The sequence below is a fragment of the Mustela putorius genome, unplaced genomic scaffold (genome assembly GCF_011764305.1).
Source record: "Mustela putorius furo isolate JIRA1106 unplaced genomic scaffold, ASM1176430v1.1 tig00000873_pilon_pilon_pilon, whole genome shotgun sequence".
Taxonomy (NCBI): domain Eukaryota; kingdom Metazoa; phylum Chordata; class Mammalia; order Carnivora; family Mustelidae; genus Mustela; species Mustela putorius.
This window is the reverse complement of record NW_025421504.1, coordinates 3,107,093-3,320,853: the sequence shown is the minus strand read 5'-3', so window position 1 is coordinate 3,320,853 and position 213,761 is coordinate 3,107,093. Positions and strand designations below refer to the sequence as shown.

Below are 213,761 nucleotides of genomic sequence, written 5' to 3'. Positions count from 1 at the left end.
AACTCAGTTCAACCATCTTTTTTGCCTTTGAACTGAAGCGTTCAGTCCACTTCCAATTCCTGTGACCCACACACGCTGGGATTTACGTCTATTATCTTACCGAGTTCTCCTTTCTCGCCTGCTTCTGGTTTATACAATCATTATTATTTCATCCCCTCTCATTACCTTGGTTATCATACATCTTTTATGTTTCTCTTTACAGGCACGGAGACGTTGTAACATGCATCCGACTTACCCCACACTAATACTCTCTGCAACCCGGTAACGAAATTCAGAAAACAATTTCCACTTACAGTAACATCAGAACAATTCTGCTCACAATTTCATTTATACGGGCATCAGAAAAAATAAAATACTTAGGGTTGAATTTTAAGTTTATTTTCTATTTTTATTTTATTTTTTAGTATTTTATTTATTTATTTGAGAGAGAGGGAGAGGATGAGAGGAGAGAGGTCAGCGGGAGAAGCAGGCTCCCCGCAGAGCAGGGACCCTGATGTGGGATTCGATCCTGGGACTCCAGGATCATGACCTGAGCCGAAGGCAGTCGCTTAACCAACTGAGCCACCCAGGCGCCCTACTTAGGATTAAATTTTAAAAGGAAGAGCGGCACTTGCAAGCTGAAGACCACGAAAGGTCGCTGAAAGAAATGAAAGACGTGGGAGCATGAAAGGGCATCCCACGTTCACAGCTCCGGCGACGACGTCCTCTGGTTAAGATGATGAGGCTCCTGAGACTTACCTGTGACCGATCCAGAGTCAGTGAAGTCCCAGCTGACATCCAGCCCCGTTCCCCACAAGATGGACATGCCGGTCCTCCCAAGGAGAGCCAAAACGATCTTGAAGAAGAACGAGGTTGGAGGGCTCACGCTTCCCGAGCTCAACACCTCCCATCAGACCGCAGCAGTCCGGACGGAGAGCTGCTGGCGCGGGGCTGGGCGTCCCGATCCCTGGACTGGATCGGAGGGCCCAGGAGTCACCACAGTTATGGGCAGCTGGTGTGAGACGGGGGTCCCAGGACGGTCCAGCGGGGGCAGAGCAGGCTTTCCAAGAGATGGCGCTGGGACAAGCGGATGCTCACACTCACCCCTACCTCACGCCACCTACAAAAATTAACTAAAACTGGACCGAAGACCCGTGAGAGCCACAACCAGAAAACCTCCCAATAAGACCGACGAGTAAATTTCCACAACCTTGGAGCAAGCAACAGTTTCTTTCTTTCTTTCTTTTTTTAAAGATTGTATTTATTACTTGACAGAGAGAGACACAGTGAGAGAGGGAACACAAGCAGGGGGAGTGGGAGAGGGAGAAGCAGACCCCCGCCGAGCAGGGGAGCCCGATGTGGGGCTTGATCCCAGGACCCTGGGATCATGACCCGAGCCGAAGACAGATGCGTAGTGACTGAGTGCCCCAGGCACCCTGAAGCAGTGGTTTCTTAAGACAGGACACCGAAAGCACGAGATCAAAGAAAATAATGGGTAAGTGGGGCATCATGCAAATTAAAAATCGGGGGGCTTCAAGGGGCACTATAAAAAAAGTGAGAAGACCACCCACAGAATGGGGGCAAGTATTTTCATGTCTTCTATCCGACAGGGGACTAGTACTCAGAATACATAGTAACTCGTAACGCAATATAGGAACACTGGGGTGCCTGGGTGGCTCAGTTGGTTAATCGTCTGCCTTTGGCTCAGGTCAGGACTCATGGTCTCAGGGTCCCGGGATCGAGCCCGCATTGGACTCCCTGCTCAGCGGGGAGTCTGCTTCTCCCTCTACCTCTGCCCTTCCCCCACGCCCGCTCATGCTCTCTCTCTGAATAAATAAAATCTGTAAAAGTAATAATAATAATAAAAATACAAACAATATAATGCGAAATGGGCAAAGGGCATAAATCAACTTTTCTCCAAGACACACAAATGGCCTGTAAGCACATGAACAGGTATTCACATCATTAGCTGTCAGGGCAGGAGCTCGTGTACGGCTCCCGGAGCCACTGAAGCCGTCGAGACAGGAGTTCCCATCACCCAGCCCTCTGGATGAGCCCTGCCCTTGCGGCACGTGGCACTGTGTCTGGACCCCGGCAGGTCTTCTGTAAGTATCACTGAAGGAACAAAGGCTCTGAGAAGTCCCGCTACAAGGAGGTCTGTTGAACGCCATCCAACCCAGTATTCGCGGCGCCGTCTTCCCTTGGGGACCCATCGCTTGTGTGAAGCGCTAGATCCAGGTCTAGGCGGTCTGGTGTCCATACGATTGTGCGTCCCTGGGGTCTGTGTCCCTGAGACACAAAGATCAAATGTCTCCTGCTGAAATCGTGGATGTGCAAGGGGTTCGGGGAGCTGCCCCCCTCGCCCTCGATCCCCCGCCCTGGGCTGCAGGGTGGGTGCTGTGCCTGCTGTGGAGGAGGGACGCGTGGGTGACCTGGAGCTCCTGGTGGGTCACACCGGAGGTCCTGCCTGCGCACAGAAGACACAGGAGGACCCATTGTCTAGGAGGTTCAACCAGCTCTCGATATGGACACACCGTCCACGTTGCAGCGGGAATAGCGGGCCCTTTGGGAGTGGCCAGGGCACCGAGTGAAGCTTCCGGGCTGGCAAGTGCCCTTGGAGCAGAGGAAGGAAGGCCAAGGGCAATCCTCTCCCCTCCGGCAGGGCCACCAGCGGGACGGCCATTCCCTCACTTTCTTCACCCCGACAGTCAGAGGCCGCGCCGTGTGAAGCCCAGCCTCTGCTAACCCAGCCTCTCCCCTGGGAACAAGTCCTCCCTGCCCCGCTGACTCGGAAAACCTGTGCACCGTCGCCCATCGCTATGCACGAATGCAGGAGCATCTCCCCCTGCTGGGGACACTTGCGGACAGCAGGAGGCCCGGGCCAGCCCTCCCCGCCCCACAGCCTCCCTCTGTCTGCTCTGGCCCTGACACGTCCTCATGCCCGCGTCCTGGCAGAGGGGACGGGGAGGACAGTCAGCCTTTGTCCTGCTGCCCAGACACGACCTTGCCCCGGGGCTGGGCGGAAAGGGAGGGCAGAGCCCTGTTCGCCGGGGCTGGCCCTGCAGGGTACTCTGCTTCCTTCGTGGGGAGGACAGTGTGGCCAGAGGGATGTCTCAGGCCTGCGAGGTTTCCAACAGTCGCAGCAAGCTCGACGCTGGAGGCCTGTGTGCCTTCTCCAGCTTTTGGGCTCTGTGCCTGGCAAGCCCTGGGGCTGAGGCCCCAGCGGAGCACGGAAGGGTGTGGGGTGCAAGCGGTCCTGGCTGGGAGCAGGGCGGGTCAGTGTGAGCGCTGCCCTGCCTCGTCTCCCTCTCCCCACCCAGGGGGACGTGGGCGGTGTGGGGTGCTCCCCGAGGAAGCAGGCGGATGGCAGACATGCCTCACGGGGTGGGCCCAAGAGAAGCAGAGCTGACTCTAGTCCAAGACCAGAGAGACCGACTCATCGGTGCTGTTATGACGCAGAAGAAACCAGACCAACCCCAAACACAGGCAAGAGAGCGGCAGGGGACGGGTTCTAGCTAGCCACAGCCAAGGACTGGGACAACACAGGTGGAGGACGGGGACCGTCCTCAGATACCGAGAGGGGTGAGGGGGGTGGCTGAGCCAGACGCTTCCTCAGACGGGCTTGGGCAGACTTACTTAGAACCTGACCCAACACCCAGCCTGTGCAGGGGAAGGCTCAGCGGGACCTAACCTCAGTTTGGTCAAGAAGAGAGTCACGGCCTCGTGAGGGGTTCTGGCCTTGGGGGAATAGAAGGAGATCCGCGGGGCTGCAGATAGAAGGCGCCGCCCACCAACCCTGTGGCTCTGGCTGGACCCCATCAGGGCACTTTGAGGGACAAGGTTCATCACTTGCTCGTCCTGGAGGGAGCGTGGAATGCCCGGGCCACGCAGCAGGATCACAGCGGATGGAGGGCGCGGGAACCTGGGCCTCCCTTTAGTAGGGCCCAAAGGTGGGGTGTCTGGGGCTGTGGGGTGGTTCTCCGCTGGCTGCCTTGGGGCATATGAGTGGAGTCAGGGTTCCGGAGAGCGGAGGCGGGTCCCTCAAGCAGCCCGTTGGTGAGGTCGCCCGGCGGCCGTGTCGCACGCACCACAATGGGCTTATTCAAGACGGAAGTCGTGCACCTGGAGTCTCCGCACCGCGTCTCGGTGTCCCGCACACTGTTGGGTCCTCACGGGGACCTCCGCGGTGACCTCCTGCCAGCGTCTCTGTGTTCATCGGGGCTGGCCGGGGACAGTGCCATCCGGCCCTTCCAGCCCCACTGAGCGCCTGCGAGCTTCCTCTTGGTTTGGAGCAGAGGTTCTCGGAGTCTGGTCCCCGGGGCTGCCGCGGCACCCAGGAGCGAGTTAGGGAAGCAGGTTCTCAGGGCCCCCCTTCCCAGAGCGGTGGGAGCCTGGAGTCTGGGGCTGGACCCAGCAGTCCTTACGGCAGCGAGTCCCCAGGAGATGCTCCCGCACAGCAGAGCATGAGAGCTCCTGATTTAGAGTACAATTTTGGCATCTGTTTAGAGTCACGTCATTCGAAGGAGCCCTCCTGTGTCCGTTCTGGTCACTCGCGCCTGAGGAGGACCCCCCGCCCCCCGCAGAGCCCGCCTTCCCTTCCGCAAGCCCCAGCAGTGGGCGGCTTGAGGAGCAGCGGTCACCTCACGTCGTGGTTCTCCTGTGACCGCACCGTGGAATCACCTGGGAAGCTTTCAGAACGAACGGCGCCTGGCCCCGCCGCCCCAGGGTCAAGGCCAAATGTCCAGGTCTTAAAAGCTGCCTTGAGGGTCTGAGTGGGGAGTCCCTGCCCCAGGAGGTCTCAGGGCCCCTGGGAGGTGAGTCCTGCTGCCCCTACCCCGTCTGCAGCCACATGCATGCCGGAGCCCTTGCAGCCCTCACAGCTGGCTCATCGCTGACCGTCCAGCTCCCTAACGGGACAGACCTCAGAGGTCCCCGGCGATTCTTCCAGGAGGGGCGGGTGCCAGGTTCAAGGCCGCTGCCCAGCGTCTGACCATTCCTTCCATGCTGGCGGCTCATCTGTCAGGTCCCGCCGGCCCACTCTGGGCTCAGGAGGTAGACGAACTCAAGGACAGGCTGGGCTTCTGGAGCCCCTCAGTCGCCCCAACATGGCATCCCCCAGAGACTTGGAAATATCAAAGGCTGCTGTCTTAAGAGGACAAAGACCCCTTTTCTCTGGACTTTTTTTTTTTTTAAACGTTTAACTCCTCTTCGATGACTCGGTTTATGGTATCTCAACTGGAAAACGGAGTTCTCCAAGGCGCAAATCAAGTGCTGGGAGTCACCCCTGAGGGTCAGAGCGAGGCAGAGGCTGTACGGCTCTGGGCTTTCCCCCTGAAAATCACCTGTTCTGCTGTGCGGGAGAGTTCAAGTTCAACTCTGAATTTCAGGGGAGCAAGACACAGGCAGCCCTGGGCGCTGGGTCCCGGCTGGAAGGGCTTCTTGGCTTTGTTCACAAAATGAAATGTGCTTTGAGTGTAATGAGTCAGAAAAGGTCTGGAAATGAAATTTCCTGCCTGTGGTTTGACTCACACCTGTCTGTCTCGAAATCCACCCCAAGGACATCTGTTCCAGGGTGACAGGGCTGGTCTGGGCCTGCCCTAGACTCCTGCAGGGAGAGGGAAGATGAGCCGGCGGAGCGGGAGGAGCCTGCGTCCCGACTCCACTGGTCAACCCCAAGGCCGGTTCCCTCAGCCTGGCCTGCGTCCCTGAAGAAAGAGGGACCTATGAATCTCACTGCTCCCTTGGCTTTTCCATCCTCTTGGGTAGCGTCACGGGAAACAAAAGCAGAAGGAAATGCACATAAAATGGCCAGATAAATGCAGATAAAGTAACCCGCAGCCCGTCGACAAACCCTCGGCGCCAGGCAGGGTAGGATGTCCCTCCGGGAAGCTCCCAGATGTCTCCCTGCCTTAACTGTCTTTCACTTGAGAGAAAAACCACCTTAACTGGGCGGTGGACAGGCCTCCAGGACCCTGGGAGTCGTCTTCAGCGGATCAAAGTCCTTTCGGAACTCCCCTTATGTTTACCTCTTCCAACCCCGAGGTCTGTGATCCTTGGCCCTCGTGGTCCCAGGTGGCGGCTCTCTCTGCCTACGGGTCCTGCTCCCCTGCTTGAATAAAACCAGCTTTTTGCACCGAAGTTGTCTCACGAATTCCCTCGTGGGCTCTGGATCCCCAACATCGCTATTCCCGAAAAACTACATCACTGGTGATGTGCAGAACAAAGACAGAAGAAAAGGTACTACGAGTCCTTCCTACCTACAGCCCACTGACGAGTCCTCGAAATGGGCAGAGTGACCTTCCTCTAGGGACGCAGCTGCCTGGAGGTTGGTACTTTGCTAAGGGCCAAAGGCAGTCCTAGCCCGACCCCCAGGATCCTCTAAGTCTACTTTGATATAAAAAATTCCTTTGGAAACTCCCTTTATCCCTACCCTCCTGAGACACACAATGGCCATCACCCCCAGGCGTATGACCCTCTCGTATACATCTGAAGGGTCTCATGACTCAAGTTTTATCAGGTGGTAATAAATGACCTTTTCCCAACACCAGCTAGCCCCTCAAGGTCCTGCAAACCTTGCTTCCAGAATTCCTCAGAGACTCACAATCTCCCTCACCACCCCCACCTTGAGAGCACATCACGGGTCACAGCTTATGACCCCAGCACAGCTCTTTCTGCCCACGGGTCCCGTCCCTGTGCTTTCATAAAACCACCATTTGGAGTGCCTGGGGGGCTCAGCGGGTTAAAGCCTCTGCCTTTGGCTCAGGTCATGATCTCAGGGTCCTGGGATCGAGCCCCGCATCGGGCTCTCTGCTCAGCCGGGAGCCTGCTTCCTCCTCTCTCTCTGCCTGCCTCTCTGCCTACTTGTGGTCTCCGTCTGTCAAGTAAATAAATAAAATCTTAAAAAAAAAAAAATCCTTTTATCCCGAAGACAAATTCTTCCTTGGCCGTTGGCTTCGAACCCTCTCGTCTTTCCTACATCACTGGAACAGGAGCTTAATCGTCCTGGGCGCTGGGGCCGGGGCTCTCCCAGGACCTGGGACTTCTGGAACTAGACCTAGGAGAGTCAGGGACTCTGAGGCTGGTTAGTGACCCTCACACTGTTGCTGTTGCCCCGCCGACTGCAGAAGCGACGGGGCCGACATCTCTCGGAACCTTCCAGGAATCGAGGAGAAATCACTGAGGTTCTCGGAGAGGTGCAGGACTGTCTCGGGGCCATCGTTGGAGTGGAGCCGGGTTTAGAATCTGATTTTCTAATTTGCCAAATGCTGTTGTTTACCCCCTCAAGGGACCATTTTAATCGCAAAGCTTTATTTTATAGTCTTGGGTGGTCCCAGACCACCTGGGACCCGGGTGGAAAGGAAGCCTCTCCTGCCCCGCGGGGACGCGGTCAGAACCTGCCGCTCTATCCCCAGGTAACCCGCTGGCACCGTCAGACCGGGGGCAGCCCTGCTCCAGAGGCAGATCAGGAGGCTGGAGTGTTCGCTGCTCTTACTCAAAGCCACAGAAACACAGCACATTGACTGGGAGCAGCCCGGCCAGCGAGGCGGGTTTTCAGCAAGTTCTTCCACTCCAGACAGGGCTCGATCAAGTTCAAAGGGCAGTTACATGTGTCTTTGAACAACACTGGGCAAACAAATCCATTTCTGATTTATGGCAGAAAGAGACCCTTTCGTTTCTTAAATAGACTATATTTTAAAAGATTTATTTATTTATTTGAGAGAGACAGCGTCAAACGCGGTGGGCAGGGGCGGAGGGAGAGAGAAACCCTAAGACTGTGCGGAGCAGAGAGCCCGATGCGGGGCTCGATCTCAGGACCCCGAGATCATGACCTGAATTGACACCAAGGGTTGGATAATTAACTGACTGAGCCACCCAGGGCCCCCTAAAGAGACTTTTTAAATTATTTTATTTTTCTAAGGATTGTATTTATCTATTTGAGAGAGAGACAGTGCACCAGCAGGGGAGGGGTGGAAGGAAAGAGAGAAGCAGGCTGCCCGCAGGGCGTGGAACCCAGGACCCAGGACCCAGGACCTCCAACCCCAGGACCCCGCGGTCGGGACCTCAGCTGAAATCAAGAGTGGGACTCTTAACCAACTGGGTCACCCAGGTGCCCCTAAACGGACTGTTCTTTTAAAGCAGTTTGAGGTTTACAGAAAAACTGAGTGTAAAGTCTCAAGTCCCCCCATGCCTCTCGCATGTCCCCGCAGTTCCCTAGTGGTGACACCCTGCATTCCTGGGGCGTGGGTGTTAACGGGACACTTTGTTTATTTGACAGCTGAAGGCCATGGTTACCTCTTGGTGCTGTGCACACGTGGGTTCGGATGAATGTGTGCGGCTCCCGGGAGCCCCCGCCGCAGCCTCTAGCCGAGGGTTTCCGGACCCTGACGCCCTCTGTGCTCCTGCCCGTCGCCCCTCCTCCCCGACCCCAGCTGTCTCCACAGCGCTGTCGCCCAGCGGATGCCGGACGGCCGGAACCCCACGGTAACCTTTCCGGATGGGCCCAGTGACACGCATGCCGGACTCCTCCGTGTCTTTCGGTGATGTGCTGGCGCTCCTCTCCGAGCCACTGGACAGAATTCTGCTGTCTGGATGGACCCGTTCCCTCCCCGGTCACCTACTGCAGGGCATCCTGGCTGCGTCCCAGCTCTCGTGCTCGTGAGCAAAGCGACTGTGAACAACCACGTGCGGATTTCTGTGCGGAAGTCGCCCTCCAGCTCCTTTGGGTGGGAGCTGTGTGGGGGGAGCGCACACCGGGGAGCGGGGCTGGTGGGTCCGACGGTGGGGGCGCACGCTGGGTTTCGTGAGAAACCACCCGGCTGTCTTCCAAGGTGGCCGGGCCAGTCTGTGTCCCCCCATCCTGGCGGAGAAGTGAGCGTCTCCAGGTCCCCGCCAGCCCCGGGTGGGGTCCATGTCAGGAACCTGAGCCCCTCTGACGGCCGCGCCGCGTCTGTCCCTGCTGCCGGAACGTGTAGGTCTCTCGCCAGGGACTGAAGGGACCTGGAGCCCCTTGCCATGGACTTACTCACCATCTGTGCTTCTCCCCAGACGAGGTGTCTGTTTCGGTCCTTTGCCCAGCGTTTAACTGGGAAGAGAAATCTTTTAAAATGAGCTACTTTTTAAAAAGGCACAGCCACATGCTGTGGAATCCACTTACATGAAACGTCCAGAATGGGTAAAACCATGGAGACGGAGGGCTGCTGGGCGGTTGCCGGGGCGGGGGCAGGAGCAGGAGGAGGGGAGGGCCCGCTAACAGGGGGTCCTGCTGGGCTGGCGACAAGTTCTGGAGCTCCATGGGGTGGTGGTTGCTTAGTACTGTGAGTGCCCTGAATGCTTCCGAATGGTTCACTCTACAACATCTAAGAGGGTAAATGTTCCATGTATATCACAATTTATAAAAAGAAGAGAAAAAAAGCCAGCTCTGTGGCGAGGGTGTGAGGAACGCAGCGCCGAGCGGGGACCTGCCCACAGCGGGGTCAACGGTGAGCCAGACGAGGCGTCTCCCCCGAGAACCCCACTCTCGGCACAGAGCACGGAGACGTCCCTCCACGGGCCTCTCCCCCCCAACCCCCCACCCCGTCCCGCTCTGTCTGCTCAGGAAGGTTCTGGGATGCCCCCTCCCCCCCGCTCAGGGGACAACCGCTGGGGTAGATCAGTCCCTCTGTACTAGTCTGTACAGCTGTGATTCAGACCCCACAAAGTCACCAACAAGGCCCCGGCCACCAGCTGCCGAAGCGCCCTGTCCTCACGGGGTGTTACTCCTCCCTCATCCGGGCCTCCCCCCAGCACATCCACGCTCCCTGCTCTCCCCCGCTCATGGCTCATCAGCTCCCTCAAGCCCGTCCCACCACCCCTCCAGGCCCAAGATGACGCCTCACTTCGGGATGCTGAAGGCCAGCCCCCGCCCAGCCCCCGCTTGGCTCCATGCAGGGTCCTTAGTCACTTGGGGATGAAGGAGGGAGTCACAGCCCCCGTTCATCCTGTGCCGTGATCACAAGTCCGCTCAGAGCTCACTGTGAAACCGAAGGTCGGCCTTGGCCAGGGCAGCTCCATCCAGCCAAACTGGAGACACAGGCCTGGCCCGCACGTGGCCAGTCATCACAGCACGGTATCGGGGCTGGGTCCGCGGTGGCTCCCGGGGGCTCAGAGCCTCCAGGAGTGTGCAGGTTCCCTGTCTCCCCACTGAGGGAACAGTCCAGCTCACTGAGGGAAGGCCGGGGCTCAGGAGACAGGACATGGCTCCCCCAGCACGGTCAGCTCTGGCTTCTCTGGGAGAGAGCACCTGCCCGGAATGGCCCGGACCCCACCACGGGGCAGGCTGCCCGGAGATGCTCTACTGAGCTCCACTGCTTCCCACCACCCTGTGAAGCAGGCGTCTGCGGGCCCGGGTACAGATGGCCACTGGCAGGTGTGGCCCCTTGTCACCACTGAGCAGAGAAGGCCTTGGTACATCCCTGCCCTCAGCTGAGGTTGGGGTCCCGAGGTGATGAATCTGGGATTCTGGGCTTAGTCCAGCTCCTTGAGCTGCTCAGTGCCCACGAAGCTTCCCTCTCCACCCCCTGAGCTGGAGCCCGGCCCCGCAGCCCTCCTGCGGCCCCACCAACCTCTGCGCAGGGCCAGTCCCTCCGCGGGTCTCCATCCCTGTCTTTCCGAAGAGGATGACTTTCCCCATTTCAAGGGTGCGGCCTGTGACTCACGGGCCTCCTGGTGAAATGGTTTCCTAAGAGAGAAAACACGATCAGTGCGCGGTGCCGGGGGCTCCCCGCGGGCCAGTCGGGAGTCCACGAAGACTGAGTTCCCCGAGCCGCGACCCGTGAGCACCCGCCTCTCCCTCTCATCAGGGCTTCGGGGGGCTTCGGGGTCGGCAGCCTTGTCTGCAGGACCAGACCCGCCGCAGTCTGAGGGCCGGGCGGGGCCGGGGACTGCTCGCCCCCACCCCCACCCGGAGTTCAGAAGCAGCTGCAGACCCCGTGGGCACGGGTGTGGCTGTGAACCCCTTGAACGTCACTTAGACAACAGGCCTGACACTCAGTTATGCCTCGTGGTTGCAGAGGCCGGACGCCCACAGGGGAGCCTTCTCACCCCGCGCTTGCGCAGAGGGAGACCGAGAGGGAAAGCTCTGGGGTCTCCTCTTCCAGGGACGCAGACCCCAACCCGCTGACCGGTTCCACCCCTGCCTGCCGCCCCCCAGGCTCACCTCCAAGCACGGCCACCACCGTGGGGCTACGGGCCGCGGGGAAACCGTCCGCGGCGGTTGTGACGCAGTCGTGGAGATAAAAGGGTCGTCAGAGGTACTTACTCCCAAAGCAAGCAGGAAAAGAGACAAGGGGACATGGGGAAAGACGGGACATGAGGAAAACGGGCGGCGAGCCGGCAGGTCTGACTCTAGTGGTGGCGGGGGGCATGCCAGGGCTGAGAGCAGGGGTGCAGAGAGACGGGCATGGGGGGGGGGATGGGCTGGGAAGGGCTTCCGTGGGAGAGAAATCGGAGTTACAGATCAGACCTTTAGGCCTTTTAATCCCTCAAATGAGGCACTTCTAACCCTGAAACGGAGCCTGCGCAGCCCCTGCACCTCCGCGGTCCGCCTCGGGGAGAAGGCACGGGGTGCGGCTCAGGCGGGGATTTCAACCCCATTAGGAGCTGGTGCAGAAAGACACCCTCCCCTGTTTCTGATTCCCCAGGAGGGAAAGAACGGGCGTCTGGGGGCTCAGGGGGCTCAGGCCTGCGCGCCCTGGTGGTCTCCCTCTGAGGCAGATGGGAATCATTCCCAGCAAGGAGCCGAGCAAAGCGGAGGTGGGTTATGCCTCCGCCCCTGCAAAGCAGACGAGCCCGTGGGGTGCAGAAAGCGGGGTTTTCATCGCTGCGCCCCCTCCGGGCTGTCTGGCCAGCACGTGCGCGGTGGCCCCCGTCTTGTGAGGTCCCGTGCTGGGGGCTGTTGGAACGTGTCTCCCCTGCTCGTGTGTTTACAGAAGAGCGAGACCGTGCCTGCTCCTGTCTGTGTCCGTCTCTTCTGTCTGCACCCCTCGATGCAGGCCTCCTGCGGGCTGCTTCCGTGGCTTCCGGGGCTTCCATGGCTTCCATGACGGAGACGCCCCTGGATGGAGGACCGGACCCACCCTGGCCAAGCCTACGCTTGTCCCAGGTCTCGGCTCCGCTCGCTCCGCATGACCCGTGTGCAGCCCCCGCCCAGGGACCCTCTTCCAGAGCCCTTCTCCTCCACCCCTCCACGGGGACAGAGGAAAGTGAGCCAGCCTGGGATCCGGACGGAGGGGACCTGGCAAAGGAACAGGCTCTGCCACAAGCACTGTGAGCTCACGAGGACGGAGCCCACGTGTGTTCTGCTTGCTCTCGAATTCCCAGCACCTGGCACAACCTTGGATCAGAGTTGACGCAAGAAACACTTGGGAAATGAATAAATGATGAATTGTCAAAAAGAGAAGAGGAAGCCATGACGGCCACGTAAAGGTCTATTCAAGCGCGTCAGACTTTCCCAGCAAGCCTGGAGCACCAGGCTGGAACACAGGGAGGGGAGGCACGCACCTCGGGTGCAAAATTTAAGGAAGTCTCCAAAACCAGTAATCAAGATAAACATCATTTTAATACAATTTTTTTCAGAAAATGCAACTGCGTTCTGAACAATTGATGATAATCTTTAAGTGAAGACAGGATTAGTAAGAGTACGATGCTAAGTCCTGTGGAACCAGGGCCAAAAGGAAGAATCCAAATACAGACCTTGCCCCAACCCCTACATTTCGCACGCAAGCAGAGCCCTCCGCCCGCCCCACCTGCGTCCCGCCCTTTCGGGGAAGAGAACCTGGGAGACAGAGAAGAAAAGAAAATCCCGCACCTCCCTGAACCCAGCAGACCGTAGACATAAAGGACCTATAGTTCCAGCTGGCTGAAACTAGGGTCCACAAAGCGTTTCAATAACGTCAGGAATAGGTTTAGGACAGGAATTAGGGAATGTGCATTTGTCCAGAGAAACAGAACCGGTGGGATATGCACAGAGATCTCCAGAGAGACACGGAACGAGAGACTGGCTCCCACCGTGATGGAGGCTGAGGAGCCCCATGGCCTGCCCTCTGCCCTCCAGCACATGCAGGACAGCTGGGGCTGGGGATGGGGTTTGGTCCAAACCAAAGACCTGAGAACCAGGAGCACCTGTGCCCATGGGCAGGAGAAGATGGTGGTCTCGGCTCAAGCAGAGAGAGAGAGACTTAGCCTTCCCTCCGCCATTTTGTTCTCTGCAGGCCCTCAGTGGATGGGCTGCTGCCCACCAGCTGGTGGTGGCTCAGAGATCTGCATTCCTGGATTCAAATGCTAATCTCTTTAGGAAACACCCTCGCAGTCCAGCCCAGAAATAGCTTCCCAGCTGCCTGGGCATCCCTTCGCCCAGTCAAACAGACGCGTAAGATCGCCTACCACAGGACACTTGGATGTACTTGCAAACTTGTGAAACTAGGTCATGGACGATATGGAGGCTTCTCCGTCATATCAGATCCACTGGCAGCACTGGGCATGCAAGCCGCCCACCCCAGAGGGACATTCCTTACTTCCACTTGCCGCACAGCACAGGGAGACAGACCTGATTGCCAGAATGAAGCCAACGAAGTAGGTTTCCTTCCTCTGAACCACCAACCCCAAGCTCCCACCTTTCCCTGAGTGAAATGGACAGAGTAGTCGGGGAGGGGGGTTAGCTTCGTCTCCCCAGGGAGGACTGGGACAGGCTTCATCTGTGGCCACTTGGGAAATGACCACGACATGGCCCTCTGCCCCACACCAGGGTGTAAAGCCGCCCAGTGGCCGGGCCCACAAGTCGCTCAGAAGCACAGCGGACCCTCAGGCCCTGGGCACGCTGCCTGCCAGGGCACTACAGGATTCGCTGGAGCCGGCTTTCCCACTGAGCACAAGAGGCAGGACCTACGACATGGCCAACAGTCAGGCCACCCTTGGCAGCAGAACCCTGACACAGCCCTTGCGGCGACCGGACCAAATGCCCAGGATGTGGTCCTTGACCCCCAGCTCCCCTCATCTCGCCCTTGCTTTCAACCGGGACCAGCCAGGGAGACACGAATCTGCCGCCTACCAACCACAAGGGACGTCCTGCTTCTAATTAGCTCACGGCCGGCTTCCCCACGCCCACAGCCCTCTCCTCCGCCGGCGGCTCTCCCGTCCCTGTGCCAAACGCGTGGCCGGTGCCCCCCTGGTGGCAGGCTCCGAGTGAGAAGCCCACGCTTCTCTCCTTGGCAGGAGTGGGTAGGAGCCCAGACCCGGAGCCCATCACCAGGGTTTGCAACATCCTTGTTAAGCAAGCCGCCCGACGCCTCACTTTGAACTGGGGCTAATAACAGCACCCCCACCGCAGTCTCTCCACCACCCACCCCCACAGCTTCAAGGTCATGGTTGGCCAACCCTGAGTCTTGACCTCAAGGGTTCAGGAAGGGCTGAGCAGCCCTCTTCCGAGGGGCTGAAATGGTAACGTGGGGGTCCAGGAGCAGTGGGCGTGGCCTGCCCGAGGAGGAGAGTGGAGGAGCAGGTAACCAGAGCAGGAGTGAGAACGGAGACAGTCCTGACAGCATTCCGGAACGTTCCAGGGGTCCTGAGACCCATTTGCCCTGTGTGCGTCAGGTCCCGTGAAGAAAACACCCCAGTCCTTTAGGCTTGAAGAAGCATGGGTGGGTTTCCTGTAGCTTATAGCCTGGAAAGACAGGGCTGCCCCAGAGGAACCCCTCCCCACCCCACCCCACCCCACCCCCAAGAATCAAGGCCACGCCCCTCCGTGGGTTTGAAGGTACGTGGAAGAAAACGGACACAGGGGAGAAGGCCACGGGCCACAGGGACAGAGATGGACAGGGGCAGCTGCAGCCCTGGGACGCCGAGGACTGTGGGCACTGCCAGGGGCTGGAAGAGGCCAGAAGGATCCTTCCCCAGGGCCTGCAGAGGGAACGGGCTCCCCGCAAAACCCTGATTTCCGACTTCTGGCCTCCAGACTGTGCAAGAGTCTTTTTCTTCATTCTAAGCTGTCCGGTGGCTCTTTATTGACCAGAATGGGATTTCTGCGTGGAGCCAGGAGTCTGGATGTCTAGGGTTTTGGGGAGAACAGAAGTCTCGCCTTCATTCCCCTCGTCCCGGGGTTCTGCTGCTTCCCGTCGCGGCCGCGGGATCGTGGCACAGAACAGGAACGGGGGGAGACCAAGGCTTCGCCGAGGTGAGGAGCTGTCGCACGACATGGCTGCCTTTCCCTTAGCTTTTAGAACATGCGCCCTGGAGGGGTCAGGCGCCTGGGCTCCGGGGGGGCAGAAACGGTGGGAAAGAAAACCCACTCCCACCCCACAGGGAACATGGTCCCGGCATGTGCTGCTCGTTTTCCCTCCCGTGCCAGCACCGTGCCCCACCCAGAGGTGGTCAAGGGTGACCGGGGCAGCCAGGGAAACTCTGTGTATGTCGGGGGGGTAGGAAGTGCCCCCCATCTGCTGTGACATCACATCACCCTCCCTGAAGTCTGGAGAGCCCTGGGCATCGGTAGAGGCAACTCCCCCCGGAAACTGGTTGAGAAACCGAACCCGCAGGTATGTCCACACTGGGGTGAAGAAGGGCTTGCCCGAGACAACGCCCACCACCCCCGTGCTCTGAGGTGGGGCTGGGATTCCTCAAGTTCCTGTGGACCCACAGAGGCGGCAGAAGGGACCGGAGACGGGCCACACCACTCTGCCGCCGACGGGTTGCCCCGGAGAAGGGGGGGCTGGGCAGCGGGTCCATCTCACGCGTCCACATGCGTGGGTGGATCCCCAGCTGGGAGGCTGGTGGGGGATGGTACCCGAGACCAGGAGAGGTGGCCACATGTCACCACACAACCCCAGAATCGGACGAGACGCCTCACCGCCCGCCAGCTGCAGCCAGCCACGGACACAGACGTCCCCGGGCGGTACCGCACCAGCCGGCTTCCCAGGCCGGCTGCAGGGGTGCGTGCCAGGACAGAGAGCTGTCCCTGTCCCCACCCCCGCCAGCCCGCCACGGGCTGCCGCGGTTTGGAAAGGAGCGTGGGCCGGAAGGCAGGCTGCGGCCCTCACACCTGAAGGGGCCGGGTGTTTACCGGAGACACACAAAGCTTTAAACCCGGCGATGACGGAGAAAAACGCCCCGCGGGACTGTTTACCGGGTTAAGCTGCGTTAAATTTAGTTTCCTCGTTGCCAAGCAGGAAGGGCCTGTCAGAGGCGCGTCGGAGCGGGGCTGGAAATAGAAGAGCGCATTTGCACACAGCGGCTGGGGACCGTCCGCTCACGCCTCCCGTGAGACCAGACGCGCCGCGCACGAGCCGAGCTCCGAGCCAGACTACAGGGACAGAGAGGACACGGCACGGAGCGAGTGGAGCCGCCGGCGCCGGTGTGTCCGCTCTCCCTGCCCCAGGGAAACCTGCCGCCCCCGACCGCCAGGCCGAGAGCCAGCGGTCGGAAAGGGTCAGCGAGACAAGCCAACGCCAGGCACGACGGAGCCACGCTGGGCCCAAGAACGGAGCTGGACCCACGAACAGGAAGACCGAACGCCGGGGCCCCGCAGGTTCCATCCCAGGCCGAGCGTCTGAAGCTCTAGGACGACGCTTCTCCGAACACGGTCTCCCAACCACGCCGCGCTCGCGTGGCCAAGGAACGCCCACGGCGGCCGGAGGCCCACGGTGGTGCACAGACACACGCGTCCCCCACCTGGAGCTTCCGTGGGGCACCGCGCTCCCTCGTTCCCATGAGTTACCACCCTGGTCCCTCTGTAATTCCTCATTCGGTCATCCGCCTGACACCCGTTCACTGTCCTCACATCATGACTCCTGACGCCGGAGGGGCTCTGGGCATCCCAACCGTGCAGGGTGGCCGCAGCCTGGCCCCCGTGTCACCTGCACAGGCACGACCCCGCCCTCTGCCTCCCCACCTACCTGCTGGCTCTGGTCACGAGGATGCGGAGTCTCGAGGCTCCCGGTCGACTTCCCATGAGTGTGAGCGTGTCTCGTTGCCTCCGACCTGCCCCTTAGCTCGCTCCACTGCCGGCTCTTCCCAGTCCTCCGTCCCAGCACAGCAGTCTCCGTTCCGGTCCACGCTGGCTCACACAGGATGGTTTCATAACACGTAACTCAGAAAAGACGGTTCTCTGCTGAATTCTGAAGATTAGATTCTTAATTAGAAACAAGTCCATTAAAATCAGGAGCTGAGCTTTGCGGCGTGGGCGCACACGTGTGTTGGTGCCGGGGCTGGGGGGCTCCGACGAAGAAGGAGTCGGCCACATTGTATCGGCTCCACCGCGCGCCGGCTAGAGCCCTTGCTCCCTTCGTGCATCGGGATCTCCCCGCCTTCTGACCCGAATGTTCTGTGCAACAGACATTTTGAGGGGCGTCTGGGGGGGCTCAGTCGTTAGCGTCTGCTTTCAAATAAATAAAATCTTTTTTAAAAAATGGACATCCTGAGCCACTACGGTGATACGGTGAACGCTGGTTTAACGGGGAGGGACCCCGTCCTCATTCGGGACACCCAGCGAGTGAGCTCAGGCAGGAGAGGCCAAGGGCCCTGGCCGTAGTGCCAGAACCTGGATTGCGCCCGGTGGGGACACAGAGAAAGCCCCGCAGGCCCGTCACCGAGGCGGCCTCCCACCAGAGCCGCCACACACGAGACCAAATCCAGGTGCGGGAATGCAAGGCCGAGTTGGGAGCCCACTTGCCACTTGCTCTAGGTCCCTGGGAGCCACTCTCAAGGGACACTGGGTACACGTCTGAGCTGGGAGAGGCTCTGCCTGCCCCCCCCCCACCCTGGAGGCCACACAGGTAGTCAGAGATCAAGGCGCTGCCCCCCAGAGTGGGCTGGCCGAGTTCTGGGTAGCGGCAGGAAGGGCCGAAGCTGGCCATGTCATCGTCCAGGGACGGGAGGGCCGAGGTCAGCCCTGCCGAAAGGCAAGAGGCCAGGAGAAGCCCCGGGAGAGAACAGCCTTGAGGCTGGCAGAGCCCGAGGAGGCTGAGTGAGATCCTCTCAGGGAAAGCCTCTGGCAGGCCCAGGTTATTCTGTTCAGGAAGTTTAGGAAAAGGCGAGCTTCCTGGGCTCTGTGGGCAGCCGCCCCAGCCTCCGAGCGCCACTGCCTCACAGGTCACGGGCCGCCCCCTCGTCCTAGCAGGGGCGGCCTGGAGGGGAGGGGCCAGCGCCCGACTCCCCGGCCCGGCAGGTCCCGAGTCCGCTCTGCAGAACGAAGGTATGAAGGAAGAGGTTTGGGCCGCAGGGCTCGGGACCACCAGGCCTCCCCCCTCCAGTTCGGGGGCTTTCCTGAGAGAAAGCTCGCGGGGCCCAGCAGGCACCACAGACCGGACGCCGGAGGAGAGGTGGCCGTGGGTCCTCCGCGAAGACCGTCGCCCAAACGGGCATGTACGGAGCAAGGACTCACTCTGCGAACGGAAGGTTTCTGCTCGGTGGGAAACGGAGCGCCCCGGGGAATCAGCCCCAGAACACAGAGCCTTTTTGTCTTTGGCTCTTCACTACCCCCAGAAGACCTGGTCCGCACAGGGTGCACCGGGGCTGCATGGAACGAACGGCGCGTACCACGGCCCCCGGCAGGCTACCTTATCCAGGGCAACAGGCCACCTGTGCGCCCATGGCACAGAGAGAACCAGCAAGGGCGGTCGGGCCGGAGAGCAAGCGCCGGCCGCCTCAGACGGAGAAAGAACCAAGATGTTTCTTACATGGGAACAGAGCACGAGTGTGCGGCTCAGTGTGTTTTCAGGATTCGAGGCACAGGACACTGGCATCGGCAACGCAGGGCCGGGCCTGTCCCACGGACATGATGGGAACCACGTTCCTCCGGGAGCTCCTTCAACGACAAACAGGTGCTTCTGAGATGAGAAAAGGCGTGCGGGACCCAGGAAGGGGTTTGAAAACCATTCAGATCAAAACAGAAAGGGGGGCTTTGGACAGGGACACCTGAGCCAGGCTGGGCTCCCCGATGGCAGCCTAAGGGACGCCCGCCGGTCATGAGCCCTGGAGACGTGTGGCTTTAAAAAAGAGCTCTTTGTCCAAATACTTTTCAGATGTGCCACAAAGCAGAGCCCTGGCTTGGAGACCCAAGGCCCAAGCAGAGAGCTGGCTTTGCTCCACCCAGCCCTGCCTGGCCGCCCGGGACCGCAGGACCGCCCCAGCACGTCACACCCACCAACATGCTGCCCGCTCACCTGTTTCCCAGACGGCAGCTAGGAAAGAAGGGAAAGACCAGGGGGAAACACAAGTCCCGAATGTCTGGGGGACAGTCCGACCGTCTGCGAACCGCCTGCCTCCTCAAAGTGCAGGACGGACCAGCGGCGTGAACCAGGACGTGCGTCCTTCTGCGTTACTGGGAGAGGCAGGGAAAACCAAACTTCAAATCACCTGCACGTAGAGACGGTCACACTCCAACGGCGCTCCGGCGGCCGCGTCCCGGGATGGCCAAGCGTGTGGCCGGGGCGTGTCGCAGATTCAGGGGGAAGACGAAACACAGACAGAGTCGTCCCCGGAAAGAGGCAAGTCCAGCGTGACGTCCGAAGACACCCGAGGCTGGTCCAACCCCCGGTCGTTCAGAGCACCACGGCGACAAACCGCTGGGGAATGACCAGACCTGGAGATAGCGGATCTCTGGGAAGATAGGGGAGTCCCTGGCTCCCGGCTCCCGGAGCCCTTGGGCTTTCCCGAGTGAGAAGAGCAAGGGGAGCATCCCTGGTCATGACTGGCTTCTTGTCCTCAGTTACTGCGACACGTCGTCAGAGCCACGGCTGCGTCCCGTTATTCGCAACCAACCCCACGACTCCCGCACCTGGGTTTATGTTAATGAGGTTCCTTAGGAAGAACACCCAAGGGTGGGGGCTGGTTCCTGGGGAACCAACTGGGAACACAGGGTTGAACGCCAGGAGGGGTGAGGGGCTAGAGGTTTAATCAAGCATGCCTGTGTAATGAAGCCTCCATAAAACCCCAAAAGGACAGTGTTCAGAGAGCTTCAGGCTGGTGGGGGGTGCAGGGACAGGGAGAGCCGCATCCTGGAGAGAGCGTGGACGCGCTGCACCTCTTCCCGACATCTCACCTTAAGTTTCTCTCCATCTGGCCCTTGACCTGCATTCCTTATCAGAGCCTTGAATAAACCAGTCAATGGGAGTAAGTGTTCCCCTGAGTTCTGTGAGCCGCTCTGGGGGATGCACCCAACCGAAGGAGGGGGGTCATTGGAACCTCTGACGCATAGCAAATCCGCAGGCTCTCAGCTGTGCTTGCGACTGGCATCTGACGTCGGGGATGGGGGACAGTCTTGTAGGACCGGGCCCTTAACCTGTGGAATCTGATGCAATCTTTGGGTAGACGGGGTCAGAACTGGGTTCAATTAAAACGAATTGCTTCGTGTTGTGTGTGTGGGAACTACCCCTCATTGGAAATGGATCCGGGAACATTAAAAGATCAGGGAACTCCTGAATCAGGAAGCCCGTCCACCGCAAGATCTGGGACTAGAAAAACCCAAGAGAAACTCTATACGAAGTTTCTCAGGGGAAAACAGAAAATCTGACACGAAGCACTTCTGTTGATGGCAGTTCTCTCCCCCAGATCAGCCATGAGGCAGAAGGAGGCTGTAAGTTAGCCTCCAGACTACACCGAGGTCCTCAGACACTTGGAGACACAATGAGGAAGAAACAGCTATAATCGGAAGTCTAAAACCTAAGAACAGAAAGAAACAAAGGAAATGTAGAAAAATATTTAAAAGCTGGGAGATGGGGGAAAGCTGTATGGGAATTGTCTGCACCTTGCTTGCAACTTTTCTGCAAGTCTGAAAATATCTGGACATAAAAAGTTTCAGGAGGGCTGGGGATACTTTCACGGCTGTCTCGGTGGCCTGAGCAGTGACGGAACTGCAGAGAGAGGGCAGGCGTGGGGGGCCACGGAACACAAGTCGTCGGCGGGCCCCGTGCAGGGTGACGAGGGGGACTGGAGCCCAGAACGTGGTGTTCTCTCTGGGCAGTTAGAGAAGCCGCTGCCAGAACCACAGTCGACAGCCTCAGGGTCTGGCCACTCCAGGGCAGACGGGCATCAACCAGAGGAATGGACGCAGAGCCCGTGTGCGCCGTGTGCTGGCTGGAGCCCCTGGCCTCTTAGCTCACTCCGGTGTCCTGACTACACAAATGCGTGCTGTCAAAGAGCATCGCGGGCTTACTTAACCTCAAGAAATAAGGTATTTGTTGTCATAGCGGGAAGTCAGTAGATAATAATCATGGTTCCTTATCAGAAAGGACAAACAAAAGCCCCACACGTAGCAGAGTGACGTCCGCGTCCCGGTAGAGGGCTCGGACTACGTCACGATGGTATTAGCACGGAAGCTGACTTCCACAGTCCTGCAACCACAGAGGAAGCTGCCTGGGTTCGGTTTGTTTAGAAGTGGGCAAAGATGACGCAGCCGCAGGTGTTGGAGGGAGAATCTGAGCTGCGTAGAGCCAAGCGTAGGGAAGGAGTTCAGCAGGCAGGTAGCCTGCTGTCAGGTGGAACGGAACGGCCAAGTACAGGAAGAGAGGGGCGGCACCCCAGAAGCCGGCTCCTTTTTCTCCTTCCTGTGCTGCTTCTTCCTCCCAGGGCTTCGCAGCACCCCTACCCGGACAGCGTGAACCCGCTGCGCTCACGCGGCCCAATCCACTCTCCTGGTGCTCACAGCTGCTCCCCCGATCCCGGCTGGCATAAACCTACCTGCGGTTTGTTGTCCTGCATTCACTTATTCATCAGACGTGTCCCGAGGGCCCTTCCTGGGCCAGGCACTGTCTGGGAACTGAACCCAGAGATGACCTCAAGAGACAGGATCCCCGCTGTCCCAGAGCTGATAGGCTAGAGTGACAGCTCCGAGGACCATATCACCACACCCCTCAGGAATGCAGGTGCAAACAATCCTTGACAAAATGTTAACAATAGAGTGGGCACACAGGGCGGGGGGGGGGGTGCTCAGTCATTAAGCGCCTGCCTTTGGCTCAGGTCATGATCCCGGGGTCCTGGGATCAAGCCCCGTGTCGGGCTCCCTGCTCGGCGGGAAGCTTGCTTCTCCCTCTGCCTCTGCCCGTCCCCACCCCCCACTCATGCTCTCTCTCGAATAAAAAAAATAAAATCTTAAAATATCAGCATACTGAATCCAGTAATGTAATCTTTTTTTTAAAATAGATTTTATTTATTTGACAGATCACAAGTAGACGGAGAGGCAGGCAGAGGGGGAGGGGGACGCAGGCTCCCTGCTGAGCAGAGAGCCCGACGCAGGGCTCCATCCCAGGACCCTGGGATCATGACCTGAGGCGAAGGCAGAGGCTTTAACCCACTGAGCCACCCAGGTGCCCCAGCCAGTAATGTACTCTTAAAAACCCAAGACCCAGTGGATTTTACCCCAAGGATGCAGAGTTGATTGGCCACTAGAAATGTGACTCAGTGGAACCGCCATATGGATACACGAAGAGAGAAAAACCGCGTGAGCTACGGCGTCTGTGCAGAAAAGCCATGGACGAAACACAACACTCGGCGGCTGTCAGTCATCCCAACTAAGGACGAGGCACAGAATGCTTTGGTCCAAGATCAGGACCGGGATAGAGGGCCTCCCTCTAGCCCTTACCTCCTCCCACATACAAAATTAACTCGCAAGGGCTCAGACCTGCCTGTAAGAGTAAAACCTTCTCCGAGACGGGGGCTGGTCACCAGAGACCACAAGCCACGGCCAGACGCTCGGGACTTCAGGGAGCGGAGAGGGGCTGGAAATGGACCGGCGATCGATCGGGCCTCCGTGAGGAAGCCTCCATGAAATCCCAAGAGCACAGGGTTTGGGGAGGTTCCGGGCTAATGAACACACCCCTGTATAAGGGGAGGGTCACACACCCCACCTCCACGGGGACCCAAGTTCCTGCCCTTGAGAACGCCCTGGAGCTCATCCTATGTATCTCCTCCTCTGGCTGCTCCTCTGTGGCCTCTGTCATACCGTGTCCTCTAACCAGCAAGCGTGCTTCCCTGAGTCCCGTGAGCCCCTCTAGCAGATTACCGAAGCCGAGGAGGGATCGTGGGAACCCCCAGCAGGGAGCCCCGTCAGACAGAAGCTGGGGGTTACCCGGGGATGCCCTACTTGCATCTCGTGGGATGGGGCCCTTGACCGGTGGGGTCTCTCTCCAGGGAGAGGGGGTCAGGACAGAGCTAAACTGTAGGACACGGAGGACTGCTTGGTGCGTGTGTGTCCAGGGCAGGGGCGGGGCGGGGGGAGGACCCGGAAGGGTCAGAAGTGAAATGTTCTGTGTGGAGGTAGGAGGTAGAAAATTTTTTGGACACACTCTCGAAAGAATATTCTCCCGTCCGTGGACATTTCCAGTCCCGAGCCTTGAGTCGCAAGCTGAAGGTCAAGTCAGAAGCACCGGGAAGTTGAACAAGGTTAACACAGGTACTCACAAATACCGACGTTTGCCCGTGGGCACATCCTGTCTGCCCGGAATCTGCACTCACCTGTGAACGTATAAACGTTGTTTGGGCTCTGCTCCCTGGGAACTGTCTGCCTCCCAAGAAACGGGGCTGACTTGCGCTAACTGCTCACCGATATTTCAACCTGGGGTCAACAGGAAGTGCCCCCGTGTCCTCCGCACACGACCCTGACTTCCGAGTCAAGAGGCTCTCCGGACTCCGGGCCCACGGTGCACCTGCATCTCAGGCGGGTGCGTCCCCCAGTGTCCACCGACACCCCGCGGGGCCCGCCCAGCGCCCGGGTCCACGCGCCACTGCCCAGGAGGCTCGGCGCCTGCTAAGGACTCACCAAAGGAGCCCGTCCTTCTCCTGCGCCGACACCCCTCGGAAGAAGGCACGCAGAGCTCAGACACTTGGCGTCCGTGTCCCGGGGGCGCCACACGACCCTGTGGTCTTAGCAGCTGTTGACGGGCAAAGCCCGCCGGGTGTGGTGGGCTTGGCTGACAGGAGGCCATGGCATCGAACCATGGCCCGGGGACAGGGACTGCCCTCTTGGGAACTCTGAAGAGCCCTGCAGGTTAATCCCGCGGACGGAAGCAGCCACGGGCCCAGCTAGTCTCTGACACTTTTGTCGAGACTCGCTTTGGCGATGCCTCCTCTCAAGGTCACGTCCAACGTCTCTCTGCCAACCGGGCTGGGGGGTTCTCCCGGGAAACGGGCAGAAGACCCCGGAGAGCTTGCTTCCTCCAGCCCCTCTGCCTCCCCTGTCCTGTGAGGACACGGTGAGAAGCCGGAGGGCCTCCCCGGACGCTGGACTTCCCGGCCCTCAGGACCGGGAGGAAGATGTTTCTGCGGTTTCGGCCGCCCCGTCTGTGATTTTGCTACACTGGTCCGAGCAGCCGAATATTGCACAGGGACCACACCCAGACGCAGCGGCAAACTTGACTTGGCCTGAAACGCAGAGCTCCCTGGTTTCCATCCCAGAAGGGTCCCTGGGAGTCACCCGCCGGCAGAGACGGGGTTGCTCACCCCGGAGCCTGCACAGGGGCTCAGGACCGGGCACTCAGGGCTTCTGTGTAATTTTCCAGAAATCATCTGTAGCTCGGGTTAGCTCTGCGGGGGGCCTGTGGCTCATAAATGATTAGACCTGCTTTCCTGGTGGTTCTCGGGTGGTGCAGACACACAGACTTTTTCCAGACGTGGTTTCCCTCTGCCCCAGTGAAGACAGGAGGGTCACAACAGCGGGAGGGCTGATGTGTCCAGGTCGGTGCTCTCAGCAGGGAGAGGCAGCTCTACCCGACTCCGAGAGCGAAAGGTCTCAGCCTGATTCTCCTACGACGAGATGAGCAAGTCTGCAGGCAGGTGAGGTCAAGCCTCCAGGCCCGGCGAGCTCAGGCTGCAACGAGGGATGATGGAGCGTCAGGTGCTCCCGCAGGAGCTGGGCCGCTGTCCTCGCCGGTGGCACCGCACCCACGAACGTGTCCGTGATGCTGTCAGGTCTGTGTGTCTGCTGACGGCAAGGCTGCCCTCCTGCGGCCCCGTCGACACGGGGCGGCCTCGTTACAGAGACGCCTGCTTTGTTTCCAGCGGCCCCTCTGCAGACACCAGGAAGCCGGGAGGAGGCATGCGGGTTCCGGGTACAGCTCCGAGCACACCCGCAGCCAGCCGTCCAGTGAGGTGGGGGCTGAAGCCGCACGGGGGCGCCCTGCATCCGAGGCTGGGGTCGGCCCTGCCGGCGGCAGGCACCCAGGACCAGCCCCGGGGGCAGAGGCCTGGCCCCGCGACAGCAAGGCAACCAAAGGACGTGCTCCCCGGGAGAGCCCGGGGTCGCCAGCCCTGCGACACTGCCTGGTCTGCGGATGTGAAAACACATCGTCATTGTCACGGCAGTTAGGGAACCGGTCATCCTAGCTCCCCATCGTCCACGCAAGAGAAGCCATTCTCTGGCAGGTGCCGAGTGGTTTTCGGAGGGTACTGGCCGCAGCCCCAGGGTTTCCTTCAAAATCTAGGAAGGCAGACGGGACAGGATTGGACATTGAGACAATTGCTCCCAGGGAAATTTGGAAAAGGACTCCTCTGCCCTGTCAGATCATTTCAGGAAGATGAACCCACAGTGGGAAGAGCCGGATGGTCGGGTCTAAGTTCCCAGGCTGCCCTTCTGGTCCTGTGAGAGGCCGACCTGTTCCTGCAGACCACCAAATGCCACATCTTTCCCCAGGACATCGCCCGGGACCCCACCAGTACCATCTACTCCATGGTACGCTGTTCTACTTTCCTTTAAGAAGAATCACACGGAGGCCCCTGGGTGGCTCAGTCGTTAAGCCTCTGCCTTTGGCTCAAGTCATGATCCCGGGGTCCTAGGATGGAGCCCCGCTTCGGGCTCCCTGCTCTGTGGGAAGCCCGCTTCTCCCTCACCCGCTCCCCCTTCTTATGTTCCCTCTCTGTCTCTGTGTCAAATAAATAAAATCTTAAAAAAAAAAAAAAAAGAGGAAGAAGAATCACCAAGATCCCACAACTCCTAAAAACACAAAAGCTACTGTGTAGTGGGCTCAGACCTGGACCCAAGACCTTGGCAGTTTTTTGAAGTTTTTGTTCTTATTTTATTCATAAATTTTCTCTTCAAAAAAAGGAAAACAAGTTGATAAATCCAGATTTATATTATAGTAATAATAGAATAAGGGAGGGGGTGCCCGGGTGGCTCAGTCGGTTAAGCATCTCACTCTGGATTTCGACTCAGGTCACCTTCTCGGGGTTGTAAGACCGAGTCCCATGTTGGGCTCGCGCTGGGCGTGGAGCCTGCTTAAGATCCTCTGTCTCCCTCTCGTCTGGCTCCCCCACTCTCCGTGCTTGTGTCCTCTTTTACGCACTCAAAAAATTTTTTTAAAAAGATAAAGGGTCAAAGTGTGATTAAAAGGGAACATACAGGCTAAGACTGCAGGATTCCAGCTGCGTGATGTGCTGGGAGAGGTAGAGCTAGGGGCCAGCAGGAAGTCCGGGAGGGAGGGAGGGACAGGTGCGGCACAGGATGTTTGGGGCAGGACACCGTAATGACGCATACAGGTGATCGTGTCTGTCTAGAGCCCTGGAGCAAACGCGCCAGGTGAACCAGACACACCCTGCGGACTCCGGGTGCTGCTGTGTCTGTGTGGACGCGGGCTCCGGGTGCTGCTGTGTCTGTGTGGACGCGGGCTCCGGGTGCTGCTGTGTCTGTGTGGACGCAGCAGTTGTGTCACACGGACCCTCCGACCGGGACGCCGACGGGAGGGGAGGCCGTGCAGATCGCGGCTATCCCTTTGATAGCACTGTCATCCCCAAACTGCTCTAAACAACGAAATCTAATAAAAACATCAGTACGAAGCAGGGCAAGTACAGAGCAGGACTGAGTCACAGGCCATTGTGCCTCTGATTCTGGGCTTCCTGGCAGCCAAGATTAGGAGCGAAACCCAACAGCTCCCAGAGTGGCAGTCAGACCCTCCCCCGAATCCCACCGGCAGAAGCAAACCCAGCGAAGCGTCCCGGCGGCTTTTCAGAGAAAGGCCAGCAGGACACTCCGGCCCTGGTGACTTCAGACAGGGGTCATGGAGGACTGGACTGGACAATGGAATTGGGATGTTTTCACTGCACTGGAAGGGTGTTGGGTCCTGTCTTGCGCTGTCCTGGAGGCTGTGGCCCTTGGAGACACAGGCCTAGGGGATGGACAGTCTCAGGTAAGACCAGCCAGTGCCAGAGAAGCCTGTCCAGCAGGGTCCTGGGGCAGGGCTCTAAGTTCACCCGGCTCTCTGAACCTTCGATCTGTGTGCGTAGGACCAAGCACCCCGCCTTCCCTGCACTGGGGCACAAGCCCAGAGAAGGGCTCCCGTGGACTCGGCCTGGGCTGAGACAGACCCCTGTGCAATTAAAATTCAGTGTGATTTTGGGAAATGCAGCAAGCTGTACAACAGAGCATTCCTTTCCAAACAGATGAGAAAATCAGTGTAGGGCGCCCAGGGTGCTGGTAGGGAGCACGGGGTGAGGGTCTAGAAGCTCCCTGGCGGTGGGATGCCTGGGCCAGGATGGCAGGGAGCAGGCAGATGGGAGGGTCCTGGGGCAAGAGGGGGCGGGGGGGGGGGGGGGCCGGGCGGGAGACAGCCCGCCCCTTTGCGCTCTGCAGGAACGCAGTGAGGCTGGGGTTGGGCGGGCTGGGCTGTGGGCCGGCGTCCAGAATCGATGGGAAAGGGCCGCGCTGGCCCGCAGCACGTGAAGGACGCTGGTTTCTCAGAGATGCCGTTCACGGGGCAGATTTCAGAAAGCTACGTGCTCCGGACACCTGCCCAATCAAGGAGGCCTGCAGGAGGCAACGCCGACGGCCACGCGACCCTCAGCAAGCCGCGAGGATGGGAGCTCGCTGCTGCTTCAGGGCCGGGCCCGGCCTCGTCCATTGCCCCGTGTCCGGGCCGTGCGCCCTGCCTTCGAGGGCGCGCACACTCAACTCCTCGCAGACGCCCCGCGGGCTCCCCTGGAGACGGACGTGCCGAAATCCCGCTGGGGAAGGCACCTCCCTGATCTCCGAGCACAGCCGGAGTTCGCCGCTCCTCTCGCAGGGGCCCAAGGCAGCTGCTGTTCCCTGCATCTCCTCAGAGGAAGACAGAGCCGCTCCCCGCGGACGTCCCTGCGCCCACAGGACAGGCCGGGCCGCCAGCCGCCGAGCGGGACCGTCCTGCTCCCAGGCCGCCGCGGAGGAAAGAGGCCACAGAGTGCGGGGGTGCGGGGGCAGATCCGGACTTTATTTGCTGCGGCTCCTTGGTGCCGGTTTACAACGCAAAAAAACCAGAGGAACGAAAACAACTGCGATAATAATTATAATTTTTTTTAAAACCCTGTTAACAATTTTCAGTCATTTCTTTATATTTTATATTTTAACAAAACTTTTTTTAAACAAATACAAAATAATCTAAAAGGAGAGAAACTATACACGGATATTTACAGTCAGGTAAATAGACTAACACTGATCTGGTGCCCCTCGGGCTGTGCGGGAACCAGTGCAGGGGCGCGGCCGGCGGCGGGGCAGGCGGGCCCAGACATCCTCCGGTCCCCTTACGAGCTCCAGCACGAGCACGCCTGCAGCCGCTCTAGGGAGGGCCTGTAGGAGGGGGCCCCGAGAGTCCCCCCGCCAGCACCCCCGATCACGCCCTTTCACAAAGGCCATGTCCAGAGAGGCCCGCCTGCCCTAACGGAGCCGGAGGAGCCGGGGTCCCGCTGCCCGAGGAGACCGGCAGCTCTCCGCCTTCCTCCGAGGTGGTGCGTGTGCCGCCCGGTCCCGGGGGACGCGGTGGCACTGGGATGGCCTGAGCCGGCCGCTGCCTGGCCTGCACCGGCGCCGGCCTGACGAGCGGCGGGAGCGGCCCCGAGAGTCCCTGAGAGGACGGCAGGAGGACGCTGCGTTTCGTGGCTCCCTCCACGCCGTAAGTTAGGCCGTCGGGGAAGGACGCGAGCCAGGCCTTGTCCCCCTGGCGCTCCGCCTGCCCCCCCGGGCAGATGAAGCCCCCCCCAGTCCCCCACCCCCATATGGGAGACAGTAGTCCAGGTTGGGGCCAGAGTTGAGGCAGAAAAAGCTGAAGACCTAAGGTGATCAGGTAAGACCTGCTCCTTCCTCTAAAACGAGGACCGTAGCTCTGGGGGAGGAGGAGGAGGAGACAGGCCTCGGGGACCGCCTTCCTCACAGTTTTGGTTACTGGGTACTTAGCTCAAGGGAAAATGCTGACTTGGCATTTTGAAGCCCCACGAGAAGGAGCTTGGAAAGAGCAGAAACGGGAAAGCCCAGCGATTCTCCCTGCTCAGCGCCCCCAGCCCCCGGGACGGAGAAGCACCAGCCCCACCGCTGGCCCCCGGGGCCCGGCCTCACCCGCGTCCACCGCCCTTGGCCTCCGGCTGCCGAGAAGCCCGCTCCCGCCAGCGGCTACCAGGGGGCTCCCACCCCGGCCCAGGCAGAACGCCTCTGGACTGCTCTACTTTAGCTTTTTCTCTCTTTATAAAACAAAAATATATCTTTATAGTACGTGGCTTCTCTTCCGGACCACTCTTCTCCGAACACAGAATACACCGACGTGTGTTCACGGCGCAGGGCGGAGGCCGCTTCACAGGGAAATGACCGAGAGGTAAACAGTTGGCTTCAAGCTCTGCCGTCACACCTGCCGAGCGGGAGACTTGCAAGGAAGCTGACGTGCCGAGAGGGGCCCCATTCTTTGGAGAGAGAAAGGCTCCCAAGCCCACGCCTGACAGGCGTCAGACCCCTCTCCCCCTGCAAACTCCTCCCCTTCTCCCACTTAAAAACAAATGGCAAAGCTGAAGCCAGTCTCTAGGAACTCAGGGTGATGCCCAGCAGGGGACAGCCCTGTCCGGAAGCCCAGCCCCCCACATCCGTGGGGGTGATGGGAGGAAGAGCCTGGGGCCTCTCACACCTCGCACGCCGGCGCCGCTCGCTGGGCAGGCTCAGTGTCTCTTCGTGGAGGAGACCTTCTTCTTCCGCGCCGCCAGCATCTCATAGAAAGGGTCCCTGCTGATGGCGGCCCTGGACACACAGAGGGAGAAAACAGACTGAGGGACAGAGCCAGGACATCACCCTGGACAGGCGCTTGCCAGCGGCCCTTGTGTCCCCTGCCACCTGACTGCCAAGGCCACATCAGTGGCATCAACCTTCACCATGTCTGTACACGACTTCCAGGACAAGCTCTGAGACCCACGGTACGGGCAACAAGGTCATTCTGGGCTGTTCGCTGCCCACTTCTACCTAACTGGGCTTCAGAACATGGTACTACACACTCTTACCAGATGCCAGCCTGAGACAGTGTGTGACCTCAGTCCACAACGACAGCAAACGCCACATAATCGTGGCCCACAGCGGCCTGACACGTGCCACTCTGATGGCTGCCACGGTCGGAGCCAAGCAACTTCTGAGTCCCAGGTGCACCAGCCTGATAACTAAGACCACACGTGTCCATCCACACGGTCACAGGGCCTCAGGATGCGGCTGGCCAAGCCTGCTCGCGGCCACAGCCTGGCAGGGAGGGAGCCTCCATGTGCCCTGTCACTCCTCCAGCACATGACAATGACAGCAGGGCCACCCCCGCACACCTGTCCTTCCCAACCGTCCAGCACGTGGTGCCGTGAGCCCCACCGACCACAGGCTCCGCGCCTCACCAGGTAAATGACAGGCCTGGCAAACAGACGGTGGCCTATCACCAGGGGTGACGTGTCCCCAACAAGGGTCTCCACAGCTCCCCGGGGCAGCTAGAACCGACAGTCCCTGGCACGCGTCCCAGGGACCTTGCCTCAAAGGCCTCAGTTTCAGTGTTGAGAGCCAAGGACACGGAGGCGCCGCTTGCCACACGGCAGTCAGGGGTGCGTCTTTCTGGGTCGCGAGGCTCAGGCTGAAGACCGGTGCCGCCTCCATTGCTCCGGACGGGTCACCCGCCCTGCTGCACCTCAGCGCCTCATCTGTGAAACGGGGACCACCATGCTTCGCGGGCCACGCTGACGGGCGAGGCGCTGGTCCCCGGAGCGCAGGAACACGGAGTGCAAATCCCGCCCCGGGCCCCGGCAGGACTGAGCCCACCCCAGGGGACAGCGCACACCTGCACTAAAGACAGGACAATCCCAAACGCAACTCTCCAGGACGCTCAGTGGCTCTGGCTGCAGGAGTAAGACCCCGTGACAGACGGAACACACAGCCGCAGACACACCGCAAAACAGCGCACAGGGGCGGCTGTCACCGCCCCGTGCCACCGCGGGGAGACCCGGCGGGGCCCAGACAGTAACCGGCGCACACGGGTGCCTCACATTGCCTGGCCAGCTACTGCGACAGCAGCTGGTCACCCGACCCGAGAACTTACATCCCTTCCTTCGAGCCATATGCTGAAGATACACTTGACAAGGACACAAGAGTTAAGTGTTTTTAAAAAAATGTACTGTAAAAACGGAGTGCAGGACCCGTGACGGAGGGTCACTCGCCAGCTGGACGCCCCGGGCATGGCCACTCCTCTGCCCAGACCTCGGGTCACGGTCCTAAAGTTTTCAATTAAATTCATTAGTTACCACGTGACGTGGTACCGGTTTCCACGTGCAACAGAGTGAGTCAGTGTGTCCACACATCGCCCACGGCCCGTCACGTGCGGCAGGCTCTGCAGTCTCATTGCTGGTACTGACTCCGGGACACTGGGCTGCCTCGTCTATGAGTGAGGGTCAGAGAGCTCACATCGAGGAGGGGAGCTGCCGGGGTCACCCCACGACCCTGCCTCACCCCAAAACGTCCCAGCAGTTATCCCCATCCCACCGAAGGGGCAGGAGGGGTGCCCGTCTCCGGGGAGGGGGAGGCTCAGGGTCTGGCAGGAGGCCGGGCAGGTGCCTGCATCAGAGGGAACTCAGCACTGGGCAGCCTGACCCCAGCCCCTCTGTTCAGGCCAGGACTTCCAAGGAGACAGCCAGGAGCCCCCACGGGTCCTTCTCCAGTCCCCCGCCTGCTGTTTAACCCTGGCCAGACCCTGTAGTGGCTTCAGCAGCGATACCAAAACACACCCCAAACTTGAGTGCTCCCCCTTAGGAACAGGCTGTGGCCACGGCAGGAGCATGACCGTCCCGGGGAGTGGGGAGTCCGCAGGGCCTTGGTCACCCAGTCGGGGTGGCCTCCTGGCCTCTGGGGAAGTCACACACTCTCAGAACAAACTGCCACCAAGACAAGCAGCTACACCATTCCCTCGGGGTGCGACAGCCACGTGGACAGACTTCGTGGAAGTCCCAGGGAGGGAGAAGACAGCTGTAGACCGTCATCACCCTCACGCTGTGCAGCTCAGCTGAGCCCCGCGTGTCGCAGCTCTGTCTATACCCGAGGAAGCCTAAGAACCCTCCTCCCCGCAGGAGAGACCCTCAGCCTCCCCACAGACAGTGGTCAAGGGTGGGGGGGTCTATTCCATGACCCCAGAGCGTGGCCATGGGACTCCGGGCAGCTTCTTAATCTGTCAGTGGGACAAGACTCCCCGGAAATGATGAAACATTAGGACTGCTGTCTCCATGGAGCTGCCATCCTGGCCGTGAGGCCTGCCTCCTAAGACGCAGACCGCCCGGTGAACAGACGGCTCTGCTGCCTAGAAGGGACCCACGAGGGCCACTGCCAGAAGCCCAGACCCGAGGCGCGCTCGCAAACATGCTGCCACGGCCACACGTGTAGGGTCTGCTGGAAAGCAGTCTGGAAGTCCGGTCAGACTGTGCCCCGAGGCTCTCCCTCGCGGGCCCGGAGCAGGGCGGGGGTGCACACAGCAGCCGGAGCGGTAGGCGTGCCAGCCGGCAGCGGCCAGAGCGGTTCGTGTGCGAGCCGGCAGCGGCCGGAGCGGTAGGCGTGCGAGCCGGCCGCGCCGCTTGGGGGCCACCCGCCCGCCCGCAGGTCACCTACTTGATGCACTTGATCCACTCCTCCTTCTCCTCCGGCGTCGGGGCCGAGATGCGGTACACGGTGTGGTTCCCCTCCACCACCCGCCCGTCGGCCTCCGTCTTGCAGGCCTTGATCACTTGGTCTTTATTGTCGGGGATGTAAAGCTCAAAGCAGTTCTGAGAATCACAAGAGAGAGGACGGGGGGTCAGAGATCCGAGGCAGCCGCTGACCAAGAACAAAACCCGCTTCTCCCCGCCGAGGGCTCCCGCTCTGCCCTCTATAGAGCCCGGGCACACGTTTCCTGGGAGAGCCTCGCGGGACAGCGGAGCACGAGGTGGTGGGTCACCAGCCTCCTCAGCAAACACACCAGCCTCGTGTCCGTCCGCTCCACTCCCAACACACCGAGAACACGCACACTTTCTAGAGCCCACCCTACGGCCCTGGCGCACCCCAAACAAACGGGAGGCATCTGCAAGGCGCCCGGAGGTCCTAACACAAGCGGCCCAGACGGAGTGCCTGCCGCGGCCTTGTAAGGAGCGACAGTTGCACCCCCGCGGGACTGTCCACACGTGACACTGAAGCATGTGGACAGAACAAAGAGGTCACGTACAGCCTCATCTCTGGCTTGAACCCTAACGATAATTTTAAAGTCAGACCAAATTAGAGGGATGACCCTACTTTCAGGTTCAAGTAAATCTGGGCAATTTCCGTCTTTTTCAAAGAGCGGCGGCCCCACTCGCTCTGTCCTCTCCCGCGCCCCAGACACTTACTGGCTTTTTGGAGTCCTCCACCTCCCGGATACTCAGATTCTCCAAAGGGATGATCCCGCGGGGCTCCTTGTCCTGGAGAACAGTTACGGACAGAACGACGTCACTGCCGGGTCAGGGGCACGCAGCCCACCGCATCCCTGACCCACACGGGACCCAGGCCCTTCGGCTCTTCTCCCGGAGCCCACACCTGGGCGCCAGGGCCCACACCCCATGTTCTACAATCAGAAGAGGGCCAGGGAGCGTCTGGGTGCACGGATCCCTGTGACCAGGGCCTCTGCAAGGACTCGCAGGGCAGACTCAGCGCGTGTCCCGGAAGACGGCACGCGTCCCAGAAGAGCCCGCGGGAGGCCCTCCAGCAGGGAGCACGCCCGGCTCGCTCACCCCGAAAACCGCCTCGCCTCTCTGCCTGGATCCCGTGTGCATCTCTTCAGCCTCTGGTCCGGGGCCGGCAACCCCAGAAAGCCCCGGGCTCGGGCCGCATGCCCTGCTCCGTGCCGGCAGCGCCCGGGAGGGTGGTGTGTGTGACCTCACGACCTCCCGCCCTGCTGTCCCCCTCGCCAGACAGGAGGCTCTTCAACGACAAACTGCCTTCCTGACAGCTCCACTCCTGCCCGCTCTTCTGTTGCGGGCCCTCTCCCCCAAAGCCCTCCCCCGCCCCCGAGTGTCCCATGTGAGTGAAGGTCGCCGCAGGCACACTTTACACGTCCCCTCTGGGACATCCTGCCAGCCCAAGGTCATTCCAATGTCATGGCGTAGCTGGGCTAAGCCTCGGCACTGAGCTCCCTACGACAAACGTCCCTGTGGCCCTGTGCTCTCTCTCCATCCGCAGACGCAGGTCCCTCTTCCTTTTCGGGGACAGCCCCGTCATCAGTGGCATCTCTGAACGCGCAGGTGCCGGACGCAGTACTGGGACCGTTGTTCTCTGTCCGGCACAACGGCTTCCTCTCCCCTAATTGTCCGCAAACTTGTCTTTTCCAGATACGAGCTGTGACGGTCTCGAACCTTCCCTGTGTGACAGTGATTTTAGTCCTGGGTCCCCTGTTCACTCCTTATAATTTTTACTTACTACGTAACTGCCCGTCACAGTCTACATATCACGCTGTGTCTGGCCCCTTCCAGGGTCTCCGGAGAGAGCAGGGAGCGGAGGCCAGGGCGATCTCACACACTCGCCGCGCCCTGGCTCTCTGCTGGGACCGCAGACGTCCGCGCGGGGGTGGGCGGGCTGTTGGCGGGCGCGCTCCCTGTGGACGGCTCTCCCACCGAGTGCCCAGTCCGGAGCCCCACGGCCACTGCGGAGACTGAGGCCTGCTTCCTCATGCACCCGTTTCACCAGCTCCTACCCAGCAGCAGGCTTTACTGCTCGCCGATGGGAAGAGGGAGAAAATCCTACTCCGTTTGCGTCTCCCGGACTCAGGGCAACAGGCAGGCGGTGGGGCTCTGTGGGGAAGGGCCCCTCCACTCAGGGCCCCAAGCTATGGCCTCTGTCCCTGCTCTCAGTCGCTGCGCTGCACTAGGCGGAGGTCACTCTGCCTTCACCAGCTGCCACCCTCCACTTCCTGACCTCAGATTTCCCGCACTGTGTCAGGAGGTTCTGAGTGGAAGCTCAGCCACCGTCTCAACTCAGAGGCCCCTGCGTCTGCAGAGACCCATCCTCTGTTGTCTCCGGCCTGACACAACGCTGGCTGCTGCTGAAGGGGGCGTGGGACTCGGGCGATGCCCCCGCAGTCCACACCGTGAAGGACCACGGCATTTGGGACTCTCACCATCACCCTGGGCCCGCTCCAGAACTCAGGGCACACTGCGTAGACGCCAGTGTTTTGTTCCGTTTTACTCCAAAGAATAGTGAAAAAAAACCCCAAAGAGGCTAGGATGCCACTATCCACAGGTCTTTGAGAAAAAAGACAAACTACGGCCCGGGCAGAAGTGGGAGCGTAAAGGAATGTGCTCCAGGGGAAAAAGGTGAGAAAATCACTGACTGGCCCAACAGGCAGCCCTTGAGGGCAGGTGACGCCCTCACGGGCCAATCCCCACTCCCAGCACGAGAAGCTCTGTTCGCACGGTGTCGGCGTGGGGGACACGCCTCACTCAGGCGCACGCCAGGGTCCTGGTTCCTTCCCAGACTCGCATCCGGGGCTTCCACTTAGCACACAAGTCCCTCCGTGCTCTACACGTGTCAGATACGACTTTTCCAAATCTCCACGATCCCACGGGATCGGTGACCTCTACTCAGTGAAGACCTATGTCAGGACACAAGCCCCACGCAGTCGAGCAGGACGGACACGTGAGAGGGATCGAGGGACAGCGGGGTGGCCAGTGTGAGCCCAGCCGGCCAGGCATGCTGGGTGCTGCACCAGAGGCAGCGCTGATGACCGTCGTATTTTCTCAGTTTCACTCTCACCATGTCTTACTACGAAACAGACTCACACGTATCTATCTGCATCACGACTGCGTCCCCTCTGAAAGCCCACAGACCTTCCACGGACGAAGCAACCAGACTCCAGGTAATCCTGACTTCTCCCGCTTCACTTCACTTCCTCCTCCGCTATTACATCTTTCCCTCCTGGGCCGCGTCTCCCGAATCTGGAAAACCTGAATTCTCCATGCGGTGACTTTCATCGCCCTTTCAAGGGGCGACAGATTCCTTCTTGGCACCTGACCACGTTCCCGGTTTCCAGCCCGGCTCTCAGCCCCATCTGAATGCCGCACGCAATGCAGGGCCGCCGCCTTCTCCTGCCCCGGTCCAGAGCTAGAGGTTGTCCCCACCATCCTCAGGGCCCCCGACTCGGGGGGCTGTCCCAGCTCTTTCTCTTTACCTCAAGTCTCCTGCCAGCCCTCCCCAGGGCCTCCCCTAACCACACCTGACTGGAGTCGTGTAACACGGAGGCCTGATCCACCCCAGTCCGCAGTGGACCAGCAGATGCTCACCGTCGTGTATTCGAAGTAGTAAAGGCAGTTGTCGGTCAGAATAAACCAGCGTCGTTTCCAAGTCTTGACCCTGCCACCTGCAGAGCAAACAGAGATGCACGTCGGACAAGAGCCAACGGGCCCGCACAGGCTCCGTAACACAGAGCCCCCGGAGAGCACGAGGGAACAGGAAGCGAGGGGCAGGGCACCCAGAGGACACGGAGACCATGGCAAGATTTACATCAGTAACAAGACACAGAGCCAACACAGAAGCACCTTTCACAGAGTGAAAGTCTGTGGGAACAGGCAGAGCAAGCAAGTCGGGTGGCGCCTGGAGATGAGCTCAGGAGAGTGGGATGAGAGCATGGCGTAGGGGAGGGCCCCGGGCGAGGAGGCCACGCGGGGCACGTCGGACCAGGCTGGAGCGGCGCCAGCGGGAGCGGCGAGGGGTGGAAATGGGCCCACGGAGGACGGAGAGGGGAGGGGTCAGCTCAGGTCCCAGCTACGCTGTGAGGGCGCCCAGCCCAGGGTTCGTCAGATGTGTCAACCCCTTCACAATCAAATCTAGAGATTTCCTGGAATGTGGAACCCAAACTCCTGGGGTTTCACCCTCTACCCTACCTTGCTGATCACAGTGCACTTCTGTATGGCTTTCAGGCCCTGGGCCAGTGTCCTACAAATGACATCTCCCCAGAGTCCTGGAGGAGACAAGGCGGAGTTCCCGGATCGGGGAGGAACCCACCAGTGAGTGGGAGAAGTCCTCGGGAGCCTTTCCGAGCCCGAACTTCTCACCTGAAGCGCTGACCACTGAGCTAGGGGAGGGGCGCGCAGGCCAAGGGAGCACGGACAGTGGGGCTGTGAGCCCCAAAGGGCCTCTCCGTCCTCTCTAACGTCTCCGTGAAACAGCAGGGCTGGGGCCGAGAAGCTATGCTCACACTGGGGAGGGAGGCTCGGTGGCGGGCTGTTTCAGTGAAGCGGCCTCCCGCTCCCCTTGCGGCCATGAGCCGGACCTCGTCTTGGTCTGCTTATGTCGGGGCAAGGGGCAGCTTTCTGAATGTGAACCACACAGAAGTCATGCAAAGGCCTTCCTGTGTTACGACACGCACGCCACTGTGTGCACTTCTTACTGCCTTGACAGACTATGCTCTTCTTGCTAAGACTTAACCTCCAGAGAACATCACTTCTCCGATCTTCGCAGAGACAGGCCCACGGGCTGCGGAGCTGGTATGACCTTAGTCCTGCTTTGTCTCCCGTCCCTCAGCACAGGCAGCTGAGCTGAGAGCAGGGGCGTACTGCCATGTAACGGGTCTCCTAACGGGACATGACGGCTGGAGCGCTGCACAGAACACCACAGAGAGGTGCACCCAGCCCTGGTCCTGGCATCGAGCAGAAAGCCTGCTGAACTTCTCAGTCCGTTTCTCGGCTCTGTGTGGGGCCCGAAGTGTTGGGGAGGTTATGTGATCGATCATGAACTGCACAGACCCAGGGTATGGAGGCCTTTGCCGCTGGCCCGCACGACTGCCCACCTGCCGGGGCCCGGTGCGGGGGCCGGCCCTCCCACCAGCAGCGATCTGCCAGTTGATGAGAGCATGTGCCTCTGGTCCCTAAGGCCCTAGGGCATGAATTCAGGAAGAAACCACAGATGGAAATATGACATGCGTGTGGAAAATGGGAAAGGCTGGGCAGGACCAAAACAGACGAGGAAGAAAAAGACGACAAGGAATCTACTTAGAACGGGAACCGAAATGGTATAAAAAGGAACACCCCGCCCCCACCTCAGAGCCCGAGAAATCAGCTCTTCTACCTCTCAGACCTTCATCCCCACGCAGGGCTCCGAACACTGGACACCTCAACCCATGCTGACTCCCATGCACTCCCCCCACAGGACCACCCGGGGGCCCTCGGGGCTTAGGAGGTCGTGGAGGGGGGTCAGATGTGACAAAGAGGAAGGTGGAAGGAAATCTAGGAGGAAAAGCCAAGCTGGAAAGATCCCCTCCCTGATTACAAAAGCTGGATGATGTCCCCTGGCAATCGGCTGCGTTACCGAGACCTCTGCTGTGAGAGGCATCACGGTGGCCCAGGGGAGCATTTCCATGTTGAAGGAAACAGACATGAAACAAGCAGACAGACCAATGCGCGCACCTAGGACAGTCCCTGTGGAACTCACAGGACCTCTCCCACCCCCGAGGCGAAGGCCAGGCGTTGGCTTCCCTAGCGCTGACGAGACCCCAAACGTGCTAAGGACAGATCTCTCTGCGTGCGGCTCTCCGGGCAGGTAGTGCTGGAGCACACGCCTGAGGGGCTCGTCCTCCAGGAACATAAGCCCAAACCAGCGAATGGAGAGGAGAGACCAACAACGTAACTAAGAGGCCAATTTGGGGGTTTTAACAATACTCACTGGAAGAGAGGAGGGAGAAAAACACAACGGAACGTGAAATACGGAGCTCAGGTTGCAACACCCTCCCTAACACCTAGGACTTCTGGGGTGGGCTTTTGGTGTTTATCTTCCCCCGCCCCCAAACTTGGCATCCTTTGAGTTTAGGAGATGCCACTTCCCTGTCCCATGCAAAGGCAAATGTCCCAAGCTGTCTCCTTTACTTCCTGTTCTGGCGTGCTTTCTGATCAGGGCCTATGAGAAGCACGTGGTGCCGGAAAGCCAAACCTTCCCTCTCTTCCTCCTCTTCAGAAATCACTGTAATTCACAGATGTGGTCAATTTGAACGCGACACATACAGAATATGCCTGGCCGACGTTTCCAAGAGAAAATTCAGTGAATACTTCTCTGCTTTTAGAAACCCACTTAGTATGTTTTCTTGCACTACCGCATTCAGTAAGTTTAAATTACTGCGCGGCCTGGTGCCCAGCTGTCTGATGCACTCTGCCCTAGTCCTAAAAGGGAAACCATGAACCCCTGATCCTGGCCAGTTCCCTAGGGACTGTACAGTAAGTTAGAAGCAGCAGTAACACTACCACCAGCAATTAAAAAACAAAATAACCAAAAATAACAAAATAAGGAAACGCTGTAGCAAGTACAGTGGCCTTGGCAGAGCGAGCGAGCAGGCTGGGGGGTTACATACCTCCTGGAGTTTGGGGCAAGGAAAAGGAGAGCCAAAATCATGGAAACATACAAATGAGGGAGAAAAGAAAATTAAAACAAAGAAATTAAACCAAACTCCTTAATCTTAAAGTGCAATGTATTAGTCATTCCCCTCTACCCCGGGGGAGCCAAACATAAAGTCACTAAGCAGGCGATCACCACTGCTGGCACGTGAGTGGGGAAGCCTGTTTCACCTGCCACACGCTGCCCAGGGAGGGCGGGCTCTGCAGCACTCTCGGAAGCCTGGCCCCAAAGATGCTGCAGAGCCGTGCTCACAAAGCTAAGGTTTATAAGTCTATTCAGAATCCAGAGCTAAGGGAGGAAAACCGGGGGGAATTTCATGTCTTCCTGCAGACGGCTGTCACTTTTTAAGGTGTGTGTAGGAATGCACACACATATTCCCATGAATGCATACGTACATATGTGTGCACACAAGAATACACACTCTTACACGGACACACACACACAGCTGCAGATGGCCGGAAGCCTGCCTTCTGCAGCACGTGGGTACACAGGGGTGATCCTAAGTGGCTACGATGAAAACACGGCAGAACGAGTTCGGGGTTTAGGGGAACTTTAGAAAAGGCAATGCAATGACCTAAAAGCAAGTCCCACATTTTGTTAATTTTTTTTCCTTTTAAAAATATGGGATGCCTCATGAATTTACATGTCATCCTGGCACAAGAGCCAAGATCATCTCCGCACTGGTCTAATTTTAGCCTCTGGGCTGTCAAAGCTAACACTCAGCATCGGCATTTGAGCAAGCCTCCCGGGAGGGAGTAAGTCCGAGCTTGGGCGCACTTTCTAAATGTCGAGTCGTGTTCCTTTCCATCCGCTTGGCAGGAAAGGTGCAGGGCAAGACGGCGGTCTCTGAGCGTGGCAGCTGTTTTCAAGGATTCTATTGGCTTAAAGACCTGAGAAATGTTGACCAACTCAAGAGGGGAGTCAAACCTCCAACTGGGAAGTGGTGCTTTAAGGAGAATTTATGAAGGAGTCCTTATACGGAAACACGAGGACTTGGGATACATTTTTTAAAGGACATACCTCCTACTGCTACCTGAACTTATTTAAAAAGACTCCATTTCAGCACTTCCCAGAAGGGTCAGTCATTGCCAAGAGAGAAGTGACTTCTAACTGCCCCAGGGCTGGAGGCTGAAACGGCAACAGGCAGTCATCCCCACGAGCACCCCGGGTGATGAGGGAACCCATGCATCAAAAGGCCAAGGCCGAAGAAAACAGAGGACAGTATCCTCTCAGGGCCAAAAAAAAGTGCCGATGATGGCCAGGGGCTCTCCCTGTGCTCTGGAACAATTATTGAAATAACCACATGTGGGCACAAACGTCATGAAAACCCTACTTTTCCTTTCGGTCACTCTCTCACCTCTAGGCATGACGGCAAGTCTAAGCGAGTAAGCTCACTTTTGGCCAAGGGAAGAGGAACACTTTTAAAAAATTTTTCTAAATGAGCAGAATCGTGGAAGTGGCTGATCTGAGTTGGCAGGGAGGTTTTGGGGGGTGGGGGACCGCTGCCCGGGGACGAGTGAGAGCGCTGTGGGTCGCGGTGCAGCCAGGGGCTGGGTTTTGCCATGCACGCTGCCCGGGGGGAGCCGGATGCAGAGGTGGTGATGACGCGCTGGGGTGGGGGGGAGGCGGGAGCGCCAGCTACGAGCCTGTGTGATGGGAAGTAGAGAGATGGACACGGCCGGCCACCCTCCCGGGGACCAAGAGGGCAGAGAAAGGAAAAGGACCAGGTTCTCCAGGGATTGGCTTGACACAAAACCCGGCCAATCAATTCCAGGGTAAACACGTGGCGTGCAAACCCGCAGGAGCACGTCTGTGCAGGGGGAGTCCGCGCCCAGCAGTAGCCCTACGTCCCACGGGGGCGCTGCCCGCATGCTCCTTTCCGGAGGCGGGTCCCGTTAGAATCCCAGGAGTGCACACCACCGTCTGGCTGCAGCGCCTCCTGCAACCTCCCCCCACCTCCTTGGAGCACGTGCACGAGCACGAGCACGCACACACCCTGTCTCTCCGTTTCTGTGCCGGGAGCCCCGACCCAGAGCGCGCTACTCACCGAGTTTCAATAGCCAGCCTTCCCGGTCTGGGTTGAAGAACGTGTGAGTGAGGTCATTCCCATCATCCTCTGGGATTTTAAAAGGCTCGTTTTTTATGCTCTCATACAGATTCTGGGGTAAAAGATGACACTGCATGTCTCTGGTTCTACAAACATCTCTGCGCGCCCTCCCCCTCCTCTTGTTCATTCACTGTGCGTGGGTGATGTGCGTGCCTTTGTCGGGCACTGCAAGCAGAAGAACATGGCGAGCTCTGCCTTCAGGCTGCTCGTGTGAAGGCAGAACTAACGTGCCTGATGGATAATTAAGAAAGAAAGCAGCCGGGACGCCTGGGTGGCTCAGTTGGTTGGACGACTGCCTTCGGCTCAGGTCATGATCCCGGAGTCCCAGGATCGAGTCCCACATCAGGCTCCCTGGGGAGTCTGCTTCACTCTCTGACCTTCTCGTCGCTCATGCTCTCTCTCACTGTCTCTCTTTCAAGTAAATAAATAAAATCTTTAAAAAAAAAAAAAAAAGAAGAAAAGAAAGCAGCCTAACTTGCACTCCCACTTTCAGTTTCAAACTTCTAAACCACTTCCCCTCCCGATTCCCTGGCTGGGTCTCATGACCCATTTTGTGCCGGCATTCCCGCAGTTAAATGAGTTCTATGAGCAGACCCCCGGCGGAGCACAGGGGTCCCAAGTTCACCGTCTCCGGGCTTCGAGTGTGCTCACCCGGAGCAGCTCCTCGGGCAGGTCTCCGCCGTCGTTGATGCCACGATTCATGGCGATGAACCTCTCCACGGTGGGCTTATCTTTGACGTTGGGGTTGTGCAGGCTGGTGTTCAACATGATGATGGCAAATGAGAGGACGTAACAAGTATCTAAAGAGAAAAGCAGCAAGAGGATCAGAAACACCCCCCGGAAGGATCACAAATGTCCAATGCAATCAAGACTAACGGCCACGCTGTCAGGAGGAGGAGACGACCGCGCATGCCTGGACCCCGGCTAACTGAAATTATACGCCGCGAACCGAAAACAGCCAGGCACCGAGAAGTGCATCAAGCATCCAAGACTGAAAACAATCTGAAAAACAACACGATGTATAACAAAGAAAATACAAAATATCTATGATGCCACTGCCCGGCAACAACTTATTTTGCTTTTATTACAGGAACGGCGGGTGCAGCGCATCACAAATGGAGCTCACAGATGCGCCCTCTTAACAGACCTGGAATCAAACAGAGACAGAGCTTTGAGTCCTGCTTTCCTGCCGCTCCTATTAGCATTTCCCCAGGTCAATAAAGCCTCGTTTCAAACGCGTACTTTCTATGTTTTTAATTCCGACATGAAACTGAAGGACGGCAGACCCGCGGAGCGCCGGCGCTTCAGTGCACGCTCGCTTGAGGACATTGCACGCCACCCCGCGCCCAGCCCCACAGACGCACTCCCCACCGGTCACGGCCGGTTAGTGTCCCCGCACTTCGACGCTCTACTTATCAAACTTGCAGTTACAAAGCAAGCGGGCCACAGAGATGCAGAACACGATCTTTAACAGGTGCACACGGCCTGCCTCTCAGCTACTACATCGTCCGTTCCCACCCCGCGCTCCTACTCCCTGGCCTTCTGCATCACTTCCGACTCTTCGCGATGCCAGCTACCGTTTAAATCCATGTTCTTGGCATGAACTCAGGTCCTGTTGTTTCGGAAACTACCTAGTACCAGGAAAGACACCCGTAAGAAACGCTGGCCATCGGCGGGACCTGCGGCCACCCTACCTGTGGACTGGAACACGCCATGGTTGCACTGGCAGTAGCGCTGCGCGAACGCCTCCATCATCCGGTCGATCTTCTGGGCCTCTCCCGGTAGCCGGAAGCTCCACAGGAACTGCCTGAGTGGGAAGGACAGGCGTGTCGCTGGGCAGGGACTCGGGGACACCACTCCCTTCTCTGGGAACGGGGGCGGCATTTCCCATGGGTTTTAGTACAAAGGGGTGACAGGGGACCCACTGGGCCAGGGCTTCTGCTCCCGCAGCTCTGAGCAGGTGTGAGCTTACAGTTCTACACCGCGGTTCTCTTAGTTAAAGGTACAGTATTGAAGAAAATGTGAAAAATTAAGGTTTTCCTATATAAGAGAATGGTTCTCCTCCTCAGACCAACATACAAGACTGAGATAGAAATAACACTCAGGCTGATGAGTGCCCGTCTCCAGAACAGAAGATGAGGCAGTGGAAAGAGATTTCCTATCAGCACTTTCACAGCTGATCCCCTTAAGTCCCAGAGAGACCCGAGACCAACAGGTCTCACGGCGCATCACTCTCACTGATCCAAACAGCAACACAGAACACCCCTGGCAGCGAGGGCACCGAAGGGCGGTGTCTCAGAAGATTTTGTAAAAAAAAATGGGGGCACCCGGAGGGTTCAGTCGGCATCCTGGTTTTGGCTCATAAGCTGGAGCCCACCTAGGGCTGCACACCCAGCCTGGAGTCCGCTTGGGGTTCTCATCCCCTTTCCCTCAACACTCCCCAGCCTTTGCACGTGTGTGTGTGTGTGTGTGTGTGTACACACCTCTCTCAAATAAATCTTTTAAAAAAAAGACAATTAAAAATGAGAATTCACTCTAAGACAAAGTGAACAGCTATTGACTTCCTATTCTAGGGCAGGGATTCAAGCATTTTCTACACGGAAAATTGGAAAAATTTCAAAATATAAACATTCACCAATTTCCCAGTGAAATTTCCCAAATGAAAGACATGAGGAGGAGTTGTGTAGAATTTGCCTTCAGGATATGCTGTCATTCTGTTCTCTTTAACCAACCAGTCTTCTCGGCCATGAGTTCTTCGGGATGTCCGAGAGAGCCCTCAAAACCTCCTTCCATCAAAACGCCACACAGAGACGCGGCATCGAGGCCTGCCTCTCCCACCTTCCAGGGCGCCCTCCTTAAGCGCACTCACCGTAGCGCCTGGACGAGGTTAAGGTCAGTGAACTCATGCAACTCCACAAATGCGTGAAGAACCTGGATATTAAACTCGTCTCTAACAGGAAAAACAAAAGACAGGGGCGGGGAGCGGAAGTCAGACCGTGAGCCTGAGAACCCGCACCGTCCAGCCCCACCAGGCACTTTCCACGCTGAGTCCCGTGGTCCCGCAGGCTCCACGCACAGCAGGGAAGAGGCCCACATTCCTCTCTCCCCGCACCTCCGGACACCAGCCACTGTGCCCCAGGACAGAACTCCCCCTGGAGACCTGAGCATGCCAGAGCTCCTGACCAGACGGCTCTGCCCCCCGTCTGGCGAGGCCTCACCTCTCCCCCAGGTAGTCGCCGATGGCAGTCTTGTTGAGCCCCTCCCCTTTGTACAAGAACTGGGCGATGTCCTCGCAAGTGTTCTTCAGCAGGTCGTTCTCTATTAAGAACTGGATCCCCTAGAAGAGACAAGGATGCCGATGGCACTTGCCCTGGAAACCTCCAGAGCAGAGGAAAAGGGCAGAGGTAGATCGGGTGTCAGTGCTCTGCACACACAAGAAGGATCAACGGACACAGGGGGTCAGGGGAGCCCCAGCTGAGGAACCGGGGCTGAGGACGTGAGGAGGGGTCGTGTGCTCTACGTAAGGGCAAGAAGCTGTGACGGATGGCGCTGGGCTCTGAGCGCGGCAGCGACCCCATCATGGAGCCCGAGGACACCGGCAGAACCCTCTCACTCACCTTTTTAGGGTCCATGTTAAATTTCTTCCTGCCCATGGCTACCTGTTTGTTCCTCTGCATGTTTTTCCTGTAAAACAACCCCGGAGCCAACATTAGTCCTCTGGCTGTTGAGAGGCTCGGAAAGACGAATGTCACTGCACCCACGGACTTGCTGGGGGTCTAGAAAGCGCTATCAGGAGAGCAGGGGCGTACCATAGGTCTATGTGTGGAAGGTCAGCTGAAATCCTGACCCCGGCCCCATGTCCATTTGTTCCTTCTATGCTAGGGCTTTCCTTTTAACGTGATTTTACAAAAAAATCTTTATCAAGGTACCACGTATGTATCACACAATATACGCATCTTATGTGTACATCTGAACGATTTCTAGTAAGCTGACAAAGCTGTGCGGCCCTCACCATGACCAGGTGTAGAACATTCTACCACCCAGTGAAGCTGTGTCACGTGAGTGAACGGTCCGCCTGCCCTGTGCCCGCCGGCCGGCTCGCCCGCGGCTGCAACTGGAGCCAGGCGAAGCGATGGTGTCGTAAGCCTGCTGCACGACACTTGCCCCAGGTTCACTTTCACCTCCCGCCAGTGATCACCTAGGCACTACTGCCACCGGCCACGGCACAGGGCACAAGGCACAGGACGAGAAGGGGCCACGCTGCTCGCCAACGCCAGGGACCCCAGGCCCACTCTTCACTCTGGGCATCTCCTTGTCACGGACTTGCACTGTTCTCTGCATAGATATTCTGGGCACCAGTCCTCTTTCAGACACACCACGGCAAATGTTTCTCCTTGTCTGTGGCTCACCTGTTCCCTTCTACGGTATCTTTAAGAGCATAAGTTTTAAATTTTGATAGGCTCCAATGTATCCACTGCTTTAAATCTATAATATTTTAAAATGTGAAGTTAAGAAAACTATCATCCGGGGCGCCTGGGTGGCTCAGTGGGTTAAGTCTCTGCCTTCATCTCAGGTCGTGATCTCAGGGTCCTGGGATTGAGCCCTGCATTGGGCTCCCTGCTCGGCAGAGAGCCTGCTTCCCCTGCCCCCCTGCCCACCTGCCTTTCTGCCTACTTGTGATCTAATGTCTGTCAAATAAATGAATAAAATCTTAAAAAAAAAAAAAAGAAAGAGAGAAAGAAAGCTATCATCCCAAACTGACAGTAGGGAGCCCGGAAGTGAAGACGGGTTCTCGGGAGGCCTGCGCTTCGCTTGTCTCTAACGGCACTGCCCGCACACACTTGCAATAACAAACTCCAACGGTCTTAGGAAGCCAGACAGGGGACTTAGGCTTAGAAAAATACAGACATGTAGTGAGTTAGAGACAGCCCAGTTAGTGCATTAAATACTTAGAAAACGGTCTGGGAAGCCCATTCAAAACTAAACTCTGGAGGTCGCTGACGCTTTGTGCCGTCACCCTGCAAACAGCCCTCGTCGGGTTGCACTAGGATGCCCATGTCCATGCTCTGCTCCCAAGCGTCAGGGAGGCACGAGTGAGTCCCTTGGGGCACCCACACACAGCTGGGCACTCCAGCCTTTGGAAACGGTGTGAGTGGCATTAAGCTTTTCCTGGACTCAAAGAAAAGCACAAACTCTACAATGCAAACACAGTGGACAACAGAGGGAAGGAACGCTAGTTCGCAGAGTCCCTTAAGGGCTGTTTCGGGTCTGGGGGCATCTGGAGTTCTCTGGCTCAGTGTCCCTCATGATGTGAGAGGCTGTCACCTGTCAGAGCCCCTGCACGGAACAGGGGGGACAGAAAACATGGGACCCGTGCACTTGCCAGGGACCGAAGATGGAAAGTGCCCCCCTCCCGTATGTAGGCCACAAGCACAGGCCCGATGCTCACTGAGGCTGCGGCCACGACACCCAGTGGCCGGCTGGACAGACTCACCTTTCCTCTGTGGACCCGAGGTTTTCAATTTCATTAGCTACCTCTGCTATCTCATCCTTGAGCCTCTACAAAACAGACAGGTCAGAATTAGCAGGAGGGGCCGATGGCCGGTGAGAAGAGCCTCTCTAACAGCTCACATAACTCTCTCCAAACACAAACAAGACAAAATAAGCCAAAATGAAATAAAGTAAGACAAACCAGGGGAAAAAATCGTTAACATTTGGAAAATCCATCTATTCGACAAATACGTGCTGCGCTCCTACCAGACGGCACATGTTTCAGGGAACACGGAGGTGGAAGAGGCCACTCCTCACCTCCAGGAGCTCACTGTCTACGGAAGCTCATCATCACAGACGCTGCGTAAAATACGTACTTCTCCCCTGAAAGGTGGCTGATACAGTCTATCAGATCTGCAGCCACTACGTGCCTGTGTCTGCAGACTCAGGGCGAAGGGGCCCCCGGCCCAGCCTGTCGGGCCAGCGGCGCTGGGGCTGGGCTAACACTGCCGCCCAGCCGCGGGCCACGGGAATGTCCACCCCAGCTCCCGGCTCTCTACCCCCGCCCCCTTTCATGGGTAACATCACACAGACCCTCGGAATGGACAGGCCCAGCGAAGGGGGCTTCGAGTGAGGAACGGCTAAGACTTCCGGGGAGAAGTGAGTTGGGGGGAACCGGAGGGGGAGACGAACCATGAGAGACTGTGGGCTCTGAAAAACAATCTGAGGGTTTTGAAGGGGCGGGGTGGGCCTGCCTGTGGTGGGTGTCACGGAGGGCACGGACTGCATGGAGCACTGGGTGTGGTGCATAAACAATGAATTCTGGTACACTGAAGAAGAATTTAAAAAATTAAAAATTAAGAAAAGAAAAACTTCCGAGCATTTACCAGTGAAACAAAAATCAAAGAATTAATGCAAATGATCCAATCCTACTGAAGTCAACACCAGAGCAAGTTTTCTCTTTGCACACTCTGCAGCTCGGGGGTTCCAGGGCATGTTCCCTCCCTCCCCGTCCCACCCCCGAAAGCCCAAAGGCTTTGCGAAGAATTCTACAAGACTAACACCTGCTGCCCCAAGGGCTAAAATCATCCAACCAATGGCTTCTATGACTTACGTCCTACAAAGTTTCATAGTTACGCAAAGGATCTTAGAAAAATGGATGAAACCATGCTCACAGCTGAAGCATGTCGTGGGGCGTGGGGCCCCGTTTAACCCTGACAGCAGCCTCCCAACAGGTGCTTTCGTGCCATCTCACGCGGAAGAAACTGAAGTTCAACGAATCCTTCAGCTGAGATCGCTCGTCCAGGAAGAGGCAGCGCCAGGGTGGGACGTGGGTCTAGCTTAGCCCAAAGTCCATGTTCCAAGCACCCAAAACCTCACCCAAGCCCCCCTCGGCAGTGAGAAGCCCGCGTGGGAGTCAGGGGGCCTAGGCTCCCCTGGTTCTGGCAACCGAGCAGGCGGGTGAGGCTTCACAAACCACCTAAGCTAGGCCTCCCTCTTCTCACCGGGGAAACCAAGGTGGTTGTCGGTCACTACGCTCTGCTCAGAGCTGGGGCGGGGGCGGGGGCAGGGGGGGGGCGCTGGTGTCAACTCGAAGATGTCACAAGGAGACCTTTGTAAAGGACACCTGTCACACCACATGCGTCACCGCCGTGACCTCCTACCTGAATGTCGGCCAGCAGCTCCTGCTTTCTCCGCCGGATGTTCTCTAGCTCCTGGCGCTCCTCTGCGGTCAGGTCACTGGGAACTACAAGAAAGGAGGAAATGTCACTAGGAAAGCTTTCTCTCACCAAAAATACACAGACTCCGAGACCACAAAAGGACAAGGACACACGGAAGAACTGGAAGCCGGTTTGGAAATGCGGACAGCTCCGGCTCCCTCAGCTTCCCCGAAGGAAGACAGCACCCTGCTCACAGAGAAAAAGCTCGCTGGAGAGCGCTTGCCATGGAAACGAGAGAGAAAAGGCCGCCTGAGGTTAGATGAGGTCGGCCGGGGAGAAAAGGGGACTGTCCGCTGAGCCCTGGCCATCTTCAGCCCTGTCAGCGGGGACGCTTCTGGCCCCCATGAACCCGTCTCTTGAGGCCTCAGCCCCCTCGTGGACCTCCCCACCGACCCGGAACCACTTCTGCGACTCCCTGAAGTGGGGAGGGGGTGGTCCCTGCAAAACAACATGAACACTTCTGTGCCATTCGGGGACAGACCAATCCGCACACAGAGAAAAAATGCCCAGAAGGATCTAGCCCAGCCGAGTGCCGGCTTGGCTCTGAGATTTTGCTCTCTGCCTTACATGCTCTCCTGAGCCCATCCTGAGAACACAGTCACTGAATTCCTGTCACAGGACACGTCCCCCTCTGAGGCCACAGCTCCTCACCTCCAGGAACAGGGGCTTGGGACAGCAGCCCCTCGGTCCGAGGGGAACACAAGCACTCGGGTCAGGAAACCCTTGGCTCAAACCCCGCCTCCGACCTGCCGCACATGGCCAGCCGCCCGCCCGGCCCGCGTCCTCAGCGTTAGGGCAGACGTCGCGGCCCCGCACTCGTCAGGCTGCGCATCCACCTGAGGAAGCGCCCAGAGCCTGCCTGGCGCTCCATGGAAGCTGGAGAGCGTTGGCGACCGCAAACGGCACCCAGCTGGTTGGAGGGGACAGCACTGGCACGAGTCAGAACCGTGGCGACTGAGCCCGTGACATGGGACCAGGCCCGCGTGAGGGCTGCGTGCGATCCACGCCAGAGCTCGTGTGCAAGGTACAAATGCCTCCGCAGTGCATTTTACATCGACCGCATGCGGAACACATTACTTGATGAGTAAAATACACTATTTCAACCGCTCTCACGTGGGCTACATACAGAAAGTAACACTGCATTTAGTGGCTCAGACTACATTTCCACCGACAGCACGGAGCAGGGACAGTGGCTCTGCCTGAAAACACAGGACCCACAACTGTGTTTCTGTGACACTGAGACACTACTGCGGTCACAGCCCACTTACTTTCCCAAAACAGTTTATACAAATCACAGAAGACAACAAGAGAGGGCAGAAGCAATAAAGATGATGTCTAGAGCACAGGTCGACTACCTCCATAAGACAAGCTGGCTTTCTTTTTAAGCAGGCTGCACACCCAGCACGCAGCCCAACGTGGGGCTTGAACCCACAACCCTGACATCAAGACCTGAGCTGAGATCAAGAGCTGGACGCTCGACCAACCAAGCCACCCAGGTGCCCCTAACTTCTCCTTTACGCAGAGCTCCCCTGACCCTTCTCCAGAGAAGTGTCTTTTAAACGTCCCCAAGACGCACTAAAACATGCATCTGCGATCACGGCCTGATCTGAATACACAACAGTACCAAAAATGTACCTTCTTCACGGGACAGCCACTGGCATTTTCTATCCTTTCCCCTTCGTTCTCTTCACGGTGGCTGGGACGGCACAGCCTAACGCACCGAGTCCCACAGTAGGAGGCACCAATGCCGGAGACTGGAGGCTGCCGGCAGATGACGGAAATCCGGCCCGGGTCACCTTCCAAGAACGGCCTCGCTGCATCCCTGGAACTCCAGGGAACGCTCACAGCGCCGCCTGAGCAGCTGGACCCGGGACGCGTCAGCTCAGGGCAGGGTGCCCGCCGCTCCGGAGCAGGAGACTCTACGGACACGTGCTCCGTTCTCGAGAAAAGCACACTTGAAGGAGGCACTCTAATTTCTCTCCATCTCGGGACGCCTGGGTGGCTCAGTTGGTTAAGCAGCTGCCTTCGGCTCAGGTCATGATCCCAGCGTCCTGGGATCGAGTCCCACATCGGGTTCCTTGCTCTGCAGGGAGCCTGCTTCTCCCTCTGACTCTGCCTTCCACTCTGTCTGCCTGTGCTTGCTCTCACTCTCTCTCTCTCTTACAAATAAATAAATAAAATCTTTAAAAAAAAAAAAAAAAAAAAAATAATTTCTCTCCATCTCACAGAGCAGACTTTGTAGCCCATGAAGACTGGAGGATCCCTTTAAGAAATAATTTACTGAGATTCTAGAAGACAAATATTCTTCTAACGTAACATGGTTTTGGAAATTTGAGGCAAAAGTTCATTTGTAATAGTTATTCCGTGGGGGAGACTAACCAGGTTGTGGTTCTGAAGGCACACGATGGTGTAATCAGATCACCGCGTCCCTACCCAAGCAGAGGCAAGACTACAGCCCTCGGACGAGGCTGATGAAAAACAGACCGAGCATGGAGAAAATGTGTATCTCAAGACTTGCTGTGCGCCCAGAGAAGCCAGTGTTTCTCCTTCCAGAGTGGAAAATCTCTGCGGTTGCTTTCTTCCCAGAACCTCACGCTCACCCGGTCCTGGTTAGCCTCCGCGCATGACCACTCTACGGGAAGGTCACCCTGGAGCCTCTGGGGCACCGATTCAGAACCTGCTGCTGATCCTCCCCTGCCAGCACAGGATCTTGGAAACAGTAAAGGAATCTTTTAAAAGCTATAAACTTCTAACACCAAAAAGGCATGGAGAGGGGCCTATGGCAGAAGAGGTTTCAACAAACTTCTGGGACAGAGAACAGGGTGCCAACTCCTCCTTCGGGGGCTGCGGGGGCCCGTCCCGGCCTGGTCTGCAGAGCCCGGCACAGTGCCTGACAGAGCACAGGCTGCGGATGTCCGCACCCCCGGCCGAACAAAACCGCTGAGCAAGCAGCTGAGCCGGGAGACCGGGCACTGCCCTTCCGGCGAAGCCGGATCCCGCCAACCAGACGAAAGCAGAGCGTCGATGCACACGAGGCCCGCCCCACACACGGAGCACCCATTCGACCTTCTGCCGCCGCATCTTACACCACGGAGACGGCGGAACCTGCACCCCAGACGAGCACCAGCAAGGCAGGGAACAGAAAACCCATCCTGGAGCCGAACAAAAGAAGACTTCAAAAGAACAGAAAACTCTGGAAAAGGGACAGCTAAACAAGACGCTCCTGGAAATTAAACCCATTTTTGTCCCCCAGCTTCCTCCCATCAAAAAGGGGTTAAAAGATAGAGGCGGGGCACGTGCAGAACTAAGAGCAAAGAGACCTGAAGACAGAAGCAGAGACAGACTCACTCGGAGAGACGCTCACTGTAAAAATCCCCAAGTCAGAGGATTCGAAATGATCCTAAACCTCCATGAGCAGGAAGGGGAGGAGGTGGCCGGTGTGACAGTGGGAGATGGAGGAGGGGCTTTCGAGGGTCTAAATAAAAATGACTTTGACCCTAGAATTAATTCGCAGTCGATGTGGAGGACAAAACAGGATCATTTCAGACACAGGAGAGCTCCTTCGGGAGGAGGAGGAGGACACCAGGACGGGGCAGGAGCAGCCTCGGGAGCCCGAGGGAGCGCACGCACACACACACACACACACACACACGCGGCCGGCAAGCAGCCCATGGCAAAGAAGGGACGGGAAGACCACCAAGGAGCATTTCTAAGATGTGGAGGCACCACGGGGCTTTCTCTCAACGAACAAAGAGGATCCCGGGACACAGAGCAACAATGAAGGAGATCGTGAGGCAGCCACAGCGGGCAGCGTTCAGGGGAGGAGGCGAGGAAGCAGAGTCCTCTGGGCCTCCTCGCCGGGGGCAGCTCCCGAGAGAGCGCCAGGCCGAAGGACCCCCGTGTAGCGGTGCGCACGGCCTCTCAACCCCTGGAGTCGAACCGCAGACGCGGCCCGATGGGTGCCCGCAATCACGTGTTATCAGTCGTGCAGGCCAGAACGAGGGGGCGGGCCAGGGGCGGGGGAGGCAAGGCGGGTCCCCACGGCACCTGATTATAAAACCAGGGACAGAGCTAACAGATCAACGAACAAGAAAATGAGGCTGTAAATAAATAAAGTTGTAAATATGTGTATGCAAGTTCCAAAAGTGGAAACAAAGGAACCAAACACTGAGGAACCATCCAGAATGGACAGCCAGAGTGGAGAGAACCATGTGAAGTGGGAGAGGTCGAGGGACCACCTCCGACTTTGACAAACCCATCAGTGGGATGAGAACATTAACATGCACTTGGCAGCTACCAGAAGAGGAAAGCCAGAAAAAGTGAATGGCTAGCGGCTGCTTCTGGGGAGTGGGTCTGCGAATAGGGAGGTGGGTCCTAGGAGCTCCTGAATACTGGCTCAAAAAATACATGTTGGCACTACTGCATTTTAAAAAAGGTTTTATTCACTTTTTTGAGAGAGAGTGCGCACAAGAAAGCTGAGGTGGGGGCAGGCAGAGGGGGAGGGAGAAGCAGGCTCCCCACCGAGCAGGGACCCCCCCCCACCCCCCCCCCCGCCACCCCAGGACCCCAGGATCATGACCTGAGCCGCCCAGGTAACCCAATACTACTGCACTTTTAAAATGGAAACTTTGTGAAAACATTCGTCTGTGGTCCCTAGAGAAGACAGGCCTTCTGCGACCCAAGGTCAGAAGGGATCAGCACCGGCTAATCTACAGCAGGAATAAACAAAACGTGTTCCCACGTGGGCCGACCTCCCGACATCAGCCGCAGGGTCTCCCTGCCCACCGCGTTCCAGCCTGAGCCGCCTGCGGCCACGGCACTGCCTGCCTTTGGGTTCAGCAAATCCCCCGAGAACTTCTTTTACAGAAGGGCTGGTTTGCATCTCATCGGTCTCATGCAGTTCTCCCTGCGACAGGAAACAACCCAGCACCCTAACCCACGCTCCTCCTGCACCGAAACTCATCAAGGGCAGGTCACCCCCTCACTTCAAGCCCTCGTGCACACACTGCCCCGGAGGAAAGTCAACGCCATGGAGAAAATGCTTCCCTTCACTTAACAGCAGAGAGGATCCAAACCATGGCTGGGGAGGGAGGGGGTCTGGGACCCCCGGGATGGGGCAGGCCATGCCAGGGCAGTTAGGCAAGACACAGTCGCACACACCCCACACCCCACGTGCCTGGAAAAGCAGCCTGGGCCCCAGCGAGGGCACGTACCAGTGCCACGGCTTTCCCTCGAAGCCATGAGGGTTAAACAGAAAAGATCGGCTGATGGGCCAGATGGCAGAGAAACAAACAACTCCTCCTCCCCCGACTGCCACGTGCTGCGGCCACGCTTCTGTGCCAGGAAGGCGGCTAAGCCCCCTTCTCTCGAAAAGAATGGCAACCAGTGAGGCAGCAGCCCAAGCACAAAAGATGGGGGGCAGAGCGCCTGGGGGTCTAAAGGCCTCTGGGACGCACTCCTGCGAAGGTTAATTTACAAGGTGTCCCCCTTCCAGCAAGGGGGCCAGTGCAGGATGGGCCCTCCCCAGTCCCTTGCGGGGTTCCAATTCAATGCAGGGGATTAAAGTGTGGACAACAAGGGACCATTGTGCTCAGCTGTGAATAGAAAACCCACACAAGGGAAGCTTCCATTTATTTCTTTATTTAAATGTTGCTCTGCAGATTTTACCAGTCGCAGAGCCCCACAGCCGCAATCGGCTCCATCCAGCACATACAAAGGAGGTCTGTCTTAAAGGGACAGCTCCCACAAACAAGCACATGGCGGCTATCCCGCTGGGCTCAGCGGCTCCCCCTGCCCGGCCCCCCCTCCGCAGGCAGGAGCAGGTGCCCAGCAATCCGCCATGAAGTCCGACCAAGAAAGCAGTTCTTCTGAGAGCAGTTCCTGCTCAGCAGGAGCACAGGCGGCCGCCGGCCAACACGGACCACTCTGCCCTACATCCCTGGCAGTGCTGAAGGTGTGCTTCGGGACAGAGACACCACTCGCGGAGGTCCTCCGGCGACACCAGAGCCCTCTGCCTGGCTCGAAAACACGCCACTCGCCTTGTTTCCAACCGTGACCATCCATCGTCGCCTTCTTATATGTAGCCCCTGCCTCTCAGTGGGTAAGAGGGGTCCAAATTTAAACCAGCACAGCAGGGAAATGTTTTAAGAAGGGAGGCCAAGAATCTAGAAAGGTCCTTCTCCCCCCCCATGCCTGGAGAAGGTAAACAGGCAGGAGAGAACACCCTAGACCAAGTTCCCACCCAGGTTAGGGAGGGCATCAGTGTGTCTGGACACGCCCCGGGACCAGAGGTACCCGCTGGCGTGAGCAGGGCCAAACCTTCGCAGATCTGTATGTTTTATGAGACTGAAAATACACAGCTTCAGACACCCGACTGGGAGCCCCGGCTAGAACAGAGCAGCAGTGGCAAAGTACATGCTTTCTCATACCCTCTCTACAAAGTGCTGCCAGAGAACCCAGCCACTTACAAAAGCTTCTGGGTTTGAGAGGACATATCTGGGACGCTGTCCATGGGAGAGAAGGCGGTTTCCTCCCCTCCAAAGACTTAAAAGGTGGAAGGACCTGCGGCTACCAACCTCAGACCTCTGCAGATCCTACCGGTTTGATGCCTCACACGGCCGCACCCGATGGGCTGAGTCACCTGGTCTCCCAGGAAATCCCAGTGACTTACAATGTGAAAGACTCAAGAGATTAGAAGGAACTCGGGCACTCCAGTTCCTTCTAATCTCTTGAGTCTTTCACATTGTAAGTCACATTGTAATCTCACATTTCAACAAACTTGCACAAACCTCTCAATCCCAAGCTGACACCGGAGGACCTGGGGTCAGATCTTTGCGGCAGGGATAAGGCGGCGACCCACACACAGAGCAGCTCTGAGTAAAGAGCAGCACAGGGACACGGAACACAAAAAGCCGCGATGACTAAGGAACCGCAGTGAAAGCCTCGGTTCCGAGGCAGAGACAGGCCGCAGGACGGCCGGCACGCGCAGACGGCAACCTGGGAGGACGCACACAGCACGGCGACAGGACCGGAGCCCGAACCCGGCTGCGCCGGTGAACCGCCAGGGCGGATGATCACATCAGACCTTTACAGAAAGTCTGCTGACTTTGGAAAACCAATGACTCTTCCTTCCTACTAAGTCAAGACCAGGCATTCTTTCTAACCTGCATACAGTGTCATTCCACATCAAGAAGGAAGGACAGCCTGACGCCAGCTACAGCCCAGATGAACCCTGAGGACAGCAGGCTCAGGGAAAGCAGCCAGCCAAAAAAAGCCACTTGCTGTAGGATTCCACCTCCCTGAGGGCCCCAGAGCAGCCAAATCCACAGACAGAGAGTAGGACGGAGGCTGCCAGGGGCCGGGGGAAGGGAGCTGGGGGGGCGGTGCTGACCGGGGACCCAGTTTCCATTTTACAAGGTGGAAACTTCTGGAGCCTGGCTGCACAACACGGACTATCCGGAGCGCGACCGAACCGTCTGCTTGCGACCATCAGTTTTACTTCGAGTGTACGTCACCCTCATGAAAAGTGAACGAAACATACGGAAAGTTAAGGGCAGTATCCTGACTCCCTGATTTCTGCTCACTGTGCTCCTGTCCCCCGACCGACTTACGGCCATGTCTCACCACCAATTTATGGCCTAGGAGATTTTCTTTTTTTGAAGATTGATTTATTCATTTTCAGGGTGGGGAGAAGGAGGGAGGAGCGGCAGAGAGAGAGACGGTCCCAAGCCGATTCCCTGCGGAGTGCAGGGGCCTGATCTCATGACCCGGAGATCACGACCTGAGCTGAAACCCAAAGTCCGACACTCAACCGACGGAGCCACCCAGGCAGCCCTGCCTAGATTTGAAGGAACTTGCGCAGGAAACGCAGAGCAGGAGTGAGATCAGCACGTGGCCCACAGCTGATACTCAGCACAGAGAGGCCAGCGTCCCTCTAGCAAATGGCCATGTGAACATTTACTAGTCTAGTTTAACTTCTGTCCACACGAAAGCCACCAAGTCTCCTACGTAGGAGGAAGGACAGATACATTAATGATTTTACTGCCATTTTCTGCATCTTTAAGAAAAACTCTGTTCCAGGGAGGCGCCTGGGTGGCTCAGTGGGTTAAGCCTCTGCCTTCGGCTCAGGTCATGATCTCAGGGTCCTGGGATCGAGCCCCGCATCGGGCTCTCTGCTCGGTGGGGAGCCTGCTTCCTCCTCTCTCTCTGCCTGCCTCTCTGCCTACTTGTCATCTCTCTCTGTCAAATAAGGAAATTAAAAAAGAAAGAAAAAGAAAAGCTCTGCTCCCGCCTCAGTCTCGGAGCGGCTCATTAGTCCAGAGCAGCTACCCAGGGTTGAGGGTGGAGGAGGACCCCTACTGGGGGCACTCCTCGCCAGGCCATTCCTGGATCTCCGGCCAAGACCCTCACCCTGCCCCAACTGGAATGGGCGGTCATCATCACGGCCCTTCTCAAACGGGAGAACAGGTATCAAACAGCCCCACCGATGCCCAGCTGGCTCAGGTATTGGGGCAACTCGAGATGGCAGGGCTGCGAGTTCGAGCCCCATGTTGGGTGTAGAGATCACTTAAAAACAAAAGCTTTATTAAAAAATGAAAACAAACCCACACAGCCCCATACACTTAGAGGGAAAAAGGGTATTCTGTCCTCTTACCTTACACACAGAAGGGAACGGACACATTTTATCCAGGAAGTCCTAAAACTCCAGCACTAACCAGCCAACCAAAGGGAGATGAGGTCAAATTTCAAGGTAGTAAAAGAGACGAAATCATAAAATTGTATCCTTAAAGTTTGGTTTAGAAAAGCAAAGTTAGGGGCGCCTGGGTGGCTCAGTGGGTTCAGCCTCTGCTTTCAGCTCAGGTCATGATCCCGGGGTCCGCTGAGCAGGGAGCCTACTTCTCCCTGCCCCCCGCCCCCCGCCGCCACCTGCCTCTCTGCTCACTTGTGATCTGTCAAATAATTAAATAAAATCTTAGAAAAAAAAAAGAAAAACAAAGTTAACATCTGCTTTCAATGAAAGGTAAAAACTAGAAAACAATCTAGAAACCTCTCCACCTTTTCTCAAGCCTGACAGCGATAAGATCCGCTCTGGCTGGAGTTCTGCAGCAGGATTCTCTCAGGCTTCAGACTTCCACTCTCTGTCTGCAAGGCTGTCTTTAAAAGGATCACAGGAACGGAAAGCAGAGCTGGAACCAGCTCAGCAGGGGACAACCATTTTCTTGCCTGGCCCCCTTAAGACAGGAGGCAGAGTGCTCAGCTCTTGGGGAAACCCTGGGAATTCCCTACCCAACAGACCAAGTCATCTGCACTCGCCACCTCTTCTCCCAGGAACACCCCTGTGCCCGATGCGGTACCCCTCCCGTGGCACAGCTGTGTGGCCACACCCCTTTCAGTCCAAAACAGAGGCTTGCGGGGGGCAGTTTAAGAGGTCAGTTTTGTCTCACTTCACCTGCTCCTAAAACCTATTTGTATGCCAGCTCCTGGTAAAACCCTTATTTTTTGGCACACTAAAATATTCTCTGTCCGTCTGATCGCCGGAACGGACCCCTAGGATGCAATGAAATGTGCAATTCCAACTCCTTTTCTGGGCGTACTGCTGGGAGGAGGACTAGCCACTCCCAGGAGTGGTTCCAAAGTCCTCAGAGGCACGCGAAGCTCACGGGCTTGGTCCAGAGGAGAGAGATCGTCCTGCATCCAACCCTCTCTTCCGGCTGTCCTGTTCCTCACCTCGCCGAGCCGGGGCCACCAAAATTGGCCATCAGCTTGCTCCTGAACCTCAGGCCTAAAAAAACCACACTGAATACTGGAACATCTACCCCAAGAAGCCAGTGGAAAAACCCTAGGAGGAGAGAACACGCAGAACCCCGAGGCGGTCATGCAGAGAGGGCCGCGTGCGCAGCACATCATCGGCTGTGCTGCTGGGGGGGGGGGGCAGCAGAGCATACCCGAGCGGACCACACTCTCCGCATGATGCCCCGCGCGCCACCACCCGGCCTCTTACCCAAGGCGAGTCCCCTCTCCGGCAGCCCCCGCAGCCCCCGTCAAAGCCTGGGCCGCTGGTCGCTCTCCGCTTCAGAGGCCATGGTGGGCCGACACCGCGGCCCCACGGCGCCAGACTCCCGGGAGCTCCCGCAGCCCCCGGCGGACGGAGGGACGGAGCCAGCAGGGCATGTGTGCCGGCACAGCCAGGGTGGGGGAGGCAGCCCGGGAACAAAAGCCGAGTGGAAACCTTGGACGGAGAGGGAGAGGGAGCCGATCCTGGCGGGGACAGAGATGGCCGCGGAGCTGCCGCCGGCTGACACTCGGCGTGTGTGCGGCTCAGCTCAGCTCCTCGCGGGCGTATTTCCATGAATGCGATTACAGCCGGCCCCTCCTACTACCCCCCACGCGGCCTCCTGGGGGAGGGGTGCAGATCGCTCGCAGGCTGCGCTCGCTCGCTCTTCTCCACCCCAGAAGCAGGAGGCTGATGGCTGCTTCACTGAGAGGATGTTAACCCTTCCCTGAGGTGCCCTCTCCTTACTGAGCAGAGACCACGGGGCAGCCCCACGGGGCGGGCCGGAGGAGGCTGTTCCGTCGCACTCGGCACCTGGCCACCCCTCCTCCTGCCCTGCACCCCGGCAGCAGACAGTCATGGGGACCAAAGGCCCCCAGGCTCCGGGGCCCAGGCCTCCCGTCTCCACACAGGTGTGCTCCGGCCTTTCCAGCAGAGGCCTGGCCTCCCACTCCCACACGGGAGGTGGCAGCACCGCATTCCAGCACATTCTGGTTAGCAGCAGCTTGGCGAGCTGATCTCAGGGACAGTACCGTAAGGTGGCCGTTGACACAAAACATCACTGCAGCCCAAGAGCCGTGGCTCTCAAACTCAGAGGACCCGGGGACAACCCACGGGGCACCCTTAAACACACAGACTTTAAGCCCCAGCACCCAGGACGTGGGTTCCACATTAGACCGGAGCACGAGATGACTCGAGGCAGCTGTCTTTAGCTGGTGAGGAAGAGACACAAGGTTCTACAATCAAGTGCCAAAGAAGCACTTTGGAGGAAAAAGAGAAGAGAAACCACGACACCAGCTCGGGGCTCTGTGACCTCCTGCCGGTCGCTCTCCGTCACAAGGGCGTCCAGGCAAAGCAGGGGGTTGAGCTGAGCACCCCCACCACCTCACCTCCAGATGGGACAACCCACAGTGTCTCTAGGCGTTGCCACATGTCCCCCGGAAGGCAGAACTGCCCTGCTTAACCACCACTGCTCCCCATGACCAACAATGGAGAAGACAAAACCATCCCCACGGCCCCCACCCAACTTCCAGTCTTCGGTCCTTAGGAAGATGCTGGGAGGAGGGACCCCCGCCCCCCGCAAGGCCTGGCCCCACCCCACCCCTCGTCCTACTAACAGAGGCTGCATGCCCCTGGGGATTCCTTGTCACCAGCACAGGGTCGCCAGACCTGACCCAAATATCTCAACTCTGCAGCCCAGACTCCGTCTTTGAAGAAATAGTCATAATAGGAACTATTTTACTTCTGTGCCAAAATGGCAGTTCTCATCTGTAAAATCTTACCAAGTCCATGAAAAATAAACCTCAGAATTACTCACGAACCCTCTGCTTTGGGCGGCAAAAGGAACGAGCTTTCAACACGGCGCACCCGGAGTCCCCACCTGACACAGTCGCTCCACTGGAAAGCCAGCCGCTCCGGCCTGCCCCCGGGAGGGCCCTCCTGTCCCCCCAACTCTCACTCCCAGTCTCCCTTCACTTCCCTGTGTCTCGGGGCTCGTGCTCACCGACCCTCAGAAGCTACCACTCGCAGGGAAGACTCTGGGGCCACAGCGGACAGACTCCCCTCTCATCCCACACGTGCTGTGACCGTCACCTGAGCATCTCAACCCACGCCGCCCCTCCGTGTCCACTCATGCAGCCTACCGTCGGGTGACGCGCTGTCCTTCCAGGGGGCTCCCCTGTCCAGCAGTGGCCCCTGCTCTACGTGAGTAACCAACCGGGGCTCTGCCTGCTGTTCTGAGGCAACACCACTGTTTTATACACACACAGAGCAGGGACGTCCCTGCTGGTGGCTGCCGACCTCTCACCTCCTGCCTGAGACTCAGTCACGGTGCCCCCAGGCGACCACGCCCACGGCCGCCCCGCCAACGCCATCGGAGGACCTGCCCATCGGAGGACCTGCCGCGGGGCTTCACCTGCGGCCTGGGAGCCGGGGCAAAGGTTCAGCCTGAACCCAGGCCACAGGCGGCTGCGAGCAGGACCCAGGACAGTCAGTTCTCAGCACAGGACACGGGACGTGGACAGACGAGAAGTCAGAGCAATAAGCTACCGACAGAATGGCTGCAGGGTGGTCCTCCTCGTGTATAGAGAGGACAGATGCTGAAATAGCCCCAGATCAAGTTCGTGAAATCACAGTGATCAAACACAAGGACCGTTCCCAGACTATCTAGTCATCTCAGGAAATCCACCGAGAGAGACAATAAGAGTTTTTAAAAATGGTTTTCTCAGACTGCTAATTAAACAATCTTAAAAAAAAAAAAAAGGTGTATCACCATAAGCAAGGCGCCCTGTGAGCTACCGAGAAGATACAGAGATGGCGAGACACGGTTCAGCCCCCAAAGAGCTCACATGTCACTATTCCCTTGGAAGGAGGAAGAATCAGGCGGGTACGAGAGAGGACACTGGCAACAGGTGAACACGGCAGCCACGTGCCACAGGCTGCCCACGGGGGCTGAGGCTGCAGCCTGCTCTGAAGGCCGGAGCCAGGAGGGAGAGGGCGCGCCAGGCTGGGGAGAGGGACAGGTGCGTGAGGGAAAGGGGCGAACATTCCGGAAAGGTGGGGGGAAACTGGAGCCACACCGTGTCCTCTGACTCTGACACGAAGACCTCTGGATTCTGCCCCTGCCGGGGCCCCCAGCTCCCCCCACGGGCTGGCACGAGACGTCCCTGCGCAGGGCTCACGTCCTGCCCTCTTCCCGCCAGCACAGCCTCAGACACATGGAGCCGGCCCCGGGGAACCCCAGGACGCGTGCGGGGCAGTCCGCACCACTTACTCGGTCATCGGAGGTAAATTCCTATACTTCAACTCGTCAAGGGCCCAAGTGTGCTAATCCTCGGCCGGAGGCGCTGCCAAGCCCCAGCGGACCTAGGCAAAGCGCCACGCCCCAGCACGCACAGTGGACAGAGAGCCCGGGTCTCAACCCCCCTTCCTGGCACATGGCAACTGGGGCGCAGAGCATCAACAGCTGTACTCCATTCCTGACACTGAGACGTGCTTTATTTTTCTTTAGTAAAAGCTAAAGCATAACCACTTCTTGCGAGAGGCGAAGACTGACCTCTGTCCACGGAGAAGGGCCTGCAGACCTCTTGAGAGAGGAGCAGTGTCTCCTCCAAGCCCCAAGTGGGAGAACCTGGTTCCCAGAACCAGACACCGACCCTTACTGGAGCTGCCCGGGGTCCAGAGAAGGCTTCCCGAAGTCTGAGAGAAGCCGAGGAAGGGAGGCGGCCCCGGGCTGGGCACCCACCTGCTGCGTCCTGGCCGGTCGCGGGGGCCGCTCACGGGCGGGCCGCAGCTGGGGCAGGCACCGAGGCCTGGCCGCGGGGACGGGGCCCCTCCTAGCACCAGCGCAGGCCCAGCGCCCTAGGCCTTGCATTCTGAGAGGCTGCTCTCGGGGTTCTGCACCTCCTGCCCTCGGCATAGGGCACGGCCGAGCCGGGAGCAGCACCGCAGGGAGGCGGCAGCAGGAGACGCCGAAGGTCGGTGCCTCGGTCTCTGCCCTCGAGACCCCGGCTGGCACCTCTCCTTCTCCAGGATGAGCTCGGGAGGAGATGTGATCCGTGGGGGTGGGGGCTTTGCCTGTGAACCCCTGACACTGGGAAGGTTTCCGGTGGCACTTGTCCCTCTAGTAAACAGATCCCCGCCTCCTGGTCGCCCTGCAGATTCCGTTGTGACTGGCTTCTCTGGACCAGTTGTCTTCTACCCCCAAGCCCCAAACCCCCAGAGCCAGCATGTGGCAGGGCCAGCCTCTCACACAGGCAGGACAGAGTCACCAGGAAAACCAAGGGAGACCTGAGCGGAGGCGGGAAGACCCCAGCAGGGAGAGGTCTCTCCCCGGTGTCTGTATGTCACAGGTCCTAAAAAATCTCCAACGAGATTTTTACAGAGATGACACAAATGAAGTAATAATAAAGTTCTAATGAAGAAGTTTATACACAGATAGTCCAGAAAAGCATGAGAGAGAAAAAAAGTGCCATGAGAGAGTCGCTCCTGGAGGCTGACCCATGAGGCTCGGTGACAGGGGACAGCACAAGGGACATTCGAGAGACGCTGACCCACCTGGCAGCGCCTCGGGTCACACAGTCTCGGGAAGAAATGACAAACAGAAACAAATGTAAAGAGAAGTGTGCTGCCAACCCCTGGCGGTGGGGCAACAAGCCAGCCAGTCACCGGGGGAGACGCGGCGGACGCCCAGCTCATTTACCACAGCATCAATTCCAGCCGAACCACGGACTTGAACGTAGAGAAGGAAACCATCCCAGTTCTAGCATAAAGCACGGATGACTCCGGTCACCATCTCAGACAGCCTGTCTCCCGCAGGAAGACGAAAAGCTTCTGGGTGGAAACGGAGCCCGACCAGCTAAAGGCCAACAGCCGGGGACAGCAAACACAGAAGCAGGCGCCAGGGGTCATTCTTCAGTCCCCAAGGAGCAGCGGGAAGCCCAGGCAGACGAAGACCGACACCACCGGCAAAGGACATGGAGGCAGATGCTCCAGAAAAATATAGACGGCCTGACACGGAAAAATGCCTGAACTCTCTAGAAACAGAGAATTTAAAACACGCCAATTAACAGCATACCATACTGCTCCCCAACAGTCGGGCAGAAATTAAACGTCTGATGACATGGGGGACCCTGACAAGGGCGTGGGGGGCACACGAGCGGCCAGGGGCGTGTAACCCGGCACCGTCCTTCTGCTGTACCAAAGCTCAAAAGCCACGGACCTGTCCATTCAGCACTTCCGTTTAAGAACTGACCCAACCCTTAAGGGGGTAGGAGAAGAATCAACGAAACAAGATGGGATCGGGAGGGAGACAAACCATAAGAGACTCTTCATCTCACAAAACAAACTGAGGGTTGCTGGGGGGAGGGGGTTGGGAGAAGGGGGTGGGGTTATGGACATTGGGGAGGGTATGTGCTTTGGTGAGTGCTGTGAAGTGTGTAAACCGGGCGATTCACAGACCTGTACCCCTGGGGATAAAAATATATTATATGTTCATAAAACATAAAACATTTAAAAATTTAAAAAAAAAAACCTGACCCAACCGACATCCTCCGGAAGTTGCGAAAGTTACAAAGTACTTAAACACCACGTGGTCCCGAGAAAGGAGGAGCTGATCTGTGAGTGACGGTCTAGAAAATTCTCTAAGACATCCTCAGTGTGACCAGCAACCACGGAGCAGCAGGGGCACCAACAGACTGGAGAGAGAGACGCACCTGAAGCTGGGCGCGGACCCTCCTCAGAGACCAGGGCCGGGGTCGCCTCACGGTCTACCTCTCTGTGCCAGGCTCCACAACTAAGGCCAAGCTTTTTTTCCGATGTTTTTTTGTTTCTTTGTTTTTAAGATTTTGTTTATCTATGTGCGAGAGCACGAGCAGGGGCAGAGGCGGAGGGAGAGGGAGCAGGAGCCTGACGGGGGGCTCGATCGCAGGACCCTGGGATCATGTCCTGAGCCGAAGGCAGAGGCTTAACCCACTGAGCCACCCAGGTGCCCCTAAAACATCATTTTATGTTGACATTTCTATTCAGACAATGTATGGAAATGCCACTGGCCATTTACCCCAAAATATTTACTCACATTGATGCCTAAATATGCCCTTTGTGGGAAAAACACACTTGGATTCTGCTCTAAGGCTTTTTTTTTTTTTTAAGATTTTATTTATTTATTTGACAGACAGAAATCACAAGTAGGCAGAGAGGCAGGGAGAGAAAGTTGGGGGGGGGAGCAGGCTCCCCACTGAGCAGGGAGCCCGATCCCAGGACCCTGAGATCATGACCTGAGCCGAAGGCAGAGGCTTAACCCACTGAGCCACCCAGGCGCCCCTGCTCTAAAGCTTTTAGCACCCACTGTACCTGCGCCATGCTGCTGTGGCTTTGTATGTGGGACTCCGTCTGAAGTCTCTGCATCAGTGTCCTGAACTCTTACCAGAAATACAGAAGAACAGAGACTTCAGATACCAGAAAGAAAAGAGATGCAGAGAAGCCACTAACCAGGAAAAGACACTGACCGGCTCTTCCGTGACAGCGCTGTGCAGTAAGGAAGAGCTTCTTCTCTTAAGGAAGGCGGGGTGTACTGGTGTGAGTCTGAACCCCCAGCAGAGGTGACCTGCCCGTCTCCGCTTCCCCCAGCGTGTCACCGGCCTCTACAGAGCCAGGCACATCACATCCTCGGGAGACGCGTGCGGGGGGTCACGAGATGGCTGTGCCCTAGCTGTGCTCTTGAACATGAGCTCCCAGCTGAGCCCGATGTCCCTCCGGGAGCCAAGGTGATGATGTTCGCTGGCAGAGCTGACTGGGCTAGACCAGGTCACTTCAGAGGCCGTCCGAGTCCAAGAACACACTGCGTTTACGGACTGTCGCAGCTGCAGCTCCTCGGAGGGCAAATAGGAGGCCAGCAGCAGCGACAAGAGTCTATTTCTAACATGGAAATCTCAGCCAAGTGGAGGACAAACAGAAAAGGGGCAGAGGGCAGAACAATGTGCCTCCGGGGGGTTGTCCAAATGCAGGGTAAACGTGAAACCCTGATACCCTAAAACACTTCCAGAAGGTCTGGCCCTCCATCCTTCAACCAGAAGCAAACTGCATGCAGGTTCTACAGCCCCCACCACAAACACACTCTGGAGAACCTTCCAGAACCAGAGAGAGTGTTGTTGACAAGAACTGGAATGTCCTCGCCCCCACTAGCCACTCTGTGTACTGATGAGGACCCTCAAGGCCCAGACCGGGGGGGCCTGCCAAGACCGACCCCCAGTACCTGCCTTTTCTTTCCCCCAGGGCTGGCTGCTGAGACCACCCCACCTGCCACCTGCACGTCCCACCTGTCTGCGGGACTTGGGGCCCCGGGTGCCGGCAGCCAGGCCGGTGCTTTCCGACTCCATAACAGAACTCGTTCAGGCCACAGACAATCATCCGCTTCTTCAGAGAAGCGGGACCCGAGCCTCGTTTCTGCTCACCTTTGTAAGAAAAGGCAAGGGCAGTTCTGACCCTCTTACGACGACACTGAGAGCATTTGTGTCTGGTGCGCTCGCAGGAGGGCCTAGGAGATTCAGCCCAGAGCGGGTCCCCTGGACACCTGTCACGGCAGACGGTGATGCGGGATGCAGGAGGCGCTCCTGCCTCACAGTAAAGATGCAAACCCAACCCCCGCGGAAGGGAGCGCGGAGTACCCGTGGGAGTACGGACTTCCAGTCCCGGCACCGCAACCTTCCCTCTTCCTGCACACCCCACGCTGCGCGGCTTGTCCAGCGCAAGGCTGGCCCCGTCCCGGGACTGCGCCAAGAGGATGGGCTCGGGCCATAAGTCAACAGCAAGGGGAGGATTTCTGCGGTCACCCGAGAACCCAGGATCCTGGTGGAGAGGCACTCTGCCTAGTTCTATCCCACGCCTCTTCCTATAATAATAGGATTTTATACTCACATAGAATCTCACAGCTTAACCCGTTTCTCCTTCGTCTCTGTTCCTATGTGCACGGCAAAGCCCAGCTATGAACTCCAACGCTTCCTGACGGTGGAGGTGGCACTGCTAGCTCCGGTTTGCAAGGAGGCAGGACTCACTGAGCAGGACATTCTAATGACACACACAGCCCCGTTCGCACGCCCCGGCCAAGTCCCTGGACCCTCAGTGCCTCGTCTCGCAGTAACCAAGTTCACTGCAGCTCAGCATTGCGGAGCACCTGCATGTGACCGCCCTGAGCTCGGAGCTCGGATTCAAAGGGCTCCGGCCCCTGCCCTGCACAGAACACCAAGGCGGGCGGGGAGGCGTGCAGGCCCGGAGCTGCAGCCCCCGCGGCCGCCAGGGCCACGCTCACACGGCATTCGCAGCACACGCGGGGACACCAAGGAGCTCGGACAGGTCAAGCCTCCGAGCCAGGGCTTGGAAGGACAAATGGATTCCCCAAATGGAGAAGCAGAGACCAACGCCGACACACATACCCAGGAAGGCGAGGTGGCCGGGTGCCTGGGGACTGGGGGCACAGCTGCGGTCAGGACCCAGGACACATCAGGACTGGCCGGCGCCAGAAGAGAGCCCAGCATCAGCTTGCGAGGGCCTCGTGTTCCACACGCCAGGGAGCCCGGGTTCCAGCCCAGAGGAAAGGTTCAAGGGCGAAATAAGGGGGACTACGCGTTGAAGAGACAGGCCGAGATCACGGGAAGCCAGCCTGCGGAAGCCGCCGCTCGCTCCTCGCCCGCACGGCACTGCGCTGGGAACCAGGCGCGCAGGGACCACACAAGGACAGAAGCCAAAAGCATCTGTAACGTCTGGGTTATGGATCGGAGATTAGCGCGGCAGGAAACCTTCTTGAGACACAACCCCCCACTTACCCTTTCCTAGGTGTGCTCTTTGGAGCCTGCGGACCTAGAGCAGCTCTGTGAGGGGCATGACGTGGACACTTCCCTCTCTGCCCTGGGGTCTTGGGGACCTGCCAGAGCCAAGTCCGTCCGCTCCCTTCACTCTCATGCCTGCCCAGAGCCGCTGCTGCATCCCCTCGGGATCCGTAGGGACCTGTTTTAGCGGCAGTTGAAAGGGCAGCTGCGCTGGACTCTGGAGTCCCAGAGGACAGGACGGAGTGCCCCTGGGAGGGGTGAGGGTGACGAGAGCAGCCGGCAGTTCCTGAAGGTGACTCATTCCAAACAAAGCTGCCCGTGAACCCTATCTCTGAACCCCGAGCTCTAAGTCCCCAGCCCCAAAACGGCACCCCACTCTCACCACACCGTGAGCCGTGCATGCTGGACGTTAGGGCCTCTGGGACAGCTGGACACTGATGACACAGGACCCCCTGAGTCAGCCTCTCGAGGGACTCTTCAGTGGGGTCCTTGGGAGCCTGAGGCCAGCCCCCCTGTCGGGAAGGCCCGCAGGACATGAGGGAGCATGCGGCACGGTGACCAAAGTCATGGTGTGCCTGGGCCAGCTCACACCCGCTGTCTCAAATCATCAGTAAAGTGACCTGTTCCTTTCCCACGAGAGACCCTGGCGACCATGGACTTGCCTGGCAGCTAGATCACCTCCTGCAGGGGTGCAGCGCTCACACAGAACCGCCTCTCCTCACGGCCCCCTCCCGCGCAGAGGGATTACCACGAGCCCCTCCGCGCCCCCCCCAGCCTCCCCCACACGCTGCAGCTTTCCGAGTCACCGCGGGTCCGGTCCGGCATGAGCCGTCTCAGGTGAAACCTGGAAATGTACTGTGTGGTGACCCAGGTAAGGAAAAGCAGAAAAAGGCCCCAAAACTTGTTCCAACTTTCTCAAAACCTACCTTGAAAGAGAGTGCAGTGTTTATCTCCAGCTTCCCTGCATTCGTCACCAACGACAAAGCAGCATCCACTTCGCTGCCCTCCGGCGGCGGCAACGCGCTGCCACCTAGCGCGGGCGTCACCAGACACAGACGCGTCCACGCGCAACATGCCGCGCTCCGCAGTCGGAACCCCGGCCCCGCAGGGCTCCCCTCCCCAGCTCTCTTCCGGGGCCCTCAGCTGTGTCACCCCCTCCCTCGGAGCCTCCCTGGGTGCCGTGTGGGTGCCGTGAGGGCGCCGAGAGGATGAAGGACGTCCACAGACGCCACGGACCCCGCAGTCCCCAGCGACACCGAACGAGGAAGGTCCCACGAGCTCTGCATGTTCCCACCCCTCGTCGCACCCCTACCGGCGGCTGCCCCTGCCGTGCTCTGACGCCCGCGCTTTTCACCGTGGCCCTCGGTCGGGGCGCGGCGACCCTAGAGCCCGGGGCCACTGTCACTCAGAGCCGGGGAGCACGGACACACGGACACACGCGCTAGGACGCAGGCCCCGCAGAGCAGCGCTGGGGGCCGGGCGGGGGCCCTGCTCTGGGTGAAACACACGGAGTCACACGCAGCCCCACGCAGGCCTCGCCCCCGAACCACTCACGACCCTCCAGTCCTTCTCCCGAGAACAGTGAGGGAAAACCCCGAGTCTGGGGGCCGCTCCTCCCCACAAGGCAATAAAACTGTCATCACAGGATGTCCCGCTGGATGGGGACAGCCGCAACCCCCACTGCAGGCGCCTAGGCGAGACCCAGACTCACCATCGTCCTCCCCGGGGGCTTGCAGGACCATCTTCCCCCAGCCCAGCAGGACCCTGACGGTGCCCGGAGTTGTTCGTCTAAGGGGCACCCGACGACGTTTCCCTGGGCGGGGGCAGGGGGGCTGGGTGGGGCCTGGAACACCTGCCGGCCTCGGTCACTGCCGCCTCCGGGACAGCTCAGCGCTCCTTCCTGAACTGCGGAGCCAATGAGCCTTCCCCGGCTGAGGCGTCACGGCCGCCGCCCAGTTCCTGAAGTGGGGCCCAGGGAGCTTCCGAGGAGGAGTTAACCGCCTCCTCCCTGGATCCGGCTCGGGCTCGGGCCGAGGAGTCCGCGGCGGCACCCGCCGTCCCTCCTCAGATCCAGCCGGAGCACGGGACACAGCCAGCTGTCCCCTCTCCCTTCCCTCTGCGAGCACTCGCTTAGAACAGAACCGCGGCAAGTCCCGGCGCTCCCAGCGCCCTGAGAGCACACTTCCGAGGAGAATGACTAAGAGATGGCAATCGTTCCGGTATGCCGGTATGCCGTGAGGTCACAGGCTAACAGGAGAAGGCAGATGTCAGAGGCAGAACAGCAAGGAAAAGCTAAGGGCAGTGTTGCCAATACAAGTCTGATTTTACCTCCGTTCTGTTTCTACGGTGTCGTACCAAACTGCTCGTCTCCTCATACTTCCACTCACGAAGCATGTTTGCTGTTGAAATCAGATTAACGAGTAAGAGGGGGAAAGCCTTATTAATCCCATCACCCAGGGATGACCCCTGGTGAAATTCTGGTAGAGGTTACTTGTATTGTTCCAGACTTCTGTTCTGTGTACTATACTCTCACTCTGTCTCAGCCTCGCTCTGTGTGTACACACGTCTGCAAATATACCTTTATGCCTCCACAGATCCTACATGTGATACGTGTAATAATTACGTTATATAACACACGAGACGTATTTCTCTCTCAAGATGTACTTACACGACCTCAAGAGAGACTATGTAAGTAGGCATCAATATGTATCGATAGAGAAATACAAAGAGAAACAAAAATTGTATATTTTATGTGCTATCTTATAACCTGCCCTTTTTCACAACGACACTTTTCCATGACTGTAAATGGAGACTTATCGCATTTTTTATTATCCATGGTATAGACCGGGTATTTAGCCAATGCCGGACTGGAAGACTCTGAAGCGGTTTCAAGTTCTCCTGCCACTCTCACCGCCCACGTGCACACAGTCTGGCGAGTCTCTGACGGTCCTCGGAGCACACGTGCTGAGGCCGGCCACCGGCTCTCACTACTCCCTCTACATGTTCATGGGAGGGATCACAGGGTCCTTGCCTCAGTCACTTCTCTCAAGCGTGTGCTTAGGACATCTCTGCTGTAGCCGCGTTTCCTGGATGCTCACCTGTGCCCACGGCCGACTACCGGAACCCCGAGAGCACCCTGTGAGGACTTCTCTTTGGCCCTGATCCGTGGAAGGGACACCGAGGCCCAGAGGCATCACATGACTTGCCTGAAGTCTGGCCACAGGGTCCCCGCTCTGTTGGCTCCCCCGCAGCACCCCTGAGCCCCCCTCCCCTCACTGGTCCTGGTTGTGGGGGCCCCTCTCACAGCAGGTGTGCACGAGGCCTGGACCTGCTGTCCTGAAGCCCGGGCCGCGCTGCAGGTAGAAATGCACATCTACAGCAAGACACCAGCCACGCTCTGGACGTGGCCACAGGTGCCTCAAGGGCAGTGGCCTCAGCCCACACTTACCCCTCTTGCCTAATAATAAATAAAGAGACAAAACATATTTTTAAAAACCACTCTGTTCTGCGGAGGCAAGTGACAGAGACCCAACTCCTTGCCTTTAGTTTAATACTTCAAAATCAGAATTAACACTTTTTCCCCCGCGCCCCCTCCCATAACGAGGGCCAGGCCAAGTCCCCTCCAGCCCCATTTCAAAATCTAAGTCTAATGACTCCCAAATCAGCATTTCTGTCTCTGGTGCTAGGGCCGGTCTCTGATGCCAATCCCAGCTTTGAGGAGGCCGGGTCCTTTCTACTTCCCACGACTGTGGAGCAGCGGAGCGTCTCTCTGGAGCCGACGGCCAGAGGCAGGCCGGCCTGGCCCCGGGCACGGACACACACACCTTCAGACACTGCCCAGGTGTGCCACTGCCCTGACAGGACAGACTTCATTTCTGCGAGTCTGACCGCCGAAAAATGGCTTCTCAGTGGCTAGGGTCTACACTGACCTGATGACCGGTGGTGCGGATGATTCTTTCAAGAGTCTGTGGTATCTCCTCTTTTGTGAACAGCTCAGTCATATCCTTGACCTATTCTCCTCTTGATTATCTTTCCTGTTTGGCTTGCAGATTACGAATTATTTTTTATTAAATGCTCCAACCTTTTCTCACAACCTGTCACTTGTTTTTATCAGCAGGTGTGGAATCTCTGCCTTATGGAAGCCTCCGTGTTACAAGCAGGTCTGTCGTCTCTTCCTCCACCGGCTTCTCTCAGCACTTACTGAGCACGCAGAGTGTCGGGCAGCCCGTGGCGTGTCGGGGACCGGAGGTGCACCACATGGCCACGGCACCTGCCCTCGGGATGCTTACACTGCACTGGGAGCTGGGGAGGGCAGGGCAGCGAGCAGCAAAACCCACGTATGTTGGAAGAGAGATGCTATGTGGGCTCGGGGCGGAGCGCGTGGTCAGGGCTGGCCGCTGCTCCTGGCCAGCGCAGCTGAAGCACAGCCAAGGGCAGCCGGAGGTGAAGGCAAGGCCGGGGGGCGGGGTGGGGTGTGAGGAGGGCTTGCCGAGGGCCTCGGTGGCTACTTTAACGACTGGTTTCCACTGTGGGGAGATGGGAAGCCACTTCCCGGGGCTGGGACGGAAGGAAGGGCCTGACTTCATTTGTGACGAGAGCTAGGAACAGCCTGCAGGGCAGCAAGGCCAGAAGCCAGCGGGGGGCGGTACCCCAGTCTTCCGGGTAAGAGATGACGGCCCCTTAATGCAGAAAGCGATCGGATTCATGTTCTACTCTAGGGCAGAGCCAGGAACTTGCCAATGGATCGTGGGTGAAAGAAGCCAAGGATGGCCCGAACCCCCTGGTCTGGGCAGGCGGAAGAATCCGGATGCCATCTTCCAGGTGGCAGGCCGCCAACAGGGTCCCTGCCCCACGGCACAGGGCGTGCCTCAGCCGGCTCTCTGGTCCTGGACCTCGCGACTCACAGGCTGCCTCACTCCGCACTGCCGCACGCCCCGCCACGCTGCCCAGTTCATGTCCCGAGATGGGGACTGTAAACGGCGCACACCGTATCCACCATCCCTGTGTAGGGACAGTGGGCCCCCTTCGGACCAGGTGCCTGTCCCGCTCTGTGAGCTGCCGGGAGCACGGCGGGGCCCAGCAGGCGGGGCGCCACACTGCCTCCTGCACCACTATCCTCTTCCAAAGCCTGTGCAACAAGGAACACTGTTAAAAAAAGAAGTTCCGACTGAAGAGGCACGTCTCCAGTTCCTTAAAACAGGTTAGCTACTAAACCACCAAATTATATGCTTGACTTGCTCTTAAGGAAAGTGACATCGTAACTTATCGTCCAGATCTTGGGACATTTCTCAGATCTCAGACAGGTGCCTCTTGCAATCCCGTCGGCCAGCGGGCATAACCCGGGCCTTCCTGGCTAACGGAGGCAAATCATCACCAGGCCCAGCGACGGCCTCAATCCTGAAGAGAGTGGGCAGGATTGTAGCGCAGCTCTTTCAGCAGAAGCTGTGCCCAAGTTCAAAGGACACTGTGAAGTCCTTAGGAGAACAGCAGGCTACAAAAGCAGGAGAGTCACCTAGGCCTCAGAGGCGTCGCAAGAGACAGGAGGCAGAGCTACTGGCCCAGGGTCCCCATCAGCATTAAACCAACAAAGTGAAAAACAACACTTTATAACTACTCAAAGTCACACAGAAGAGGGGCACCTGGGGGGGCTCCGTCGGTTGGGCATCTGCCTTCAGCTCGGGTCATAATCCCAGTGTCCTGGGATTGGGTCCTGCATCAGGCTCTCTGCTAGGCAGGGAGTCTGCTTCTCCCTCTGCCTCTCTCTGTGTCAAATAAAAAAATAAAATCTTCAAAACCACACAGAAGGGTGTTTGGATTGCAGGTGTTCTGATGTAGGCATTTTATATTTTCAGTGAATAAAATACCTTAAACAGCCTTAATCCTGTACCCCAGCCTCATCTTCTCCGGTGACAGGTAAGAGCATGCAAACGTGAAATGGTTTAAAGCGACACAAGGTGAAAATGTGCATGAGTGTTCATGTAACGTTCCACGGCAAGTTTTTTCTCAGCATGATACCCACGTCATCAGGCATAACCCCGAGGAGACAGAGTACACTCCAGGTGGGAGCCTGGGGAGCCCACTGACAGACTGTCTAGAAGTCACGGTGCAGTCTGGGGCGACTCAGTGGTGGAGCTCCCCAGGGTTAGCAAGGGCCTCCCGACCAAGGCTAGGCCTGCGGGAGGAGGTGGCTGGCTGCAGAGGAGGGACAGGGCTCAGCTAACCCTCAGCTGGGGACAGGGAAGGGCTAGGGACAGGGCTCAGCTAACCCTCAGCTACCTGGCAGGGAGAAAACACCTTGACCTCTTCCTCCTTTGACCCTCCAAGCCTCTGGACAAACCCAGCGGGGGCCACAGGGCACAGCAGCCTGCAGACGCAGTCCAGCCCAGGCAGCCTCCAGCCCGGCAGGACGGAGAAGGGCAGGTGGCAGAGGCCGGGGTGCGGGGCCCCCCCAGCAAACCACAAACTGCCAAGAGTCTCTCCTCGCGTCGGCACAGCCCCATCAGCTGCCTTAAAGTCTCAGCTCCTCGTCGCTGTCAAGACCCTCCGTAATGGGACCCTGCTGCCCGTCCAGGTTCTTCTCTTCCTCTCGTGCCTGGCTTTTCTTCTTTAACCAAAATAACATGCACACATCACATAAAAGAAAAATAATACCGATGGCTTAAAACAGAAACCCACAGCTTCCTGCCCAACGGTACCCCTGCCACGGTCGCATCCTGCTCCGCAGAGGCAGCCCTGTCAGCTCTCTGTTCCGCGCCTCACCTCCCCGCTTCCCAATGACACACGCACACCCTTCGCTCCCGAGTCTCCAGTTCTGGACATCCACGGCCTGTCGTGCAAGCTGAAGACTCTGCTTGGACGCTACGCCTCCCACCCCCCCACACACGGCGCACGCCGGGATGGTTACATGTCAACTTGGGGCTCAATCAGTACTTACTACTCCCATAAACACTGCTCACAGCCTAGCGGTACAACCTACTATGATTACAATCAGCACAGGATGCCGTGAAGGGTCTCTTCTGCCTCTGTGCGCTTGGCTCTCGGCACCAACGGATGAGACTGTCCGCAGGAGCAAGCGGCCAAAAGCCCGCCCCAATCCCCGCGCCCCTCCCCCACCTGGCCTTGCTGCTTTCACCCCGGCACCCTGGTGAGTCCTTCCGCGCTTCCCAAACGCTGCCCCCGGTCTCTGACTCCATGTTTCCAGGTCCCTTCTCCTTTGCTGGAGCGTATCCTCTGTAACTACCAGAGAACGCACGTGGAGCGGTGGGTTTCCATCCCTGCTCTGGATTTTGTGTGTCCGGAAACACCCCTGTTCCTCTGGCTGGACACACCTGCACCCTAACATCACTTCCTCACGGTGGCAAAGGCGTCCCGTCCTCCGTCCCCACAGCGCGCTGTTAGTGACGGTGCCATTCTGACTCCCAGAATTTTCTATGGGATCTTTTTCCTGCTCAGACAGCTCTCCGGGTCTTTACCCTCGGCGCTGGGTGATAACAAGGTGTCCAGGTGTGGGTGCATCCGCATGCACCGTGCTAGCCCATAGGCAGAGCCCCCAAGTCTAAAGTCTCGGAATCTTTGATGTCCTGTCCTTTTTCTCGGCTCTCACCGTGCAATTTCCGTCGGACAACTGGACCTCCACTGTGGATCTTTTAATTTTTATCTTTTCACTCCTACTTTTCGTCTCCTCGTGAAGTGTTCTTGCAACGGCCTGAATGTTTGTGTGCTGAAACCCTGAGCTGCTGGCGTCTGGAGGCAAGGCCCACGGGAGAAGACCAGCGTGGGAGGGAGCAGCCGCACACGCGGGACTGGCGGCCGGAAAGGGCCAGCGGGCTGCCCTTGTACCTTGAGAGCACACGGCAGGATGACAGCGTGCCCCGAGCTCAGGAGGGAGCTCTGAGCAGAAAGCACTGACGGAGGGCCCAGCTCGGACCCCCTCCTGGCTCTGGGAGAGCCGTGCCGCCCCATGTGTGATGCTGTCACGGCCGCCAGCACTGGGATGGCACTCTACTTCATCTTTTAGCCTTTGTACTGTTTTCTTTGGGCCGTTTTTAATTTGCACAAAGTCCCTCTTAATCTCTGAATGTTCCTTTTGCATAGTATCCTATTCCTGCTTTGTCGATATCACATCTAAGACTCCTAAGCACGAGGCTTTTAAGTGTTCTCCCAGGATGTCTTTCCTCAAACACTTTTTCTTCTACTTGCTTTGTTCTCCTGTTTAATGGTGAGGGTAATTCTTAAATGTCGGGTAAACACAGGCTGTTTCTCCACATCGCTGGCTCCTCCATGCCAACAACCTGATCAGAAGTGGGGTGTGGTGGTTGTGGCCTGCGGGGTGCTGGGCCTCACTGTAAAATAATGTAACGGAGGAGCGCCTTAGGGGCTCCGTCGGTGAAGAGTCCACCTTCAGTTCAGGTCATGAGCCCGGGGTCCTGGGACAGTGCCCTGAGTCGGGCTCCCTGCTCGGCGTGGAGTCTGCTTCTCCCTCGCCCCTCTGCTTGTGCTCTCTCCCTGTACTTCTCAAAGATAAATAAATGGAATCTTTAAAAATGAATATTAATGGGGCACCTGGGTGGCTCAGTGGGTTAAGCCGCTGCCTTCGGCTCAGGTCATGATCTCAGGGTCCTGGGATCGAGTCCCACATCGGGCTCTCTGCTCAGCGGGGAGCCTGCTTCCTCCTCTCTCTCTGCCTGCCTCTCTGCCTACTTGTGTACTCTTTCTGTCAAATAAATAAATAAAATCTTAAAAAAAAATGAATATTAATAAGTAAATAAATAAATAAAACAATAAAGCAGTAATACACGAGAGGCTCTATGTGTTCTTTGTCGTATTAGCCTGAAAAACCACTGTCCGATCTCCTACCTGGGCTGTGTGGGCTACACACCTGGCCGGCAGCATCCGGGCTGCCAGGTGAGGGAGGCAGGAGGGGCCGCCCACACGGACCGACACGCACCGACACTCACCGTGTGCCACAGCCTCTTCAGACATCAAACCCTCATGTTCTACCAAGAGTGGAAGAGACATGGCCTTGCTGCGAGACACGGACAGGAGACCGGAGAGCCCACGGGCCCGCCTCGAACACCTCCCGCCCGCCCTCCAGTTTCCAGCCTCCCGGCTGGTCTCCAGGCGCAGAGGCCCTCGGAGCCCCGCAGCCCCGCTGGGAGGGAGGGTGCGGGGTTCTGCTTCCGCCGGCCCCTCCTCCGCAGCTGGGACCCACCGGGGGGAGCGCGGCCCGGGGCACGCAGCCTCGGGCGGGTCCTCAAACTCCCAGGCGCGCAGCCGTGTGCCGGCTGCGGAGTGACAACGCCACGAGTCCTCGCACAAGGAAACGCGCGGGCGCCCCGAAATCCTGCGGCTCCAGGAGGCCACTCCTGCTCGGGCACCTGAAGCGCGCGGGCTGGGCACTCGCGTCGCAGCACTCGCGCTCAACACCGGGACGGGCAGCGAGCACGGCCCCTGCGCCAGGATGACGCGCGAAGTCGTGAAGCGTTCCGTATTAAAAACAAAAAACCGCGGATGTGTACTGGTTTTCCTCACAGACATGAACAGACCTTGCCAAAAAATAGAAGGCTGAGGACAGAGAAGATACGTGCGCGCTGCGAAGACGCGCAACGGAGAACGGGAAGAGCACGGCCATTCCCCGACGAGCCCGACGAGCCCGACGAGCCCGACGAGCCCGACGAGCCCGACGAGCCCGACGAGCCCGACGAGCCCGACGAGCCCGACGAGCCCGACGAGCCCGACGAGCCCGACGAGCCCGACGAGCCCGACGAGCCCGACGAGCCCGACGAGCCCGACGAGCCCGACGAGCCCGACGGGCGCGCGTACGGACCGGCACGCAGGTGAACGCGGCGGCAGGGCCGTCCCTAGCGGATTTGCCCAGAGGGGCCTCTGGGAGGCAGAATTTGTAGCACTTTTTTTTTTGGTGCTTTTATTACCGAAAGAAAAAGGCACAATCAATCAGGGATACATGGTAAAAGCCCGATGCAAACCATATCCTTCCGCGCTCTATCATGCGCGATTCAAATTTCCCTTTTTTCCAAGAAGAGTTAACTTTTGTAGAAAAGAAAAGTTCCATTTTTCACAAAGTCTGACCTTACTTTCTGTGTAAAGAAAATCCATCATCGGTGTCCTAAAATGCCTTAAATCTGAAACAAACGGCACGGCCGTGAGTTTCCGCGAACCCTTTCCTGAGAAGGGGGTGGACGCGTTCCCGAGACAGCCACGCGGAGCCCTCGAGCCGAGCACCCACACCCGGGTCGCGCCGCTCTCGGGGAGGGGGCGGGTGGCAGCGGCCCTGGAACCCCAGCTAAAGGACCCTGCACTTTCTGGTGGCGGTGGCACTCCGCAGCCACGGTCCCCAACCTCACCGGCCCGGGAGACGGTTGGAAACGCGTCAGGGATACCCGGGAAAATAAAAACGTGACGGTATCCACGATGCCACCCAGAGTCCTCACCCTCTGCAAAGACCGAGGCGCCACGGTGCGATTCGCAGATGAGACGGGAGACGCCGCCAGCTGGACGGGAAGTAGCCCGCCTAGGAGTCTTAGACGCCTTTTAAAATAAAGTAAAAAATACGGACGCGCTCAGTGCCGTGTGTGCTGCCCTCTGCTGGCTCCGTGAGGAACCTGCTCAAAGGTTTACAAGTGGCCCTTTTCGCCAGTAAATTCCGTTGTCCTTTGAATATGGGGGAAAAGAGGAAATTCATGTTCTGCGGAGGGTGGCCCATGCCCTGCTGATATTCACCAGTACTTCTCTTACTTTCTGAAACGGTTTTCTTAATATTACAATGGGTTTGCCCTTTGTCCACACGCGGCACCTTTGTGGGAACAGGTGCTAGCCAGTGGGAACTTTAAGGGACGGAGGTAGACCACACAGACGCATGACACACAGGACAGACCGTACAGGCACTAGCACACTGGAAAGCGGGGTGACAGGCGACCGGAGGGAACCAGGAGCACGCGTACGGACCGGCACAGCAGGTGAAAGCACTAAATTCAGCGGTCGTCATGGGCATCGCTGAGAAAACAGATCTGAGCTGTAGGGACAACATGCCCCGAACAAAGACCGTGGACGGGCCTCTCTTCTCTACAGTTCAGTGACGCACGAAGCACAGTCACTTTCCTCTCTGGACGCCCCCCTCCCTGTCCCTCACTGGGTGACTCACGGGGTTCACTGCACCACTGCAGCAGGACCAAGGAACCGGCCACTTCTCGGTGACGAGCCTGCGCTCCCCAGTAACCTGAGTCAGCCTAACCTGCTCGGACAAGCTGCCCGTCTTCTAGCGACTCACACCCATCGATCCTTAGTTCTCAAAACAAGGATCCTCGAAAAAGGCTCGAGGCTTTACCAGTGTCCACTCAGCGCCCGCTGGCCTGCACGGTACACGCTCTAGCTATGGGCCGGGGGCTCGCAGGAGGACACGGTGCCTCCCTGGACACGTGACAGGGCCCGGGAGGATGCAGGGGACGGCAGCAGTGGCATGCTAAGGACTCGCCCATGGAAACCGGGCCCTCCAAGCTCTTCGTGGGAGCACGGCAAAGGTCAGCGCGGGAGCGGAGGGGAGAATGAGGGCACTGGGCAGGCACGCGAGTGCGGCGGCCTTCTGGAAAATCCCCGTGGCATTCTCTGGTGTTGAGGCCTGGGGAGGGTCCAGTCCAGCACTACCCCGGACCACGGTCCGGACACAGACACTGGCCACTGTCGGGGTGAGGGGGCGCTCTCCGGGAGAGGAAGGGCACGCTCAGCCAGAGGCCCTGGGAGGCCTGGCTCTCCTGGCTCTCCCCGCCACAAGAAGCCCACGGCCGCAGAGGCCTACCTGCACTTCCGCGCTCACACCACGCTGTCTCCTCCTTCCAAGGGTCTGGCCCCCAAACAAGCCCCCTCCACTGAACAGATCCTCTCCCCGGGTATTTTTCTGAAGCGGATTTTATACCCAGCATGCAGAACAAAGAGCTGTGTGGGCAGGGCTGCACTTCCCTTCCCAGCCGGAAACCTACCTGGAGAGAAGTTTGCATGAAAAACAGACGCAGTCAAAGCAGGTTTGAAGGTAGAAAGTTGGGAACAGGCCCAGAGCCTGCGGGGCCCGGGAGGGTCTGCCATGTGGACTGAAGGGACACAGGCTAATGCTCGTAATTAACCAGGGAATTGTAAAAAGCATGTATCAGTTTGCAAAGAAACACTGAAACTTTCACAGAAAAACAGGATCTCTTTTCAGCATGAAACTAACCCTGGAGCAGAGCAGGGGCCACTCCTACCACCACCCCCTCACCTGCATCTCCTGACAAGGCAGGCCTTGGACCCAGGAGCCCGACAGGAGCCACAGCCACCTGGCCCGCCAAGACCACGCCCGATGGGGGTCCTCCCGCGGCTCTCCGTGAGCGCCCCCACCCCATGGGACACACGCTGCCCACCGTAAACAGAAACGGGTAGCCTGGAAGGCAAGCATTTCCCTGACCTCTCACGTTGCCCAAATGACAGCACCTCTCCTGAAACAGGAGTAGGAACCCCGGCTGTAAACCAGTCGGCACAGCTCCCTAAAGGCTGAATTCCAGGCTCCGTGTTTTCATCAAAACAAACTGCTCGAGGGACGCCTGGGTGGCTCAGTTGGTTAAGCAGCTGCCTTCGGCTCAGGTCATGATCCCAGCGTCCTGGGATCGAGTCCCACATCGGGTTCCTTGCTCTGCAGGGAGCCTGCTTCTCCCTCTGACTCTGCCTTCCACTCTGTCTGCCTGTGCTTGCTCTCACTCTCTCTCTCTCTTACAAATAAATAAATAAAATCTTTAAAAAAAAAAAAAAAACTGCTCGAGAAATAAAGCACACACATGCAACGATCACCCTAAGTATTTTAAACACAACAAAAGGGTCATCTCACGGAAGGCAGAATATACCAAACTTACTTTGTTATTATTTTAGTATTATTATCTTTCTAAAATTCTTGTCTCTTTTTAATTCTATTTTTTCAGTGCACCAAGATTCATTGTTTATGCATCACAACAAATTAATTTTTTTAATCTTAAGCCTTTTTGTAAAAAATTAATTTGTGTGTGTGTGTGTGTTCCAAAGTTCATTGTTTAGGCACCACACCCAGGGCTCCGTGCAAGACGTGCCCTCCTGAATGCCCACCATAAGGCTCACCTAACCCCCCCACCCCGGCCCTCCAAAACCCTGTTTGTTTCTCGGAGTCACACGAAACATACAAGTCCTTGTTCAGGGCTCACCCAACAAACGTTAGCTAATATGTACTTTTCTGTAAGTTATTTTTTTGCATTAATAGGTCTTGGAAATTTTCCTATACTGGACCGTACAGATCTACCTCAATTTTTAAAAGCTGGTACACTGCACAGTACAGTTTTTGCCAGACTTTGAGCCCAGACGGATGACCTTGAGGTTGTTCTGATACTCTGTCGTCGCACACTGAGCCACCATTCCCAGTCTTGCAGGTCGGGCTTCCTGCTCTGGGCACCTATGTCTGCGGAAGACACGGGGGAAAGCTGAGTCACAGCTGGTGCGGGCATTTAACCGTGTACTGGGATCGCGTTAGATCTGCAGAGAACCGGCATCAACACCAAGTCCCCAGACCTCCCATGCCCACTTCCACAGCGCCACCATCCCTGTCACACGTAGCCACAGGACAGTTACTGCAACCAGAAGCCGCCAAGGACGCGTAGCCGACTGCTGGCCAGCGTGTCCACGGATGCCACCAGGCCTCTCGCTGCCTCTAATCCAGGAGCCCCACTGCCTGTCCTGTGTCTTCAGTCCCCAGTCTATGACAGATCCCTGGTCCTTGGGTCAGGGGCTTGACCCCTGGCAGAGAACTGGTCACTTTTTTTTTTTTTTTTAAGATTTTATTTATTTATTTATTTGATAGAGGGAGATCACGAGTAGACAGAAAGGCAGGCAGAGAGGGAGAGAGGAAGCAGGCTCACCACTGAGCAGAGAGCCCGATGCGGGGCTTGATCCCAGGACCCTGGGACCATGACCTGAGCTGAAGGCAGAGGCTTAACCCACTGAGCCACCCAGGCGCCCTGAGAGAACTGGTCACTTATTTTGTAGAACGTTCCCTGGTTTGGATTTGTTGGGGGTCTCCTGCTGATTTCACGGAGGCTATGCACTTCTGGCAAGAACGGCCCAAAGCGCGAGGCTGTGTTCCTCTCAGAGCATCATGGCCAAGGCCCGTGACACTACCCTTGACCGCACGTGGCGAAGGTGAGCAGCGGGTCTGTCAGTGACGTCCCTTGGAAACTGGTGAGTGCTGTGAGGCGAGGACGCACTCTGCCATCACGAGATTTTTGGGGTGGGCTCAGCCCCTATTTCCCACTGCCCCAGCCCCAGAATCAGGCGCTTCCCCCACAGCCCCAGGCTCCTTGGAATGGAGGGCGGTGCTGAGAATCCAAGGTCAGGGCGCCGGGCGGGTGCACCCGCGAAACCACCAAACTGCCTCCTGACCCTCCACAAGAATGCCCACGTCCCCACAGCCGCGTCAGGGACCTTTCCACTTGCTAACCCGACGGCTGCGGTAACGTCTCCCCGTTTACTAGGAATACCGACCACTAGGGTCACGGGCTCTCTATGCGTCTGCGAACCGTCCTATGTTTTGTCCTATTCCCTCCTGTCTTATTGATTCACAGGTACCCACCCTACGTCATGGATAATAATCCTTTGCTTGTAAGCATATTCTCTCCAACTACCCTGTGTGTGCTAACTTTTCTGAGAGCTTCTGTCACACAGAACAAAATATAAATATTTATACATTAAGTTCATTCGTATGAAGCCAAGTCTGTCAATTATTTTTTCTTTTATAATCTGGGTTTTGGGGACCTGTTGAGGAAGTGGTGTTCCTTCCCAATGAAACTGTACAAAATACTCACTTTAAAATTCACATTATATGCATGTATGTATATAATGTGGGCTTCGTATATATTTACACCTTTTTGTCACTCAATACTTTGAAAAACCAACAACACCTTCAAACTGATTACAGGTCCAAGTATACAGAATACAGGGGAGCACACCTAGGCAGCTCAGTGGGTTAAGCATCTGCTGGACTTTGGCTTAGATCTCAGGGTCCTGGGATCGAGTCCCACACTGGGCTCTGTGCTCAGCAGGGAGTCTGCTTCTCCCTCTGCCTCTGCTCCTCCCCGCACGCACTCTCTCTCTCCCTCAAATAAAGAAAACTAAATAAAAATCTTCACAGTACGTGCAGTACATATGTGCACATACAAACGTACATAAACTACACATTAACGTCTCTGTACTTTGACCTGTAATCCACCTGGAGTTCCTTTTTTGTTCTTTTAAGTACAGAATGAATGACAAAGGACTCTCACTGTTTCCTGAAGGAGGGTCAGATATCCTCACCATCTGCTGAGAAGCACACCCCCTTCCTGCTACCCTGAGATGTCACCGTTGTCCTGACAGGTGGGGACTAAGGCACAGACCCAGGAGCCAACGGCCTGGGGGGGCTGGCCTGGGTGTCCCACTGGCAAGCTGTGCGTCTTTCCCCATCTGTGAGTTTGCTCATCGAGGAAATGGAGATCCTCCCGCTTCACAGGGTTATTGGGAAAGTGCTCAGAGCAGCGCGGACACCCAGGAAACACTCAGTGCCAGAAACACTCTGTGCCGGACAGCTGCGGTTGTCACGAATGAAGCTTGCACACACGCAGCCAGCAGTATCCGAAGAAACATATAATGTCAGCCAAATATGTGATTTTAAATTTTCTAGTGGCCACATCAAAAAACTAAAAGAAGAGGTAAAACTAATTAGAAATAAATTGTATTTTTTTTTAAGATTGTCTTTATTTATTTGACAGAGATCACAAGTAGGCCAAGAGGCAGGGAGAGGGAGAAGCAGGCTCACCCACTGAGCAGAGAGCCCGATGCAGGGCTTCATCCCAGGAGCCTGGGATCACAACCTGCGCCGAAGGCAGAGGCTTTAACCCACTGAGCCCCCCAGGCGCCCCTAGAAATAAATCGTATTTAATCCGTCTACCTGTAACATCCCTTCAGCATATTATCAACATAATAACTAACCAACGAGACACTTGGCATTATTTTCCTCACACTCGGGTTTCAGGATGTGGTGCTGTTTTACACAGGAGCTTCATGTTTTCAACTACGGCTGGTCAGCAACGGGCTGGGACAGGGGCTGGGCTGCTCGCCTGATGTGGTCGTATATCCCTGCAGCAGTGTGACGGGTGTGTGTGTGTGTGTGTGTGTGTGCGCGCACGCACATGTGCAAGGAAAGAACCAGAGGACTGAGCACTCACTCATGACACAGAAAGAACCCCTCGGCAAACCAGAAACAGAGGACTCTCTCCTTAACGTGACGAAGGTGTCTACAGACGATCTACAGTGCGTGTTACGCTTCGTGGGGGAAGGTGAAAGCTTCTCCAGGAGGACCGAGAAGAAACGGAGCGCGTCCCTCTGGGCACGTCGCTTGGCCCTGGGCTGGAGGATTCTCCAGTCCGAGCTTTCTCAGGCAAGGAGCGCAGGAGACTCCGGTCCTAACGCCCCAGCCTGCTCAACAGGGCGAGAAAGACGTCAGGACCGGCGAGAGGGAGGAAGAAGCGCAGCCACCCCCGCCACGGCTGGTCCGACTGTCCACACAGAAGACGAAAAGGAAGCGAAGACGAGCTGCCAGACCGCCGCCAGGGCTGAGCGGCACCGCGGCCACGACAGCATCCACGCGGCCACCGCGTGCACCTCTGTGCGCTCGCAACCGCCAGGAAGCAGGTGCCCGGTAACGGGCCGACCCACGGGCAAGCGTTAGTGCAAGGAGACCCGACAAGGTTCCTGCAAGACCCTGCAGACAACCTAAATGAGCGGAGAGGGAAACCGCGTGAGGACCCGTCCACGAGCGACAGCGTCTCTTCCCGGATGACCCCCAGAGACAGCGCCTGCGGAAGGAATCACGGCCCCAGTGGGCTCGAGTCGGTCAAGCGGGGCCTGTCAGACGGCGGGGGCCCGGCTTGGGAAGAAGGGAAAGGACGCAGCGCGGAGCCGCAGACACGCACGCTGGACGCAGGCCAGGCCGGCCGCACCGCCGGCGGGAGGACAGCCCGCGGACGCGCTCTCCTGCCAACGCTGCTGGGGGACGCCGCGCACAGACGCCAGCAAGGGGGAGCAGGAGCAGTCAGCGCAGCGATCGCAGCAATAACGCACAACTGGAAACCCCCGGAGTATCCACTGGAATGCAACCGGATTTTTAGAGCCGCGTTACATCCCAAAGGTGAACTACGACACGCTGGAAAACAAACAACGGGCTCCAGGTCAAATGCAAGAACAGACAGTGTTAAGGACACATCAAGACATTTTCTAATACGCAAACCCGAGACATAAACCTCCCACATGGCCTTCCTTAGGAAACTTCTGGAAAATAGGCTTCTATAAACTTAAGGTAAACCCAACAGAGAAAACACGAGGACCCCTTCCAGCAGAGTGGGGACCCCAGAATGACGTGTGGCCGAGTGCCCCCAGACGCCAGAGTGAGGGCAGGGGAACAACTCTGGATCTGAACAGAAGGACGCGCCCTCTCCAGGCGGACACCACGGACCGATGTGCTCAGGCAGACAGAAAGCACCAGAGAGAAGCTCGGGGCAGACAAGGAGGATTTCAGAAAACCTCCGATAATTTCCAAGCAAACCAGGCAAAGGACAAGCAGAGGCGGAGAAGAGCTCCTGGAAAAGCAGCCTCATGCCAGGGAGGCCGTGCGGTGGCTCGGCGGACGACACCGTGTGCGACCGGGAGGCGACGGACGTCCAGCCGGGCGGTCCAACAGCCGCAGAGAGCGCGGTTTGGGACTGGACCTAACCTGTGTGGCAAACAGCTAAACCAGTTTGCCCCCAGGAAGGTCTCCCAGTGGGACAGGGAACCACTGGTTTTCACCCATTAGTCCATTCTACAATCTTCTTTTCTCCTAGATGGCACACAGGGGCTGAAATCAGCCCAGACCTTCCAAATTTTAAACGTCAAAGGAAGTCAGTGTTGGTTCATGGTGGGTTCCACTCTTTCTGTGAAGACTTAACAATACTTGAAAAATTACTTCCACTGAAAATCATATCAACCCACTGAGTTTCCTTAAGGTAGAATTTTTTTAAAATGAAGATATAATTCATAAACCACAAAATTTTTTTCAAAGTGTACCAGTCAGTGGTTTTCACGCACTCATAAAGCCACGCAACTACCGCCACCATTTAACTCTAGGGCGTTTTTAGCACCCCCAAAGGGGGAATTCCATTCCCCTCAGCAGACACTCACTCCCCAGTCCCTGGAAGCCAGTAACCTTTCCGTGCGTGTGCACTTGCCCCCGTACAACAGTGGCCTTCTGTGTCAGGTGTCTTCCCCTCCGCATTTTTAGGATTCAGCAATGCTGTGGCATGGAAACGTCCTTCCTTTTTGTGGCTGAATACTATTCCGCTGTAGGACCGTGCCGTATTCGGCTTATCCATTCTACAGCTGAGGAGTCATGCCGTTATAAGCATTCATGTAAACCTTTGTGTGGTGTGTGACCTTTTAAAGCATGCGTGCACATCGCCGTGACAAAGATAAATTCTCTAATATTGCCTAGTTTTCCACCTGGATCCTGCCTGTTCTTCAAAGTGCAGCCCCGCAGCCTCTTCCCACGGCTCTCTCCGTCACCCACCATGCCCCATACACGGGAAGGTGCTGACCCTGATTTATAAGCTCCACCTCTGAACAGTCTAGGATTCTATGAACTAAGGTTCCCATTCTCAAAGCTGAAAAGTTTCTGCTGGGCCAGCAGGCTTTGAGGTGACCACAGAGGAATCACGGGCGGTATCCCATCAGCTCGGCAGAAATACTCCTCCGCCCACCGTAGAAGGAACAGAAGGAACAGACGGTTAACATTGTACTGGGTCAAAAGGAAAGCGTTTAAAGATCAAACAAACCTAACAGTGCTATAGGAGGGCAGCCGCGGCCAAGCTGTCTGGAGAGTTCATTCTTTAACTCGATTAAACTAACGATTACAGACACCAACCGTTCATGTCAAATCCAGTTGGTATTTCCAGAGGTGATCTTTCTGGTACGTTTACTACTTGAGCAGCGATGATCAAATCCACTCACTGGGTTTTCTACGTAAACCAAATTCAATTCGCAGACTTAGAGGGGAAGGGCCCAAGCTTCCGAAGCGTGCACACAGGTAACGAACGGTGTGAGACCCCGGCAGCTCTCCGACAAGTCAGAGGCGGAGGGTGGGAGCCAGGAGCTCGCCGTCTGCTTCTGCCTCGGACATCCACGCTGCCGTGCGAGCCCTGCGCAGCCCCGTCCCGCTTCCTCTGCTCCCTTTCTGCCTTGCTAATTACACTTCACCCCTTCCTCTGTGACACCACGAGACCCACGTGACGAAATCCACGCTCCACCCGTCCCTTACTCAGCCGACAGAGAACAAAAGGAGCCGGAGGAGACGAAGCCCTCATGCGACAGCCCAGCTAGCCAGGAAGAGGGACGGCGCCCACACTGTGTCGTGGGCAGAGCCATGAAGGCACCACACAAGTCAGCGCAGCCAAACTTCCTCCTGCTACCGACTTTAAAACAAACCGAGCAGAAACCACGGTTCTGTCTAAAATCTCGCCTCCCTATTCCAGAAGGCAGGTGGCTTTAGGAGGAAGCGAAACAAGAAAACTTTTAATCTATTTTTGAAGGCGTGCTTCTTCAAGATTCTCTTCAAGCTCTTAAGAAACTATTGTTTCAATGTTTACTTTCTAAAAAAGCAAAACAAACAAAACAAACAACCTCCCTTCCAGGGTCAAGAACATCCCCACCAGGTCTGGAGGCCGCTCTCGGGGGGCGGCAGCTGCCATCCCCGAAGGAACAGCCCGTCTCCCTGCGTGAACGCTCTCCGCCCGCTGCCTCTGGGCTCCGGAAGGGCCGCCCGGCGAGGGCCAGTAGGGCCCCCATGTGCAGGAGTGGGCGAGCGTGACCTGAGCACACGGTGAGGCCTGTCCCAGGAAGCCCGGGTCGCACCCCGGACCGCAGAGCCGGTGGCAGGAGAGACGAGACAAGCGGACTGCTTTAGATCCTGGAGGCGGCCCACCTGGCACAGGAGAGGGAGGAAGGAGTCGGGCTGGTCTCCCGACATCTGGCGCGCACACCTATGTGACCGGCGCGCTATGTCCTGGGATGGGGCGAGCTGGTCACCCTGAGTGAGACCCCTGCGGGCATCCTGGAGGGATGAGTAAGCCAGCAGAGCCTAAAGCTCTGAGCGGGAAGGGGGGACCAGAGATGCGGCCGGCTGTGGAGATACGGGTGGGTGTGTTCTAGAAAGCTGCGCTAACCCTTGGCAGCCCGGCACTCCAGCCACATGCCGGAGAAGCCCAGGGCGGGGCTCCTGTGAGCCCCTGACCCCACCGCTCACCAACACACATGGAAGCGCCCCCTGCATGTGCTTGTCATCAAAGACCCCTCACGTAGTCTGCACTGCTGATGCGCTGACGTGGGCCGCAGGCCGGCCGGACGCTCCCGCACATCTTCTCGGTGCAGCACGCGACAGCCCTCCTGTGCTCGCGGATGCCAGCCAGCACGTCAGCACAGTGCCGGGGCTGCTGTCGACGGGGACGTCGCCAGCACACAGGGCGAGGACATGGCGCTCGACGGGCTGTAAAGCCCTTGTCGACAGCGGGAGGGCCGGCCAGGAAGGCAGGACGCCACCCGGTCGCATGCACATGGGAACCTGCCGCAGGCCCCGGGCGCTCTCCACGGACCTGCGCACACTCGCAGACCACGGCCGGAGCACCTGCTCGTCCTGGCTTGGCTGACAAATTTTAGTGAGCGGGCACACTCACCAACACGGGCCCACAAACAGTGAGGATGGCCCGCAGGAACGGAGGCAGCACGCGGAGGAAGGCGGTTCCTGAAGCTCCTGGTCATGTCCAATGGTCGCTGCAAACGCTCAAGAGCGCCGACCACCAGCGCACAAAGAGGGAGAAGCGTGCCCTACTTTACAAAACTGCCACCCCTTCCCCAATGCTCCAGGGGAGGCAGCTCCTCCAGCCCCTCTCCCAGGGACAGAGCTGGGGGTGGGGTCTCCACCTTCGCCACTCCCAGGAGTTCAGAACTTGGAAGGAGAAAGGAATCTGACTCAGCGCTCTCTCCCTCTGTAAAGCAAAGAGCTTTATCATATGCTCGACATGGGGATTTTCATGGAAATTACCTTCTAAAAGTATCAAATTGAAGTAAAGTCTCTGTCGCCAATTACAGGGCTTCGGAGTCATCGGGATAAATGCTGCTGCCAGCGCTTCAGACAACCAGGAACCCTGCACGCCCGGACGTTCCTTCTAACTCTGACCCAGTCAGCGTACTTAATGCCACAAACCCCACGTCACAGAGTGACTGCACAGATTAAATTTTATACTGAAAATGCAAAGTGCCTAATTAAACACAAGGCTGTAAGTAGTGCTGCGGAACATGAAACATGTCTGTTTAGGGCAACGCGGTCCTGCCAAAAAGTCCACCGTAGTTCGGGCTGAGAAACAAGGCATCTGGGACACATCCAGAAAAGCAGACTGCTCGCAGGGGTACCAACCACCCCCGAAGACTTGCCCTTCCTTTCCCCAAGTCTTCCGGCGCATGCGAACCCGGTGACTGCGGAGTGAGCACCCAGAAGCGTGACACCCCACCGCACTCCACCCCAAAGGCGGACAGATGGCCGATAAAGGCATGAGGACGGCTGGCAGCCCCTTGCTAACCACCCGGGACTCGCACACTGTCCCCGGTGAGTCTTGCAGGAGGCGACAAGCACTCAGTTAAGCACACTGCCGACGAGGAGGAAAACAGCATGTAGTGAGGTGCGAGAGCAGACGGACGGGTGCCCTGCCAACCGCGGTTACGGACAGACCCGTCATCCCACTTAAAATCACTTCCAACTCCTGCCATCTAACTTGTTCAGGGACATCAGTCACGGATTCTTTAGAATAACCTTCAATGGACACCTGCATTCCAACTTAGATTATCCACCTACCCGGTCAAACACCCCAAACCCCTAAACAACAGAGCTGCTCTAAAATGAGTCTATATAAAAATCCCTTTTAATACTAACACCCCTGCCCCATTTTTAAAGAGGACTGACCACTCTGAGTGGCAGGGGTGTAACACAGGGGTGACAAGCACATGGCCAATGACCCGGGTGGGAGCCTCTCCCCTAGCCACACTAGGTGGCCTGCAGAGGTGCCTGCATGTTGCCTGTCTCATTAATGTCGTGGACAAAAACCATGAACCCCGGAGGAGAAGGAGACACTGCTGACGGAAACGTCCAGAAAGCCTCTCCACCAGCCCCCCTGACTTGCACAGTGCTCTCAGGAGGATCTGCCCAGCCACACAACTTATACTTGTACGTTTTTGTGAGGCTCTTCCCCCAATTTTAAGTACAAAATTGTGATTTTTAACTCCAAGGAGAAAAAAAAAAAAGTTTGCATTTACTATGTGACTGTTTGAAATTTCATGTCACTTTTTTTTAAACCCAGATTTGATGCAAAATAACATATTAAAACATTCTTTAACAGATTTGCATATCGTGCTTACATTAAAAAAAGCTTTTCTCTTGCCTATTTCAAAACTAGTTGCATTCCATTTGTACATATCATCCCTTACTATCTCTGTTGCATTTTACGTAAGATAAAACAACTCTACAGGAAAAGAAAAACGCTGCCACAGAAGCCAGCCACTCCATTCACAGGTATTACCCCAAGAGAAGTAAGAGCTCGTCTTACACAGACTCGGACGTTCCTGCTCACAGCAGCTGAATCCACAGTGGCCCCAAACTGGAAATAACCCATACACTCGTTGCAGGTAAATGGGCACATAAGATGTGGCCTGTGAAGACAGTGGAAATGAAATAACTCGGCAATAAAAAGGAAAGACTGACGCCCCCAACAATGATCTCAAACACTCTGTGCTGAGCGAGAGCCAGGCGCCAGAGAACACACCGCACGACTCCATGAATACAAAATTCTGGGAAACACAGACTCATCTGTATGACAAGAGGCAGGTCTGGGGGCGGGGGCGGCTGGGCTGCAGACAGACATGAAGAGCCCTCTCAGGGCAACGACATGCTCTGAGCCTGGACTGTGACCGCGGCTTCGCTGGGGTAAAACAACAATCTGGCACACACGTCATCACACTGCACACCCGCCATATGCCGGTGTCTCGGTGAAGTGAGTTCTTTCGGGGGTGCCTGGGTAGCATCCGACTCTTGGTTTCAGCTCAGGCCATGTTCCCAGGGTGCTGGATGGAGCCCCACGGGGGGCTCTGAGCTTGGGGCTGAGTGTCTTTGGGACTCCCTCCCCCTCTGCCCTTCCCCCACCTCACTCACGCACACGCTCACGCACACGCTCACGCACACGCACGTACGGTCTAAAATAAATAAATAAAATCTTAAAAAAAATAAAGTTAATTTTGTTTCAAGAACTACAAGAAAAGGGAACCTGAAAAGTGTACTGAAACAGGTAAGTGGAAATGAACACATTCACTGACTAAAGCTATTTCAATGTCACCTCTGGCGTGTTAGGTCGCTGTGGAGGCCCTGCGAAGCCCTGGAGTGTCTGCCGGTGACAGCCGTGGGTGCTGACACCCTTCTCCCCCGCGACTGATGTCCCTGAACACCTCACCAGACCCTTCAATAGACCTGACCCGAGAGGTAGGCACGACTGTGTCACTACCGCAACTCGGCGGCCGTTGGAGAAGACAGATAATTTGCTCAGGCCACAAACGGCCAGAGTTTTCAAAAGGAAGGCGGACTGACGAGGGATCTGTAAGCATGCATCCCGGAAAGAGTATTGGAAGACAAAGTCATAAAGCAAAGGTCACGCTCCTTTCGACCAACAGATCCCTGAACAGGGACTGTCTCCTCTCTCCTGACATAGAAGGACTGTAAAACCTCTCTGTTCACAGCTAAAGCATGGTTTCAAAACTTTCAGAAGTCTCCAGCGCGTTATGGGAACACAGCTGTCTGAGGTCCATGAGCGGCGAGGGGACACAAGTTCAACGACCGCCGCACCTTGGTACACATGGAGAGAGCGCAGTCAGGAACCACCCACACGGCGGGACGCGGACGGGTCCCACCTTCACTCTGTCCCGGAGAGGCCGCATCCGAGCGCCCCAGAGAAATGGCACGGGATGAAACATGCACGATCCGAAACCAGCTGCTTCTACCTACAACGTAAGGTCCCCGCAAACTCCGCTCATGCCTGAACCCCACGGCCTGCAGCACCCCCAGCTCCGAGCAGGTGCTCGATAAATGCCTATGGAATAAATTAATGAGGAGCGACCTGGGGAAGAAGCTGCTACAGTCTCCGCATTCTGACTTACACAGACACTAGACAAGATCTTAGAACAGTCAACGCTCACCCCACCAACACTAAGAGGAGAGAGAGAGAAAAATATTTACACATTCTATCAAAAAGCCAATGATTAAAATACAATTCAATGAGGGGCTCCGGGCTGGCCCTGCCGGTGAAGCTTGCGAGTCCTGATCTCGGGCCATGAACTCAAGTACCACATCGGGGGTTGAGCCTACTTAAACACACACACACACACACACACACACACACACTTCAGTGCTGGGAAGGGTACACTAACACAATCATACACGAGTGAGACGTCAACGTGTCTGTGACAGTTTTTGGAAAGCCATGTGACAGTACCCACGAGGAGACTAAAAATAAAAAGCTAAACTCACTGACCCAGTGATTCGACTTGCTGGAAACGAGCCTAAGAAATCAATCAAAAATGTGGGCGACCTTCTACCAACGATGATGTTACAGCGTTGTCTGTTTTAAGAACAAAGTGGAAACTTCTAAACAGCCAACAGGAGAAGTTAATGAATGGCGGGGGGGCGCACCACACACACTGGTTTAGCAGAGGCCACCGTGGGGCCCGCGCAGCCCTGCACGTCTCGCTGTCACATCTGGCTAGCCAAGGAGACCACACGGCACAGCTCGCTGGCTCCAGGGGAGGGGATCTGGCTCGTCTGCTGCCTGCTACAAAAGGTGCTTGGTCCTTGGCTCCTCAACTGCAGACTGACCCAATTCAAGCGTGGCCACCATCGAGGCCCCTCGCGTCGCCCCCGTGGGAGATGGGGCAGGGAGACGGCACTCCCAGGCTGAGGTCCTGCTGTCTGCTGTGCTACGTGCCACCAGCTGTCTCGCTACCGCTTCCACTCCCGTGAGAGGCTGCGGGGAGCTGGCCAGCCTACTGTCCTCTCTGGGGTCTGGTCTGGCCCTCTGCTACGCGCACGGGCCCTGCCCTGACAGACGCCACTAAATATTATCCACGTACAAATTTTAATGGCAGAGAAAAACACGTGCTTTCTTTCTTTCTAGGAAGCTACAAAACAGTCTACAGAACGGGAACTCATTTTTAGTTTTATTTGTTTAATCTTACATTTTCCCAAAGGACTCAGGGGGGTCAACATGCCGGAATATGCACAGAGTAAGAAAAGACTCCAAGCAAAGTGCACCAAACTGTGCACAGCAACGGGCCCGCGGCTTCCGGATGCTCCTGCCTCCACTTTCACACGCTGCCGAAACTCTCCACGGCTCAGTCTGCCCCAGCGGTGAAGGTCGAAGGACACACCTGCAGCCGCCCCGCAGGCCGCTAGAGCGGGGGAGCTTGACACAAACCCCAGAGCCCCGAGGGGAGCGCGCGCTGCCGGGGGGCCCTTCCGAGGAGGTGACCGGGCCTCGCTTCCCCCGCAGGTTCCTGGGCCTGGCTGGCCTGTCCCAAGGGGGACAGGGGAAGGATCTTTTTAGGTCACTTCCCCTGCTGGACAGACCGGCGCTCCACGATGGCAGCAGTCCAGGGGCTGCCTAGCAACAGAGCGACACAAAGGGAAGGTGTCTCTGAAAGGAACAGAACGAAAACCACAGACTCTTGGGGAACCTGAGGTGGGGAGACCGCTAAACCCAGTAACTATAACAGAGGAGTAAACAGACCCTCGCCCGGCTGTGTTGCTTTTTTTTTTTTTTTTTACCTCCTTTTTCTTCTTTTCTGATCTGTGGAGACTCTTCTTAAAAACCTCTGCTTGACTTCAGCTCATGTCATGATCCCAGGGTCCTGGGATCGAATCCCGCATCGGGCTCTCTGCTCAGCAGGGAGCCTGCTTCCCCCTCTCTCTGCCTGCCTCTCTGCCTACCTGTGCTCTCTCTGTGTCAAGTAGGTAAAATCTTAAAAAAAAAAAAAAAAAACCCTGCTTGAAAGTTCCAAACCCTCTAAGGGGAATTCTAAATGCCCTGGAACAAAACCACGTCCATCAGAGGTTCCAGCCAGAGACACACTACACTCAGCCAGCACTTCTCACAACCCTGAGCACACAACGACACACAACTCCTCACAACTCCTCACATTGTCGGTTCAACAACCAACGTGGGAAATGACGAGATCCACCCCTGGCACACCAGCCCAAGCCAGGGCCATGCCGCGTGGCCCCAGGCTGGGGGTGGGAGGAGCTGCGGCGCTCCTGAGCAAGGGGCTCTTCCGCACCTGAGCTCCTCGAATTCAGAAACTCTGAACGTGTGCGCGTGCGTGTGCACGTGGGTGTGTGTACATGTGCGTGTGTGTTCACTTGCTCCTTCCCGGATCCTACCCTGGAAGATCCCAATTCAGCAGGTATGGCCAGAGTGGGGCTCCAGGAAAACACTGCTTGCTTGCTTGATTTATTTGACAGAGAGAGAGACCACAAGTAGGCAGAGAGGCAGACAGACAGAGAGGGGGAAGCAGGCTCCCCGCCGAGCAGAGAGCCTGATGTGGGGCTTGATCCCAGGACCCCGAGATCATGACCCAAGACAAAGGCAGAGGCTTAACCCACTGAGTCACCCAGGCGCCCCAAAAACTGCTTTCTTAAAAAAAAAAAAAAACCTCACACAGAGTCTGTAGATTAGTCAGGTATGGGAGCCACCACACTAATCCCAATTTCCTAGATTACAGACTGCAGAGAGATTAAACAAAGCACTTGAGTGTTTATCTTTGTAGGACACTTGACTACTCCAACCATAAAGGGTCTCCATCTGGGGCGCCTGGCTGGCTCATAGGAGCATGCAACGCTTGATCTCAGAGTCATAAGTTCAAGCCCCACGTCAGGTACAGAGATTCCTTAAAAAAATTAAAATGTTAAAAAAAAATGTCCATCTGGAACACAACTGTAATTACAAGTTCAGATGTCTGAGAGCCAAAAATTCAGGAAAGATTTTAATTCCATTTTTTTAAAACCACTGATGTTTTAACCCCAGTCTCTTATCCAAACAGTTAGGATTTTGCAGTTTAACAACGAATGTAGCGACACTCTACTAGTTTAAATGACGTCTCCTAAGACAAACAAAAATCCCATTACTCCACAAACCCTAAGATTTTTAAACAGAACTAAAACGTAATTCCACACGCAAGGCACCACGAGCCTACCTTTCCCGTTCTACAGATAGCACCCAAGTCTGACGGCGTCACTTCTTAAAATCAAATTCATCCCAATGCAAGCATTAGGCCACTGTCATTTTCCCGATGCCAAGGAGACCAGAGACCTACTCCTCTCACCTTCCACGCTCACCCGTGAAACTCGGGGAGCTGCACCCGCCCATTCCCCTTCCCCCGCCACCCTGAGCGCAGTCCACAGTTCTGTTCTGGGGACGGGGCTTGCCTTGAATCCTTATAAAGGTTCCTGAGGTTTTCTCTGCACATACAAATGTGAACTGGTACATGTTTAATAAAGAGGACACGTAGGAGCAACCTGTGTTTTCACTCAGCATCACACAGCCGTCCTCCAGGCCTGTAAGCACAGATCTCCTGTTCTTAAAGACGCACCTGCTACTCTGTAAGGCCAACACAGAGCGGTGTAATGAAGCGTCTCCCTCCTGATGGGACAGTTAGCGCCTCCCACATTCTAACTCCTAGAGCCAGGCTGTGGCTCACGTCTGCGCTCCCGTCACCCATCCTGAGAGTCTCTGTTACTCCAAGTGCCACCAAGTCTCACCGGGACTGTTTCCTTCAGTCCCGCTGCTCCAGGCTGAGCTAGGTGAGGTGACCTTGGGGATAACACAGAGAACGAACACCGTGCCAACAGCCTAGGGCCTATAAAAACCGCGTTAAAAAGTCAAAAGTGAGGGCGCCTGGGTGGCTCAGTGGGTTAAAGCCTCTGCCTTTGGCTCAGGTCATGATCTCAGAGTCCTGGGATCGAGTCCCGCATCGGGCTCTCTGCTCAGCGGGGAGCCTGCTTCCTCCTCTCTCTCTCTCTCTCTCTCTCTGCCTGTTTCTCCGCCTACTTGTGATCTCTCTGTCAAAAAAATAAATAAAAGTCAAAAGTGAGTTCAAATTACGTACGTTTCTCTAGCAATCGAGTTTTTAATATAAAGATGTGTTATCTTCATAATTTTTTAAAGCAGAAGTTTAAACTCCTCTGTAGAACGCTATAAATACATTTATATGTTTAAGAAAATGGGAGCTTAAGTAAGAACAGTAATATTTAGCCAAAAATTCAATTTTGTATCCCTGCAGTCTACTGGGGGTGGAAATTAAACCAAGTGAGTCCTGGCCATGATGCGAGGGGGAGGAAGAGCACCTCGCCTGCCTCCCCCACACGAGGAGATGTCCGCCAGGCGACTCGAGGAAAAGGCAGCTGTCTGGGAAAAGAACCCCCACATCGTGTTATGCCGACATGGCCGTCAAGAATAATGAACTCCTTTTTCCTAACGAGCACCATTGTTCAGGGATGTTTCCATTACCTGGAACCAATAAAAATTCTCCTTAGTCTCAAAGAAAGTGCAAAAACATTCCTAAGAACTGGCTGCCGTAACATGGCCTTCCGACTGAAGACGTGCTTTGTTCTGATTTGTCATCTGACGACAAACAGGATTGCTGAGGAGCAGAAACAGGATGGACAGGTCAAAGCTAGCTGCTGCTTTGCACACACTCTCCTCTACCCTTGAATTAGGAATCCTCTTCGAAACCCAGAAATGCTCACCGAGACTAGACAACGTCTGCACCAGGACCGTAATCCTTACTGTCCGCGTGAACATTTCCCCAGGAAGGAACTGCCTGCCCGTACGAGGAGCATCCCAGGGACAAGAGCACTACGGTGGATGTGGCTGGCAGAGCAACGGCCCCAAAGATGTCCACATCCTAGTCCCGGGAACGAGGGGATCTGCTCAATCACGCGGCAAAGGGGAACTGAGGCAGCTGTGATGAAAGTCTACTCAGCTGCCCGGAGGTGGGGAGATTTTCCTGGGTCATCTGGCGGGCCCCATGGGATCACCAGTGTCTCACAGGGAGGAGGAGGAGGAAGTGGAAGAGGAGGAAGAGGAAGAAGAAGTGGAGGAGGAGGAGGAGGAGGAGGAGGCAGGAGACTCCGTGTCAGAGCGATGAGACCTGGGACCGAGTTTCGCAGTGACTGACAAGGGGAGGAAGGGGCCGGGAGCCACGGGATGCAGGTGGCCTCCGGAAGGTGGAAAGGGCAAGGAGATGTCTCCAGGAGATTCCAGACAGATCCGCCTTTGCTGACACCCTGGTTTCACCCCGAAGAGACCCATTCCAGACTTGCAACCCCGGAAAAGCAACGTAAGAAATTTGTATCGTTTAAAGCCACTAGAGCAGGCACAGGAGGAGAACAGGGTGCAGCCACTCCCTCCATCGCTCAACGGTGAGGGAGGGCATATCTCAAGTCCCAGCTGCTTCCTACCACTCCGTCCAGCTGCTTTTCTGACCTGTTAATCATTAAAAAAGAAAATCAACAACCCAGGTCTCATCCTTATCAAACATCTGTCAAATACCTTAACACTTCCCGGAAAAGAGTGAGCTCACACCACAAAACACCTCACCGTGGAACAGATCAGCCCCTCCTAAAGAATTTCTCTGCCACATGCATCTTTCCAAAATAGAATAATCCTATATTTCATCTAAATATTCCTTTTCTAAGATTTGTACTGGAACCTCTGAACGCTCGGGAAGCGTCCGCATGACCCCCCCAGCAGGTCAGCAGTGAAGGGCGTCCCACCTGGTTACTGCCATGACCAGTGGCAGAGGAACCAAGCCCCCAGATAAAGCCCAACACCAGGGGCGCCTGGGTGGCTCAGTGGGTTAAAGCCTCTGCCTTCGGCTCAGGTCGTGATCCCGGGCTCAGGTGGAGCCCCCGTGTGGGGCTCTCTGCTTAGCGGGAGGCCTGCTTCCTCCTCTCTCTCTGCCTGCCTCTCTGCCTACTTGTGATCTCTGCCTTCGAAATAAATAAATAAAATCTTTTTAAAAAATTTTAAAAAATTTAAAAAAAAATTAAAAAGCCCAAAACAACCAAAGAACGCGTGAGGTGAAAGGGAGACGGGAGCAGACAGGAGCGACGTCAATGGCCTTCGTCTCCCCTCAAACACGGACGGGGAGAGGGAGCAAGTCCTTCAACAAACTCCTACAGAGCCTACAACCCGCCAGGCGCTGGGCCTCTGGGTCGTGGCGATCACAAAGCTGGAGCCCAGGCGCGCGCAGCCAACTTAAGTGGCAGGAGGTGACACGTGCTACGGGTGGGGAGGAGCCTGGGGAGGGGCGCGCAGGTGGTCTCATGAGCACGGCAACTGGGCAAGTCTCCCTGGGGGAGCGGGGACTGGAGCCAAGGCCGGTGGGCAAGGGCAGCGACCATGAGGATGTCGGGGCGGAAGGCCCCCTGAGCCCCGGGAACAGCCAGAGAAAGGGCCCAGATGGGGCCGGTGCCGGATGCCCCCGAGCGAATGGGCTGTGCAGGAGGCGGGTAGATGTGTGAGGGTTCGGATCTCAGGGCGGGGGGGGGCCCTCTCTGAGGTCAGCAGACTCGGAGGAGCCTCCCCTGCACAGCACGGACAGAGCCCGAGGTGTTTTCTAGAGTGAGATCACAAAGTCTAGGGTGGAAACCCTATTTCTGTTGGGTTATTATAAATCCACGAAATAATCTTCCCATTATAATCCTAAGAATCTTTTCAGAATTTCATTTCCTCCATGCTTTGTCTGGACACAGAGGGAAATCACTAAGGTCTTTGTCAAGTGGCGGAAGAGTGAAGGAGCCCCTCCCTTGACATCAGGACAAGTCCCGCAGGGAACGGAGGACCGCCTGGGGAGAGGGTGTGCCTGACCCAGAGGCTCAGCTCCGAGGAGATCCCCCCAGGACACGGTGCAGCGGTGCACCAACTCCATCACCGTGGGGCATGGCCCTGACAGGAGAGTGGGGGGCCCCAGTGGAAACGAGGAGGCGTGCCCCAAGCCGCCTGGGATCCTGGGATCCCCTCGCAGGAGCTTCCACAGCTGGCCCGTGGAGCCGCTGGGCGAAACCTGGCTTTCGGAAGTCCTTCGGACACAGCAAGCAGCGGCGTTCTCAGCACACGGAGGGCAGGAATCTGGGCCTCCGGTGTGTTCAGAAGCTGCAGGGCTGAAGTCCTGAGTCAGCATCCTCAGTGACCCCGGATGAGGCCCCAGTGCAAACACGAGCCTCTCCTCTGACGGGAGCCGAGGCCGCAGTCTCAGAGTGTCGGCTAGCAGATGCTGGGAGATACTGTGCCGTTCCCCAGAAGAAACTGTTCTTCAGCAGTCCTCTCCCTGTCACTGCCGAACTTGGCTTTCCAGTAGCCTGTTATGTGTCACCACAAAGGGCAAAAAGACAAGGAAGTGGCAGGACAGGGTCCCTGCGAGGGGCTGAGGCCAGCTCCAGTGCAGGCCCACAAAGGGCGCGATGACCAAGGTTAACCCTGCCCTGCTTACCGGCTTTCTCAAGAGAGTCCCCCTGCCCAGGTGCCCCAGAGGTCAGGCTGGGACACTCCCATCGCCATCCCACCAGGCCTGGTTCCCCAGAGGCCCTGAGACGGAATGCTGGCCTCTAAGCCAGCACCGTCCGACAGATGGGGGGGGAGGAACGGCCTCTCCCGTGCCGTCCACCAACTCCTTCGACTTCCACCCTAAAACTAACAAGGGCTCTTTGAATCTCAATCCACTTCATAACCCCCAGCACAGGTCTTAACCACGAAATATCTGAACTACCAGGACACGGAACTCTGTGCCCTAATTCCGGGAGAAAAGACAAAAAGTTCAGAAAGCGTCTGAACAGCGGACAGGGTACAGAAAAGTGAAGGGATCAGAGACAATTGACATAAGGAGCAGCGGGTGGCCCAGCAGAAGCGACAGGGTATCTGCGGCCTGGCTTCCCGTGCGGGTCGCACGCTGACCCTGTCCCTCGCCCATGGAGGGACGAGCACCGCGGATGCCGCTGTGTGCGGGAACCCTCCTGTCGCATCTGACCCCGGGGACAGGTGTGTCCCCCAAAGCAGCTCGCACCCAAAAGCAGAGTGAAAGCTGGATCGCCGCAGGCTCCCAGGGTGTCCGCTCACATCTGTCGGAGCACCTGTCGCATGTTCTTGGAGCTCTCCGACACGTCAACTCCCCACACCACGAGCTTCCTGAAAGCAGGCGCACACTTCACCATCCCACAAACACCCCGACACCAAGAAGATGATGAAAAGGGGACTGAGCCAGCAGAGGGCTGCCGGGGCCACCGGAAAACAGAGAGCAAAAGGCAGAGAACAGAATCGGCTGTTTCTTCAAGCCTGGGTAACGCGGCGAGAGGTAATAGTAATAAAAGTTCCCTAACGAGAAAGAGAGGAAAGGGAAGTGTGGAGGGAGGGCTGACCGGAGAGGCAGGAGAGCACCTCCACACAGGCGGGGGAGCACCTCCACACAGGCGGGGGAGCACCTCCACACAGGCGGGGAGCACCTCCACACAGGCGGGGGAGCACCTCCACACAGGCGGGGGAGCACCTCCACACAGGCGGGGGAGCACCTCCACACAGGCGGGGAGCACCTCCACACAGGCGGGGGAGCACCTCCACACAGGCGGGGGAGCACCTCCACACAGGCGGGGAGCACCTCCACACAGGCGGGGGAGCACCTCCACACAGGCGGGGGAGCACCTCCACACAGGCGGGGGAGCACCTCCACACAGGCGGGGGAGCACCTCCACACAGGCGGGGGAGCACCTCCACACAGGCGGGGGAGCACCTCCACACAGGCAGGGCTTGAGATGGTGACGAAGGTCAAGGGGAGCGCCCAGGGGGTTGAAAATGCAGAACGGCAGCTCGACCTCCAAACACCCTCTTCGTTTCCGCCGCCAGGGCTGCTGGAAGCTGGGTCCAGGGCAGCGCGCAGCCTCAAGGAACCGAAGCGAACAGGGGACACGCGCACGTGTCCGGCAGTGGCTGGCTCGAGCGGCCCCACAGACGGACGAACACGAGCCCCGTCCTGCCCAAGCTTCGCAGCACGCCGTGAATCGGTCTGTAATTCAAGACTGGCTCAAAAGAGTTTTCAAAATGTTTATTGAAAAAAGTCTATAGGCGGCCTGGCCAGCTCAGTTGGTGGAACGCGTGGCTCTTGATTGTGGGGTCGTGAGTGCAAGCCCCACACTGGGGGTAGCGCTACTTAAAAACAAAACCACGAGACTCTGTGAGGACATACAGCATCGCCAGATTAAAGCAAGTCTCTCCAACCCACATCACCCTCCAGCTGCCGCCCTCTGCCCGCCCAGGGTCCGCTCATCTGAAAGGGCCCCGGCTGCGAGGCCTCCTCTGCAGACCTGGCTCCGCCCAGCCCTCCAACAGGGGGGCAAGGTGCCGTGCCCAGGATGACACCCCTGGCCCTCTTCTGGGTCAGCACGAGATCCCCCCACTTCCCTGGGCTCCACTCCCACTCGTGTGCTGCTGAGTTCTTGGGTTCCAGCGACAAAGCCGACTATCTAAACGGACCTCCCTCAGGGGACGGTCTCTAAAACCCCTCGCGCTCCACTCAGTGTGTCCAAAGTCAAGCACCTGCGTTTAACTGGAGACCCTCCCCAGGCAGTGATCTGCGTCATCTGTGTCGTCTGCGACAGCACCCTGGCACCACCTGGAGCCGTGCTCATCTCCCACGTGCTGTGTCTCCCTAAACGCTGGTAACCAGTCCCATGCTTTCCCTGGACTTGTCTTGGAGTTACCGTCCGCTCCAGCCCACCGGGACGGCTGCGACAGCTCCCTAGGGGTCTCCCCACTGCCCTCAGGAAGCACACCAGGCAGTGGGATCTTTCTAAAATGTAAAATAATCATCATGAAATACCCCAGTTCAATCCCCCAGGCTTCTCATGGCTCAGAGACTGGTGTCTGGAAACACAGAGAAGCCCTCCAGGATTCTGGCCTCCTCTCTAGACCCTGTCTCTGGCCTCCCAGTCTCCAGGTACAGAGAGCCAGGCTGCTCCCCGGGGGAGCCGGGCCCCCTCCCCGCTGGCCCTGGCTGGCTCTCTCTGAACTGCACCGCTCTGCCACACTCACCGAGTTAGCACCGACTCCGCTTCCAAACTCCAGGTCTGGGAAACGTCCTCTGTCCGATCAGTCCCGCCCCAACTCCAGGGAGCACTGCGCCCCCTGCCCACCCAGGGTTTTCACGCACACACCTGCCACAACCACTCTGACCCTCGCCCCCCCCAGCCTGCCGCCACATCTGTCTTCCAGGCGCAAAGCATCCCCGACAAGAGGGGCCGCGTGCTGCAGAGTGACGGGGGACGTTCTGGTGTGTGCCGGACACACCGCCGGCCGACAGCAGGCCCACAACGGCGCTACTGAGGAGGAGCGAGTTTTTAATAGCATCTCCCCAACGCCATCATTCATACCCAACGTAATAATTACAATATACAATACGGAGTGCAGCAGCGCCAGAGAAAAGCACTCATCTGAAATAGAAACCTTGAAGATTCAAAAAAGGAAAAAAAAAGTGAAAAACAGGAAAAGACTCCGATAAGGAAGGTCACATCCTGACCCTTACAGGAGCCTGGCGGCACAGAAAGCAGCTCATAACCGCCTCCCCGCCACAAACACAGACGCTGTCACGGACACCATCCTGGAAAACGAAGACTCACAAAAACCCCCTACAACCCATCTTGCGTTTCTTCAGTCAATGCGGAAAGAGAAGCAAAACAACATTACCAGCAGTTTCAGAGGATGTGGGACTCACTTCTTGAACATTCTAAATAATTTTCCACCTCCTCCATGCCTCTATTATTGCAACTGAAACTAAGCAACAATAATTAGACAATCAAGAAGCAGTATGGCAACAAAGCCAACGGACAGGTTCAGGCAACGTGCTCGTCTTCGGGAGCCTACTGTCCAAGCCTTTCATGTGGGAGGGTGAGCAGGAAAGGGGCGGACAGGCCTCTGCAGGGGGCGGGGGACTCCAAGCTGAAGCTCCAACCTACGCCTCACTGTCCAGAGGCATGCGCGCGCACACACACACACACACACACTCGCCTCCTCCCTGGCGGAGTGACCTATATGTGAGCTCTCAACCTTGAAACCAGAAGGCACGCTCCTTCCAGGTCTTTCTGTAGAACTACCTGATCTTCAACGCATGAAACACATACGAAATCATCTATTTGGAAAGACTGTTTCTGATTGCTAAGTGCGGCATTTCGAGACGGGCAGGTACGTGCCTTCCGATCCCACAGACTGACCCGCCGATCAGTATAACCGAGACCAGTAAGAGCTACCTAACTCACAATTTCTCCTCTAAAGGAAACATTTGCACTTGCCCAGAAGACAAAATACAGGCTAAAGATCATCCATCGTTAAGAGGAAAATTACGGAGAGGTAAACAGAGGACCACCGCAATTGGTCAAAATCTGACCCCAACCCCAGCCACACTGAGTATGTATGTCTCCCATGCTGAAAACATCAGAGTGAGAGAAACAGTCACTTGATTTGTTCAAGGCCATTAAAAAAAAAAGTTAATCTTAGTCAAGTAAATAAAGAAACCAACATCCCACACGAACAGGCGGGTCATAATACACAAATACGCAAAATAAATTTTTTTCAACCTAGCTGGCAACCAGTGCATTTAATGAGGTGCCGTTTTATAACCATAAGGTTGGGTTAAAGAAAAAAAAAAGCTTTCAAATGCAAATCCTCACCGCGGCATATCCACAGTGACACTCAAGCGTGTAAACCCATACATGGCTAGGAGCGAGGAACACGGGTACTGCCCTTTTGGAAAGCAAATTGGCACCACGCACCAAGAATTCTAAAAATGTTTACCCCACTGACATGTTAATATCACCCCTGGAACTCTACCTTAAAGACCACAGGATGAATAATTATGGTAACCTTATGTTCCAGATTTTCTAAGAAAACCCTGACTTCATAATGGTATTCTTTTCCATAATAGCAAATCACCAAGAGTGTAACTGAATTCGACAACAATGAAAGACGTCGGTATCGTTGAAGAACACGGAAAATCGGTTTGGCATTCGGGCAAACACGTACAGAAGTCTTCTGGTTTCTGTTTGGGATGGAGAGCTGAAGACAAAAGCTCAATCACTGAACATTAACTTCTGCCACACGGAACCTGGTTCAGCCTATTATTCCCTCAGGAGCTGCGGAGTACCAGGCCCCAAGCTGGTTCTGGAGGCGCGAAGATGAAAGAGCCCAGCTCGCCTGCAGGCGGCGGGCTCCCACTCATGGGCCCGCAGCAGCCACCGGGCCCGCCGCTGCCCGCAGCTCCTTTCATCTTCGGAGTGCGGAAGCCTTGCCCTGGCTAAGAGCCACATCTCCGCGCCCTCGCAGAGCAGCTCACTTCTGAAAGGCCGGTTCTCCCTCATGTCCAGACTAGGGGTAAGTCTGAAGCTCGTAAAACGCCAGTGGAGCAGAAACTGTGTTCAAGAAGTGAAGGCCATAAACAGCACTGGAGGTTCAAAGACCTTAAGAACCTACGCTCAGAGATGTGCTGATCTTGTCGGACTTGTGAGGCAGAATCATCACCATTGAGACTTCCAGGTCACAGCCGATGGCCCTGCCCATCTCTGCCTCACAGCCTGTCCTCGGAGAGGTGCACGACGCCAGCGGTTCCCGGGGCCAGAACCTTTAGAGAAGTGACCCAAGGACCCTCCGAGTATGCACATTCACAAAAACTTCCCCAAACTGGGGTGCCTGGGTGGCTCAGTGAGTTAAGCTTCTGCCTTCGGCTCAGGTCATGGTCTCAGGGTCCTGGGATCGAGCCCTGCATGGGACTCCCTGCTCAGCGGGGAGCCTGCTTCCCCCCCACCCCACCCCACCCCGCGTACTTGTGATCTGTGTCAAATAAATAAAATCTTCAAAAAAAAAAAACTTCCCCAAACAAACCTCCCAAGGGCCCCAGAGGCAGTCTGCGGGATAAAAATGTCTGCTCAAGTTCAGAAGTCACGGAGGGGAGTGGTCAGAGTCTTTACTCGGGCAGGGTACCCTACGAAAGCAAAAATACCTCTTCCTTCTGCAAAGAGAACTGTGAAGTCCAGGAAGAACCATGACCTAAGAAGATTACAGGAGTCTTTAAAAAAAAAAAAGTCCCAATTATTTCACAGTGTTTAAAAAGAAACTGCAGGGACAAGTTCCACCAGCCACAAGCAATAGGGACATCTTTCTTCAAATGTCAATTAAGCTTCTAGAACATCACTAATTCCACATCTTTCTCAGAAAACTAGGCTTGAAAAGGACTTGCGTTTAACTGTCCCCATGCGCCCCACCCCCCAGGTCTTCGCAGTCTGGTGTGTCACAGCACACGGGCAGCACGAAGCGCGCTGTACCTGCCTGGGGAGGGAGTTAAGAACCTCTGGTAAACGATTCGGTATTACAGGAGTGTCACGGGAGGAAGGGCTTCCGAATTCAGTGGTGCAGCCGCCGGATGGACAGAACACCAGACTCTGCAGTCCAGAAAGACTGCTCTGGTGGTTTCTGAAACTCTCTGTAATGGAACAGGAAAACTTCAAAACTCGTTCTCTTTCTTTGGCATATTATATGAGAGTTTTGTTTTGTTTTGTTTTTAAAGATTTATTTATTTATTTATTTGACAGAGAGAGAGATCACAAGCAGGCAGAGAGGCAGGCAGAGAGAGAGAGAGAGAGAGGAGGAAGCAGGCTCCCTGCCAAGCAGAGAGCCCGACGCGGGACTCGATCCCAGGACCCTGAGACCATGACCCGAGCCGAAGGCAGCGGCTTCACCCACTGAGCCACCCAGGCGCCCCTTATATGAGAGTTCTGTTCCGAAAGTCCTTTAGGCCAAAATGGCAGCTGGGAAATCAGTCATCTCCCCAAATGGCTCCAAACAGTCCTAGGCTACCTCACGGCACGACAGAGGTTCTAGCTTCTGAGGGAGCGTCTGGACAGGCATTCCCTGTGCTTGCACAGTGCACCACACAGTGCTAGGTGCATGGCTGTCTTCGCCCTGGGCGCAGATCCACTGTAAAACCTACAAGGGAAACAGCTCTGGAGATGAAGGGAAACCCTGAAGAACTGAGAATCTTGTTCTTTGTATGACCAACTTAAGGTATTAGGTACTTTTTGTGTGGGGGACGCTATGAGTGGGGAGCCCTCTTGGTTCCTCCAGAATACACAGAAGATGACATTCTTAATTATATAAGGGGGAAGAATAAACCTCTTTCTCATCTTTAGTGTGTGGTCAGCAGACTATCGGCCTCCAGAGACGACCATCACCTAATCTCCAGAACCCACAACTGTTATCCTATGTGGCAAAAGCAGGATTAGCCCTGCAGAGCCAAGGTGCTATGCTGGATCACCCTGGTGGCTCCAGTGTCATTACAAAGCTCTGACGATGGGAGGTGGCCCGGCCACAGAGTGAAGGCGGCCTCCAGAACTTGAAGAGGGCAAGGAAATAGATCCTTCCCTAGAACCCCCCCAAAAAGGAACACAGCCCTGCAAACACCTTGAGCCCAGTGAGACCACATTTGGACTTCTCACCCCCAAAACTATAGGATCATATATTTACATGCTGTTCTGAGCCACTGCCCCGTTCGTGCTAATCTATTACAGCTGCCTTAGGACCGAATGCAGCGGCTTCCATTCACCCCCTCCAAGTACAAATGCGTGTCATGCCTGTTGGCAAAGCAGCCACTGTATCAAAAGCGAACAGACCAAGAGCTTCCTGCCTCGCCCGGTGGGTACAAACGCCAGCAGAGGGCAAGAAGAAAGCCTGGCAGGACCGTGGGGTCCGACAGATTAAATAGCAAGAGGAGGCAGACAAAACAGCGGCGGGCACAGCCCCGAGAGGCCTCTCCTGTGCAGAGAGAGGGGACGGAGGGGACGGAGGGGACGAAACCCCCTGGGACCAGCCCGGAGGTGGGGATTTTTCCCAATCACAAAAGGACAGCACGAAGGCTTTTACTTGGAAGGTGACTAGGGGACATCTGACGGCCACCGTCCCGGGGCGCTCTCACTTCAGGCTGCCCGTGGGTCTCGGGGGCAGCGGCACGCTCCCCCGGACCCCGCTCCGGGTCAGGCTGCAGGTCACACAGCCGCCTCTTCCCCCTCCGCAGCTCCACAGTGACTTCCCTGCGCCCAAGCAGAAGTAAGACCCGCCCCAGTGACACGCCGGGAGCGGTCCCCGCAGCCACGCGAGCCCGCTGGACTCCGCGGGGCATCCCCGCCGCTACAGCCCACGGCAGCCCGCCCCGTCCGCGCTGCCCTCCGCAAACCCTCGCGAAATTGTTGGTAAATTCGCCAAACGCATCTCCCAGGACCCCCCGCACGCCTGCCGTCCCGAGCCGGCCACCGGTCCGGGGGAGAAGGTCAGCAGCAGGGGGATCGGGAACTGTCGAGGGGGACACGTGCGGCGTGGGGAGCAAACTTGGGGACCCCGCGCGCGGCCGGGGGTACCGGAGCCGCTCGCCGGGGAGACGGCGGCGGGGCAGCGCCCGCCCGACAGCGCCCCGGTGCCCGCCGCTCGGCCGCCGCGGGGGAAGCCCGTGCGCTCCGGGGCCGCCCGCCGTGCGTGCCCCCCGCTCGCGAACAAAGGCGCGGACCCCGACACAACTTGCGGACCCCGCCGAGGCCCGAAACTAGGGCGCCGCGGACGGGGCCTCGGGGCGCTCGGGCGGCACCGCGCGGCCCCCGGCCCCCCGCCCCGTCCGGAGCCCCGGTCTCCCCGCCGCGCCCCCGCCCCGGCCCCGGCCGGCCGCCCCGGGCTCGCGTCCCGCACGCCGGCCCCGCGAAGCGCCAGCCGCCGGAGCCGCCCCAGGCGCCGGGACGGACACGGCAGGAAGCGCGGGAGGGGCGCCCGCTCCGCCGCGCCGCGGGCCGCACTGACCGTAGCTGTCGTCCTCCTCCATGGTGCGGCACCGCACGGTGCGCCGGGCCCCGCCGCTCGCCTCTCGAGCCCCGCCGCGCCGGCCGCACGCGCCTCGGCCCGGCTCGGAGCCCCGCCCCCGGCCCGCGCCGCCGCCGCCGCCGCCGCTGCCGGCCCCTCGCCACCCTCGGGGCGCCCCGCCCGCCGTCCGCGCGCGCCCCGGCACGCGGCCGCCGCCCGCACGCGCCTGCGCACGCGCGGCCGCCCGGGCCCCGCCCACCGGACCTGAGGCCCCGCCTGCCGCCCACGCGCGCGCACCTCGCGGCACGCCGCCAACCGCAGGCCCGCGCCTGCGCACGCGCGTCCGCGCGGGACCCGCCCCCGGAGCCCGAGGCCCCGCCCGCCGCCCACGCGCGCGCACCTCCGGGCACACCGCCTACTCCAGGCCGCGCCTGCGCACGTGCGCCCGCCGGGCCCCGCCCCCCGAGGGGCCGAGGCCCCGCCCCTCTCGCTCCCGCGGGCCCCGCCCGTTTCGGGTTTCGCTAGGGCGGCGCGGGCGGTCCTGCCCACACCCGGCGGGAGGCTGCCCACGGGCCCAAGGTCGCGTCCGGCTGCTGAAGGGCAGGGTGGTCCTCGCTGACGTCAGCCTCGAAGGTCAGGCCGGCCCCAGCTCGCCCGGGAGGGCCTGGTCCTTGGCCAGAGGCCGCAGAGCGTTTGAATTCATTTACTTCTGCGCTGCGAGACATCCCGAGTCCCCGAATTGTCCTGGATCACGTTTCAAAGGGAGCCGCCCCAACTCCCCTCATTTCAGGGTTTTCGTGACCCTGATTCACCCTGTCTGAATGCACACGTCTCTAGACTGTTCTGGGCATTTTTCCTTTGGCTGCACGAGGCTTGTCTGTCCCTCTGCCCCTGGTGAAGTGAGCGGCCCTTTGCCGAGCTCGGGCAGCGGCTCGGCTCCTGGAGGCTGGAGGCCTCTGCTCTCCCGGGCTGTCCTCCTTAAAGAGCATCCGCTTGCGTCAGCCCGTGAGGGGACACCAGAACCAACTGGAAAGTCCCCTGCGGGAGAGCCTGTCCTGCAAGCCCAAGGGGGGGCAGGGGCCGGGGCGCAGGTGGAGCTGAGACAGGACCCGGCAGGGCCCTCTCTTCTGGAGGTCTCCCAACTCTCCCAACACCACCACTCTAAACCCCACCCACTGAAATGTGTTCCTACCTGACCTTTTAAACGAATTGCTCAAAAGACAGCAAAAAAAAAAAAAGAAGAACAAACAAGGGATCAAGTGAGACCCTAAGAAATTTGGAGGCTGTTTTCTCTGTCACAAAAAGGAAAAGCCCAGTGCGGCAGAATGAGAGCCCCAGAACCCACAAGCTCCCCTTCCAAGGACTCGTGACTCCCCAGCCAGACACAGAGCACGACCTCAGGAACTCCGTGTTGATCCACTGACTCTGCAGCTTGAGATCCGTCCGCAAAGGGAGGTGAAGGTGAAGAGCCCTTCCTGTGGGCCCTCCTGTCCCCAGTCCAGCCCTGTCTGGCTGACCTCCCTGCTGGAAGTGTTCCTTCCTGAGAGCACCGGCTTGCCCACAATGATAGCACTCAACTGCAACAGACAGTTCAGTGTCTCCTAATCCCCAATGCACTGCCTCACACGTGTCCACTTTAAGACATTCACTGATGGATACAAATGCTGCGTACATGTGTTGCTGTGTGCAAAACCACTTTTCCCAGGAAGGAGACACAAGAAATGGGAATCAACTGGGAGAAACGGAGGTTGAGACCTACTTTTCATTCTGTATTCACTTTGTCGTGGTTTTTCTGTGACTTTTGGTTGTTTTAAAACGCATGTATTTTTGTTGTTGTTGATTTGGAAAAAGGAAGAAAAATGTCACTGTTCTAGCTACTCCCAGATGCACAAGCTCTTTCCTGGTTTGGTGCTCAGTCTGTAAAGCATCTGCCTTCCCTTTAGGTCATGATGCCCGAGTCCTGGGATGGAGTCCAACGTCAGGCTCCCTGCTCATGCTCTCTCAAATAAATAAATAAAATCTTTTAAAATTTTCATTAAAAAAATTACCAGAACCTCAGATGAAAGGGACTTCAGGATCACTCATCTCACAGGATGGTCCAAGCCCCTCCTGGTGGAGCAGACCACCACACTCCGATTCCATTGTGCTGGACCTGGGGCTGCTGGGGGAGAGCTCAGCCCAGGCCTTGGCAAAGTCTGGAAGCCGACAGGACCTGTCCTGAAGTATCTCCACCAGGGGGAGGTGTGACCCCTCTTGGCAGCCTGTTTCATTATTGGCCAACCCTAGGATAGGCCTCCCAGGACTTCTCGATTGTTCTAGGCAACAAAGAAAAGTAATTTCCATGAGGAAACTCCGTGCTTTTATTTCAGATGTGCTTCTGATTAGCCTCCTGACCCGGGCGAAGAGCTCAACCCTCCTGACCTTTTCCTGCCCACAGAATGCAGCCTCTGCCAGTAAAATCCAGGCTTCCGCCCAGAAGTGATCTCTGAAGTTGCTAGATTGGTCCCGGTCTTCCGCTCAACTTATACACGGCTGACGGGAATTTCTGTTGGATGGGATGGATTTCGACATATCAGCCCGAGGAGCCCTAATCTTTGCATCCTGTTGGGGGGTCAGCTCTGGCCCACTCTTCTAAGAAAACTGCTCATTCACAAACATCCGTCTCTAATTTCACAAACTGACCAACCCAGCCTTCGGTGGAGAACCTTGTTGTCTCCCTAAAATCTAAGAAGATGGTCCCTATTTCCTTAGGCACTTCCCCCACGCGCCTTTCTTTCAAATAATTTCAGAAATGAGATGCTTCCCTTAGAGGTTATGTTATCTTTCTCCAAGTTCAATTCTGGTGGATTTGTGAGGTTTGGCTTCCCTGATTTCGCCAGATGGTCTAGTTTCACAGGGGACGTGACAGCAGGGAGTCCTGTTCTGGCCCCAGTGTGCCCACGTCCTTTGTGTGTGTGTGTGTGTGTGTGTGTGTGTGTGTATGTGTTCAGTGATCTGGCTACACTTCCTTTGGGTTGGCCTGGACTTCGATGCTCTCAGAGTCCACTGGCTTTGACCGAGTGATCTCCCTTCGCCCTAGTGGAGCACGCAATCTCCCTGCCACCTGCCCCCTCCCGGCTGTTAGGCCAGAGTCACCAGGGGACTCAAGGCACTCCAGCTGGGCCTTCTCCTAACAGGGCCTTCCCCTGCCACCTAACTCTTTATCATGGGGAAGCAAAGCCATTGGGTCCCACTATCAACACCAAAACTTTTTTTTTTTTTTTTTTTTTTTTTTTAAACTTTTTTTTTTTTTTTTTTTTTTTAAGATTTTATTTATTTATTTGACAGAGAGAGATGACAAGTAGATGGAGAGAGAGGCAGGCAGAGAGAGAGAGACGGAAGCAGGCTCCTTGCTGAGCAGAGAGCCCGATATGGGACTTGATCCCAGGACCCTGAGATCGTGACCTGAGCCGAAGGCAGCGGCTTAAACCACTGAGCCACCCAGGCGCCCCTCAACACCAAAACTTTGTCTGAACTTCCAAACCTAGCACCTTGGAATAGTGAGGGGTCCTGCCGTGAAAGTTAATCACTGCGATTAGCACAGTACTCGACTGTTCACAAGTTCCTTTGCCTTAACCTGGATCTACTACTGGTCCCAACTCCCAGTGACTGAGAAAACAATCCTTGTTTGATGAAGGCAGAGTACAATTTTTAAAAAATCAGCGCTCTATCCTATGGAACAGGACAGCTTTTGTTTGGGTTGTGCGTAAACACGCGCAAGGATGTAACAGGATTTCTGACCTGGAGTCACGGTCAAAGACGCTCTATTAGATGACATTGGTGACACAGAGGGATGGCTTAGATGTCATCCCTGTGACACAGATTTGGAAACTGAGGCTCACCGTGCAGGGTCGAGTCACGGGATCCAGCTTTGCTGGCTACCCAAGTCCTCTCCCTGCCTGCCTCCAGGCAGAGCCAGGAGCAACGCGCCCCCCTGGACCAGCTGGGCCTCCCTCTGGTCCACCGGTTCAACCTAGATGTCCTCCCCATGTCGCTGTTTCTCCAGAAAACCTTGGACTTCTGCCGTTTGTTTCCCTGTGGTCAGTCCTCAGCGGCTTGGTCCGCTGACAACTTTTTTTTTTTTTTTTAAGATTTTATTTATTTATTTGACAGGCAGAGATCACAAGTAGGCAGAGAGGCAGGCAGAGGGAGAGGAAGAAGCAGGCTCCCTGCTGAACAGAGAGCCCAATGCGGGGCTCGATCCCAGGACCCTTGGATCATGACCTGAGCCGAAGGCAGAGGCTTAGCCCTCTGAGCCACCTAGGCACCCCACTGCTGACAACTTTTTAAAGCTGGTTCTTCTCTCTTACCAACCCCTCCTTCCATAATAATCTCAAAAATTACAATTATAAGGAAATTTTTTTTTCTTGTGCTTATACTGTGGTGTTTCAAACTTCTTCACAAACAGTGTGTATTCAACTGGGGGCAGGTTACTGTGCTACAATGTTTTCATTACAAAGGGACATTCACAGGCTTTAAAGAGACGGAGGCTGATTTCCGGAGCCTGATTTCCGTATTTACCAACACAAGAGGATTCGCAAGCTGTACGAAGTGAAGGAAGCACGGTAGGACTGCAGTGTATATTTCCATTTGTAATAAAAATATGTGCACTCGTAACAGACACGGGCACTCGCATGTTCCACCATTCAACAAATATTTGTTGGGGAGCCTGCGCGGTACCAAGCACCATTCGAGGTGCTGGGGGCACAGTAACGAAGAGGGTGCTGGGAGAGCCCGGCCCTCACGGGGCGTCTACCCTCGCATCTGGGCACTCAGAGGTTGCCTGTGCCTGCCACTGGGGGAGAGCTGACCGCCAGAGAAACAGGACTGGGAGGGACAAACCCTTCCATACTGCTAGGGGTTGGATCGTGTCCCCCAAAACCCTAATCCCCAGCACCTTGTGTGATCTGATTTGGAAATCGGTTCTTTACAGATGTGATCCAGTTAAAATGAAGTCACTAGCGTGGCCCAAATCCAACGATGGATGGCTTTGTCAGAAACGAAGACACAGACACATGCAGAGGACAAGGTCGTGGGAAGGTGTTGGAGAGTTTGGAGGGATGCGGCCACAAGCCAAGGGCCCCCGGGGAGCCCCCGCTGAGAGCTAGAAGAGGCAAGCGAGGATTCTGTCCTCAAGCCTTCAGAGGGAGCGGGGCAAGTTCTTTAGGACTAATATGAATGAAACGGCAATCTGGGGGAGAGGCTTGGGCACCGGCATGTAAAACTCTGGCCCTGGGAAATACAGAGCTTTAAAATTATATGCCATATACCAAATATATATGTATTTTATTTATTTATTTTTAAAGATTTACTTATTTGAGAGAGAGCAGGGTGGGGGGAGGGAGAAGGAGCGAGACTCCCCGCTGAGCTCGGACTCTCTCGCAGGACTCTGACATCATGACCTAAGCCAAAACGGAGTCCCACACTTAACCGACTGAGTCACCCAGATGCTCCTAAATTAATTTTTAAGGTAAAAATTTTAGGGGCACCTGGGTGGCTCAGTCATTAAACATCTGCCTTCGGCTCAGGTCATGATCTCAGGGTCCTGGGATGGAGTCCCCCATCGGGCTCTCTGCTCAGCAGGGAGCCTGCTTCCTTCTCTCTCTGCCTGCTGCTCCCCCTGCTTCTTGTGCTCTCTTGTTCTCGCTCTCTCTTTCAACGGGTGACTGAAATCTTAAAAAGCCAACCCAGGTGAGCAGGCAGAACTGTACTGATACAGGCAGGCACTGGAGCCAGCATCCTCGACCAACACAAGGCAGAGGGCCCGGCGGCTGGCCTCGGAGCCTTGCCCGGCAACCTGGGTCTGCTCTCGGGGGCGGCAGTGCGCCGGGGGAGAAAGGGTGCGTCACGCACGGAGGAGACCACAAACCAGATCGCTCACGCAGGCCAAGATTGGGGCATTGTCTTGCTTTGAAAACCCCCAGATTTTATTTTGGGGCATTGTCTTGCTTTGAAAACCCCCAGATTTTATTTTGCTAAAGCTTGCAATTTCTTCCGTGTGAATGGCACTTAAAATGTGTTTGTAATGGAACTTGATTGTATCCAGCTGTCACCAGCGGCTCCCGCGCCGCCCAAAAGGCAGCTGGCCACGTGCCACGCAATTCGGGCTCTCACTTCAAATGGGGGCTGGTGCTCCAGTCCCCGCCGGTCTCTGCCTGCATGATTTCACTTGTGAGACAAACAGGGTCAGACAGGGGCTTGGGCTCAGAGAAGACCACGTCACCAAGAAGCGGTGCCTGCGGCATGTCAAGCCAGTGATGTCCTCGGGGGGTGGGCTGCCCGTTTTCCCAGCAGAGGCCAGACGCACGGTTATCCAGGACCCTTCCTTGAAGTGACCTTTCCGGGACACTGACCTGGCGAGGATTTCCTGGGCCCTGCTGGAGACAGTGACCACCGTTCCCTGCTGACCGGAAGCACCTAACAGTGGCCACGTGAGACAGGAAACAGAGGCACACGCGTGGAAGAGGAGGGAAAGGTACATTAAACACAGATCACTTCTGAGACCGTAAGGGCAAAAGACCACATTTAAACTGTCCCAGCTGTTAGCACGGGGACGTGAAGGTGGATGCCTTCATTTAACAACACAGCCAGGGAAAAGTCACTCATTTACGTAAAAGCACTTGAATTCCCCATCCCCCTGTCCTTTCCAATCTGGCCCAGTGACAGAGGCACCCACATACCCGGGGCCTGCCTGGGGGACAGCACGTCTGTGACACGAAGCAGACAGGGAGAAACACCAGGGAGAAGGAGCACGGGAGGCACGCAGTGTGACGGTGACCAGAGTCACGGGGGCTTCAGCCGCAGAGCGGTGGTGTAGGTCACCAGCCTCACGCTGATCGCTAGTGGCGGAGCACCGGTCGGCCGGTCGGTCAGAGCACGGGGCTGGCCTCCCTCCCGCAGTGAGCCACGAGTGAGTCTGACCCAGACCGACTCTTCTCTGAGTTTTTTAAAGCAGGAACAACACAGCAGCTGATCCTGGAGGCCAGCCAGGAGGAGGCTATGTTCAGAGTAAGCACGCCCAGAGCGCAGAGAGCAGGGGCTTTTTTAGGATGGCAGACACGTGAACATGTCACGAGCGAAGGCGGCAGACAGATCCCCAGAGGGGAAGAAGAGGCTGACCTCGAGGGTGCAGGTGGGACACCAGCCCTACCGAGGGGGGACCCCTGGTGGCTACAGTCTGCGGCCGTCCCCACAAGATTGAGGGTAAGTCTTCCGTCCATACCTCTGCCTGCCTTCCTAGACTCCCGGCCCTGCTGACCACTGCACCGAGAACCGTCAGATCAGAACCTGCCCCCCAGGAATGTGAGAGACGCGCACTCAAGCCCCAGCCCACCAGCTGAATCAGACTGCGCGGGGGAGGGGGCCCAGCGATGTGGGTGTTGGGACGACCCCCTGGAGATTCTGAAGCTCGCTCTTATTTGAGGCCCTGGGACCAGAATAGTGCTTCTCCGCACCGGCCACCCGGGAGAATCCCACGGAAAAGTTTTACGTGCCGGTGCCCAAGCCTCTCCCCCAGATTCCCGTCTCATTCATGCCAGTCCTAAATAACTTGCCCAGCTGATTCTGCTGCCCCCCGAGTGCTGCAAGCATCACGCTAGGGGGAGAAAGGAGCAGATGGCGATGGGAGAGAAGGTGGTTCCTCGAGTTTTGTTTTACTTTGGAGTGGGAGGAGATTCCTGGAGTGGGACTAGAAACCCTTTGCCAAGAGTTGGCGGCACACAGGAAGGAGGAGAGCCAGCGTTGGGAACGGGCGCTGAAGCGGCGGGGCGGGGACCAGATCTCCGGGGCAAGCAGAGCCAAGGAAGATGGGCAGCTGGTCCGGACCCAGGTCCTGGGGGGGGGGGGCGGGAGCGGGACGCTGTGACCGGCAGGGTCTGTGAGGACAGTGCCGCACGGCCGCCACCGCCCCTGCACGAGGGTGGCTGAAGGGAAGGGAAGGGCCAGGGGGAAACCGAGCCGGCCGGGCGTCTACCCAGTGCCGCCAAGTCCTGTCTACACTGAGGCTGCCCGCGCTACGGAGACTCAGGGCAGGGACTGGTGCTCTGGCTTTCCTCTGGGCTGGAGGGCACACTGGCTGCTACAGGGACCCCAGCCGGCTCCTGGGGAGGGGTGGGGGTGCGGCGAACCCCTGGACTGCGGGCTTGCGGCTCCCCTACCTCCGCCCCGCTGTGATTCTCCCTCCGTCTGGGAACATGCAGGTTCCCCAGGCCTGGCTGCATGGCGGGGGTGCGGGATCACTCACCCGCCTGCCTCTCTGGCACTGTTTGGCCCTGCCACTCACCTGCTCACCCAAGCCAGGAGCTGTCCTGCCCCCACCCCGGACCTTCCATTTCTGTCTCCTCTTGAGCCGTCTCCAAAGACCCAGGGGACCCCACCTCCTGACGGCTCCATCAGTGTCCGCTCTTGCTGGCTGGTCATCCTCACCGCGCTTCTCCCTCCTCTCGAGCTCCTGGGCCTTCGCGCGCGGCCGTCAGCCTCCAGAGTCTAAAGCCCCGCAGACCTTGTCAGCTCTGGCTGAAGTCGCGCAGCAGCTCGTGGGGCCTCTCGACATACGGAGGCCGGCGGACTGTGGTGCACGCGGGAACTGCCAACCACGACACCGCCTGTGCGGGCACTGTGTCCGCGGACACTCAGTGGGCCCTGCCTGGCCTGTGGCGCTCGAGGCAGAGCCGGCCACACGCTCGTTGCGGTTGCCACCCAGAGCGCAGGTCCCACGCTGGAGACCGCGGCTGCCGGAGACGTGGAGCCGCGTCCTTCTTCGTGTACGCAGGTCCAGTATCGAGCGGAAACGTTTGTTAAAGTGACGAGGAGAAAGCCCTGTGGTCCTGCCCCCGTGACCCCTGCGCCCCAGGGTGGAAGGGGACCCCCGACCTCCCGCGGCCCAGCCAGACTCAGGCGCTGGGGCCGCGAGCTCGGCTTGCCAGCCCACTCTCCCACCCGACCAGGCCCCCTGCTCGTGTGGGTCCGGGCTGTCCGCATCTCCCGTCCCTCCTTTGCTGTCTGGCTAAGCTCCCACAGTGGCAGGGCAGAGTCCCCGGGTCTGAGGGGCACGACTGGCTGGGAGCTCGGAGACGCTGAAGGGAAGAAAAAGGAAGGAGCAGTGGGACTCAGGATGGGCCTGCCCGGTGGTGTCCATGGAGTGTCCGAACGGAACCCACCGGAACGCTGCCGCTGCCTGGGGCGCCTTTTGCTTCCGTCCCCCACTCCCGGTGCTGCTCTGGCCAGATGGAACCTCCCGGTCCCGGCCGACCCTGCAGGAACCTGCTGCCCCACTGGCCTCACCCAGCGTCCAGGACACGTGATCAGCCAGACCCTGACCCTCCCGCTCAGCAGGTGGCCCGGCCTGACAAGACGGGGACATCTCCCTGGAGCCCACAAACACGTCTTCCTCAGCACGGCCTCCAGCGTGCCCCACACACGACCCGGGCTCGGCCGCCTGGGCCCGGATGGGCTGCGGGCAGCGCTCAGCACGTGGCCACGCGGGCTCCTGGCCGTGCAGCTGCCAAGACGGAGGGTCTCAAACCGGAGGCCTGTGCTGCTCTCGCCGACCGTGAGCAAAACTCACAGTTGAGCAAAACTGTCCTCTCCTCTTTCCCCGTGGAAATCCAAGTTATTCAGTGAAAAATGCGCAGCAAACCTCAGCGGAACACGGTTTCCTCAAGGCAGTACTCACTGCCAGTCCCCAGCGAGTGTGGTGGCCCCTTCAAAGGGTTCCTCTGTCTTCTTAAATTCAAATGAGTGTACTTAATACGTTTAAATAAATCACTTTATTCCTCTTTAACCTTAAGGAAGACCTGCTCCAAACCTGTCGTGTACGACGGGCTACCCGAAGGGGCACCATGGGGAACCCTTCATCTGAACTGGGAGCTGGGACCTTAACTTCTAAAAATCAAAGGGAAAAACACAAAGACACAGGCGGGGCTCACAAAATCTCCTTTTATTGCACCAGGATCTTGGCAACATCGGAGGCGCCTCGGTGCCTGGAGCAGGGGTGCAGCGTGCGGGGGTGTGGCGGACTGAGCCCACCAGGAAAAGGCAGGTGAGTGAGGCCACATGGGACCCCCAGGAGAGGCGACCCCCCCAAAGTTAAGTTAACCCACATTCTAAGTCACCCACGTGACCGCTATTATAAAAGCTTCAGTTATTTATATACACTTACATATTTACACGTGCCCTAGGGTTTGGGCTGATCCTCTGGGCCCACCCTCTCCCTCCCCAGGGCTAAGGACCGCGTGTGGGAGGGAAGGGCCCGCCCGACGGACAGTGGCAAATGCTGCCCACAGGCCGGTGCTCAGCACCGCCCAAGACACAACGGGCATGTTTTCCTCAGGAAAAGGTTTCATAATCACACAGTGGAGAAGGGAAGAGCCTGAAGAGGAGGGAGCGAGAAGAGATGGGCTCGTGCGGCCGACGCCGGCCTCCCTCCCACGGGAGACCACCCCCGAGAAACAGGGCTGTACGGGGATGCAGGTCTACACTGAAAGAGGGAAAAACACCAATGCCCTGCCCACAAAGGCACCTGCCTCCCCTTCGGAAGTGGCAGATAAGAGAGCCACAGGGCACAGGGGGTGGGGAGGCGGGGGGATGCCCTCATCTTTGAACGAGGGGCGGTCAATGCGGAGAAACCCATCCTTCCAGGCCGGCATCTGCAGCCAGTGCCCTGCTCGCTTCCTGCTGGGCCCCCGCTCGGGCCACAGGAACCACTACTTTCCCCACCTTTGTGAAGAGAAATGTAAGAACAGGAAGAAAAATCTAGAAGAACCTACATGAGAAAGTTGACGTATGTCCCCACCCCTGCCCTGTGAAGGATACTTTTCTCTGATCCCCCTGCCCCCAGGCCCCAAGCAAGAGGCAAGGCTCGGGTGACACAGGGGGGCCAGGCCAGGCCATCGGGGGCCTCAGGTCCCAAAGAACCACTGTGGAGGACGGACGTCCACGTCCGATGTCTGTCTGTGTCTGCTTCCGACGTTCTGGATCAGAGGACGTGGAGACGTCCGTCTGCGGAGCGGCTTTCGGACTGACTGCTACACCCTCTGCGACTGGGTGGTGTGTGTCTGTTCTCTGGAAAACGTCACCTTCACCGAGGGTTTCCTGTATTTATTGAATTACGAGTTCGCACACACAGCTTGAGCAAGAGAAGAGCGACCGCGAGGGTACAATCAGCCAGACTCGGGCGCGCTCACAAAACGGAGCAAAGCAAGCCGGTGTCGCAGCTCAGGGAAAGGGGACGTATTGCTGATAGAAGCCACAGACCGCGTCACAACAAAAGTCTCTGTTAAGTAGTAAAATAAAAGGATTCTACCCCAAGACCACCACCTCGAAAGCCCCGTGGGCCGCGGCAGCTGCAGGGAAGGGATGGCGAAGCTGTCTCAGCCCCGGCAGCCGCGGGAAAGGCAGGCGCGCCCGCCGTCACCCCGCGCCCCAAGAGAGCCTGCGCTCTCCAGAGACGGTCTCAGTCCTGGCAAGGGAGGGACGCGCCGGCGGCGCCCTGGGGCTTCCGTGCTGAGGGCACAGCTAAGGCAGAGACGGCAGCGCCGGCCGTCGGCAGCGGGGGACGGGCAACCGCCGAGAGGAGCCCGGCGTGTGCCGTCACCCCGCAGGCACCTGCTCGCTCGACGACACGTGGGGAAGAGCACGGCCGCCGCCCGCTGCTCCCGCCCGGAGACCACACGCGAGGCGGTCCAGGCTCCTGGCCGGTGGGCCGCCGCCTGCTCCACACGTCGCCATGGGGTCGTCGCAGCACCAGCGGCGATGCCAGAGGTCCCGACCCGACGAAGCCCGGCTCCGCGGCCATAGGGCAGCTCGGTCCTCAACGAGGCCGCTCCTCGGTTCACACGGGCGGTGCCCAGGATGCGCCCCGCATCTCCAGAGGCTGTGGGGCACACCACATTGCTCCTGATGAGGGACGAGACCCCAGGAGCCCCCCCAACACCCCCGAGCACACGTCGGGACGACACGCAGCATTAGATGGCACTCGAAACACACCCGCTCCAGCCCCACACACCGCACACACCTGCATGCGCCAGACACACGCGCGCCACGCTCACACCTCACCACATGCGCACCACACTAACGTACACCTCAGCACACACACCACATGCTAACACACCGCGCACACACACACTCTGAACTCGCCCCCATCAACACACACGCACACTAACGCCCCCACCCCCTCCCCCGCACTGACCCATCTCGACAGCAGTCCAGTCAGCGGCGGTAGCTGAGGCTGGTGGCCTTAGCGGGATGAGTCACAGACCAAAAGTTCCGTCTACTCTGAAGTTTCTGGAAGGCGTTGTAGGTTCTTTTCTTCTCTCTTTTGAACTTTTTCACTTTCTTTTCCTACATAAAAAAAAAAACTCAGGTGTCACCATTCCCAAAGAGGGCTCTCCCCTGATCCCCGCACCTCTTGTGAAGGCTTCTTGGGTGGGGGACACGATTCTCAATGTGCTACAGAACCAACCGGCTTACTCTCGCAAGCCTGAAGGAGGGGTCACCGCTGTCCCCACCCTGCTGCGAAGAAACAAAGCCACAGGGACAAATACCTCGTCCACGGCCACACAACGCTCACAGTGGCCAGCCTGGCATCGGAGCCAGCAGCCTGCCTCCCTGACCACTTTACGGTGTCGCTGCTACTTCAAATGGCCCCGAAGGGTCAAGTCCTCCCTGCCCGGCCCTCAGTGGGACTGCTGTGACTGCCACGTCACGCCAGCTTCAAGCACGGCCCGTACCTTCCCTCGATCGAACTCTTCGTCCCAGTCATCGACGACCGTGGCTGTGCGGGCCCATCTGCTGTCCCGAATGGCATCCTGACTGACAGCCGACACCTCGCCGCCCCACGTCAACACTGCAAAGCAGACACCGAGCGTGGGCACTTCATGCACTCGCTTCCAGCGCGTTTTGCCTACACCCGATACATGTGGCCTGGCCGAGGGACACCATTCGGTGAAATGGACAGCGCAGAGGAAGATGAGGGAGAGCAGGGCGGTCTCCGCGTGCAGGACAGTGGTCTGTCCCTTAAGCACACATGCCGTCAGCTCTGCACCACTGGCCCCCAGCTCAGCTCCTTTCACACCCGTGCTCTCGCTGGAGACAGAAGTCTCACGTTCCCTCTCCAAGACCGAAGACATACAGCAACGGAGACGGGCGATTCCCTTCCACTCCCCACAGCAGCCCTCACCACCCAGAGGCTCGGGCCTGCTCTCGGCACCCCCGCCGACACCCCCAGGAGGTGGCGTTCTGGATCTTCCACAGCAAACCACCCACAGGGCCTGGTTCTGCACTTTGTGCAACGGCCACAGCTCAGGGAGGTTCTCGGCGGACATTCCTCTGCCCGTCCCTAAAGCCCGGTGACCCCCTACCCCAGGACCACGGCACAACGGGTCCGTTCCCGAGCTCCATGTGGCCCCACGAGTGAACCGCAGCACAGAAATCCGTTCTCGAAAGCAGTACCTTTCCTCCCGTAAGCTTTATCGGATGAATACTCGAGCAGCTCCTGGAGCACGTCGGACTCCGGCTCTCTGCCCCAGGATGCAAGGGGAGCCAGGGCCTGCCCTGCAACCAGAGAACACTTAGGTCCACACACCTCTGACGGGGCCCTCAATTACTTCTCAAGGGGGGCTACCGTCCAAATCAGCTCTCGGAAGAGTCTAAACAGCCCCCCCACAGGGAAGCGGCCAGGAAAACAGTGGCGGCAGCTGGAGGAAATGACAAAGTGCTGTTGTCACCACAGCTTCCAGGGAGGCTGTCTTCCGGCCGAGTCCTGGAAGAGCCTGGCCACCGCGGACGGCTGGATGTGGACAGCCGAGGCTGCCCGCCTCGATTTCCAGAAACGACTGTCTGCCTGGTCCCCGCTAACCACCTACAGCTGCTAGAAAGGGCTCCCCTCCCCCAGCACGAACCTGACCTTGCTCTCCATGCCTCCAGTGTATCAGTGACCCCATGACCTTCATGCCCAGTGTCTAGTGCGATGCCCCACCGCCAGTCCCTGCTGCCCTCTCCAGCCCCTCGCCCCCCAGCACAGTGCAGCCCACTGGTTACACGGGGCCACCACGATGCTCTCTCCGCGTCTGGGCTTGGAATGCCCTTCCCCGCGGAGCCAGTTCTTCCACTAGTCAGGACAGAGAGCAAACAGAGGAGGGGCTGGACCCCCGCCGCCCGAGCACCTGCACCGGGCGGCGGGCCCTGAAGCCCGGGGTCAGTGGCACACGAAGTGGGCGCTGGAGGCTCATGCCTGCCACCGGCCTGCTCTGGCGCCACCTTTGAGCAGCCTCTCTTCCAAGACAGGCCGCGGTCCTCGTAGCCCAGTGGTAACGTTTCGTCATGGGATTTCTTTCTTTCTTTCTTTCTTTCTTTCTTTTTTTTTTTTAAGATTTACTTGAGAGAGAGAGAGGGACAGCACCAGCGGGACAGGCAGAGGGAGAGGGGGAGAAAGTCCCAGGCAGACTCCATGCTGAGCCTGGAGCCCGACGTGGGGCTTGATCCCCGGATCCTGAGATCACGGCCTGAGCCGAAACCAAGGGCTAGACGCGTAACTGACTGCGCCCCCTGTCATGGGATTAGTGTTTAGTCACAGGCTCATCTATCAGGAGTCCAACAAACACACACCATCCCCAGCAGCCTGGCACCCGCACACGCCTGACACCGCTGGCCCCCAGGCTGTGGAGCAGACCTCGCAGCAGCGCGGCCATGTCAGGTCCCTGCGCAAGCAGGGACGAGCGTCTCTCCCCTTCGCTTAACGGACACTGTATCAGGAGAGCCCAGCTGAGCCTGGTCAGTCCTGGAGGAAACAACCAGAAGTCACTCGGCCACGGGCAGCCAAGGCCTGGGAAACAGCACAAGCACTGCAAACTCCACCAGCAAGAGGCCGCACTGTCTTTAAAAAGGCCCAGCTTGTGGCACGGGGGTGGCTCAGCCGGCTCAGGTCGCGATCTCAGGGTCCTGGGATGGAGCCCCGCATCGGGCTCCCTGCTCAGTGGGGCCCTCTCCCTCTGCGGTGCTCTTGCAAATAAATACGATCATACACTTGATCTTAGCCAAAATCAAATAAATAAATACAATCTTTAAAAAAAAAAAAAAAGCCTATCTATTAAAATGGGCAGTGGAAGGTTAACTTCTGAATCCAACCTTTCAAGTTTAAGAATCACTGGAAAAACTCCAGGCTGGATGGCCCAGGACTCCTCCAAACAGGAAAAGTTTAGGCAGAAGCGTGTTGAATCAGAAGAAACACTACGTTCTCAGAACATCTAAAGTTCAAGCATCTCCTAGGTTTTCTCTCGGAGTGGTCTCGGCTGGCCGCCTCGCCAGATGGGGAAGCCGTGACCCACAGGGCACACAGCCTGCCCATGCGGACAGACGCGGGGCGGAGGTAAGCGGTCTTTCCAGGCCTTCCCCTGCACTACACCTACTCTAGCTGTATGGCAGGGCCGGGCACAGGTGTCCCCCCAGGTGCCCCCCCCGCCCCCCACCCCTGCTCCTCACAGGTGCATACCGGCTCCATTCCCGGGACGCCTGCCGTTCAGAGGTGGGGAGGGCGGGCTACCAGGGAGAGCAGAGTCCCTCTGCCTCTCGCCCCTGCAAACTTCAGGATGCTCATTCTCTTCTACTTCCTGCCATGACTCCTGCTGTCTTTTTTTCTTTTTCTTTTTCCTTGGAGACGCTACAGCGGCCTCCAGCTCGATGACGTCCGAGGGAGAGCAGCTCCTGGGGGGTCAGAGTCAACAGTCAGTTCGGGCACACTGAGGGTGAGTGGGGGTTCAGGTCGCTACCTCGGAACTCCCAGCTGGACGGGCCTCAACCGCACAGAAGAGCCGCCCCGAGTGCGCCCCACAGACGCCCGTGGTCCGGGGGCCACAGACGCCCGTGGTCCGGGGGCCACCATCAAGCCTGAGAGATGTCAGAGAGAGAACCCCACAGCTGCACCGAACCCAAGCGAGTCCTCCAGGCCAGAGCACGCGGCCGCAGCGCCCGCCGATCCAGGGGCACATGACCCGTTGCACCGCGCTCACATGCCCGTCGGGAAGGCTGGCCAGCACCCTGGGTCTCCGGACCGCCCACCTAGGACAGACGCGGGGCCACCTGGCTCCCGAGCTTACCTGTGCCACGGCGGGTCCCGCTGGAGGCCATCTCCCGCACCGAGGCCCTCAGTGCCCTTCCGTCTCCTCTTCTTGCTGCTCACGGGGTGGCCGTCGGTCACGCTTCCCACTTGCCGGCCGTTCTCCTGCAGCCGTCCGCCCTCGTCCTCCAGTCTGTCAGTGGGCACCTCTGCCCGGGCCTCCTTCCCGCGCTCAACGCTCTGGGGCTGCCTCCGCATCTGCCCCTCCTGCAGGGGGGAGGCATCCAGGGCCTCCGCGCGCTTCCTCTTCCTCCTTTTCCTCTTCCCCGGAGAGGCTGTTGCTGCTGTGCACGTCTCTGAGCCCTGCCCCTGGCTCTCTCCCCTGCGGTTCCTCTTCCTCTTCTTACAGAGGCCGTGGGGGGACTTGGCGGCCTCTGGCAGCTGGTGTGGAGGGGCCTGGAAGTCCCCATTGGCCTGAGGTGGGGGAGCAGAGGCGGAGGAGCAGCTCTGTGGGTCTGACGTCCCGAGAGGTCTGGGGCTACTGGACAGTGACACGGAGTGGGGACCGACGGGGAGCTTCAGGTGGCTGGATGGTCTGGGAGCAGGTGAAAGCGCCCTGCGGGGGGACACACTGCTCTGACGCACAGGCGGGCCCCTCCTGCCCACCCGCAGCCTCTGCCCGTCCAGCCCAGGATTCCCAACGGTCTCTCCTCACCGTGGGAATCTCAGAGACACATAAATTACACCAACTTAGAAAAGAGAGAAAAGTTAAATTCTACTTTACTGAAAATCCAAGTTAACAAAAATCAGAACCTCTTAGTTTCCTGTCACCAAGAAGTTCAAAGTTTTTCCCAAACCTGTGTTACTGAGTTTCTTTTTTAAAAGATTTATTTATTTTAGACAGAGCAAGCATGCGAGCAGGGGAGGGGCACGGGGAGAAGCAGAGAGAATCCCCTAGCCCCTGCTGAGCTCGGAGCCCAAGGCAGGACTCCATCTCACAACCCCGAGATCACGATCTAAGCTGAAATCAAGAGTCGGCCACTGAACTGTGCCACTCAGGCGCCCCGAACTCACGTTTTTTATTCCCGGCACAAGGGTTAGAAGAAACTTCTGTAAGTTCAAGGTGTTCACGCACGTGATGCCAGCCTCGTAAGAGGGGCCAGCACGGGCCTATATACTGTGCATTCGGACCCCCTCTCTAATTCAGGGGCTCCGGAAACTCGGGAAAACGGACTCTGCAGCCCATCACACCGTGAGGCGAGGCAGGGCGCAACGGGGCGCTCCGTCGGGTTAGGCTCTTGGACCCACCTCTGGGCAGACCTTGCAAGAGTTAACCTGTTCTAGGCCTCAGGCTTCTCAGACATAAGCGACTGACAGTAACGCTGACCTCAAAGGGTTATGGAATCAAACAGGACTGCCGTGACCTCAGCTAGGACAGACGCCCAGACAAACTACACTATTCCGTTTACTGTTTTCCGGGAAGCTTGGGAAAAAAAACAAAACAAAAAACTGTACGTTGAAAAAGGAAAAAAAAAAAAAAACCCACAGTAAATATCTCACACACTTCAAGACCTACCATGGGTAAAAATACCGTGTTGGGTCCGGGCTGAGTGTGCGGGCGAAAGAGGCGGGTGATGGGGGCGTGCAGCAGCAGCACCAGCCCATGGTGGCCGGAGGGTGGCGAGGACCCCTCAGCGCCCAGGGCAAACAGCAACCACCCAAACCACCTCCCAGCCTCGCCCAGCTTCCCCCCTCCCTCCCTCCACAGCTGCCAGAGCCTCCCGAGGCGGCCCCTGGGCAAGCAGGTGTCAGTAACTAAGCTGTCGGCTAGTCGACAACCTGGGGGATATGAGCATCCCTGCGTGTGACAGGATGGGAGGTGCGTCTGTCGGAGCCTGAACACAGCTCCCGGCGAACCACGGCTCCCCGCTCTGGACGCTCGCCCAACGCTCTGCAAGCCAGTGTGAGGGGACAGTTGGGGGAGCCCCCGCAGGGAGGCAGAGGGGAGCCCGGGGAGTGCCGGAGGAGAGACACAGTGATACCGGCAGCAAGAAGACAGCCCTCCGCAGGGCACAGGACTCTGGGTTCGCGCAGGGTCCTCCTGGGACTCCTGCCCTCCCCTTCTACTCCGGAGTCCCGTCACAAGGCCGGGGAGAGACTCCAGGGCACAACCGCATCCCCACACGGACCCGGCCGGTGGATGGAAAATGAAGACAAGTGAAAAGATCAGGACCGCAGAGAGCAGGCTGCCTCCGACCGGCCTGAGCTCCTCTGCCCGACGGAAGAAAGCAGGAAGGAGTCGGTGCAGGGCCCGCCCTGTGCCTGTCCACCGGCGCAGCCCTGTCCGTCCTGCAAGGCCGGAGACCACGTGTGTCTCACCAGCCAGGCGCACGCTAAGCACAGGGGGGAGCGGCCGGCCCGGGGGCCTGCACCCGCGGCTCACCTGATTGCACAGACGGGCCAGGAGGCGGCAGCGACGGGGTGAGAGGTTTTCCTGGGGTAGGTGAGGTCGGACAGTGGAGAGAGGGGCGGACGGAGGTCACTGCCGGCTGCCCTCCGCAGGGTGCTGGCCTGCAGTTATCGACATAAATAAAAACTTGGTGGTCTAAAAGAGGTCGTCGTGAGTGAAGAGGGAAAATAAAGATAAACAAATAAATAAAAACAAAAAATAAAAATGAAAGAGCCCGGAACGGACGATGAGGGGCAGAAGGAGGAAAACGGGGGGAGGTGGGGGAGGGGAACGGTAGAAGAAGAAGCAGAAGTGTTTTTGGTTAGAAACAAAAAGGAAAAAAGGAAGGAAATTTAAACAAAAATCTCAGCACAATTACATCATCGAGCTTCACGCTGCACACGCAGGTGCCAGCCAGCCCCTGGCCCGCATGCCCCCGCGCCCAGGTTCCCTGCCAAGCCCACTGCACCGGCCCCATCTTCCCCCTGAGGCTCCTCTAGGAGATTCTGTCTACGGACAAACACGGGGACCTGCCACCTCTCCCCAACCCCCAGCAGCCGTCCGGTGTGTGGGTCACATCAGGGACCCCCAAAGCCCCACCTTGGCCCCCGGACAGCCCTGTCATCTGCAAATGCCTACACCACCTCTGCGTTCCTCCAATCGGGGGCGGCCAAGGGCCCGGACACGATTCACCCCTCCCCAGACTGAAACCAAACCTGCTCTGTGGGCCCTAGAGACACACTTCCGGCGGGCAGGCTCCCACACACCCACCTTCTTGGCAGAAAGGGCCAGTTTTTTGGCCGGTGGAGGAGACATGATGTTTGCGGCCTCGGCGGCAGTGCTGCTCAGGACGGGGGACTTGGGCTTCACCACTTTGGAGTCGTCTCCGTCCGGCAGCGCTCTGGACTGTGTTCCCTGAGAATCCCCCAAGCGAGTAGCTCCGCTCTCGGGCGCTTGGGGGCCCTTGGTGGGGTCGCTGCTGGCACAGCGGCCTGGGCTGGAGCTGCAGGAGCCCCTCCTGTGGAGCTCGCGGCTCTCACTGCCCGCCTTGGGCCCGTGCCCGTTGGCAGTCCCTCCGGCCGGGAGCCTCGGTGAGGTAGAGAGGGCGGCAGCCCTGCCGTCCCAGGAGCCCTGCCTGGGGCTCTCGCTCCTGCTGCCGTTCCCGCTGCTGGTCCCATGGAACCCCTGAGAAGCTTTGCGTGACGGGGAGAGGGGCCCCAGGGGAATTGGTTTCTTGACTTTCTTTCCAGCCTCATCCAGAGAGGTTGGTGTGGGGGGGGGTGTTTTGGAGAGTCGGGGGGAAGGGGCTCCCACGGACGGCTTCAGAGGAACGTATCCATTCTGAGACTTCAGACTCAACACGGAGCCGTTTCTGGAAACGGGCACACCAACCTCCTCGGGGGCCGGCGGCTTCTTCGTCGGCAGCGAGTCCGGTCGCTGGAGGAGAGCAGAGCAGAGGACATGGTCACGCCCTGGAGGGAGCACGGGCCGGCGGCTCCCCACGAGGTCGGAGTAGCCTGTGCAGCGGACGGGGTCCCCACCAACAGTCCGAGACAGATCACCTACATGGATGCCCAGTAAAGGCGCTGCTGGTATCCTGTGAGCAGTGCATGCGGGGCGTGCATCTGTATGGGCCCTTTACTGACAGCAGGATGGTTTTTGTCAGAAGCAAAGAAACACAAAAAAGTATAAAGGAAAAAATAAAAGCACCAGGGTCCCACCTACTGTCCAAACATGAGTACTGACGGGCCCGCTGGCACCCTCTGCTCTGGAACAGCCCTGCTTTTCGGAGCGGCGCTGGCCCGCACAGCTGCGCCCAGTTCTACCCACGGCCCCCCAGAGTGGCTTCCCACGTGCTCCCGGTGAAGGTCATTAACGTCTGACTGGAACCCACCTTGCCGCATGACGTCCCCAGACCTGGCCTGTCTCCAGCTGCCTCGGGAGTGAACGGCGCCCTGTCCTCCAGAGCCCTCCCCTCACCCGGCTCTGAGTCCTGGCTCTGTGGAAACGCTCCCCACGGCCGGGTCTGTGCTGCGCCCCACCCCTGCCTCCCGCCTAGCGCAGGGTCTCCCAGAATCAGAGCTGAAGAACCATTTGGTTGCTGAACATCTGGCTGAACTGACCACCGAGAGACTAATGCTTCTCCCCTACTCAGGAAATTCCCTGCTTGTCTGCTGGGAGTGGTCACTAGGCTACGGCTCAGGGCGCCGGCACTCCCCTCGAAGGACACCTGCTGTCCTCTCCCTGGGGACAGGGAGGGGGCTCTCCTCCAAAATCTCTGCTAAGTCGACGCCACAGCTGGCTCTTGGTGCACCAACCCTCACACCCTGTCATCTGAGTTCATCCGAACTAGTCCGTTATGTGCTAGGAACAGGAACTTTTGTTGTGCTTGCTGCAAATATTTTTAGAAGTTTTTTTTTTTTTAATTTCTAATATAGCATGCATAAAAATTCAAATTTTCATTTATCCAGTTCCTTTCTTGTTTTTCTATACTTTTACAGTTTTCTCTGTTCTGGAGGCTTACTGAGAATGCACTTCTACTTCCTCCAAGTTTCTTCTCTTTTTTTCCCCTCTATTTTTAAAAATAACTTATCCTTTACTTACATTCTTCCTAAAGAGAACACATCTTGGGGCACCTGGGTGGCTCAGTCAGTTAAGCGTCTGCCTTCAGCTCAGATCATGATCCCAGCGTCCTGGGATCGAGCCCCATGTCAGGCTCCCTGCTTGGCTGGGAGCCTGCTTCTCTCTCTCCCTCTGCCCATGCTCTCTTTCTCAAATAAATAAATACTTAAGCAAAAAAAAAAAAAAAATCACATCTTCCTGCTGCACTGTAAAACCCTGTCACACAAACATTTAACTTCATGGAACTTATACTATGTAATTTAAAGTAAAAGGGCTTTTGGGGCGCCTGGGTGGCTCAGTGGGTTAAAGCCTCTGCCTTTGGCTCAGGTCAGGATCCCAGGGTTCTAGGATCAAACCCTGCATCAGGCTCTCTGCTCAGCAGGGACCCTGCTTCCTCTTCTCTCTCTGCCTACTTGTGATCTCTATCTGTCAAATAAATAAATAAAATCTTAAAAAAAAAAAAAAAGTAAAATGGCTTTTGTGCGAATACAGTATGTGTGGCACATGATCTTTGCAATGCAAATGTGCGTGGCCAGTGGTGTGGCCCTGTGGTACCGACTCCCAGTCTGGAACACAGTGACAACCCCCTTGACCATCAGGCCACGGTTTTTCCCTGCCACGCTCAATCCCAACCCTCTCTTTCTCGCGCACTGGAAGGGAAATGCGGGATCTGCATAAGGACTCACGCCCTGCGGACCATGAGGCCTGTGGCCGGCGTCAGGATCTGACCTTCAGACTGAAAGGAAAGAATCAGACACAGACGGCAGAAAGGACCAGTCTGGTTTTGAGCTGTAAGAACTGTGTTGTAAGGTAACCACTCACTACTTTGCTAATAAAACTGATTTGTAGTAGAAAAAGTCAAATACACACAAAAACAACTTTCAACAAAAATAACTTGAAAATGAGGATATTTCCCAACTGTTAACCTTTTACCACATCGGCTTTCTTGCTCACTCACTCCGCGTGTCTACACACGTACGTGTGACATTTCTCTTCCGAACCATCTGAATGTATTTTAGACATGATGTTCCTTTACTCCTACGTATGTCCATGTACATTCCTAAGAACAAGGTCGTTTTCTTAACACACCCGCAGCATAATCATCAAAAGCAGGAAACAAACACTGCTAGAGACTTCCCACATTTTCAATACTGAATTCTGAGGATAAAATACATTTCTTCCCAGATGCTTCGGGTCGAGTGTGCATGGCAGCTGGCCTGGGGCAGGGGCTCGCCGAGCCACCGTCTGGTCCGCTCACTGGCCAGGTTTTCGCATCACTGTGTCTCCTCCCACCGCCCTCCCCGTCCCTGATGTCAGCTCCTGACCAACTGGAGAGAGAACGTGGAATAAAACAGGACACGCTGAGCTTCCCTTCCGTCAGGCTGAGTGCCCGAGCATGAAGAGGTCTGGGGGCTCCACGGTCCCTTGATAGGCACAGACAGGAAGGTCCGCGGCATAAACACGGATCTTCTGAAACATGTACCTTTCCAGTCAGCAGGGAGCCAACGCTCCCACTGCCAACGCTCTTCTTCAAGTGGTCGGGCACCACAGCTGGACGGCCGGGGACGGAGGAGACAGTCCTGGGGAGGGAGCCATCAGGACTCTTCTTCGAGCCTGGAATTCTGTCAAAGGAAGAAATCGGAGTCGGAGATCTCTTACCGAAGCCACAGAGGTGTCCCCAGAGAACCCCAACTCCCCGGGTGAGCTTCTCTGAATTCCCACGCTGCCCTGGCAACAGCGCAGGTGTGTCACGGAGCCTCGGAGATGGGCTCAGTGTAAACAGAGAGCCCCGCGCAGCCGAAGGTCCTCTGAGATGAGATTCTCACTTTATCAGAAAGCCAGGGACCCCTCAGTCCCTGCGTCCAAATTTAGCAGAACAGCTATGAAGCAGTAAAAAGGCCTTCAGCCTCCATGTCCTCTGATCTCCAGGTTGCTGACCACCAGCCCTGAGGGAAGGTACCCGGCCACGACCTCCCGGCTCTGGCAAGGCCCCTCACGGCCACAGAGGAAAGTGCGTCGGTGCCATCCACACACAACGCATCTTGTTTGTGGCAACAGCAGAAAGAGGTAACTTCCCCGTTTCTATTCCGCGGCAGCTCCACGTGGAGCAGGCCGAGGGAGTCCTGCTGACCTTCCCAGAGGCACTGGCTGTCGCTCAGCTGGGCTGGCGTGGTCGAGAAGAGCCCTTCCCCGGGGACACTCCCAACACCCCCCGGGACGTGACCTGCCCGTTCCCCTCCCGTCTCCACGATGCCCGCATAGCAGCAGGCCAGGGAGAGCAGAGGGCAAGCGCCCACGGGCCGAGGGCAGGCGTCACTCACCGCAGATAGAAGAGCACATAGGCCTGCTGGTTCAGAACCACCTTGATGTTGCTGGAATGCACCAAGGAATCGTTCATCTGGTACCACTGTCCGTTGCTTGCCTGCAGCAGCACGGGCACAGGAGAAAACAAAATGGGACGATCAGCATGCGTCCCATAATCCTTAGTCTTTAAAGAAAGAAATAAAAAATCTGCGGAGAAATGCCGCATCTCTCCACGTGCTAAGTGAGCAGCAGAACGTCTCACGCTCACCCCGCTCTGAATGGGACCACGAAGTGCGCTTTGAACCCCTGTTCCTTCCTGGTGCCCCAACCCTTGAAGGGTATTTCAGGTCTGCATGGCCCAGCATCTCCCACCAATATCCCCGGGCTCCAGCATCGGGCCCCAGAAGCAGCCCTCTCCGGCGTCCCATCCGAGGACAGGGCGCTGCAGCTCCTGGTGGGACGGGCTTTAAAGACATCCTTGCCCCCCCGTTCCCTGGTGCCACAACGGGCCCCCGCACACGGTGACACGGAGGCCACGTCTGGAACCGCCCGCACGTGGGACCGCTGACCTTCACGTAGCAGTAGTAGTGGCCGGCGTGGCAGCTGTAGCCTGAGTGGACCAGGACCGCGTACAGCCCGTACATGACAGGCTCCCCACTGCTCTGGGACATATAGGGACGGATGTTCAGGAACTCCGGGTAGCCCACATCCTGCAGGAAAGCCAAGGATAAGGCAATGGAAATTCATCCGTGGGGGAAAGAGTCGATTCACCCACTCCAGCCACATAAAATGCACGACTCCTCGGCTGGGCTTGGATCATCTGGGGGCAATGCAACCCGGCCTGTGGCAACGCTGCACTAAGAAGCCCCCTGGTCAGAGGTTAAAGAACAGGAGGCAACCAGCCAGCCAACCCACTGACGTGAAACCCTATTTTATTGTCCCATGAAGAGCTGCATGACCTACTCCTTCTGGGCTCCACACCCACGGCCACTGTCGCCCTCTGCAGGCCCCACGGTAAGGTGAGAGGAACAGCTCAGGCCCTCCCTACCACTTAAGGAACAGGAAGGCAACGCCCAGGTCTGGGTCTTCAGAGAAAAAGGCGTTCAGTCCACGGAGCCAACAGTCACGGGAAGTCAGAACTAAAGCTGCGTGGGTTGGGACAAAGGTCATGCCAGAGTTTACTTCTAAATTTGGCAATTTTTCCGGCCCCTGAGTGGCTCAATTAAGTGTCTACCTTCAGCTCAGGTGAGGATTCCAAAGTTCTAGGACTGAGTTCTGCATCGGGCTCCCCACTCAGCGGGGAGTCTGCTTCTCCCTCTGAGTCTCTCCCCTTCATGCTCTCTCTCACACTCGATAGACAGATAAATAAATAAAATCTAAAAACAAATAAACAAACAAACAAAAAACCCCAAGAAACAAAAAACAAAATCCTGACAATTTTCAAAGAGAAGTATTTTCTTTTTTTGCTTTGTTTTTGTTTTTTCTTTGAAAGATTTTATTTATTTATTTGACAGAGAGAGAGAGATCACAAGTAGGCGGAGAGGCAGGCAGAGAGAGAGGGGGAAGAGGCTCCCTGCTGAGCAGAGAGCCCGACGTGGGGCTTCATCCCAGGACCCTGGGACCATGTCCCGAGCCGAAGGCAGAGGCTTAATCCACTGAGCCACCCAGGTGCCCCAGAAAGTATTTTCAAATATTATTTTCGAATGGTAAGAGATTTACCTTCATTTCTGTCTATACGCACTTTTAAAAAAAAAGATTCTTTTGAGAGAGAGAGCAAGCAAAGAGTGACAAAGAAGAGGGAGAGAGAAATTTCAGCACATTCCTTGCTGAGCTCAGAGCCCGGTGCAGAGCTTGATCTCAAGACCCTCAGATCACAACCTGAGCAGGAAATAGGAGTCTGATGCTTTACTGAGCCACCCAGGCACCGTACACATTCTGACTTTTTAAAAATAAAGTCTAGGGGTGACTGAGTGGCTCAGTGAAGTGTCTGTTTCAGTTCAGGTCATGATCTCAGGGTCCTGGGATCGAGCCCCACATCGGGCTCCCTGCTCAGCAGGGAGCCTGTTTCTCCCTCTGCCTCACCAACTGCTCCCCATCAAACAAAATCTTTAAAATAAATAAATAGTGTAATTTACGTAAACTGCAGGGCTCTTAGGCGTGCAGCTGGAGGAGTACCGCATGAACGTAACCCATAACCCATCAGGACACAGACATCAACCCAGAAAACTCCCTCGCGCTGCAGAATGGCCCCAACTCAGATACCCACGGCTGTGATTTCTGCCATCACTGATCAGCTCTGCCTGTTCTCAGCTTCACACCCGGACACACAGAGTATGTACTGTGCTGTCTGGCTTCTTTAGGCCCATACAGCATCTGTGGTACTGACCCTACGCACCTTCCTCCTTCCAGTGACAAACTGGAAGTCTCGAAAGCCAATATATACAAGATCACGAACCCCAGTGTAGTCTCGCCACATACAGGACGCCAAAACCAGCTTCTCAAACTGTTCCCACGGAAAACTAGTTCCAGGGGAGGTCAAGGTGAAAGCAGAGCGATCTCACTGAGCACTGACAGCGTCCCACGGACTCCCTGATGCACTGCACACATGGTAGGATTTACGCACGTCCACTGTTAGTGAAACGAATACACAAATGGACCCCACACAGTTAACTTCAGAAAATTCTTCACAAGAGGCACATGGATGGTTCAGTTGGTTGAGCATCTGACTTCAGCTCAGGTCATGATCCTGGGGTATTCCTGGGATTGACCCCTGTGTCGAGCTCCCTGCTTGGACAAGAGTCTGCTTCTTCCTCTGTCACCCTCCCCTCCCCTGATTTGTGTGTGCCCACTTGCTCTCTCTCTCTTAAATAAAATCTTAAAACAAAAACAACACCTTGACAATAAAGCTCCCTCCTCCTAGAGATTCAAAAAGAGCACAGATTATTAATAAAGGCTCTGAGAAGGCCTGCAGTTAAAAAAAGGCCCTTGAGCTTGGCAGTTCCCAAACCCTGGTGAGCACAGACTGCTTTCTTTTTTTTTTTTTTTTTAAAAGATTTTATTTATTCATTTGACACAGAGAGAGAGATCACAAGTAGGCAGAGCAGCAGGCAGAGAGAGGAGGAAGCAGGCTCCCCGCTGAGCAGAGCGCTCCATGCGGGGCTCGATCCCAGGACCCTGAGATCATGACCCGAACCAAACGCAGAGGCTTAACCCACTAAGCCACCCAGGTGCCCCACAGACTGCTTTCAAAGTACAGCACAGTTTAAGTACAAAACACAGTACCTTGTAAACATACAGCACAAACATTCTGCAGAAACCAGCGTGGGAAATGCTGATGTAAGCAAGCCCCCGCCACCGCCAGTGAGGAAGTGGAGGCTCTGACAGGTGCCCTGCCCCAAACCATCTAAGTCAGTTCTAACCACTTTTATGATAGGACATCTTCTATCAAAACACCGTTGTGCAGGGCACCTGGTGGGCTCAGTTGGGACAGCGTCGGACTCTTGATCTCAGGGTTGTGAGTTCAAGCCCCATGCTGGGGGTCGAGTGATGACTTAAAAAAAAATAAAGGGGCGCCTGGGTGGCTCAGTGCGTTAAGCCTCTGCCTTTGGCTCAGGTCATGATCTCAGGGTCCTGGGATCGAGTCCTGCATTGGGCTCTCTGCTTGGCAGGGAATCTGCTTCCTCCTCTCTCTCTGCCTGCCTCTCTGCCTACTTGTGATCTCTCTCGGTCAAATAAATAAATAAATAAAATCTTTAAAAAAAAAAAAAAAAAGCCTGCTTCTCCCTCTCCCCTCCCCCTGCCTCTCTGTCAAATAAATAAATAAAGTCTTAAAAAAAAAAAAAGTAAAATAAATAAAATGCCATTGTACTGAAGTAAGTTTTGGCTCCACCTTCCACAAAAGGCCACAGTGTACAACTGCATCTATGTTCACCACAGAACAGCACATGGTAGAGGAGCGCCCCACAGTGCAGGGTTCGTGCTCATTCTTAAGCAAACCGTGAGTTGGTGTGTTGGGAACATGCCACACATATGCAGAGGCTGGGAAAAAGAACCTAGTTAAGACAGTGGTTCTTGGGGAGCATGGGGGGGCTCCATCGTTAAGTGTGTGCTTTTGGCTCAGGTCATGTTCCCAGGGTCCTGGGATGAAGTCCCACATCGGCTCCCTGCTCGGTGAGCCTGCCTCTCCTTCTGCCTGCTGCTCCCCCTGCTTGTGTGCACTCTCTCTCTGTCAAATAAATAAAATCTCTAGAATAAAGAAAAAAAAAAAAAGTGGTTCTTGAACTTGACTGTGCGTGACAACCAGTTAGGGACTCTGTGAACACACAGGCTCTTGAGCCCTGTCTTCAGAGATTTTCAGGCACTGGCTCTGGGCGGTGCTGGGGCGACTGGACACCAGGGCCAAGGCTCACCTTCGTGATCTTCCCCCCACTGAAGTTGGCGAAGCGCTTGAGCGAGAGGGTTAAGACGTTGGACGTCCTGTGGATGGTGAAGCGCTTGCTGGCTGGGACCTTCTTCTTGCACCTGTGAGGAGGGCGCGTGGGAAAGGCGTCGGCCGGCGATCCGAGGAACGTGGTCGTCATGGGCCCACAGCGGCGACACCTGCTGTTGGCACGGGGCTCCCCGGCTGAGGGGCGCGCCCTGTGCATCCCCAGACACAACCCCCGTGACCTAAGCAAAGGACAGAGGCGCAGGGACCCAAGGACCTGGGGGGAGCAGGACGGCGCAGAGCAACAAGGAAGCTCTTCCCCACAGAACACACTCGGTCCGGCACCCGGGTAGCAGCCCCGGGAGACCGCAGGGGCACCGGAGCGCGTTTGGCCGAGCGAAAGCACCAGGAGTGACAGGGGCGACCCGGGGTGGGGCAGGGACAAAGGAGAGCACACAGCCTCTAGGGCTAGAAAGACGGATTTCGTGCAGGGGAACAGTGTTTTGGCGCGGGATGATAAATCTGAAAAGTGCAACTAAGGAAACTATTCTCCAGCGGCTGCAGCTTCCGAATGAGCCGTTTGCTCACGGGAAGCCTGCGCAGCCCTCAGGAGACCCGGGCCCCGAAGGCAGCTCTCCCTGGGGACGCAGCACGGCAGAGCGGCTGGAGCGCACGGCACGGCCACATACGGTCGCCTACCACGCTGGGCCTGACGTCCCCGGGAGGGCGCTCCTGGTGCAGCGCACGGGCGACATACACGGACGTGCTCGAGCAACGCTGCAGCTACCTGTGCCCCGTGCCCGCCAGGCCTTCTGCATGAGGACCTACGCTCCGCCCTGGGGGCCGGATGGCGGCCCGAGAAGGGGGGGCCCGGCCGCGGGAGGGTCAGGCGGGCTCCCGTGCTCCCAACGGCGGGCTTGCTTTGCTGGGGCAAAAGGAGACTTACTTGGCGCACATATAGGCGTTCTCTCCACTCAGGACATCTGGCTTCACGAAGAGTTCCAGAGCACGCACGATGTTAGCGGCTTGCTGGGAGGACATGGACGGGGGCCGCGTCAACCGGGGGAGGCAGCGGACTCCGAACAGGCCAAGTGTAAGGTCTTTTCCAGGCTGAGGCAGCAAACCCCAGCAAGGGCCGCACCCAAGCCGGCCCACCGGCTCCCCGGGTGCCAAGGCCCCCGCCCCGGCTGCAGCCACACAGGGCTGGAACGGGATGGGGACTGGCCTCGCCGCGGCCCCCATGCGAGCAGCTCTGTGTCCTGCCCCCACGGTTCGCTCGTGCCTCGGGACACGGAGCTGCACTTTATCTTCCTGTGTGAATGTGCACAGGGAAAAGGCTAGAAATCCACACGCAAAAATGGTGGCCCCTACCTTAAGGCAGGAGGAGTTGCAGTATGTCCTTATCTGCCCGGTCAACATGCCCTCACTGGCTCCCCTCGCCCCCCCCAGCCTCCCTGGCCAAGGACAAACACGACAGGGCGGAGCAGTGGTCCGTACCCGGATCTCCAGTGCGACGTCCAGGTAGGGGTCGTATGTGTCCGAGACGCTCTTGCACACCGAGCACTTCACTGCAACAGCACACGGAGGTGGTGGGGCGGCTGCAGGTGCCCCCCGTGCACCACCCGCCGTGTCCCCGAGACTCAGCCTGTCCCTCGTGAACCCCGCTATCTGGGGAGCAGGCTCGCTGACAACCAGAGTCCACAAGGGAACGTCTGTCAAACCCAGCGCCTCACTGCCCAGCGCAGTGTTGGACCTCCGTCACCACCCTGACCGTGGCCTTGGCTGCTCCGAGTCCCTAGCTGAAGGGTAACGGCCATCCACGAAGAACTAAGGAACTCAGAGAAAAAATAACGCCACCCTCTTCTACCAATGCGGGACATTCTGCTCCAAACCTCCCTGGAACAGCGACCCACGGGCAGGGGTGCATTTTAGAGGAGGCTGGGGCCAGCGTGGCTACCCCAGGTCTGCCCGCCAGGAAGGGACTCCACCTGGCCACGGACTCCCTGTCTTCCTGGTTCATGTTCTTATCTTCGACAAAGGGGTAGAGAAAATGCCGTCACTTACCACGGGATCTGAGATAGCCTCCAAAAATTTGATGGACCAAAGTAGTCGCCTGTGTTTGACGATCCAACCTGGAAAGGAAGCCACAGCCTTCAGGAGAAAGACAGGAGGCAGCCCCCCGCCCCTTTCACCCCCAGCCCAGCTCGCCCCTGGGGAATGCCCCACACAAGCATGGGTCTGATGCGCTCGCCCTGGCTCTGGGCAGGACCCCATCGTGCCACACGGCTCTGATGGGCCCGGCCCACCCCCCCACACCACTTCAGACGTCCGAGACCCTCACCCTCTCCGCAGGCTCCTCGCTCCCCACTGCACGGGAACGAGTGGTCGGAGAAACGCACCTAGTGCACCGAGTCTCGATGACCCGGTGACCCCGTCACCTGGAACGCACCCCTGTCCCCCAGCGCTCCCCACCTCAGTCCTGCCGTCAGCCCCTCTCCTGGCTGCCGTCACACACCCGAGCCTCTTATCTGAAGAGAGGAGCGAGCAGGGACAAACCCCCACCTCTGTATCTTTCAGCGGGATAGGAGCGGTCACGGCGAGGGCTCCAGGGTCAGGCCGGCCTCTACTCAAACCCCCAGCCCCATTTACCAGCCAGGATCTGAGGCCGCCCTAGGCCTCGGCTACTGCTCAGCTGCCTCACAGACCCGCGAAACCAAGCACCCCCACCGCACAGCTCTTCGTGTGACGAAGGTTCTGCGAACACCACCCTGTCTCTAGCCTCCACTCCTGGTATCTGCCTGTGACCCACGGAATCCAGCTCGGACTCACTCCTCAGAAACCGTCCCCCTCAGAGTCTCCTCTGGGACATAAATCCAGTAGACCGTAGTCTTTGTGCTGGAACACGACAGCCCTGGACAGAGCAGCTGGTCCCTCCCGGGCACGCTCCCCTCTCTGCCAGGGCCCCCTGAGCCCCCAGCTTTGCAGATGCCGCTCCTGAGTGCTGACTCCCGGGCCTGGCCGGCACTCAGCACTGCTGCCTCCCAGCACTCCTCCCCAGCCTGTGCGTGAACCATGGTGCCCTGTACCGGGCTTCCCCTGCAGTGTGTGGGACTGGCCACGGGACCAGTCACGGGACCAGGCACGACAGTGCAGCCCAGATTCCAGGAGCTCACGGATGAGGGGGCTGCACATGGTGGGGGACCCGCATGAGAACATACTGCCATTCTGCAAAATTAGAAAGTAAGAAACCAACTGCCACCGTGTATTTTTACTGCCGTTTGTCAAGAGGAGTTTTTTTTTTTTTTTTAGATTTTACTTATTTATTTGAAAGAGAGAGAGCAAGCACACAAGCAGAGGGAGAAGCAGGCTCCCTGCTGAGCAAGGAGCCCGATGCAGGACTCGATCCCAGGACCCCAGGATCATGACCTGAGCTGAAGGCAGAAGCTTAATTGACTGAGCCACCCAGGTGTCCCAAGAGGAGGACCATTTTCACTCCCCAAATCATCGTGGACATGACCTCAGCACAAACCGGAAGCTTGCTTGTGGCCCGCCACGTGTGATGGCGGCTGCTGAAATCCAGGTGGCCCCGAGCAGGCCTGGCCCGGCCGTGAGAACAGGAGGAGCAAACCATCACACAGAACCCCATCTCGGGACCCCGAGGCAGAGCAAACTCCAAGCTCAAACCAGCCGTCAGGAGGAAAAAAGCCGGATTCCAGAAAGCTGCCTTCAGCAGACCCACGGGAGCCCTGCTGGATGGAGATGCAGGCTGGTCTCGGGAACACCGAGGGAGAGACCAGGGACTAAAGGCAGCCCTAGAGTCACCCAGAAACCCCGGCAGAAGGAGGAGCCTGCCGGGTCCTAAGACACAGGCCATGCCAAGGGCTGTCCAGTGCTTAGCCTCCGGGACACGAGGCACCCTGGATCGAGACCCACGCAAACCACTGGAGCCAGGGGTGGTGCCGAAGCGGTCTCAGTCCCGCCCAGGCACCGGCGGAGGAAGACGAGAGCAAGAGTCACAGACCCCGACTGTGAGGACCAGCCCCCGGAAGCAAGCACCAGGCAGACAGAAAGAGCAAGATGCGATCCCCAGCTCACCTAAAAACCCTCAAACAGGTGTCCAGGGAGAAAAAGACCGGCATGACAAGTTTCGCAGATGGAGAAAGCGAACGAACGTGGGGCCGTGACGAAATCACGCTGGGAACGAAGTGGGAAGGTGAGGGGCCCAGGCGAGAAGAGGTTCAAGTGGGCGCGGGGGAGGGCGCGATGAGGCAGAAAGCAGCCGGAGGGGAGGTCGAGAACAACCAGGCCGCCGGGGAGAAGGCGGTCCTGTAGGAGACCCCCGTGACTGGAGGCCCTGACGCAGGCCTCTAACACCAAGCCGATACTGTCACGTGCTCCGGAGGGGACAAGGCTCTGACAACTGCGAGTGTCCCCGCTGAGGACAGGATGCAGGGCGCACACCCCACCGGGGAAACCGCACCCGGGGGCACGACACACGGATGCACGACGTCTGCCCCATTTACCGTCGTGCGCTCTCGAGCCACGACACTCAAACTGAGCTGAACCAAGTGACAGCGCTTGGCGCTTGGCTGGCAGAAACGGTTTCTGCGCTCATGATGCCTGAGTCCTCGGGGCCACAGGTGCAGCCTCTCGTTGTCCCTGGTCAGGTGTCTACCAAACCGACCGACGACGGTCAGCTCTAAAGATGCTCCGAGTGAAATCCTTGGGCTTTAAACAGTGAACAAAGATCCTGAATCGTCTCAGTAAGGTCCTTGCAAGGTCAAGAGAGGGCCCGGCCTCGGGCTTCCGGAGCCCCGCATCCCCAGCCCAGGTTCACCCAGCCCGGGGTTACTGAATGCGGGAAACACTGAAGCAAAGCTGGGGACGAACGCGGGAGGAGAACACAGTAAGCTAAGAGGTAAAGCACCTACGAGGCAGGCGGAGACGGAAGGATGGAGGTGCCGGGCCCCCAAACACTGACACACAGAACCACGGTCCAGAGAAGAGCAAGGCCATGCGCAAGCGTGCGTGGAGAGGCATTACTGGGTCGGAGATCCACGTCTTCCGAGCTGCGGCAGCTAAGACACAACTGCACAAAGGGAAACCGGAGAGAGGGAGAAACACGGCCCATGTGCCCTCATTGTAAGCCTCAGCATCACGGCCGGGCCAAGACCCAACTCCAGTCATCACAACAGATGCAGAGGGCTGAACTCGCCTACGAATGAAACAGGCTTTCAACAAAGATGGGACCGTGTGGGTATGTGACCACAGCCGCGTCTACCGAGAAAAAGCTCCAGGAGGCCCAAGGAGGCGGGCACCTGCCAGAGAGAGGACACCAAACACCGGCCCAGCGCAGAGACCGAGGCGGAGGCAGCGAGCACGCCGGGGCAGGCGGCCGGGCACCCGACCACCCGCCGACGCAGAGCACACCGGGGCAGGCCCCGCGCGCACGGGTCACAGGGCCGGCACGAGCGAGGCCCGCGAAGCAGAAACAGCATGAATGTGCTCTGCCCACACGTCCATCTAGTCTCAGACAGAACCGAAAGGAAAGTCACTTCCACCTGCACATCAAACTGGCTCGTTCAGCTGACACGACTCCTACTTTTTCTCACTTCACGAAGAGCAGCAACGCCTTTCTCGCGGACGGGTATGCGGAAAGCGTCCCACAACCCCCTGCACGGGGGCCTGGCCGTGCCTGGCTCACCTGACGTCAGCCATGCGCATCCTTCCGCCAACACCTGGCCACTACTGTGCCCCGGGCCACGGAAGGCTCATAGCCACCCACCCTGCTGCCCAGACGACACACGTGGACGCCCCCCTACCACCCACAGGCCCAAACCCTGAACCTATCCGTCCTACCTAGCAACCTGGCCCGTCCCCCCAGATGCTCCCATCCCTGCAGCATCGGGGTCACAGGCTGGCGCGGTGGCACGGTCAGCTGCTGTCCTCAACCTCCCCGGTGATTCTGCCATATGACCAGGGCTGGGAGCCCCTAGGGGACGTGCTGTACCTACCTGCGTGGCAGGGAGGCCACACGCCCTCCCCACCTGCAGGCCTCCCCCGGGACCAGCCACATTCCTTACCTCCTCCCTCCCCATCTCAGCCCCACAGGGACTCCTAGCAGGCCTCCTGCGGGTAAGAGGGCAGCAGAATTCTCCTGGGAACAGCTCCCAGGATCCCTCCGCGACAGCACTTGCCACGTGACCTTGTAGACACTGGCCAGTATCTGGCTTATCCTTCCCTCTCTGAGCTTCTCCCAAGAACCCAGTCTTTCCCCTGGAAGTGCCCAGTGCGAACCCAGCGCCTGGCACGCAGGCAACATGGGCAAAGACCTCAAATCGTTAGCTAGAGCCCAGGGCGGGGAGAGGCACCTAAGGGCAGCCTCAGCGTCCATCCACCTCTAGGGACCGAAGCGGAAGAGCATGTGATCGCGATACACATCTCAGTACAGCGAGGGACAGATGCCAGAGGAACCCATGGGACGTCTTCTCAGGGTTTAAAAAGAACTGCATCACCGAGACCAGAGGTTTCCCACGATCACAGCTACTACCCGACTTTGTTGAAGGACATTCCGGATGCTTAAGCTGTTTAAGGAGCATTTCCAGGTTCCAGGACTCAGTTCTACCCCAAGCCCAAGCAACAGCCCTAGAACAGGGAGCATTTTCAGCCTATTTCCTTTTGTCTGAACCCAGGCGCCAGGAGCTGCAAAAACATCCCTGACCGTAACTGTTTCACGAAAGGGAAGACATGGCAGGAAGTCAGCGACCTGTCACGTGCGTCTGTCTCTGCTTTCCCATCCGAAATGAAGACATCGTAACCAGGCAGAATGAAGCCTGTCACACACCTCCCGCCCTCCGATGTCCCCGCGCTGTCGTGAAGACGCTGGCATCCCTACCCCCACCCTGTCTCACAAGCACGAGGTGGTTTTTAAGAGAAGGAAAGAGTCCAGGACAGCAGCTGAAGGCCCTCAGAAGCACCTGCCAAAACGTTTCCCTGCAGCTCGCTGCAGGGACGGGGCTCCCCCTCGGTGCCCGCCACCGCCCCCCCGTCCCGGCGCGGAGCTGCGCGGGCTGTGGGAGCGGTCCTGCACCAGAGCTTCAGCAGGCGCGGGACCTGCCTCCCCGAGAACGGGCTTTGGCTGCCTCCACGGCAGCGGGGTCTGAAGCCCCTCAGGACAGAGGAGGCACATACTTGGCGCAGCCGTTCAAACAGGCCTTCTGCATAGCGTCCACAATATACCGGAGAAACTCATGTGCATCCTCTTGGTTCCCAAAGCGGAAGTGCCGAGCAATTTCTAGAGAGAGAGAGAAGCATCAGACCAGCAGGGACGAGCTCACGCCTTCTCCCCCATCTCCCACCGCTGTGTGCTCATCGGCGACCCCCGCCGTCCCCGGGGGCCAGCAGCAAGTGAGGGAACCAAGAGCTCAGCAGGAACCATGTGTCCCAACCCCAAGCGCTCGCGGCGGGGGTTTTCTTAGGCGACCAGAGGGCCCACACTGTGCATCCTCCACAGGAAGGCACGGATGCTGCACATCAGCGGGCACTAAGGGTGGGAAAGCCTCTGTGAGCTAGTTTTCCAGGAGCCGGCACAGAGCACAGGCAGGTCACAAGGACGCCGCACAAGGTTTCAGGAACCAACTGACCTGTGTCTTCTACCAAGCAAACAGGCGTCTGTGCTAACTGGTCCTGGGACATTCGGAAAAGCCCCAGCCTCCCCCTCCTCCCTGAGACACAGCCCCCAGCTGGCCCAAGCATCCGCACCCGTTAAGGGGTCAGCGCCCCCTGCCTCCTGACCCACACCAGCCCCTCAGTCGGTACCACCACGTGCTCTGAAGTCTGTGACGGGAGGTCGTAGGACTCCTGGGGTTTGCTGCTGACTCCTCCCCACGTCCCCAGTGCCCTGCGCCCCCAGCGCCACCACAGACTCGGGCTGAGCTGCCCTCTGGTCGGGGCCAGGGGACTCTTACTTTTCAGGTCTCGGATGAAGGAGACGGGCTTGATGGCGTTGCCGCTGTTGGCGAAGGCCTGGACCATGTGGTTCTGCATGAGGCACAGCATACAGAAGCTGCCTTGGTGACCTGCGCGGCACGAGGCGGTCCTGGTTGGTCAGAGCTCCCCACTCGCTCCTGACGCCCCCGTCCAGACTGCGGTCCCCACACGCACCCCACCCCAGGCTTGTGCTACTGACCTATGCGAGCCCTCTCTGTGCACCCTTGGTGCTAGTTCCTGATAAGAAGAGTAAGTCTGACTCTCAAAATCAGCTTATAACAACATGTCGGCCACCTTCTAACCTGTGCCACGTGGTCAGTAAGTGAGAATGTTCTAGGGATTCCCGACAACCCTGAGTCTGCTCCTCAAACATGGAATCCCGTCCATGGTGACACAGCTCTGCCTCCGAGAGCCCAGGCGGCCAGAGCGCGCGGCCAGACTGTACAGAACAGGTGCCGGCAGAACTCGACTTACAAAGGGGGCCCAACTGAGACCACAGGCCGCGGCCTGCCAGCCCCTGCCACATCCGAAACTCTGTTGCTGCTTGGGCAGCAGGCTGGAGATCGGTACCTTCTAACATTTATTACAAATTAAGAGATCTTTTATGCACAAAGCACAAAGCCTGTACCACTCAGATCCAGTTGAGGTATCTTCAAAGTAAAATGCCGCTGTCACAGTGACGTCCCCTCCATCACACTGCCAGGAGTCTCTTGCTGGAGGAACCACTAACCTCAGTGGGTCCCGACTGCTCCCGTTAACGTAGTTCCTACACACGTATAGACCCACATGCAGCAGGTGTGGGTAAGCTTGCTTTGCACAAACTACACCACGTGGTATGTAGTGGTCAGTGGTCCTAACGCAGCTCTGGGCCCTTCACATAGACTAGAGCTTCTCACCCAACGGAGAAACCACAGTTCACGTACGTGTTCCTGCTGACACACACGGATCCTTCTGTGTTCCTGCTATCACAGACAATCCTGCACCCGTCTCGGTGTCCAACCTTCTCGAAGGCATAAACTCACCAAAGACTTCTGGGTCCAAGGGCAAACCCACGATCAGTGCGGTCTCAGATACACTCCAGTACTGCCCAAGCAGACCCGGTCGTAACACAAAATGCACCAGTTGTCCTCCCCGTGCAATAGCTCTCCTCACCCAGGTACTTCGACCCACTCCAAGTCAGTAACAAAGCAGCCTGCAGTCTGTGCTCTTTAGAAACAGAACATAGCTTGGGCTGGCAAAGATGTGGAGGGATAGGGACCACTCGCTGTGCACCATTGCTGGGGATGCACACTGCTCCAGCAGCTGTGCACTGTTGCTGGGGATGCACACTGCTCCAGCAGCTGTGCACCGTTGCTGGGGATGCACACTGCTCCAGCAGCTGTGCACCGTTGCTGGGGATGCACCTGCTCCAGCAGCTGTGGAAAACAGGAGGGTGCTCCCTCAAACAATTAAAAAAAAACCAGAATTCCCAAACAGCAATCCCACTTCTGGGTTTACACGTAGAAGAAACGAAAGCAGGGCTCAAACAGGTTCTATGCACCAGCCTTCCCAGCATTATTCATAAGATGTAACAGAAGCCAAGTGTCCACCAACAAGTGAATGGGTAAGAAACGCAGGATGTACGCACAACAGACTATTACTCGGCCTTAAAAGCTGATCTGACACCTGCCACACCACCACGGATGAACCTGGAGGATGTGATGCCGCGTGAAGCCGGCCGGTCACAGGAAAATCAATACTGTAGGATTCTGGTTCCGCGAGTGGCTGGAGTCGCCCAGCTCGCAGACAGAAAGGAGGAGGGTGGGCACCAGGGGCTAGGGGAGGGGGACGGGCAGTCAGGGTTGAAGGGACAGAGCTGCTGTGTGGGAAGAGGAAGGAGCTCTGGAGATGGATGGCTGCACCATAACGTAAATGTTTTTAATGCCTCTGAGCTGTACACCCAGAAGTGGTCGATTCTGGGGCACCCAGATGGCTCGGTTGGTGGAGCATTTGACTCGACCCAATGGCCATGAGTTTGAGCCCCACGTTGGGCATAGAGAGTACTTGGGGAAAAAAATTAAAAGAAAAAGTTTTAAAATGGCAAATTTTACATTATATGCATTTACCCCAGTACCGAAGTTTTATCTTAAAAAAAAAAAAAAAATGCCAGGGGCGCCTGGGTGGCTCAGTGGGTTAAGCCGCTGTCTTCGGCTCAGGTCACAATCCCAGGGTCCTGGGATCGAGCCCCACGTAAGGCTCTCTGCTCAGTGGGGAGCCTGCTTTCCCCTCTCTCTCTGCCTGCTTGTGATCTCTCTCTCTCTGTCAAATAAACAGATAAAATCTTTTAAAAAAATAAATTAAATAAATAAATAAAAATTTTAAAAATGCTACCCCTCCCAAATTAAGAAATTTAAAAAAAAAAAAAAAATGCTACTACATACACGACCCCTCTGGAGGATTCTTGGAAAAGTTTGTATGAGCACCTTTACAAAAAGGGGAGACTTTCACTTCTCATTTCAGAGCTTTTGGATTCTTCTGACCCTAACCATTAATTATTTTTAAAATAACAATAATGCCTGAGGGGCTCAAATTTGGGCAAAAAACTAAAACATGCTATTAAAAGAACTTAAACAGGGGCGCCTGGGTGGCTCAGTGGGTTAAGCCGCTGCCTTCGGCTCAGGACATGATCTCAGGGTCCTGGGGTCGAGTCCCACATCGGGCTCTCTGCTCAGCAGGGAGCCTGCTTCCTCCTCTCTCTCTCTGCCTGCCTCTCAGTGTACTTGTGATTTCTCTCTGTCAAATAAATAAATAAAATCTTTAAAAAAAAAATAATAAAATAATAAAAGAACTTAAACACAAGCATTCACAATTGCGGAGTTTCAGAGTGATGCAGAGGGACCCTGGGGCCTTCACAGCACAGGCGTCCCGAGGGAGGGCGAGAGCCCACCGCAGAGGGGCTGATCTTGGCTGCTTCCACTCACGCCCTCGCTCCCATGGGCTGCAGAGTATGTGTGGCGGGTTACGGGGACTGCCGGTGTCACCGCCTTTGGCTACACCAACCCTAACAGAGCTGACAAAGGTTCAGCCGAGGAAGCCGGCTGAACAAGAGAAGGACAGAGCGACCTAAGTCCAGAGAGGGGGGTCTCCTTACCACAGTCACGAGAGAAGAACGGTGCTGGGTGCCGGGGGGCTCAGTCAGCTGCGTGTCTGACTCTTGATCTGAGCTCAGGTCATGATCTCAAGGTCATAGGACTGAGCCCCACCTCAGGCTCTGCACTGGGCCTCTGAGTCAGCTTGAGAGTCTCTCCCCTATTCTGTCCCTCCCCCCACCCAAGTGCGCACTCCCTCCCTCTAAAAAAAAAAAAAAGGCTTAAAAAGACAAAAAAAAAAAAAAAAAACCCCCACAATGACAGCCCAGTCAAGTCTTGCTAAAAGTCTACCCAGAATGCGTGCGACATCACCAAGGTCACTACCGAAACAGATTTATGACCGACTTCACCTGCCGGGGCCCGGTGCCTCAGTATGTCAACTCCAGCCACCGCGGAGCCATCACCATCACAAGATGCTTAAAATGCCATTTCCTGCGCACGTCACCTTTCACTCATTTAAAAAGCAGCAACATAATGAAGCTCCCCGAAGACCTCACACAAGCGCGCATCTGGACGCTGTCCCTCTCTGGCTCCCGACTCCCTGCCTCCGGCTCTATCCCGATTTTCTGACTTATTTTCATTGTTCACCAATTTTAAAAAATCATTTTTTAAGTCTCATCCCCTACGTGGATACCTAAACACTGTATCGTCTTGTTTTCCAACTCCATAAATAACCATCCAGGCTGGACGCAATCTCTGGGGCTTTTCTGGGCACCGGGTGGCGGCGCGCACGAGCGGTCTTCCTTCCCCACACCTCGCTGCTACCCCGGCAGGGGCCCGCGCCGTGTTTCAAGCATCCGTCCTGCTGACGGGCACCTGAGCGGCTTAGTTCGCTGCCTACAGATGATTTTACACACAGGCGTCCTGGCAGGCACGGACCAGAGCTCTTCTGCAGGAGGAGACCCGCTGGCTGGTAGGTTGCCTGGAAGCTAAGGCCAGTTCAGACGACCATAGAAGGTTCTCCTCATCCTCATGCTGACACAGTACCGCTCGGCCTCCGCAGGCACACCCATCGCAAAGGCGTCACTACACCTGTCACCACTTCGAGAGCATGTCCCGGGTTCCCGTCTCTCCCTACACTCAAACCACGAGTTTCCTCTTCTGTAAAATGCCGGTTCGTAATTTTCTTTTGCTTTTTTAGGAGTGCTCTTTCCCTTGTTGGTCTGAATGATTTCCACATTCTTGGTAGCGATCCTTTGTGGGTTGTGTGTCCTGGGTCTTGCCTCCAGGTCGTAGCTCCCTGTTTGCCTTTTAAGTGTTTTCTGGAAACAAATGTTAACTTCAATGCAGCTGAATGTGTCATTTTTCTTTTGTAGTTGGTGCCGTCTGAGCCTTAAGAAATCTCCCATCCCAAGGTCAGAAGGAGATTTACCAATGTTGGTTATAAGAATCTAACATTTACTTTTGATATTAAATTTTTAACATGTTCTCTGAGCACAGGTGTGCTGTGAAACAGGGATCCTATTCGCTTCTTCCATATGTAAGCCTGAGCTCTTGTGATGTTTCATTCATTTCAAATGGGAGACACGTGAAGAACCGACACGTCACACACCTCCAGGTGTACGCAGGGCCCTGGGCTCTATTCCGTTCCTTCGGTGAGCGGGTCCCCTCCCTGACCCAAAACTATGATGTCTTAATCTAACTTGACAAGACTTCATAGTTGCTAAGGTGCTTCTCTTCGCACAGTCTCCTTCAGAGGTGTTTTGGTGATCTGGGGTCCTGTGCCCTGCTTTTCCATAGAAATGTTAGGATCAGGTGGAGTCATGTTAATTGGGGGGGGAATCAACGTTTTGTGACAGTGAGGCTTCCCTCTGAAGGCAGCTCTCTTCAGGTATGTAGACGACCGTATCATGTCTTCCTGTGAAGGATTTCTTGGTAAATTGAAACCTAGATGCTCTATCACTTTGGTTGTGATTCTGAATTTTACAGCAGCAAATAAATTTTTTTAAAGATTTTATTTTATTTAAGATTTTATTTGACAGAGACAAGTAGGCAGAGAGAGGGGGAAGCGGGCTCCCTGAGAGCAGAGAGCCTGATGCGGGGCTCGATCCCAGGACCCTGAGACCATGGCCTGAGCCGAAGGCAGAGGCTTTAACCCACTGAGCCACCCAGGCACCTACAGTGACGAACATTTTTAAAAACTTTGTTATTTGGTGTAGAGAAATTCAACTAATTTTTTTTTTTTAATACTAATATCATATCTCGTCCCACTGCCAAATTTCTACTTAGATTCTCTCGCTTTCCAACGTAGGAATGTCATTTTCAGGGAACGACAGCGCGCTCCCTCCTTTTCCCTCCTAGGACACGGCTGGGGCAGCACCGACACATCTTCAGCACAAGTGGCGAGAGGCCCTTGCTCCCCTCTGCATTCTGAAGGATGTGCTTCCAATATTTTCCTATCTGGAACGTTCTTCTGCATGCCTAGTAGATGCCCTTTATCATGGTAAGGGAACTCCTTCCTGTTGCTCCTTCGCTAGTTTATCATAAACTTCTTCTGGGGGCACTACTTTCCCGCGACCTCTCTCTTTCAATCTGTCGATACAGTAATTAAGGAAGCAAATTTAGCAGTCTCCTCCGTAGCACTTACCGTGAGCCAAGTACTATTCTGAGCACTTTACGTCAGTCGTTCAAGCTTCCCAAGACCTCTATTGGGGAGATGATATTCTTACTTGGCTGATGAGGAACAGGAAGCTTCTAGAAGGTTAGGTAACATTCCAGGGATCACAGCACTTCAGGGCAAAGCCAGGACAGGGCGCAGCAGGCCCAGCTCCAGAGGAATGGGTTCCCCTGCCGTGCTGTGTGCGTTCCACGGTCCCACTCCGAGGACAGCCCTGCATCACCAGGACGAACACGAGCCACTCGCAGTGTGGCAGAGACGACTGCCTGCGGCAGTATTCGGTCTAGAAGTTCTGTAACTACACTCGTAAATGGGACCGTACTGTTGCTTTCTCCTCCTGTACCTGCTTAATTCTGTTACCTGAGAATCTAATAAAGTGAGCTGAGGGTTCTCTATTCTCTGGCAGAATCTGTTTCTCTAAATTTTCATAAAGCTCATCCAGAAGCCATCTCAGCCTGGTATTTTCTTCATGGGAAGATTTTTAACCACCAACCCAATTTCTTGAACAGTCAGCAGGCTTTCTGCTTGCTCTGGTTTTGCTCCCTGACATTTTATTTCACCTTTGTCCTCTCACATCTCTGGGGCGCACTGCATAAGGGACACAGCACAGACGGGTACCCCCATGGATGTGGGGTCATCGAAGGGACATTTTTTTTTTTTTTTGAAGGTACATGTTTTGTATGTGTTTTTTAAAACACCTTTCTCCCCTTGGGTACTCATTCCCAGAACAGGCTGGGACCAACACTCCACCCCAGTGCCCGGCTCCCATGGCCTGGCCTGCAGCAGGCACACGGCAGATGCAGCTTTCATCAGAAACTATGTCGCAGGCTCCGCTCCTGAATCTGCCCCGGGCCAAGGGGTGCTAGCACCACGGCCGCATGGGTCCATCTCCCCAGGACACCAGCCGGTCCCCGCGCCTCCCAGCCCACCCGTAGGGCCAGCGGCACTCACAGTTGCGAGTATGTTCCTTGGAGAGCAGGTAGCTGGCCAGAGGCGGAGTATAGGTCAAGCACTGGAGGGTCGAGTTCAGGAAGCAGGTGTTGCCAAGGTTGTGAAGCCCCGCTCCCACGCGGTAAACCCGCTCCCACTTCAGCGACAGCCGCTCCGTGGGGAAGAGCACCTTCTGCGGGGCGGGGACACCATCACCACCGCTCTCGTACGCGTGCTCGCTGCCTGTGAGAAAGAGACAGGGAGGAAAGCAGGGCTTCAGTCTGCGCCCGGGGGGGTCATGAAAAAGAAATCGCCGACAGGCATACTCCGCGTGCACTTGCCAAGACACTTGCCAAGACGGTGTCGAAGGGTAACCAGTGTCCCCTGGCAGTTACTAGAAAGCCCCGGTGAAAACTCAGTCATCCCGTGGCTCCCGCGGACTGCTCAGGTCTGGAATTCCAGGAGCCCTCGTGGAGGAGGAGACGACACCCCGGGAACGAAGAGCTAGAGCCAGGCCTCAGCACTCCGAAGCCCGGCCCGTTTCTCCGGCTCGTTTCCTAGCCCCGCTTTTGATCCTATCAAACACACACAGTCCCAAGGGTTCCTAAAGATACAGATGCCATCGTGAGGCAACCCCGCGTCGCTACTTCCGTAACTACAGAGCACCGACCCCAGAGAAGCTTCCCCACTCCGACCACATCTGCTCTTGTTCCCCCACTCTGCCAACACTCCGCCAGCCGCACGGCCAACACACAAGGGTGGGGCCCCTTCTGCCCACCCCCCGGGCGTCCGTACCCTGTCTCCTGGACTGTGGCTCGTCTGCACTCCTGTGGCGACTCGCTCCCTCTGTTTTAGGGTTCAGCAAGACATATTTGCTCTTTAAGGACTCCAGCTGATAGGAGAAACTCTTGCTGGCTGGCTCGAACTCGATCTTCTGTAAAAGGACTTTCTTGGCAGAGGAGGCCAGAAGCTTCCCCAGGTCCCCATCGTCGGCCGAGTCCTTGCGGCCGGGTTTCAGGGCTTCCTTCAGCTTATCGACTATGGGCATGGTGCATCACTGTGGGGACAAGAAGGAGCACAGAGTGACGAGTAACTAAGTCCCAGGAACCAAGTGTCACTTCTCTGAAAGTCCCCTCACGTCTTTCCGGACGCTGAGCACTACCAAGGCTACTCTGGCTTGGCTGCCAGCACCACGAAGGAGGTGTGAGACACGGAGAAACACTACCGACCGCCGTGACAGAGCCCGTGCCTCCGTCAGGAAGGGAAGGCACTTCCACAAACAGCACTAAAGAGACGAAGGTGGCCCCGGGAAGCTGGAGGGCCCCGCAGCATGTCCTTGTTGAGCGACTACGGGCCCCGGCTTGGTGCAATCTCCTCTGGGGGTGACCACATGGTCCTAACGTCGGCTCAAGAACGGGGCGGGGGGGGGGCGCCTGGGTGGCTCAGTGGGTTAGGCCACTGCCTTCGGCTCAGGTCATGATCTCAGGGTCCTGGGATTGAGTCCCGCATCGGGCTCTCTGCTCAGCGGGGAGCCTGCTTCCTCCCCTCTCTCTCTCTCTCTCTGCCTGCCTGCCTCTGTGCCTACTTGTGATCTCTCTCTGTCAAATAAATAAATAAAATCTTTAAAAAAAAGTTAAAAAAAAAAAAAAAAGAACGGGGGAACACTGGTGCTCGGAAGACACTCTGGCTGCACACACAGACCACACGCTTCCAGAATGAGCGTGGTGAGTTACAGCGCACGCCTCTGTGCTCGAGCTTGTGCTCTTCCAAATGAAGGCCAGAGGGCACGGGTCATCAATGAAACACTGCAAGTCCACACTGACCCACACTGGAAGTGCAACACACGCAACAGATCTCAAAGACTTGGTGTAAGAATGTAAAACATCTCAATAATCCTGAGCCGGGTTACAGGCTGAAATGATAAAATTTTACGCACACTGGGTTAAGGAACATGAAAATCAGTTTCACTTGCTTTTTATTACTTATGTGGCTACCGGAGAATTTTAAATTATACGTGTGGCCTGTGTTATCGGACAGCGCTTGTACAGATGATCGTTCTGAAGGTGAGGGAGGGGAGACGGGACAGTGGTGAGACGGGCACGGTTCCCGCAAGTCACCCAAATCTCAAGAGGGAGATGACAGCTCCGGGTGGAGAGCGGCAGGCCTGGCTTATTCCCGTACCTATCGGCTCTAAATTCCAGGGACAACCACTGTGACCTCCCAGGTCCCCTGCTCTGTGTAAAACGGGCTGAAAGCAGCCCCAAAGCTGGATTCGAGGTTCCCGCGGGGAGAGCGCGCTGCAGCGCTGGGAACACGACTGACCAGGAGCCCCCCCGCCCCCAGTCACCTCTGACTGCACGTCACTACCTTTCAACTCCACCATCCCAGCCAGGGCTCAAAGGCAATCTGAGTCACAGTTAGGAAAAATAAGTTGGTTAACTGCTCACTGTCATGAGAAAAAGGAGGACCCCGTTAGGTACCCAGCACCCAGTCAGCCACAGGGCACTGCCGTGGCAGGAGGAGCCTGAACCTTAGTGACAGCACCTCTTACTAAGCCGTTCAAATGTATCCTTATGGAGCATCTCACTCCCCACACGGGTCAAATTTTTTTATCTATAAAAACTTGTGTGGGCAGGGGGAGGCACGCTTGGGGGTTCAGTTGGGTGGGCGTCTGCCTTCGGCTCAGGTGGTGATCGCAGGGTCCTGGGAGTGAGCCCCGCATCAGGCTCCCTGCTCGCTAGGAAGCCCGCTTCTCCCTCTGCCCGTGGCTCCCCCTGTTTGTGTACATACTCTCTGTCTCTATCAAATAAATAAATAAAATCTTAAAAAAAAAAAAAAAGCAGCAAGCACAAGTTCTTTGATTTGAAGAAATAAAAGAACCTTTCCCAAGGGGAATTATCGAAGTGTTCCTACCCACTGAAGCACTGCTCCTGGGCGATAAGCCAGCGACGCGGGGAAATGAAAAACGACTCTGAAGCCTGTGCTGGCTCACCTGGGACGGCTGACCTCGGGCGTGTTGGGGCTGCAGCATGGGGTCAGGTTCCGGCCAGACTGGGCAGACGCAGGGCAGGACCCTCCGGTTCATGAGCTCCTTGGCTGCGCCCCATGAAATCACCAAAGCTGCAAGTCTGTCGACCCGAAGGGGCGTCAGAATCTGTGGGGTGAACAGGGCACCACGTGAGGCCTCTCTCTTCCACCATCTCAGCCCCACGGCACTGACCCAGGGCGGGAAGGCAGGCTGTCTGTCTGGAAGAGTCTGTCTGAAGGAGTATGGATGGTGCTGGGTGGATTCGGGAGTCTGGGGAAGAACTGAACAGACTCGCTACAAGTTACTACAACGTACGTGATAGGAAAACACCGCCCTTGGCTTGGTATCTTAACCTTCAGGCCCGTGACAAGCCCAGTGAACAAAAATCTTCGGTGAACTCCAGTCTAAATCACTTTCCAAAGAGTGAAAGGGCTGACTTCCAGATTTCATAAACCAGAATTTCAAAAAAAAAAAAAAAAAAAAAGGAAAAGCATCGAAGGAGCAGTAAGAATTACCGAATTACCATATTTTCACTTTGGCTAAGTGCAGATTTTTTCCCTTGAACTACCATCCACAATCACTGTAACTACATAAAATTAAAATACTTAAAACATTTTTTGCTGCGGAAGCCTTCAGATACGTACAAGTTGGTGGGAACAACACAGGGACCACCACGTTCCCCTTATTCAGCACCAGTAATTGCTGCGCAGGCCCACACCTGATTCCTCTCCTGTCCCCACATTACTGACCGCAAATTTCAGATAGATCGTGCCTCACCGCCATAAATAAAAAGTCTACCAACCACAAAACAAACGGGGGGGCATGATGAACATGATCTCAGAATAAAGCCAATCGGTGAGGTGGAGCTTCCAGTCTCACAAAAATCTCCTTATACGACCGTACCTCCACGTGGACAGACGGACATGGGTCCAAGGGCAAATGCTCGGGAACCAAACAGCAAGACAACAAACAGAACTCGGCAGATAATAACCCAATTTATTTCAAGAGAAGAGATTTCAAGAACATCTATCCCACAGCCTACTCCTCGTGGAGGAAGTCAGAGATTTCGAGCAATTTTTCAATTTCTGACAAAGATCGACCTCTATGTCACCAGTTCCACCCAAAACATCAACAACAACCAAAAAAATGTGCTCTCTCTGAGGTGTAGGAACCCAGAGAAAAATGTCCTTGTAATCAGCAGGCCCTCTGATGACCGTTGGACAGGACGCGCTTCAAAAACCCGGCAAGGGTGCTCCCTCCGCTCCGCCCTCCAGGAACAGCTCAGGCTCCTCCAGGCCCATTTCTACCTCCCGGAGGAGGAAAACAGCATCCGCAGAACACCCTTCAAGCAAATTCTCTCTCCCTCCTCCCTCTAAATGCACTTTTCCGGGATGAAATGCACCCAAGACTCACAGGGTCAACCACGTGCCGGTGGGGGAGGAGCCCAGATGGACAGAGCCCGGGGCCTCTCAGGGGCACTTTCACAGGGGCCTCCGGTCCGCAGAGCCTGCAGGACACGGGTCTCCAGCTGGGAAAGGGTAAGCAGAGCCTCCCTCTCCTTGGCGGCCTGGTTCTAGGCGTCTCTTACAGCAAGCAGGCTGGCCACCATGCTTTCCTCGCTCATCTGTCTCCGTTTCCAGAAGCTCCTCTGCCTCGCCCCTAGGACCCCAGGGGAGGCTCAACTCTCCCGAATAAAACACGGGGTACTGTACAGCCGCACAGCCTGTCCCACCCACCCACATTCACCATAACCATGACCCTGAAGAAGGTTACCCTCTCCAGGGATAAGTCTTTCCCACATTTCTTACTAAAAGGGGGGGAAAAATGAAATTCCAGCAGGGCCGCCCAGCAGAACAGGCTCCTCCAGATTTTGACTTAAGGCATTCCAGGGTTAGTCTGGGTCCTGCCCTGGTGATGCTTCCCTGGGCAACGGCTGTGCCCGAGACCGACAGAGACCACGGCCGTCCCCGATTCCCCGGGGCTCCTGGCTGGGGCAGCTCTATCCCCCACCACTGGTCGCGGTTCCCCGGGAACAGCAAAGAGCGCGCCTCCCCGACCCTGTCTGCGGAACCCCCAGCCCCTCGAGGACTGCGCAGCCCTGGGCCTTCCCTGCGGATCCTGAGTCCTTGCGGACCGCGCGCCCCTGACCTCGCCGTGGACCGCCGAACCACTCAGGGACCGCGCGCCCCCGACCTGCCCGCGGACCTCGGAGCCCTCGCAGACCGCGCGCCCCCGACCTGCCCGCGGACCTCGGAGCCCTCGCAGACCGCGCGCCCCTGAGCTCCCCGCGGACGCCCAAGCCTCTCCCGGACAGCACGGCCCCGACCCCCTCGCTAACGAAGTAGCCCCGGGCCCTCCCCACGGGCCCCCGAGCCCCTCGCGCCCGCGCGCCCGCCTCTGCCCCGGGGCGCCCCCCTGCAGGCCGCACCTTCCCGCGCCCCCGGCCCAGCCGAAGTCCTTCACCCGGCCGGACGCGCAGTCCCCCGTCGGCCTGCGCGCCGCCGACACCCGGCCCCAGCCTACCCGGCCCTCGGCGGGCCCGGCTGCAGGCCCGCGGCGCTGGCGTCTGCTCGGCCCGGGCCCCGCACGCGCACCATCCGGGCCTCGGGCGCCTCACACACGTGTCACGGCGACGCTTAAAGGCGCCGCGACCGGCGGCCCGCGCTGCGGGACTCGGAAGGTCGCGGCGGCTTTAAGAGACGGGGCTGGCCGCGTCCCCGCTCCCTGGGCCCGCCCACAGCCGTTCTACGTGGCCGCTACGTCACGCTGCTCCCCGCGGCCCCTCCAGCCTACGCGATGACGCCAACACGCAGAGCCGGAATCGCCCCGCCCCCTGGGCCGGCGCCCGGCGCGTTCCCGGAGAGCACGTGAGGCGGCCGCTTCCGGGTCTGCGGCGGGTCTGGGTCGGGCGCAGCTCCTGGCGCGTGCCTCCTGCCGCGTGCCGCGGGTGGCGCGGGTGGCGCGGGGCTCGGCCTCCCTCTCCCGAGCCCTTTAGTGGCCTAGACGCGGACGGGGAGCGATGAGGGCAGCAGGGGAGGCCGAGCCGAGCTGTTGCGGTGAAGGGTGGGGGCGTAGGGGGATGTGGCCTTTGACTTCGGAAGTGTCCGGGCCGCGCGGGCGCTCGCGGTGCCCAGCCCCCTTGCGGACCGCGTGACGATGACCTGAGGCTGCCGGCGGCGTGCCGGCAAATGCGCGCCGCTCCTGCGGCGTTTCTGGGGCTGCTTTGCACCCAAACCGATCCTTCCTGACCTCCCGGGCTGGGGTGGGGGGAGGGGCGCGCCCCGAGCCCGACCCAGGCCCTGGCACTCTCAAACGACTGCCCCCAGACTACGACCGACCTCCTGCACACGACGCGGTCAGCCCGGCCTTTCCTGGGGGTGGGGGGTCTGGAGGGGGCGGGTGAGTTGCTGGGGGAGCCCGCGCCCCACACAGTCAGTCCCTGCTCTCGGGGCTGGGGATGGAGGGTGACAAGGTGTAACCCGGACAGGATTCACTCTGCACTTACGACGCGGGTGCTGGGGTCTTGCAAAAGCAAAAGAACAGGAACAACCCTGTACGGGCCTGAGCCCCTGAGTCCGAGCCTTTGAGAACCCTTAAAAGTTTAAGATGAAGATGTTCCCTGGGATGGGTTCTGGGCCCCATCACTGAATCAGTGAATCGTTGAAATCATTGAAACAATGATTCAAACAAAGACAGGTCTGACGTCTGACACTATGTATCCGTCAGTGATGCGTAGTGTGAGGGCAGGTTGGAAGGGGCTGAGGACACGGGGGTTGATCCCAAAGCTGCCCAACCAATGAGCAGGTTGCTTTCTAGGCCTCCCTTTCCTTGTCTGTGGAGTAAAGGCGGTCCCCAGCAGGTCTTGAGAAAACTGAAGACAATTGCTTCCATTGCTGAGCTGATACTACGACTCCCATACCTAGTTGGTTGCCTTGCCAACATGATACGCTCCAATTCCCACGGCAAGCCTACGGAAAGATACTGTTCCCGTTTTACAGATGAAAAAACTGAGTGTGCACCATCCGTGCAAGCAAGCAGTGATGTGAGGATTTCGACGTGGGTTTGTCAGGCTCCCAAGTTCACACCCCTAGCCGAGCCCTCAGAGGAGCCCCCAAGTTCTGATGAGATGACAGGGGGGCCTCCAACCTGCCTGGGAGTGTAATCTGAGACCTAGACGTTGGGAGGAGCCTTTGGCCAGCCACAGTCCCATTCTAACTCCCTCTTAGGATTCCCTCAAAGAAGCCTCAGCGCGGTACCTCCTTGAGGTACGTTCACGTGGGCCTTTCCTAAAGTGCTCAGTCTCAAATGCTACCAGAGAAATGCAAATTAAAACCACACCGGGGGCCATTTCACACCCACTAGAAGAGCTAAAATTAAAAAGACTACATGTTGGAGAGAATGTGAAGCCAAGTAGACTCTAAGACGGCTGGGAGTATAAATGGTGCAAGCATTTTGGAGGGAAAAGTTAGAGGTTTCCTGGAAGGAACAAACACCTCTGAGCCCATCCATGGCTATGGCTCTCACTACCCTAACTAGGCCTGTAGTCCAGTAAATGCCGCATGTGCACATACAGACCTGCCCCCCCCACCCCGATCTTTGGAAAGGTGGGCCCAGGAAGGGCCTGCTGGTTGTCTCCCTGCAGGATTCACAGGCGCTTCAAACTCACCATGCCCAGAAACGGGGGCATCCCCCCACCTCCCCTAAGCTGCCTCTCTTTTTATGCCCTGTGCCCCCTTGGGCTGCTGTGCTAGAGTTCAGACCAGATCCTTGCCCTTCCAGGCTCCCTGGTGTCCAGGACTATCTGGCCACTGGGGGTCACTGAGAGACTGGAGGGCAAAGGACAAGAGAGGCAGGACCTTCCTCTCCCTCCTTCTCTGCTCCAACCAGAGAGGTGCACAGTGGTTCCAGCCTCCCGCCCTCTCCAAACCCTGCCCTCCATGGGCTCTGGTCGGGACGTGCTAACAGCTGCTGGTTGTCCTCTGGTCGGGCTGCCATCACGATGTAACCAAGCCCGGCATTAATCCCCCGTTTTAAAGGCCGTACAGAGTGGTTTCGGTGTTCTGATTGGACCCAGGGTGATACAGACCCTAACACCCACACTCCTGGCCAAGAGCATCCTGGTCTCCTCTTTCCCTCTCCCCCTCCCCCTGCTTGTGTTCCCTCTCTTGCTCTGTCTCTCTCTGTCAAATAAATAAAATAAAAATATATATGTATGTTCAAAAGGCCTACCCCAAAACACTGTGTGCCTGTGAACCGTTCCCCATCCCCTGAAGCTGATGGGAAAGTCAAGCTCTCCTTAACCTGGTCTCTAACGGCCTCTTGCCTGCTTTTTCTTCCTCAGCCCCCGCCACTCCCAGATCCTTTAGCAGAACTAAATCCAAATGCCCCCTAGGCCCTAATCAGGTAATCTCTGCTCCAGGCTCATGATGGTCTTTGGCCTAAATTCCCTTTCCTACTTGCCCTTTATAATCTCCTCAGGCACTACCTCTTCCAGGACGTCTTCCTGGATTTCTTCCATCCCTGCCTTTGGGGGCAGGTGTTGCCCTGGGCCTGCTGTACATTCCATTTACAGATTCAGTTGGAATGTTCTCTCAATTTCTCCCTCCCCTTGATGACTGGTAAAGGTCTCACAATATCTCACTCATCTGAGTGCTTTGCAGGTACCCGGTGCATAAATGTCTATGAACCCCAACCAAACAGAAAATGAAATGCCCAAGATGAGACAATGAATAATCTCTAAATCCAGAAGAAAAGTAGAGAAACACTGAAGGTAAAAGAATAAAAATAAAAGCTATAGCCAAAATGAATCAAATGAGAATTTATTTTAAGAAATAATGTACAATTAGGTGCCTGGGTGGCTCAGTCGGTTAAGTCACTGACTTCGGCTCAGGTCATGACCCTGGAGTCCCGGGATCGAGTCCCACATTGGGCTTCCAGCTCCATGGGGAGTCTGCTTCTCCCTCTGAACTTCTCTCCTCTCATGCTCTCTCTCTCAAATAAAAAAAAACTTTAAAAATTTAAAAAAAAGAAATAATTTACAATTAAGCAATGAATCTTGGAACACTGAAAAAATTTTAAAAAAAGAAAGAAAGAATGTACATTAACAGATTAACAGTATCCAGAACTCACCTGTGACTGACCAAAGACGTGTGCTAATTTCTGGAGAGATCCAACTCGCGTCTCTCACTGTAAATTAACAATTCTGACTTTTACATCAGTTGTTGTGAGTTCAGGTTCCTAGGAGTTGTTCTGGCTGGGCCTACACAACCCTAACAATTTCCGTGTTTCTAAATGCTGCCAAATTAAGATCCAAACCCTTCTCAGGCTGCATTCACCAAGGAAAAGCCACACGGCAGATTGCCAGAGTCGTTGTAGACCTTCTCTCCTCGGACTATGGGTGGCCTGCTGTTGAATTTGGCCCACCAAGATCTTACTTTTTCATGAATGTGTTTGGTGGTTTGGCCAAAAAGTAGCCAACAGGCCTTAAATTCCTGTGCGGGTCCCTGGCCTGCCTCCTCCTTCCCTCCAAGGGCAGTTTTCTCTCTTAAAAACAAACAAACAAACAAATGAAGTCACCATCAACACGCAGGTGTGCATTTTTGGTGTGCATAGAAGTAGCTGTCCCCAACTGCTGACACGAAACCCTGCTTGAATCTTCACTGTCCCCATTCTTATCCCACTGCCCTCAGGACGCCTCCCCTTCCTTGCTACAAACCCATCTCCCTCCCCCAAATTCACCCCCACCCCACCCCCTCGCTTCATTCTTTCCTGTTTCATTCCTTTCCTTAGGACCCGGCCATTGTTCTCTGTAACACAATGTGACTTCGCACAGCAGCGGTTACTCTGCTTTTGAAGCAAGGCATGTATCCATGTTTGGCTCAGGACTGATTCTATGCATTTTTCAAGAGTGTGCAAGACCTTCTCTTTTAAATCCCGGTACCACCTCGCATTGGTACCACCTCTGAGCTCCACCGCTGCCCAGGGTTGCCCAGAGAGCAGGTTCTGTTAGACTGTCCCTTGCCGTGTCTGGGCCTGCCTGGGAAGGAGGTGGGTCCAGGCCCAGGGGACCCAGGCCAGAAGCTGCCTGTAGTGAGTTCAACAGTGACTAATTCTCTCCAGAGTCTGGAAGAGGAGGTGCCAGGTGTCACTCCTAAGCCAGAGGCTGAGCATCTGCCAGGCATCCCTCCCTCCTCTTTCTGGCTGAAAAGGAAGGACCCTGAGGCTTCAGAAGGTGGGGGGGACAAGAGGGCAAGAGCCCAGGTCCTGGAATCGGACGCGGAAGGTCACCCAGAAGACATCCCCACTGGTCTTGGCAAAAAATGCCCTGGGATGCTGGGCTTGCTACGGCACCCGGCATCTCTGTGGCTGGTATACTTTTGTTCCCAGATCATAGGAAGTCAGAAGTCTTTTGGGCCCTGGGCGTTGTGGGCTGCTGCATCCAGTGCCAAGCCCTAGCGTCTGCATTGGGAGAGCGGGGGCGTGGGGGGATCAATGCACCTGGTGTGCCTGGGGAAGGTGTTCTACAATGACGGGAGCCACCACACCCTGCTTTTCTCGGGGCAGTCCTGGTTTACACCTATTGACCCCCTCTTGGAAAGCACCCTCCTTCTCTCTCTAAAGTGTCCCTGTTGGTCCCAGCCCCAGTGCTTACTGGCCGGGTGCCCAGGAAACTGACCTCTCGAGGCCTCAGACTCTTTATCGACCAACGAAGAGAGATGAGGACACAGACTTCGCAGAATTGGCAAGTGTCACCCAGGATAATGGATTTGAAGCCCTTGATGCCAGTCCTGACATGGACTAAACTTGAGCTTTGACTGAGGTTACTATCATTAGAATGATTTGCTAAGCAGTCGCCCATGGGGGTTTAGCATCAGCGTCTCCAGAGCCTGGGGAGAGGTTGTGAACAGGAAAGGGGCAGAGCATGTATGCCAGAGTCCCACTGCGGGCCTGGAGCCGCTCTCCTGCAGGAGGCCTGCGTCCGGGGTCGGTGTCTGGGAACTCAGATTTCCGGAGGGATCCCCCATTCTCTGGTAAGAACAGATCCAGGGGAACCTGCCCTGTTCAGTCGGTGGAGTGTGTGACTTTTAATCTCAGGGTTGTGATTTTGAACCCCATGGTGGGTGTGAAGCCTTCTTAAGAAAACAAGAAAAGACAACAAAAAGGATCCTGTGTCTCAAATGTTCGTTTATGCAGAACACCTGCTTTCTTTCTGGGAGGCTGGAATTCTGCTACACACCGTGCAGAGGATCCCTGCATGACCGGCACCCAGTAAACACCCCCGGGGCTAGGTCTCTATTGAGACTCCCTGGCTGGAATCTTACACCTGGAGCTCCCCTCCCCCCTGCCCCCCTGCCCCCCTACAAACTTTGCTTGAAGGGGTAAAGCCAAACATCCTGAGTGGGACAACAATAAACGGTGAGCTTTGGGCTTTCCTTCTGGGTCCCGTATGCAGCCTTGCCTCTGCATCAAATCTTGGATCCCATCCTCAAGCCCACTCGAGCATTCTCTGCATTGCCCCCCACCGGGCACCCGCCGTTCAGCCAGCTCAGATCGGGATTCCTCTCCATCATCATCATGGAATGAAAAACGGATCCAGTCGGGGTTCTGAATGTCTTTTTTCTCTCCCAGTTTGTTTCCCAAAGGAGAAAATCTGCTAGCAGAGCTGACGGTTTCCCCAAATCAAAGGGCTGCCTTTCACGGCGAATGACTCACAGCAACCGAGCGAGGCAAGGCGAGCTGTGGGTCAGCTCTGAGCTCGAACCCGAGACTAAAGATAGAACCTGTTCATAAAGTTTCAAATCTGTGGTAACGGCAAGCTGTCCATAAAAAAAACTGACCCTGATAAAACATCTATAGCTCCACAGTTTGGTTGTTGAGTTGGATCAGGGGAAAGCTAGCGGTGTTCAAACTTCTAGAGGTTTTAACCAGGCCTGGTGGCTGGCCCCGGGACCCTCCACGTTGGATCCTAGGGTGTCTGTTGGAGGTTCGGACCTGAATCCCCATGCACATTCCTTTCCACAGGATGAGCGAGGCTGGGGGGGGGGGGAAGAATAGCGTCTGGAGACCCCCCAACAGTCTGCCCAGCCCGCATGTGGGTCCTCAAACCCACTCAACATTGTTTGCAAGGACAGAGAAAGCTCAGATAATAAGCAGGTCATGGGAGTGTGGAGTTCGTCAGATCATTCTCTGCATTTTTTTGGTTTGTTTAAAAATTTCCATAATGAGGGGCGCCTGGGTGGCTCAGTGGGTTAAGCCGCTGCCTTCGGCTCAGGTCATGATCTCAGGGTCTTGGGATCGAGTCCCGCATTGGGCTCTCTGCTCGGCGGGGAGCCTGCTTCTCTCTCTCTGCCTGCCTCTCCATCTGCTTGTGATTTCTCTCTGTCAAATAAATAAATAAAATCTTTAAAAAAAAAAAATTTCCATAATGAGAAGTGTTTCGAAGAAGTCACATTTGACCTAAATTATATATGTAAATATGTAAAAATATGTACCCAAAATATATATGTAAATATGAAAAAGAAAGTACATGGGTGGCCGCCATCTGGTGGGTTGTCTGCTAGGACCCCATGGAACCTGCAGGTCCGGAGGGGCACGAATGTCGGGGAAGGTCATTAGCACGACACGTTCAAGTTTAACTTATGATGGGGCCGTCTTTCCTAGCTTAAGAGGCAGATGGGGAGGGGAGGAAAACCTGCAGAAAAGAGAGCCTTCGGAGCCACTGCCATGCATGGCCCTCGTTAGGATCCTGATGCAAGCCAATGGACCATAAAAAAGCATCGAAGAGACCATGGGAGATGTCTGAACACTGACTAGATACCAACGGGCCTCTCTTTCTCTGGGGGATACACATCCACCTCCACAGGACAGGTTCCTTCGGAGGTGTTTGGTTGCTAGGCTAGGAAGCAGCGGCTCCCAGCATCAGACAGAGCTACAGAGACAGAGCCAACGTTCTTGATAATACTGTTTATTGTCCATTGACAGAGCGATCATTCAAGAATGATACAAAGTATCAGAGACATGCACAGTCTGCTTGTCAACGTTCAACAGCTCTCACGTGTTCCCAGCACAGGAAGGTCTCAGACTTCGTATTCCAGCAAAAACGCATTGCCCAAAAGTTTAAAAAAAAAAAAAAAAAAAAAAAAAAAAAAAAACGAAACAAAACAAAACCAAACCCAAGCAAAAACAAACACAAACAAAGCTTTAAATTATGGCAGCAAGTCCGATATTTCTTAATACTTATCAAGCAAAGGTTTGAAAATAACTACAATGTAAACTTCACTTTCAATATTTTGAGTTGCTTGCATGGAGACAAGAACGGGAGGAGGAACGGGCAGTGCATAGAACAGAACATAAATTAAAGGATGCCGAATGGAGAGCCTTCTTCAACTACACGCACGCTGTAATTGTTGACTCTGATGGTATTTGAGTGGCTTTGTCTCTCGGCTGCCACTGGGCACTTCCTCTTGCATTTTTTGTTTCTGTTTTTGTTTTCTGCTCAGCGTGGCTAGAAGACCAATGTGTGTGGACTGAGTATAAAGGCCATCTTTTTAGAACCAACCAACTCAAAGATACTTTACTCTGTAATGATTTGAACCAGAGAACAAAAGGCAGCGGCTGGAAGAAAGCAACCACACTCAAAGAAGGAAAGAAAAGAGCTGAAGGCATGCACCACCGTAGGCTAGCTAGCACGCCATGCTTTCCATTCTGGGTCAAAAGCTTCCACGATGCAGAAACCTTAAAAAAAAAAAAAGTGCAAGGCTAACACCTACCAAGGGTAATAAAAGACACAGCACAGGAATGATTACAACTGATGTCAGAAACAAACCGAAACATTTAAAAAATCAGCAGAAACAGGAGTAAATGTTACATATGATAACACCATACAGGAAGCAAACGGGAGGGGTGTTCTATTGATTGGAGGGGTCTGGTGTTCTTGTATATACTGAAATCACATGGACTGGTCCATTATGACATCTTACAAACTTTCTATCACTGTACAGCATGAAAGTACCCTCGATTCAGGGGCTGATCCCTGGCTATCCCCCTAGTCTGCCCTAGAAAGGGAAGTCATCAAAAATCTGTGCTGACCGGGTCCCGGCAGGCATGACGCCATGTGGGGGTCAGGGGTCTTACGGGTGGTTTGGGGTCACCGCAGACTAGAGCAATGCTTAGAACGTGGTGACTCGAAGTGTTCTGCAGGAGGAGGGTGCACAGGCGGACACACATGGGTCACCGCGTGTGCGTGTGCTCGCGTCGGTGTGTTTGCCTAATTTGCATGAAAAACTCAGAACAGTTTATACCGTACACAAGTTGGAAGAAAAGAAGACTTTTTGCTGAGTGATTTTTGCCTGCATTAACCCCCAATTTACTGGCAGCAGAAAGCTGTGCTTGGGGAACAGGTTCTCCAGTCCCCTAGGACGCTTCTTTTTTTTTTTTTTTTTTTTTTTGGACCGAGAGATGGAATATCAGAAACCTAAGTGGAGGCGTACGGCTGGGATTGGGGTTCACAGATTATCTGAGAATTCATCTTTAGGAAAATGAGATGTTGGCCGCGGTGATCCCAGAGGCCTGGAAAGAGATTCACTGACCCCCCCACCTCCCCAATTTCTCCCTTCCTGGGTAAGACTTCACAACATGCCCAGCTACTTTCACTCCCAGAAATCACGCCCAGCACAGTGACGGACTGTCTTTGTGGAGGGGGTCACGGTAAGGCTGTGGCACCAGGTGCATTGGGGGACACAGCACAGCCCAGTTTTTCGATGTCTTCAGGATGTGCAAACAGAACACAGCCAGCCTGTGCTACCGGCTACACACAACCCCGTGCAAAACCAATGTGTGCGACTCAGCTGGGTGCCCGATGCCAGGAGGAGGAGAAGGAAGAGGAGGAGGGAGCCAGACTGACTTCAGAAGCCCGGGAGTATATGGCAAGGGGAGCCAAGTGTCCCCCCCAAACGTCCGCCCTCAGGGCAGAATGCCATGGACTCCCCCAGAGTTGGGGTGTGTGGTGCGGGGAATGAAAAGGATTTGGATGAAGGGGAAGCTTGTCGCCCGCAGCGTGCCAGGCCCTGGAGCCTGGCTCCCATTGTGGATTCATGGAGTTAACTGGGGCTTCTTCAGGAGTGAGCCACTGGTCCAGGACTGTATTTACGGGGATCACAGGTACTGGGAGCCCGTGACGGGCACAGAGGAGACAGGGGCACTTGCAAGGGGTGGGGACTGCTGCCTTAGGGCCAGAGGTGTGGAAGCTGCAGGAAGTGAGGGACATGCCCCTCTCGAGACGAAAGGGACCTGGTAGGCCTGCTACACAGTCTCGCAACGACCCTCAAAACGTTTCTGCAAAATGCACATTCCAGGCTCTGCCCTGACCAGGCCTGGGGGACTCCTATGTACGGGACACCCACTCCGTGTTTGTGACGGTGCCAGGGCTGGGCCCGTGCGGCCTGCCGTGCCTGCACCCAAGGATGCCCAGGCTGGCGGACGGGGTGTGGGACCACGACCACTTTTAAAAGGGAAACGGGGGCGGGAGGAGACACACTAATTTAGACCCACTTGGATGACTGTTTTATTCATGCTGTTTCCGGGAAGGATGTCAGAGCTGGACCAGTCTAAACTCTTGGAGGCTTTTCCGTTGGCCAGAGGGGTGCTGTTGGCCTGCTTACGGGTCCTCAATATCGAGAAACTCCTGCTTGGGGGGCGCCGCCCCGCGGTACCACGCACAGGAGCCGTCACTTCTCTTGATGCAGGCGAAGAACTTGGCCTGGTGCCCGTTGATGTTCTTCTCCGTGACCCAGTCCATCCAGAGGCACTCGTCCGGCGACGAGATGTAGCAGGGAATCATGGGGCAGCGCGTGATCTAGGAAGAGGGACACGGAGGCAGACCCGGTCAGGGACCGGGGCCCCACGCAAGGGAGCATTTCCAGAACCCAGCCACGAGCCCAGCAATGATGTTCAAGGGCAGTTGGTCGAGAATGGATGACCACCTGAGCCCAGCGGCGGGGGAGGAAGTGGGAGCTCTAGTTGAACCTGCTCCATCAGCAGCCTCTCCTAAGTTCCCCCAGACTCCAAACAGCAGCAGGCAGCCCACCTGGGCGCGGGGGAAGGGGCCTGGGGTGACCCTCAGGCACTGCCCCCACATCCCCCCCCCCGCAGCTGTAGGTGCCCCCTCTGCTTTGGGCCGTCTTGTCTACCATATCTGGGCATGCCACAAAGGCCTCAGCGGAGCGCCACTCTCCTGGGAGGAAAAGACAACCACAGAGGCTCCCAAATTTCCCAGAGCTAGGCTCCAGTCACATAAAAAGGACAGCATCTTCCTCTGAAGCATGCTTAGGCCTTGAGGGGATCGGGAGTCCGCAAGACAAGACGGAAAGGGAAGAACTCCGTTTTGTTTTGTTATTTTAAAATTTAAATTAAACTAATTAACATTAGTCTCCGAGGCAGAGGTCAGTGATTCATCACTCTTCTGTAACACCCAGTGCTCATTACATCACCGGCCCTGCTTAGGGCCCCCGCACCCACTCGCCCCCTCCCCTCCCCCCCCTCGCCTCCAGCTACCCTCAGGCTCTTTCCTGTGGTTAGGAGTCTCTGATGGTTTGTCTCCCTCTCTGGTTTCATCTTGCTCTGTTTTCCCCTCCCTTCCCCTCCGCTCCTCTGTTTTGTTTGCTAAGTTCCGCAGACCAGTGAGATCATCCATAACTGTCTTTCTCTGACTTATTTCGCTGGGCAGGACACCCTCGCCGCCGGTCCATCCACGTCATAGCAGGCGGCAAGGCCGCGTTTGTTTTGATGCTAAAGGACTCAGTTTTGAGTTCCTGTTGGCCGTGGAGCCCTGTGCTCCCCGGACCCCAAGCTGTAGGTCCGGAGTCACACTCCAGAGGAGCCAAGGGACCGGCTGGCAACGATGCGGCAGCACAAGCAACAGCGCTCCCGGGCAAGAGGCGAGGCCGGCAGCCTTCCGGCCCCGGCCCCACGTCTGGCGGCAGAGGGGCCCTGGCACCTGGCGGGGCTTCCTGTGCTGGGGCTGAAGGCACAGGCGGCGGGCTGGAGGGCAGGGGCGGGAGAGGACCCAAGCGGGGGGCCGGGGAGATCTCACGGTCTACGGCAGCACTTAGCACTTTACGTGAGCCCTGCTCTGGCTGTGTCTAGCCCCAACTCTGGGCTGTCTTTTTTCTAAGATTTTTTTATTTTAAGATTTTATTTATTTATTTGACAGACAGAGATCACAAGTGGGCAGAGAGGCAGGCAGAGAGAGGAAGGGAAGCAAGCTCCCTGCTGAGCAGAGAGCCCGATGCGGGGCTCAATCCCAGAACCCTGGGATCATGACCCGAGCCGAAGGCAGAGGCTTTAACTCACTGAGCCACCCAGGTGCCCCTTTTTTAAAAGATTTTACTTATTGATTTGGGGTGGGCATGGGCAGGGGGTAGGGGGCAGACGGACAGACTCCCTCCTAAGCAGGGAGCCCCATGAAGGCCTTGATCTCAGGACCCCGAGATCATGACCTGAGCTGAAGGCAGATGCTCAAGCAACTGAAATACCCAGGCGCCCCCTGAGCTGCTTTTAAGAAGGGGACAGGGTGTCAGGGTTCTCCATGGTCCCAGTGCATGGAAACGGCTGGGGTGTTCTTTCCTAAGGCACTCCAGTCTTTGCACTGGTACGTCCCCAGAAAACACTCATGGCATCCTGTTCTCCCCACAAAATTCCTCCCCCTGGGAGGCTCTCCTTCCCAGAAGCTACAGGCCATGTGGCAAGATTGCAGGGGCTTCTCAGATATCCTTCTGCAGGGGGCACGCCTCAGGGCTCTTTCCCTGGCCAGACAGCCTCATTGGTGGAGAGGCCGTACCTCCCCAGAGCCCTGTTCTAAGGACCCCGTGGATGGAGAGGGTCTGGCAAGCCAGGGATCAAAGCCTGGCAGTCTCCCTGGAGATGGAGGCTCGACGGAAAGCCCAGAAGGAGGCGGCAGCGGCTTACCTTGCACTCACAGCCCATCTGGTACCTGTGGTTCAGGCTCTTCTTCTGGGTAGTACTCAGGGTGTCCCAGGGCACGATGAAGTCACACAGGGTGATATGCATCTTGCCGTTCCCCTCGGCCTTTCCTGAGGAGACAGAGGTCCTCGAGCTCAGGGCAGGCTACGGGTCCTCCTCCTCCCGCCGCCCCTGGCACCCGCGTGTGGCTTGGGCACGTGCAGCTTTGCTGCTCACAGTCCTGAGTGTTGCGGGCTGAGCTGCAGCCTCCCCGAAAGCCCCGTGTGGGAGCCCGACCCCCAGCACCTCAGAGATGTGCCTGTGTTTGCAGCTGGGTCTTTCGTGAGTTCGGTGAGATCACACGGGAGGGGACCCACATCCGATAAGAAAAGGCTCCTCATAAGACGAGATCAGGACCCAGAGAGGTGCAGAGGGACAAGCCCTGCAGCCACGGGGAGGAGACGGCCATCTGCGAGCCCAGGAGCCAGGCTTCGGGAGAACCAGCACTGCCCACGCCGGATGCCCGACCCCCAGCCCCGGGGCCTGCTGGCGGGAATCGATCCCCGGCCCGTGGTGCGAGCTGATGGATACACCGTGGACCATCTGTGTGGAGCAAAACGAACACCCAGAGCCCTCTGCAGACCCAAGAAAGGACAAAGGAAAAAAACCTCCGGTTTTCATTACAGTGAACACTCAGACGCATTTCCTTCCCATACTCTTTCACACGCGTGTGTTCGCACGAAAGAGATCACACTGCGTGTAGATCATGCTGTTTCCTGTCTTATTTCTCACACGCATGTCCTCCATTTGACGTTGACCTTGTCTGGGTTTTTCCACCAAGCAAAAACATGGAATTCTATAAAATTGGAAATCGGCCCCAAATTCCCTTCATGGTGGGGGGATGGGGGGGATGTGGCACCGTTTGTCTTTTTGACCTCAGGCTCCTGATTCCACTCCCTGTGGACCTTTCTGCCACCAGTCCAAGCTCCCGCCTAGAGCAGGATGGGCAAGGACACGGAGATGCGGTGCAAACTGGCATCTTCCACGGGCCTGGCTGTGGGGCTCCTGCCGACCCTAGATGTCGCATATAAATGACAGAGCCTCTCAGAACACTCAAAGAACACCTTTTCCGTACAGGTACAGTTATTAGGACTTGGTTGGGCACAAACGATGTAAAAATCTGTTACAACATCTTCGTACATCTGCCTTGGAAAAACACACAGTCTTTCTTGGAGAGAAAAACAGGAATTAATTAAAATTTGTAACTGAGGGTTGTAGGTTTCTTTTTTCCTTGGGAGGAGAGGACTGCAGAAGAAAATTACAGTTCTGAACATGAGCGTCTCCTGGTGCCCAGCTCAACATGTGAACTTGAGTCATCAGCCCAAGAGGAGGTGGGCTGCCTCGGGCCATGTGGTCACTCCTGGGGCCGCTGCCAGCCAGGCTGAGTGGTTTACTGTGCCCCGTGATTTCTGGGTGGCCCATACCGACTCCAGGACAACAAGATGGAGAGCGTGTGCTCAGAAAGTAAACACCAGATTTGACCCAGAGCCATCCGACCAAGCTGGGGAAAGTAGTCAGCTCAGCGAGGGCCCCCTGTGCTGGGTATGCTGGCCCCTGCTGGATTTGCCTTTTATGGATTTTAGACTCCACGGCCAGTTAGGAAACCCAGATGTGCCCCGTCACTTGCTTGCTCCCCGCATTAAAGGCGGAACAGTGGAAGTGGATAGACACATAGTTACAAGCAGGTGTATCTTCAAACAAAATGTATCTTCTTCGTTTTTATTATAAGCAGAGCCACAGATTGGATGGTTTCGGTTGTAGCAAGCCTAGAGGAGGTGGGCTCCAGTTACTGGAACTGTCTTCTTGTTCAGACTGGGGACAATTTAATGGACCCGTGTGAAGGAACAACCCAGGACACGTCCATGTCACGTGACGCTGCCACACCTCTGATGGCAGATATAAATGAGTGAACTTCCAAGAGAAGGTCGACGTTCTCAGAGTAACTGAGTAACAGAGATGATCAGCCTCTCTGCTTTCGACTCACGACGCCTCATTTGGACACAGAAACCTCTTCCTTCCAGAAAAGAGGCTGAATAAAATAGATAAAAAGACTCTCCTACCACGTCCCCCGAAATAACACAAAGCAACCTCTCAAGAGAGTCGCTGCCAGGCTGCCGCGTGCAGCCTCTGCCCTCGGCTCTCGTTCCGGACCCACACTTTCTAAGCAGCCACGCGGCTTCCTCACGTGCTTCATGGTCAGTGGGACAGGGACGGACGTGAGCCACATACACAGCAGAGACTGCACACCAGGGTTTCTGGCTGCTGGACATAACCCAGCTTCCTGGCCATCCCCCCTGCTGTCCAGACGGTCCATCTCAGGGAATAAAGGGCGATGCCAAGGTCCTCAGAATCTCTGGGCAAGAGGCAGGACTGACTGACCATGAAAGGCCCCAGGAGATGACCACGATGTCCGGCGGTACCTCCATAAGGAAGGCGACTGACCGCACCTGCTGGGGCTCAGCCCCCCTTAGTGTGTGCCGACCCACCACTCGGCACCTCTGTGATGAAAGGTCTGCCTCCGACCCAGGGCAGGGAAGGTTCTCGTTGGATGTCAGCTCCCAGCACTGGATTTCCACTGGCCCTTCCTGGGCAGCTTCAGAAACACTGATGCCCAGGCCGCCCCCCTGAAGGGCCTGCTTGGAACTGCTCTACGGTGCCACCTGAGGTTTAGGACTTCTAACAGATTCCCGAAGAAATTCCAACAGGCTGTGAAGGCAGAAGTCTGCTGGCTCAGATGCTGGGGAGGCAAGATGGCTAAAACCTTGATCTCATGAGCGAGGAAGCAGAGTGTCACAGACCTGGGAGTCAGGAAGACACGTCCGGCAGTGTGGCCCAGGCACAGGAGTGCCGAGAAATGCCTAGCCACTGGCTCCTCCTGGGAGAAAGAGCTCCAGCACCCGGCACCTGCCTGAGTCTGTGTGGCAGACGCTTGCGCCCTGATTTCAAAGTACCAACGAGACATCAACCAGAATTTTTAACAATTGACGTGAGAAAGTGGGTCCAGACACACACCACCAGACCTGGGGCACATTGTCTATCTCTCTATTCTGTTTTCCTCATCTGTAAAATGGGGACCACATAACATGACCTTGGTTGTAAGAGATGGTAAGGATCAAAGGGAGTCCACACGAGAAGCTTTCAGAGGCCATCAGGACCAGGGAGAGGGCAATCCTCGTCTATTAACAGGGAGACTGCGAAGCCTGTTGCATGAACCCAGACCTGGGTCACCTTCCCTTCCCAGGAGCCCCCCCCAGAAGACCCAGCCGGGCCGCCTGCCTTCCGCACGTGCTTCTACAGCTCTGCAGTCTGCTCGGCTGCCTCTAGAGGGCGGTGTGAGGAGCCGGAGAAGGCCCACGAGGTGCCGCTTTCGAAGGGTTATTCCCTGGAGACCAGCACAAAGCCTGGAGCTGAAAACCGGAAGCCGTTGATTTCTTAGGGCAACAAGTTCCCCCGAACCATGGGAGGTCTCGTCTCCTTTCCCTTCTCTCTACAACTTATCTTTCTGACCATAAAAGCAACGGATGTCATTTGTAAGATTTTGCAAATACAGGGACGTATCAAGAGGAGATAACACTGACGCTCGCTGCCCATTCCTGGCACATGCGGACCTGGTCCTCTCACAGCCCTCCCCGGGCACCTGCACCCCCTGCGCCCCGTGTTCCCTGCACCTGCCTGCCTCGCCCTTCCCTGGTGTCACAGTGACAGCACCATCAGGAAGGTCCCTGCTTCGTGATTCTGTCCCCATACCTGTCTCTCTGGTCAACTTTGTTTTTCTTTCTGTAAAAATAGTAGACACTGCAAATGTAAAATGGTGCAGCTGCTTTGGAAAACAGTCTGGCAGCTCCTCAAATGATTAAACATAGTCACCATATGCCCTGAAATTCTACTCCTACGCATCAGCCCGAGAGGGACGCAAACACAGCCACGCGAACGCTTGCTGATCAGCGCTGACAGCCGCGGTGTGCATGTGAGCCCGAGGGTGGAAACAACCCCAGGGTCCATCAGATGACGGATGCAGGGACACTCTGTGGTCTGCTCAAAGTCATAGTATTCGAGCATAAAAGGGAGAGAAGTTCTGATTCACGTTACAATGTGGATGAACTTTAAATAATGTCACACTGAATGCAGTGCTGAGTGAGGGGCGTCAGACACAGGACCGCAGAGTCCACGCTTCCATTCACAGGCTTCTGAAATAGGGAAACCCACGGAACCAAAGAAGAAAGAGACAGCAGCGTGTTGGGGCTGGGGGGTGGGGAGTGGGGGCTGGGGAGGCAGAACAGCAGAAGAGTCGGGGTTCTCCAACGGTGGCCATAGTCGCAAGCTGCACGGATTACCCAAACCACTGAAAGACGCCATTTAAAGGGGCGAATGGTACGCTGTGTGAGTTACAGTCAATAAAAGCTCATAAGAAAACATTTAGAAAAGTCAGAAGTGCTCATTAAAGAAGAAAAAAGAATCTCCCACCCTCCCCAAGGAGAGGGACAGACGTCTCAATGGAGTAACAAACCAGGGACCCAGATGCCAGGCACAAGCATTTTAAGGGAGGGAGGGGGTGTTACCCAAGGAGAGGTGACAGCCGTGTCCTCTGCCCCACTCACTCCCCACTGCATCTCCCCCCTGGCAGGGACCCCCATGCATACAGCGTAGCTAGCCGGGGTCAGTGCCAAATCCTCCGGATCCTTGGATCTTTGCACCTGCTGCCTGAGACGGTCTCCCCCCTCCTGAGCATTTGCTCACTGCTCACAGCACTCCCACCCCCAAAAACCCTGTCTTATTTTCTCTCGTTTCTTCTCCTGCCCCCACAGTGGGAGCCTGTGTGCACTTCCCTCCGGGAGAGCCCCTCCTGAACTCCCGTCACACAGGGCACAGGGCAAGGCATCTAGTAGGCACCTGCCTAGTATGTGTTTTTTTTTCTAAGATTTTTAAAAAGATTTTATTTATTTATTTGACAGGCAGAGATCACACATAGACAAAGAGTCAGACAGAGAGAGGGGGGAAGCAGGCTCCCCACTGAGCAGAGAGCCCAATGCGGAGCTTAATCCCAGGACCCTGGGATCATGACCTGAGCCGAAGGCAGAGGCTTAACCCACTGAGCCACGCAGGCGCTCCATTTTTAAAGACAGAGAGAGAGAGCACAAGTAGGCAGAGCAGCAGGAAGAGTGAGAGGGAGAAGCCGGCTCTCTGCTAAGCAGGGAGCCAGAAGTAGGCTCTATCCTAGGACCCCGCTTAGCCGACTAAGCCACCCAGCACCCCTGTGTGTTGATTTTTTAAATATTCTCAGTGGATGGGGGGAAAAAGTACAAATCATCCAAACAGAAGAAACCCCCCAAGTCACAGAGACTCGGATTCAGAATGTATTTTTATGATTAAACTCGGACTGTATAACAAAACATAATGACAGATGCGAGGCGCTGCCCCTCCACGCCCCCATCTCCCCCTACGCTGTAAGCCGGAGTCTGCTTCTCTAGGGAGCAGCTCCACATCTGGCTCAGGCCTCCCTTTCAGGAATAAAACGCGAAAATTCTCACCACTTGATGTCCACCCGACCGCCTGTCTCCCGTGGATACTGGTTTACTGTGTTTCCCCATCAAGTCACACGAGTTCCACTGTGGTGGGGGCCCGGGCAGGAGAGAGCGCACCAGGGCGTCTCGGATGGGAAGAAGCAGGGGAGCCCAGAGACTTCCCAACGGCCTTACGGGCTCAGGGCTCCCCCCGCGCCACAGCCTTGGAGGCCAGTCCCCACGAACGAGCCCCATGCCTAGCCACACACCCACCTGCAATAAGATACTCCTTCTTCCCTCCGACGTCCAGCGAGACCCCACACACGGCGGAGGAAGGGGCCGTGTAGATGAACTCGATGTCCTTGTCGGGGCCTTTGAACATCTGCAAGGGCCAAGATGAGATGTGAGCGGAGATGGCCGGAACCCCGAACACGCCGACCTGCCCCCGGGGGACCCCCGGCGTGGGGAAGGGGTACAGAAGGAATGCAGAAGCTGGACGAGAAGGCGGCCATTCCCACTGCAGAGTGATGCTCTGGAGACGCTTGTCACGTAGTGTGGCAGCTGTCACGAGGCTGGGCACAGCGGGGTCCCCTGGAGGATCCCATCTCTGACACCACACGGGCTCTCCCTCCCCCCGGCGAGGTCGAGGGTGTACGTCCAGGTGACTCTGACCCATTGTGGGGGACCACCGCTTCTGTGGAATCCCACAACTCTGACCGAGCATCGGCTACCTGACGGGAGAGGCACCCTCGCCTCCATGGCCTTGGACAGGGCTCCGCGGGCCAACGGGGCCTGATGTCCCAGCTGCTGATCTACTGGGGACAAGCCTGCTGCCCGGAGGTGGGTGCACTATTCCAAGAGCCTGGCAGGCAGTGAGACTGCCACAGCCAGGGGTTCCTGCTGCCCCACCGGGTGGGGACAGTGACAGGCGGGGGATGTGAGTGTGCACGGAGGCTGGCCCTCTGCCCCGGCCACGGGGGCGCCGGGGGCGGGAGGCGGTGGAAAGGGGAAAGCACACACGTGCTCCGGGACCACACAACACGGGACGCAGGGCACATGTGCACTAGGGCTTCGCTCATCCGCTGGAACCTTGCCGTGCCTAAGCCAAGGTCACTAGCGTGGGCTTTGGAGGGGAGGGGGTTGTTTCGAATAAGCAGACCCCAACGCAACGGGGTCATCTCAATGGCACAATAAACCAGCCTTGCGAGAGCTCAGTCCGCCCCGCCCCCGGAAAGGGGAGGCCGATGGGGACAACGGGCTCTGCTAAATGACGTCTCCCGCCGAGGGCCAGAACGCTCTCTGGGGCTAACACCTGCCTTTTCAGGACGCCTCGACGAGGTCACAAGAACAGAGACGTTCTCTCTCCCTTTCACAGAGACTCCGGCCCCGAGAGAGGCCACCCCTCGAACGGCACGGATGCAACGAGTCAGTGTCTCGTTGACCTGGTAACATTCACTGCCCGTGGATGCTTCTTTTTGTGACGAAATGAAAAACAGACAGCGACAACTCCTGCGGACAACGCTGGCCCTCCAGTCAGAAGCTAGGACGTCCCTCTCTGCCGCAGACCAAGTTAGTGACCGTTGACAACGACCACTTTCCTCCAGGGCCGGCCCCATCCTTCCTGCCTCTCCCATCCCGTCTCTGCGCAAACTCCCCGTGTCTCCTTGCCACACGCCCTGACACGAGCACCATCCTGAGAAAACGGACCCCACCGGCTGCCCTCTGTCGGCAGCCTCCACGCCTCCGGTCCCTTTCTCACCCGGCGGACCCCCCCACCTCTGGCCAGGCTGTGGTCTCCAAGTCTTCCCCCACCCACATCCTCTTTCGAGAAGCCGGCCCCCACCACACCCGCCCACAGGACTCCTCCCTCTCAGGATCTGAAGCTGACCACGCAACACTCGAGCCTCCAGCACTGTCTGGGGGCGTGAGGGGTCCCAGACGCAGTGGCCAAGCTCTCTTGCCTTCGCGAACCTCGCGCTATGGACGGGCACCTGTGGAACGTTCCACAGCAGCTCTGGGCAGTTCTGCAAGGACGCTGAGCCTCGGGGCGCCTGGGGGGCTCCGTGGGTTAAAGCCTCTGCTTTCGGCTCAGGTCAAGGTCCCAGGGTCCTGGGATCGAGCCCTGCATCGGGCTCTCTGCTCAGTGGGGAGCCTGCTTCCTCCTCTCTCCCTGCCTGCCTCTCTGCCTACTTGTGATCTCTGTCTGTCAAATAAATAAATAAAATCTTAAAAAAAAAAAAAAAAGGACACTGAGCCTTTGCCACACGCTTACTGTCCACCAAAGTGAAGAGAACGCATTTCTGACACAGCCCAGTCAAAGCGCGCATCCACAGGGCTCTGCAGGCATTTACAGATTAAGGAAAATCCAAGTGACTTGCATCTGCCCTGGAGAAGACAAGACACCTCCCCAGGGTCTCCCACCTCCAGGGGATGCCCCCCCACCCCAGCTCCCGACCCTCTCACAGCTCTGCCCAGCAGGACAACCCTGCGACGGCCCCCCTTACCTTGATCTGCTTGATCTCATACTGAATCCGTTTGATGGGGTTTCCGTAGATGTCATTCCCAGAATCCACCTCCTTCGCACTGACCGCTTTCGCCCTGATCACTGCAAGACAAAGACACAGAGGTCAGTAGGGCCCCCGCAGCGCCGTCCTGGGGCCGAGGAGGGGCGGGAGGAGCAAGCGATTCGCCCCCCCACACGTGCCGAGCAGGGAGGGGCAAGAGGTGATGCTCTGAGACCCCTCCGGTCCCAGGATTCTTCAACAAGGACGCTGTCGGGGGCAGCAGGAGCCTGGTCTCCTGGGGCTAGCCGGCTTCCTGAGGCGGTCGCTGATAAAACCCTTCCTTGATGCCACGCTCGCGGGCTTAGGGGCTTTTTAAAATTCTCTCTGGTGTGTATTCCTGGGCGGCTGGGGAAGCAGATAAGCGAATTAACTGGGCGGCGATTGTCACCCTGCAATGGAGACTGGCGAGATCCCGCCGCCGCCCAGCCTCTAGCCACTGCCGGCTCCACACAGGCTTTTCCAGGCTGTGCACGGAGGCCCCATCGCATCTGGGTTTGGGGGTCTTACATCTGAAGGTTCTGGCCTGCTACGCCTAATCTGTCCTAAAAGTGACCCTGAAGAACGTCCTGTGGGTGATTCTTTATAACAACACCACCACATCCTACCAAGGGCCCGACAGAGGAAGGGTCAGAGCGCTCTGGCCGCCCCGCCCCGCAAAGGAAACATTCCCAGGCCCCACCGGCAGACCCACGGGGCAGGTGCCAGGGAGGGAGGCCAAACGGAAAGAAAATGATCCCAGACCGTGACACAAGAGGTCGGGCTGGGAAGGTTCTGGAATGCTGGCCAGAGCCTGAGGCTGCTCGGGGGCCGTGCACCACAGGGCGTCCTCCCAGCAATTAGGCCAGGACGCGGCCCCAGCCTGCACCCTGATGCAGCCACGGTCGGCTGCTCACGTGTCCCTGGGGCCGAGCTCTCCCTTGTTTCATCTGGAGGCTTATTGGCTGGTGACACCGCCTAGTTTAATGGCTTTAAAAGCTTTGCCCTCCACAGCTCAGCTGTGCAGGGTCACTTGGGAGAGAGTTAGGTTAATGTGGACAAAAGCAGAGCAGAGCAGTGAGAAAGAGACAGAGCCAGGCACAGAGGTGCCTCCACCCTCCAGCCCCAGGCAGGCATCTCGCATCTTGGTAACCCCCTGGCCGGGGCTGTCTTGCCCACGGAGCAGGGAAGCCCAGGCATGTGCATCCCGTCTGTGCCCCTCCCTTGAGGCCCGGCCTGTCACCAGAGGTCAGCCCACGCCACCCCCTCTCCGGCCCCACCCAGGCCCAAACCCCGTTCTTATGTCTTCTGTTGGAGCTGAGTCACAAAGCGCAGGTTCCGGTTTCTCAGGCTAAGCCAGGCCCCAACCTGCAAAGCCACATCGAGGAACTGCCATCCAGGGGGCCACGTTCAACAGAAGGCCCTGCCCTTGGGAGTGGGTCAGCCTGTGTCCAGTGGCTCCTCCTTCTCCACCCCCAGTGCCAACAGGCTTTTTATAGCTGTGTCCCTCCAGGCTCAAACACCTTCCTCAGCTGCCCACTGCCCTCATCTAAAGCAGGACACCCTCCGCAACCTGATGCCAGCCAGTAGGTCTCTCCGTGACCCCAGCTGCTCCTGTCCTAGCTGCTCTGCCTGTCCATAAGGGTCCCTTGAACCCCAAAATGCCGAGGGGTGTCCCCACCTCTGGACAGACCAATCTCTTCTGCCCTGAAGACCATCTAGCCCTCGCTGCCAGGAGAACTTCTATGCATCCTTCAAAACCCAGATAAAATCACCCTTTCTCATCTTGCTCTGGGAGATCCTGTCCTCCTGCAGCCCTTGGTACGTTCCACATCTCTCCTCCACCCTGCTGTGAACGCCTGCACCCCTGTGGGCTCAGGGGGCTTCTACCGGGCAGAGGCTACGTTCTCCCTATAGTCGGGGCCCACTAGATCCTTACCAGATGGAACCGGGCTATCCCTGAGACATCCAGGCAGCCCAGGTGAGTCCGTCTGTGGTCTCTCTCCCTGCCTGCCTTACCCACACCATAGTGCGCTGCCACACGGGGAAACGTTGATGCAAATCACGAACCATTCCAGATTAAGGCCCCAGATCAACGCCCCAGGTGTGCCTGGGCTGTCAGCGTTGTCCCTGGCTGGTGGTAGCAAATGAACCAGAACATCCACGCGAGACAGCGGTTCTGGGAGCAGTGCTGCTGCTGGGCTTTACTAGGACACCCCCAATTTGCCGCACCTTTCAAATGACTTTTCCGGGGTCCGCTACCCCACATGAATCCACGAATAACGGGTCCTGCATCAACTCCCCCGCGGCAATGAGAAAACCCCAGTGGGCAGGTTCCATCCCGTTCCCCGCATTCAGGTCCAGGCATTTTCTCCTAGAAAAGCCCCTAAGGTCGCAGGCAGTCCGAATCCTTAGTCAACCGGGACAGCACCGGGCAAGACCCTTCTCTCAGCCCCTGACCGCCGTGCAGGGTCATGGACGCCCCCCCCCCGCCCCAGAGGCACAGCAGCCGCTAACAGCAGACACCGAGGCACCGCCCTCATCAGCCCCCTGTGCTACCCCGGGACTAGAGGACCCGGATCATGGGACGCGCCGTGCCTGGCTCGTTCTCCTCCTCCTGCAGGTAGGAGGCTGGGAGCGCTGGACCGCGCCGGCCGCTCGGGTCCGGACGGCACCCCCTGGCCAGCACGAATCCCAGGCTCTAGGTCGGACACCGCTTCCTAACTTGCTGGCTTCGCTTTAGGGCAACAGATGACACGCTTTCCTTTTTTAAATGATCGGAAAGAAGGAACTGGTTGAATCCGGGATCCAGGGCAGACTTGCGGGTCGAGGCCAGCTTGTGAACCGGCTCCCAGGCTGCCTTGCAGGGATGTGGGGGTGGGGGCCAGGAGGAACCGCAGCGGGGCTGGCCCACGCAAATAAGAACTCAGGATTCCTCGGGGTCTTTGAATGCGGCGCTGGAACCTCCTCTCCACTTTGCGAAATGGGAGATAACGTGAAGGAAAGAAAGAGAATCAAGAGGGGCAAAGAAAGACCAGCTCTGTGGCGATCTGAAAACATCAACACCGTCGGACGCGAAGGAGAGGGGCCAGGGGTACCCCTGCCCACGGAGATGCCGCAGCCGCGCTCAGGGAAGCAGGTGCGGTGCAGGTTCAGCACTCTGGGCGGGGAAGGGTACAAGCAAAGGTTTAGCAAATGAATTCATCAAAGCCGGAGGATCCCACCGGCAAGCTGAAGGCAGGAGACCCGAGGGAAACAGGCAGAGGGGCCCCACAGGGACGGAGGGCTGGGGCCGCCGCATGGGGGACCCCAGCCAGCTCTGGCTGTGGACATTCTGATCCTCAGCCTTCTGTCCCCGGCATGAGGCCAGAGTGGGGATTTCTTAGCAGCCAGACTCAGAGCTCGGGGTTGAGTTGCCTTTCAGGTAAAATCCTAAAAGCGTGGGCCTCCTCCTGCCCCTGGGAGAAAGGGATAGGCCACGGAGGGTCTTTCGGGACAGTGATGGCCTTCAAGGTGCGTCCCACCCAGAGGAGAAGGCAGACCCGCCGACAGGGGAGAGAGAAGCCACGTCCAACCCAAGCAGTGGGCAGGGAGGAGGCAGAGAGCTCTCCAGAAAGGCATTTCCAACACCCGAGGGGACAGGCATCCCAGAGCTCTGGGATGGAGGCCACTCTAAGTCAAGAATGGGCCCGTCTCGGCCCCAGGCCACTTAACGGCCAGGACTGGGGAAAAGCAAAGAGACGCCAAGAGTCCGAGAGGAAATTAAAATCCAGGCAAGGACACGTTTGCCGAACACCTACTATGTGCTGGGCCGGGTGCCTGGCCCCGGGTGGGTGACCAGCCCGCAAGCTGTCCACTGCCCAGCAGCGAGCGGCTCTGCTCCATGGGCCTGCTCCTGGCTGTAGGAAACAAGAGGCTTTATAAAGATCCCTGTTTTAAGTGCTTTGTGCTAAAAAATGATGGCTTCTCCCCGAGCTGCTCCGATTTTGTTTTTTTTCTTCCCCTTCTGCCGTTAACACAACATCTGGGTTTGAGATCAAGGGTGATACACTGGCTGATGAATTCGCCGCCAGATGTTGGCTACTGGAATGCACAACCGTCGACTTAATTCAAAGCACACGCAACCGCAGAGCCCCTGCCCCCAGCCCTTGGGCCGCGGACATCACATGATGTCACTTCCCCCGTTAGCAGCTGCAAAACAATCCCTAGTCCACCCAGCCAGATTTGGGATGGAAAAGAGCTGGGTGGGTGGAGAGCCAAGGTCGGGGACGAGGATCCAAAGAACACAGGCTACGTTCAGACTATGAGAGAGGACGCCCGGGAAGGTCCGGGAGGCCAGACTGTCCCTCTTGCTGCCTAGGGCGGGGGTGGGGTGAGAAGAGCTGGGGCTTTCGGGAAACCTAGGGTGTCCTCAGCATACCACGTGGCCTGGGCCGGCCCAGGGCAGGGGCGGTGGGGGGGTCATGCTTGACCAGCCTGGGCAGAGATTCAAATCACCCCCCCCCCGCCCACTCACAGCTGGCACCCCACCGACACCTTCTGTGTCCGTGGACATTCCTGGGGAAGCAACGGAGAAGAACGAGGCGTCCCCATAACCTGTGGGCAGCCAGACTGTGAAAAAGAACCTTCTCTAACGAGTTCATTGACTTCACACCCACTGAGTCGTTTTCACTATCTTGCCGTGAGCCTGGCAGCTCTCCCACGGGAGAGCTACATACATAACTATCTCCTAATGGGACACTTCCCCAAGGGGCCGCTCTGCTGGGCAGCCGCTCCCAATTCCAGAGCCAGGTCAAGCTGTGGCTGTTAAAACATGACTTTTAGACCTTCATGGGCTTGTTTGGATGCACTCAGCTCACGCTAAGTTCCCAGGCCCCGGTGCTGGCCAACGCCAAGCTTCTGGCTTCGGGAAAAATCATGCCCTTGCCCAGAGGAGATGTGGGAATCTCTGGGGTTCGGAAAAAACATTCGTCTCTAAATCCAAGGTCAGAATCCCTCCCCAGATCATCTGAGTCTCACCAACGTCCTGACTCAGAGTGGCAGGGCTAGCTCAACGTCAGTGGAGGCCACGTCCCCTCTCAGCCCAGCCCGCAGCCCGCAGCCCGCAGCCGCCAGCGGGAACCCGGGAGGGTTGACAGGGAGACCGCTGCCCGCGGGGATGGCATTGCTCTGCTCTTCCATCCTCGCCCCGGCCCTGGGGTCCCTCCGCTGGGGGCCCGTTCCCCGTGCCACTCATGTAGGGGGAGGGAGAGATGGGGCCCAGCACATCTGCCAAACACCCTCCTGTCCTGTCCCCAGTCGGGAGGGGGTCACCCTGCACAGTGACAGGAATGCAGCTGAGCCTACCCCACCGCGGGCACGGGGGTCTGAGGGCCATCAGGGGGTGAGTGTGCAGAAGGGCACGTGTCAGATGGAAACGGGGCCACTGCGCTGCCCGGGCTGCAAACACCTTCCGTGGGTCCCTCGGTCCACTTGTCTTCCTGCTGGCCTCTTCAGAGGAAGCCCAGATGCCCCTTCCTCCAGGGGTCTCCTCTCTGCTGGGGGGCTGGGGGACAGCTGTACGTTCCCTGCTTTTGTCCACACTCTCCAGAGAACAGGGTGCTCCGGGTCTGGACATGACACCCTCCCAATCACAGAGCTGCCGCCATCCCCGTAACACGGTAGCATCCGGCAGCTGGCATCTGGGATGGGATTCTTGTCCCTTTGGGCAGACAGGGGACGCTGCACGGCTGGTCGACCCGGCTGAGGTCCCGGGGAGTTTTGATGAGCTTGTCCAAAGCCCGGCTGAGGGCAGCGCAAGGGCGCCCCCATCCCACCCAAACGCTAGCCCTCGGGGCCAGACTTGGGAAAGCGAGGGGGTGCCCCACAGCCCCGTCCACACCCAGACACGCCCCGCAGTAACAGCGGCAGCTTTGCCCTGTAAGAGCTAGAAGGAATCGAGCACGTTTCCAGCGCCCTGCCCCCCACCGCTGTGGGGTCCCTAACTGCTTCGGGGGGCATCGTAAGGGCGGTTTTGAACCTCTCCAACGGGACTGCATCTGCTTCGCAGGCAGGGTGGGCGACCTCCCGCGCTGGAGGGCAGGGAACGGGGCACACAGGGATTGAGAAAGAGAAGCGAACTCACATGGACCGCGGGCCCACTCAAACCCTCTGGGTCTCAGGGCCACAACCCTCCCCACAGAACTGCACGTGGAAACGGGGTGCGGTCCAACAGCCTGGGAGATGTCCCAAGGAATGCGAGGCGTCAGCACTGGCTCGGCACCCAGATGTCCACGGGAGCGTCCGGCCCCACCTGCCCCCCGGCCTCGCTGTCTGGCCACACCCCTCCTTTGCAGGTGCCCCTCGGTGGTGGTGGTGGGGGGGACTTTCCTGGGACACCCGGCTCTGCCTTCCCTGGTGTCAGGTCCTGGCTGCTCTCAGTCAGCAGTGGGGTCGACTTCCGCCAATTCACTTCTTCTAGGGAACTGAGAAAAAGGTGGGGACAGGCACCATTTCATAACTGAAATCTTCCTGTGGTGGCAGGAGGCAACCAGGGGCTCCCTCCGCCTGAGCCGCAGCCCCGACAGACCCAGTGCCACCTTCGGGTCCCTGAAAGCCTCCTCACCCCGGGGAGCCGACCGACGTCCCCAGCTCTGGGGCAGGGCTGCGCCAGTCCAGGCCGAGGGCAAGGTTGGCCGGCGTGACTCGGGCCGCGGCGGGCATGTGTGCGCTCACCCGGCCCTCGGAGCACGTGTGTCTGTGGGGGCCGAGGGTGGGGTGGGGAGGGTGACTGGACAGCAGAGCGCAGTGTGGCCCCAGCCCTGGGCCTTCCGAGATTCTAGCACATTCCCATGAGCTGCTGTCCACTGGACGCCCCGTCTCCATGGAGACCAGCGTTCCCACCTCCACTTCCTGTCCGCTGGCTCAGGCCCCCCGGGGAGCACAAGGGAACCATCCCTAAGAGCTCCTCGGCTGTGCAGAGAGAAGCTGGGGGGGTCGCTGTTCAGCCGCCTGCCCCAGCCCGGGACCCCGGCGGGCCCCCGACTCACGCCCCGCCACTCTTCCTCTCCCTGGGAGCCCAACAGGATCTCATGCCAGAGGCCTCGGTCGCGGTTCCCGAAGCCTTGGGCGCAGGCCCTTCCCATTCACGTGCTGCTGAATCACTTGAAAAAAATGCACCCCGATCCTGGGAGGATTTGCTGAGAACAGTGCGGCTTTGTGGAAGGAAGTGCTGCTCTGCACTTTCCCCGCCAAGACCCCGAGGAGCGGCCAAGCTCGGCCCTGCAAAGCCGCAAGCCCAGAGCCCACAGCGGGGGCAGCAGCTGGACGGCGCAGGGCGGGGGGCAGAGGGGCCATCCGGCCACCCCGCTGCGATCCTCGCCTGCCCACCCGCTGGCAGAGGGGCACGGAGAGGCCGGCCGGGCCTGCCCCCACACTGCCTCTAACAGGCCGGGGCCCCGGGGGAAGTCTGTGCCCCTCTCCGGGCTGCCCCACAGGCAGTGGTGAGAGCAGGAGGGCCGGGCCCATGGCCCGGACTGGGCAGCCACCCTCCCCCTCGTGTAGGACTGAGACCTGCAGTCTTGCGGGCTGACCCCAAGCCGTGGACACTCAGGCAGAGGATCCCAGGGCGAGGATCCCAGGGCCCGTGCTCCAGCTTCTGGTGCGGGGAGCACCCGGGAGGTCGTGTGCCCGCCCCTCCTCCTACACCCTAGCCGAGCAAGCAAGGCTGCCCCCCGGACCCCCGGAGCTGGCAGGGTCGAGAGGCGTGCTCAACCCCGCACTCCCTCCCCAGCCGGCAGCCCGGCCGGGGCTGTTCCAGCAACTGTAGAGGCGGCCACGCGTCCACATCAACCCCCCCATCGTGCCACAGAGGGAGGAGGCGGGGCGGGAGGCCGTCCACATGTCGGGGCCGTCCTCTGCTCACCAGAAGAACCGCTGCAGGTCTGAGGGAGGGCCCTGGGCCCCAATTTTAAAAATCTTCATTTCCCCTTTATTTTACGTCTCTGAGGGTCTAGACATCATCATCACCCCATAACCGCTCACCTGGCTGGGTGGCGGAGGAGAAAGGCATGAGGACCCTCGGACCGGACAGTAAATGTTCTCGTCAATTCAGAACGACATGGAAACAGGGACGCTGCCCCCGAAAGTGTGAGCAGCAGCATGAAACCCACGGAACGTTCTAGAAGATACAGTGTTCGCAGAGGGTGGACCCCCAGGGGAAGACGCAAGAAGCGGGCCAGGACGACAAAGGCACACACAGTCATCACGTCAGGAACCCCTGCCGCCGCCTGGCCGTGCGCCATGGCCACCTGCCAGGAGCCCCCACTCGTCCAGGCGGCATCCCGGGGTCCCACGGCCTCCAGCACCGTCGTCCAGGTGCGTCTGAGCGCTCTGCAGGGAGCAAAGCCGCACCCGTGGCCCCCAGCCCCCTGCAGCCCCGGTGGGCAAGGGCAGGGTGTCTCATCCTGCAGCCGGGGGGACAGGGCAGGCGTGACCACCGGGCACCGGTGACTCACCCTTTTCCTTGTCTCCCTGTCCGTCTCCTATGCCTACTTTTAGCTCAAGTGGGGCCGAGAAGGGGCACTTCCTCGCCTAGGACACTCGGGCCACAAATACTACCTTGGTTAGTAGAAACAAAAATAACCCCTGACAGGCAGGCTCGTCCATTCATCGGACCGCAGCCTCCAGGCGCTCAGGCTTCGGGGCCCATCACACCCAGGGCTTTAAACCCGGTGATCCCGCAGCGCCCTCTGGGACCAAGGGGACTCTTTAGCAGCAGGCGGGAGCCCCAGGTGACCCCGCAGCCTGCAACCACAGCCCAGCCTCCCCCAGCTAATCCTCATCTGGCTTGGGAATCCCAGAGCCCTCCTGGCCCCGGGGGCTTCGTGCTCACTCATGTTGGGCTCAGATCGGACGGTCAAGTTGGCTTTGCAGCCCCAGACCTGTGACATTCCAGCAGCAGAGGACAGAATGGAAACAGGCTGGGACCAAACAATTTTCTCTACCTAACACGGAAAAGCCAGATAAGACAACGGAGCTCAGGGAGATGCTTTCAATGAGATTAAGAACAAGAGATCACAAAAGCTCCCTCACCCCGGCTACTGGGGATTTGAAAAGTATCCCCAAAACTTATAGGGTGCTGTCCCCACCCTGTCTGAGTGGCCCGTGTGGGGGTTCCGTGAGCCTGATGCAATCCAGGGAAGCGCTTGGGTTTCTAATGGGCCTGGGTCACCCCACATCTCCCTGTGCAGCCCGCAGGGTGAAACAGAGGCATGAACCCCAAGTCTGGCAGGCATGCAGCTGAGGAGGAACGGACCAGGGAAGGAGCACACAGGCAGAAGCTGTTTCTGAGAAACAGTAGGTCCTGGGTGTGGGTGGCGGGCTCACGTCCTTCATCATGCTATGCAGGAAGCATCCACTAAGGGACAGAACGCCGTTCATGGACCAGTGACAGAAATGCACCAGGACCGAAGACAGATGATCTTCTTCTGTGGTCCTGGGGAGGGAGGGAGGCAGCCACGTCCGCCCTGCGCCAGTCCAGGGGTCACCCAACTGCCGCTTGAGGTCTGCACCCAGTCACCTCCCCTCCCCATTTCTGTGACTAGAGTCTTACTGGGAACCTGGCCCTTCCCATCCACTTATGTGCTGTCTAGGGCTGCGTTCAAGGTGCTGGGGCAGGGATGCGTTGTGGCCCCAGAGACCGGTGGGCTGGCAAACCTAGAACGTTTATTATCTGGTTCTCTGCAGAAAACGTGTATCCGTCCCTATTCCTGTCTCTGAGTATCTGCCACTGGCAGAAGAACCCCATCCCGCCCAGGCAGGGTGCCCAGGGCTGCCGGGTCTGGGGTGCACCCACGTCCCAGGGGTGGGACATGACCAGCCAGCCAGGCGCCCCGCCCCTGCCTGCCCCAGGCCGAGGCAGCTGGCCGGCGGGTTGCTGCAGACCCCTCCCCTTTCTTCTCTGGGGCTCTGTCTTTGTCCCCTTCCCCTGCCTCTCCTCTGCCCGTCTCTCCCTGTCTCCCTTCCCAACAGTAAAGTGACAAGAACGTCGTAAGCCAAGTCCCATGAAATGAGGTTGGCTTTGGTGACTTGCAAGACGGAGAGTCGTTCGCGCGATCTCCCCATGCGTGTCCCAGCCAACTGCCAAGCAACAAATGATGTATCTTTTGAAACTCTGCCCGCTTGACCTTGGATGCCCCTGAAGTCCAGCGCTTATCTGCTGAAAACGTCTGGATTCCTTCCCTCACCTGCATCCCTGGCTGAGCTCCCGGCCTGCACCAGCGGCCTCAGCCCCCGGACCCGCCTCCGCGCCCCACCCGACAGGTTCCCAGGGTCGTGCCAGGGAGCCTTCCCGGATGGGACTTGGGTAGAAGGCCTTTGGGGGCGGGGGGTGGGGGCGTGGGGGGGGTGGCAGGGACAGGTGGCCCACTGGGAGGGGGCCCACGGGGTCTGAACGGGGAAGTGGACACACACACAGACTCTCCGGGTGGGGGGTACCATTCCCGGCATCACGCCCGTTATCAGTGATGTATTTTTATCATGGGTGGGACGCCCGCTCTTATCATATCCTCTGAAACTCTTGCAAGCGTTTCCTGGCTTCTGCGAGAAATTGCTTGTGCAACTTGTTTTGCTCTTCAATTTGCTGCTGAAGGTCATGGATCATCTGACTGTGCCTGTCATCGTCGAGGATGAAGCCGGAGGCCCAGGGGGAAGTGGTGTCACCGGCACACGCCCCTTCCTCCTCGGGGTCTAGGGAGGAGTAAGACGTCAGGCAGGCTGGGCCTGCCCTTCTCTGTTCTCTCTGCCCTTCCAGCCCGGCCTGGGAGCGGGCTTCCCAGCTCAGCCCCGGGGGCCCCGTCCCGGGCACCGGCTCCAGCAGCCCATCTGGTCTCCGCCACAAGGCCACGAGGCTGGCTCCGTCTGCCTGTTCTTGCAGGAACCGGCGCCGGGGGCCCCCCGCCAGCGGGTCGGGTCTGGCCAGCGCCTCCCTGGAGCCCAGGCCACCCAGGAGCCGGTTCTCTGCACCGATAAACACCCCCGCCTTGGGAGACAACGGTTCACTCATGGTCTTAGACGGGAACGTGGTCGGCCTGAGATATTTCTGGTTCTTGAGGTTGCTCAAGAACTCCTCCAAGCTGGTTCGGGACTCGGGGGCCTTTGCCTGCGCTGGCCCCGTGGGCTCCGTGCCGGGCTCCACGTCCGCTTCTGGGCCCACCGCTGGCTGGTGGCGCTGGGACTCCCCCCTCGGTTCTTGCACGTCGCGGGGGCTGAGCTCGTCCCTGGCGCTCGGATCCGCCGCGGGCCCCAGGGCAAGGTGCAAGGTCAAGTGCTTCTTCAGCTCCCTGCTGGTGTTGAACAGCTCCTGGAAGGCGAACTCCAGCTCCCTCTGCCACCTGCTCTTGTCCCCGCGTCTGCAGAGACACGCCTGGGGCGCAGCACCCCCTCCGTGGGTCCAGCAGATGGGCCACGGCTGTTCTGGGTCCTCTGTGTTTCCCTCGGGGCTCTGATCCAGAGAGCTGTGGGCGCGGCCCTGACCCGGAGGAGCTGTCCCCTTTCCCGGCCGCCGCCTCCTGTCCCGGGCTCCTCCTCTCTCCCTTCTCTGCAGATGCCCGAACGCCCCGGGGACAGCCAAGAACGCTTCTCTGTCCACTCCTCTGCTCCCCCAGGGGTCAGCGGGACGGTGGCCACCGCGGGCCTTCATCAAAGGCGGTCGCTTGCTCTTATTCTGCTCGCGGGGGCAGAGGGGGCGACGGGTGAGGCCTGCGGCTCTGGGAGCCCCCAGCTTCTCGGGGCCCGCGGCTCTCCTCTGGGCCTGGGTGAGCCGGGCCTGCTGTCCAGCCAGCCCTTCTCTGTGATCTCTGTGACTCTTCTCTTCTTGGACGGCTGCTCTGTGCTTTTCCCGGGCCCTGGGCGGCCGGGCTGTTCCTCGCTGGGCCGGCCCCTTCGAGTCAGGCCGGTGCTCCCTGGCCTGTCCTCCCCCAGCACCTAACCGATGGGCTAAGTACAGGTGCTCCAGGCCCCGGCCGTGCTGGGGCTGGCCGGGGGCCTCCAGCTCCTCGGCCAGGCGCGGGGGCTGTGGGCTCTTCGGCTGAGGGAGGTCTTGTCTCTGCAGGGCCAGGGGTCCCTTCTCGCGGACCTGCAGCAACCTGTGCTTCTGCTGTAAGCGCGGGGCCTGCTGTTCGGGGCTGGGACTCAGCCCGGCGGCTCTGTCTGCATTTCTTTTCATGTTGGTGACCTGTGTGGACACGGCTTCAGAGCGACGGTGGCGGGAGCCAAGAGCAGGAAGCAAGGCGCGAGGGGCCGGAGAGCCACAGTTGCCACGGCCGGCCCACGCGAAGCCCGCACGACCACGACACACTCTGCCGCCCGGAGCGTTCTGAGAAGAGCGAGCCCCTGGAGACAAGGCACACGCAGCTCTGAATGCAGGACGAGACCTAGAACGCCTCCCTCCCAGTCACTTAGGCCAAGACCCACCCTCAAGGGCATGGGCTCAGGTCCCCATCTGTCTGGCACACCTTTAACAGGACCCTGAGGGGCAGGTGTTTTCAGCGGGGTGTGGTTTTGCCCTCCAGGGGACATCGGCCACGTCTGGGGACATTTTTTCTTGTCAGAACTTGGGGGAAGAGATGTACCTGGCGTATGCAGGCCAGGGACGCTGCTAGACAACCTGTGCTGCCTGGGACGGTCCCCACAGTGGACAGTGGCTCAGCCCCCCTGGTCAGCAGTGCCAAGGCTGAGAGCCCCACCTGATCTCCCACCTTAGGAGGGGTGTTGGGACACTGGTGGGGGTAGGAGGGCGCAAGTGGGCTCTGCAGGGGGGCTGCTCACACACGGCGGGGGGCTGCTCACACACGGCGGGAGGAAAGATGGAGGAGGAGCCTCTAGGTTAGGGTGTGAGTGCGTGCACGTGTGTGCATGTGCGTGTGTGTGCCTGTGTGTGCCAGTGCGTGCGTGCAGGTATGGATTAGTGTGCGTGCGTGCACGTGTGTACATGCACAGGTGCGGGTGGGTGCACACATGAGGGTTGTGGGGGGTGTGCAAGTGTGCACGTGTGTCCGTGTGCGTGCATGTGTGCGTGTCCGTGTGGTACTAGAATCCACCGCAAACCCATCAGGGAGGCTTAAGCTTCTTTTCTCAGAATCCAGAGCTCTTCTTCTGTGGGGTTATCGGAGGGGGACACTTTGGCATCAGGAAGGGACCCGTGCCCCGCAGGCCCTCTTAGACCAGGAGGGGCATTTACACCAACAAAGCGTGGACTCACACCTGTGGCCACCTGCTGATGTCAAGACCAGCCAGACCGACGGGCTAAAGGAGCCCCTTCCTGGGCAGGGGCAGGCCGTGCCGAGGGCCCCTCCTCCACCCCCCGCCGCTTCCACGTTAGTGTCTGTGCAGCCAGGCTGAGCCAGGCCGGCCCAGAGGCACGGCAGGAGTCGGAAGACGACCCCGCGTCCGGTCCGCGGAACACAGAACAGTTACAGCTATCTGCTCATCCTCCGTGCGATAACCCCGTGGGGTAAGGAGCCACCAGCACCCCTGGTTCACAGGTGGGGAAACTGAGGCAGGGCCCACTTAAGAAACTTCACCGGATCACACAGCTGGCAAGTGGCAGAGACAGGTCTGTGTAGCTCTCGTGAACCCCAGTGCCTTTGACCAACCGAGGCCACTCACACGGCCACCGGCTTTCGGTAAATCTGATCTGGTTAGACCCTCAGAACAGCGGTGAGCGCTCCACGCAGCTACTCTGCCAACCGGCGCGATGAACCAGGGTTGGGGGGAGCCAGGGCGCCGGCCGTGAGTGCCCGGGATTCGGCAGAGGAGCCCCTGGAACTCAACGGGAAAAGGAATAGTTTGGGTGTTTTCGTGACAGATCGTAGCCCTGTGCAAAATCACACCACGTATGAAAATGAACTCAAAACGGAGCACGGACCTTAACGCAAGGTCTCAAGCTATCGCTTTGGCGCGAGACACACGTGTGCCTTCACGACCTCGGGTCAGGCAAGGACTCCTCGGGTACGACCCCCAAAGCACAAGGAACAGAAGAAACCGAGAGGATGGGGGATCAAAACTAAACACATTTGCAAGCCGAGGGGCGTCATTCATAAGAGAGAACAAAAGGCACAGGCTGGCAGGAAGGACCCGAGAATCACACGCGCAACAGAAGGCTTGAATCCACACTCTGAAAACCACTTGAGATGCAGTAAGACAATCCGATCTTCAAACGGGCCAAAAAAAAAAAAAAAAGGCAAAACAGACACTCGATTAAAGAGAAGGCACACGGCTCATGAAGCGTGAGGCTCCAGCATCGCCCGTCAGCGGGAGGGGGGAGCACGCGGAAGCCGCGGGGGACCATTCGCGCCCACCGGGACGGCGATGTCGAGACAGACGGACCCTAACAAGTGCTGGTGAGGACTTCAAGCCACCGGCTTCCTCCCACGCCGCTGGCGGAATGCAAAACGGTGCAGCTGTTTTGGAAAACAGTTTGGGCGATTCTGAAAAGGTAAACGCAGATTTGCTGTATGTCCCAGCAACCGCACGCGGAGGGTGCGCCCCAGAGAAAGGCAAGCGCGGGCCCAGAGCAAAGCCGTGGGAGCGCAGGCGGACTGGCCGACCTTCCCGGCTCACGGGGAAGACAGGAGTTTGGGTCCGAGTCGCAGATGTGCCTGGGCTCTTTCCGCCCTGCGAACGGCCACTGTGGGGTCTGGACAGGAGGGGAGAGCAGGGACTGTCCCCTGTCCACTCTGGAAGACCCCTGGAGCAAGGGAAAGCGCACCCCGGGGCCAGCGGTCCCCTGGCTCACCTTCTGTTAACGGCGATGGTTAGTAACGTCCGGACATGCCTCTCCCGCTCCCGCTCGGTCACCCTGACCCAGAGCCCCGGAGAGGCCCCCCCACCAATACCACGGAGTTGGCTTTCCGCGAGACGGGCAAATGCATGGAAACAGAAAACGGCTGGACAGACTTCTTGAGGACAAAGTGCGGAAATTACAGTCAGCTCCCAGTTCAGGAACTGAAAACCCCGTGATGCCCAGCAGACGCCAGCTTGCCCTCCGCCCACGCCCCCAGCTCCTCCAAGCTGCCACCCTCCAGCCCGGCCCCCCGCGCGAACGTGAGGCCGGAGTGTTCTGAGTGTCCTGGGGTTCTCCCTCTGGTCTCGTACTCCTGCTCCCCCCGCGCCGGACGGCTGTCTGCCCCAGGCTGGCTGCCTTCAACCCCTCAGGGAAACCGCAGCCCCCGCCCCGACAAGCCCCACTCAGAGCAGCAGACGGACGGCGCGGTGGACACCGTCTGGCCTCCCGTGCCGAGCAGACACTGGTCCCATTCTCTCACACCCCGTGGCCCCAGTGTGGTGGCTACCCCCGGCCAGTCGCTCCAGTCGCCCTCCAGCAGAGACGGGCCCCTGCCAGGCCGCGGGGGAGACCTGCTTGTGGGCGACCAGCCGGCGCCAGGCCCAGAGCAGACTCCAGGGCCCCTCACGCCCATGAGCAGCGATGCCGACTGTGCCACGATCAGAGGCCTGGGGGGGGGACACAGACCCGGGGCTCTGAAGTCAGACAGGACAGACTCCACCGCAGGGTCTCCAGTCCCGTGGCTCCCTCCCACATACGAGAGGCACAAGGCGGCCCGCACAGGGCTACGGAGGGGTGACACAGGCGAAGCCATGCATGTGCCCAGGACCCGCCCGCTGCCTGTCCTCACGGTGGCCTCAGAACCTGCAGGGGGCCCAACCTGCACGCGGTGGACGGTCACGTGGCTGATCCGTGGCAGTTGGCTGGGACAGACCCCGCAGCCCTCCAAGTGTCGGCATCTGCTGCCATGACGCTGTAGGTGGTAGTGGGGCCCCGGGCCCCCGGAACGATGCCTGTGGTCATCAGAATGACAGGACGTGGATAGCGCACCCCTCAGGGAACGTAGGGCGTCCATCTACCTCGCATAAACCTTCTTCTCGGCTGGAACCCACAACATGATCTGAGGGCTCATCTGGGCCCACAGGACTGCACGCGATTTCACAGACATTTAACTAAATGAGGTCATGTGTGTGAAGAAAACGGTCAAACGGAGTTTGATGTGTGGACAGGACACTGACCACCATGTAAACCTCCGTGGCACAGGCCATCGCTCTCGCCTGGTCTCACCACGACAGGGGAGCTCCAGCCCTATCCCCACTTTCCGATGGGGAAACAGACTCAGAGAGGTTAAGCAACTTGCCTAAGGCCACACAGATCAAAGCAGGACAGCAAGGGTTCATGCCCGAGCAGGCTGACCCCCAATCTGAGTCGCAGGCCCCGCGGCGGAGGAGGCTCAGTGCTGGGAGCCAGGACTCTGTCCTGGGGTGAACCTACCACCCGCGCACTCACCATCGCGAGAGGCCTCTGTGCAACGGGCCGGGCCATAGTGTTTGCTGCGTGCTTTTACCGCGGTTCATCGAACGCATCACTCTCCCCTTTCCCATTCAGGTATTTTCCTTAAACACGGAAAGGCCAGATCCGTCCCCAGGCCTCCCAAATCTTGCTCGGAGCTGGATTTTGATCCCACAGGTCTGGGGTGAGGCCGGCATTCTGACTTGTGAGGCGCTCCCCGGGGATGCCATCCTCAGGCCCACGGACCACACTCTGAATAAGGCGGCCCTAGCAAACGGCGCTCCCTGGTACCAGGGTCTCGAGCGGCCTCCTCCCGGCCTCCTCCCCCACCTGCGCCCCTCCTACAAGACTCCTGACCAGCCTCTCTGCCTCCCCCTGCCCTGAGCCTTACTCCGACACCTCTACGCTCGGGTGTAGCCACCGCCCTAACTCAGCACGTGGCATCTTCACCCACACCAGCAGGTGTCCCAGCACTGTCCACAGGCCACCTGCAGCACGGTCCACTGAGCCGCCAGTTAAAATGCAGATTCCCAGGCCCTGCGTCAGCAGGGAGGGGCCCAGACCCCGGTCAGTTCACCATCTCCCCGGCAATTCCTAACAAGGTCAATGATCCTGGGGCTGTGGGCCTGAGGACGGGCCGGCAGCTCCTGACCCAGCTCCCCTCCCCAGCTGGGCTGATGCCCCTCCCACCGCGACCCAGGTCCAGGGCCAGAACGCTGCTCGTGTGGGTTTCTCTTCCTCACCCTACCCACGGTTCCCCACGCCTGGTCCAGTCTCTCCTTCCTCGAAGGTCATCTCCCGGCCTCTGTAGCAACAACAGAAATGCTCCTGCCTTTCTCCAAAGGCCTACCGGCTCGGCGCCTAGGTGACACGTTTTAGCACTTCTTCTTTGAAACATATAAAAATAGACACAGAAAGGCCCCCATTAGCTGGCATGGCCAGAGAACATTTCCCTAGAACGAAAGCTTACGCTTTCATGTGCCAAGTTAATAATTTCTGTCTTCTGAGAGGCCACAGAACAGATCAAGTTCGACCTTTTCCGGCACACTGCAGATAAGCTTTTGGACTAAAACATAAGGAATCCCTATAGGGCTTTTAAAATGCATAGAACCAAAAAAAAAAAAAAAAAAGAAAAGAAAAGAAAGAAAAAAATATATATGTAGGACACAGTGCCTCTACATGAAATGACCCCAGCATATAATCTGGGCTCTACAGGTCGACTCTTTATAGCTTCCTCTGTCCTCGGCTCTGGCTGTGAGGCACAGACAGACGGACAGCACCCTAGCTTCCCTTCCCCCAACAGCCCGACACACACGCAGGGAGCTTGCTAAAACTGCGTCTAGAGCATCAACGGAGTCAGCGGCACGGGGCATGGATGGGCTCTTCTGTGAGTCAAGTACACGGGTGTGTGACTCCAACCTACCAAGTCTAACGGGGGACAGCCAGCCTCCAAGGACCCACAGGGACACAGAGAACCAGCTGCGGTGTTGGAAGGCGCTCCTCAAGCTCAAAAGATTTTTTAAAGATTTTATTCATTTATTTAGAGGGAGCAAGAGAGCAGGGGAGGGGCAGAGAAAGAGAGAGAGAGAATCCCAAGCAGACTCCACACTGAGTGCGGAGCCCAACAAGGGGCTTGATCTCACGACCCTGAGATCCCAATCTGAGCTGAAATCAAGAGTCAGATGCTTCCGGGAGGCAAAAACTGGTCAGGGGCCCCTCTGGCCCAGAAGATTTTTTTTTTTTAAAGATTTTATTTATTTATTTGATTAAGAGAAAGAGCACAAGTAGGCAGAGTGCTGGGCAGAGCCTGATGCAGGGATGGGGCTTGATCCCAGGCCCTTGGGATCAGGACCTGAGCTGAAGGCAGACACTTAACTGATTCAGCCACCCAGGCACCCCTGCACAGAGGATTGTTAATGGGCTTGAATGCCTGGTCCAACATAACGAGGAACCAAGTACTAGGAAGACATTTATAACTCGCACATGGGCCCCCAATCTCACCGCACAAATGTAGAGCGGGGACAGGTTGGCAGAGACGCACGGCCAACAGAGGAGGTGTGATCTTTCCCTGTGAGGTTAGAGGGACCTAGAACAAGCGGGACAATGGTCCAGCCCAGTGATGCCCGGCTCGGATCCCAGCTGGGCATTCCGGGCCCTGGCGAGCCGAGCTGGAGGGCAGTGGAAGATGCAGGCCGACACAGGAGAAGTCCATCCTGCTCCCCCGCCACAGGCCGTCCTGATCAAGCGAGGCGGCCCGTGGGACTCTGCAAACTGCCCGTGGCTTACAAGAAGGCTCTGTGAATGTCTGAGCACCACAGAGCTGTAAAGACGGGGGATGCGGCGCCCCCAGGCACACAGCCGACAGACGTGGGTCTGAATAGCCATAAAGAGGTGTCGAGAGCTCACAACGTCTACTTCGTCTACTTCGCAAACGTCGTCGGGGGACAGTTTCATGATCAAAGTCTAACTACTGAAATGCTCAGGAATTCACCTAAACAAGAAACAGACAGGGACAAGTGTGCAACTTCACTGAATAAGGAGAAAATCTGAACAACGGAGGGACTGGACTTCACAGAAAGAATTCAGAACAACTAGAGTGTTCAGTGAGGGGGAAGAGGCCGCAGTCTGAGGTCAGGAGGAGAATGAAAAACCCGACCGAGGAAAAGTCCTAAGGAACCAAGAGGGTTTGCAGGGGAACTCCCAGGTGACAGATAAGTCTAGAGCAGCACAGTGTGCTGGTGCAGAGTATGAACTGTGTGATCCGGTGCAAGCTTCCTAACTCGGGGGGCCTCGGTTTGCTCCTCTGTGAAATGGCCATAATAAGGGCACTGATCGTCATTAGGAACACCCAAACGCTCAGTACACTGTTCGGGGAAGAGGATGGTACTTACTGTGCGTGTCTCCAGATGGTGGAGCTAGACCAAGAGCACATTACAGGGAGGCAGAAACCGGCCAGGTGGAAAGAAGCACTTCCTACAGGATTGTCTTGAAATCATTGGGCTGACTTGGTAGGTAGTGAGACACCCATCACTGAAGGCATCCAAGCCAAGCCCGGATAAAACAAACGTCAGAAACATTTTGAATTCCCATTTCTTTGAGTTCCGGCCTCTAAAAATACACTCGGTGACACAGTCTGTGTCACCCAGAGCCTCGAGGTTTGCCCACTTCCTGACTCTCAGCCAAGTCCCAGAGTAGTGGTTCCTAAAGCCAGCTGGGTTTTGGACCGCCTGTATCAAAATCCCTGGGGGCCCGGGGTGGGGGGTGGGGGAGTCACAGTAGGCAGGAATCCGGGCCAGGTCCCACAGCAGATTTTTGCACCAGAATCCTGCAGTGGGGGCTTTAGATCTGTACGTTTAACTGTCAATCATCCTGACGGACAGCCTGCCTGGGACAGTTCTAGAAGGCCAAGATGGCCGGGCAGCCTGGCCCTGAGGGAACGGCTCAGGCTCATCATGTCTCCATTATTGCCTTGGCCAGTTTTGGACTCAGAACAGGGCCAAACTCACAGTGGACCCGGCCGGTGGCTCACTCGATGTCCCTTGACGAGGCCAGTCATCGGGTTCCCCTCTCCCCTCGGACTCCAGGGACACAGTGCAGGTCAGGTGGTGGCCCTGACCAACAGCTGTTCCTGCTGCACGATAACCTCTCCCCACTCCCCCAAACCACCATGTTCCTCCCCAACCCCGTCCTGCCCCCTAACCCCCACCCAACTCTACAGGGAGAGTCCCACAGCACAGGACTTTCAAACTAGCCTTCTGGGCATGCGGCCTGGCCACCCTGACCAGTCCCACTTCCCAAGGCCCCAAACACGGGGCACACACAAGACCCGCCCCACCACAGATGAGGGGCGGGCACCGCGGGACTTTGGTCGGCCCGTGCTGGGGTCTCCGGGACCCACTGACCAAAGCAGGCTGGATCGCAGCTCCCCACCTCCACCAGCGGCCCGGCGTCTGCCCCAGCTGGTGAACCATGGCAGGCTGCTGCCACGGGAACCACAGAGCTGCTGGCCTGTGACATCAGAGCAGGGGTGAATTCAGGGGCAGTGACAAGCCAGCCGGAGGGCAAGCGCCCGGCAGGACACCTGCTGTGGGTCTAGCAAACACAACAATTTGGCTCCAAATTGTAGGGGGACGGCCCGGGCGCAGGGGCATCTTGAAGGTCTGGCACGTGTGCCCTTTCGGTGTTAAGGAGGGGCTCTGGGCGAGAAGGTCCTTTCCTCCCCAGCCTGGCAGCACGCGCCGGTGCTCCCTGCCGGGGCTCTTCCCGGCTGTCCCAGGATCCCCGCGCGATACCTGCCGCCCCTTCCCGCCGCAGGGAGGGCGTCCGCTCCCCCTCGGGTGCGGGACACCTGCTGCTCCAGGGGGTCACTGCCCTGCAGGACTCACCAGGGGGGGGCAGGGAAGAAGGGCTCCCAGCCCGGGCCCCCTTGGGCCACCCACGCCCCCAAAGCAATCGGACATATCTGACCTCGTTGCTAGGGCTGGGGCACCCTCCACGAATCTCACCACCGATTCAGTTTGGGGAACAGGACTCTGGCCCTCAGAAGTCAAAGCAAGCGATCTCGGGGTCTGGTTTCTGGAGAGGAGACCGTTCTTAACGGTAACTTGGCTGAAGTGTGGGAGTCTCGGGGACAAAAGCCTTTGAGGCTGAAGGGCCCCGGGAGGCCTTCTTCCCGCGGGGAGGGCTCAACCGCAGCCCACCCCCGCCACCCACTTTCATTGGGGTCCCTCTTCAGGGTCTGTAGATGGGGACTATCCCTCCGCAGCAAGCACCGTCAAGCCCTCGAGCTCTGCATGTGGCTGGTGTACCCACGCCCTTAAGGGACAAGATCGGGGTGGGGTGGGGTGGCGGACGGACGTGGCCTCCACACGTTCCAGCTCAGAGGGCCTCTGCCGGCCTTCCCGAACGCTCCAGCACGGCCACCACGGCCATCCTCTCCGCGCTGCTTCCGGAGCGAGGACATACCCCCCTCCCCACCCACCTAGCACTCCCTCGGCGCCCACCCCTCTCCCCCACCCTGGACCGCGCTCCACAGCTGGACCCTCACTTTGCTGAGCTGTAACTTTCCCAGGGACACGGATCACTCGCGCTCACCGCGGGAACGTGAGAAAACGCACGCCCGGGAGAGGACGTCGGACTCCCCCTCCCCCCCATCCGAGTTCCGGTAAAAAAAAAACCCCCGAACACCATTTGGTCCAAAGCTGTGATTGATTTAACCGCCCCCCCACCCCCGCTGCCATGTGTGTAGGTGTTTCCAACGTTTCCTGAAGACAAACAGGACGGAGAGGAATATTCTCTCGTCTAAACGCTCGCATGTGTCCTCGATGGCTGCCTGGATACAGAGCCGCCTGCCTGATCGGAGGGGGGCTTCGCTGAAAGCCCTCCAGCCCTCTCCAGCGCTCAGGCTGCGACAGCGCAACCCTCTCCTCAAGCCCTTCCAAGGACAGGCAGCCCCGGAGCCAGATGAACCGAGCCATGGGAAGTCCAGCGCGGTGACATCCCATCCCGCTACCAGACACTCGTGCCAGGACCGGGCTCCTTCGACTCCTGGCAGCAGCCCGCGGTGGCCTGACCTTGGGCGAGTCATCCAACCACTCCCCATCCACACGGGAGGGGACACGGGCCTCACCTGCCTTAAGGAGGCCTCCTCGCCAGTCAGGGGAGAGCTGGCGAGGGCTTCTGCACTGGAAGGGCGGAGACAGGCGAGGTCTCGATCTAAGAGATGTCCGATGGGGGAGGAAGGGTCTCCCAGGACGGCGCCAGCAGAACAAAGACACCTCAGATTTGGTCTCCGTTCTGGAGCCACCCGGGCTGAAGGGACAGGATGTCGTGACCGAGAACCCGGGACGGGGGACACACATCCCAGCTCTGCGCTACGGCCGCTCCCTCCCGAAATGCCGGGCTGGTCCTTCTCTCCCAGACATCGAGGGATGAAAGGTTCAACGCTAGACGAGAGGCCCCAGGAGAGAACTGTGTGCCCACGTCCGACCAACAACCCTTTGCCCAAAAAGCAGGGTGCCTTGTGTGGGCCCCCCTCAGCCCCCACTGTCATAGAGTCAAATCACCCTCTTGAAATGGATTCTGTCCTCCGGACAGCACGGTCCCCATGGACCCGAAGCCCACAGGTGGCCAGCATCCTCTCTCCCCGACCCGTGATGGAAAATGCCGTCTCCTGAAAGCTCCAGTGACCAGCTAGGGTTCCAGCAGAGACGCCCAGTGGGCTTGTGACCGCGGGCAAAGGCTCGGGTCATCTCCCCCGGTGTTGGAGCCGCTGCCGGTGAGGTCACCGTGAGCGCAGGCCTCGCCGGGTACGTGCGAGCGCGCGGGACACGCAGCCCAATGGGCCCGTCGCCCCACGGCTCTGCCTCCAACACATTCCCGGCTCTCTTCAGCCTCCTGCCCTTGTTTTCCGCCCTCTCCGTGTCATGGGACCTCGGAGAGGACACGGTGGCCTGCGGAGGGTCAGCCGGGGTGACCAGGCAGAGGGATGCGGCAGAGGCCGGGCCGCAGACCCCCGAGGATATCATTTCTCTCTGGTGCCGTGAGCCTGTGTGGTCGTGAGCAAGTCCACGGCCCTCGTCCATCCCTGTGCCCTGAACTCCCCGCCGGCCGGGGGCAAGGAGATGACAAGCAACGGGGGACAGGACAGGCAGGCTGGGCTCGTGCGGAGAGCTGGCCGCGAATCGGGGCGGGGGGCGGCTTTCTTCTGACAGCGCTGCGGCGCGTGGGGCGCCACGCATCCCAGGCTGACGGCGGTGGGCCCTCCCCGGCGTCTGCACTAGGCTCACCCCGCAGAGACTTCCCAGCCTCTGCTGGGCCAGGATCCCGAGGACTTTCATCCTGGAACAAGGAAAGGAGCCTCGGGCACGGAGTTGGGCTTCAGAACCGGTTCTGGCTGGCTTTTCTCCCAATGCTTTCCAGTTTGTCTTTTTCCTCTAAAATGTCGGTCCATTTTCTCATTCTGCCGTCGGGAAAGCGGCAGCCGGGGCGTCTGTACCCCGGGGCCCTCGAGTACAAGCGGGGGCTGTCGGCAGAGCCTGCGGCAGGACCCCGTGCCCCGCCGGGCCTGTGATGGTGCCCCCAGCCCAGGCCTCCAGACGACAGATCAGGAAGGGACCGATAAAGCCTCAGCCTCAGCCAGACCCGTGAATGAGCTCAAGACTCCAGCCTGTGCACCTCGAACAGGTGTGCAGGACGCGAGTGACACCCCCGGGTAGCCGACACAGAGCGGCCAGGCTCCGAGTTCCAGGAAGGACCACAGGCTTCTCACAGAGCCACAAACCCTCCACGCGACCCCTTCTCGGGGGACCGGAGGGAGCGTCAGGCGGCCCTGGGGTGCCGTGTGTCCCCCCCAGGCTCAGCGCCATCACCCAGTCACGGGGGGCCTCCCTGCCGTCTGCCTCCTCCGGAGGAGACCCTCACCTCCCCTGCCTCTCTCATCCATCCCTGATGCCTTTCGACTGAAGAAATTACCCACCCAAGACACGTTCATCAAACACAATTCAGAAAATGCAGATAAACTAAAGGAAATAGAACTCACCCTTGACCTCACCATGGCCTAGAATTCTGACACCCTTCCAGACCTTCCTGTGAGCATTCGACGTGTACATGCTTCTTCGTGATGTAAAGATACACACAAAAGTAATAAACCCGCATAAAGAGAAGCCAGGGAACGGCCACCAAACACCAGGCCAGGGGCGACCCGAAGGGAAAAGGGGAAGTTTGGGCCAGGAGGGAATCACCGGAGGGTTTGGGGCGGGGAAGGGGGTGGGGGGGCAGCAATGTTCTGTTTCTTGACCCAGATGCTCACTCGGAAACTTGAGAAATGGAGAGCGCTTGGGTGTGCGTTTTAACAAAACGTGTGTGTGTGTCGGCCCCAGACTCAGCCCCAGCCGGAGGGAGAGCGCGCGCGCGTTCAAAACGTGAAAGCACTTGGGCGGCAGCTGGGCTCGTCAAATTAATACCCTCCAAACGTCCTTCAAGGTCGGAAACGCGGATCCCTGGTTACAGCTTTATTTCTTTGGCGCATCTGCAGTCTGCGGGCTAACCTCTGAGCCAGGGGTTCCTCTCCCCCCACACCCCCCACCGCCCCCCACCGCCTGGAGCAGCCAGCCCCACCCCACCCCCGCGCCAAGCCCAGGAGGCTCAGGATCACCAAGGTCAGCCTCCTCTGTTAACAGCCCCCACCCCGGCCCCTGTCTCAGGGGCAGGACTTCCTCAGCCAGGCCTCAGTTTGATCTTCTATAAAATGGGCGTAAGGACTGAACCCGGAGCTGACATCAGGAACCTTGGGAATCCACTTGTCAGCACTTAGCATTTCTTAAGGACAAGGTTAATAGGCCCCCATCACCCTCCCTTCCCAAACGAGGGTGCTTTTCCTCCCAGCTCCCTGGCTGCCTCCTGGTGGTACCAAAACCGGGCCCGTGTCTCCCTGAGCTCCCCAACCCGTGTGGTCCATCAGTGTGGCCCGCCCTCCGGGTCGGGTGCGGACGGCGAACACAGTGCAGGGTCTTGCGCACGGAGAGGGCTCACGTCCCCACCCTATACACACACACACACACACACACACACACACACACAGCCTCCCGGGGGCACCGTCCTGAACATCTGACCTCCACTGGTTCTTGTGATCTCCGCCCGCACCCCTCCGAGGCTCCTGTTTGGAGCTGGAGAGACGAGGCAGAGGCGCTCGCCTGGACCCCTCCCCTGGACGCCGCTGGGCCTCGCTTCCTGCCGCCCCCTCTTCCCCGCCACGTTCCCCTTCCCCTTCCCTCCGGGTCCCTGCACACATTTCCCACTGTGCCGAGCCACCGCCCGAGCCTTTCTCGCGCAGACCCCAGGGTCGCTGTACCCCAGCAGAAATAAGCAGGGAATGGAGCCTCAGGCCGGAGGCCAAACCCCAGGGGCGAGCCCACCACGAGCCCTCCACCCCCACGCCACCCCCCAGCTGCCAGATCTGCCTCATGTCTCGAGTCCTTCCCCGAGGGCACGCGCCGGCTCCCGGAGGACCACAAGCCCCTTAAATCACTCTCCTGTCCAGCTTCAGGGCCACTGCCCCGCGTCCACACCTACGGGCCCTCCCGTGAGTCTCCCTGCCTCCACCCCCACCCCCGCTGGCTTTGGGCGGGTTCCGTCTACCCCCGTTCAGCTTCCTTCCTTCCAGAGACCCCACCTGTTGGCTTTTTAGACTGAACAGCTGTCCAGCCTGCCTCGCTGGGGCCCCGGGAAGCCTGACCCGGGTATTCTGACTCAGCTGACCAGGGGGCAGTACAGTTTCGTCAGCTACAAAGTGGGATTCCTCTGGGTCTCTGCGCATTCTCCCCCCGGAGTCACAGACCCGCACAGTGATGGAGGCTCGGAAGGATCCCAGCTTTCCAGCCAGTTCGGGCCCCAGGGTCCAGGCAAGTGGCTCCCTGGAGCTCCCAGCTCCAAATGGGGGAGCAGCTTCATCCCACTTGCCCTCGGAGACACTGCCCCTGACCCTCCCTTGGTCTGGAAGATTTCCTCCACCACGGCCCTCAGCCACCTCGCCTCCCAAATTCCGGGGCATCTCGTCGACCCTCTTACCCCTGGTCCTTACTCTCCACACGTGCTCAGACCCTCTGGCACCAAGACAGAAACCTAACCCAGCAGCCTCAACACTTACCTGCCCATTTAAAATTTTATACATGGGGCACCTGGGTGGCTCAGTGGGTTAAGCCTCTGCCCTCGGTTCAGGTCATGATCTCAGGGTCCTGGGATCGAGCCCCGCATCGGGATCTCTGCTCAGTGGGGAGCCTGCTTCCTCTTCTCTCTCTGCCTGCCTCTCTGCCTACTTGTGATCTCTGTCTGTCAAATAAATAAATAAAAGTCTAAAAATAAGAAAAAAATTTGTACAAGTGCAGGTGTCGATGTCTATGTTAAAAACCTAGAACATTCTTTTCTCGAACCTCAAGTGTCCGGGGTAGCCTGCGTTGGAGACAAACCTTGGTGGGCATCAGAATCACCTGGACAGTGTTAGAAACACCAGTGCCCATGGCCTGGACCCTGAGGCTGGAACTCGGGACACCCATTCAGACACCTGCGACTTAGCCAACTCCCCGGGCCACGCCTGCCGTCACCCGCAGGTGCACACCCTCGATGGCTCACCTTGGGGCCTTCGGAGGGGACAAAGACTGCAGGTGATAAGTCAGAGGGGTGTCCTTTGGCCCCTCGTTCTCCTCTATGGCCTCATCTGCGCCCAGAACACTCTCTGGCCTTGGCTGGACACACTTCACTGTGCCCGGGTGTGTGTTCCCTGATCTCTCCTCGGAGTGAGGGTTCACAATCTCCAACCCTGATGTCCCAGCACTGCTCTTCTCCTCCCAGGAAGACCATCCTAGCTACGGGTCCGGCTGCCCTGGATCCCTTGTGCGTGTGTGCCGAGGGGACAGGGAGCATCCAAGGCAGGGGAGAAGCGCTGACCCTGCCCAGTACACTCTCCTTCCTTCTGTCTCCTGCAGGCGTTCTCTTTCTCCTGCGGCGTCTTCCATCCTTCTAGGCTCCTCCAAACACATCTCTTAGCCATTATGGACTCTAAGGGGTTCGCCCACACCTGCAGCCCCTCGGGTGTCTGATCAGTGGCTCTGCACCTAGACGAGGGTGGCTGCATGTCCCTCCCAACCCCGTAAGCCTGGCGGCTGTCCACGTCCTCGTTCTCAACAGGCTCAAATACTGCTGACCGATCCGGACCATGCGGCCTGCGCGGGTGTCTGCCTGACGACCGGCTGAGGCAGCAGGAAGACGGGGAGGCAGCCGCGCTCATCAGTAGCTCACGGAACCCAGGCCACGACTGCCAGTTCCCGAGGGCCGAGCGTGTCCTGGTTGGAGGCTGGCAGCCTGCCCTCAGATCCCAGGCAGGTGCGGGAGAGCTCCCCAATGCCCCAGCACGGCGTCTACACCCGAGTCTGGGACACATTTCTCTCCCTCTGTCTCCCAACCCCAGGAACTGCCAGCAGCTCTGGTTCTAGTCACTCCCCTGGGAGAACGCAGCCTTCTAGTCACTCCCCCAGGGACACAGCCTTCCAGGGCCGCTGTCCGAATCCAGGTCCGGGGCACTCCCCCCATAGCTCCCTCCCTTCAAAACCCTCTTCCTCCAGACCCCAAAAATGCATTGCCCCTTTTCACATGGTGACTTCATTTATCATTTGCCCAAAGACCCTGGCACCTGTCTGACTTTATGCCACAGCCTGGCCGTCGGGGAAGGGGTCTGCGGGGCTGTGCCCACCTGCCACACACAGTTCTAAACCCACGTCCACACTCGTGAGGACGAGATCGGGCCTCGCAATCCCTGGGGCAGAGCTGGCCGCTGCGTAGCCATTCACAGAAACCCAGCCGGACAGGAGAGCAAAGATGGTCAGAACACGGATCACGCTCTGCTCTGCAGAGCGACCGCCACCCCTACCCGGAGCCCAGCACGCGTGTCTGCAGAAGACACACAGTTTCCGAGTGCTTGGTGCCTGCTGTCGGACCCCCATCAGTGCACGCACGGGGCCGGTCCCCTCGCCTTGGCAACCAGCACATGGCCTTGGCTACGGGTCCTTCTCCACCTGGTGTCGGAGATCACCCGGGGGTTTGCAGACAGCCGTGTCCAGAGACGCCAACCCCAGAGAAAGATGCCACAGTGGGCACTCCTTCGGAGTAGAACTGGGCTCCGCCCCCAGAAGTGAGATTTTATCACCGCCCCCCGCCCCCATCCACAGAGCTCCTGGATTTACCCGACTCCAGAAACTAGCCCGTACGGCCCAGATCTGCCAAGTCGCTCAACGGGCTAACTGCCTCCGGGCTCGCTCCACGACGGCACCGCCTGAAGAGCGAGCCCAAAGCTGGTCTCTGGCCGGGTTCCGGGAGCCGTCCACGCCCGCCATCCACGGCCACAGAGTCCACGAGATAGTCGGGGTCGGGCCAGCAGCACATGCGAGCTGTGCTTGGAGACAGGAGACGCGTCCCGCCTGTCCTTGCTTTCCCGGAAAGACGGGGAACAGAGCCTTCCAGGAGGGACCCAATCACCTCTCACCTACGTACCGCTCCCTTCATCCCGAATTCCGTGACCTCATCATGAGCTCCTTTTGCCGACCACACTTCCAGTCCTACCGGCTCCCAGAAGTCCCCGCACAGGCAGACAGAAATCCGACTGTTTCTTAAGTCAACCGCCTCTTGTAGACACCAGGCCAGGGAACAAGCCCGCACCAGGCCAACAATTAAAGGTGCCAGGACACCACACTGAAGGGCAGCTTGTAGGCTCCCAACGTGCTCGCAGCTGTCACCCTTCACGGGCCCCTGCGTCACAGCCCCAGGGGGCCCAAGGTCACCGGTGGAGCGGAGGTCCAGAGGTCCGGGCCAGACTCCGTGTATCCGCAAAGCGACCCAGACTTCAGTGATGGTTACCAGTGCCCCAGGCAGTTCTGTTCTCAGCCAGAGCCTGGGATCATTGCAAGACAGTCATGAATAAGCGCCCTTAAAGGAGAAGCAGACACAGAAAAGCCAGAGCCTTCCCTGGGAGATGGATTCCACGGCCAGCCGTGTCTCGGCTCTGTATCCCATGGTGGCTGGGCACAGAAGGGCCAGCTGCAGCGGCCCGGCTCGAAGACCTCTCCCCGAAAATCATGTCCACCCGGAACCTGCGTCTGGGACCGTATCTGGGAAGACGGTCTTTGGAGACGTGATCAAGGCAAGATGAGGTCATGCCAGGCGAGGGTGGGCCCTCAACCCAGGGACCAGGCTCCTTCTAACAAGAGAGGGATTTGGATAGACATGTACAGAGAAACCCACTTAAAAACAGAGCAGCGGCCGGAGCGACGTGTCCACAAGCCCAGGGGTGCCAAGGAGCGCTGGCAGCCAGCAGCAGCTGGGAGAGGGAAACCCAGAGCAGATGCTCCCTTGGACCGTCCAGGAGGAGCCAACCCTGCCACACCTTGATTTTGCACTTCAGGCTCCCAAACTGTGACAGAAGCAACTCAGGCTGTTTGGAGCCTCCCAGCTAGAGGATTCCCCACGGCGGCCCCAGGAACCTCACGGACTGGGCTTTACCGGGCAAGTCGTGGGCAGCCCCACAGGGCCTCCAGGCTGGGACGGGGTTCAAGTTTAGGCTCTTGAACGATTCTGATGCAAGGAAACGAGACACACATGCCAGGAGATCCAGGTGGAGGAGGGAGGAGCGCACAGAGCAAGAAAGAACCACGAGGCTTGCTGAAGCTCCTGGACCCTGAACCCTTGGCTTCCTGCAGCTGAAGAGTGAGGTGGTCCCCAGGCCCAGCCCTTGCCTGCTCGGCTCCTGTGAACCAAGCCCGAGCCCAAGTTGGTTCCTCTGGGCCTTGGGACCATCCTGCCCGCCAGCCAGATGGTCAGAAGCACGGCCTTGCTCTTAGCAAAGGGGCCTGGGCGCCCAGTGGACTCCCCAGAGGAAGGCCAGCGTGCCTTGCTCTCAGATCCTGCTGGGCACCAAAGCCAAATCAGGGGTCAGCCTTATGCCCCCCGGCTCAGGCTTTACATAAAATGGCATCGCAAGCACGCACACGCCACGCTCCACACCCAGGTGGCGGAGCCACGCGATACCTGCAGGGGGGCGCCTGCGTCCCCTCGGGCTAGGCGGCAGGTCACAGGCCCAACCCGGGAGCAGCCAGGAGCCCTGGGGGTGTGGGGAGATCGGAGGCCAAGGCTAGCAGCAGGAGAAACCCAGACACCCCGGCCCCGGGTGTGCACAGGTGAGGGCAGCCGGCCTCCCCACACCTCGCCTGGCAACCAGATGCTCCACCGGCTGCGACTTAGAAGCTCAACCTGAACCTGTTGAGAAGCCAAGGGGGCGGGGAGGAGGACAGGGGCCTGCACCTGCTACACAGGGGTCCTTCTGGCTAAACAGAACTCGGCCCAGGAAATCGGGCGCACCCTCACCAGGGCAACTGGAGGCCCTGACGGAAACCTCTGGGGCCCCGCTGGTTCCTCCCGTTCCTGCTGCGTTCTCCCTGCTGGTCTCTGGCCCCAGCGTGGGTCAGAACAAATACGGAGCTGCTTCCCCCTCCCTTGCTCGCTCCCACCTTTGTGGGGAAAGGAGTGCGCAGAGGAAAAGATATTTTCTGAGAATTCTAAGCAGCCACACAACCCCACTTGCCCCAAAGTCTCCAGTCTTTGTGGATGTCCTGCAGGCAACCAGCGGCCAAGCACTCAAGGGCCGTCCTCCCTGTCCAGCCCTGAGCACGATGCCCCCCAGGAACAGAGTAAGGGGCGGCCCCTGGGGCTCTACCTGCCTTTCCCCGCGCCCCTCTGGGCCCAGGGAACTGGCCGGAGGAGGGAAGCTTCCATTCTGCCCCAGCTTCATCCGGGGAGCCCCCAAACCGGGCTGGTGGGAGAGGGCCAGGCAGAGAAGCCCTGCCCCACCCGGCCTCGGGCCTGAGAAGCCTAGCCCCATCTGGTCTGTCTGGGAAAGTTTCTCCCGGGGTCCCCAGCCCTCCAGCCCCGGGGCCGGGACTCTCCCAGCCCACGCTGTGGCCCCCACTCTCCCCGCCCCCCGCGCTGGCACCCCAGGGTCCTCCGCCTGCCAAACCCCGTCGGCTCCCTGGCTCCCTTTTCTGGGGCTGGAGCTGCGGAGGAATTTCGGCGGAATGTTGAGGTTGAGAAGCATCTCGGCGGAGACGCAAAGAAAGGGAGACGAAAGGAGAAAAAGAAAGTGCGATTTCGGCGTCCACTTGCAGGATTCTAGCAGGCCCGAGGGCCGGCGAACGGGCGTGGGCCCCTCGGCAGGACGCGGGCGGGCGGGGCGCCGGGGACCCTCGGGGAGGCGGGCACCGGGCCGGGGCGGGGTCGCCGGCTTACCTACGTCCGCATTGCAAAACGCCTGTTGCGGGTGCACCGGGGAGCAGCTGCAGGCGTCGGCCGGGCGCAGCAGCGTCCCCAGCAGCAGGAGGCCGAGCGCCAGCCGCAGGCTGCGGGCCGCGGCGCCCATGGCGGGCGGGGGCGCGGGGACGCGGGGGCGCGGGGCGCGGGGCTCGACCGCCGCCGCGGCTGTGCGGGCGCTGGCCTCGGGGCGCGCCGGGGCCGCGCGGGGCTCGCTGCGCTCCGCGGGCGCGCCCTCCGCACCTGGCCCGCGCTCGCCCGCGCAAACTTTCCCGGGTCTTTGTCGCGGGCCGGAGAGGGGGCGCGGGACGCGGCTGCGGGCGGGCGGGGGCGGCGAGGGAGCGAGGAGCGCGCGCGACCGGCCGCCGGCGGCTGCCACGGCCTTCTGTGGATGCGTGCGCTGCGGGCGCGGGCCGAGCCGGCCTTTTATTGCGCTCCGAGGCGTGCCGGCTCCGCCCCCCGGTGGCGGGCGGCCAATGCGGCGCCGGGAGCTCCCGGCCGCCCCCTCCCCGCGCGCCTCCCGCGCCTCCCGCCCTCCCCCGAACCGGCTTTGTTGTGCCCGGACCCGCAGGCACGTCTGGGGCCCGCAGCTGCGCACCTGGCCCCGGGCCCCGCCCCTCAGGCCCCCGCAGCTCCCCAGCCCCGCCCCCCCCCAGATCTCCCGAGGTCGGGTTGGCCGCTGCGGGGCGGGCGGCGCCCGTGGCGGGGGGGGGGGGGGGGGTTGGGGGGAGTGGGGGGGGCCTGACTCAGCACTTGGGACCCGAAGCCCACCCCTCAAGGGCACCAGGCGCCCACCCACCGCCCCTTCCTCTCCAGCTTGGCACGGGAGGTGTACCCTGCCCGACTCGCGTCCACTCCTGGGGTCCCTGAGCTAGGGATTGAGCCAAAGGGAGGCGCGCTGCGGGGTAGGGGTCAACCCCCGCCGCCCCCCGTGGTAGGTGGCCTGGGGAAGCTTACTGAAGAATCCTTTTACAAATGGAGGTCTTAGAATTTTAAGTGCGCTTGGCCAGTTCAGACGGAGGGGGAGGGGAGTGGTTACTATGAACAAAACAGGATTTTATATAAACTGGCCATATTTTTGACCAGCCGACAAGAGCCAGAGGGGTGGGCCCAGGAGTCGAGGAGCTGGGGTTGGAGGAAAACGTTAGCCGGGCTCTGTTCACAGTTCCCTCCCTTCGCCCACAGATGTGGGACTGAAGGACTTTCCCCAAAACAGTTCTGTGTTCCAGGAAAGGCTGGGATCCTGGAGGTGCCGAGAAGCCTCTGAAGTGTGGCCACCGGGGTCCCTGTGTGCCTGTCACCCAGTCTGCCCTGAGCCCCTCTGTGGTCGGTGCTGTCACGCGCAGGCCCTCGCTCTTGCCTGCAGGACGTCTGTAGTCTGGCTGGAGGGCTGTACACGGAGGAGTAATTGCCCACTAAACTGCGTGGTGCCGACTTGCCGACTGGCCTGGCCGTCGGAGACTGGAAAGTACTGGAAGGCTGGAAAAAAACGGTTCCTTTCTGTTTATGTGTCTTCGCAGCAAACAACTGGGAGCAGAGTTAAAGAGGCCCTGTGGTTATTTTTAGCACCCTGAGGAATCCAAAGTCACTTTTCCCACTTTTGTTCCCGTAAAATAGAACCGTGTCGTCTTGAAACGATGTAGGATGCTAACTTTTCAGCTGTGATTCAAACGTCAAAACACGATGGCTGCTTAGGGTCTTTGCTTCCTCTGTCCTTTCTTTATGACAAGTGGGGAAAAGTGCAATTGAACTTTACAGAATCGAAAGTCGATTTGTCAGTTTATGAGGGAAACAGATAACCTAAGGACACCCTGTCCTTTAGGCAAGATAGACACATTAGCAGTGGCGCACAGTGAGGGTGATGACTATCCTGGAGGCGGGTTTGATGGTGGGGCAAGGTGGGGGGGTGCGGGCCAGGCCACTGCATGGGGTTGGAAATGAGGGACCTGGCCTGCCGCCCGTCCGCCCGCCCGCCCGCCCTCCCGTCCATCCGTCCACCAACAGTGCTCATCAGAGGAGAATCTACAGTGGTCACTGTCCCAAGGGCAGGCCATTCAGAAATCCACCGAACAGACAGAAGTCCCAGGGGCAGCAGGTGGAAAGACCCCTGAGCCAGAGGAGGAGGAGGAACATGAGGGAAAAGAGGCAGCTAAGACCCCAGTCAGAAGGGCCGGGAGGGGGGAGACTGCACCTTTGATTCTGAGTGCGTTGGAAGGTTTTCAGCAGCGGGCGTCGCAGTTCCCTCTGTGAGGATGGGGCGGGGGCCGAGGACGCCGGCAGGACCCAGATGCAGCAGCCCAGCCAGCTCGCGCACCCCACCCAGCTTCCGCCGCCCCCGTCCACACAAGGGTCATTAGACACCCCCCCCCCGACGGGTTGTTCTGAGAGGCCGACATGGTCTCTAGTACGTGGTGCCTGTGTCCCGTGTTACCACGAGGCGCCCATGTCAAGCGACTCTCACGAGGATGTAGCCGGTGAAGGGTCGGAGCGGTGCCTGGAACCCGGGTCCCCTCCGGTTCCGCGTCCCCCGCCCCGGCCGTCGGACGGCCTCCTGCAGCCGCGGCTCCCGTGGACCTCCCTGCCCCTCTTCCCGTCCTGGACCTGCCCTTTCCACGCGCTTTCTTCCGTCTCAGGACCAAGGAAACCGAGGCCACTGGCCAGGAAGTACTGAAGGAGGAGGAGGTCAGGACCGGCCGCGGCCGGCAACGAGATGTTCTTTCACGCGCTCCGCAGCGCCAAGAGAGCTGGAGTGACGCAGGATGACCTCGGGGCAAGGCCTGCACTCTGGATCCCCACCCAGAGGAGGAGGACGGGGTCAGCCTGGCCCACAGCCGCCCCCACCCAGGCCCAGGAGGAGTGCTAGCGAAGAGGCCCCGGGGCTGGTAGCTGCCTCTTTCGCCTTCGCTGCCAACCAGCGTCTTCTACCCTGATATCGGGGAGCGGGCCACATCCTTCCTGACGACAGCCTGCTGGACCTCAGCTTGTATCTGCCCCAGAGCCTGACTCGGGCCGACTCTCTCCTAAGAGTCTCTCCTAAGAGAGACGGGAGGGAGCAGCACCTGCCAGGCCAGCCGAGGAGGGGGACATCACTCCCCGGCCCACGACGGCCCACCAGGAACATTCACCTCACCCCCGCCTCCCCCACCGAGAGAGGTTTCCAGCACGGAGCCCAGCAGAGCTGTCACCCGTCCCACTCATGTCGGGGCACACCCTGCAAACACATCCTGGGCTTGGCTTGGCGGAGTGAACACCCACCGGGTCCAGGAGGAAATGCCAGCACCTCCTCCCTCCTGCTCCTGTCGGGTAAACAGAGTCAGAGTGACCTCTCAGGCCTCGGGCATGAGGCCCTTTCCACCCGGCACGGGCGAGCCCTGGGAGTGTGGGTTCTGCGTAGACTCACTCTCTCCGTTTGGAGAAGATCTGCTGCTTCCTGGGTGTGTGGAGCGTATTCTCTCCCCGGAGACAGCAGGACAGGAGCCAAAGCCTCCCCGCCCCATCCGGCAGGTTGCAGAGAGCCACACGCTCCCCAGCATACGGGCATTCACACGGGCCCCGCAGGCCCAGGAAGCTGGATGCGGACAAGTGGGAATGTCTTGGGCAGTTCCTGGGGCGGTGGGGAGCTGCCGGCTGTGCAGGGAGCTGGGGGACAGCCGTGTGCCCGGCTATCTGGGAGGTTTCTGGGGTTGTGGGATGCGTGGCTCTCAGGGATCAGGATCCCAGTGGGCCTGTCCAGTCTGGGCGTCTGACTCATGGCCACATAGGCAGGTGGTTCCCCCACCACAGCGCCAGCCCAGATATCTGTTCCCCATGTCCCCTGGCCAGGAACATCCCCGATGACAAGAAGGTGAGTCAGGAGAAGGAGGGCCGACTGTGGCCTGGCGATGGGCTGCAGGTGTCTGGACAGTTAGCACCTCCACGACGGGCGGGGGACACCTGAAGGACCTTCCACATTCATTCATTGCATGCATTGCCCTTACTAACCCCCTTTGGCCAGGCCTGACGTGTCTGCCTCTGACCTCTGGGTCGGATTGTTTTCCGGGGGGGGGGGTGTGCCCTGTGCCCTGTGGGTGTTGAGCAACATGGCTGGCCTCCACCCTCTAAATGCCACCCCCCCCAAGTTGGGACAACCAAACACATCTTCAGACATTGCCTAATGTCCCCGTGGGGGAGCAAAACCACCCGGTTGATCGGCACCCGCGAAGGGAAGTTTGATAAAAGTCTCTGGACGTGAGAAAACGAACGCAGAGACAGATAAACAAGGTTCGATTTTTTAGAGCAAACACCGGCGCACGGGGGAGGGTACGGTGCTGGTGCGTGACCCGGGCCAGGGCACACGGGGACGGCGGACCAGACCGTCCACGCGGGCTCTCCGGGGAGACGGGGAGGGCAAGGAATGGTTAGAGGGATGTTTTGGGCCGACGTCCGTGAGCCACCGGCACGCGTCCTATTTCGCTTACATGAAATGACACAGGTGCGTCGGGAGAGACCGCAGAGGAAGACGGGGCCGACCAGGAAGTCTGTGGAGTGTCTCCCGGTGGTGGGGACCTGGGTGACCGGGATGGGCGTCCTGTCCTGGGAAAGCAATTTTTAGGTGACGCTTCAGCCCTGCGGGGGCTAGATCTGGCGGCAGAGGGTTGGGGGGGCAGGGGCGGACCTAGGGAATTTTCTGGGCTGTCTGCCTGGCGCTGTCGAGGCCTGCCCGGGGCACAGCTCCTCGAGGCAGTTATGTCGGTGATCCCGTCACCCTCACTGCCCTTAGCTCCTGCTCCCCACGTGGCTTTCCTTGGCCGCATCCGTGGCTGTTTGATGCCGTCTCCCCTCGGGGTCTTGGCGTCTCTCTCCGTCTCTGTCTGCCTCCCCTCCAGGCACCCCCACCCTCTCCTTGCAGGCAGGTGCCCCACAGGGAAGGGCCTCAGATCCTGGGTACCCACCTGGTGTGCCCGCCTGCTGTGGGCCCCGCCAGCCCGCTCCCCAGTGTGCAGCCTACACAGGCCGGGCAGCTTTCCTGGCACCGCCTGCCCACCCGTGCTGCTCCGATCCAGTCTAGAGTAACTCCAGAGAGAGGGCGGGCGGGCAGGCAGGAGGCTGTTCCTTGGTGAGCCAGCAGCCCCATGAAGTCATGGGCTTGAAGTGGCTGCCCCCTCCGAGCTGGGCAGCACACACGCGTCCTCTGGGGAGGCTGGGCCGGCGCCACCCGCGCACGCCCTGGGCCCAGGTTCGCACACCTCATTCCGCCTGGGCTCTGCGTCGGCGCTGCCTCTCCCCACCATGGCCTCGTGCGTGCATTCTGCCTCCCCTGGACACAGAGGGTCCTGTCCTGCAGGCCCCCGATGCAGGGCTCTCCTGCGACCCTTAACCTTGACTCAGTTCCTGCAAAACCCAGAGGAGCGGGCCGAGCCCGGCCAGTGCCGGCTCTGCTCCCACGCCCGCCGCTCCGCATTTTCCCGCGCTCGAGCCCTCACCTTGGCCCTGGGCACGTGTCCTGCGCTTCCTTTCACGGGCGGGTCAGGGGGCAAGGCCCGAGGGCAGCGCCGGGAAGCCGGCGCTACTCCGTCCACCCCTGGCCTGCTCCGAAGGCCGCCTCCACTGGCGACCCAGGGACCAGGTGCCGGCCAGGAGCGGGGCCAAGGGGAACCGGCGGGCCAGCTCTGCAGGGGTGTGTCGAGGCTGACTTCTGCCGGTTTCAGGTTCCCCTCCCTTGGAAGCCGGGGGCTGGAGGCTCAGGTTTCCCGCCGCCATCCTCCTCTTCTTTGGTGCTGGCAGTGACGGCCCGTGGCCATGATGTCATCGCCTAATCCAAACAGAAGGGGGGCCGGTTTGGCAGCACTGGCCAGCGGCCCATGCTGAGTGCAGCAGTAAATTTCATTTCAAGGCTATGATTAGGACTGTGCCCAGGAATTTCCTCTCTCTCTCGCTCCCCTTCCCTCTCCCCAGCCTCTTTTTCTCCCTATGCTCCTGCCTTGCCTTCTTTCCGCTCATCTCCCCCGGCTCTCTCTGCTCAGGGGCGCTTCGAGTTCTCAGGGTGCCCAGAGCAGCACCGCGCGCACCGGCCCAGGCTCTTGTCACCGTCAGGTTCCAGCCCTCCTCCCCTCCCTCCCTGACCAGCCTGGGCATATATGGACCAGGGCCCAGCCCCTGGATGCCATCCAGGGGAGGACAGGGTGAGAGCGAGGGGCAGAATTCCTGAAGGAGCTCCTTCGACCTGAGCTGAAATGGCAGGCGGGAGGAAGAGCGGGTTTGGGGGTGGTTCGGGTCACCAGCCAGAAGGTCAGAGGGCAGCAGAGCCAGGACAAAGGCAAGGAGGAACCCGGCCCCTTGGAAAGTGAGTCGTCGGGTCC

At 57.8% G+C, this 213,761-nt stretch overlaps 4 protein-coding genes and 2 long non-coding RNA genes across 18 annotated transcripts; 1 reads left to right on the top strand and 5 right to left on the bottom strand.

Annotated features, from left to right (window-relative positions):
• Nucleotides 1–28,154: 28,154 nt before the first annotated feature.
• Nucleotides 28,155–107,706, bottom strand: CYTH1 (cytohesin 1). 4 transcript variants are annotated; one of them, XM_013054355.2, is made up of 14 exons: nt 69,228–69,357; nt 48,869–48,951; nt 47,209–47,273; nt 45,332–45,398; nt 44,933–45,051; nt 44,584–44,664; nt 43,409–43,521; nt 42,366–42,514; nt 41,654–41,766; nt 36,508–36,586; nt 33,583–33,654; nt 32,834–32,988; nt 29,850–29,959; nt 28,155–29,579 (listed from the first exon to the last, which is right to left on the bottom strand). In XM_013054355.2, exons 1-13 carry the CDS (start codon nt 69,256–69,258, stop codon nt 29,881–29,883), a joined length of 1,206 nt encoding a protein of 401 aa, XP_012909809.2. In that variant the 5' UTR covers nt 69,259–69,357; the 3' UTR covers nt 28,155–29,579; nt 29,850–29,880. The 4 variants fall into 4 exon arrangements, with proteins under 4 accessions (XP_012909809.2, XP_044941732.1, XP_012909810.2 ...); XM_045085797.1 differs by lacking the exon at nt 69,228–69,357 and adding an exon at nt 107,599–107,706 and having other exon boundaries at nt 28,155–29,959; XM_013054356.2 differs by having other exon boundaries at nt 28,155–29,959; nt 36,508–36,584; nt 41,655–41,766.
• LOC106005454 lies at nt 69,444–75,983 on the top strand. Of its 5 annotated transcripts, XR_006608310.1 has the most exons (4): nt 69,445–70,204; nt 70,360–71,357; nt 71,634–71,676; nt 72,235–75,983. It is a non-coding gene; the product is annotated as an uncharacterized LOC106005454 (long non-coding RNA). The 5 variants fall into 5 exon arrangements; XR_006608312.1 differs by having other exon boundaries at nt 69,444–70,204; nt 71,631–75,983; XR_006608309.1 differs by having other exon boundaries at nt 69,447–70,204; nt 71,634–75,983.
• Nucleotides 107,707–117,559: 9,853 nt separating the features above from the next.
• USP36 (ubiquitin specific peptidase 36) lies at nt 117,560–155,843 on the bottom strand. 4 transcript variants are annotated; one of them, XM_045085795.1, is made up of 21 exons: nt 155,705–155,843; nt 153,146–153,307; nt 150,949–151,210; nt 150,175–150,396; nt 143,457–143,567; nt 142,681–142,783; nt 137,554–137,621; nt 136,987–137,057; nt 136,436–136,518; nt 135,473–135,584; nt 131,633–131,773; nt 131,081–131,181; nt 130,243–130,381; nt 126,909–127,574; nt 126,132–126,259; nt 123,729–124,304; nt 123,125–123,336; nt 121,087–121,188; nt 120,366–120,481; nt 119,825–119,976; nt 117,560–119,509 (listed from the first exon to the last, which is right to left on the bottom strand). In XM_045085795.1, exons 3-20 carry the CDS (start codon nt 151,199–151,201, stop codon nt 119,845–119,847), a joined length of 3,336 nt encoding a protein of 1,111 aa, XP_044941730.1. In that variant the 5' UTR covers nt 151,202–151,210; nt 153,146–153,307; nt 155,705–155,843; the 3' UTR covers nt 117,560–119,509; nt 119,825–119,844. The 4 variants fall into 4 exon arrangements, with proteins under 4 accessions (XP_044941730.1, XP_044941729.1, XP_004748847.2 ...); XM_045085794.1 differs by having other exon boundaries at nt 155,610–155,748; XM_004748790.3 differs by lacking the exon at nt 155,705–155,843 and adding an exon at nt 153,497–153,623.
• Nucleotides 155,844–163,129: 7,286 nt separating this feature from the next.
• TIMP2 (TIMP metallopeptidase inhibitor 2) lies at nt 163,130–207,593 on the bottom strand. Of its 2 annotated transcripts, none has more exons than XM_004749267.2 (5): nt 207,403–207,593; nt 176,205–176,305; nt 173,974–174,082; nt 168,146–168,270; nt 163,130–166,034 (listed from the first exon to the last, which is right to left on the bottom strand). In XM_004749267.2, the coding sequence occupies exons 1-5, from the start codon at nt 207,530–207,532 to the stop codon at nt 165,837–165,839; spliced, it is 663 nt and encodes a 220-aa protein (XP_004749324.2). In that variant the 5' UTR covers nt 207,533–207,593; the 3' UTR covers nt 163,130–165,836. The 2 variants fall into 2 exon arrangements, with proteins under 2 accessions (XP_004749324.2, XP_044941728.1); XM_045085793.1 differs by lacking the exon at nt 207,403–207,593 and adding an exon at nt 176,653–176,767.
• CEP295NL (CEP295 N-terminal like) lies at nt 186,491–202,295 on the bottom strand. 2 transcript variants are annotated; one of them, XM_004748788.3, is made up of 3 exons: nt 196,083–202,295; nt 195,468–195,606; nt 186,491–188,612 (listed from the first exon to the last, which is right to left on the bottom strand). In XM_004748788.3, exon 3 carries the CDS (start codon nt 188,443–188,445, stop codon nt 186,781–186,783), a length of 1,665 nt encoding a protein of 554 aa, XP_004748845.1. In that variant the 5' UTR covers nt 188,446–188,612; nt 195,468–195,606; nt 196,083–202,295; the 3' UTR covers nt 186,491–186,780. The 2 variants fall into 2 exon arrangements, with proteins under 2 accessions (XP_004748845.1, XP_004748844.1); XM_004748787.3 differs by having other exon boundaries at nt 196,479–202,295.
• Nucleotides 207,594–208,401: 808 nt separating the features above from the next.
• LOC123393520 lies at nt 208,402–212,869 on the bottom strand. Its single transcript, XR_006608307.1, has 2 exons — nt 210,824–212,869; nt 208,402–210,719 (listed from the first exon to the last, which is right to left on the bottom strand). It is a non-coding gene; the product is annotated as an uncharacterized LOC123393520 (long non-coding RNA).
• Nucleotides 212,870–213,761: the final 892 nt, after the last annotated feature.

What these genes read in the sequence shown, in the direction of transcription:
- CYTH1 (XM_013054355.2), bottom strand. Translation starts at nt 69,258, where the DNA reads ATGGTCCTGCAAGCCCCCGGGGAGGACGATG. An exon ending in GGCTGGCTATTGAAACTCGG is followed by an intron (nt 36,587 to 41,653) that starts TGAGTAGCGCGC and finishes TGTTTGCTCTGC; the next exon opens with AGGTGGCAGGGTCAAGACTT. An exon ending in GAGTGGATCAAGTGCATCAA is followed by an intron (nt 29,960 to 32,833) that starts GTAGGTGACCTG and finishes CTGTGTGTCCAG; the next exon opens with GGCCGCCATCAGCAGGGACC.
- USP36 (XM_045085795.1), bottom strand. Translation starts at nt 151,201, where the DNA reads ATGCCCATAGTCGATAAGCTGAAGGAAGCCCTGAAACCCGGCCGCAAG. An exon ending in CTTCATCCGAGACCTGAAAA is followed by an intron (nt 142,784 to 143,456) that starts GTAAGAGTCCCC and finishes CTCTCTCTCTAG; the next exon opens with AAATTGCTCGGCACTTCCGC. An exon ending in GTGGGGGGAAGATCACGAAG is followed by an intron (nt 131,774 to 135,472) that starts GTGAGCCTTGGC and finishes GCTTTCCTGCAG; the next exon opens with GATGTGGGCTACCCGGAGTT.
- TIMP2 (XM_004749267.2), bottom strand. Translation starts at nt 207,532, where the DNA reads ATGGGCGCCGCGGCCCGCAGCCTGCGGCTGGCGCTCGGCCTCCTGCTG. An exon ending in ATGAGATCAAGCAGATCAAG is followed by an intron (nt 174,083 to 176,204) that starts GTAAGGGGGGCC and finishes TGGCCCTTGCAG; the next exon opens with ATGTTCAAAGGCCCCGACAA. An exon ending in GAAGGAGTATCTTATTGCAG is followed by an intron (nt 168,271 to 173,973) that starts GTGGGTGTGTGG and finishes CTGTCTCCTCAG; the next exon opens with GAAAGGCCGAGGGGAACGGC.
- CEP295NL (XM_004748788.3), bottom strand. Translation starts at nt 188,445, where the DNA reads ATGAAAAGAAATGCAGACAGAGCCGCCGGGCTGAGTCCCAGCCCCGAA.